Here is a 282,467-nt window from a genome sequence, read left to right as displayed (position 1 = left end):
ACACTGGGTGTACTTCCTGAAGTCACCCCCCACAAGAAACTCCCTGCACACAAAATATCCGTCTCCCAGGGAACCTGTCCTGCAAGGACTTGTTAGGTACTGTTCTAAGCATTACATGAATTATGTCATGGGATCCTCCTAACAGCTCCAGGAGGCAGATATTTTTGTTATCCTCTGTGTATGGATGAGAAACAGAGGAACAGAAAGGCTCAGTAACTTGCCCAAGGTCACAGAGCTAGCAAGCTGCAGAGCCAGGATTCCTATGCAAGCAGTCAGACTCGGAAGTATGACCCAACACTGTCTTCCAGAACATTCCTGTGGTCTAGCTGCAGGGAAATTAAACAAAGAGAACAGCTGAAGACACATTCTGATTTGAGAGGGAAAAAAAAAATCTCTGATGCCCCCAATCCTTTTCCACCAGCTTCTTGCTGGTGCCTGAACATGCACAGCCTTGGTTCTTAATTTTAGCTCAGTTGTTCTCATCCAGGGGCCATTGTGCTCTCCAGGGGACATTTGGCAATGTCAGAACACTTTTGGTTGTCAGACCTGGGGGGACTCTATGGACATTCAGTAGATGGGAATCAGGGATGCTACTCATGTCTTAAAAACACACAGGGAAACACACACACACACACACACACACACAGGGAAGCCCCTCCCTCACTGCCCCACCCCCCGACAATCCAGCCCCAAAACATCAGCTTGAGAAAACCTGCCATCTAGGTTGAAGCCTGGTCTCCCTGAAGTCCCACTGTGATGGCCAGTTGAGAGTAGGCTCTGGGGAAGGTGGCCAGAGGTCCCTGAGCCTGCAGTTTAGAGAGGGATTGAAGGGCAAACTTCCTACTTCACAACCCTTGAAGAACAAACATTATCCCCAGTTGACAGGTGAGGAAACTGGAGAATCACAAGGGTATGTGAGTAATGAGAAGAGAGGAACCTGAGGGCCCTGGAGACTCGCCCTTTCCCTCCTTCCTCTTGCCGCTTTGCCCCTTATCTCTCCATGTTGGCCACACTGTACTCAACGTGCTAAGGCCACTCCTGCCCCAGGGCCTTTGCACTTGCTGGTCCTTCATCACTGAATAGTCTCTACTAGTTATCTGGTCTTAATCCGGATGTTACCCTCTTGGAGAGGCCAGGCCTCCCCTAACTACTCCATAAAAGGGCAATGCCCTTCCTCCTCCCTATTCTCATGACCTTGCTTTATTTCTTCCTCAGTGCAGATATAAACCATCTGATGTACAATATATATATATTTGCTTATCCCTGGCCCTCTTCTCCCTCATCTCCACCCTGATTTACTTAATGTCCTTTTCCCACTGGTCCTGATTTTTTAATTTTAGTGTTTTCATCCTTTATTGTTTCTGTTACAAACTCTCTCTAATCCATTGTGGAATAAAAAGAAATACAAAAAGGAACTATCTCATGATGACACGGTTAATGGAAGAACCATTCATTAGACTAATTCTAATATTTTTCCACCAAGATTTCCAAACAGCAAAGTGGAACAAATGAACCTGCCATCCCATCTCCTCAAGCTTTGGGGAGAACCTTGAAGTTGTCACTAAAAAAAGAAAAGAAAAGAAAGAAAAAAAAGCGACGTTTCCTTGAGGCTTTGCTTTTTCTGGACATTTTTCACTTCATTTCCTAATATATTTATCCTTACTCAACTAAGAAACAATTTTCTGGAAGTTTTTCAGTACAAATCACTCCACCACCAAGAAACACAATGTGGAAAGCAAAACCCAATGTGGAAAGCAAGGGCTGAATGTGTCACTGATCTGGGGGCCCAGGGCCTCCCGTGCCACCTGCCTTGCCCTAGTCCCTGAGGAGACTCAATGTGGACATTACCAGACAGCTCTGTGTGTAGTTGGCCTCAGTTTCCTGAAGGGCTAGGGTTTGTTAACTCTTAGTTCCTGCCAAGCTTGGAATATGCTTGGAAGGAAGAAGCCAGGATGTTGAGGAGATTAGATGGTGGTGAGGGGGGTGCTGCAGGGCTGGGCAGCTGGACAGATGCTCCAACAGGCTGTGGGCTCCTGAGGTCCTGTCAGGTTCATGGCAGTTGAGGGAGGAAGGCCTCAAGGAAACTGATGGTTCCTACGGTACCCAGAGCTGAGGCCTGCTCACGCTTGACTGTCTCCAGTACAGCAGAAATCTCTGTAGGGAAGGGACCCAGGCTGCCTCTGGAGCTGCACTGTCTGGGGGTGGGGGGTGGGGGGCATGTCCATTTTCCAAAGGGGCAGAGCTATAAGCTCACCAGTGCTGACATCTGAGACAAAGGCCACCAACCCAGCCCTCCTACTTCCCTCTTCTCACTCCCTCCCTGCTCAGGCATCCCGGAAATACAGTGATGGGTCAGGCCCCGATCCTGTTCCTGTGTGTCACCTTCCCTTGGGATGCGCTCTTGGTCCATCACCCAGGCCCTGGCCGCCATCACTACAGGGGGTGGGGGGCGCCAGGGGAGGAGCAGGAAACTGGGGATAATGTCAGTACCAGTAGGAGTGTCACATGTATCATCTCTAACACCACACTTCTCTCTCCCATTTTCTCTCCTGCTCAGTAACACCTTTGAGGTATTAGCCCACTTTGCAGATGAGGAAAAGTGAGACTCGGGCGATTCAGTCATGTGCAGCTAGTCGCACAGAGGGACGTGGCACTGACCACAGGCCTGCCAGTCACCATTCTGCCCCATCACAGCGCTCTGCATTCCGAGGTGGGACGGGGTTGGGTGGGGGGACCCTCAGAGCCGTGGAAAGCAAAAACCTGGAAAAATTAACCAAAAAAGCCAGATACAAAAGGTGGCATTTTATATGCCACCACCTGTGTGACAGCGACAAAGGAACAGATACCCATGTGCTTATGTCTCCGTAGAGGAGCTCTAAAGGGACACACAGGAGACCTGTACTGGTGGTGGTTTCTGGGGTGGGGGATGGGGTGACAGTAGAAACAGCAGGAGGAGGAAGACTTAGTTTTTACTGTGTATCTTTTTCTACCTTTTGAATTTTTTACTGTGCCCATTTATCATTTAATATAAATACTTAAAATAGTACCTGACACACGAAGTATTATAGGAGTGTATTCTGGAGCACCTGGGTGAGGCAGTCGGTTAAGCATCAGACTCTTGGTTTTGGCTCAGATTATGATCTCCGGGTTGTGAGATCAAGTCCAGTGTGGAGCCCTGCATCGGGCTCCATGCTCACTATGGAGTCTGCTTAAGACTCTCTCTCCCTCAGGGTGCCTGGGTGGCTCAGTGGGTTAAAGCCTCGGCCTTCAGCTCGGGTCATGATCCCAGGGTCCTGGGATCAAGCCCCGCATTGGGCTCTCTGCTCAGCAGGGAGCCTGTTTCCCCATCTCAATCTCTGCCTGCCTCTCTGCCTACTTGTGATCTCTGTCAAATAAATAAAATATTAAATAAAAATAATAGGAAATTATTTCGATGGAGAGAGAACTTTGGAAAGAAGGGATAGCAGAGCTGGGGCCAATGGGGTGGAAGTGGGTCTGCCCCAGTCTAGGTGGATGAGTTGGAGATGGCCCCAAAGGAGAGCTACTGGGGACAGTGTTCCTGGGTGCTTCTGAGGGCTCAGGAAGGATGCAGGTCTCTCTCACACAAGCTGGGGACATACTCCCTGACAGGATCTCAGAGTTTCCAGAACATTCCAGAAGAATGAACAAGCCAGGAGAAGACTTCAGAGGAGACCATGAGACCTGGTATATTCGGGCCTCTGAGAAAAGAAACTAAGTACTTTAGAGGACACAGCAGGACTAGCCTTGGGCTCCTCGAGGACAGGGTCCATGTCTGAATGACCTTCTAGAGGGCTACAGGTGGCCCTGTCCCCTCGGTAATCAAGAAAGGGCCCAGGCCCAGGTACCACTGTCTCTGACAAGTTTGTAGGGACAGTGTCCCACACTAGCAAGGTTTGGAAGGAGTACAAAACCTGGGCTGGCTTACATGTGTGTCTTCTTTGACCTTTTTGTTCTCCTGGAGACTAGCCAACTTGGGAGCACTTGGGAGTTTAGGACAGTGTCTAATCATTCTCCAGAATGTACCCGGCCCAAGAAACATGGGGAAAGGGAGAAGGAGTATATATAGCCAAGCAGGAGACACTGCTTGGCTAATCCTATTTTCAGGGGAGGATGGCCAAGGAAGGGGGCAGCTTCTGGCATTGGAGAAGGATAAGGCAGCCAGGGACAGCTCCTAGGGTGATTTACATGGAGTATCTCACACACACACACACACACACACACACACACTCAGAATGCCGAGGTTCAGAAGGAATTCTCACTCTGCTCCCGTGCACGCCCACCAGGACAACTTGTGAAATGAAAGGACTGGCGGGTGCCCCGACCAGCTCAGGGACAGTGGAGAAGGCTGGGTTCCCAAGAACATCTTGGGTCCCTCCTCGACAGGGATGTGGCGCTGGGAACACTGCATTTTAATATCCACCATGGAAAAGTTTACCTCAGCCATAACAGAAATGCCAACTAAAGCTATTCTAAAATACCATTTTTTGCTGAGATTGGCAAAAGATTAACACCTCGATCACTCGTCTTGACAAGGGTATAGGGAAACAGGTTCTTTTTCCCCCGGATGGAAGCTAAAATGGTACCACCCCCCATGGGAGGTATTTGGCAATAGCTCCCAAAATATGACATACATATTGTGGGCAAGGAATTCCACTCCCAGGGAGTTGGCCTACAGAGAGCCCAGTAAAATGACATCATGTCATCGCAGCATTGTTTGTTGGAAATACCCTCAATTTCTCTAAATCAATGGTAATAAATTAGAGTAAGACACACAACGAATGTTCTGCAGATGTAGGAACAAATAAGGATGCTCTTTATGAACTAATATGGAACAGAAGACCGAAGAGCTATTACTGGGGAAGAAAATAAATGCAGAAGAGTGGACGAGGCTGCTAACACCTGTGTAAAAAAGGGGGAAATGTGTGTCTGTGTTTGCTTGCTGTGCACAGAGCTTGCTGGAAGACACGTCAGCCACTGGTACCACAGGAGATATGCTGAGAGGGGGCCTGGTGTCCTGCAGCTGCCTCTGCTCCCAGTGAGGGCTCTTGTCCCCTTCGTACCCCTTAAAGTGGGGCCCAACCAGTGGCTCCCAGAGGTGGCAGTCAGTGGTCAGGAGGAAGCAGGGCTTGAAAGCCATTTAGCCATTCCACAGTCTGGAGACCTCACCCATGTCCTCTGACCTCTAAGCCTCTGTGTCCCCTTGTGTTACGCAGCAAGAAGCAGCGAAAATGGCAGTGCTGTTATGAGACGAGATGAGACACGCGTAAGTGGGGATGGTAGTCGCACCCCGGCTCGGGCTGCTGGGAGGACGGGCCACCTAGCGTGGTCCCCGGCGTGCACGCGGCAGTTACTCTGTCAATGGATCTGGGCGCAAATGCATCTTGGTTTTTCACGAGCACCCGGACCCTTACAGGATCAAAACAGAAACTCTCCCGCAAGGCCCTGAGGGTCCGCCTTTAACCTTCATTTCCACACTGAGCCTTGTGTCCCTCTCACCTGCTGTGGTCTCTGTCCCCTCTGTCCTTTGCTTGACTTGCTCAGCTTTAAGGGCCAACTCCGGGGTCACCATCCCTGGGACGCTCTTTCTCAAGCCTCAGCCCAGAAGGAGCCTGTGACGGCGGGGCTCCTGGGTGGGGGTGGGGGGGTCCCTCTGAGGTATATCATCACACCACGTGGTGTTCAAGTCCCCAGTTCTGGCCGATTACTGCCCCCCACCACGCACCTGCTTGCTATGATAAAATCATCTCCACACCAACGGAACCACGGCCAGGACCCATTTTCTACCTCTCAGGCTGGCGAGCTCCGACAGGTTTGGAGAACAGGAGGTGGAAGTCAGTAAGAGGCAGGTGCCGAGGTGAGAGTGTAAGTTGCGGTGGCTTGTGAGCCATCTGGGGACACCTGTCCACGTGCAGTGGGCGTGCCCAGCGAAATGACATGTGCCTGAATCTGCTCGCAGCTTCCGTGCACAAAAGAAGCCTGGAGACTCCCTACGCGTCCAGCCCCCAGCACTGGCTGGTAAGTTCATGGTAGAGCCACACTGTGGAACATCATTGCAGCCAAGGAACTGAACGAAGCAACTTTTTATTACTGACATGGAACCACTCCCCAACGGTACACTGCAAAGTGGGGCAGAAAGCAAGGATAGTTTACATAATATCTGCCATTGTGTAAAAAGAGGAGAGAGTATATACAAGCATTCACATTCAAAACACAGCCTATTTCTGGAAGAATACATAAGATAATATTGATACTAACATAACGGCAGCCTCCAGGGACAAGACCTGGAGGTCTGGGAAACAGGGCAAGAAGGGGATCCCTTCTATCTTTGTCTTCGAAATTTTCTACTGTGTACATATATTATCTAGTCAAAATTAAATAAAATAACTTTTTAGTAAAGAAGGAAAAGCTGGTAATAAAATGGAGATGAGGGTAAGCTGCTCGCTCCCAGAGGAGGAGAAATACCTCGAATGTGTTTCCAGAAGCGAGAATGTCCATGGGAACTCTTTACCCTCGGGCCGGCTGCCCCCCACTTGCACCTGGGCACTCTGGGCTGACTGACGTGCAGAGAATTAAAAACTTGTTTCAGTATGAGCCTGAGTAAAACAGAAGAATGATAGACCTGTCAGCAGCGATTGAAGAAAATTCATAAATGAAAGCTTAACAAAGTCCTAAAGAAATCAAATTAGAATTTGGGGCCCCCGAGGCTCTTTCATGATGGCAAGGAAGTGGCAAGGCTCCGGCCATTCCTCATACACCCAGGGCACTACTCCTAAGGGCCTCTGAGCCTCCTGACCCTTCTATTTAAAAACCTCGAAGATCATCAGGAACTCACCTGGGTAAATGAGCTGGAGCAGGGCCTCTTCAAACCCCAGACCCCATCAGTTCAAATGGCCCCTTTCGGGATGCCTGGGTTGGCTCAGTCCCTTAAGCCTCTGCCTTCAGCTCAGGTCACGGTCTCAGGGTCCTGGGATCAAGACTGGTGTCCAGCTCTGCTCTCAGAGGGGAACCTGCTTCTCCCTCCCCCTCTGCTCGTGATCTCTCTTTCTCTCTCAAATAAATAAGTAAAATATTAATTAAAAAAAAAAAATGGCCCCTTTCCTGGGGCCATACTGGCGTGGAGCTGGAGGAGATGTTCCAAAACCCAGCCTGCCTGGCTGGGGTACAAGGTGCAGACCAATGCCAAAGAAGGGGTCTCCGCCAGCTTTACAGGGGAGAAGGCTGGTTCCAGCTGACCCCAGACTCGCCGCTATGCAGAAGGGGCATGGGAGCCTCAGGAACAGGACAGGGAAAGCAGGGCCTTGAGGGTGGAGGGTAACTAAGCCCCTGAATTCTCTCCCACTGGGTCCCTTGTCCTCCCACCTTCCCTCAGGCCATTTCGGCTCTCCCATCCTGTCCCATACCTCTTTCAGAAGCTTCACTTGCCAAGCCCACCCCATTCATGCCGGTCTTCAGCCCTCAAGTCCAACCCTCCGGACACTTGCTCCTCGTCTAGGTCTGTGGTGTTAATCAGGTTCTTGCGTTTATTTGTCTCCTGGACTACAAGTGAGCGCCGTGGGGGAAGGGAGTTACTGTGTGTCTGTTTCTTCCCTCTCCCTGGGGTATAGGGCTCAGACTGCAGGGTGAGGCCCATTGGCCTGGTTGGCTCTCCTGGGGCCTCCAGTTTTGGGGTTGCTGGCTGTCCCCGTAGCTGAATCATTTGAATTTGCTAAATGCCAAACTTCGTGAAACTAACTGAAGACAAGTAGTCTCATCATGCCCTCGGCCGGAACACCACCCAGAGGCTGCAATGATCCTGATACTCCCTTGCCACCCATCTGGGACTAACACTCCAAGTCCCCACTCAGGCCCAGGAGGCTTTGCATGGTGTGGCCCCTGCTCCTCCCTGATCCCCTCCCACCTTCTCTGGGCACACAGCGCTTGCTTTTCGCTCTCCCTGGAATGCTTTTCCACTAGCCTGGCCTCGTCTATGCACTCAGAGCCTTGCTCAAAGACAGCTTTCCTTCCCTACCCTTCTAAAACAGCAACCCCTTCGGGGCCCCTGGGTGGCTCAGTGAGTTAAGCACCTGACTTCAGCTCAGGTCATTATCTTGGAGTCCTGGGATCCAGCCCTGTGCTGAGCTCTGCAGTCAAGGGTATTCTGGGTTTCTCCCTCCCACTGCCCCTCCCCTGTCCCTTCCCCACCTCTCCCCCTCCCCCTGCTCATGCTCTCTCAAAAATAAATAAAATCTTAAAAAAATAATACAACAAAGTAAAATAGCAACCCACATAGCTCCTCTCATCTGCTCCTCCAGATCCGTTCACTCCTACTGTCCCCCCTGCGCTGCGCCCTGGGAGGCTGGCCCTCTGGCTTCTGGCTTCCATTAGGCAGAGAACAGGCAAGATATCAGAAGTTTGGGGGGCGGAGACTGAGGTCCTGGTATTAATTCCCCAGTGGGCTCCCTCCCTAAAGGGCTGCTGTGTGTGACTGGAGGCCACCATGAGCCAAGCCCTCCGCTCTTGGCAGAAGGCGCCCACACAGGCCTCTCTCCAGGTTCTGGTAACCGACCCCTCCCTCCCTGTTACTCACCCAGGAAGTACACCACCCTTGTCTTCCCTACACCACCAGTTGGAGATAATCCCTTTATTAAATCTTCCTTAAACCTGGGTGGCTCAGTTGGATAAGCCTCCAACTCTTGGTTTTGGCTCAGGTCATGATCTCATGAGCCACGAGATTGAGCCCCATGCTGGGCTCAGCATGGAGTCTGCTTGAGATTCTGTCTCCCTCTCTCTCTGCCCCTAACCCCACCCACACACACGTGTGGAGGCATGCATGCGCACGCTCTCTCTCTAAAACGAATAAATCTTTAAATTATGCAAAGCACACTATGGCTTTCCTTTCAGAACCCCACTTCACCACCCGACATCACATATCTGCTGTCGGTGAGCTGTCTGTCCCACAGCTGGACCACAAGGTCAGAGAAGGTAATGACCTTACTACACTCTGTGCTGTATCCCAGCATCTGGCTCAGCGCTCGCACTAAGTAGCTCAGTTAATGTTTGTGGAATGAATGAATGCGGAAAGAATGGATCAATATAATCTGGAGGGGATATGGAGGCTTGAAGGAAAGGTCAGATTTTAGGAGGTGCTGGCCAGGAAGAGCACAAAATGAGGCATGGGATGTAGGAGTGATGAGAATGGCCTTCTTCACTCAAGGCATAACCACTCTCCCCTTGACGTCCTTCTTCCAATTTCTCCACAATCTCTAATGCTTTGGTTTTGTTTTCTTCCCAACGGAATTGACTTCCTACTGGGGGTAGGGACCATGTCTGTCTTGTTCACTGTGGTATCCTTACAGCCTAGAATAGTGCCTGGCCTACACAGAAGGTGCTAGACCCACATTTGTTGAATAAATTAAAGAGATAGGAGTTATCAAAAAAAAACTATGGACTGGCAGAAGACTGGGAAGCCAGGTTGGGCAAGTTAGACTTGGGATAAGGAGCCACAGGGAAGAACTTCGAGTCGTCCTCCGGGGAGGGACGAGACGTGGAGGAAGGTGGGCTTGCAGGCGACACAGGTGGGGAACAGCAGGGAGGGGTGGCATCAGACTGGGACAAGGGGAGGAGGTGGCAGAATTTGGTGACTGACCCAGTGTAGAGGAAGAAGGAAGATTCCAGAGTGTTTAGCCCTGGGGAGGGGTGGGGGGGAAGAGGGAGATGAGACAATGCTGTAAAGCCTGCCACCAAGGTGGACTGTGTCACATCGAGAGTACAGCCTGACAGCTCAGTGGCCAGAGAGCTACAGACAGATGCTGAGGACTCCCAGGGAGGTACCAGACAGAGGTGGAACGATGAGCCAACTCCTTGCATAAGCAGAAGAATGTCTGTGACCATCCACAGCTGGGTAGGTCAGGGGAAGAACCAGCAAACCAAGGGGAAGCCAAGAGGGAGAATAACAACGGCAGGGAGAGCAATGTCCTAGAAGCCAAGAACAGCTCTGAAGGAAGGGGCAATGAAACAAGGTCACACATCAGAGGCAGTGAGGGTTGGCCCTCACTGAGGCCCCCAGCCCAGAGGAGCACCTGACTGCTAGCCTCTGGGCCTGGCTGGCAGAACCACGGGTGCCAAGTCAGGTGGCTCCCGTGTTCATGAGGGGTTTGCTGCCCATCCCCCAAGGCACTCCTGGGCACACACCCTCAACCTCGTTTGTGGCAGACTGCCGGCTATCTTCCAGATCCATTCTTTTGTTCTTCCCACGGTGACGGAGCTCCCAAGTTTTACCTAGACCTCAGCTAAAACCCACATTTCCTCACTTCCCTCCAGTTTGGTGGGGCCACTGACTAGGAGAGGGCAGCTTCCAGGGCTTGAGCTCTCCTGCACAGATGCCTCCCCTCGGGCTGGACTGGGGACCCAGTGGAGAGGGTGGCAGCCGCCTTCCATCGCATGGATGGGAACAGCACCTGAGATGATGGAAAAGCCATGAAACAGAAGGACGCTTGACACCATGGGGCCACCAAACCAGCCTGGACCGCCTACTCAAAGTTTCATAGGAGGCATACATTCCTGTCCTAAACCACTAGATTTTGGGGACTTTTGGAGACTCTCATACTGGAAGCCCAACTTTTGGAGCCCAACTCATACTGGAACACACCATTTAATCCAGTAGAGAGATACCACCTTAGGTCAGAACAAAAGTTGTCCCAGATGGTCTCTGCCAGGACCCACACAGGGCAGGGAAAGAGGCCACAGGCATTTCCCCTGACAAGACCCTCACTCTCCTTGTACCGGTGGTAGTACCTGTAGTCTCCTTTATAATCTGCTACAGATCCATTATTCATAAACAGATCAAAGTCCTTCACAAGTCTTTTTTGTGTCTTCATCTACTTCATCGAGGAATGGACAAGAGCTGTGATTGGCAGCCTCATCCTGCCTCCCCATTCCCCGCTGTGTCACTGGTTCCATTCCTAGCTCCTTCCTCTCCCACCCGCAGACCAACGACAGTGTGGGTGTGTGCTGGGAATCAGTTTGTAGACAGTAGCACCCAATGCATTTGAGGGACAATCATGTATGATCGTGAAGAAACAGCCAAAGGTTAAAATGCCTGAGCTCAGGAGCAGGATGCTGGGTATGGACTACAGCTCTGGGACTCAGCAGCCGAGGAGACTGCAGGAAGCTACTGCCCTCCCTGCGCCTCCCGTCCTGAGTTGGAAATGGAAGCCATAAGAAAATCTGCTATGAGATCACTGTGAGTAAATGAGTCAATACATGTAAAATAGGGATGGACAAGAGTTAAGTTCTCAGTTAGTATTAGTTTTTTATATGTCATTTTTAAAAAAAAATATTTTATTTATTTATTTGACAGAGAGAGATCACAAGTAGGCAGAGAGGCAGGCAGAGTGAGAGGGGAGAAGCAGGCTTGCCGCTGGGCAGAGAGCCCGATGTGGGGGCTCGATCCCAGGACCTGGGATCATGACCTGAGCTGAAGGCAGAGGCTTTAATCCACTGAGCCACCCAGGTGCCCCTTTATATGTCATTTTTAAAGCAATAGGGGAAAGTCTGGCAATGAAATAATATTGTCATTTATAAGCCTTGGTTACAGACATTTCTCATTAAATCCTCCTCCCGAGATATCATAATTATCCCATGTTATAGAAACTGGTTTGGTAGTTTAGTGATTTGCCCGAGATTTCACAGCTGGTCAATTGTGGGACCATGAATACACATGTCCGCAAGCTTTGTTCTACTGAACCACGTGGCCTCTTACAGCAACTTCAGGATTCTAGAAAAACAAAGCACAGGAACCTCAGTTCCTTTTACGCTTGTTTCCCTAGAGAGCCGGGCCATTTTGTTACTGGTTTCTCAGTTTTCACTGGTCACTGTTTAACTGCCCCTTGGTCAGAAACAAAGGAAAGGAGCCTGTGAGTGTCCTCGCCAGAGGCCAGACTGGGGGCTGCTGGCTCAGGAGGGGGCACCCAGGAAGGGGCGTGCTTGTCGGTAAAGAGCAGAGGGACTGTTGTATACTTAGGAGACGTGAAAACCAATATGGTGTGTGGATCTTTTTTTGATCTTGATCCAAGCAAGGTAACTATTAAAAACAAACAAACAGAAACATTCTTGAGACGGCTGGAAAAACCTGAGTATGAGCTAGATACTAAAGGCTATAATGAAATCTGTTTATTTGCTAAGTATAATATTGAGATAGTGATTATGTTAAAAAAAAAAAAAAGTCTATCAACCCACACAAATCTGGCCCGCAGCACAAAAAATGCTGTCTTTTCAAAGGTACAAATGTAATTCAGTGAAGGAAGAGTAGCTTTTCAACAAAAGGTGCCAGATCAACTGGACAGATACAAAGTAAGGAAGCCTACCTAAATCTCCCATCTTCTATAAAAATGTACTCAAAACAGATCAAGGACTAAAATGTAAAACATAAATTTATAAAAATGTTATAAAAAAAAAAAAGAGAAAAAGATTTTCGGGAACTAGGGCTTGGTGAAGAGTTTTTAGACCCAACACTAAAAATACCCGTAGGGGTGCCTGGGTGGCTCAGTGGTTAGCTGACTATCAAATGACTGCCTTCAGCTCAGGTCATGGTCTCGGGGTCCTGGGATCGAGCCCTGCGTCCGGCTCTCTGCTGGGCAGGGAGCCTGCTTCCTCCTCTCTCCCTCTCTGCCTGCCTTTCTGCCTACTTGTGATCTCTCTGTCAAATAGATAAATAGAATCTTTTTTTTTTTTTAAGATTTTTATTTATTTATTTGACAGAGAGAGATCACAGTAGACAGAGAGGCAGGCAGAGAGAGAGGGAAGCAGGCTCCCTGCTGAGCAGAGAGCCCGATGCGGGACTCGATCCCAGGACCCCGAGATCATGACCTGAGCTGAAGGCAGCGGCTTAACCCACTGAGCCACCCAGGTGCCCAGATAAATAGAATTAAAAAAAAAAAAAATCCGTAAAAGAAAACACTGATAAACTGGTCTTCAAAATTAAAAACTTTTTGGTCTGCATTAGAACCTGTGGGGAGGACACAAGGACAAGCTGTGGAGCGGGAAAACGTCTTCAAACCGCACACCTGACAAATTCTTTTATCTAGAATAAAGAAATTTACAAACAAACAAACAACCCAATGAGAAAATGGGCAAAAGTCTAAACTAGATCCCACCAGGGAGCAAATAAACCCCTCTAGCCATAAGGAAAATACAAACTAAGGTCACAATGAGTTATTATTACACACCTGTCAGAATGGCTAAAGCTATATAAAATAATAACACCAAATATCGGCGAGGATGCGGAGAAACCGGATCCCTCATACACTGCAAACAGGACTGCAGAATGGTACAGCTACTCTAGGAGAGTTTCGGTTCCTTTTAACATTCAATGAGCAGTTACCACAGGACCCAGCAAACACATTCTTGGATATTAATTGCAGAGAAGTGAAACTTATGTTTACATAGACCCTCTCCACAAATGTACATAGCCGCTTTATTCATACCAGGCCGAAACTGGAAACAGTCAAGGTGTTCCTCAAAGTGCGAATGGTCACACGCACTGTGGTACAGCTGTACCGTGAAACAGGACTCAGCAAAAAAGAAAAAACAACAAAGGAACTACTGATACACACAACCTGGAGGGCTCTTCCTCATGCCGAGTGAAAAAAACCAACCTTGAAAGGTTATAACTTTATGATTCCATTTATATTAACAATTTTTTAAAAAGTAAATTCTATACCTAACATGGGGCTAGAAGTCACAAATCCTTAATCAAGAGATGCATGCTCTACCAACTGAGCCAGCCAGGCACCCCCATGTCTATTTTTAAATATTTTTTTTTTTTGAGAGAGAGAGAAAACTTGGGTGGGGTGGGAAGAGCAGAGGGAGAGGGAGAATTGGGGATTCTGACACGGGGCTCAATCCCAGGACCCTGGGATCATGACCTGAGCTGAAGGCAGACCCTTAACCCACTGAGCCACCCAGGTGCCCCAACAACCTATAAATACAATTATAAAGATGGAGAACAGAAGAGTGGCTGCCAGGGGTTAGGGACGGGGAGGGGTGGATGTGGTTATAGAGACTGCACAGGGGAGCTGGTGGTGATGAACGTTCTGTATTTTGATCTTGATCATGGTGGTTGTTACATGAATCCATATGTAACCAAACTGCACAGAACCACTCACACACAGAGGTGAAAGTGAAAACCAAGTAGGGGCTATGGGTTGTACTGGGGCCAGTCTCCTGGGTCTGATACTGCACCTGTTACACAAGATGCTACCACTGGGGCAAACTGGGCCAAGGGTACATGGAACATTTTTTTTCTTTCATACATCCTATGAATCTGTAATTTCAAAATTATAAAGAAAAAAGGTTTATCAAAGAGAGATGTATGGTGACCTATTTACAGGTTAAATGACACAGGTCTTGCGTTTACTTTAAAAGCCCAGGAAAAGGGGCACGTGGGTGGCTCAGTTGGTTAAGTGTCCTCTGACTCCCTGTTTCAGATCAGGTTGCAATCTCAGGGTAATGATCTCAGTGAGACTGAGCCCCTGCATCCTGGCTCCTCGCTCAGCGGGGAGTTTGCTGGTCCCTTTGTCTTCTCCTCTGCTCCTCCCCTCTGCTTTTGCTCTCTTTCAAATAAATAAACAAAATCTTAAAAAAAACAAAAACAAAAAAACAACCCTCCAGGAAGGAAAAATAAAGGAAAAAAAGGTGGGAGACATTAACGAAACAGAATTGGAAAAGATATTGCTTAGTGTTGAAGCTGGGCGAAGGATATAGAGGGAAAGCACATATACTTTCCTCATTCTGTGTTTGAAAGTTCCCAAAGTAGAGTTTTAGATACCTCCCAGGGGTACTAAGTCCAACAGAAGGACTAAACCTTATCTGCCTACAGTCTTAGTCCTTGCTGTGACTTTTCAATACAAATTAAATTCAAAGTATATCATTCTGTTTCATTTGCAGTTTTTATTATGACCTTTGATTAAAAGCTCATAAATCACATCCTTAATCTGGCTCTGTTTACTACTTTTTCCCTCCAAGAAGTCTCCCAAAGTTATAAAAAAATAGACATTTATAAATATACACTGAGAATTATGCACAGTTTTTACACAACGATGGTCGGGTCAATGTTTCAAGCTGTCTTCACCTCCCAGAGCCTCTCACCCAGAACACAATTTGGGTCTCTGATCTTAAAAGCAGAAGGGGCAACATTTTCCCAAACCTGCCTCTTTCCTTGGCAACATGGCATGGAGCAGGTGCTGGTTTTGGACAGTAATGGTGAAAGAGGAAGTGCAGAAATGCTGACGAGGGTGGCTGCCTCGAGGGCAGAGAACAGCAAGCTGGCAAGGTCTCAGCCCTGCACTGGCCAAGGCTCAAACCCAGGCCTGTAAACTTAACCGGCGAAGAATCGCCACGAGCCAAATCACAAACTCAGCAAGGGCCCACTCTGACTGCCATCCAGTCGACTGTCATCCAGAGTTTCAGGCCACTACAAAGCTGAATGCTTATTTGGTCCAGAGTGGAGGAATCCAAATATCTCCCCGGCATGCCATCTTTGGGGACTGACAAGCAGCTCTTTGCCTCTGGGCAATGGGATGGAGGGCCCTAAAGCAACAGTAAGGCCAGAGGAATATGGAACCTGCCGTCGAGTTTTTTGTTTTCAAATTCACCCAGAGCATGGAAGATCAGGAGAGGACTCTGGAAGCAGAGCATCAGGAAAGTTCGATACGGACCTCAGGATGCTAACCCAGGGAACAACTTGTTTATCCTGTGTTAACTTCCAGGTGTCACTGGCATTTTTCTTCTTTGGACTTTGGTTTTTAAATCTCTTCCTTTGGAGACCAGCCAAAGGGTATCAGCTTGTCCAGAATCTTCCTCAACACTTGGGATTTTTGGTTTGGGTTTTTGTTTGTAGAGTACATCAAGGATGAAGTCTTCTCTCCCCAGGAAGAAAAGAGGTTGATCAGATTCAGACGTGCTTCTGGAAGAAGACCCTGGCTTGGTCTGCAGGCTCCACGGTAAGGGGAACCACGGCCTTCTGTCCCTGCCAGCCTTCCAGCAGACTAGCCAGGCCCATCCCTCAAAATCTCCCCCTTCCCCACCCTCCCCATCAAATCCTTTTCCTGTTGTTTACAATCCGTGATTCCTCTACAAGTCACACCATAATATATTCACTGATTAGCGCTCATCAGAGAAAAGCTCTTTCCCAGGATGGAGCAGGACTTAGTTGGAAGTCCCCAAGCACACATCCCACAGAGGGAGAGTCGGGGATTAATCTCCCAGGAGAGAGTGCGGTCCTCCTTTTGGGAGCAAGTGCCCATGAGAGAGTCGGTGCTGTGCACGCGTCACTCTAACTCCTGTGTGTTTAACAGATCTGTGTGTGCCTGGTCTTCCACAGTTCAAAGGAATCAAGTCCTGTGACAATAACTGAAGTCACTGTCTGTTCTGGCGCCCCACAGTACGGCCAGGGGGATTAGGAAAGTCTGATCATTACCATCACGTCTTCTCCACCCAAAGATCCAGTGAAATTAGGTAGTCTTAATATTGAGCTGGCTATTAAAATCATGCCGGGTCATGCCAGCCACCAGGGCTTAACAGCGAGGAGGCCACCCTCTCTTCTTCCCTCCAGTGGCTTTAACTGCCCCAGGAGAGTGGTGTCCACGTCTCTGTACAAGGCAGGCTTCCTTCTCGGCTCATGAGAGGGACCTAGAAAGAAGAGGAATCCATGGAGCCTGCCTGGTAGGGGCGTCCCCACCTGCTCTCCTTCTAAGGGGGACAGCTCTAGGGCTGTGAGGGCTGGCCCCTGGGCCGTAGGGCACTCAACCTCTTTGCAACAAGAGGTACATGTGGGGGATGAGTGAGGAGAGGAAAAGGGAGAAGATTTCCTTTCCCTAGACTCAGACCCACTGGGGAGCCTCTCCTTTCTGCCAGGGAGCAGAGAAGACCACCTCGGTTGGCCAGAGAAGCCTCTCGGCTCCCCAGCCTCCAACTCACTTCTTCCTGCGAATCTTGGGTTTCTTCACAGGCCGCAGATAGGGGTTATCGATGACGTTCTCCTCCCCGTTCCGGCTGCCCGACAAGGAGGGGTTCTGCTGCAGGACAGAGGTGTTCTCCTTCTCGGCTCCAGAATCATCCTTTGAGTAAAAGCCGAAATAAAGCAAAACACCAATGGCATAAGGAAAGAGATCATGCCCAAAATAAGAACTACTATTAGCATCCCTTTCGTCAAGAAATGAGAAGCCCAGGGACCACCTTCTTTCTAATGTACCTATCTCTGCCCCGGAGAAGTAAGGCCCAGGCATGGACCAGCTAGCAGAGGAAGATGAGAACACAGCTTGGACACAGGGCAGCATGGAAAACAAAACTCTGAGTCTCTTGAGAAGGCAAGGACATGAGTTAGAACAAAGCTCTGGCAGGAGCAAGGAGTCAGAGGCAAACAATTAGACACTCAAGGAGGAAACCCGGCTTGTGTGGAGATAAAGAAATAGAGAAATGACCCATGATGCTTTGCAGGACAGAGGGCCAGAACAGATCTTGTGCACAGGGCCTCTCCTGGGCCAAACTGAATGCCAGTCATAACCAATTTCCCTCAGATTCTCAAATATCTGCTACCTGCAACAGGTACCAACGGTCATATTGCAGCAGAGGCCGAACATTCTTTGAGCCCTGAGGGTTCCCGCCAAGGCAAAGAGAGCACACAGGTGCTAACACGGGAACGTCAACGACCATCTGTGACCCGTGGCTCAGCTCTTTCACTGTTTGCTTTTTGAGGAAGGTGATTTGGGAGAAAAGTTTATAGGTTTACATATATTCCACATGATCTCAAATTAAAACATTTTTTAATCATAGTGTGTAGACATATTAAAAGTAGGTTGAAATGTTAAAAACTGGTTCTGGAAATATGGGTGATTGATTCTCCCTTATTTATACTCTCCTCTATTTTCCAAGTTTTTTAAAATGAGCAGAAGCTGCTGGGGAAGGGGGAGAAAAATCACACCAAGGCCTTGACCTAGAAGCTCAGGCCTGAGGGGCTAGAAGTGACCAGCAGCAGCTGATTGGGCTGCGCCCCCTGGTGACAGGCCACGGCTCCTGTCACTGAGATTCCTGTTTAGTAATTGAGGCAAAAGAGGACCTGACCTCAACCAGGAGATTCTGTTGTCCAAAGACAGCAGGGCAGAAGAGGACACTGTGACTGGATGACAGGAACAGCAGGCTCCCTCACAAGGGACAGCAGGCCGTGCAGGGACTCCTGTCTCAGGCTTAGCGAGCCTGAAGAAACTGGCTCCCTTCTAGGTTCCGCTCCCCAACCCCCCCACCCCAATTCTGTTCTCCCGCCAAACCCAGTTCCATCCAGCGTCCCTGTGTTTTCCCTCTCCCACAAAGTGACCTAGAACCACTGCGGACCTTCTGGAGGCTCTCTTAAAAGGGAATGCCCTCAGGCTAACCTAGCTCATGCCAGATGACCAGACCTCCCTGGGATATTTGGCTCCCAATTTTTCTGAAGTTGTTAATGGGTTGGTTTAGTAACTCACCCCTACTTCCCTACTGTCCCTTCTCTACCGGAAATGTCCTATCTTAAAGTAGTGGCAAGTTCCTTCAACCACAACTTAAGTGTTTCCTGAGATAATAAGGATGGGAGGGACAGTGAGGGGCACAAAAAAGCCAGCCCTGGGAGCTCTGCCAGAGGGCACTAGGCTTCCTTTGTTCGGCTCACTTGTCTCACAAGGCCAGGATGTGGGTCCTGAGTCATGGGACAACAGCTTCTCTTCTCCCAAGTAGAGCTGGAATGGCCACTTTCTTGCCTCCTTCAGGGACAGGCAGCCTTGAGATAGGGAGGGACAGGAGTATATAAAAGTAAAATACCAAATTCATGGAGATTTGCTTGAAAAAGGTGGGAGCAGAAGAGTCTGTCAGAAGCTCCCCAAGCCTGTGAAGGCCAGAGTGTGTGCGCTCTGGTAAGCCCCCCATAACCCCAGGTGACTGCAGTGCCTCACAGTTTCCAATGCCATCTTTCTATCCTGACCACTGCTGCAGGCTCCTCTCTGCCCTCACCTCTCTCCTGACTCCCAGGCTTGCATAGCCACATGCTCGCTCAACATCTCCACCGGGCCTCGAGAGGCACCTCAGACTTCCGTGCCAGAAACGAAACTCCAGCCCTTCCCAAGGCGACTCCGTCCTTCCAGTCGTTCCAGCCACAACTCCACCGTCATGCTTGCTCTTCTCTCCCAGACTCCCACAACCAAATCTGTTAGGATAACTCCTTGGCCTTACCTTCAAAATACGGGTAGAATCTGACCACTTCGGCTCTCTCTACTGCAGCTGCCCTGTTGGACCCTCAAGAGCTCTCATCAAGACTACCGCAACAACTTCCTAACTGACCTCCCCCACAGAGATCTTTGAGGAAGTTCTGGTATGTCCCTCCTCCATTTCACACCCTCCCACGACTCCCACTCACCCAATTAAAAGCCAGTTCTGAGAGCTGACTGCAGGATCTTAACTGACCTGACCTCAGCCTCCCTCCCACTGCCTCCCTCAGCCACAGTCCAACTCACCTCTGGGTTGTTCCTCAGGGCCTCTGCACTGGTTGCTCCCTTTCCAGAATGCTCTTCCCCAGATATCCACATGGCTCACTTGCTTACTTCCTGCAAGTCTCTTGTCAAATGTCTCCTCAGTGATGTCTACCCTGATTACCTTATTTAAAACTGAAACTTCCATCTTTCACCCTGGATCTTCCCCTTCCTTGGTCCCCTTGCCCCAACAACAGCATCTGCATCTTTAATATACTGTAGATGATTCATTTATATATTACATTCATTGTTTCTCCCCTCCCCCCACCCCGGCCAACACACAGGCTTCCAAAAGACAGATGTTTCATTAGTTCTTTTCACTGAGGCATCCCAAGCACCCAGAACGGTATCTAGCACATAAAGGTACTAAATACTTGTTGAGTGAATGAATGGTACATTGTTGATAAAGGAGCATCAAGTTTAGATATGGGTATTATCACAGAAGGCAGCTAGTTCAAATATACAAGGGGAAAAAATTCTCTTACACATAATTTAAAATGAATAGTCCTTTTATGTTCAAGTACATGGAGAAACCGGAACCGGATTAAACAAAGTAAACCACCTAGCAACAGTCCTTGAAAAAAGTGCTGCCATTGGTAGATAAAAGAATAATTTAAAATAGCAGTTATTTAATTCACTGTTAACGATGTCTGTAAAGCACAGATAGAAAACATAAGCATCTACACGGAGCTGGTCAGGTCCCATGGTTACGTCTACACAGTGGAACACAATGAAAGCCTAAGGAGGGCTGAAGAGGCTCCTGACATACAAATATGGAATGATCACCAAGATACACCAAGAAAGGGAACAAGGAAGGGAACACTGTGACTTGCTATTTGTGTTTAAAACAAGGAGGAAACTGTGTCTCTGGGAGGATACACAAAAGACTGGGAACACTGGCTGCTTGGTAGGCAGGGAAGCGGATGACAGGGAACAAGGATGGGGTAAAGGAGGGTGGCCATACATTTCTTTCTACATTGTGAATTTTGAAACATAGGATTGTATTTGCCATTCAACAGAATAACAGGAGTAAGTCCAATCAACTGTGTATCTGTTGTTGCTAGGATCCTTTTCTTGAGGTCTTTTCATTTATTTATTTTTATTAGAAGAGCAGGTGGTGGTACAGCCTAAAACGGTGGGAGGCTGGGGGAGCGAGCCGTCAGCTAGGCACCCAATGTACGCTGCTGAGACAGGTTTTCCTATTCCTGCTTGTACTTGTGAGGAAACAGACTCAGATGTTAGGGAATGCCACCCAGGTCATGTTATCTGGAAAGCAGCGCCATCTGGATCGGAGGCCAGGCCAGCGTGACTCTGAGGGTCAGCTCTTCCTCCTCTCTGCCGTCTGGCTTGGCCTCTCGGCACCCTGGAGTCCTACAGCAGCTCCCGTGTTCCTGTAGCCTCGGCTCATTCATGGCCATGACCTGAACTCTGTCACCACCTGCGGTGTCCAGTCACATATCTGCGGACCCTTTAGCTACTTGGTACTTACAAAGGGATGGTGGTTTTGCTTAGAGGATGCCTCCTGTTCATAACGTGAAACTCATCTGAGTCCACGACCACATCACCATATCGCAGACCAAATTAACTGAGTCCAAAACAGAAGTGGAGAATAACAAGGTCCTCTGCTTTAGGTAAAGCCATGGGCTTCCAGCCCTAATTCAGAAAGGAATAATCCAACATTAAAGAGACATGTGTTCAAGCAAGGAGGCCCACCGGCAAATAACGGAAGACAGCACAGGTTGCGTTCCACCCGCACACTGGGGCTGCTGGCTGCCACCTGCCACATGGAACCCTGGAGAATGTGCAGAATGCTTGGTCCAATGATAACCACCAAGGTATCCTTTGCTTCAAAGCCAGGGCCGGCCTTAAAGGATGGATGAATATGGTAAGCGGACCACAGGGTCCCACAAGCCTTAAAGGCATTTCAGCTTCTAGCAGCTCTGTAGCTGTACTTGGCACTTTCTCAAAAAGATGCAGAAACACGAGTGGGGTTTTATCCTTGCACGTGCTGAGGACAACACCTCAATACCCAGATGAGAACATCCATGAGCTCTGACGAGCACGACTCACCCACTTCGGTCTCTGTGCTCGCACACTTGGTCTCCTCCCCCGAGAATGAAATGCCCCTAACAAGACAAACCCCTCCACCATGCCCTGGCCCCTAGAGCCCTTACCTCTCACCTACCAAAGAACATCAGTCCAAAATGTTTCTTTCTCTCCTGCATCCACTTTTCCTCTCTACCAGATCATCCCATCAGCATACTGACATCCTGTTCTTTTAGCTTAAAGAAACAAACAAAAATAAAAACGGTTCTCTTAACCCCTTAACGTTCCCCCTTTGGCCACCTTGAAAAAATTGTCTATAAAAGTGCTGTCCAGGGGCGCCTGGGTGGCTCAGTGGGTTAAGCGCTGCCTTCAGCTCAGGTCATGATCTCAGGGTCCTGGGATCGAGTCCCGCGTCTGGCTCTCTGCTCAGCAGGGAGCCTGCTTCCCTCTATCTCTCTCTCTGCCTGCCTCTCCATCTGCTTGTGATCTCTCTCTGTCAAATAAATAAATAAAATCTTTAAAAAAATTTTAAAAAAAAAAAAAGTGCTGTCCAGGGGCGCCTGGGTGGCTCAGAGGGTTAAAGCCTCTGCCTTCGGCTCAGGTCATGATCCCAGGGTCCTGGGATTGAGCCCCGCATCGGGCTCTCTGCTCAGCGGGAAGCCTGCTTCCTCCTCTCTCTCTCTCTCTGCCTGCCTCTCTGCCTGCTTGTGATCCCTGTCTGTCAAATAAATAAATAAAATTAAAAAAAAAAAAAAAAAGCGCTGTCCAGTGGAACTTTCTGCAATGACATCAGTGTTTGCATCTGCACGGCCCGGTATGGTAGCCACTAGCCAGAGGTGGCTATCTGAAAAATGGCCGGTGTGACTAAGAAATTATATTTTTAGTTTTATCTCAATTATATGAATTTCATTTTTTTTTTTTTTTTAGATTTTGTTTTTAAATAATCTCTGCACCCAATGTGGGGCTCGAACTCACAACCCCAAGATCAAGAGTCACACACTCCGCCTACTGAGCCCACCAGGCACACCTAATTTCAGTTTAAATAGACACAAGTGGCTACTGTAATGGACGGCACAAGTCTGTACTTACGGAGTCCAGTTCCTGTTCTTTTTATCCTTACCCATTCCCAAGGAGCTCACCCAGTCTCACAGTTTTAAACACAACCTACAAATTTGCATCTCTATCCCTAACAGCTCCTCAAACTCCAACTCCTATATCCATCTCGCCATGTGATATCACCACCAGGTGTCTAATAAGCATCTCAGGGTATCCTGTTTCACTAGAACACCTGCCTCTCTTCCCAGCCACCTGGCCCACCCAGGGCTTCCCTATCTTGGCTGAAGGCAACACTATCTTTCCTGTTGCTCAGGCGAAATGCCTTGCATTCCTCTTTGGCTCTCTCTCTCTCTGAACTCATACTCACTCCATCGTTTGGCTCTGCTCTGAAAATAGTCTAGAATCTGACCAAATACTCTATCTGACCACATCTCATGGTCTTCGCTTCTATTACTCCCACTGCGTTTACTGCAGAGCCTCATAAGTAGAGTATCTGCTTCTGCCCTTACTTTCTGCAGTCCACTCTCAATACAGCAACCTGACCACCTTGTTAATAAACTTCCATCAGACCCTGACCTCCCCTGCTCAGCATTCCCAATGGCTCCCACCTTACTGAGTAAAAGCCCAGTGTTTAATACAGTCTTTAAGATGCAACTGCCCTTGTTGCAAGATCCCCTTGTTCATGCCTCCTTGATGGCCTTGAGGTTCCTCAACACAACGGCTCCCACCTCAGGGCCTTTGCATCTCCTGTGCTCTCTGCAAGGAACGCTCTACTCCCAGCTGTGTACAAGCCTTGTTCCCTTCAGGTCTTCCCTTCAGTTGTCACTTTGTCAGTCCCCCTATCCAGTACCACATATCCCCTCATGCTTATACTACTTCCTATCTCCTAATTTATCATTTTTCTTAGCTACACGAGGGCACAAAATTTTGTCTATTTTGTCTCCTATGAATTCCTCAGTACCTGGAACTGTGCCTGGCTCTGGCAGAAACCCGTTCAGTATCTGCTGAATGAATGAGTGATCCCCACGACATGGACTTGTCTCTTAGGCAAGCACTCATGTCACACTTGGATTATCACAAGCCCAACACACAAGTCCCTACCACAAAGCCAGAGACCTGGGGTGGGTCGTGTCTACTTAGGGTGTCAGGCTGTAGGCAGCACGGGTGTGTTTTGGGGGTATTAAGAAGCAGAGAGGAGGCAGGACCCACCGTGCTGATATGAAGAGGGAGGTTCTCTGTGTCCGTCTGCTCATCCTGCTCCGAGGAATCTGTCTCTTCCATCTGCTGCATCTCCAGCTCCGATGGAAGAAGGGCTGTCAGGTAGGGGATGGTGAAAGGCCTGGCAGCGATCACTGGGGAATGGGAAGAGAGGGACCATTCTAGTCACAGTGTCCCCGCCGTGGGCCAAGGGCCTTCTGACAGTTCCATGAGCGGCAATAAACAGTCATGGCTAACGTGCTCTGAACCTTCACCACAGGCCACTCAACACCCCATGCGCTATCTTTAATTCTGGCCCCCACCCTATTCAGTGCAACTGCCCGCCTCATTTCACAGATGAGGACCCTGAGTCATGGAGTGACCTCGTCAAGCACACAGAGAGTGACAGTGTGGCATCTCAATTTGGGCACTATGACCTCAGAGCCCACTTTCACCACATATAACTAAACTCAGATAAAACTGCGGCTGAATCCTAGCAAAGCGTCAGCTTTATGATCCTAGACCCAAGGTCAGTTAAGCTCTCTCAGCCTCGTTTCTTGAGTGACGGTATTGATCCCTAGAGGCTAAAGGACTCCAGTCTAAATACTGGACCGGAAAACTCTCTACATGTATCCATCCCCTCAGCTAGAGGGCACTTCAAGTATGTGAGCATTCCAGTTCTTCCAAAAGGCACTGATGAAAAGAAAAAATTATGAATTAAAAAAAAAAATTAAAAGCAAGACATCATCTATGTATACTTCGATGGCAGAACATGACATGCAGGAGACACTCTGAGATGGCTTTTGCTGTGCCTCTGATGTAGGGTCCCATGTTTGGAATGAGATAGTGTGCATTCTATCTACCAGCTGTGTGACTTTGGGCAAATGACTTCATCTCTTTTCTCTAAAAGCCTCTAATGGTGGTGGGAACGGTCCCTGACTCACAGGCTCGTGAGAGGATTCAGTGAGAGAACATAAGGGAAAATACTGGTGAACACTCTCATTTCCAGGCCAGGCCCACAGTGAGCCTCCTATAGGGCCTTGCTGACTGGATCAGTCACCCAAACCCATCTGTCTCATTCTCCTCTGGCAAAACCGAGGCCCACAGTGATGAGGTAACGTCAGCACCCAGATGAGAAATTCAGTGACATGGAGCCTGTGAAAGAACATGGTGAAGGCAGAGACAGGGGTGGGGGACGTGGTGGGGAGGGTTGGGGAGGTGTTTGATAAGTGCCCTGCTGCCTGCCTTCCGTGTCCCTCCTACTCCCAGGGCAGCCACTTCTGCTGGGTGAGCCTCTCTGAGGCCTACTGTCAGTCATCCTCGAGGCAGCCTGAACTCAACCTCAGACAGCCGATCCCAAAACGGGCCATAACATTTTACAGTCACCGGTTAGGGACAGGCCCCTAAGACCTCAGAACAGGAACGTGCAGCACAAGCTGCCCCCAAGACAAAGACAAAGCTTGCATTTCTTCCTCTCACGCTGAGAGATAGGAAAGATGGAATGATTATTTCAAATGACAAGACAGGATCCCCAGAGGGGACAGACTCTCACATGGAAAAGTGCTGACGTCATCTTTGAAAAGACTCTGGGTCTCGCCTGTCTTGGCCATAAAGCGGGTGAGTGCCCGCTCCACATCTCGTCTCTGGGATGCAGCCTTTTCCCGCAGGACCTGGTAGTCTGACACAGGCTCACGGTACGTCTGTAAAGAGAAGAGCAAGGACACTAGAGAGATACCAATGGATCATTCTTGCTGTTGCAATCTCCTTTCACCCTTTCGATGAGTGGCCCACTGACGTCAATTGAAGCCAAGACCCCCAAGGGCAGTAGAGGGGCAGAAAGAAAATGATGTAACTATTACCAATATTTGTTTTTGAGCTTAAAAATTAAGAACTGCACATTTACTATGACAAATGCCCCTGGGCCTTCATTGGCTTCTGTGACAGTTGGTCTCAGGCATTAGAGACGCACCCTGAAGGGAGAGTGGGAATCCCCCCGGGAAGCCGTGACAGGGAGCCACGTTCCACCTCCAGTTCCACCAGTGTAAGGGGACATCCCACAGGAAGTGAGTGGCTGCTTATGTATTGGGTTTTTAAAAACCAACCTTTACAAAGTGGCTATGTTGTTCCAAAAGAGCCTTAACAAGAAACCCAAGACTGAGGCTATTAATGGAAGTGTGAGAGAATGAGAAAATGGTGGGCTGACACTCTGGCTCCTAATTATGGGCTCTTTGGCAATCATGTCACCCAGTGAAAGATGACCGAGAGCTCATCAATGATGAGAAGTTAGTGTAAACGTTTTAAACTGCAATGGTAAAACTGACATTTTAACTATGAACAAAAAAGCAACTGCTCTTCATGATATGGAGATTCAATTTTTTAAAGAGGTACTAGACCCACTTGGCAGCATCTACTACAGCTGAACTCTGGTATTCCCTGATGACCCCACTGTCCAGGCCCTGAGTATATATTCAGCAGAACGCAAACATACATGTATCGAAAGATATGTCATGGGTTGAACGCTACGTATAAAAGTCCGAGTATCGGGGCGCCTGGGTGGCTCAGTGGGTTAAACCGCTGCCTTCGGCTCAGGTCATGATCTCAGGGTCCTGGAATCGAGTCCCGCATCGGGCTCTCTGCTCAGCGGGGAGCCTGCTTCCTCCTCTCTCTCTCTCTGCCTGCCTCTCTGCCTGCTTGTGATCTCCGTCTGTCAAATAAATAAATAAAATCTTAAAAAAAAAAAGTCTGAGCATCTGGGGCACCTGGGTGGCTCAGTGGGTTAAAGCCTCTGCCTTCGGCTCGGGTCATGATTTCAGGGTCCTGGGATCGAGCCCCGCATCGGGGTCTCTGCTTAGCGGGGAGCCTGCTTCCTCCTCTCTCTCTTTCTCTCTCTCTCTGCCTGCTTCTCTTCCTACTTGTGATCTCTGTCTGTCAAATAATAAAATCTTAAAAAAAAAAAAATTCTGAGTATCTGACAGTTTATATACAGAAATTGCCAGAATGTTCACAGCAGTGTCATTTGTGGAAGCCAAAACCTAGAGAGGACAAAAGCCAAAAGATTATGCATATGTTAAATAAACTTCAACTACACCCAGCGACAGACGAATCTCAGAGACAGAACATTGACTGGAAGAAGCCACGTAGTTTACATAAAGCACAACAACCGACAAAAGAGTTTATGGTGATTAAAATTAGATTACCTTTGGGGGGCTAGTTGCTGAAGGGGGATGGGAACCTTTAGGAAGGCTGGCTTAGGGTGTTTTGTTCTTTTTTTTTTTAAAGGTTTTATTTTTTATCAATCTCTGCACCTATTGTGGGGGTTGAACTTACCACTACGAGACCAAAAGTCACCTGCTCCACCGACTGAGCCAGCTAGGTGCCCAGTGGGTTTTTTGGGTTTTGGTTTTCTTTTGTTTTTAGCTCAGGTACTAGTTCAACAGGCGTGTGCACTTAGTAAAAATTCATCAAATTATACATTTATTATTTGTGCTTTTCTGTACGTTTGTGATATTTTATTTAAAGTATACTTTTAGGGGCGCCTGGGTGGCTCAGTGGTTTAAGTCTCTGCCTTCAGCTCAGGTCATGATCTCAGGGTCCTGGGATCGAGCCCCACATCGGGCTCTCTGCTCAGCGGGGAGCCTGCTTCCCCCTCTCTTCTCTGCCTGCCTCTCTGCCTACTTGTGATCTCTCTCTGTCTATCAAATAAATAAAAAATCTTAAAAAAAAAAAGTTTAAAAAAAATAATAAAGTATACTTTTAAAAAAAGAGGTATTGGAAACATTCCCACTGTTGTCAATGTTAATTCAAGTGTGTCGCCTATATGTATGCTTCCCCTAGCTCCACTGAAACACAGAAACAGCATTTTCAGATGTGTTTAAAATTTTCCCCAAATAAAAAATTGGAAGGGATTGTGAACGTACTTGTTAAAAACATTAAAATGCAAGATCTTGGGGAGCCTGGGTGGCTCAGTGGGTTAAGCCTCTGCCTTCGGCTCAGGTCACAATCTCAGGGTCTTGGGAGTGAGCCCCGCATCAGGCTCTCTGCTCAGTGGGAAGCCTGCTTCCCCCTCTCTCTCTGCCTGCCTCTCTGCCTACTTGTGATCTCTCTCTCTCTGTCAAATAAATAAATAAAATCCTTAAAAAAAAATGCAAGACCTTACAATTATTTTTAAAGACAACCATTTGACATTCAAGAAACTGGAATTTTAGGGGCACCTGGGTGGCTCAGTGGGTTAAGCCGCTGCCTTTGGCTCAGGTCATGATCTCGTGTCCCGGGATCGAGTCCCGCATTGGGCTTTCTGCTCAGCAGGGAGCCTGCTTCCTCCTCTCTCTCTCTGCCTGCCTCTCTGCCTACTTGTGATCTCTCTCTGTCAAATAAATAAATAAAATCTTTAAAAAAAAAAAAGAAACTGGAATTTTAACAGAAAAATTTTAATAAGATTCTTCAAATAACCGGTTGATGAGAACGAAAACAATTACGTTTATGATTTTTTAAGGGCAACCGATGATACTGCACAGCTTTGCAATATGCCTTTTCAACTATGAGAGCTGTTCAAGAACCAAAGTAAACTGACCTTAGGATCAGACCTCTGACTTACTATCCCCAGTGTCAAACCACAATTCCAAAAAATAAAGAGCAGAGGCGATCCCATGGCTGCCACTGTGGAGGAGCAAACAAGTTTCCTAAACCTTTAATAGGGGTGAGATGATCTGTTAATATATTTAACTTTGGCAGAGTGCTACATTAGGGTCATGTCAATAAGCAAACAGAGGAATATGGGCTTAATACTTTTACTGACAAAGAGACACTGTATAAGAGTGGGAGACTGTTGTAGGTTCAACTGTGTCCCCCCCAAAAAGAGATATACTGTTGAAGTCCTAATGCTGGTACCTCAGAATATAATCTTGTTTGGAAATGGGGTCATTGCAAGATGTAATCAGTTAGCATGAGGCTGAACTGGAGTACGTTGGTACTAGTCCAACAGGACTGTGCCCTTAGAAGAAAATGGCAGCGTGCAGAGAGATACAGAGAGTGCCCTGTGAAGACAGTGGAGGGACGCATCTAGAAGTCAAGGAACACCACAGACTGCCCATAAGCCACTCAAAGCTAGGAAGAGGCAAGGAAGGATTCTACAGGTTTCAGAGGGAACCTGCTGACACCTTGGTTTTGAACTGCTAGCCTCTCGAACTGTAAGACAATTCATTTCTGTTGTGCTAGGCCACCTAGTTTGTGGCACTTTTTACAGCAGGCAGCCGTACGACACCCATACAGAGACTACTGGTCAAGGACGATGGCCGTGTTGCAGTGGTGGGTGACCATCTGTTTCTGAGGTGTAGAGAAATGTCCTGGAGGACTTGCCCCAAAAGCTGCCTAATGGCCATATGTGCACCAGGACATGGGGTGGAAGTGAGGACAAAGGAGGTGTATGAAGACCCCTGGGCACAGCACACCTCCCCAAGGGGAGGTAAACTGTGGATCTGGCAAATGGGAGCACATTCGAACCCTGGAGAATGTAATCCTCCTTTGCCAAACTGTGTGTCAATAAGGAAAGACGTGCTGAGCCCTGAACCGCCCTTCTATCAGCAAACTCTTGGACTCCAGCCTGACAGTCAGTAGGAACTGACTACTTCCGCATTAGTCCCAGACCCCAGTGTGGCCGCTTCACTCACCGGAGTTTTGATGTAGGTGTGGGGGTCAGGGAACTCGGGAAAATGGCTGGGGATGTGCGGCGGGTGGGGTCGGTTCTGCCCTGCAGTGAGGGCCTTGGGGGTCACCGGCTGATTGGTCACTGGAGCTGCAACAGAGTTACAAGGGGTTATTCTACCACCCCAGGCTGTGTGTCTCTACCCTGTCCCCACTTTTCTCAAAGTAAATGCTGGACCTCAGTGCTCTCCCTGTACAACAGGCACTTTGTACTTCTATCAATAAAGGGCCTTTAACGGCTTGAGGACCTGAGAAGTTCGCCCCTGCCACGCCAGGCCCTGCTGGATGACCTGGGGTCACAGTCGCACGTACGACAATCTGATGGCATGCCGCGTAGGCAGGTGAGTGGGTGGCTGTGACAAGTTACATACATAAGGGAGACGTGGAGGAACTAAGGAGACTCAAGTGGGCTAGTGGCTCTTTTTCCATAGAACCCAGATGACAAAGACAAACCCTGAGCCACGCAGGGTAAGTCAGTATGGGCTAACGAAAACAAGAAGGGATTAAAAATGGTCCTTTCTGGAGCGCCTGGGTGGCTCGGTCATTAAGCGTCTGCCATTGGCTCAGGTCAGGATCCCAAGGGGATGGAGCCGCACATCAGGCTCCCTGCTCAGCAGGAGGCCTGCTTCTCTCTCCCCACTCTCCCCTGCTTCTGTTCCCTCTCCCGCTATGTCTCTGTCAAATAAATAAGCAAAATCTTAAAATAAATAAATAAGTAAATAAAAATGGTCCTTTCCACTCTACTCTGAGAGTATTTCTTACGAGACCAGTGCTCTAACCCCTGAGCTATGGAGCCATGACCGTATTTTTTTTTTTTTCCAAAAGCTATTTCTTTGTATTTATTAACATTTTTTTCCAATTTATTTATTTTCAGAAAAACATTATTCATTATTTTTTCACCACACCCAGTGCTCCATGCAAGTCGTGCCCTCTATAATACCCACCACCTGGTACCCCAACCTCCCACCCCCCCGCCACTTCAAACCCCTCAGATTGTTTTTCAGAGTCCATAGTCTCTCATGGTTCACCTCCCCTTCCAATTTACCCAAATTCCCTACTCCTCTCTAACGCCCCTTGTCCTCCATGCTATTGGTTATGCTCCACAAATAAGTGAAACCATATGATAATTGATTCTCTCTGCTTGACTTATTTCACTCAGCATAATCTCTTCCAGTCCCGTCCATGTTGCTACAAAAGCTGGGTATTCATCCTTTCTGATGGAGGCATAATACTCCATAGTGTATATGGACCACATCTTCCTTATCCATTCATCCGTTGAAGGGCATCTTGGTTCTTTCCATAGTTTGGCGACTGTGGCCATTGCTGCTATAAACATTGGGGTACAGATGGCCCTTCTTTTCACGACATCTGTATCTTTGGGGTAAATACCCAGGAGTGCAATTGCAGGGTCATAGGGAAGCTCTATTTTTAATTTCTTGAGGAATCTCCACACTGTTCTCCAAAGAGGCTGCACCAACTTGCATTCCCACCAACAGTGTAAGAGGGTTCCCCTTTCTCCACATCCTCTCCAACACATGTTGTTTCCTGTTTTGTTAATTTTGGCCATTCTAACTGGTGTAAGGTGATATCTCAATGTGGTTTTAATTTGAATCTCCCTGAGGGCTAATGATGATGAACATTTTTTTCATGTCATGACCGTATTTCTTAAAAAGGTGCGAGCATGAAAAGAATGAAGAGAAAAAAATCTAGTATATTCTCCTCAAGGTCCTACAGGCCCAAACTGTTACTCCCAAGTCAGTTTATGGCACTCACTTCATCTAAGGGAGAAGTCATCATTTGTATAAAGGGACAGAGTAAATATTTCAGGTTTTGCCAGCCATATAGTCTGTCATAATGACTTTAACTCTGCCATTATAGCATGAAAGCTCCAGGGATAATAATTAAACATGGCTGTGTTCCAATAAAACTTTACATAAACAGGAAGCAAGATGTATTAGGCCTCCAGGCCATAGCTTACTTGACTGAGGGAAGAGTGAGACCTTTCACATTTTTCAAACAGCCCTCTTCTGGGGTTAAAGCACAGCAACACCTCAGAAATGGATTACCTTTCTGGTGACTGAACTTCGCACCTTAATCCTATTAATCTAAATAAAGATCCTATTTCAGGTAGCCCCAAATAATGGAAGGGAGCCCACAATGGGAAGTAGCTGCAAATCGATCCTTGCCCTCTTCAATGAAGTCATTCCATAACCACTGATTGAGCACTTACTGACGACCTCAGTTCAAAGCCACTTACGGGCAGTGATGACCATCCTCTGAGACCGTTTCGCATAAGCAGGGAGAGTGTCCACATTGAAGCCTAAGAAACAGGAGAACAAAAATAAAAAATCACTAAAGGGGGAGTGATACTGTGGAGAAAGAGTGGAGACCCCCAGCTTGAGTGCTTTGCGGCCACTTGAAAGCAGCTCCAGCTGAATCCCCCAGCAGGAAAGTAGGAAGTCTCTTAAATAGAGTCAGAGGAACCCTCTTTTGAGGGAACCCTCTCTCAAGCTAAAAACAAACCAGGAGACTCCTGAGGAAACTCGACACCTGGCAGACAGGGCTAACTCTTGGGGACTCTTCTTTCTCTCATAACCCCAACTCAGCTGCACTGGACAACTGGAAAACTGGAGGTGTACTCACCCATCTCAACAAGCGTGACCACGATGTCTGACAGTGTGGGCTGCGTTCTGGCTGTGTGCTCACAGTAGGACTTGGCACTCCTCCCGATTTCTGAAATGTCTAGCAAAGGATCAAAGGCACAAAGTCTTATTCTCTGTTCACACAAAGTTAAGTACAGAATTATCGTAAGAGCCAGCAATTCCACTCCTAGGGATACACCCAAGCGAACTGAAAACAGATACTTGTGCACCAATGTTCACTGCAACGTGATTCACAGTAGCCAAAAGGTGGAAACAACCCAGTGTGCATCCACAAATGAATGGATAAACAAAATGTGGTCCACACATACAATGGAGCATTATCTGGCCTTCAAAGGGAATGAAATTCTCATACAACATGGAAAAACCTTGAAAATGTTAGGTAAAGTGAAATAAGTCAGAGACAGAAAATCAAATATTTTAAGATTCCACTTATATGAGGTACCTAGAAAAAAAGAAAATTCATAGAGACAAAAGGTGGATTTGAGGTTACCAGGAGCTTGGCGGGAGTGGGGGGGGGTGGGAAGTTAATGTGATGGATATAGTGTTTCTGTTTATTTATTTATTTTATTTATTCATTTGTCAGAGAGCACAAGCAGGGGGAGCAGCAGGCAGAGGGAGAAGCAGGCTCTCACTGAGCAGGGAGCCTGATGCGGGACTCAATCCCAGGACCCTGGGATCATGACCTGAGCCACCCAGGCATTCCATAGTGTTTCTGTTTAGATGATGGAAAAGTTCTGGAAATGGACAGTGTTGACAGTCATTTGATATTGTGCATATATTTAATGCCACTGAATTGTTCATTTACAAATGGTTATGCTTGTAATGCTATGTTATGTACATCTTGCCACCAAAAAAGGGGGAGGAGGAACAAGTCTTTGTTTTTTCTGCCTGAAATTGAATTTCTATTTAAGAGTTATGCGGGCACCTGGCTGACACAGTCAGCAGACCTGGCAACTCTTGATCTTGGGGCTCTAAGTTTGAGCCCCATGTTGGGAGTAGAGATTACTTAAAAACAAAATTAAAAAAAAAAAAGTTATGCCAAAGTTCTTCAGGGAAAAGGGGAGGTATGAAGCTGGCCTCCATAACTGGGCTTCAGAGGTGGATAGGCAATTCCATGAAAACTCTGAAATTGTGGTGAATTTTACATACAGAAAAATTCTTTTTCTGGGGATAGGTTCAGAGATTTCATCAGATACAAAAGGAGCCCCAAAAGGTAAGGAGCCCCTGCTCTAGAAGCCCTCATGGTTCAGAAGTTAAAAGCAAGTGGTGTTTGAGAGGGAAGAGTGTCGAACTGAAGACCCACGACCAACTCACCACTACCCAGATCCTGGCTTCCACACCCGAAAATGGCAGGAGTAGGGGTGCCGCATCTGTTTACTGTGGGGAAAGTCTAATTAAAATCCTGATAGACTATCTTAGAAACAAGCCAGGTAGCATTTAAAATACCTATACCTGGGGCACGTGGGTGGCTCAGTGGGTTAAAGCCTCTGCCTCCGGCTCAGGTCATAATCGTAGGGTCCTGAAATCGAGCCCCGCATCAGGCTCTCTGCTTGGCAGGGAGCCTGCTTCCTCCTCTCTCTCTGCCTGCCTCTCCGCCTGCTTGTGATCTCTGTCTGTCAAATAAATAAATAAAGTCTTTAAAATAAATAAAATACCTATACCCATTTGGCCTTTCTCTCTCTCCTTTTTTTTAGCAGATCCTAGGATTTCAAAGGATATGTAAAAGAAATGTAGAAAATAATATTCAGAGACTTGGCTCTGAACACAGTCTAAGACAGGAGTCCCTAGAAACTAAGTGACTGTAGACAACAAACACAAAAACTGCCTGACAACTAACGCAAATGCTGAAACTTCGATATCCAGAGCTCCTGACAACATGGAAATGCTCAAGTCTCAGAAGACCCCAGCTTAAGCTATCCATCCTTGGTATTCCTTGGAACAAAGCGACAGACTGTTTTCAAGCCTTTCAGTTTCAATATTCACAGCTTTCCAGCGCCACTATTTCAGCTCCATCCCCCCTCAGTGGCAACTATTTCTTCGGAAAGAAGGCCCTCTTGGTCAGTGATGTCAGAAAGAGCTGCCTCAACCATGAGGACCTTTAAACTCTGAATTCCAACATCCTTCCAAGAACTGAATTCTTCTCTGCTGGGAACTATTTGTCCATTCTTTTAGGACAGAAGTTCTCAAAGTATGGTCTGGGAATCCCCAGGCAGCCCTGAAATCCTTTCCAAAGTCCACAAGCCAAAACCATGTTTATAATGAAATGAAGACATTGATTTTTTTTACTCTCATTTTCTCCTGGAGTCTTCCAGAGGCTACGTGGTCTATGATGATATCATGGCTCTGATGGAACAATGAAATGTGGGCTTGTATATGTTTATGTTTAAAATTTTTCTCAATTTTATTTCCTAATGTGGCAAAAATTACTCTATATAAAGCCCATGTAGACAGAACAACTTCTCAGGACCCTCAATATTTAAGATGCTTTTTTTTTTAAATTTTTTAAATATTTAGGAGTCTAAATAGGTTATAAGACCCAAACATCTGAGAGCACTGCTTTAGAAAAACATTTGGTATTTAAAAGTTCTGAACAGGGGCGCCTGGGTGGCTCAGTGGGTTAAGCCTCTGCCTTTAGCTCAGGTCATGATCTCAGGGTCCTGGGACCGAGTCCCACTTTGGGCTCTCTGCTCAGCAGGGAGCCTGCTTCTCCCCACCCCCGCCCCGCCTGCCTCTCTGCCTACTTATGCTCTCTCTCTCTCTCTCTGTGTCCAATAAATAAAATCTGTAAATAAATAAATAAATGTGCGAACATCAGCTGCAGAGAGTCATCTCACCTCAGACCACGTCCTTCCTGGGGCAGCCCACATCGAGTGCCTGATGGAGAACTGAGTACAAAGGCAGGGCCTTTTCAGCCTGATGAGGCGTACTCTGAAAGGCAACGACTGCTCCAGAGCTCCCCACTGGGTTAGCTAATTCTTTATTTGGCCTGCATTGCAGTTAACTTCTCCCTCTGCCTAAACCTTTTTCTCACTTTCATTTGTAAGTGTTGATCCCTCATGAGACAACTTAAGTAACCCCATCTCTCATCCCATCCTACCTTCCACCACCCACCCCAATAAAACCCAAGCAAGGAAATATAATGCACAAGCAGAAAAGCCTATGTGAGACCATTCCAGGCTCCTATACCTCAACCCATTTCAAGTTGTTTTCCATTCTGTGAACTTTATTTGCCCTCCCTCTTTGTATCGCATATGATACTATTTGATTATCCGATGTATAGCATCTATTCATGGGAATTCATTGTGACTCTGCAACAAAACTCTACTTTGAGTACAGAGAACAAGCAGCAACAACAGCACCTACAAATCCTCAGGAGATTACAATGTTCCTAACATCAAATGCTTTACATACACACCTCACTTAACCTCACAACTCCGTGAAATACAAATTATTATCCTACTTCACAAATAAGGAAATTGAAGTTCAGGAGATTTAGTGACTTTCTCAAGCTGGGAAGTGGCAGAGCGATGACTTACACCCATATCCCACTGATTCCAAAGCCTGTAAGTCACTTAACTACATTCTTCTTTTTCCTAGATCCTCGCTAACACTATCAGATTGCAGAACACCGAACAGATTTTGGTTGACTCCAAGAAGGCAGTCTGTTGTTTCCTGGTACTTACAGCTCTGCAGCATCTCTGTCAATGTTTCCACGGATGCTTTCTCAGCACTCTCGAACCCTGCCTCTGTCAACAAGGAGCTCACAACCACCTGAAGGGTTCGCCTCCGGGCCAGATGGTAGTTGTCAGCAGGGTTAGTGGATTGTTTACTTCCTGATCTCTGCCAATCAGCACCCCATTAAAAAAAAAACAACAACAAAACGATTTTCGCCCGTAAGACAAGGTTGCAATCAAATAATTCCCATATCATCAATGGCAAGCAAAGGTTCTTTCGCTAAATATTTATCAGTGCTTACTAAAATAAAATTTAAAAATGCCCCTGGTGTTTAGACTTACAAACCCTGGCCAGCAGAGTAATAATAATCGAGTACCCAAGGTGCTCTAAATACCAAGGAGCTACCTAAAACTTAAAATTCCAAAAACACAAAATGTCTACTTTTTACTTTCTATTTTAGCAGATTATCAAAATATATAGCTGAAAAAACATGCATGATGGGATTGAATTCATGCCTTCTCCCAGAAAACAATGCTCTCTCTCTTGTTCCTCCCATCTCCACACCACTTCACTAACAGGAAAAATTAAACACCACCACACGACGCTGAGGAGAGAAAGGCAAAGGACAGCCGCTCAGGAAAGTAGGAAAGCTAAATATTTTGAAACCGGAATCCCCCCAACTTCGGCTGGCCAATAAGAAGGCGAAGCCAGCCTCTTCGGACCAATCAGGAGGTGTTCCGGGTTCCCAACCCCCAACAGGGAAGGAGCCAATCACTACACAGGTCCACCAACTCCGGAGGCCGTAGCCAAGTCCCCAGGAGGGGGGCTTGTAAGGCCTGAAAGACGCTCCTCCACTTGGAGCTCATTGTGGGGCTGGATTTCTGGCTATGGGATTGTTGCCCACATTAGGGGGAAATTACAAAATGCCCAGACTCTCTCGCCTCGGCCCCGCGCCTCCCGCCCTTACCGTTCCGGAGCCACCGGCCCCGGCAGTGGCCGCCGTGTCGGCCATCTTGCTCTGGCGTAATGTGTGCGGGCGCAGAGCAGTATGGGACTTGTAGTCGCCGAACGGGGAGGGGCGGGGGCGGGGAGGAGGCGGGGCGGCGTGCACCCCTACAAGCTTTCCTAAGCCCAAGTGGGTGGGTGGTGTGTATGTCTCAGGATCCCGGCTCACGTGACCTTCAGTGCGTGGTAGGTTCTTGGGGCCCTAGTGAGCGTCGGAATTGGCTAGGAAGATGCGCCCGCAGCATCACACCTATTCCTAGATGAAATCGTTTCTCAGAGCACATCCTTGGAACGCTCCAAACTTGGTTGGTGTTAGCAGCACCTGGCTGTGTCCCGCCCGGTGCCAATGACTCACTCAGTGGGGAAGGGGCCTGGAAATTCGTACTGGGAAGCTCTCCAAGTGAGTCTCCTGACATGGAAATTTGGAGAAGTCTTATTTCGTGCTGACAACCCCGCAGCCCGCCAGTGGTCCGCTCGGAACTGGAGCCTACCGACCTGCTAGCCCAGGTCTTCCTCTGCCTTCTTGCCCTCAGGCCGCGGGTATTTGCGGGGCGAGGCTGGAGGTGTGGGCGTCAGGAAGCTGTCCCGTGCCCGCCTCACTCCCAGGGCGCGGCGTAGGCGCGGGGCTTGTGTTTTTAAGCGTCTCCGTCGCTCATCAACCACTCCGGGACGGGATTCTCCGTGCAGGCACCGGGGGCCGCACCGCTCCTCGTTCGGTTCCGTTTGCGGGTGCCTGGGAGGGTGCAGACGCTGGCTTTGAATCATAGCGCTCGCAGGCTGTGGGACTTCGGGTGCATTCCTTAACCACACTGTGCCTCAGTTTACTTGTGCGTGTTGGGGGGTATGAAACTGGGGTGGGACTGATAAAGAAGAAAATAAGCTAATACACACAAAGGGTCTGGCACAGTGCCAGACGCGTAGTAAGCGGTCAAGAAACAGCACCTGAAGTTGTTTATTTCCTGCGCGACGCGTGAATGACTGGCGAACGCGCAGAGGCCTGGCAACCCGCGCCGCACCCGCCCCGCAGGCGCACCTGAGCCTGGGGGCGTTCCCCGCCCCCTCACCGAGGGCACTAGGGTCGGGGGCTGCAGGGCGAGCCGCGGGCGGCCGGGGGAGGAGTCAGGCCCTTTAAACTTCAGTGGAGCCGAGCACCCAGCCCCTTTGTCTCCCCCGCCCCCTCTTCCCCACTTCCTGCCCAGCTTTAAACTCGGGATCCGCGGCGCGGCGCGGACTTTGTAAACACTCGGCGCCTGCGGGGGTGGAGACTCTTTCTGCTGGGTCGCCTGACGCAGCAGTGCACGCCCCTCCCCACGGCTGGAGGTGGCGACCCCCTACCTCCCCAAAGACAGAAGTCAGAGGCGACGGGAGAATGAGGCCACGATCCGTGCTCCGGGGGGCTCACCTACTATGGAGGTAGGCTTGATGGCTGAAGAAGCCTAGATAGATGCGGTGTCAGCCTCTCCCCCCTTCGCTGGGGCCTCCAAGTTCGGGCTGGACGCCTGGGGCGAGTAGAGTTGGGTCGGTTAAGTGGGTCCCCGCGTCGTCATCACCTCCCCGTTGTCCCCCAAAGCTCGGCTCCGTTGCTCTCTCGGTGAGCTGTTCGGCACCTAGTCGAAGAGCAGAGATGTACCCCCCCTCCCCGAAGCCCTGGGCCCTATCCCCACAGCCGCTCTCTAAGCTGACCTAGAAGCCCATTGGCCTCACTGGGCTTTCGTTCTTCATACCTCAGAGATAGGGATGGGAGGCTAGTAGGAAGGCAGAGCCAATGTGGGCAGGGAGCCTTCCAAATCTCCTGCCAGCGAGAGCAGAGGAAGGAAGGAGGTCAGAAGACAGGACTGGAAGGAAGGACCCCTCAGTGTTTGTCACTCTGGTGTCTGATGGGTATACTAGCCTCTTCTGGTTTTTTTAATGTATTGCCAAGAAGAGTAACTGAAGAACTTGGTTGCTGTTACTAAGGGAGCATAATGGTTTCATCTGCAAACATTGAGCACCTACTATCGGTCTGGAATTCGTGGGATGCTGAGGGTGCAATGATGTTATTCATCTATGTTTAGTGTGCATCATGGAACAGAGATAAAGTGCCAACTTGGGCTGGCTAGCAAGACTCCAGAGAGAAGGGGGCTTTGGAGTTGGATTCTGGGTGAGGGGAGAGTCACCAGGCTGAGAAGTGGTAGGAAGTCTTTGGGGGCCACCTGTTCATTCGGCAGAGTTGTACAGAACCCTGACTGGTGTTGGACCTTGGGGTATAATGAGGACCCAGAAGGCATTCCTGCTGTCTTTCACCTGCTGTCTAGGTATGAAGAAGAGGTGGGAATGAACAGGATAAATTCAGGGATAGGCAAGTGTCTGGGCTGGTCCCTAAAAATCCAGGAATCCCTAGCTGCGTGCAGCTGGGGGGAGTCTGCTTGAGAGTTATGTGACCATCCACACAATGTTGGGGTACCCATTCCTCATTCTTGGACCTTAGGACTGTTTCCACTGTTTCCTCTATGCCCCCAACCTCAGTTCTCTTGGGAACCAGACACGTACAGGTGAAGAGAACTAGGTCTCCCATTGTGTCCCTGCAGCTCTGTCGATTCCTAGGCTCCTTGGAGAGATGACTGATACAACATTTGATTAATTCATTCACCACTTGCTAGCTGTGACCATCCTCTGCACAGGCTAGATGTTGGGGACATAACGGTAAACGAATCAGAGCTTCTACTCTGCCTGGAACTTCCAGTCAAAAGCATCTCTGAGAATTCGAGCAGGATCCTAGTCCTTGAGACCATGACTGCCTTGGTCCTTAGTGCCTCTTTTTTGTTTCCTTCCCTCAAAGGTTCAGAACACCAGCTAATGCTTATTAGTGCTGTGGGGCACCCTTCTAAATGTTTGGAGTGTAATGTCCTCTTTTAATTTCCCTAAGTCCTATGAGGTCAGCACTAGAATTATCTCACTGTGTAGATGGGAAAGCCTAGGCACAGAGGAGGTGAGTCATTGTTCTAGAGTACACCAGAAATAAATGGCACAGCTGAGATTGAAAGCCAGGTCACTTGACCTGGGAGACCCTGTTCTTAACCCTAGGCTAGTTTGTCTCCCTGACTGACCACATAGAATGTCCACTTAAGCCAGGGACTTAGGAGTTTCTGAAAGGACCTGTATCTTGGGTGGTAGGCAGGAGAGAAACTTTGTAGCAGAGTGTGGATCCTGGTAACGGTTTACATGGAGCCCCAGTAGATCTGTAGTAGGCTTGTAGGGACAGCACTGAGCTGGTATCCTTTCCTTAAGGCCGTGTGTGTGTGTGTGTGTGTGTGTGTGTGTGTGTGTGTGTGTTTTCTTGAATAAGCCTCAAGAGGAACAAACTGAAGTTTGATGCAGGAAAGGAGGCAACATAGGTGTGATGTGCCAGAATCTGAGGATGTGGGACACCTGGGCCCCTCATTTGGTGGGAATCTTTTAAGAGTATCAGAGACTTTCATATTCTAGATTCCAAGAGGAACAGTCCCAGCCTGGTAGTTGAGTAAAGAAGATAGTCAAACAGTAGAAGATATTCGCTTCTCTAGCCCACAGCTGCTGCATCTCAGAGCTGCCACCGTGTATCTGACCCACTCCCTCCCAGCAGGCTGGGACCTTGCCCTGAATATGAGCCAGGCCACAGGGCCAAGGCTCCAGGGATTCCAAGCCGTACCTTTCTGGAACTCTAGGTGTTTCTCGAGAGTCCTCTGCACAGATCTGGGCAGGCCTGAAGTGGTCCCCCTCTACCTGTAGTCAAACCACCTTGTGCATCTATCGGGGCGCCTGGGTGGCTCAGTGGGTTAAGCCGCTGCCTTCGGCTCAGGTCATGATCTCAGGGTCCTGGGATCGAGTCCCGCATCGGGCTCTCTGCTCAGCAGGGAGCCTGCTTCCTCCTCTCTCTCTCTCTGCCTGCCTCTGCCTGCTTGTGATCTCTCTCTGTCAAATAAATAAATAAAATCTTAAAAAAAAAATTAAAACCACCTTGTGCATCTATCTTTGAGAGAGAGGCCTGTGTTGGGGGTGAGGATGGGTTTTGAGGCTGGCAGTTGAGGGTAAAGGCCAAGATAACAGGTAAGCAGGTTGTGAAATTCAGAACTATATAGACCTCCAGGCCACTTCTGCCATGCATACTTTCCTCCCTTGTCATAGGGTGGGGAGCGGTGGAACCCTAGGCATGCCCCAGCCCCCTGCCCCAGGCGCTTTCTTGGCTGGGGAGAACAGGTTGTACTCTTGAGAAACCACAAGAGGAAGTTTAGGGAGGGCTGGGGGTGGGGAAAGTTCTGGGGCGCCTGCCAAGTTTCCCTTTCTCTGTTCAGCAGGAGGTATGTTTATTTTGGTGTGTTTCTCTTACCCTCAAAGACATTTAAATTTTAAACCCTCTGAGTTTCAAAGAGCTGTCAAGACCTGCGCATTACAGTGGCCCCATTACAGTGGCTGGGCTGGTGGTGGTGGAGGCAGCGGATGTTGGGGGATTAGAGGGCGGTTGGCCAGTGTTGGGGGGTGTTGGGGAGGGGCTGGCAGAGACACCTCTGGAAATGAGACCAAAGTAAGGTACCCTTTTATTGGATTTCACCCAGCATTCACACTGCCTTGGAAAGGCAGCATAACTCCAGAAGGTCTTCTCTCCTTTTCTTCTCTCTCTTCCCCAAAGCACCCCCTCCAGCCCTAAACTCAGAGGAATGCACTTATAATGGTCACTTAGGAGCTGAATGAGGCAGCCAGGAGCTGTCCCAAATGTTTTACTGGCCTTATCTCACTTGATACTCATCACAGTGCCGGGTAGTAAATATCCCTGTCCCCGATTTGCAGACGAGGAAGCTGAAACCCAGAAAGGCTAAGAAACCTCCCCGAGGTCACACAGTTATTAGTAAGTGGCAGAGCCCGGATTTGAACACTTGGTGTATTTGACTTCAGAGCCTGTGCTCTTGACATTTAAATTAATAGCCAAATCAGAGCATTAGTATATATCAGACCTGAACAATACTGTATCATACCAGACCTTGAAGAGTAGGAAGTTGAAATTCAAATGACTTTGCTAGGGGAAGGGTGGCTTACATAGAGAACCGGAAGGTGTTCTTTGGAAGGTAATGTATTTTAAAAGGATCACCAAGTGAAGAAAAGATGCAGTGGGTGAATGACTTAAGTCAGATTCTGAATGGTTGAAACAAATGGGGAGACTTAGGAAGGATATTGTAGCTGTGTTCAAGTATTTGAGAGGTTGTCTTTGGAGGCCCATAGGTAGGGAGCAGTGCGGGGAAGACTTGGAGGACTTTGGAAGACTTTTTCCAAAAGACTTGGAGGACTTTGGAAGACTTTTTCCAAAAGACTTTTTCCAACTTTCTAACAGGTAGTTGCCTGATCCCCGTCTGAAGAAGTGAGTTCCTTGTCTGCGGGGCTCTAGGGCACCTCAGGAGGGGCTTCTGCTAGTGAAAAAACCTCGAAGCCCCTTCCAGCTCTAAACTTCCCATTTGATTATTCACCTGCTTCCCCTTCTGGGTCATCCCTTTGCTCCCTCTGCTCTCCTCCCCATGGCGATCCCCATGTGTCCACCAGGTGGGGCTGTTGCCCAGTGTGTTGTCCATGGACTGCTAGACTGGGCCAAAAGCACCATCTGGTCCTTCAGCTGCGGGCTCGTTTCATGGGGCCTCTGCCCCACCCTTTCCCCAGTTATCTGCACGAGGACCCAGGGAGCCACTTTTGACCCAATGCAACCCCCATAAAATGCTCTCTTAGGTCTGAGACCGTGGGGCTGCTCCTTACCCTAGGGGCCCCTCCCTCCCCACACCTTCTCTCCCCACCCCACACTCCTCATCTTCCTTTGCCCTTGAGATAGAAGGACCTGTGTGTTGGGAGCAGAGGGCAGGGCCAGCAGCCCTTGTGGGCATGGCCCTTCATAGCCTTCAAAGGCATGACACCATGTTGTCTCCTTTAAGGGCCTCAAAAGCTGCCCCTCACTTGCTCTCAGTGGCCACTTCTCCCACTCTGGTTGAAAGTCGCCCCCGAGATGGCCACTCCTAAGGTGAGGCCCAGGAATTGTCTAGGAATGGTGGAGAAGAGATGGGTTGCTTGGTGCCCCCGACGCCCTTGGAAACGCACAGAGCAGCGAGGGCCCCCACATGAGCGGGAACCGAGAGTGCAGTTCCAAGCCCCGTCACCAGAGGGCACTGTAGAGGCCAAGCCCATCACTTAGTCGTGTTCCAAACCTTTCCTTAGGCGCGTCTTCCTTCTCACAATAAGGCAGGAGGCCCATTTTACAGATGAGCAAACCAAAGCACCAAGGGTTAAGCAGCTGGCTTCCATTCGCACAACTGGTCAGTGGCTGAGCTGGAAGTCTGACTTGGCCATTTGGCATAAAGTCTGTGTGTGTAACCCCTAATTCGTGCTTTCTCTTGTGGAGAGGTTACGAGAGCCAGTGTCTTGTACACACACCACTCTGGTTTGAGTCTTGGCTTGGTCCCTTCCTGCTAGTGTAAAACTGAGTTTCCTCATCTGTCAGGTGGGTGTGGCTGTAGTCCCCACCTCACTGGGTCATTGTGGGGATCCCTAACGGCCAATATTCCTTGAATGCTTACTGTATAACAAATATTCTCCTTTTTGTCCTCACGGCATTTTTGCGAGGCCGGCACTAGTGTTATGTGTTTACGGACAAGGAAACTGAGGCACAAATTGTTACACAGAGTAAAAGGCTGAGGCTTCAGAGGCCACCCCCAGCACTGGGCACGGGAGATTAATGCACCTGAAACCCTGCCCAGTGCCAGACAGGTCGTGAGTCCTTATAAGTGATGAGTCTCCCATCTTTCTGTGGTTTTAGTCATCTTCCAGCCAGAGCTGCTTGAGGTGGGCATAGGGGCTATCCCCAAACCAAGAGGCAGCCGGGGTTTCTTTCCTCACCATTCTACCTAGGACTCCCATTTCATCCTTTTTTTCTAAAATAAATACCAGCCCACAAGTTCTGGCCTGTGGTCGGACAGTTGGACGAGAATACTTGAAATTGGGACTGTCCCAGAAGCTCCCAGTTCTGGCCCCAGCTTTGTCTGCTCCAGCTCGCCCTCCCTCCTGTCCTCTATTCTCTTCCCTCCAGGCTGCTCCTCCTGCCCCTCCCCAGGGGCCCTGAGTTCTGGGAAAGGAAGCAGGAGCAGGGCCTCAGATGCAGACCTCAGGCTCCAACTTAGGCTATAGCTGGAGGTGTTGAAGGCTATGGCAGGAGGAGCCAGGCAGCCATGGGGAGAGAGGATGAGGGTATAGAGGGCCCCCCAGGCTGCCTGTCCCCAGGAAGTCATCTATCCTTCATAGACTTTTGCCTAAGCTCACCCCTGGGGGCTGAGCAGTTCTGTCTGGATAAGACCCAAGGGAGGGTTTACTCCTTTCTGGCAAGCGCCTATCACAGGCTAACTTTGGATTATGGAGGGGAGGGAGGCTTGCTGCCTCCCAACACCAGGCCCCTGTGAGTCAAGGGTGCGTTTCCCCTGTTTCCCCTTCCTTCCAGCTCAGTCCCTTTTCTTTAAACAGTATCTATTGTAGAACCACAAACTTGGAGGCTGTTCACATGTGCAATCTATTTTCATCACAGCAAGAGAGGATCTTGGGGTTACAGACTCTCAGATGTAGCGGATAGCCGAGTATAGGCCAGGGAGTAGAACATTCTGGTTTTTCCTGGACCCTCTCCCTTTTTCTTTCCAGTCTGCTGGTACCTGCTGGTCCTACAGGCAGCCTCTATGTCCTCTTGGAATTGATTTGACTCCACCTCTAGGACCAGGTTGAATTTTTCTCTTGGGTCTCTGTGTCTCCAGGGAAACAGTCCTTTTCAGCTTAGGACCAGCCTCTTGGGTTCTAACCGCCCCCCAAAAACTCTCTTTACAAATGCTGGACATGAGCTTGGTGCTTCCTGGGTCATCCTCAGAAAATCCTGCCTTCCCTTGGCTTTCATCTGATATGGCTCTGGGAGTCATTTTTTGCATTCCTTGTGGGAATTTGTTGTGTGGATTTCTCTGAACCCTCATTTCTTCCCAGGCACATGGCAGCAAACACTCTGGAGATAGTGATAGCCTATTTTTTGCATGATACTTCCATAAGCCAGGTGCTGTAGTGGACACTTGCGGACAGTATGTTCTACTTGAGATCAGTTTTTAGTAAATGTGCATGTCTATTAAGTCATTTCTCATTTGTTCTTCCCAAGAATCCCACGAGGTTCCCTTATTTTATAGGTGAAGAAACTGAGGCACAGAGGTTAAGTAACTTGCACAAGGTCATATGGCTAGTCAGTCCCGAGAGCCTGGGGGCTGAAAGAACTCTGACCTGAGTGGGACTTTTCCTGCATGTTGTGTAGTGTATGTGTGTGTGTTCCCACATGCGTGTGTTCACCCTCCAGGGTGGGTGTGAGATGTCCTCAGGTTCTGTGGAGACATTGCCTTGAACACAGCCTCAGGACACATAGACAGGTAGGCCCCAGAGCTGCCTCCATGTGTGATGGTGAATTTGTGTGTGCACGTCTCTGTGGAGCTATGGTGGTGTGGGTCCAAGTTCCCCAGGCAAGCCCAGAGCCTCCTCTGTCCCTCAGCACTCCTGGCCAGAGCTGCAGAGCTGCCCTTTAAGCCAAGCAAGACTGAAGGGAGGGAGTGAGGATGGCCCAGCCCTGCCCCAACAGTCAGGTCAGGTGTCACACAAGACCCAGGAAACAGAAGAGTGGGCGGTGGTGATATGAGCTTTGCTAGGTGGGGCTGGGGCCCTGACCTATCTGGGGAGCCCTGGATGAATCAGCCCGACCACAGCCACCCCATCTGCGGTGATGGTGCGCACAGCTTTTTCCTCTAGCTGTACCCCCAAATGTTCCTTTTCTTTCCTTTCTCTCCCCCAGACTCAGGCTTTGGTAGGGGTGTGGCTTCGGGGCAGTGGCTGAGGACACCCTTCTGGAATTGGGGGTTAAGCTGAGTCCTCGCACTGGACCTGCAAACTTCACCTTCAAGGTACCCCACCCAAAAAGGGGCAGTGGCTCTGGCCAAGGATGTATACCCCATACCCTACCCTGTCCAGAGGTCTAGGATCTAGGATCCCGGGCTCACCCATCTGGTGTGTCCCTCCAGCAACATCTGTGAGGCTCAGAGGTCTTGTCCATTGCTCATGTACAGCAGAGTCACAGTTAAGGCAGTGCTGGGTTCAAGGTCAGTGTAAAAACAAAATCCATCTGAAAATGACCACTAAAGCCTCCTGAAACTGCTCATAGAACATAGGAGATGTAGTTTGGGCCTTCTCCCCCATCTCTGAGAATCTACCAACACGGCCAGTTGCCATTGGAACAGATGGCTGAGTCCTTGGTTGAACATGATGCTGGGTTTGAGTTAAGGGACCACATTGTATAAATAATATCTAAGTGGCTAATGCTAGTGTCTCCTGCAGTGGATGTAATTGAATTTGTGTTCGTTAGAGAGGCACATTGAGAAATTCAATATGCATTCATTCCTGGGCTCTCATGGGCTCCCTGGGCCACAGGAAAGGTTTGAGTAGCAGTGCTGGGGCAATCTGGAGGAAGGAGAAGTTGCTTTTGGATGGATTAACCAGGAATTTCTTCTCAGAGATGTCATTTGAGAAAATAAAAGAGGAGTGGACTTAAGGAGAAATTATTCAGGAGAAATTTTATTTTATTTTTAAATTTATTTAGTTTTGGTGATCTCTAGACCCAATGTTGGACTCGAACTCACAACCCCAAGTTTATGATTTGGATGCTCTTCCATTGAACTGGCCTGGTGCCCCAGGAATAGTTTTCAGTGGTGGTGGTTTTGTAATTTTTTACTTTTCTGAATATCTGAGTTTTTTGCTGAAAACCACACTGTAGAAATAGTCATTTTTCGATTCCTGTTTCTATAACAATTACCACGCTTACTTATTCTGTGTATCAATATTGTTTCTTTCTAAAATAATTAATGGCTATTTCTGTAACACCATTGTTTTTATAACAATAATTATTTTTAGTATGCCCTTTCTTATTTTTTTCATGGTTTGAAAACTCCAGGGGTCCTGGGTGGCTCAGTTGGTTGAGTGTCTGACCTTTGATTTCAGCTCAGGTCATGGTATTAGGGTCATGTGGGCTCACTGGGGCCCAGTGGGGAACCTGCTTGAGATTCTCTCTCTCCCTCTCCCTCTGCCCCTCCTCCCTGCACTCTCTCTGATTCTCTGACTCTAAAATAAATAAAACATTTTTTGAAAACCCCAAAACTCTGGCAAGACACTAGGGCAGATAGGTGAAGACATGAGTGAAGGTAAAGAGGAGAGAGGGCTGGGGCATTGCACCCTTAAAAATTACTGAGGATCCTTGGGGCGCCTGAGTGGCTCAGTGGGTTAAAGCCTCTGCCTTCGGCTCAGGTCATGATCCCAGGGTCCTGGGATCGAGCCCTGCATCGGGCTCTTTGCTCAGTGGGGAGCCTGCTTCCTCCTCTCTCTGCCTGCCTCTCTGCCTACTTGTGATCTCTGTCTGTCAAATAAACAAATAAAATCTTAAAAAAAAAAAATTACTAAGGATCCCAAAGAGTTTTTGTTTTTGAAGATTGTGGCTCTTGACATTTAACTTCTCATTTTATTTATTTATTTATTTATTTTAAGATTTTACTTATTTATTAGAAATCACAAGTAGGCAGAGAGGCAGGCAGAAGGTGCGGGGGCGGGGAGGGGGGGGGAGCAGACCCCCCGCTGAGCAGAGAGCCCGATGCTGCGCTCGATCCCAGGACCCTGCAATCATAACCATAGCGGAAAGCAGAGGCTTAACCCACTGAGCCACCTAGGCGCCCCTTAACTTCTCATTTTATTTTTTAGTTTTATTTATTTTTAAAGATTTTATTTATTTATTTGACAGAGAGAGATCACAAGTAGGCAGAGAGGCAGGCAGAGAGAGAGAGAGGAAGGGAAGCAGGCTCCCTGCTGAGCAGAGAGCCCAATGCGGGGCTCGATCCCAGGACCCTGAGACCATGACCTGAGCCAAAGGCAGAGGCTTAACCCACTGAGCCACCCAGGCGCCCCAACTTCTCATTTTAAATGCAAGATTTTAAAAATACAAATATCTTCTAAAGTCACAGTAAAAATTCATTGTGTGTTAACACAGCATCGTATTTTTTAATAAAGCAATAACTATATTATTAAATTATTCAAAATTAGTGAGCAGTGTGGCTTTGTTTTACTTTTTTTTTTTTTTTTTTTTTTTTTTTTTTTTTTGCAAATCTCTGTAATGCCTGAGTTAGTAGAAGACAGCCCAGTTATCGCCTTGGCTTCTGCTCTCATCTGCTATAGTGTGTTGTTTTGGTTGATGTCCATGAAGAAAATCTGGCCTCAGACAGGTGTTTGGAAAGGGAGAACCTGTGGACTGGTTTAGAACCTGTGGCCTCGTAGAACACAGGGCAGTAGTGAAGAAGCCAAATCAACAGCTTTGGGTAGGGGAGTTTAGACTCTATTTCGTAGACAATGGGGAGCCACAGAAGGCTTCTGAGCATGGAGGTGCAATGATCAGACTGTTTTAAGAGGATTTCTAGGGCAGCGGTAGAACAGAGTTGGTAAGAGAGAGTCTACACAAAATCTAAAAAGGATTGAAAGTAGGGTGAGGCCAGTGGAAATGGAAATAAGGGGGTGATTTGGCTAAATATTTTGAAGGTAAAAGCAACAGCACTTAGTAATTAGTAATTTGTAAATTAGTAATTTGGTAGGAAGGTATGAATAATCATCCGCTCTGTGAAATTGCTCTGCCCTTCCCCTGCTGGGCACCACACATACTTCTAAGATGGAGCATGTTGTCATGTGCTGCTTGTGTGCCTTCTCCAGACTTCCATGGGTGCCTGCGGTAAATGAATGCATGAGAGTAGGCAGGACCTCCCCAGAACGTTTCAGCCTGTGTGGCTGGCAGAATCGTGGTGCCGTTAAGAGAAACTTAAAGACCAGGAGGAAAATATGTCCATTATTGTTAAGTATTACTGAGTAAAGAAGGGTAGGGGGAGATGTCAGGCTATAAAAAGAGAGAGATAGTGGGTGCACCTTGAAATATACCAGGCTGTTGGCAAGGAAGTACACGTTCCTGGGTTCTAAAGATGTGGGGAGAACTATAAAAATATCGAGGAGAGATTGCTCCATTATTTTTCTTCAGTAAGTCAAGTTCAATTAGGGCAGTGTTTTTCCCAAAACTAGAAAGGTTTTCATTTTAACCTGTTTTATATACATGCATGAGCGCATGCGCACACACGTATATCAAACAAGTTTCACAAAGCAATGTTACCCTTACTCCGGATAATGTACTTCTGATATTTTCTTTTATTCTGGAAGATTCCAGGAGCCGAGTGGTCACACCTCTGCCTGGCCAGGCATGGTGGGAATGGAGGGGCTGGCCGTGCCCGTGTCTGTGGTGCATGCAGGCAGGCTGGCTCCCCAATCTGTACTAGGGAAGAGGAGAGTCCCCCAAAAGGAAGTGGCAGTGCTGTAGGAAAGAAGACTGGATGCTTGACAGCCACAAGGGAAGAGTCTACAAAAGGTATCCTGGTTTGCACCTAAAAAGATGTCTGGGTGTCTCCGTCATTAAGCATCTGCCTTCGGCTCGGGTCGTGATCCTGGGGTCCTGGGATTGAGCCCCGCGTTGAGCTCCCCGCTCAGGGGAGATCCTGCTTCTCCATCTCCCTCTGCCTCACACCCCTGCTCATGCGCTCTCTGTCTCTCTCTCTGTCTCTCAAATAAATAAAATCTTAAAAACAAAAAACAAAAAACTATGTCTAATAGTGAGTGGTATCCTTGCACAATAGTGGACCTGACTGGACGTGTTCTTGCCCTGCTGGTGGCCTTGTCACGTGGTAAACTCTCCCTTCAGAAAGCAGTTTGCCTCACAATAGAGCATGAGTAAGCAAAATACAGTATTTCTGGTAAAGAAAATATTAGATATCCATTAAAAATGTCAACTGCAGGGGCACCTGGGCGGTGCAGTTGGTTAAATGCCTGACTCTTGGTTTTTGCTTGGGTCATGATCTCAGGGTCATGAGTTCGAGCCCCACAGTGGCCTCTGCTCAGCACAGATTTGCTTAAGTTTCTCCTTCTCCCTCTGCCCTCCACTCATGCACACTCTTGTCTCTCAAGAATAAATAAATCTTTTTTAAAAAGTCAATTGCAAAGATATGTGATATCACAAAAATTAATTATATATCAAGTGAAGGAAAGCAGGATGCAGAACTGTACACACAACATATGGCAATTATATATTCTACACACACATACACAGACACACATGCACACAGAAGAGACTGGAAGAAAATACACCAGAGTGTTAGCAGTGGTGATTTTGGGGGGACAGTAGAACTATGCATGATTTTTTTCTTATTTTTTTCCCCCCAAATATTCCGGCTCTGTAATGACATGAACAATGTTACAGTCTTGAGTCGTGTTTCCATAAGTATATAGAACGTCTGTCTGATTTCATGGTCTCTCCTCAGAGACAGTAGAGGCCAGGTAAAGAGATGGCATGAGGCATCTGGTATGCGTGCCCCCAGGAGATCCTGATGTGGCTTGGGGAGGGATGGCTGCCTCATGTTCACAACTAAGCCAACACCAGCTGCTGATCCTTCCGGTCCAGTGGACCAACAACACCGAAATACCTAGGCACCTCTGGGATGGCCAGCTCCGGCTGTCATGGCCGTTGGGGGTGGGTCTTAACCTTGGATGACACACTGTCATGCCCCAGTTACCCATGGATGGGCACAGAGTGGATCTGATGGGTGGAGCTGGCATTTCTTTGGTGGTGGTAGGGGGGGCCTGATTTCTCCTTGTCCATTTTAGCAGCTTGGAGCAGTGGGAACCAAGGGTGGTGAGCGCGGGAGCAGGACTGTAGCCCACAATATCTGCCTTTCCCTGCTCAGCAACAGTGAGGGAGGTGGAGTCTGGATTTAGCCCCAAGATAAGGAATATGCAACAGCTGACCGGGAAGATCAAAATAAACAGCTGTGCCCCCAGGAGAATGAACTCCACATTCCATTCTCTGATCCCACCCCCAATTCCGCTTCTTCCCAGCACTGTCCCCCACCCCACCCCCATGCATGCACACTCAGCATCCCATCAGCTAGGAGGGCCTCCCCTCAGTCTTGGCTTGGCTCCCTCAGAACCTTCCCACACTGCCCCCCTCCATTAACCAGAGACTCCGGGGCCCATGTCCAGCTGTCTGGAAGGGAGTGAGTATTCGGGACAGGTGGCCGGAGGCGGATGCTGACGGGGCCTCATCCCAGCTCCACCTGCCAGGCTCGGCCACCCTCAGACTCACACGTGGGCCCAGGAACAGAAGAGGGGAAGGCTGGGGAAGCTGAGGCAGGACTGGGATGGGGGGCGGTGTGGGGTGTGTGGGGAGGGTGGTGTGCAGGGGTCCTAACGACTGCGTACATCTGGTCTGCCCTCCCTGTGGGTGGGCCCTGCCCTTTGGGATCTCACAGTCTAGCAGAAGAGGCAGGCAGTAGGTATAAAAGGTGCCTCCCTAGGTGGTTTATGGCCGCTCTAGGAGGTCATTCCTTACCATAATGCTTAGGGGAATCCTTGCGAACCTCCACGTCTCTTGAGAGTTCAAGTCCCTGCCTCAGACAACTTTCCAAACATGCTAACCTAGGATCTTATTTGTTTTATTTTTTATTTTTATTTTTAAAGATTTTATTTGAGAGAGAATGAGTGGTGGGGAGGGGCAGAAGGAGAGAGAGAGAGAAGCAGACTTCCTGCTGAGCAGAGCGCCCGATGTGGGGCTCCATCCCAGGACCCTGGGATCATGACTTGAGCTGAAGGCAGATGCTTAACCGACTGAGTCACCAAATGCCCAGCTAACCTGGGATTTAAAATGGAGGAGATAGAAGGAGCAGATATTTTCTATTTCCTGGGGCTGGACCGACGCCTTGGGCCACCCAGAGTAGTAATTAACACGTTCCTTTCTGTCAGTCCCTTACCAGTCCCGGCCTGCACAGCAGGACCCAGCGGGACCTGGACACCGCTGGGCATCAGGGCAGCACTGGCTCCCATCACAGCCAAACCTGGAGAGATTCTGGGCATAACTCCCATGCTCCTAGCTTGTATGTGGCCTCTGACCGGGACAGAGAGTATCAAAGCCAGGGGCAGGGGTGAGTGTGTGCCTTGAGGTGTGTTGGGAATCTTCACCCTCGATGGGGGGGATGGCTAAAAGAGGAACGAGGGGGGTGCCTCCCGAGGCTCTCCGTTGGTCTGGCTGTCGGAGGACAGGGTGCTCGCGTCTGCCCCGAGGCCCAGTGAGGGTGTGTATGGGCACCTCACTCTCGGTCCTGCTGCTGGCGACCTGGCAGGGTCCGACCGACATCACTGTACTTAAATGTCCCCCGGAGTCCCCAGGGCCCTCTAGTGACCCACATCTCCAGCAAGCAGACTGCTAGGCCTCTCCTCCCTTCCACAGCCCACCCCCACCCCTGGGAGCCAGCAGACTGTAATACAGGCTATAATATCCAGGACTGACAGAATTAGCAGAGCCCCTTGTTCGAAAATGATTGTGACTTTTAGGACGCCTGACTGGCACAGTTGGTAGAGCAGGCGACTTGAATTTGGGATCGCGAGTTTGAGCCCCATGTTGGGCTAGTGCTTACTTTTTTTTAAGTAAGTATTTAGACTTTCAAGATGGTGACAATAGAGCATTAAACCAAGTCGGGGGGGCCTTCTGAGCATGGGGCTCTGTATGACTACATAGGTTACTTGCCCATGAAGGTGGCCGCGATGTAGCTAACGTGTATCAGCCCTTTGCCGCCTGCCAGGCGCTCGCCATGCGTGGTCTCATGCCTTACTCTGAGCGGCCTGATTATCCCTATTGTGCAGACAAGGAAATTGAGGGATTAGACAAGCCACATAACTTGCTGAGGTCACCAGCTCTTAAGGACCAGAGCCCGGGGGGGGGGGGGGGGGGGGAGGAACCCAGCCTGTCTGTCAGCAAAGCCTGGGCTCTCAACCACACCCCCCTCCCGCCAGTCCAGCCTATAGGGTAGGGAGGTTGCTGGGCAAGACAGCTGCTTCCTGTCCCCTTTTTCTGCCCTATCAGAGGCAGGAAGGAAGATGAGGCAAGAAACAGCAGCTGACAGTGTGGGGACAATGGTAGCAGCGGTGAGGGTGGCCAGCCCAGGCAGAAGTGCCGGGTGGAGATGGGTGAGATGGGCACAGCTGGAGGCCACTGATAGACAGCACAGCTGTGCCCTCCACCCTCTCCCTGCTCTGCCCTGCTCTCACCTTCCACGCAGCCTTTCCCCTCTCGCTCTCCCCCTTCCCTTTCCCGCCACCCCTCACAGGGGCCAGCTGTGCCCTCAGTAGTCCCACACTTCCCGCCATGGTAACAACAGCCACAACTTACTGAGCACCTACTATGTGCTGGGCACGCCACCAGGAGTATAACCTTGAATTCCTTCTACTGACCTGTAAACAATGATTATTATCCCACTGAGGCAAGAGGGGCTAAGAGGTTGTCCAGAGTTACAAGGCTGATAAGCGGGAAGGAGGAGACGTGGGCCCAGATTGAAGCTGGGGCATTTCCTGCTCCCCCTCACCATCTACTCCATGGGACGGGGCTGGCCTGACAAGGTGTGGCGGTTCTCTGAGCAAGGAAGAGCCTGTTCTCACGAAGTCGATAAATAGTTTGGGAAATGGTCAGTTTGAGGGAAGAAGATGGTGTGTATTCTGAGGGAGGGAGACGTTCACCTCCTGCCTCCATTTTGCGTGAATTGGGTAGGGGGTCAGGGGGATTTTATCTCCCCGGAAGGCCCTTTCAGGCCCTTGGGAAAGCAGCTGTCATGGAGTTAGGTGATTGGAGCCGAACGCATGAGGAAGAAGGCCTCTCACACTCCTGGTACCCATCAGCATCCTGGCACCAAAGATGTTCTGGGATAGGCATTGGCGGCAGGGTCGGGGGGGGCGGCTAGACTGCTGTAAACAGAGACCCTCCCCAAAATCAGGGACTGAAACAAAATGGTAATTTCTCACATACACGTCTGGGTGGAGGATCTGAACCTTTGACGGTGTTGAGGACCCAAGCTTCTCCCATGATGTCGCTTCTCTAAGCCTTGGGACATTGAAGACAGTGCCGCGCCATGTCTCCTGGGTCCAGGGTCCAAGACCTTGCCAGTCAGAAGAAAAGGAAAAGGAGAGGCATTGCCCTTCCTTTTCTGGACATGACCTAAACTGGACAGATTGCCTATCCCTGTGGCCAAAAGTTGGTCATCTGCCACGCTGAGCCACAAGCTTGGGAATCATATATACCGGGGGCTGGGGGCTGGTTCCTAGTATGGAAGGTACAGGAATGAGAACTGGATTCTGGGGGGAGGAGCGGCAATTACCGATGTTTGTCAGCGGATGGAGAAGGGCAGGGACCAAGAGAGCTGATGTCACATGGTGAGGCTGGCGATCTATGGGGAAACTCTGAGAGAAATGTTCTCACAGGGACTTCTCTCTGGGTGAGGCGTAAGGCAGAGGGGCCGTCAGCCCTTGACAAATGCACTGTCTCCTGGACTGCCTCATCTCTGGTCCAGGGTAGAGGGTTCGAGTCTCCCTTGCCCTGATCAGAGCCTCTTGGAAGCCCTCAGGGAGCCCTGGTCCCATTAGCCCTATAGGATCGGGGTAACTTCTTTGAGAACACCACATTCAACCCTTTCAGGGGCCCTTCTGTTCTCGGGAGGCATGGAGAAGGGTCATATCCTTACACTTCAGTGAGGTAATAATTATCTTGAGCACCAGGAAATGGAGACATCGAGAGGCTGAGAGATATAGAGAGTTCCAGAGCTCTCAGGTCCAGTCTCAGTCTCTGAGACAGATGGAAAGCGAGCCGAGTCAAGCTTTGTCAAAAATCCTGTGAAACTCCTGGTGGCTTGTTGCCAGCAGGCAGTCTTCTGGGTCCAGCACTCGCTCGTCCACCCATCCACCCCCTCAGTGTCTGTTCATTGAGCGCCTTCCATGGATACACCTGGTGCTGTGCTCACTGTGGGCAAAAGAGAAGAGAACAGGGCAGACACAGTTGCTTACCTCTTGGAGCTGATAAGCCCTCGGTTTCTCTGGTCCCTGCTAGGCTGTCACAGTTCTAAGAGAGCCAGCTTTGTGGCTCAGAGCTCCAGCAGCCCAACGGGAGCTCAGGAGAGCACAGGGCAGGCCCTCGCCTTGGAGCCAGGTGTCTACCATCTTGGGGCAGCAGGGCGCGCTGTGGGCTGGGGGAGGGGATTGGGGTGCCCGTGGGGAGGGGGTGAGCAGCACTGGAGTTGCAGTTTCACTTCTCTGTCGCATACCAGCATGGAATCCGTGTTTTCTCGGTTGGTGAGGTTTGTGACTTCTCATCTTAGCCGAGGGGAGAGATCGTCTCCCACCCCTTTCCTCCAACCCCGGCTGTTTCTCCAGGGCTCCAGTTTGGGTGGGATCCCTTCCAACTGGGGCCCTGTGATCAGCTCTCCAACTGCGTTGCTTTGCTCCAGGAAAGGGGGTAGTATGAGAAGTGGAAATCCTGTGTGGGGACACTTCCTCTGTGGGGCCTTTGGTTGCTAAGGCTCTGGGCCCCTCTTGACCTTGTGGTTCCCCCAACTCTCCCAGGAAGAGAGGCACCATGCCCTCAGCTCCTCAGAGAGCTACCCTGGCTCCCTGTTTCCTCTGTCCCAGACCCTCTGTCTGCCTGCGTGGGTTGCCCTCTCTCACTCTCTTCCCGGAGGCCTGGCCTAGTCCAGACTTCTGAGGGGCGTCCGTATCACTTCTTTTTCTCTTGCAATGGAACAATGCCGGTGGCGTGGCAGAGGAGAGGGACCCCTCTTCATCAGAGGAAGGGCTGAAATCCTCCCAGGATGCAGTCTGTCTGCTTGCCTTTCTTGTCACCCCTCTTTTGTACGTAGCAGGTGTTTGGTCGATGGTGGGTGGTAGACAGAGATGTCAACGGGCATCTTATAGGTACCCAAAAATATGGTTGCTCAATTATTATAGTATTGAAATATAGTGAACCCTCATTATTCCTGGTAGTGGGTTCTATAAAGTTGCCGTGAACACTGATTTAGCGAATACTGGGCCATTGCTCCTAGGAGAATACTGGGTGAGGTTCCTTCAAGCCCTTGGTCACACTGTTTTTATCAGCGGACAGATAGAATACTTTGTTTTATGTGTGTTTCTGTTTAAAGACAACTTACTTAAAATGTATTGTTGATTCATTAACATTGAACTTGTGGCCAGGGGCACCATAACTCGTGCCCAAACAAAATTTATCCAACACACGTGTTTTCTCTGACCCATCACAGCCTTCTTGGGCCTGGAATTTTTAGACAGTACATCAACCCTGCAGTCGGGGGCCATTTTAAACAGCGAAACCAACAAAAGGGCAAAAAATGTGGAAAAGGTGGCACTAACTAGACTTCTTACAGCATGGAAGCTGAGACAAGAAGGCAAAGCGTGCCCTGGGTGACCTCAACAATAAGCAGGAGCATCAGGTGACTGATTTTTTTCACGGTCTGTGCATGTCTGCAAATGGCCGTGAAGGTGGCCTGTGTGTTGATTTGGGAGCTGCAAACAAATTTTAGTGAGTAGGCAAATTTGCAGATGCCAAATCCACAAATAATGAGGATCAACTCTAGCACTGCATGGGTTGGTGGATACCCGCTGCCTGGTGGTCAGCAACTAACTAACTCCCTGCAACCTTCAGACCCTTAAAGGTTGATTGCCTGGCCCAGCAGGTCCCCTGCCCCCCACATCGCTATACCCACACTTGGACCAGCACCTATGCCGTACCACTGTTCACTCTTGTGGGCAGGTGGGTGCCTTTGGCTGCCTGGGCCTGCACTGGAGGAGGAGAGAGGAAGCCTTGCCCTGCCCTCCTCCCCCCAACCCAACCCCTACTTCCCCACTGCACGTGCGTGAGGCCTCACTGGCGAACGAGACCCACACATGCATAAAGGGAGGTAGGGTGACATGAGCGGGTGGCCACCTGTGACTTTTCTCACCCAAGTGCTGCATCGACACCTGGGGAAGACCCCCTGGCAGTTTTGGGGGGCCTGTTTTGACCTAATCTTTATTTACCCCTCACAAAGGAAGTAAATAAATAGCTCTTTACGTGTCTCTGCGCGTGCCAGACTGTGTGCCTGCTGTGTGCTGTTGAAAACCGAGACCCGGCCCCAGAGGAAGTGGTAACAAAATGATTGTTTTATTTTCCACTTACCCTTACATCTCTTCCCCACCTCCACCCTTTTTATATGTGCCGAGAAGCTTTCTCTGCCACCCTGGGATCCCATCATTTGTCCCTTCATTTCTTCTCCCACTCATGCTAGCGTGCACTGAGCCCCCACGGTGCTAGATGCTGGTGAACAGGAAAGATTCCTATAAAAGAAAGTGAGATGGAGAAAGGGTGTTTTGGCCCAGGTATTCACATTGCTGGGAGGACTGCTTTATCAGCAAGATGACCCCCCCCCGGGCGAGTTGATCTGTGGGATCACACAATCTCATTTCATAGGACTGTTTCGAGGATTGGAGTGGGTAGAATACTGATGGCACTCGTGGTCAGCTCTCAGCGCGAGTCAGTTTTTTCCCGGAAGGACACACTGCGCATGTGCAAACGAGGTTTCCAGTTTCTGCGCCTCCTTCCTCCTCCTGTGGCTGCCTCCCTGCCCCAGATCTTCCGGAACACCTGCCTGGATCACTGTGCATTTCCACAGCACCACTGCTCAAAGAGCAGCAGAGCCTTCCCAGGCCTGTGAAATCAAATTCAGCTTACGTGGTGCTCTGGTTCTCCTAGTGTCTTCAGCTCAACCCACCTTTCTCGCCCCTGGGCCCACGATCAACCTTTATAACCCAATTCCTGCCCCTCAAAGAGCCTGACCCATCCTGTTGTGCTCCTGCTTCCATCACTTTGCTCTCCCCGTCTTCCCTTCCTCAGACACCCCTTACATGCTTCTCCCATCTACCCTGTCCAAATGTGGCCGTTCTTCAGGGCTCCGTTTAATTCCACTTGGCTATTGGGGCGCCCGGATAGCTCATTCAGTTAAGCATCTGCCTTCAGCTCAGGTCATTATCCTGCGGTCCTGGGTTCGATTTTTGCATCAGAAGCCTGCTTCTCCCTCTCTTTGCCTGCCCCTCCCCCCACTCATGCACCCGCACGCTTTCTCTCTCCCTCTGACAAATAAATAAATAAATAAAATCTTTAGGAAAAAATGAAATAAATCCACTTCGCTGCTTCTGCCCACGTAGTCCACCTCCTGGGTAGCTCGTCCTAATGGATGTTGTGTGTGGGTGCAGATTCTCGTCCTTTCTAGACGTCAAGCTCTGCTTCTTGGTTGCCTTCCACCCTCCTTTAACTTGGCCTGTATGCAGGATGACGGTTCTGTCCCCTACACCTCTGGGCCCCTGGGCTTATTCTCCAGCAGTGCCCCTCACTGCGTATGATACCCTTTCAATACATACGGGTCTGACAAATGAGTGAGGGGAGATAGAACAGAGGACTGCATGTGTGAAGTCTTCAAGGACAGACTCGATGACATGGGCGTTGTTCTGAAGCAAGGGCGAGTCAGGAAGGCTGGCGGTGGGGGAGGATTCTGGGAGAGCTGAGCAGTGTTTGGAGGTGAATGGGGGTGGCTGGGGACATTGGAAGGCGGAGGCCAGGGTGTAGCAGTGTCCATGACCATCTTGACCAGAGGCCATTTTTGCTCCAGCCCCAGTGCTGCGCAGGTGTTGGGATCTGGGGAGGGCACTGCGGAAGCTTGAACCATCCGCAGCTGTGGACAGGGTCCTACAGAGGCCCTGATCCACAGAGCAAAGTGAGGAAGGACAGAGTGACAGCTAAGAATCTCCTGCATGTTTGGTAAGATGTGGACAGCGCAGAGCTTGGGAAGGTCACGTGTTCATTCATATGTCCATTGGTTCATTCAGCCTTTATTTTTTAAATTTTGCAAAATGATAAAATGAATGTTTGCTCGGTATAGGAAAGTTGGACGATAGAGGAAAAACTGGAAAAGTTAGAGAAGGTGTTTGTGGTTCTTAACCCTCAAGACAACCTTGGTTTACATCCCGTGTGTTTCTTTCTGGTCTTACAGCTTTGTTATATAAATAATTGTCCTGCAGTTATGCAAACAGCTCTTTTTTTTTTTTTAAAGATTTTATTTATTTATTTGACAGAGAGAGAGATCACAAGCAGGCAGAGAGGCAGGCAGAGAGAGAGAGGAGGAAGCAGGCTCCCTGCTGAGCAGAGAGCCTGATGCGGGCCTCGATCCCACGACCCTGAGATCATGACCTGAGCCGAAGGCAGCGGCTTAACCCACTGAGCCACCCAGGTGCCCGCAAACAGCTCTTTTTAAAAAAATTATATTTATTTATTTGGCAGAGAGATGGAGAGAGAGCACAAGTAGGCAGAGAGGCTGGCAGAGGGAGAGGGAGAAGCAGACTCCCCACTGAGCAGAGAGCCTGATGAGGGGCTTGATCCCAGGACTCTGGGATCATGACCTGAGCTGAAGGCAGCCACTTAACCGACTGAGCCACCCATGCGCCCTAAACAGCTCTTCACATAGTTAATTTTTATATTTCATTCCTGTGTGTATTAAATTAATGAAAAATTATAATTATAAAAGTAAAATAAGCTTTATCATTTTAAAAACAGATTATAGACAGGAAGAAGAAGAGATAAAAGTGCAAATTGCACCCTGCTCTCCAAATCCCATCCCCTGGGGGATACCAGTGGTAGGAGTTGATATGTGTCCTTCTGAACCATTTTTTCCTGTACGTACACACTCATAGGTGTGTCCTTTTAAAATCAGGCCAGAGAATATTGTTTATGTGTTATCATTTTTGTGTTTACAAAGTTAGGGCCATTTTGCATGCCCAGTGTTGCATTTCTCTTTTTTTACATAACTTTTTTTAAAATACTATGTAAATATACTTAAATATCTGACATTATACAAAACAAATCCATACCAGTAACACATGGTCTAGTTACACTGCAACTTCGCAACGGCCTGGAAATCTAATCTGTACATTTTAGGACGTGACAGAACTATCTCATTGATTAATCAAAATGATTTTAAAACCTTAACATTTAATATCTAAAGTATTTTTTATATATGATACATATATTATTTGCTTCAGGGGTACAGGTCTGTGAATCATGAGTCTTACACAATTCACAGCACTCACCACAGTACATACCCTCCCCAATGTCCATTACCCAGTCACCCCATCCCTCCCACCCCCTAAAGTATTTTTTTTTTAATGATTTTATTTTTTTTTATTTGAGAGAGAGAGAGAGCATGAGAGGAGAGAGGTCAGCGGGAGAAGCAGACTCCCCGCTGAGAAGAGAGTCCGATATGGGACTCGATCCCAGGACTCCAGGATCACAACCTGAGCCGAAGGCAGTTGCTTAACCAACTGAGCCTCCCAGGTGCCCCCAAAAGTATTTTTTTAAAGAGTTTATTTATTTATGTGAGAGAGCGAGCGCATGGGTGGGGGTTAGGGGTAGGGGCAGAGGGAAAGGGAGAAGTAGTCTCCCTGCTGAGCGGGGAACCCGATACGGGGCTTGATCCCAGGACTCTAAGATCATGACTTGAGCTGAAGTCAGACACCTAACTGACTGAGCCACCCAGGCACCCCTAGTTAAAGCATTTTTTTTTTTAAGTAATCTCTGTGCCCAGTGTGGGGCTTGAACTCACAACCCCAAGATTAAAACTCTCACATTCTACAGACTGAGGTAGCCAGGCGCCCCTCAAGTTAAAATATTTTTAAGGGGACTGGGCTCGTTCAGTCAGTTGAGTGACTGTCTTTGGCTCAGATCGTGATCTTGGGCTCCTGGGATCGAGCCTCTTGTCAGGCTCCCTGCTTAGCAGGGTCTGCTTCTCCTTTTCCCTCTGCTGTTGCCCCGTTTATGCTTTTTCTCTCAAACGAATAAATAAAATTCCCAAAATATACACATATTGTATATATACGGATATGCATATACAATTAGAAGGAGTGGGTGATACTTTTTGTTTGTTTTGCATAAACCTAAAGGAAAAGTGCGTTATCCTTAGATCTCTCAAGTCAAATGAAACTTGCCTCTCAAGTGAACATCTTATGGCTAAAATATAAAATGCTAATTATTTTGGAAAAAGAAAAAAATTCCCAGGCTTTGAGTTCTATCTTTTAACAAAAAGACAAACATTTTAACAAAAAGACTTTTCTGTCAATGCATACATTTTCCAACGCCTGTGTAGTATTCCTCCCATATTTTACTTAATTGTTTGCAGGATTTCCTCCACGTCTCCTAAGCTTTGTGCTAGGCCCATGAGACAAAATGCCTGCCTTCTGGAACTCCCAGGCTGGTTGAGAGCCCAAGGCCTGCACGCTTTCCACTTAATGTAATAAATGGCAGGGACGGGTTCTGTGCTGCGGGCAGTGGAAGTTTGTGAGGGGTGGAGGGGCGAGGGCTTGGTCAAGAAAGGCTTTGTGGGGAGAAGGCGCTGTTGCTCTGGGGGCTGAAGAGAGAGCAGGAAGCCCCAGAGGCAGAGGGCGGAGGACAGACCCCCAGTTGCAATGTGACTTATTATCAACCATCCCCCCAGCTCTGGTGGTTTGTTTCTGCTTTTCCTTTGGAGATGACAGATTCTGAGACCAAGGGCTCCAGCTGTTTATCAGGGCATCCCAGGGGCAGGGGCTCCCACTCCCTGCTGCAGAGGCTGTGGGGCCCTGATTAAGGAAACAGCTGAGGCAAGGGACCCACGGCAGAGGGGGCGGGAGAACCGGAAGGCCGCAGTGGGGAACAGAGGCAGAGAGAGCTGCCAGAGAGGGGCAGGCCTCCGAGCAGGAGAGAGTCAGGGCCTGGGCCAGGAACCAAGCTAGCCGCTTGCCTGGTTTAAGGCATGTCCCCCGCCCTCCACCCGGTGAAAGCCTGCCGATCCAGGCCCCTTCGGATGGCATCTCCCCTGTGATTCCATTCATTCACCAAACATGTCCTGACGGCATCACTTAGCATGAATCTGGCTGCTTTGCCCACTGAGCAGGTCAGCCTGTTGCAACTGAAAGAGTGTGAACTCGGGAATCAAGGATCGTGCTAGCAGTAACTAATATTTTTGAAGCATTTAACATGTGTTAGGCATAGCGATGAGTGTTTTGAATCTGTTGTTCTATTTGAATCTGTTGTTCCTCACTTGGTACTTGGTAATAGTCAGTGAGGTAACAACTATTGTTATCCCTGTGGTTATAGTGGGAAAACTGGAAGGCAAAGGATTTAGGAAGCTTGAAGCATCACAGCAGAGGCCCAAACCCCTATTCGAGACTCATTTTCCTCCTTTGTAGCAGGGAGATGAAAATAACATGTTTGGGGCGCCTGGTGGCTTAGCCGGGTAAGCATCTGCCCTCGGCTTGGGTTGTGATCCCAGGACCTTGGGATCCAGCCCTGCATCCGGCTCCCCACTCAGTGCAGAGCCTGCTTCTCCCTCTCCTTCAGCCTGCTGCTCCCCCTGCTTGTGCACTCTCTCTCAAATGGATAAATGGAATCTTTAAAAAAGAAAGGAAGAAAGAAAGAAAATTACATGCTTTTCCCAGGGTAGTTTCTAGAACTAAATGCAGTGTATCAGGTCCCTGTCCCATTGTAGCCCTCACCCCCACTCATTCTGTGTCACCATTTCCTTGGGAGCTGCTCGTTTGAGTGTGTAGAGGGTGGCGGAGTGGTTACCAGCGTCCGTTCTGGAGTGCGCCTGCATTCAAAATCCAGGCTCAGATAAGTGACCTTGAGCAAATTAGTTTTACCTCTTTGAACCTATTTTTTTTTTTTTAAGATTTTATTTATTTATTTGTCAGAGAGAGAGGGAGAGAGAGCGAGCACAGGCAGACAGAGAGGCAGGCAGAGGCAGAGGGAGAAGCAGGCTCCCTGCCGAGCAAGGAGCCCAATGTGGGACTCGATTTCAGGACGCTGGGATCATGACTTGAGCCGAAGGCAGCTGCTTAACCAACTGAGCCACCCAGGCGTCCCTGAACCTATTTTTTCATCTATAATATGAAGGTGATCATGATGCCTTCCTCATAGAATTGTTTGGGGATTAAATTGAATGTGTATATGTATTTGTTACTGATGTTAATGAGAACGGAAACTTTTTTTTTAAGATTCTATTTATTTATTTGAGAAAGATAGCACCTGCACAAGGTGGGGGAGGGGCGGAGGGACAAGCAGACTCCCCGCTGAGTGTGGAGCCCACTGCAGGGCTTGATCTCAGGACCCCTGGATCACAACCTGAGCCAAACTCAGACACTTAACTAACTGAGCCACCCAGTTGCTCTGGAATGGAAACTTTCTGAGGGCAGGGTCGATTTCAGGAAGGTATCACCTGTGTTCTCACTGCTAGTGAGAGGACAGCAAATAGCCATATATTAGAATTCTTTCTATACAAAAAAATTCTTATTGTAGAAACTTTGGAAAATATGAAGAAGAAAACAAAAATGAAACATAATCCCACTACTCAGAAATAACCACTCTTGGGGCACCTGGGTGGCTAGTCGGTTAAGCCTTTGCCTTCGGCTCAGGTCATGATCCCAGGGTCCTGGGATCGAGTTCCGCATCCTCTTCTCTCTCTGCCTCTCTGCCTACTTGTGATCTCTGTCTGCCAAATAAATAAATAAAATCTTAAAAAAATATATTAATCATTGTTAACATTTTGGCGTATTTCTCTCTGGTCTTGTTTCTATGTAGACAGTTATTTTCCTATAATTGAGATCATGTGCTGTAATACAGTTTTGTATCCCCCACTGACCTGGTTGTATATAAGATGAGCATTTTTTTAATGCCATTAAAATATTTTTTGAAACAGGGTTACTTTTTTTTTTTAAGACTATTTATTTAACTGACAGACAGAGATCACATAGTAGGCAGAGAGGCAGGCAGGGTGGGGGGCGGGAAGCAGGCTCCCTGCTGAGCAGAAAGCCCGATGTGGGGCTTGATCCCAGGACCCTAGGATCATGACCCAAGCCAAAGGCAATGGCTTAACCCACTGAGACACCCAGGTGCCCCGAAATAGGTTTTTTTTTTTTTTAAAGATTTTATTTATTTTTTTTTTAAAGATTTTATTTATTTATTTGACAGAGAGAAATCACAAGTAGGCAGAGAGGCAGGCAGAGAGAGAGGAGGAAGCAGGCTCCCTGCCGAGCAGAGAGCCCGATGCGGGACTCGATCCCAGGACCCTGAGATCATGACCTGAGCCGAAGGCAGCGGCTTAACCCACTGAGCCACCCAGGCGCCCAGATTTTATTTATTTATTTGACAGAGACAGATCACAAGTAGGCAGAGAGGCAGGCAGAGAGAGAGAGGAGGAAGCAGGCTCCCTGCCGAGCAGAGAGCCCGATGCGGGACTCGATCCCAGGACCCTGAGATCATGACCTGAGCCGAAGGCAGCGGCTTAACCCACTGAGCCACCCAGGCGCCCAGGGTTTTTTTTTTTTTAAAGATTTTATTTATTTATTTGACAGACAGAGATCACAATTAGGCAGAGAGGCAGGCAGAGAGAGAGAGAGAGGAGGAAGCAGGCTCCCCGCCAAGCAGAGACCGTGATGCGGGGCTCCATCCCAGGACCCCGGGATCATGACCCGAGCCGAAGGCAGAGGCTTTAACCCACTGAGCCACCCAGGCACTCCTGAAAGAGGGTTATTAATGTTGTTTTATTTTATTTTGTTTTAGTGATTGAAAAACTGTACATGGAGGGAGTTGATTCATAGATTGGTGCCATTCTGCAAGGAGGGAGGTCTGTCCTATCTTGGTGTTGTATAAATTCCTGGGTCCGGAGTAAGTTGCCCGTTCATTCATTCATTCAGCAAATATTTATTGAGTATCTCTTATGTGCCAGGCATTGTTCTATGCACCTGGGATACCAATGAAAAAGAACAGACAAAAAAAAATATTTCCCTTGGGGGCGCCTGGGTGGCTCAGTGGTTAAGCCGCTGCCTTCTGCTCAGGTCATGATCTCAGGGTCCTGGGATCGAGCCCCGCATCGGGCTCTCTGCTGGGCGGGGAGCCTGCTTCCTCCTCTCTCTCTGTCTGCCTCTCTGCCTGCTTGTGATCTCTCTCTGTCAAATAAATAAATAAAATCTTTTAAAAAAAAAATATTTCCCTTGTATAGGACGGGGTAGGAGTAGCAGGACGGACAGCAAGCAATATGCATTAAAAAAAAAAGCAGCCATAACATTCATTAAGAGGTAATAAGAACTACTAACATGACAAAAAATATAGAGCTGGGCAAGGGAATGGCACTGGAGAGGGTGACATCTTACAGTTTTAAGTAGGATGACCAGTGTCGGGCATACTGAGAAGGTAACATTTGAATGGTGATTTGAAGCTGCGGAATTGGCAGTGTTGCTGGGGCCAGGGGGAAGGAGGGAAGAAACAGCCAAAATAAAAATCCTGGGACTAGAACCTTCCTGGACCATTGAGGAATAGCCAGGAGACCAGTCAGAGAGAGTCATTCTTGAATGAATGGCTTGAGACTTGGAGGGACGGCTGACATGTTGGTTGAGAGAGCCAGGGATCTCAACCAGATGTTGAAATCTTCAACAAGGATGTAAATTTAATAAAATATAAATTCCAACAAGAACAAAGTTGGCCCTAAGTTAAAAGTCCTGTGCAAAGTAAGTCACCTCAAGTTCTTCTTGTTGGCAGACTGGGTGTGGATTTTAAATAAATTATGCAAGTACAAGATAAACGATATATGGCTTATATCTTGTAGATACACTGAATTCATTTATTCAGCATATATTTATTGAGTGTCTGTAATGGGGGTGGCACCTGGGTGGGACAGTCGGTTGAGTGTCTGTCTCTTAGTTTCAGCTTGGGTCATGATCTTGGGGTCATGAGATCCAGCCCAGTGTCGGGCTCTACACTTGGCATGGAATCTGCTTGGGATTCTCTCTCCACCCCCTCAGCCCCCCAAAATAAATAAATAAATCTTTTTTTTCTTTTTTTTTTTTTTCTTCTTTTTTTTTTTACTGCCCATTAGAACATTTATTTCTCAGAGAGAAAATAAGTTTCAGACAGTCATATTATAGTAGGTAAAATTAACTTTTGTATTCTTTACAAGCATAGATTTTTCTCTGTTTATTACCTCTCTAAATAAATAAATCTTAAAAAAAAAAAAAAAATGAACGTCTATGATGGGCCTGGACTTGTTCTAGGTGCTGGGGAGTTGGAACAAGAGGAAGTCCTTGCCTTTATGAAACTGACATTCTCGTGGTGGAACCTGACCCCGAGCACACTCAGATACATAATGTGATGCTGGGTGGCGATCATCAATGGCTGTTAGCCGTGGTTCACAAGAGAAAACTGTGGTTGGGGTTGAGTCTAAGTTAATCATGATTAACTGTACAATTCAGTTTTGAAAAAGCCTAATTCCCTTTGAGGCTGTGTGAACAGAATGCGCAGCAAACACCCTCTACTCTCTAGTTGTCAGGCTGGACCTGGAATAAATATTGCATTTACATCCTGGAAGGACAGTGACATACTTGTATGTCATCCTGTGTCAGGAAGGGAGGTTCCAGTTCAGTAGGCTGAGAAATTGTCCAGTGCTCAGAGCTGACCAGTAATGGAATGGGGGACGTGAGAGGGTTAGATTCCCGTCAAAAGAACTTGCATTCATCTGTCTTGGGATATTAATGAGGATATGAGTCTGGTAGAAGCCTGGGTTACATATGTATGGCTCCTTCTAGTCCCAGGTAATACTGTGAATGAGAAAAGGATTTCTGCAAATAATTTGTATTGTAGAGAATTCCACATTAATTAACCCATTGTAATAGTCCATAATCACCAAGGGCATACGTAGAATCCCAACATGTAGAAATCACAAGTTCTCAGAATTCTTTCTCTTATCACATCAGCTCCATGTCCAGATTTGGGCTCCAGAAACTTCACAGGGTTAGAAAAAGTTAAGTAGGAAAGTCAGAGGATCAGTCAACAGACTTCTTTCCCCTCACCTTCTTATTGTAACAGTTTTGACAGGGAAAAGTTGCAAGAATTGTGTGAGAAATACTCATATAGTCTTGACCCAGATTTCCCAGACGTTAACATTCCATCCCATTTGCTTTTATCATTCTACCCAGTATATTTATACATTATTTGAATATAAGTCACAGGCACTATGTCCCTTCACTCCTAGTTTGGTATGTACTCTTAAAATAAGGTCTTTGCTTTCATAACTTCAGTAGAATGATAAAAGCCAGGAAATTAACATCGACACAATGCTAGTATCTACAGACCTCATTCATATGTTCCAGTAGTACCAATTATACATGCTTTATAGCCCAAACAAGGGACACCTGGGTGGCTCAGTTGGTTAGGCAGCTGCCTTTGGCTCAGGTCATGATCCCAGGGTCCTGGGATAGAGTCGCGCATCGGGCTCCTTGCTCGGCAGGGAGCCTGCTTCTCCCTCTGCCTGCCTCTCTCTCTGCCTGTGCTTGCTCGCTCTCTCTCCCTCTGTCTCTGACAAATGAATAAAATCTTAAAAAAAAAAAAAATAGCCCAAACAAAATAAAGCAAAAACCAAGAATAAAGACCCAGATCATGGGTTATATTCAATGGTCATGTCTCTGTAGATTTTCTTTAATCTGACATGGCTTTTTAATTTTTCTTTGTCTTTCATGACAACCAACCTTTTTGACAGTGGGGCAAAGGACTTTTAAGTAAAGGTTTTTTTTTTTTTTAAATCAGCTAAGATTCATTTTAATGAGCAGGTTTTGATGTGAATCTTTATGTTTCTTTGGTTTATTCACCAAGAACGATTTCCTTGCTGAAGATCCCTCAGTGGTTCCGTGCTCCTGCCTGTCACATGGAATCCAAAAGCTCTCTTCATTGCCTAGGGCAGCCATAACAAAGGACCAAAAACTGAGTGACTTAAAACAACACAGATGGGGACGCCTGGGTGGCTCAGTTGGTTAAGCAGCTGCCTTCGGCTCAGGTCATGATCCCAGCGTCCTGGGATCAAGTCCCACATAGGGCTCCTTGCTCAGCCGGGAGCCTGCTTCTCCCTCTGCCTCTGCCTGCCACTCTGTCTGCCTGTGCTCGCTCACTCTCCCTCTCTCTCTGACAAATAAATAAAATCTTTAAAAAACAAAAACAAAAACAAAACAAAACACAGATGTACTCGCACAGTTCCAGAGGCCAGAAGTTCAAAACGAAGGTGTCAGCAGACCATGTCCCTCCGAAGACCACAGGAGAGCATTCTTCCTCTTTCTTTTATCTTCTGGTATCCCAGGGTGTTCCTTAGCTTATAGCTGGGTCACTCTGATCTGCCATCTTCCCTCTGTGTCTCTTCTTATAAGGACACCAGTCATATGGGATGAAGGGCCCACTCTACTCCAATATGATCTCATCTTCATTACATGTAAAACAACCCATTTCCAAATAAAGCCACATTCTGAGGTACTTAGGGGCTAGAACCTCAACGTATCATGTTGGGAGCCATAATTCAGCACCCCTCACCTCATCTTTCCAACCTAATTCTGCATTTCCTTATCCATGGTCCCTCTGTTCCATCCACACTACCATCTTCAGAGGATACTTGCTTTTGAAATCCCAGACTCAAGGCTTTCTTCTGGCCCTCTCCACTCTTCTCTGCCAATCGGGGCCCCTCTTTGTGCTAACAGTGACAACTTTCTTATTATATCCCGGGTGCACTGCTCTATACTCTTTACACATAGTGTTCTTTTAAGCCTACTAGGAGCGACCATCATGAGCTGCATTTTACAGATGAGGAAATGGCGGCACAGAAAGCTTAATTTACTCAAGGCCTCACAAGAAAAATGATTATTGGACATTTTCCTGGCTTGTTTCCTCCTCATTCCAGAGTTTTTGCTGATTTCTCTAGAAGGGATCTCTGTGCCATGAGCATTCTAGTCAGTGGCCCTCTCTGACCTTTTTAGAGCCCGTGAGCACCCGTCATCCCCCACTGCCTCAGTTTACATGGATCCATATGCTGTGTCATCAGGATCAGGTGGGGGATGGGGAATGGGATTTGGGTTTTGGGGTTTTTTGTTGGGGGGGAGAAGGGGCAGATTGGGGTTTTTATGTTTACCGCTTCCTTGCTTCCCACCAGAGCCTCTGGCCCTGTACACTACGCAATCCCAGATTTCTCAGCATAGGGTTCAGTGTGCCAAATACATCAACATCTCCTGTGGAGTGTGTCAAAAATATAAAAAATACACAACCAGGGTCTTCCTCAAGGCCTCCTGAATCAGAATCTCTGGTTGGGAGACCCAGAGCCTGCCTCATTAATTAACTTCCTCGTGATTCTTAATAAGTTTGAGGACTGCTCTCAAAAGCCCTCACTGGATGTGTATAGATTAAGTGATTGATTGATTGACGGACTGACTGACCAGTTGACTGCTTCAATGAACCACTGTCTGGGCCACAGACCAAAAGGAGACTTTTAAAATGCTCTGTCAGTTTTCACAGCTCACTTTTTCTGTGAACCTAAAACTGCTCTACAAATAAAGTCAATTTTTTTTTTTTTTTTTTTTTTTTTTAAGAGAAGGTGATGGCCCATGGAGTGGCTGAAGAACAGTGAGCATCGTGGAATGGTGTAGGGCTTAACAACAGGAACCAGCTCTGGTTGGGCGTGGCCCGTTTCTACTGAGACTTCCCTCTCTGCAATGATGTCCCATTCTGCATCCGAGAGATCTGCAGGTCTCAGACTGGGTCCCCAACTGCCCCAACCCTCCACCCCTTGCCCAAAACTCTGAGAGTCTGGGGGTGACAGAAGACAGTTACTCCACGCCCCGGAGCAGCCCAGCTGTTTCCCCTAGCCCCTCATTTCAGCCACCTGAACCCATTCACAGTTTTCCTGTCAGTTAACCCAGGCCCCACGACAGTGTGGGAAGGGGCCCCTCTAGACTGGGTGGGGCTGTGTTTCATTTACTGGTGTCCTTCCTCAGGCCTCAGCTGAACAGGTGCAGGCAGAAGCAGCTGGGCGAAATGAGGACATTCTTCTCTCCCTTTCTCTTCTCCCTCTGACTCCCTCCCCCAACCCAACCACACCGAAGCCACATCCCATTTCCTCCCCAACTTTCAAAGCTGCTCTCCCCTCTGCCTCCTCCACCCTCCATCCATCGAAGGGCAGTACCCCAAAGGAGGGGTTACTTAAAGGGAGGGGATGCCACCGTTAAGGGAAAGTGGAAAGCTTGGGTTGCCCTGCCACCCTCCCTTTCTGTTGTGGTGTTTCTTTCTTTTCTTTTCTTTTTTTCTTTTTTTTAATTTATGAAAGGGAGGTGGTGAGATGGAGGTGGTGTCATAGGGAGGGGAGGACAACTCCAGGGACTTGCCAACAGCCTCTAAACTCACAGAAGACCGGCCTACCCATCCTCTTCTGGGTTGACTTCTCTGCCGCTCCTAGGAGATGGGGTGGGGCGGGTCAGACTCAGAACCACATTCTAGAGCAAAGGTATTAAAGTTGCCTTCCCTACTCTATCTGTGTTCCCCTGGAGGGCTCCTTAAACAGATTGCTGGGACGTAATTCCCAAGATTCGATTCGGATTCAGTAGGACCCACAACCCGAGAATTCGCCTGTCTGGCTTGTTCCCCTCTTGATGCTGTTTTCTGTTGGCTCAGGGATCCCACTTAGAGAACTACTGTTCTGGGGCCCCCGTTAAGATTTCTGGTAAGTGGGCTCAGCCTAGCCGCCACTGGGGAAAGAACAGGTCACTCAAGGAAGTTGGGTCCCCAGCAGCGGCCTTATCACTCAGGGCTCAAATCATAACCCTACCCCCCTGCAGTTCTGTGTGGTTTAGCTAGATTTGGATGGGACTCTGGCTTAAGAGGGCAGAAAGAAGACCCTCTCTGTCTGCTTGCTTCCCGCTCCCAGGACCAGTCCGCCTCCCAGCTTGCCTCCTGCCATCTTGAATCTTTTGTCTCTGTGTCTCCTTCCCCACCAATGGTAGGGAAAGCGATGTCCCTGTGTTCTCTGACGCTTACCTTTCCTCTGTATGCTGTAGGATATTAGGCGGCTATTCAAGCATGAGGTTAATCTCTGGGTGTTAATCTCTGGTGACTTGGGAGTGATCCATCATGATATATTGTAGAGTGAAACTACTCCATGATGGGTAGAAAAGGTTCCTGCTAATGAGGGAGCAGAAGGCTGACTGAAGATAGAGCATAAGCAGACCCCTTACAACCCCTCCCACTCCTGCTTGGGACACGCATGACATTCTTCCAGGAATCACCCAACTATCTGAATGTTAATGCATTGCTGGGATGGGGAGGAAACAACCTTAGCTTGACAATGGCAAGGCCTCTGTTATCTTGTAGGTCCTCTTTAGCATATGAAAGTTCTTTTGAAACCTTCCTTTTTCCTTACTTCCCCAACTCCTGAGTATATAGTCAGCCACTCCTTAAGACCCCGGGGACAGTCCCTCTTTCTGCCTCCGGTTACAGTGTCTGTGTTTCAATAAACCACCATTTTGCACCAAAAACATCTCAAGAATTCTTTCTTGGTCGTGGCCTCCATATTCCACCCCACCAAACCTCACCTATCTTCCAAACCACCTTACTGCTTTGGAAAAAAACACCAACCTTGAAGCCCTATGTGAAAAAAAAAATATATATATATATATATATATTTATATTTATATTTATATTTATATTTATATTTATATAGGTGTTTACACACACACAGACCAAAGAGTCTGGAAGGACACTTGCCAGCAGAAGTCTGCTCTGGAGGACGGGACATCTCCCTCTTCTATTCCTCTAATGCTATACTTGAGAAAGCCTATCTCCTGTAATTAAACCAGTGAGCTGCATATAATAGAAGGTACAGCTCAGGAGAGCTGCACTCAGCTATTAACAGTGGGGAGCAGGGAGGGTGCTGAGGGCTCTTTCTCCCCGCCCCCACACACATGTGCATTTGTGCACGCACTTCTAGACTGTTCGAATTTGTTAAAAGGAAGATTATAAGTTTTTTTTTAAAAAGGTTTTATTTATTTGACAGAGAGAAACATAGCGAGAGAGGGAACACAAGCAGAGGGAATGCCCAGCAGGCAGCCCTATGCGGAGCTCAAACACAGGACCCTGGGATCATGACCTGAGCCCAAGGCAGGTGCTTAACAACTGAGCGACCCAGGCACCCCCAGATTATAAATTTTTTAATTAGAAAAAGAAACAGGCAGTCCAAGAAACAGAGGGCCTTGCCCTCCTCTCTCCACCACCGGCTGCGGCTGAAGCCCTTCTCACAGGCCTCCAGCTGCTCTGCCATATCAGCCCTTCCCGGCACCCGCACTTGCTGGGTCCTTCTCTTCACCAGCCATTCTTTGGGTTTTAAAGACACATGACGTGTTTTTGTTTGTTGGTGGCCAGCATTCCCAAAACAAAAACAAAAACAAACAAAAACACCCCTCTCCTGAAAACAGCATCCACACAGAGGACTTGATCTGGTCCAATCCCGTGGGCTCCTCACTGCACACGCATGTCCTTTCATGATTGTAATCGGCACAAATGCTATCTTGTGCCCTGAAATTTTTTACGTCACCTAATTTTGTGAGCCCGTCTGTGTGTGGACACAACATCATTTCTTCTATGAATGGTGCTATGGTTGTTTAACCAGGCCCTGATTGTTGGGCCTTTGGGTGGTTTCCAGTTTGGGGCTATTTATTCATTCATGTTTTAACCCTCTGCTCTTGGGCCCCGCCTCCTGCTGGCCTATAAAAACTGCCCTCTTAAAGGTCACGGCTATCAGTCTTCCCCGCCCCCCCCTACCAAATCTGCCGGCTTCTTCTCTGTCCTTGACGGAGCTCTTGTCCTGACGTTAATTGGACTTGGCCTTATTCACTACCCTCAAAGCCACACACCAGCCCATCCGTCAGACCCATCCGGCCTCTGTTCATTGGCTTTTGTTTTTTTCTTTCTTTAATCATTGTTTTTCTTCCAACTGCAGCCATTTTTGACGTTTGCGTTGTAAAAGAATACAACAACTAATAAACGTGTAATATAGAAAATAGACATTATGTTTAAACGTTTACATTGAATAACGAATGGTATGATCCAGAAGAATATAAATGCGTATATAAGTATATATATAAATTATAAATTATGAAGCAGTGTAATAAAACTGAACCTGTGATACCCCCCCCTGCAATTTAATACAACATCAGCAAGTCCATGGACATTGCCTGTGTGTGCCTTTTGGTGCCATGGCTCTAGTGAACACCACGGACATACTCAGTTTTATTGATCATCCTCCTAATCAGTTTTAGTAACTTATGAATTTGAAGGGCTTCTCTCCAAACAGTCACATCATCTATTACTAATGGCATCATTGATTCTTTCTAATTGTGTACCTCGAATGTATTTTCCTTTCCTTTCTGCTGTTGCTCCAGTGTAATGATGTCAACTAGAAGCAGGAACAGCTGGCCTCCTTGACTTGTTCCTGAGTTTGAAGGAAATGCTGTGTATGTGTGTGTGTGTGTGTGTATACACACACATACGTATATATGTATATATATATGTTTTTTGTTTTTGGTTTTTAGTAATCTCTACACCCAATGTGGGGCTCAAGCTCAGGACCCCGAGGTCAAGAGTCACATGCTCTTTTTTTTTTTTTTAAGATTTTATTTATTTATTTGACAGAGATTACAAGTAGGCAGAGAGGCAGGCAGAGAGAGAGGAGGAAGCAGGCTCCCCGCTGAGCAGAGAGACCGATGCGGGGCTTGATCCCAGCACCCTGGGATCATGATCCGAGCCGAAGGCAGAGGCTTTAACCCACTGAGCCACCCAGGCGCCCCTCTTCTTCTTTTTTTTTTTTTTTTTTAAGATTTTTATATTTTTATTTGACAGAGAGAGAGATTGCAAGTAGGCGGAGAGGCAGGCACAGAGAGAGGAGGAAGCAGGGTCCCCGCTGAGCAGAGAGCCCGATGTGGAGCTCGATCCGAGGGCCCTGAGATCTTGACCTGAGCCCAAGGCAGAGGCTTAACCCACTGAGCCACCCAGGCGCCCCTTGAGTCACATACTCTTCTGACTGAAACAGCCAGTCCCCTCCCCACTTTTCTCAGTTGAAGGATAGTTGACACAATGTTACATTAATTTCAAGTATACAACATAGTGATTTAAGAGGTTTATAGGTCGTCCTGTGCTCACCACGGGGACAGCCACCACCCGACTCCATACGACACTATTACACTGCCATTGACTATGTTCCCTTTGTGTACCTTTTATTTGTGTGGCTTGTTCATTCCATCATTGGAATCCTCTATCTCCCAGTCCCCTCATTTTGCCCAACCCTCCATCCCCCGGAAGGAAGTGCTTCTTAGGGTACTAGTAATAATGATTGCTGTAGGTTTTTCTGTAAATGCTTTTTAACAGGGGTTGAATTTTATCAAATTGCTTTTTCTGCATCTGTTGAAATGATATATTGTGTTTTCTTTTTTCATTGTGAATGCTCTAAATTACCAGAATATTTTTTTTTTAAGATTTTCTTTATTCATTTGACAGAGAGAGAGAGATCACAAGTACACAGAGAGGCAGGCAGAGAGGCAGGCAGAGAGAGGGGAGAAGCAGGCTCGCTGATGAGCAGAGAGCCCAATGCGGGGCTCGATCCCAGGAGCCTGAGATCATGACCTGAGCCGAAGGCAGACGCTTTAACCCACTGAGCCACCCAGGCGCCCCTATCAGAATATTTTTATGTTGAACTTTCTTTGCATTTCTGGGATAAATTGATTTGTTGTATGATATATTATCTTTCTGTTTTTTATTTTTTATATTAAAGGTTTTATTTATTTATTTATTTATTTGAGAGAGAGTGAGAGACTGAGAGAGAGCACATGCACAAAGGGGGAGAGGGAGAAGCAGGCTCCCCACTGAGCAGGGAGCCCAACATGGGGATTATTACCTGAGCTGAAGTCAGATGCTTAACTGACTGAGCCACCCAGGTGCTCTTATATTATCTTTTTAATATACTGCTAGGTTTGGTTTGGTCTGGTTATATTTTGAACAAACTTGATCAGCATCTATGCTCCTAAATTTTTTTTTTTTTTTTGCTCCTAAATTATTTAACCTGTTGATTTTCTTTCTCATACTATGTTTGGCTGATTGGAATTGGCATTTTACTAATATCATTGAGTAAGTTGAGAGGATTTCTTTATTTTTTAATCTCCAAGAAAAAGTGGGATAATGGGGTGCCTGGGTGGCTCAGTCCTTCAACTTCTGCCTTCTGCTCAGGTCGTGATCCCTGCGTTCTGGGATCAGAGCCCCCCAGGTAAGGGCTTCCTGCTCAGCGGGAAGCCTGCTTCTCCCTCTCTGGCTTCCCCTGCTTGTGTTCCCTCTCTCGCTGTGACTCTCTCTGTCAAATAAAAAAAAAAAAAAAAAAGGAAAAGTGGCATAAAATTGGAATCGATGCACTTGTGAGTATTTGGTTAAGTATTCCTAGAAAACCTTCTAGACCTGGTATCATCTTTGTTGAAAGATTTTTTATTTTGTTTATGGCTGTAAGTAAAGTGACTACATATCCTGGTTTGTCTGGGCTAAACCCAGGTTTTGCCTGTTCCCTGGCATATTTGTAATAGTGGCTGCTTTCACTTTTAAAGATGTCCTGCTTCGGCTAATAAAATACGTGATTATTCTGCATATAGGACTATATAGGTTTTTCTCTTTATTATTGGATTAGTTTTGGTAAATTATATTTTTCTATAGTATTGTCCAGTTTGCCTCAAATTTATTGGCATAGCTTGTTCATATATTTCTCATTTTTTAAAAAAATATTTTATTTATTTGACAGAGAGTTAGAGAGAGAGCACAAGTAAGCAGAGCGTCAGGGAGAGGGGGAGAGAGAGAAGCAGGCTCTCTGCTGAGCAGGGAGCCTGTTGTGGGGCTCGATCCTAGGACCCTGGAATCATGACCCAAGCTGAAGGCAGCTGCTTAATCAACTGAGCCACCTGGGTGCCCCCATATATTTCTCATTTTTAAAACTCAGCAGTAAGGGTGCCTGAGTCACTGCATCAGTTAAGACTTTGCCTTCAGCTCAGGTCATGATCTCAGGGTCCTGGATCGAGCCCTGGATCAGACTCCCTGCTCAGTGGAGAGTGGGCTTCTCCCTCTGCCTGCCACCGCCCCTGCTTGTATTCTCTCTCTGTCAAATAAGTAAATAAATAACAAATTTTTTAAAAACTCACCTGTATGGAAGGGGAGGTGAACCATGAGAGACTATGGACTCTGAAAAACAATCTGAGGGGTTTGAAGTGGTGGGGGTGGGGGGGTGGGAGGTTGGTGTACCAGGTGGTGGGTATTATAGAGGGCACAGCTTGCATGGAGCACTGGGTGTGGTGAAAAAATAATGAATATTGTTTTTCTGAAAATAAATAAATGGAAAAAAAATTAAAACAAAAAACAAAAAACAAAAAACTCACCTATAGCCTTAAGTATATCACTTTTAAAATCTGAAACATTGGGGCGCCTGGGTGGCTCAGTGGGTTAAAGCCGCTGCCTTCGGCTCAGGTCATGATCCCAGGGGCCTGGGATCGAGCCCCGCGTCGGGCTCTCTGCTCCGCGGGAAGCTTGCTTCTTTCCCTCTCTCTCTCTGCCTGCCTCTCTGCCTACTTGTGATTCCTCTCTCTCCGTCAAATAAATAAAATTTAAAAATAAATTAATAAAATAAAATCTGAAACATTGTTTATATCTTTTTTCTTGATTAATACTACCTAAGTGTTGTCTATTTTATTAGTCCTTTGAGCATATGACTTTTGACTTTCTTGATTTTCCCTACTATTTATTTTCTTTTTTTTTTTTAAAGATTTTATTTATTTATTTGACAGAGAGAAATCACAAGTAGATGGAGAAGCAGGCAGAGAGAGAGAGAGGGAAGCAGGCTCCCTGCTGAACAGAGAGCCCGATGCGGGACTCAATCTCAGGACCCTGAGATCATGACCTGAGCCGAAGGCAGCGGCTTAACCCACTGAGCCACCCAGGCGCCCCCCTACTATTTATTTTCCATTTCATTAATTTTTGCTTTTATTTTACTGCTTTCTCTTTTTTGCTCTCTTAGGACTTATTCTGCTCCTCTTTTTTTTTTAACTTCCTTACTTCTGAGCTTGGTTGATCAATTTAGAATCTGTTTCTTTTCTAATATGTGTGCTTAAAAAACACCTATAAGGGGGCGCGTTATAGGCTCAGTGGGTTAGGCCTCTGCCTTTGGCTCAGGTCATGATCTCAGGATCCTGGGATCGAACCCCACATTGGGCTCTCTGCTCAGCAGGGAGCCTGCTTTCCCCTCTCTCTGCCTGCCTCTCTGCCTAGTTGTGATCTCTGTCTGTCAAAACAAACAAACACACACATCTATAGGGTGTTTTTTCCTTACTGAAACACCTATATGTTTTTTTCCTGACTGTATATGCATATCATACAATGCACAGATCTTAAAATCTTCAGTTTTTTTAGTTTTGGCAAATGTAAATGCCCATGTTGCCATCATCCAGATTGAGATATAGGACATTTCCATCATTCTAGAAAGTTCCATGGCCGTGAGGTTCATTATGGATCAGTCCACCCTTCACCACCAGAGTTAATGAGTTTAGAAATACACTTGGCTACAAGTTCATCTAAATGGAATCATACAGTATATACTCTTTCAGGTTTGGCTTCTGTTACTCAGTACATGTTGTATATATTAATTAGTTCCATTTTATTACTGAGTTTATTCCAATATATAGATGGATATACACTATTTATTTATTCATTCTTTATTGATGCACATTTGGATTATTTCCAGTTTTTCACTATTACAAATAAAGCAATTGTGAACATCCTTGTACAAGTCTTTTGTGGACATAAACTTTCATTTCTCTTGGGTGGGTTCCTGGAATTGGAAAAGCTGGGTCTGAATGTAGGCATCTCGTAAGTTTTAACATATAGCATTTTGATTTTCATTTAGTTCTAGTTCTTAAAAATTTTCCATGAAGATTCTTTGATCTCTAAGTTATTTTGGAAGTATGTTTTAAAATTTCCACATGGGTGGAACTTTTTGTTGCTGCTGATAATTTCTAAGTTAATTCCACTTGGGTCAGTTAATTCAGTCTTTATAACACATTTTTTAAAATTTTTTTTTAATTTATTTGTTTGACAGAGAGAGAGATCACAAGTAGGCAGAGAGGCAAGCAGAGAGAGAGAGAGGAGGAAGCAGGCTCCCTGCTGAGCAGAGAGCCCAATGTGGGACTCGATCCCAGGACCCTGAGATCATGACCTGAGCGGAAGGCAGCGGCTTAACCCACTGAGCCACCCAGGCGCCCTATAACACATTTTTTGAATGTTTTGAGCCTTGCCTATGATCTAAAATGTAGTGAATTTGTATGCTCACAAAGAATGTGTGTTCTCGGGGGTGCCTGGGGGGCTCAGATGGTTGAGCCTCTGCCTTCGGTTCAGGTCATGATCTCGAGGTCCTGGGATCCAGTCCTGCATCGGGCTCTCTGCTCGGTCGGGAGCCTGCTTCCCTCTCTCTCTGCCTGCCTCTCTGCCTGCTTGTGATCTCTCTCTCTCTTTCTCTGTCAAATAAATGAATAAAATTTTTTTTTAAATGTGTGTTTTTTAATACACATATGTATTTATTTAATAAGCTTGATATCTATACACATATATACATATTTTTTTCTGCTTAATCTATCAATTATAATTTTTTAGGATTCTATTTATTTGAGAGAGACAGAGCACGAGCAGCAGGGCAAAGGGCAGAGGGAGAGGGAGAAGCAGACTCCCTGCTGAGCAGGAAGCCTGACACAGGGCTCGATTCCAGGACCCCAAGATCATGACCTGAGCCAAAGGCAGACGCTAAACTGACTGAGCCACCCAGGTGCCCTTTGATTTATCAATTACTAAAAAAGATGTATTAAAACTCTCCTGCCCCAACGTGGATTTATTAATTTCTCCTTATAGTTTTGTCGGGTTTAGCTTTACGTATTTCGAAGCTTTTCTTATTTGGGATATACAGATTTGGAATTATTGTATTACTGTAGCAAACAAATTTTTATTCTATCACGTTTTCAAATCATCATATGGTGGATGTCTTTTATAATGCTTTTTGCCTCAGCGTCTTTTTTTTTTTTTTAAGATTTTATTTATTTGACAGAGATCACAAGCAGGCAGAGAGGCAGGTAGAGAGAGAGAGGAGGAAGCAGGCTCCCCGCTGAGCGGAGAGCCCGATGCGGGGCTTGATCACAGGACCCCGGGATCATGACCTGAGCCGAAGGCAGAGGCTTTAACCCACTGAGCCGCCCAGGCGCCCCCCTCAGCGTCTGTTTTATCCCATGCTTAGATTTGGCACCGACTGGGGTGCCTGGGTGGCTCAGTCAGTTAAGCATCTGCCTTCGGCTCAGGTCATGATCCAGGGGTCCTGTGATCAAGTCCCGCATCAGGCTCTCTGCTCAGCAGGGAGCCTGCTTCCCCCTCTCTCTCTGCCTGCCTCTCTGCTTACTTGTGATCTCTGTCTGTCAAATAAATAAATAAAATCTTTAAAGAAAAAAAAAAGTACTGGGCACCTGGGTGTCTCAGTGGGTTAAGCCTCTGCCTTCGGCTCAGGTCATGATCCCAGAATCCTGGGGTTGAGCCTGTATCAGGCTCTCTACTCAGTGAGGAGCCTGCTTCCTCCTCTCTTTCTCTGCCTGCCTTTCTGCCTGCTTGTAATCTCTCTCTGTCTGTCAAATAAATAAATAAAATCTTTTTTTAAAAAAGTACCAAATTATCTGGGGCATCCTAAGTATTTAATAAATACTAACTCAGTGTCTATGTGTTTATGATTATGTTCATTGTGTCGCTCTTGCTTTTATCTGAGTTCTGGCTCCTCAGCTTACCAGTAGGTGACCAAATATGTAACTAGAGTCTCTGCTTCCTTGTCTTGATGTTGCAATAATAATGACTACTTCCTGGGGTTGCTCTGAGAATGGAGTAAAATAATAGTGATGGGCACCTGGGTGGCTCAATCAGTTGAACATCTGACTCTTGGTTCTTGCTCAGGTAATGATCTTGGGGTAGTGAGATCGAGCCCTGCATGGGGCTCTGAGCTCAGCGGGCAGTCTGCTTGGGATTCTCTCTCTTCCTCTTCCTCTGCTCCTAAAAAAAAGAAAGAGAGAAAATTTAAAAAAATAGCGATGAAAAGAGCTCAGCACAGTGCCTGGCCACCATGGTCTTGATCTGCAGGATTTCTTCTGCTGTTAGAGTTTTCAATATTGGCACTTTTCGGACGGCCTAAATCACCTGTAATGTCTTACCTGAGCTTGAAGCCCTTATCTAAAATGCTAGTGGAGTAGGACCCCTTGGGTATCTCACCATCCATTTAGATGTTCTGTCCAAAGCTACATTGTGCCTCCTCTCTCCCCATGGAATCATCTGATTTTCTTGAGCACCTGAGAGATAGGCTGACATGAAGCCCTACCCTTCAGGAGCTCACCACCCAATAGAAGCCTGACCCCAGAACATCCAGTAGAAGTGCCATTATAGAAATTCAAACAAGGTGCTTTGAGACCCTGCAGAAGAGATGGACCCTCTGGGGACGAGGCTGACCAATTGCGGGAAAGCTTCTGAGACTGGGGGAAGCCCATTTCCCCAGCTCCACCAAACATACCGGCACTGTCACCTGTCATTCTCCCAACACCACGGATTGTATTGTAAGAGGGTTACAACAAATCAGACAGCTTTTCCTCACTTCACAACCTCCAAGTGGTGACACAGGGATCTAGGCCTCTTACATCTTGTGGTGACACAGTCTCTGGGACCCCAAAACCCCCTATTAAACATCTTTTACTTCAGAGACATCTTTGACATCAGCCACTCCCAACCTGTTCCTATGGCTGCTCTTCTTGGGAAGACCTGGGCCCAGGAGGGGAGGGGAGTCACCTCCATAGTCACATGTGTTCCATCTCTGCTTGAGGAGATCCTCAAATTTTTCTGCCATCTTGTTGACTGTAATAATCCTTTCAGCTGGGGCACCTGGGTGGCTCAGTCAGTTGGGCATCTGCCCTCACCTCAGGTCATGATCCCATGGTCCTGGGATTGATCCCCACATCTGGCTCCCTGCTCAGTGGGGAGCCTGCTACTCTCTCTGCCTGCCACTCCCTCTGCTTGTGTGCGCCCACGCGTGCGTTCTCTCTCTCTCTGACAAGTAAATAAATAAAATCTTTAAAAAGTAATAATAATAATCCTTTCAGCCAAAAAATTATTCTGGCACTTACACCAGTGCTTGGCATACAGTAGGTATTCAATAAGTTAGTGAGTTGGTTAGTTAGTTTATTTATTTATTTGAGAGAGAGTGTGTGCGTACAAGGTGGGGGGAGGGGCAGAGGAAGCGAGAGTGAGGGTGGTGGGGAGAAGACTCCCCACTGAGTGTGGAGCCTGACGCAAGGCTCGATCCCAGGACCCCTGAGCTCACAAGCTGAGCTGAAACCAACAGTCGGATGCTTAACCAACTGAGCCACCCAGAAGTTCCTACAATAAATATTTTTCAAATGCCCGAACTTGTCTCAATTTCAGGAGGTGCTTAGAGGTTATTTGCAAGGCTAAATTAAACTCAGCAATTGGGGGGCAGATAGAGAGATGGAGGGAGCTTTTTTTTCCCCCTGAAGATTTTATTTATTTATTTATTTATTTATTTATTTATTTATTTATCAGAGAGAGAGAGAGGGAGAGCACAAGCAGAAGGAGTCACAGGCAGAGGGTGAAGCAGGGTCCCTGCTGAGTAAGGAGCCTGATGGGACTCAATCCCTGAGCCACAGGCAGCCGGTTAACTGACTGAGCCACCCAGGCATCCCCAGAGGCAGCTTTTGAATACCACACAATTAGGGATGGGAGGATCTCACTCTCTTTTATTTTATTTACTTATTTTTTTAAGAGCTTGTTTCTTGGTCACCTCTAAACTGCCCCTGAAGGCAAGTAAAAATCACCTCAGTGCTACAGGCTTTCTAGCCCTTTTGCTTCCTCCTATAGAATCAGAAAGGAAAAGTGAAAGGGTTGAGCAGAGGCCCTGGTGGGGGAGGGAAGGGATGCCTAATCCTGGAGGGGAGGATCTCACTGTGCCCTCTCAGCATTTGGGGAGAGCACCCAGCTGGACTGAGCACAGGTTCTGATGGATTCCGTACTCTACATTGTCCACGTCGGCTGTGGGAACTTGGGCAACTTACTTCATCTCTCTCCCCTGGTTTTTAGATTGATTCAAGTTCACAATAAAAAGCATAGACCGGGGCACCTGGGTGGCTCAGTGGGTTAAGCCGCTGCCTTCGGCTCAGGTCGTGATCTCAGGGTTCTGGGATGGAGTCCCGCATCGGGCTCTCTGCTCAGCAGGGAGCCTGCTTCCTCCTCTCTCTCTCTCTGCCTGCCTCTCTGCCTACTTGTGATCTCTCTCTGTCAAATAAATAAATAAAATCTTTAAAAAAAAAAAAAAGCATAGACCATGGCACAGTTTAAGTGTTGTATAATTGTGGATATTGCCATCATTGGGGACAGAAAAGAAATGATCACCTGAAATCCTAAAACTATAGACTGAGGCTGTTCTTGATGTCCAGCCAGATTCTCCTGCTGCTCCTGGTTTTCAGCTTACCCTGTGGCTCTAAGGGTTTAGGTAAAATAAGGGAAATGTATTTTCTTTTTTTTTTTTTAGATTTATTTATTTATTTATTTGCTAGCGAGGGAACACAAGCAGGGGGAGTGGGATAGGGAGAAGCAGGCTCCCTACCAACCAAGGAGCCAGATGCAGTACTCGATCCCAGGACCCCAGGATCATGACCAGAGCCCAAGGCAGATGCCCAACAACTGAGCCACCCAGGCGTCCCGGGAAATGTATTTTCATGGCCCCAGCCTTAATCCCTGCCCCCTTACTTGTCTTGCCCCAGTCTGCCTCATCTAACCCAGAGCACCCATCCAGCTCCCCACTGCTCCCCACCAGCCCGATCTTTGCTCTGCCACCTGCTCACCACCCCACCTTAGTTTGCCTCTATCTCTGTCCCAGGGTCAGGTTCTGCATGTCAGTGCCAGCTAGTTAATCTGATAAACGGATTTCTGAAAATACTAATTGGAGCCAGTGCAAAGGTTGCCGCTTCATACAAAGGTGCATTATGACTGGGGCCCTTCTGGAGAAAATGCCACGCCCCTTGCGTCCTGGTCCGTGGGAGGGAGTGATGGAGCAACCTACAAGCTAGGAAGCTGGGAGAGATTCAGGCCATCCAGCTCCCCTAAAGGAAGATGGATCCTCTTTGAGCATCCACCATGTTGGCTGGGGAGAGGGCACACAGATATGCTGGCAGGGACACGCCACGGAACATGGCAGACATTTGATCAGTAAATTCTAGATTCAGAGCTGGGCTGCAGAAAGGGTAAGACTTCTCTCCACCTGCGGGGCGCCTGGGTGGCTCAGTGGGTTAAAGCCTCTGCTTTTGGCTCAGGTCATGAGCCCTGCAGCAGGCTCTCTGCTCTGCAGGGAGCCTGCTTCCCCCTCTCTCTCTGCCTGCCTCTCTGCCTGCTTGTGATCTCTGTCTGTCAAATAAATAAATAAATAAATAAATAAAATCTTAAAAAAAAAAAAAAAAGACTTGTCTCCACCTACAAGGAGAAAAGGAAATGCAAGTACACAATTAATAAGCACACAGAGTAAGTTGTATCCTGAGCTGAAACAGACACAAATCAGCATAGATAGGGATGAGAGCCCCCATTCAATCTGGAGGATTTGAAAAATTCCCTGGAGAGGGTGTTTGTGGCCTTAGAACTGGTGCCTGAAAAGGATTATGTTTATTTACTTATTTAAAATTTTTTGTTGGGGCGCCTGGGTGGCTCAGTGGGTTAAAGCCTCTGCCTTCGGCTCAGGTCATGATCTCAAGGTCCTGGGATCGAGCCCCATATCAGGCTCTCTGCTCAGCTGGGAGTCTGCTTCCTCCTCTCTCTCTCTGCCTGCCTCTCTGCTTACTTGTGATCTCTGTCTGTCAAATAAATAAATAAATAAGTAATCTTAATTAAAAAAATTTTTTTTGTCAATTTTAAGTAAATACCCACTACATGTGGGGCTCAAACTCACAACTCCAAGATCAAGTAGTAAATTTACTACTAGTAGTAGAAAATCTGCAAGTAGTAGAACACAGAAAGAAAAGAAAATCACCCACTCTCTCACAATTGAAGGTGCCCTCTGTTACTGGCAGGTAATGGAGTTATGGATGATTTCTGTTTGCTACCCATTTCTGTATTTTTAAAGTTTTTTTATCATGAGTTTTACAATAAAAAGAATATACATTCAGGGCGCCTGGGTGGCTCAGTGGTTAAGCCGCTGCCTTCGGCTCAGGTCATGGTCTCAGTGTCCTGGGATCGTCCTGCATCGGGCTCTCTGCTCAGCGGGGAGCCTGCTTCCCTTCCTCTCTCTCTGCCTGCCTCTCTGCCTACTTGTGATCTCTGTCTGTCAAATAAACAAATAAAATCTTTAAAAAAAAAAAAGAATATACATTCATAAAAACAAAATTTAAGACCCAAAGACAACTGACTACTAACATTTCAGCATGTCATCTTCCCAGGCTTTTTGTAATACATAGTTTTATCATCCCGTTCGTATAGTTCTAGATACCTGCTTTTTTCAGTGTCTCAGCATTTGCTCTGCTCATTATAAATGCTTCACAGATAGAACAAGTAGCTGTGGGATATAATTCACATAACCATGTCCCTGCCCTCCGACTGTAAGATTGTTTACACATATTTGCTACCATAAATAACCCTTTGTGGTTTTTTTGAAGATTTGTTTGAGAGAGAGAGAGCACGTATAAGCGGGAGGGAGGGGCAGAAGGAGAGAGAGAATCCCAAGCAAACTCTGTATTGAGCTCAGAGCTGGACACGGGGATCCATTCCATGACCCTGAGATCATGACCCGAGCAGAAATCAAGAGTTGGACACCCAACCAGTTGAGCCACCCAGGTGCCCCGTAAATAACCCCTTGGGTAGTCCTACACATAGGCAATATTTTTAAACTAATAAACTTAGTTTTTAAGTTCAGAGAAAAACTAAGCAAAAAGTGTAGAGCATTCTCATTTACCCCCCATCCCCACACATACACAGCCTCCCCCACTGTCAACCCCGCTATGGACATCCTTCACCAAAGGGCACATTCGTTCTAATCATTGTCCCATTATTATCATTATCATCCAAAGGCCATGGGGTTACACATTTTATGGGTTTTGACAAATGTGTAATGACACGTATCCGCCAGTGCCGTATCACACAGAGTCGTTTCACAGCCCCTAAAAATACTCTGGGCTCTATCCCTTCTATTCTACGTCCTTCCCCACTAGCCCCTGGCAACCACTGATCTTTTTCCTCTTTGCATAGTTTTGCATTTTCCAGTCTGTCATGTAGTTTAAATTGTATAATAAGCAGCCTTTTCAGATTGGCTTCTTTCACTTAGGAATATGCATTTCAGTTTCCTCCTTGTCTGCATGAAGCATGGTTTCTTTATCCATTCACCAACTGAAGGACATCTTGGTTTCTTCAAGCTTTTGCAATCATAAATAGAGCTGCTGTGATCATCCCCAGGCAGGGTTTTTTTGTGAATGTGTTTTCAGTTCACTTGGGTAAATGCCCGGGAGCACAATTACTGAAATTATGCGAAGAATGTATTTAGTTTTGTAAGAAACCGCCAGACTGGTCTTCAAAGTGTCTCCCCCGCTCTGCACTCCCCCCAGCGATGACGGAGAGTTCCTGCTGCTCCACACCACGATCAGCATCTGGCGTTGTCAGACTTCTGGATATTGGCCATTTAGATGTGGAGTGGTAGGAAATAACAGAAAAAATATATGTTGGTCTCTGCCCCTGGTTCCTGGCACAGAGTTTCTAAACCCCTGTAATTTCCTGTGATAAGAGCATAAGGAGCATCTTTTGTTCTGATATTTCATCTTTGATCCAGGTTCCTGACATAGGGATCTGAAGCCCCTTGGTATTTCCCTGGGGACAGGAGTGTCTTTTGTTCTAATGAAGTGACTCTGGGTGGGTTCCTGGTTGGCTCCTGGGTAGGTCTGCTCACTAGAAAGACCATGATTAAAAGCTTGGAATTTTCAGCCCTGTCCTCTCATTCTGGAGAGGGGGGAGAGGGGATAGAAATGGAATTAATAATTAATGCCTCCATGAGGAAGCCTCCACAATACCACAATAGTCTGAAGTTTGGGGAGCTTCCAGGTGGGTAAACATCCATGTGCTGAGAGGGTGATACACCCCGATTCCACAGGTACAGAAGTCTGGAACCTTCCCAGATCTTGCCCTATGTATCTCTTCATCTGGCTGATCATCTGGCTTTTATCATATCCTTTAATAAACTGGTCAAGGTCAGTAACTGAGTCCCTGAGATCTGTGAACCAGCAGTTTAGTCAGATCCAAGGAGGAGGTGGTCATGGGAACCTCTGACCTGGAGACAGCTGGACAGAGTTCTAGGTAACCTGGGACTACTACTTGTGACTGGAGTGAGACCTTCACCTGTGAGACCTGACACTCTCTCTCAGTAGGTAGTGTGAGAACGGAGGTAAATTGTAGGCCACCCAGCAGGTGTTGCAGAATTGCTTGGTGTGGGGTGGGGGGAACCTCCACACATCAGGGGTCAGCAGCATTGTGAGTATGGTTGTCACGTGAGAGTAAAGGACAAGCATATAGGAGGACTATGAGGTGTTTCCTATACATGTGATATCTCATCTTTATTTTAATTTTCATTTACCTGATGACATATATTGAGCAACTTTTCATATACTTATGTGCCATCCGTATCTATTCTTTGGTGAGGTGTCTGTTCAGGATTTTTGTCCACTTTCTAATCAGATTATTAATTTTCATGTTGTTGAGCTTTAAGAGTTTATGTATTTTGTTTTTATATTTGTTTTTAAAGATTTTATTTTTTATTTATTTGACACAGAGAGAGAGAGAGCACATACACAGACAGAGGGAGAGGGAGAAGCGTATTCCCTGCTGAGCAAGGAGCCTGATCGATGTGGGGCTCGATCCCAGGACTCCATGATCATGACCCAAGCCAAAAGCAGACACTTAACCAACTGAGCCACCCAGGCACCTCAAGAGTTTATGTATTTTGGACAACAGTCCTTTATAGATGTATCTTTTGTAAATATTTTATCATCATCCATAGCCTGTCTCATTCTCTTGACATTGTCTTTTGCAGTGCAGAAGTTTTTAATGTTAATGAAGTCTAGCTTATTAATTATTTCTTTCATGGATCATGCCTTTGCTCTTCTAGCTACAAAGTTATGACTTGATCCAAGGTCTTTTAGGGCTTTTCCTGTGTTTTCTTCTAGAAGTTCTGTAGTTTGGGGGACACCTGGGTGGCTCGGTCAGTTAGGCATCTGCCTTCAGCTCAGGTAGTGATCTCAGGGTCCTGTGATCTAGCGCTGTGTCCGGCTCCCTGCTCAGTGGGGAGCCTGCTTCTTCCTCTCCTTCTGCTGCTCTCCCTGCTTGTGCTTTCTCTGTCTCTGTCGAATAAATAAATAAAATCTTAAAAAAAAAAATAGAAGTTCTATAGCTTTGAGTTTTATGTTTAGGTCTGTGATCCATTTTGAGTGAGTTTTTGTGAGGAATGTAGGCCTATATCTAGATTCATTTTTTGGTGGATAGATGTCCAGTTGTTTCAGTACTATTTATTGAAAAGAGTATCTTTGCTCCATTGTATTGCCTTTGCTATTTTATTAAAAATCAGTTGAGTGGCACCTGGGTGGCTCAATCCTTAAGCCTCTGCCTTCGGCTCAGGTCATGATCTCAAGGTCCTGGGATCAAGCCCCGCATTGGGCTCTCTGCTCAGCAGGGAACCTGCTTCTTCCCTCTCCCACTCCCCCCCTTCTCCCTCTCAGCAGGGAGCCTGCCTCTCCCTCTCCCTCTGTAGCTCCCCCAGTTTCTGCTCTCTCACACACACTCTTTCTCTCAAGTAAATAAATAAAAATTTTTTTTATTTTATAAATTTGAGCCAGCTGGGTGGCTCAGTGGGTTAAAGCCTCTGCCTTCTGCTCAGGTTCTGATCTCAGGGTCTGGCGATCGAGCCCCGAATCGGGCTCTCTGCTTCCTCCTCTCTCTCTCTCTCTCTGCCTGCCTCTCTGTCTACTTGTGATCTCTGTTTGTCAAATAAATAAATAAAATCTTAAAAAAAAAATAGGAGATAAAATATACTGCAGTAGGGGCTCCTGGTGGGCTCAGTTGATGAAGCGTGAAACTCTTGATCTCAGGATTTTGTGTTCAAGCCCTGTATTGGGTGTAGGGATTACTTAAAAATAAAATCTAAAAAAAAAACAAAAAAAACCTCAAAACCCAAAAACTCTTCAGTAGATTATAGAAGGCCATGAATACCAAACTAAGGAATTGAAATTTTTGTGATAGGAGCAGGAGGAGCTTTGGAAATTTTTGAAATATAATTAATATGATCAGAGCTTAGCTTTATAACATCAGTTGTGTTTAATAACATGAAAAATGCCCATGAGATAATTTTCACTAAAAGTTTAGATGTACTGTGATTGTAGTCAAGTTTTTTTAAAAAAATCTCTTTTATGGATAAAAAGCCTTCATGTATTTTTTTTTTTTTAAGATCCTATCTATTTATTTGACACAGAGAGAGAGAGAGCAAGCACACAAGCAGGGGGAGCAACAAGCTGGGGGAGAGGGAGAAGCAGACTCCCGGCTGAGCACGGAGCCCGATGTGGGACTCGATCCCAGGATTCTGGGATCATGACCTGAGTGGAAGGCAGCTGCTTAACCGACTGAGCCACCCAGGCACCCAAAAGTCTTCATGTATTAAAAAAGAGTGGCTGGGGCACCTGGGTGGCTCAGTGAGTTAAAGCCTCAGCCTTCAGCTCAGGTCATGACCTCAGAGTCCTGGGATCGAGCCCCATATCGGGGCTCTCTGCTCAAGCGGGGAGCCTGCTTCCTCCTCTCTCTCTCTGCCTGCCTCTCTGCCTACTTGTGATCTCTGTCTGTCAAATAAATAAATAAAAATCTTAAAAAAAAAAAAAGAGCGGCTGGAAGGAATATAATCAAAATGTTCATAGAGACGGTTTTGGTGGTTGGTAAGACTGTGAATAAGATTGGATTCTTTTTCCTTTTCTTTCTGGTTGTCTGTATTTCCCATATTTTCTTTAACTGAGTGTAACTACTTTTATGATAATATTAAATGTGTGCAAGAGGGCGCCTGTGTGGCTCCATCAATTAAGTATCGGACTCTTGATCTCGGCTCAGGTCTTGATCCAGGGTCATGAGTTCAAGCCCTGCATTGGGCTCCACACCGGGCATGGGGCCTACACAATAAGTAAATGAATGAATGAATGAATGTGTGCAGGACAGGAGGGAGGAGTACTTTAGATGCAGAGAGTGGAAGCAAGGATATGGGTTGGGTTTACTGCAGCAGTCCAGGGGAAATGGAAGAAGTTGAACTGGAACAGAGGCCATGGGAGGAGGAGGGAAGTGGATGTGTTTCTTGCCTCGAAATGGATGTGTAAGGAAGCCTTACTATTACAAGTGTGGTCGTTAGGAGGAGAGGCTCTGGAACCAGGCTGCTAGAATTGGAATGTGAACTTGGCCAAGTTGGGCAAATTAGTCTTTATGTTTCCTAAGAGTCTGTAAGCAGGAATAATAGTTATACCTGCCCCGTGAGGTAGTTCTAGGAAGTAACTGAGTGAGTACATATTAACCACTCAGAGCAGTGGTGCTCAGCTCATAGACACTCGATGGTTTAGCAATTATTCTTACTACTTACCCGGCCTCCATGGAATTGGTGCTGAATGTGATTGCAGAATGTGCAGTGGAGTGGAGTGAAGGTTTGAAGGTTACTGAAATATTATCCCTTACAGATTAATTTTTTATAAAATATGTTTATAAATTTTTTAAAAACTTAGTAAGAGTTTTTTGAAACTGAGTCAGGCTGTCTCCAAAGGTGAGCTCCTGACACCGAGGCAGATTTTTTGTTTTTTAAGATTTTATTTATTTATTTGACAGACAGAGATCACAAGTAGGCAGAGAGAGGGGGAAGTAGGCTCCCCGCTGAGCAGAAAGCCCGATGTGGGGCTCGATCCCAGACCCTGAGATCATGACCTGAGCCAAAGGCAGAGGCTTAACCCACTGAGCCACCCAGGTGCCCCTGCTGAGTCAGTTTTAACAGGCACTGCACAGATCACTGAGGGGCTGGTACAGGGCTGTGATTCCAAACTAGTTTTCATCAGAGGATGTACTGGGTGTTTGGGGTGATTAAGTTCATTCCGTTAAAAGTATTGTCCATGGGACGCCTGGGTGGCTCAGTTGGTTAAGTGTCTGCCTTCGGCTCCAGTCATGATCCCAAGGTCCTGGGATGGAGCCCCACATTGGGCTCCTTGCTCAGCAGGGAACCTGCTTCCTCTGCCTGTTGCTCCCCCGGTTCATTTTCTCTCTTTCTCTGACAAATGAATAAATGAAATCTTTAAAAAAAAAAAAAAAGAAAGAAAGAAAAAGAAAAGTACTATCCATTGGGGCATCTGGCTGACTCAGTTGGTAGAACTTGCAATTTCTTGATCTCAAGGGTGTAAGTTTGAGCCCCACGTTGGGTGTAGAGTTTACAAAAAGTCATCATCGTAATAATAAAGATTAGACAAAACATTATAGATGCTTAATCATAGGAAATAAAGTAAGGGTTCCAGAGGGGGAGATGGGTGGGGAATGGGGTAATGACGGGGTGATGGCCATTAGGGAGGGCACGTGATGGAATAGTTATAGAACAGTTATGGAAGACTGATGAATCACCGACTCTACCTCTGAAACCAATAATATGTTGTATGTTAATTAATTGAATTTAAACTAAAAAAATAAATAAAAGGAAATAAATGAAAATGAAACATAATAATAAAGATTAGATTTTTAAAATAAGTACCATCCTTTATTCTGAGCCCTCTCTAAGGGCTTGGTGCTCAGGTAGTCTTTGTTTTATGAAATATGGTATATATAGACCAGAGGTTTTTTCCCTAATACCCTTGCTTGACAATAGTCTTGCTTTTTGGTCTCCAAAATTTGGGGGGAAATTTTACTGGTCTTTGAAATGTAAGTTTCTGGGAACTAGGGTTGTGGGGAAAATGAATAATTTGGTTAGGCTCAAGTAGGCGCCTTTGAATCCCCTTCTGAACCTGAGAGTCTTATCATTTCAGGGCCACAGCTTGGACCCCCTGATCCCAGTGAGTCATTCTGCAAATGAGAGCATTTAGGTGGGGTACTGGGGAAAGAGCTGAATGGTTCTGCACCACTCGGCCTCTACAGCTATCATAGAGTTCTTCTAGTGGACGCTCTTGGCAGCCAGCTTGTGGGAGGGACTACTGTCCTATGACCTCCAGCGTCCTCGTCTTCCATCTTGCTGAAGGCTCCTGGTGGGGAGGCTCTGTGCTCTGTGCCACAGTGTTCCTGAACTCCTGTTCCAGTGGGCCAGGAGGTTAGAGTCTGAGGTCAGTCCCCCAGGATCTCTGCTCCAAGGAGCTTAAAGTCTGACATCCTTCATATACAAAGGATGGTTTTGTTACCACAACTCCCATACAAGATGAGGATAATAGTACCATCTAACAGCCATGGAGAGGCATCTCTGCCTACTTCCCTCACCTCCAGCCAGAGCTGCAAAGAAAAATCCGACTCTGAGAGATAGACCGTGAGATCAAAGCAGACTGGAGATGTGCCGAGTTACCTTAAAGAGAATGGCTTCCAAACCATGACACCTTCATTTTCCCCACAACCCTAGTTCCCAGAAACTTAACCTAACATGGCTACAAAGAAAGGTCCATTAGCTCTGGATACATTATGTATGCATGTATGTATGTATGTATATTGTATTTATTCATCTGAGAGAGAGAGACAGAGCATGAGCAGTGGAAGGGGCAGAAGGAGACGGCAAAACCGACTCCCCGCTGAGCTGGGAGCCCAAAGACATGGGGCTCAATCCCAGTACCAGAGATCATGACCAGAACTGAAGACAGACACTTTTTTTTTTAAGATTTTATTTATTTATTTGACAGAGAGAGATACAGCAAGAGAGGAAACACAAGCAGGGGAGTGGGAGAGGGAGGAGCAGGCCTCCCGTTGAGCAGGGAGCCTGACGCGGGGCTCTATCCACTGACCCTGGGATCATGACCTGAGCCAAAGGCAGACGCTTAATGACTGAGCCACCCAGGCATTCCTGAAGACACATTTCAAAAACTGAGCCACCCAGGCATCCCAGCTCAGGCACAAGGTCACTGAGTAGAGAGGGAAGCTGACCCGGCCTAGTGATTTTCCCTTTTGTGGAAAAAGTGACCTCTTCCAGCCCATGCCCCCAACACAGGAACTTTGTTGGCTGCCTCCCTTTGTTCCGCTTCTTTACTCCCTAACTCCCTTCTGCTTTGCCTCTGGTTGCCTTTGGTGAAGGGTCTACATGGAGAGAATGTGCTGGCCAGAAGCCCCAGGCGCCTCTGTCATGTCCGCTCAGTCGCTGTGTCTCCCACTGTTGGTTTACACTTGGCTGTGTGAGGTGCACCTCTGTCTGGGAGCACTGGTTACCTTGAGTTTGCCCCAGGAGTGGAGGCTCCCCTGGACGTGTGTTGGCAGGTCCTGTTTTGGAGCCTGCGAAGCTGAGGAGGCAGGCCTAGCCCTCTCTGAGGTCATACCCTCCTTGTGACCTTGGGGCTTGCCTTCCCAGCCAACACCCCGTACCTCCATTCGCCTTACCATCCACCCCACTGGAGTTCCTCCAGCTCTGCTCTCCGTGTTCTTGTGAAGATGAAGTTCAGTCAGTGGCAAAGAAAGCGCATGCTAACATGTTGAAGCATTCTACACGTGCAGATGATGACCGTCGTGATCAAGTGGGTTCCTGTGTGTATAGATTCTGAAAAGTGTAACTCTGTGGCCGTATGAATTACCCTAGTTCTGTTGGGAGTCAAGAACCGTGGGAAATTGACAGTTGGGCTCAAGAGAAATAGCAGATTGGCCACCCACCCCCCTCTTTGAGGGTTAAATTCATACTAGTGCCAGGGTTTACCCAGAGGAAGAACTAAGATGGGAACTGAGTTAGGCTGTGGTTCAACAGGTGGCTGCCTCTCTGTGACCCCAGCTCAGTCGGGCTGTTGTTGAGTGGAAACGGGGCACTTGGGACCCTCCATCAGGACAGCCAGTGAGTTTCCCCATAAAGCTCAAGGGCAGGGCACATGACCACGTGACTCACCAGACGCTGAGCTCAGGCTGCTGGTTTTCCACTGGACTAAAGTGAGCCCTAGAACCCTCCAGCTGCTCCTGCTCAAGGGAAGGGGGCCGTGCCTGCTTCACCCCTTCTTGCCCGTGACAGACACCCCGCCAAGGGGTCCCACATGGGCTGGATCCTGGTTGATGGGGCCCATCCGGAGTAGCTCAGGGGATCTTTTTCGAGGTGGTGTATTCTAGATAACTTGGACGTGTGTTTATATTTAGGAATCACTTGGTGGTTGAGAGGTGGCATGGAAATGGGGGTGACAGGCTCCTATTAGCTGTGCTGAGTACTATTCTAAGGAATGTGTTACCTCATTTAATTTTCACCCCAAAAGCCCCTGGGTGGTAGATCCTGTTTACAGATGAGGAAACTGAGGAACAGAAGGCTTCATTAACCAGTCCAAAACTGCATAGCTACTGGAAAGGGACAGAACCAGGATTTATTTTTATAAGTTTTTATTTATTTATTTTTTAATTAACATATAATGTATTATTTGCCTCAGGGGTACAGGTCTGTGAATCATGAGTCTTACACAATTCACAGCACTCACTATAGCACATACCCTCCCAAGTCTCCATACCAGGATTTATTTATTTAATTATTTAATTTTAAAAAGATTTTATTTATTTGACAGAGAGAAACACAGTGAGAGAGAGAACACAAACAGAGGGAATGGGAGAAGGAGAAGCAGGCCTCCCGCCGAGCAGGCAGCCCGATGTGGAGCTGGAACCCAGGATCCCGGCCAGGATCATGACCCAAGAAGAAAGGCAGACACTTAATGACTGAGCCACCCAGGCGCCCCACCAGGATTTATTTTTTATAAAGATTTTATTTATTCATTTGAGAGAGAGAGCACAAGCAGGGGGAGAGGAAGAGGGAGAAGCAGACTCCTTTCTGAACTGGAACCCTGATGTGGGACTCAATCCCAGGCATCTGGAGATCATACCCCAGCTGAAGGCAGACGCTTAACCATCTGAGTCACCCAGGTGCCCCCAAAACCAGGGTTTAAACCAGGCGGGAAGTCTGGGGAGTCAGAGGTTTTTTTTTTTTAAAAGATTTTATTTATTCATTCAACAGAGAGAGAGATCACAAGCAGGCAGAGAGGCAGGCAGAGAGAGAGGGGAAAGCAGGCTCCCCGCTGAGCAGAGAGCCTGATGCGAGGCTCGATCCCAGGACCCTGAGATTGAGCTGAAGGCAGAGGCTTTAACCCACTGAGCCACCAGGCACCCCCAGAGCTTGTTTTATTATTATTGTCATTTTTCTGATGCACACCTAAGGCAGAGAGAAGCTTGTCAAGGTCACACAGCTGGTATGTGGTGGACCTGGGAGTCAGCCCCAGGTCCATCCACCTCTGGAGTTCACACCGGTAACCATCACTCAATGCTGTATCCGTGGTTGCCCTTAATATTCAACAGGAACGTGCACTGTAGTATTATATATAACGTCGCACGACATTCTATTATAGTACACTCCCCTATCGTAGTATGATCTGTTACGAGGTTACCGTTTATATGATGAATTCTCTATCGTTAGACATGTAGGTTGCTTCCATTTTGTTCCCATTATAAATAAATGCCAAGTCTTTCTTCCTTCCTTCCTTCCTTTCTCTCTCTCTTTCTTTCTTTCTTTTAAAGAGAGAGAAATGGTAGGAATGTTGTTTGATTTATCAGTTTATTTGTTTCTTTTCAAGGATTTAGAGCAGATGGGCTGAGCTCTCAGATGCTGGAAGAATTGGGAGGCTTTGAGTTGACTGCTTGCATGGGGAATGAAATTCTGATTAGGAATGGTGCCATTGTGGAGTAAAGGAAAGAACAGACCCCATGCTTCAGCCCAGGGATTTGGCATTGCCTGCTGAGATAGAGAGTTGGGGATGCATTTCAGAAATATCTGTAATTCCCACTTTGGATGTGTTAGTGTTCTCTAGCTTTTTCCAGCCCAGTATTTCACTGACATTGCCCAGATACACGTGGGTGGGGCTGGCCAGAGGGTGAGCCATTTTCTTCCCCAGATCAGCCATGTGCGGCCATCTGGAGTCACACCATCTGTCCATCCCATGTCCTTTCCAACTCTGTCTCCTGTTGAAGTTTCCCCTTTGGTTCCTATGTCCCAGGTTAAAAATGGATGAGGAAGCCTGAGTACACAGTGATGACCGTAACGGTCTCATACACTAAGCCCTCAGCATGAGTCCAGTCCTCACCTCTTGTGTCCTCACAACTTTGGGGGATGGGGACCCTTACAAAAACGCCATCTTATGGAGGAGGAAAAGGAAGCTTCAGGAAGTTAAGGGCTTGCCAAGGCCGTGGAGCCAAGGACTGATAGAGCCGGGGTTCAGAGCCAGGGCTGTCTAAATTCTATGGCCACATCATGTGATCTGCCACATCTACTTTGCAGCCTTTGTGATGCACTATAAAAAAGAGGACCCTGTAGTTCTTGGGGGGAATTTGCAAGAAATCTGCAAGAACATGTCCAATTACCTGCATGTGTGTTTACCAGTTGGGCTCACTTCGAGGGTGTTGGGACCACAAAGGATCCTGGAAGTATCTTTCCTGCCTTATTTTTAAAGTGAGTAAGAGGAGGTCTAGAGAGATCAACGGACTTGTCTAAGGGCAAGATGTTGGGCCAGCCAGATTAGAACAAAGGTCTTCTGATGCTGACCCTGTGGCTCTCTAGAGGCAAACAGCTCTTAGCTCGACTCTCTCTGGAGCACTGGGAGTTGAAGCATGTGCTGGTAGAGCAGGTACAGAGAGATAGGAGTAGGTTGGTATTGCTGGGCATTGCTCGGGTTCATGGAGAGAGGGAACCACAAGAATCCTCTGGTTTTCCACTCCTTATTCCCTCACATACCTAAATTCTAGTTCCACTGTATAGAAAAATACAAGTGGGAACAATTGTCAGGAAGGTAGCATGGCATAATGATTAAGAGTCTGGGCTTCAGGGGTGCCTGGGTGGCTCAGTTGGTTAAGTGTCTGCCTTTGGCTCTGGTCATGATCCTGGGGACCTGGGATCAAGCCTCACATCAAACTCCCTGCTCAGTGGGGAGCCTGATTCTCCCTCTCCCTCTGTCCCCCCCCCACCCCACCAGATTAAGCACACTTTCTCTCATGCTCTCAATCTCTCTTAAATAAATACATAAATACATAAATACATAAATAAATAAATAAATAAGAAAAGAGTCTCAGCTGTGACATTAGACAGCCCAAGATTCACATCCAACCCTGAGCCTCAGTTTCTTCATCCACAAAATGGGAGTTATAGCTCCTCATCCCGTGGGGCCATGGTAAGACGGAAATGAGACAATGCTTATAGAGGGACTGGCACAAGTTTGTGGAAAGAAGAGAAGAATCTCGAGGTTGTTTGAGTTAGTAGAAAAGGAGAACACAAAACTGGTAACCAAATATGTGATTTCAACAAAAGGCCAAATATTTCTTCATTTCATCTGAGTCATTATTTCCCACAGGCATCGTCCGTGGGGTGCTCATTGCATATCCCCACATGGAGGTGAGCGGCTCGGTGACCTCTCTTCTGGTGAAGAGTGGGGGTCGGCTCAAGATGGTACAGGATGCTTTTTACTTCCTGTCTTAAAAGAGATGGGCGATGGCAAAAGGAAGATTGTTAATATAAACTCAAAATCCGGATTCTTTCTGAAGGGCATCTCCTCAGCTATGTGACCTCAGATGAACCCCTCGCTGTCTCAATTGTCTCTTGACCACAAGGTCATTGAGATGGCCACATAATAGTCACTTTACATGTGGTATCTTATTTAATCCTCAGACAAGCCTGCCAGATAGATATTACCATCCCATTTTAGATAAAGGAGAAGACTACAGTTCGGGGAAGTTAAGTAACTTCTCAGAGGCCACACAGCGTGCAAGGCCGGGGGAGCAGTGGATCTGTGACGTAAGCCTGGGGCTGACCCCAAACCCCACGTGCTTCCTGGTCTACCGGGGTAGGTTCAGATTTTGTTGGCTCCAAAGCCTATGCAATTTTGGAAGCCCTCTTTAAGGAAAACAATACAAAAATCACAAAGTAATATTGCTACAAGAGTGGATGTTTATTTAGATTTTTTAAAAAGATTTTATTTATTTGTTTGACAGAGACAGAGATCACAAGTAAGCAAAGAGGCAGGCAGAGAGAGAGAAGGAGAAGCAGGCTCCCTGCTGAGCAGAGAGCCCGATGTGGGACTCGATCCCAGGACCCTGAGATCATGACCTGAGCCGAAGGCAGAGGCTTACCCCACTGAACCACTCAGGCGCCCCTGGATGTTTATTGAGATTCTGCAGTGAAATTACCACTTTATATTCGAAAAACATGCCAGAGCCCAAATATTACAAACATCACAAACCCCAGAAAAATAACATTACATTTGTGATAACTGCTTGAGGCTCCTCTGTAACACTTTGGTCCTGTGTCTTCCGGCTACATCCTCTTTGGTTGTGTTCCCCTATGACAATGATTTTGTAACCTCTTCCATGGAGAAAATAAAAAAGATAACTCAATGTTCTCAGTGTTCCTCTAGCATGGTTGATTGGAAGTTGTTGGGGTTTTTTTGTTTTTGTTTTTGTTTTTTTAAGATTTTATCCGTTTGATACAGAAAGAGAGAGAGTACACAAGCAGGGGGAGTGGGAGAGGGAGAAGCAGGCTCCCCCATGAGCATGGTGTCTGATGTGTGGCTCGACCCATCCCAGGACTCTGGGATCATCACCTGATCTGGAGGCAGATACCTAACCAACTGAGCCACCCAGGCGCCTCTGATTGGAAGTTTTTATTTTTTTTATTATTTTAAAAAATATTTTATTTATTTATTTGACAGAGATCACAAGTAGGCAGAGAAAGAGGAGGAAGCAGGCTTCTCATGGAGCAGAGAGCCTGATGCGGGACTCGATCCCAGCACCCTGGGATCATGACCTGAGCTGAAGGCAGAGGCTTTAACCCACTGAGCCACCCAGGCGCCCTGATTAGAAGTTTTTTTTTTTTTTTTTTTAAAGATTTTATTTATTTATTTGTCAGAGAGAGGGAGAGAGAGCGAGCACAGGCAGACAGAGAGGCAGGCAGAGGCAGAGGGAGAAGCAGGCTCCCTGCCGAGCAAGGAGCCGGATGCGGGACTTGATCCTAGGACGCTGGGATCATGACCTGAGCCGAAGGCAGCTGCTCAACCAACTGAGCCACCCAGGCGTCCCCCTGATTAGAAGTTTTTTAAAAAAAATTATTGACAGGGGTGCCTGGGTGGCTCAGTCATTAAGCGTCTGCCTTGGGCTCAGATCATGATCCCAGGGTCCTGGTATTGAGCCCCCGCACGAGGCTCCCTGCTCAGCGGGGAGCCTACTTCTCCCTCTCCCACTCTCCCTGCTTGTGTTCCCTCTCTCCCTCTCTCTCAAATAAATAAGTAAAAATTTAAATAAATACATAAATACATAAAAATTACTGATAGTATAGAAAAGTTTAACTCAGTTTCACAAGTTATTATTGGTAATATATAAATATTAGGATAATTGTCACTTTTGGAAAAGCCTCCATCACAGTTTCTTCCACAAGATTTTAGGGTCTTTCATGTTTTCTGGTGCAGTGATTCATATAAAATAATTCTGGAATTGGGGATGTTTCTTACCTGATTTTGAGTCAGCTAAACATAATCTTTGTTATCAGTATCTTGGGTTAAATTGGCAAAAAATTCTCATCTTTTCTAGTACCAGCCTCCCGTCTCCCAACCCCTTGAGAAGGAATGAGGATAGTTATGTTACTGAAAGACTCATAATTAAAGTCCTTTCTCACAAGTCTATGACCTTTTCAAGGGAATTCATTACAAAATACCGGATGTGAAAACATTTGAAGCATTCGGATGATTTGGCCTGTAAAGAGGAAGGCTAGAGGCAGCGAATAAATAACCACCTTTAAGGATATGAACCTTTGTGGGCATTGGAGGCAGCAGGGTGTATCTGAGCCTGATTCCAAGACCTGGGGAGAGGCTCTGGTAACTGCCTAGTTAACAGGTTCTGCAAGTCCCTTTGAACAGGTTGGCCTAAAATGGATAAGAAGAATAATAGAAAAGTGTGTGAGTGAGAACAGCTCCAACTGCCTCGCTTTGGACCCAAAGGGTGACCCGTGGTCTGGCACCTGCTGTGGGAGCTGGTTTTGCATCATTGGGGTGGGGCGGGCTTCATGGGAGCACCTGACTGGGTCACTTAGTAGAGCATGTGACCCTTGATCTCAGGGTCGTGAGTTCAAGCCCCACTTTGGGCCTGGAGATGAAGGAAGGGAGGGAGGGAAAGAAAGAGAAATGCATAATCTCAGGCCCTACCCACAACTGCTGATCGGGAATCTGCATTTTCACAGAGCTGCAGGTGGTTATCTGAGAAGCCCTGGACCAGAGACTTGAGCTGGAACTTCTGTTGTGCCTGCCCAGGCTTGGCGGCTGTCTTTTTCCTTGCTGTGCCCTTAGCCTTAGGAACTGGCCTCTCTTCTTGCTTCTGGTAGTCGCCCATTGGGTGGATTCATTCCATCTCTGTTCCTCTCCCACCTGACTGCAGACTTCTACAGGACTGAGTTCTCTTCTTTGATTTCTGGCCCTTCACAGTACTGGCACCCAGGAAGTACCATTTATGGAATGCCCACTGCATGCCAAGAGCTTTGTCTCTCTTAACTCATTTGGCCCTCACTTCAGGCCTGTAGGCTGAAACAAATATCCCTATTTCATGTATGCATGTATGTGTGTGTATGTATGTACATACACTATCTCCATGCCCAAGTTGGGGCTCTAACCCACGACCTCAAAATCAAGAGTCGCATGCTCTACCGATTGAGCCAGCCATATGCCCCAGAAAGCCCCCATTTTATAGATAAAGAAACTGAGGCCCCGTCACTTGCTTGCCATAAGTGGCAGAAGCTGGGAACCAACCGAACCCAGGGATGTCTGATTCCAAAGCCTTCAGTAAAGGGGATCAGTAAATGTTGCTTGAATCACTTACTGACTTGATTAATTTATTTAAGCATTCATTAATATTCTTATTTATTCATTGAAAAGACCATGGGAGATGAGCAGTGGAATATTTTTCTTCTTGGTGAACCCTTTCTAGAACTGGAGCTGTCTGGAATCAACCTTCCAGAGGCAGGGGGCTGGGCTGCAGAAGCCCCCAGCCCATTCTGGGAGTGTGGAGGTGACATGCCTATGTCAGCCCCACCCCTTTCATAATGTCCTCCGTGACTCAGCAAAGAAACCATAGGTCTGAAATCAGAGATGAAGCAAAAAAAAAAAAAAAAAGAGAGACCCAAAAAACACAACCCTCAAAAATGTTTTCTTTTCCTGGAGGAATTTCCCTTTCATGTTGCTCATTCCTTTGCCAGGGAATCCAGGAAGCCTTGGGCTTGGGGTCAGCTGTGACCCTCCAGTCTGGTTTCTCTGGGGCTCACCCCCCCTCCTGACTCCTCCCTGGCCCTGGGGGACAGCACCAGGCATTCTTCCTCAGCGGTCTCCGGTTCTGGGCCGCCAGGGGCCCGTCCAGCCCAGCATTCCTTAGCTTATTTTACATTGTTAATCCTGAAGCTGGACCCAGATTGTCTGAGTTCAAATTCTGCCTCTACCTCTTATATTTGTGTGACTTTGACCAGGTCATGTCACCTTTCCTCTTCGGCGAAGTGGGGATGAGAGTATATTTGAGGGTTAAAATAATTAAACTATGTAAAGCACTTAGACCATAATTAAACTATGTAAAGCACTTAGAGTCATCACTTTATAACCGTTCTTGTTGTTCTTACTCATTACGGAGGAGTTGTTAATACCTGGATGAGACCTGGGTGATCTTGTGCTGAACTTCTCCTTCCATTTGCCTAGCCTCACCCCAGAATTTGCATGGATTCCCAGTTATTCATGCTTTAGAGAGTTTAAGGGGGCAACTGCAAATGAGTGAATAAATTAATAAAATTAGAAAGCTATGGGTTTCTCTCTGAAAATGAGATTATTTTAATGGGCGATAAGGCATGAGTCCGTCGAGTTGATTTGGGAATAACCACATTCCATCTGGGAGGAGGGTGGCCCTCTGAAAATTTCCAATCATGGCAGTGACAGTCCTGCTACCAAAGGCAGTTTACTGCTAGGTTGATAAATTCAGTTTGCAGCTCTCCAGACAACAAGGGAGGGAGAGTAATTCTTGGCTGGAAGCTGGCTTGCAGCTCTCAGCCCTGGGTCCATTTCGGAATCACTGGGGAACAAACGTACAGAACCTGGGCCCCACACCTAGAGATTCTGATGTCCAGGCCTGGGAGTGGAACAGAGGCACTAGGATTCTTAAGAAGCTCCCCAGGTAGTGAGGAATGAAGTCCAACAGTAACCAGAGACAACCTAATAGTAACAGAGCACATTAGTATAAACTCGGGGGTTCATTTCTCTCCCCTTCGTAACCATCCCCACAAGGCAGTTTATATTATCCCCGTTTTACAGGTAAGAACGCTGAGGTTTGAATAATTTGGCCAAAGTCATCCAGCAGGGCCATTGTTTAATCTAGGTCTGAGTCTGAAAGCTTGAATGCATTGTGCCACATTCCACACTGCAGAAGGTCAGCCGGGAAGAAACTTCCCAGAAATTGACTTTAAGATAGTTCCCTCTGTTGTAAACTATAAAATCGATACATAATAGGTCAGAGCAAAGATATGCAAACTGATTTAAAGAGACACAAAGGCTCCTAGAGCCAGAGAAGGCTCAACCTTCACCTGTGGCCTCTATTAACATATCTAAATAAAGACTGCCTCAGTGGGGGTGGGAGGGTGCTTGGGCCATTGGTCTGGCCCTTTGTGCGCTGAGGGATGGGTCCTGGGCCTGCCGACCCCTAGCATAATCATGATTTGTGCTCTGGCTTACACTTTTCCCCTGGGCTTCCTTCCTTTCTCTCCGGACCTCTCAAACTGTCATTTCCTTCCATGGGTCCTCTTTCTCCACCTGTCCCTTAAAAGAGGGTGTTTTCTGCATCCCACTCTCCTCATATTCCCCAGACTATGACTGGGTTGCCCAGTGCTGAGGACTTCAGAGGTGTGTACACCAGGTGTCCAGACTCTAGGCATCAAGGTTAAGGTTGGGGAGAGGGTAAGGTGTCATCAGACAGGAGGGGGAGCTCCCATGCGAGATGGCTCGCTTGCTGCTGTGGACCCTAGAAATTACTTTACATTGTTTTTTTAGGATCAGTCAGTTTATCTGAGAAATGGGATATGAATGCCTATCGTACATGATCGTCATAAGGATGAAAACAGACAGTAGGCATTCCGAGCACTCAGTAAGAACGTTTACTTTTTTTTTTTACATTTTATTTATTTATTTGACTGAGAGAGAGACAGTGAGAGGGAACACAAGCAGGGGAAGCGGGAGAGGGAGAAGCAGGCTTCCTGCCCAGCAGGGAGCCTGATGTGGGGCTTGATCCCAGGATGCCAGGATCATGACCCGAGCGGAAAGCATGCTTCATTCTGCTTTGCTTACATGGATGGCTAAGCCCTGGTCTGGGTACTGGGGATATGACAGAGCACGCAGCATGGAGGGTGCTAGAAACGAGGGGAGGGATTTCAATTTTATCTAAGAAGGTCAGGAAAAGCCTCTCTGAAGAGGAGCAGAGACCTGAGGGAGGGGGGAGAGGGGGCTATGTAGGTATCTAGGGGAAGAGTAGTCCAGGCAGAGGGAATAGCCAGGACAGAGGGGATCAATAGTCCCATTTGACAGATGAGCAAGCCGAGTCTAGGTAGGTTAAGCAAAATCACAGAAAAACCCAGGTTCTGTAACTCTTGACTCAACCATCCCTCTATAAAGCCTTTTGCTGGACACTGTGGGTGCCTTGGCTGAGGGGTGACTGGCTCTGTGTTCACCCCGCGGCCCTCTAGTTGGAGCTTGCTTCCCGTGTCAAGAAGAACGTGGGCTGATCCACGGCCTCGCCATTCAGGTTCACTTGGTGGCTGTTTTGCTCTTGTGTGTATCCGTTCCTGTGGCCTTTATTGGAGACAGTTAAACTGTATCTACTCCTCAGGCAGTCTCAGAAAGCACACTTCTGCAAAGCTGAGGACCAGACCCTGAAATGTGGTGGTGACTTGGCCTCGGCAGATTCCCTGTCCCTGGTCAGTAGTCAGAGGGGCCTCTGTGGGCGACTGCCGTACCTCCCTCCATACCTTCCTTCACACTTCAGCAGGAAGATCTGAGGCGAGTGTCTTTGGAGGGGTGGCATCTGAACTGGCCTTGGAGGACACGGAGCATGGCCAAGAGAGGCACGGATGAGAATTTCGGTGGAAGGAAGTGTGTGAGTGGCATAAAAGTGTTGCGTGCTGGATCATCTAGTGCATCGGGAGTGTAGGTGCTCAGAGGATGTGTTTGTTGAGGGAGAGGAGATAAGGCTGGAGGGAGAACGTAGGGTAGATCATGACAGCCTTTTTTTTCAAATGGCCGACTTAGCGTGCCCATTTCAGATAAGCGGTCTGGATTTTATCTCTATAGTCATAGGGATTTTAAGATTTAAAGAAGCAAAGGAAGCATGTGTGCATTCCTGATGTTTTTGAAAGAATGCCTGGGCAGTAGTGGGGAGCGGGGTTGGAGAGGGTGCGTGGGGGGAGAGAGAGGATTTCACCAGTCCAAATGTTAGGTGGGAGCAAGAGGCACTAGAAAACAATGATGTCAGCGTCTTTAGCTTGGATGACTCGGTGGGTCACAGTTAACTGACACATAATACGAAGGAGGAGGGATAGGTTTTAAGCACCTCGAGTTTGAGCCAGCTGTGTGACATCTAGGTGGGGGTGTAGACCAGGAGTTCGAGCTGGAGTTGAGGACTGGAGAAGCATGAAGGCTGAGGCTGAAGGAAGAGAGGGCAGTCTCGGCTGTTTGTGAGAAGAGAACATAAGGGCTTTGGCTTAAGCCCTGGAAGGTGTTTACAGTTCTTTTTTTCTTTCTTTTTTTAAGATTTTATTTATTTATTTGACAGACAAAGATCACAAGTAGGCAGAGCAACAGGCAGAGAGAGAGGAGGAAGCAGGTTCCCTGTTGAGCAGAGAGCCCGATGCGGGGCTTGATTCCAGACCCTGGGATCATGACCTCAGCCAAAGGCAGAGGCTTTAACCCACTGAGCCACCCAGGCGCCCGATGTTTACCGTTCTTGAGGCTGATGGAGGAAGAGGAGCTAAGGAAGGAGCTGTGGAGGAGTGTTTTGGTGAAGGCATCTCTGGAACCGTTGGACATAGCTCAGCAGCTGATGGGAGGTGATAGAGGCCATGTCCCAGGGGGAACCACAGTTGACCTAGTCTGGGTTTTCTGCCCAGAGCCACTCAGAGACCAGGAGTGCTTCTCCTCAACCTGAGTTTGTTTGCGTGGTCTTCCATGGACATATGTCCAGCCTCCCACTGTTGAGAGAAATCTCCTGAAAGTGGAGATCCTGACTTCTCCCCCATTATTCTCCAGGAAGCTCAGCCTAGGGTTTTGTATACTGTGGGGCTCAGAACACTAGCGAGGGGGCTGAATGGCTAAGTGGGATGTGTGGCTGTGGTGAATTTGGTTCATGTCTTCTCCTTGAGTTCCTTTTTAAGAGAGTATCTTGTTTCATGGAATGAGTGTGATCTGCTCTCTGAATCTTGAGTTGCTTCAGGCCTGCTTCGCCCATTGGCCCATCCATCCGCCCATCCATCCATCCATCCGTCTATCCTGTGTAGACTTTTGCTAAAAGTGGAACACTTTGCACATGGGGTTGGGGGGGCTCCCCGTACTTGTCATGCATTATCTTACATTACAACAAGCCTCTGAGGGAGGCATGACTACCCTGTTTTGCAGATGAAAAATCAGATCATTTTCCCCAGGTCACGCAAGGGAGGGATAGAGTCAGGTGGTCTAACTCAAAAGTCCCTGTGCTCTCAATTGCGAATGGTGAGGCCTCCTTAGGTAGGAGGTGATCATAGAATTTATTCTCCAAATTGGAATACATGAAAAAAAATTTTATCAAGGGGCATCTGGCTGGGTTGTGAGTTCGAGCCCCACGTTGGGCATGGAGCCTACTTAAAAAATAAATAAATAAAAAATTTAAAAAAAATAAAGTCTTATTGAGATCTAATTTTTATACCATAGAATTCACCTATATTGAGTTTACAATTCTACAGTTTCTTTGGTGGGTATTTACAGAGCTGTGCAGTCATTGCTGTCATCTCATTTTAGAACATTTTCATCAACCCAAAAAGAAACTCAGTACCCATTAGCGGTCACTCCCCGTTACCATCACCACCCCAGCCCCGGGCGACCACTGATCTATTTTCTGTCTCTATAGATTTGCCTATTCTGAACACTTCGTATAAATGGAAGCTTATGAACTGTGGTCTTTTTGGTTGGCTTCTTTCACTTACCATTAGGCTTCAGGGTTCATTCCTGCTGCCAGAATGTATCCAGTTGGCCTTTCTTTACGTGAATGACCGAAAGATAGTCCATTGTATGGATATACCTCGTTGTCTTCCTTGGGCTTGTTCACATGTTGGCAAACATTTGGATTGCTTCCACTTTGGGGCTCTTGTGGGTAATAATAACGCTCTGACATCTGTACACAGGTTTTATGTGGATGTATTTTTTTTTTTTAATTTTCTTAATTTTTAAATTTTTCTTGCATCTATGCTCAGGAGAGGAATTGCGAAGTTATATGGTAATTCTGTGTTTAATGTTTTGAGGAACTGCTGAACCATTTTCCAAAGTGGCTGCAACATTCTGGGTTCCCAACAGCGGTTAGGAGGGCTCCAACTCTCCCACGTCCTCACCAACACTTGTTATTCCAAACCGGGAGGCTGTTGATGGTAAAAGGGTCCACCATTAATAATTACACCAAGATAACCAGTAGCAATGGGAACATCTGAACTCTACCTACTTAGCAAAAAAAAAAAAAAAAAAGAGAGAGAGAGAGAAGATTCAATTCCTGCTTTCAGGGAACTTTTCTGGCCACATGATGAGTCAAAGCCCAAAAAAACCCCTATACTTGAGTCAATTAAAGAATCAAGTGAAGGTAAATTATTAAGAAGGAAAGCACATTTTATTTCTCCCAGGAGATTGTGTTCTCTTTAATAAGAAAAAAAGAACTGTCTTGTATTTGTATTGTTTAGGGCCCCAGGAATATCTTGGTACATCATAGGGTCTCAGTAAGGATCTGTGGAATAAATGAATGAATGAGAATGAATAATACAAACTTTCCTGGAGGGAATGTAAAAAAAAAGAAAAATAGAAATGAGTCATCTGGCCCAGATTTGTGAGTTTGGAGGAAGTGTGGATCTTTTCTAAAAATGTTTTTTTTTTTGCTCAGTGTGGAACAGCACTAATGACAATTTTATTTGTTTATTTTTACCAATGACAATTTTTTAAAAAGGTTTTATTTATTTATCACACAGAGAGAGACAGCAAGAGAGGGAACACAGACAGGGGGAATGGGAGACGGAGAAGCAGGCTCCCCACTGAGTAGGGAGCCCAATACGGGGCTTGATCCCAGGGTCCTGAGATCATGACCCTTAGCCTAAGGCAGATGCTTAACGACTGAGCCACGCAGGTGCCACTTTGCTAATGATAATTTTTTTTTTTTAAAGATTTTATTTATTTATTTGACAGAGAGAAATCACAAGTAGGACAAGTAGGCAGAGAGGCAGGCAGAGAGAGGAAGGAAAGCAGGCCCCCTGCTGAGCAGAAAGCCCGATGCGGGACTCGATCCCAAGACCCCGAGATCATAACCTGAGCCGAAGGCAGCGGCTTAACCCACTGAGCCACCCAGGCGCCCCAGCTAATGATAATTTTAAAAGGAAAAAGTAAATTACCAACAATTAGAGGATTCTTTAACCGGATTTTGCGAGTGTAGATGGCTGATGGAAAGTGGGAGAAAGACCTTACAAGCCTACAAGCCAGGAGTCTGGAAGCAGAGTACAAAGCTTTATCAGGACACCTCTATAGCAGGCTAACCAAATTTGGGAATGAGAGGATGTAGGACCTACCCCCAAGAGAGGGTCCAGTGTTTTATTCATAGGAAATAATGAAAATAATTTAAAAGGACCCTTAAGGGCGCCTGGGTGGCTCAGTGGATTAAGCCGCTGCCTTCAGCTCAGGTCATGATCTCAGGGTCCTGGGATCGAGTCCCGCATCGGGCTCTCTGCTCAGTGGGGAGCCTGCTTCCCTTCCTCTCTCTCTGCCTGCCTCTCTGCTTACTTGTGATCTCTCTCTGTCAAATGAATAAATAAAAAATCTTTAAAAAAAAAAATAAATAAAAAAAAATAAAAGGACCCTTAACTGGCTGTGTGCCCTCAGGGAGGTCAGCTCCCATCTCTGACCGTCATTGATCCTTCCAGCTCTAAATTTCCCTGATTATTCAGCCCTACAGCCCTGGAAGCTTCTGTGGGATTGGTGGCCCAGAAGGTAGGCCTTGAAGGAAAGAGCTCGATTTGGAGAAAGGGGTAAGATGCCAGTGGCGGGTGATAAGGCCTTGAGGTGGACTGGAGTGCTCTGTCTGAGATAAATTGGAGAGGGTGGTTGGGGCCTCTCGAAGGAGAACTTTAAAAGCCAGGCTGGTTGACTTTTAAATTTGACCTGATAAGCAGGTCCTTGGACTGAAGATGAAAGGAGTGTCTATGAGAGATTAATCTGATGGCTCTGGGCCATCGATCTGGATCTATCTGGAAGCAGTGTAAAGACCAAGAGATTCTCGGGGAGGCCTTTGCAACAGTACTAGAAGCCCAGCCCTTCCAAAGAGGGTTTGAAACTCCTACCAGTCTCACTGTATACATGGCTTCTCTAAAGTTAATTTTCCTTAACCATAAGTAACTTAAATCATTATTTTTATATTACAACAATTATTCTCCACTAGAATCCTAAATGTATATATAAGTTTCTAAGGCAGAATGTTAGACGTCAAATACATTTCAGGTTTGCCGGGGACAATTTTGAATTATACTATCAGATTCGTCAGAGGGAGATGCATTCTCTGTTCTCTGCTGTAAAGGGTTTACTTGGTGGCAGGTTTTGGGAAATTTGCTAAAAGTCCACTGGAAGGATGGGAAGGGTGGGATCTTAGTTTCAGGAGTGGTTTCGCTTTGGCCCAGGTAAAGGATTAGATGTTGGAAACCAAAGAAAGAAATCCAAGATGGTGCCAGAGTTTAAAATCTGAGGACTCAGAAGAAAGATGGTGTGCTATTCATAAAAATGTACCATTTGAGGGGCGCCTGGGTGGCTCAGCCAATGGAGTTTCCAGCTCATGATTTCAGCTCCTGTCCTGATCATAGGATCCTGGGATGGAGCCCGAACCCCACCTGGGGCTTTGTGCTTGTGGGGGAATCTGCTTGAAGAGTCTCTCCCTCTGCCCCTTTCCACTCAGTATCCTGCACGAGCTTTCTCTCTCTCTCTCTTTAAATATTAAAATAAATAAATAATTTTAAAATGTACCAGTTGAGAGAAAGGAGGGAAGATGATGGTTTACCATGAGAACCTAGGGAACAGATGGCCTTGCTAGCCCCAGGAAAGGACTGGCAGATTGGACATACAGGAGGAACTGGCACTTCTGGGTCTTTCTCATCTCAGCCTTTGCCCTTGAAGCTCTCCATTAGCCTGGATGTTTGGCATTTTGCCTGCTTTACTATTAATGTATTACTATGAGACAGGATGTTTACTATAGGGTTTTTGTAGATGTTCTATATCAGACTAAGGAAGTTCTCATCCATTACTGCTTTGCCAAGATTTCTTTCTTTGCTTGCTGTGAGCGGGTGTTGAATTTTATCAAATGCTTTTTTGGGTATTTGTTGATGTGATGATATGGGTTTCTTCACCCTTTAATCTTTTTGTGTGATAAATTGTATAGATTTTATTTTATTTTTTTAAGCTATCTTTTTTTTTTTTTTTAAAGATTTTATTTATTTATTTGTCAGAGAGAGAGGGAGAGAGAGCGAGCACAGGCAGACAGAGAGGCAGGCAGAGGCAGAGGGAGAAGCAGGCTCCCTGCCGAGCAAGGAGCCCGATGTGGGACTTGATCCCAGGACGCTGAGATCATGACCTGAGCCGAAGGCAGCTGCTTAACCAACTGAGCCACCCAGGCGTCCCATAAATTGTATAGATTTTAAAAAATAAACTATCCAAGCATTTTTGACATAAAGTCAACATAATCATAACATAGTATCCTTTTATATATTGCTGGACTCAGTTTGCTAATATCTTTATGAATGTAATTTTCTTTTCTCATGCTGTTTTTGTCTGGTTTTGGAATCCAAGTGACACTAAAAATACGTTGAGAAGGGAACCCTCTTTTTATATTTTCTAAAAGACTTTAGGTAATATTGAAATTGCTTCTTTCTTGAATTTTCGATAGAACTCTTTGCCTGGTTGCTATTGAAGTTTATCCCATCATGTGGGTTATAGTAGAGAAAGGAACTTTTATATGAGGAGTTATATTAAACAATAAGGAACATCTGTTACCTCATACATCACAAAAAGTCCAGAAGTAGGTGTCCCAGAATTGGTTAATTCAGCAGTTCAACAACATTGTCAGGGAGAGGAGTTTATTCTGATTTTGTAGCTGTGTCATTGTCAGGTGTCAGCTTCTTCTCTTATTGCAAGATGGCTGCAGTTGCTCCAGGCATTGCAACAAAGTGGTTAAGAGGATGGGTTTTGTAGCTAACACTGGTTCCAAATCACTATGACACTAGGCAATGCTTAACCTCTTTGGAAAATGGGATAATAATGGTATTTTACCTCAAAGTTTACTGTTGTATAGATTAAATGAATTAGGATATGGTTTTGTTTCTTTTTCTTTTTTTTTTTTTTTTTAAGATTTCATTTATTTACTTGACAGAGAGACACAGGAGAGAGGGAATACAAGCAGGGGGAGTGGGAGTGGGAGAAGCAGGCTTCCTGCTGAGCAGAGAGCCTGATGCGGGGCTTGATCCCAGGACCCTGGGATCATGACCTGAGCCTAAGGCAGTCACTTAACAACTGAGCCATCCAGGTGCCCCTGTTTTTTAACTCTTAAAATAGTGTTTTGCATATGGTAAGCACACAATAAATATTAACATATCTTACTCCATTCTCACACAGGCAGAAATGAATTTTTTCCTCTTGTACCCCATTTATTGAAGCCCCTCAGCAAACTGACTTCACATTTATTGGCTAGAATTTGGCAGGTGCCCATTCCTAAGCCAGCTGTGGGATTATCATGATTTGGTTTGGAGTAATTCAGATTTAACCTCTGAGATGAATGTCTAGCCTCCCCTGAAACACATGACAACCTGACTCTTCATCAAAATCTGGATTGTTGGGGCACCTGGGTGGCTCAGTTGGTTGAGCATCTGCCTTTGGCTCAGGTCATGATCCTGGTGACTTCACATTTATTGGCTAGAATTTGGCAGGTGCCCATTCCTAAGCCAGCTGTGGGATTATCATGATTTGGTTTGGAGTAATTCAGATTTAACCTCTGAGATGAATGTCTAGCCTCCCCTGAAACACATGACAACCTGACTCTTCATCAAAATCTGGATTGTTGGGGCACCTGGGTGGCTCAGTTGGTTGAGCATCTGCCTTTGGCTCAGGTCATGATCCTGGTGTCCAGGGATCGAGTCCCACATCGGGCTCCCTGCTCAGCAGGGAGTCTGCGTCTCCCTCTGACCCTTACCCCTCTCATGCTCTCTCTCTCTCTCTCTCTCTCTCCAATAAATAATTAAATAAATATTCTTTAAAAAATCTGGATTGTTTGCAAGGAAGAGGTTGGAAGGATGATGGTGGGGACGTTTGGGTCATAAGGAGGGGCAGAGTCGGAGTCCCCATTCCTGTGGGCTCTCCACAAGATTCCTTGGAATTACCCTTTCATTTCACCTATAGCACTTCAGTTTACTTAATGCTTTTCTAAGTTTATTTAAGTAATCTCTACCCTTGATGTGGGGCTCGAACCCAGGACCCCGAGATTGAGTCACACATTCTTCTGACTGAGTCAGCCAGGTGCCTTGCGTTACTGCTTTTTTTTTTTTTTTTAAAGACTGTATTTATTTATTTGACAGAAATCACAAGTAGGCAGAGCAGCAGGCAGAGAGAGAGGGGGAAGCAGGCTCCCTGCCAAGCAGAGAGCCCGATGAGGGGCTCGATCCCAGAACCCTGGGATCATGATCCAAGCCAAAAGCAGAGGCTTCAACCCACTGAGCCACCCAGGCGCCCCTGCCTTATTGCTTTTTAACTAGTGCGTGATCTCCGCTGGTCTCAGTATCCCCTTCTAAGCAGTGTGCTTTGTCATTATCCGTCTTTCATAGTCGGGAAACAGGCTTCTGGAGCTGGAGGTGTGCTTGCCTGTGTGTGTGTGTGTGTGTGTGTGTGTCTGTATGTCTCTCTCTCTCGTTGGGACAGAGCCAGGTCCTGGGACTCAAGTGCAGGTCTTGGGATTCAAAAGTTCTCCCCTTTCATTGCTCTTCTGTAAATTCCCAACTGTCTGTCATGGACCTGCTATTAAGATTATTTATTTATTTATTTTTGAGAGAGAGAGAGAGAGAGAGAGAGGAAAGAGAACAGGAACATGAATCAGGGGAGTGGAGGGGCAGAGGAAGAAGCAGACTCCCCCCTGAGCAGGGAGCCCTATGGGGGACTAGATCCCAGGACTCTGGGATCATGAACTAAGCTGAAGGCAGATGCCCAACTGACTGAGCCACCCAGCCTCCCTCCCACTACCTTAAAATGAGCACACAACCTTAAAAATATTTATTCAGGCTTAGAACTCCCGCTCCAGCTCCTGACTGGGCTGGAATCCCAGCTCTGCCAATGTGGTACATGCAGGGTTGGGGGTGGGGTCCATCCTGCTGCTCCCCTCTGCTCTCTCACCACTGCAGGGTGCACCCCTGCTTCCAAGTGCCAGCGCTGTGACTTTGCCTGACAGCTTGTTCTGTCTGTCCAAGTCCACTGTGCCCTCCCACAGGAAGTAAGTGTAGTTAATTAATTGGAGGCCCTTCCCTCCCTCCCCAGCAGCCCTCAACCTCTGCCTGTTGGGAATCTGTGGACACACGCATCCCGGCTCCCTCGCCTTTCCCCTTTGGCTGCAGTGGCTTCCAGGCAAGAGCTTTTCCTTATCTCTAGCATGAATGAGCTCACATTTCTCACATGGCCCACATTGGGTAAGTGGGAGCTTACCCAATCCCACACTCTTTACTGCTTTCCTCCCCTTTCTTGGGTCATTTCCCCACTCCCTTTTGGGTGCTTCCTGGGACCATCTCTCAGGGAAATTACTTCCCTGGAGTCCTTGGCTCAGACTATGCTTCCAGAGAGCCCAGACCAAGGCAGCCATTTGCTGGTTGTGTTGACAATACCTAATTTCTTTGTGTTTCTCTGTTCACATCCATCATATGAGGATACTTAACAGCCCCTGTACCTCATAGAACAAATGTGGTAAAGCTCTCAGTGCCTAAGAGAAAGTGCATAACAATTATTATTATTATTATTACCATTACTGTTATTACTACCTAACTGCAATGTGCTATGGTACATGCTACAGTATGCGGGTACTGCATAGTTGAGACCCACTACTCCTTCCCTCTCCCTTCTTACGCCCCACTTACTCTCTGAACTTCTGCAGTGCCCCCTCTTCAGCACAGGCTGTCTCCTTCCAATCAGGTGTCCAGGACCACCCGTTCCCACCACTCTCAATGCAGTCCATCCTTCCCATCACTTCTGGTGGGTGTTCCAAATACCCAGGTAAAACTCTCCTGTCAGAATGACATCTCAGGATTTCTCCATGATGTAGGAGCATCTTAGGGATCCCCTTTAGACTGGAAACTCTTTAAACTGGAGGCTTCTCATTTCTGACTCATGTCCAGAATATTTTAGGACATCTTGGGGCGCCTGGGTGGTTCAGTTGGTTGTGTCTGCCTTTGGCTCAGGTTAGTATCTCCAGGTCCTGGGATGGAGCCCAGGACTGGGTGGGACTCCCTGCTCAGTGGGGAGCCTGCTTCTTCCTCTGCTTCTTTCCTCTCCCCCGATTTGTGTGCACGGTCTCTCTCTCTCTCAAATAAATAAATAAGTAAAATCTTAAAAACAGAAACCAAAAACAAAAAACGAACAAATATTCTAGGACATCTCAAAGCCTTCCTGAGGCCTGGGGCAGGGAAGACACTCAATAAATTGTTGTTGTGGATGTTGATCACAGCTACTGAGCACTTATTATGGGCCTGGTGCTGTTGGTATTTTTTCCCATGTTAATTTTTGCCACCACCCTACGAGATAAGTGTTAGTCTCTCCAGCCTGGAGATGAGGAGCCTAGCACAGAGAAGTTAAGTAACCTGCCCAAGATCACACAGCTGGCAAATGGCAGAGCCCGGCATCAACCTAACTCTAGAGCTCCCTTAGTCATGATGCTAAAACCGGGGCCTGGGATGAAGCATGCTGGCTTCTTTACTCCCCATCTGAGAGCCCAGGGACAGGTCTCGTTTTGCCAGGTGTTCTGCTGGAGCAGGTCACTCATCTACCCTGGAGGCCCACATGCTCTTCCCACCCCTAGCTGTTGAACAGGAATCTCAGAGACGGTAATAGGACAGGAAAGCTTCATTTACTCAGAATCCAGAGGGCCAGGAGGAGGGAGAAAAAGCAAATATGTACATATATAGCCTGCGTTCTAATTTTATGATAAGGAGAGACTAAACAGGTTCAGGCTAGTACCTGAGGTTTTTTTTCACAAGCAATTTATGTGCTAGAGATTGCAAACGGCTCCCCGCCCCTCTGATCCAATCCCTACAGCTTTGTGTGTGCCTGGAAAACAAAAGGAATGTACAGCAGCGCCCATTACCAACCACAGAGCGAAACCGGGGAGCTAAGCAGTACATCCCTTCTTTGGGTGGGACCCATGCTGTCCCCATGCCCAGCCCCACCCCTCCCCAACAGCTCCCTTACCACCACCAAAATGCCATTTATCCCGTGGCTCAGGCTGGTATTTTCTTACAACTAGTTTGTTTCATTCATTCATTCATTCATTCATTCATTCCGCAAAGTTCTTTTGGACACTTACTATGACCAGGCACCATTCTTGGTGGGGTGGGAAAGGAACAAAGTATAAACAGATACAGGATGTTAGCGACACACGTAGCGTCTGTTCCAGAAATAGCCGAGCGGGTGAGAGAATAGTGGGAAATGGCGTGGGAGCAGATGGCGCAGGTCTAGTGCGCATCACAAGGACGTCGGCGGTCACCGGGAGAGGACTGAAGAGCCGCCTGAGTGCTGCTGTGTTGAGATGAGACCGGAGGAGGTCAGGGTGGACCAGGGATACCCACTGGGAAGCTATCTCAGCTGTGAGCCAGGTGATCCAACTATGCCAAGGTGGTGGCAGGTGAATAGAGGAAAGGGGAGGACTGGAGATGTGTTTGGGGCATAGAATCAACCAGAAATGGGTAACAGGGTGGATGTGGGAGACCGCTAAGGAGAAGGAAGGATTGAATTTGGACCAGGGAAGTAAGTAGCAAAGGCAGAGGAAGGAAAAGGGTGGATTCTGGAGATATTTCAAAAGTAGAGCGTCTCTGCTCTGCTGATGGTTGGATGTGAGATTTGAAAGAGGAGTCAGGAATGACACCAAGGGTGTTGGCTCTGTTTTGGAAGGATGGAGTTGCCTTCTGGTGATGTGAGGAAGCCTGTGGGAGAAGCAGGTTTGGAACAGGAGAAAGATGAGGATCTCAGTTTTGGAGAAGTTGAATTTAAAGGTACCTATTAGGGGAGCCTGGGTGGCTCAGTCGGTTAAGTGTCTGCTTTTGGCTCAGGTCATGATCCCAGTGTCCTGGGGTAGAGCCCCAAGTCTGGCTTCCTGCTCAGTGGCGAGTCTGCTTCTCCCTCTGCCCCCCTCCACATTCTCTCTCTCTCTTTCTCAAATAAATAAATAAAATCTTAAAAAAAAATAAAAAATAAAAGTGTCTATTGAATCTCCATGGAACAGCCAAGAAGGCAGCCTCCTATGTGAAACAGAAACAGAAAACAGGTCAGTTCCCATGCCCGCTCTGATTTCTCCGATTTGGTAGTGCTACCTGCAAGGGCTGTGTTGACGGTGTTGAGATTTTTTTTTTTTTTAAGATTTTATTTATTCATTTGACAGAGAGTAAGTAAGCAGAGAGGCTGGCAGAGAGAGGGGGGAAGCAGGCTCCCTACTGAGAAGAGCCTGATGTGGGGCTCGATCCCAGGACCCTGTGGTCATGACCTGAGCCGAAGGCAGAGGCTTAACCCATTGAGCCACCGAGGCGCCCCGAGATGTTTTTTTTAAGTTTTTTTTTTTTTTTTTTTTAACTAATCTCTATGCCCAACATGGGGCTCGAACTTACAAGCCTGAAATCAAGAGTTGCACGTTTGACTGAGCAAGCTGGGAGCCCCTGTGTTGAGATTTTTAAGGCTCACCAGAGGAAAAGAGTTTTTCTTTTTTTCCTACTATTTTACTTTTTAAAAATTTTTTAAAAATATTTTATTTCTTTATTTGACAGACAGAGATCACAAGCAGGCAGAGAGGCAGGCAGAGAGAGAGGAGGGAAACAGGCTCCCTGCTGAGCAGAGAGGCAGATGCGGGGCTCTATCCCAGAACCCTGGGATCACGACCTGAGCCGAAGGCAGAGGCTTTAGCCCACTGAACCACCCAGGTGCCCCCTTAATATTTTACTTTTAAGCAATCTCTTACACCCAATGCAGGGCTCAAACTCAGAATCCCGAGATCGAGAGTCACATTCTACCCTCTGAGCCAGCCAGGTGCCTTGGGAGTTTCCTGATCCCTAGTGAGACCAGTCTCTGGAGCTGGTTAGGCAAATAATGGTGAACTCTGGGTGTAAGACTTTCTGTTGTGGAGTGGGAAGAAAATGTGAAAAATTCTGTTCTATGTATTTTTGTCTTACTTTTAAAAATTTCTTTTCTTTTCTTTTTTTTTTTTAAAGATTTTATTTATTTATTTGACAGAGATCACAAGTATGCAGAGAGGCAGGCAGAGAGAGAAAGAGGAGGAAGCAGTCTCCCTGTGAAGCAGAGAGCCCAATGCGGGGCTTGATCCCAGGACCCTGGAATCATGACCTGAGCCGAAGGCAGAGGCTTTAACCCACTGAGCCACAAAGATGCCCCTACCCTTTAAAATTTAAAATTTAAATTTAAAATATATTCTCTAGCATGCATGATATCGTAGAGTAGCAGGTACGAAATCGTTTACAAATTAAATATCCTGTACAGGAATGATATGCTGTTTTTACTGAGAAATGGAGAGATACCTCTGAAGATAACTGATTTGAGATATTTTACAACAGGTGCTCGAAAGTATGGCTTGAAATACTGTATGTCCTAAAGTGTCTCCTGAATCCTTGAACAAAAACCAAAGTTATGTTCAGTTTGGCTTAATGCTTGATTTTTCCACTGCACAATATACACTTATTTACTTATTTTTAAGTAGGCACCACACCCAGCTTAGAGTCCATCAGAGAGCTTGAACTCACGACCCTAAGGTTGACTCAGATGCTTAGGGGTGCCTGGGTGGCTGGTTGGTTAAACCTCTGCCTTTGGCTCAGGTCATGATCCCAGGGTCCTGGGATGGAGTTCTGTATCAGGCTCTCTGCTAAGCAGGGAGCCTGCTTCTTCCTCTCCCTATGCCACTCCCCCTGCTTGTGCTCTCTCTCTCTCTCTGACAAACAAATAAAATCTTAAAAAAAAAAAAAAGACTCAGATGCTTAACTGGTTGAGCCATCCTGGTGGCCCTAAAATCTACAACAACACTACTTGTATAGTATCTCTCCAAGAATATTTATTTACTCTTTACATAATCAGGAGGAAACAATCCGACAAATCCATATCAGAGCACATTGTATAAAACAGTTGGCTTTCGTAAATATTATTGTTATCAAAGACAAGGGTGAGGGACGGTTGTAGAATAAAAGAGATTAAAGAAGAGTTAGGGTAACAATGCACGCATGAGCCTTGATGGGATCTTGGGTTGAGAAGGAAAAAAACTACAAAAGGATATTGGTGGAACAACTGGGGATCTTTGTCTACAGATTGTTTATGGTATTGTCTTAGTGTGAATTTTCTAATTGTCATCATTGTTTGGGGTTATGTGGGAGACTGCTGCATTCTTAGGAGACACAGGCCAGAATATGTAGGGATGGGGGGGGTGATGTTTGTCATTAGGTCTCAAACGGTTCAACAAAACACACATGGGTTTAGATAAAGGGTGTTATTATTCTTGCAGCTTTTCTTGAGGTTTGAAATATTTCAACGTAGAAAGTTGGGGGGAAAACAGGATTCACATATAGTTTCCGTCAGTTCTCAGAAAATGAGGAAATCCAAGAGTGGTATATCAGACCATGTTTATTTTATTTTTATTTTTTCCCTCCCTGCCTCTCAGACCACGGTTTGTGTACTTGATTGTTTCATTGGCTGGAATATTGTCTTCTTCACCCTCTCTGAGGCAAAGAATTTGCCATACCTTTGCTACCGCAAGAGTAATCCCTGGTGTATTTATTTTGCAGAAGCCTCCATGTCCTTTATATTACATTTATTATCATAAATAGTCCACATGTATGAAGAAGTTTGTGTCTTTAACTACCACAGTCACACTGACTTTATTTTTTTATGGTTTCCCATATGCCAGGCATGGTTCCGTGTCTTTTACACGAAAGAGCCCATTTCAGTCTCACAACCACTCTATAGGGGAGGTACTTTTATCCTCATTTTCAGAAAAGGAAACTGAGGCACAGACAGGTGGTATAATTAGCCACAGGCACACAGCCAGGGACGGGGAGTGCGGGGCCCTGTGTCGTTCACCACTACCCCCTGACCACGCACTTCACATCATGAGCTTTGCTGGAGCTGCCTGCCCAGGAAGGGGGTTTCTGCTGCTCAGACTTTTGCTTTTCTCTGAGGGGTTCTGGGTGCATGTCCATAGCAAAAAGGGTACTCCTCGAGAGAGGCAATAATAATAATAATAACAAACTGCCCTTTAAAAAAAAAAAGATTTTATTTATTTATTTGACAGAGAGATCACAAGTAGGCGGAGAAGCAGGCAGAGAGAGAGGGGGAAGCAGGCTCCCTGCTTGAGCAGGGAGCCCGGTGTGGGGCTCAATCCCAGGACCCTGGGATCATGATCTGAGCTGAAGGCAGAGGCTTTAACCCACTGGGCCACCCAGGCGCCCCCTCTTTTTTTTTTTCTTTAAAGATTTTGTTCATTTATTAGAGAGAGCATTAGTAGGGAGAGGGGCAGAAGGAAAGGGAGAAGGAGGCTCCCCGCCGAGCAGGGAGCCCAGTGTGATGTGGGACTCGATCCCAGGAGCCTGGGATCATGACCCGAGCCAAAGGCAAACGAATAACCAACTGAGCCACCCAGGCTATCCCACTCAGGTGCCCCCAGAAACTACCACCTTTGAGGGTTTGCCCTGTGCTGTAAGCCAGGGTGAGATGTTTTCTGCCTGTTTAGTCCTCAGGACCTCACCAAGGGCTACGAGCATTGTCCTTATTGGACAAAAGAGGAAACAGCCCGAGAGGTTCCAGTAACTCCCTCAGAGTCATAAGGCCCGGAGCCAGGTTTTAGCCTCCAGGAGCCTGACTCCAGAGCCTTTCCCCACCCCAGGGCTGCCTTGCCTCTACCTGTCCTCTCAATGGGATTTGAAGGTAATTGAGCCGCCGAATGGAGATTGGGAGTCAGGCAGGAAGTGAAGGGGGAGAGGGTGGGGTCGGAGTGAGGGGAAAGCCAGGGAGCAGAACCTCCCTCATCATTTTCTTTACCCCCTCAGTTCCCAGATGGGGACATTTCAATGGCAGAGGAGGAGGAGGAGTGGGAGAATGAAGAAGAGGAGGGAGAAAGCATTGTAATGCTTCCTTCTTGGGGCTTTTCATCTGGCCTGTGGCATTCCATTCCCACCCCTCCTCAAACTTGCCATTTCCTTGAGCAACTTTTTCTAATTGAGTGCACCTGGTTAGAAACTCCTCCCATATTGGCCCGGTCATTCATTGCTTTGTCGTTTTGTTTTTTGTGTTTTGTTTTTTTTTTGTTGTTGTTGTTCTTACAAAAACCGAGGGGAGCCCCTATTCCTTTAAGCCCCTATTCCCTCTCCTTTGAGGGAGAGCTGATTGGTGAAGTCCCCGTAGGCAGATCAGCCAACATCCAGGAGCCGCTCTGCGGACCCCGGGCAGCATTGAGCTCACCTGCCTCCTTTGAGGACAGCCGGCTGGTTGTTGACTGGCTCTTTGGCCCTGGAGGTTCAGATGACTCAGCCCTGGGCACAGCAGTCCCAGCCTGGGGTGAGGCAGAGGTATCCCTCATAACGCTCTGCTCACCAGGAGTTCCCTTTCCCGGGGCACAAGTTCCCACCCTACCTTCCAGGATGGGGCGGTCTCTTGTGTGCCTTTTCCTCAATAAATCAAGAACTAATAAATCAACACCCATTCATGGAACAAGCAGAAGAGGCAGAAGAATGAATTAGTTTAAGAGCAGGAATTTTGCGGCCAGATTGCCTAGGTTGAATCCTGCTACTACCTCCGACTTCCTGTGTGACCTTGGGCAAATTAGTTAGTTACTCTGAGTCTTCATTTCCTTTTGTGTAGAATAGGATGAAATAATAGTATACTTCTCATACAGTTGATGTGAAAATGAGACGATTCAATACCTATCAGGTACATATGGTGCCTGGGACAGAGGGAGCCCCCCATAAAGGATCGATATTTTTGCTGGTGGTCCCAACACAGTGCTGGGTCTTGCAGAGGAGACTCAAGCACACAGGACACATTCCCTTCCTTGAGAAGAGGCAGTCCAGCATTGAAAAGGGTACGGTTTGGGAAGAGCTAAGTAGACCTTCTCTGTATGTTATTTAACTCCGTGGTACCTCAGTTTTCCCATCCAAAAACCATTCTTAAAGGGTGAGACCACGCATCATAAACACCCTGCCCCCATGCCTGGCATATAGTTGGATCTCAATACATATGGATTCTCCTCCCCTTTCTAGGAACTACACTCTGAATAGGGAAAGAGAGCAGGGCCAGAGCCAGCCAGCTAGAGGTAGAGGATGGATAGTTCTATCTGCAGGAGTCTGGAGGTCAGAGGATTGGTTCCTGTAGTTGGATTATCGTAGGGAGGCTTCATGGAGGAGGAGGTTGGATCTGAGTCCAAGGATGAATAAAGAAATGGGGCAGGGGCACCTGGGTGTGGCTCAGTCAGTTAAGCATCTGACTTTAGCTCAGGTCATGGTCTCAGGGTTCTGGGATCGAGCCCTAAATCGGGCACCCTGCTCAGCAAGGAGTCTGTCTGTCAAATAAATAAATATTTAAATCAAATCTTAAAAAAGGAAGGAAGGAAACAGAGCAGAGAGATTAATGGGCTAACCAGTGGAGGAAGAGGGAATGAAGAGATGGGGAGGGCAGTGAGAGGTCTTGCCATGTTTTCAGAGGTCTGTAGAGAAGAAGATTCTGTTTCCTCTGCCTCATACCATTGTCTAACTGGAGTTTTCCCTGCTGACTTAATACCTCTTGTTGAAGGCCACTTTTCTTGGAAGTGACCATGGTTATTTCAGATTGGTTGAGCTTTTGGTGTTTTTCTTAAGTACTTTTGTACTTAATATTAGGCTAAAGACCAGGTGAATTTCTTTCTTTTGCTTCTTCTTTTGTTTTTAAGATTTTATTTACTTGACAGAGAGAGCACAAGCAGGAGGAGTGGCAGGCGGAGGGAGGGGGAGAAGCAGGCTCCCCACAGATCAGGGGGAGCCCAGTGTGGGATTCAGATCCCAAGACCCTGGGATCATGACCTGAGCCCAAAGCAGTCACTTAACCTACTGAGCCACCCAGGCGCCCTCAGGTGAATTTCCATAGACAAAAGTTGCAAGAATTGTGAGGGTCATTTCATCCCAGTGAAAGTGTTTCGTCATGAATGACAAAAATAAGGCAGAGTCTGAAGTGCAAGAACCAGATCAAGGAGTGCTTGTAGCAGAGAAGTGAGTGACAAAGAAAGAACAAATTGTTAAATCAGTGCCATGGGAACTCTGGGTGATAATCTGGGAAAAGTAAGGTTAGAGCCCCACTTAATATGATACAATGAATAAAGGTAGGTAACAATGTATACATTGAAAAACAATAACAACAACACCCAAGTTTATGTACTCCTGAAAATGCAGATTTTGGGAGCCTCATGACAGACTTGAAGAATGAAAAGCCCTGAAGCAGGAGTCAGAAAACTGCATTTTCAACAAGTTTCCTAGATGATAAAAAACATTCATCTATAAATATTTCCCACATTTTCTTGTAGCGCTTTTATAAATTTTAAGGTGGACAAGGCGTGATTCAAAGGCAGAAGTCATTGCAGAAAATATCAGTAGAATAAGGCTATGTAAAATAAAAAACTTTAATTTGTCAATAAGAAGAAATCTCCCATTGGGGTGCCTGGATGGCTCAGTGGGTTAAGGCCTCTGCCTTCAGCTCAGGTCATGATCCCAGGGTCCTGGGATGGTCTCGCATCGGGCTCTCTGCTCAGCGAAGAGCCTCCTTCCCCCCTCTTTGTCCCTGCCTGCCTCTCTGCCTACTTGTGATCTCTGTCTGTCAAATAAATAAATAAAATGTTTAAAAAAAAAAAAAAAGAAGAAATCTCCCATTAATCAAAAGTGAAAGGCAAACAATTAACTAAAAATTAAAATTACAAAATAGGGGCGCCTGGGTGGCTCAGTGGGTTAAGCCGCTGCCTCCGGCTCAGGTCATGATCCCAGGGGCCTGGGATTGAGCCCCACTTCGGGCTCTGTGCTCATCGGGGAACCTGCTTTCTCCTCCCTCTCTGCCTGCTTCCCTGCCTACTTGTGATCCCTGTCTATCAAATAAATAAATAAAATCTTAAAAAAAATAAATTACAAAATATATGACAAAGAAAAATATGAAAAGGGGCTAATATCCTTCAAATGTAACAAGTGCTTATAAATCAATAAGAAAAAAATCAATATAAAAGAATGGGCAAAGAAGGGACACCTGGGTGGCTCAGTTGGTTGAGCAGCTGCCTTCTGCTCAGGTCGTGATCTCGGCATCCTGGGATTGAGTCCTGCATAGAGTTCCTTGCTTGGCAGGGATCCTGCTTCTCCCTTTGCCTCTGCCTGCACTCTGTCTGCCTGTGCTTGCTTTCTCTCTGACAAATAAATAAATAAAATCTTAAAAAAAAAAAAAAAAAAGAATGGGCAAAGGACATAAATAGGTAATTCATTTACATAAGACATGTAAATGTCTAATAACTTGTCAAAATATTATTACTAATATTCCACTTTAAAAAAAATTTTTTTTTTATTTTAAAGATTTTATTTATTTATTTGACAGAGAGAAATCACAAGTAGATGGAGAGGCAGGCAGAGAGAGAGAGGGAAGCAGGCTCCCCGCCGAGCAGAGAGCCCGATGCGGGACTCGATCCCAGGACCCTGAGATCATGACCTGAGCCGGAGGCAGCGGCTTAACCCACTGAGCCACCCAGGCGCCCCTAATATTCCACTTTTCATCTGTAGTTTTCTCTCTATAAAAATGTGGCATGTATATATGTATGTGTTTGTGTATATACATATATATATAAAGATTATTCAGCCACGAAAAAAAGAAAAAAATTTTGCCATTTATGACAACATTGACAGACCCTGAGACCATTATATTAAGTGAAATAAGTCAGACAAGGAAAGACAAGTACTATATGATGTCACTTGTGCGTGGAATCTGAGGAGTAAACTCTGGTACAGAAAACATATTGTTGCTTGTCAGAGGCAGGGGGTGGGGAAGTGTGGCAGGTAGGGGAAATGGTGAAGGTGGTCAAAAGATTTTATTTATTTATTTGACAGACAGAGATCACAAGTAGGCAGAGAGGCAGGCAGAGAGAGAGGAGGAAGCAGGCTCCCCGCTGAGCAGAGAGCCTGATGCGGGGCTCAATTCCAGGATCCTGAAATCATGACCTGAGCTGAAGGCAGAGTCTTCTCTGAGCCACCCAGGCACCCCAAAAGGTACAAATTTTTAGTTATAAGGTAGAAAAGTTCTGGAAATACAATGCACAACATGGTGATTATAGTTAACTACTGTATTGTATATTTGAAGTTCGCTAAGAGAGTAGATCTTAAAAGTTCTCATCAGAAGAGGAGAAACTAGTTGAAGTGATAGTTGTTAACTGATTGGGGTAGTCATTTTGCAACATATACATACATCAAATCATGTTGTCTAACTTAAACTACTACAATTTAGGTGTATGTCATTATAGCTCAAGAAGTCCGGAAAATTTTTAAGATACGAAATAATGATGATTTATTTTTCTCATCAAAGATAACGGTTTTCTTATCTCAGCAGTCCTACTCAATAATTCTGAAAGTAAAGAAACACCTTGCTTCAGGACAGATCTAGTTTTTGGTTCTGTGTTTCAAAAGCTACATTTTTTTTTAGATTTTATTTATTTATTTGACAGAGGGCGAGAGAGAGCGCGTGCGCACGCGCACACAAGCACAGGTAGGGGAAGCAGCAGGCAGTGGGAGAATGAGAAGCAGGCTCCCTGCTGAGCAAAGAGCCCCAAGCGGACCCTGGGATTATGATCTGAGCTTAAGGCAGATGCTTAATGGACTGAGCCCCCCAGAACCCCCCCAAAGCTACATTTTTTTAGTCCTCCTGTACCCTAAAAGCCTCTTACATTTCCACATCTTTGCCTCCCCAGAACTTCATATCCAATCTTTAGAATTTTAAATTTAGTGTTCTTTTTTCATAAAAGAGTGCATTGCAATGATTAGCTAAAGAAATGCACGTTTGTTTGTTTTTTAAGATTTTATTTATTTATTTATTTGACAAAGATCACAAGCAGGCAGAGAGGCAGGCAGGGAGAGAGAAGAAGGGAAGCAGGCTCCCTGCCAAGCAGAGAGCCTGATGCGGGGCTCCATCCCAGGACCCTGGGATCATGACCTGAGCTGAAAGCAGAGGTTTAACCCACTGAGCCACCCAGGCGTCCCACATGTTTGTATTTTTGAAGACAAGGAGAGGAAAGGACTCACAGGATCAGGCAAAGTGCATGGCACACATACATGTTGATACAAGTGCTCTTGAATTAAAAATACATATGATTACTGATACAGTATTTGCTCTTTTCATCTCTCCAATTGGTAGTGTTTTTTTTTCTTTCAAGTTTTCTAATGTTTGTTCATTAGATTAGTTCAGCTTTTTTTTTTTTTTTAAGATTTTATTTATATATTTCACAGAGAACACAAACAGAGGGAGCAGCAGGCCGAGGGAGAGGGAGAAGCAGGCTCCCCCAGGAGCAGAGAGCCCAGAGTGATCCCAGGACCCTGGGGATCATGACCTGAGCCAAAGGCAGACACTTAACCAACTGAGCCACCCAGGCGCTCCTCTGTTCAGATTCTTATCAGGGAAATTTGGTAATAAGAACTGTATCAAAAGCCTTAGAATGTTTCATAACCTTACATTGAGAAATTCCACTTTTAGAAATTAATTCACTTTAGAAATAATCATGAATGTGCACAATGATATGACAAAAATATTTTACAGTATTGTTTCTCATAGTGAAGAACTAGAAACAAATTTCCAGCAATACAGCTTTGGTAAAATATATTTTGATACATTCACCAAAGGCATACTACATAGCCATTAAAATGTGGACTATTTAATGATATGGGAAACGTATTAACAGTATTATTTTTTTAGTGAAAAAGCTTATGAAACAACTTGCAATCTTATTCCTAAAAATGTTTATTCGTAGAACAATTTTAGAAAGATAAACATTGACATTTTAAAGGGTTTTCTCTGGATGGTGAAATTGTAGGTGGTTATTTCCCTTTTTTTGTGGCTTATACATATTGTCTTAAGTTTTCTATAGTGTAAATGAGTATTCCTATGATATGAAAATGACACTAAAAGAACAGGGGCACAAGGCTGGTTCAGTCAGAAGGGCATGCGGCTCTAGATCTTCGGGTCATGAGTTTGAGCCCCATGTTGGGAACAGAGATTACTTAAAAAAACAAAACAACAACAACAAAAAACTTAAAAAAAATTCATTGAGAAAATGCTTAGCGTAAAACTTACCTTCTTCCGAACTCATTTCTCTATCAACTCATTTAGTGGCTCCTTCCTGGGGAGGATTCCAGGGGAGGCAGGGATCTCCTCAGGCCTTCTCCCATTTGGAGCCTTCCAGGAAGCCTATGGTCTGGCCCTTTGTCACATAGAATCCGGCTTTGGGGAAACTGCGAAATAACCCAGACTGTGGGAAGTAGAAGAAATGGAGCTGGGAGATTTTACAGAGCTAGAGCCAGGAGTTCTCTTCACAGAGGATCTACTTTCTCCGCCCATGTTTTCCTCAAACAGCAACTAAGGCTTGTCCAAGGCCACCCAGCCAACTGAATGACAAGGTGAGGCCTTGAATCCATGGCCTTTCCGCCCTGTTCTATCACTGTAATATGCAGATTTAGACCCATCCTTCTCATACTTAGGTGTGCCCAGGGAGCCCAAGAGATCTTGTTGAAATGCAGATTTGGACCCAGCAGGTCGGAGGTGGGCCATATTTCTCAGCTCTCGGGCCCTGCCAATTTTGCCCGGCTGGGGATTGCAGTTCTCGTGGCCGTGGTGCAGAGCATGGATTCTGGAGCCAGACTTCAGCTTCCCAGTCCTAGCTGGGCCACAGACTCTAGGATTGTGACCCTCACTGTGCTGCTGTTTCGTCATCTGCGAAATGAGTCTCATACCTGACTCGTAGAGCGCGAGTGAGTATTTAGTAAGTGTAACGACACGTTAAGTGCTTAGACCGGTGTGCATGAAGAAGTGGCTAGCTTATTATCATTCTCAGAGCCTTTGGTGGGGGGCGGTTGGTGAAGCAGGGTTTGACGAATGAATGAATAATTTTTAGAAAAAAGTTCTTTCCTGGGCGGCTTGAGTTGGAGAAGCCAAAGAGGAGGGCTGGTCGGTGGGGAAGAGGCCCACCTCCAAGGAGCTTCTTTCCACCGGGTGGTCAGAAGGGCCGGGAGCGCCCGGAAGCCGGCCGGCCCGCGCCCCGCCGACCAATGCGGCCGCCCGGGGGGAGGGGGCGGCCAGCCAGCCCTTTCCGTCCTGGGCTCCGGCGGCCCCGCCCCTTGTGCGTTGCGGCGCTCGGCATTCCACGGTTGCTACATCGTCGCGAGGGGCGGGGCGCCTGTCAGGGAAGCGGCGCGCGCGCCGGCGCGGGCGGGCTGGGGCTCGGCCGCGCAGTGCCAGCGCCAGCGCCAGCACCAGACCCGCGCCCAGCGCTCTCCCGACCGCCGCCTGTGTTCTGGCTCCCGAGTCCGAGCTCCCGCCCGCCCGTGCGCCGCCCGAACATGGAGCTGCTGTGCTGCGAGGGCACCCGGCACGCGCCCCGGGCCGGGCCGGACCCGCGACTGCTCGGGGACCAGCGTGTCCTGCAGAGCTTGCTCCGCCTGGAGGAGCGCTACGTGCCCCGCGCCTCCTACTTCCAGTGTGTGCAGAGGGAGATCAAGCCGCACATGCGGAAGATGCTGGCGTACTGGATGCTGGAGGTATGGCCCGGAAGGGTCTCCCCTCCCCCGCCGCCCGGCTCCGGACATCCCCGGGCCGCCTTGTTGGGACATCCTGGTCCCAACAACGATCGGCAAGATGCTTTGGTGGCCCAGATCCCCAGGGCCTGGGCCGACTGCCTCCGTGGTGTCCCTTTCCCTTCCCCAGCCCTAACTCTGACGGCCGGTCGTTTGGCACCCTCACGAACCCTCGCTTCTGGCCGGGAAAGGGGGACCAGGGCAACCCTTTCCCCTTCGGCTTCTCTCGGCTTCTCCTGCTTCCCTCCCCCGCCCGGATTTCTCGGGAGAGCGCGCCTGGAAAACCCTGGGCTTGGCCGCCCCCGCCCCAGAGCCGGTTCCTGTGTCTGTCGCGGGGTTCTGGCGGGGCAGACGGTGGGGGTGGCGCGCGCTGTTCCGGCAGTCAGGGAAATGAAAAGTGCGGGAGGCAGCGGCTGGAGTCTCCTCCCTTCCCTTTGGGTGTGTGCAGTGGGTGGTGGTAATGGGGGGTAAGGTCCCAGTGCTCTTGGCTACCGTGGGTGACTCTTCCGTTTCCCCAACCCCCTTCTCGCCATGGGGGAGGGCAGTCAGAGTTTGGAATCTTTCTTAAGGAAGGGAGCCTCTGGCGTAACCCCCCAGCCCCCAGGGGATGGGGCGAGGAGGCAGGCAACTCAGAGGAAGTGGGGGGCGTCACCTCGGGGAAGGCGCATCCTCCTCGGTATGTTAGTCCTTGTCACCGAAGGTACACTTATCCCCCCCCCCCATTTTTTTGCTTCCCATTCCACTTCCCTTCGACGCCACCCGCCCCCCTCCTTCAGTCCCGCAGCTTTTCCCAGGCCCCCGCCCCAGAAGTGACTGTGCGCCCTCCCCTAGGTCTGTGAGGAGCAGCGCTGTGAGGAGGAAGTCTTCCCCCTGGCCATGAACTACCTGGATCGCTACCTGTCCTGCGTCCCCACCCGAAAGGCGCAGTTGCAGCTCCTGGGTGCGGTCTGCATGCTGCTGGCCTCCAAGCTGCGCGAGACTACGCCCCTGACCATCGAAAAACTGTGCATCTACACCGACCACTCTGTCTCTCCCCGCCAGCTGCGGGTGCGTGCCTACACTACATCTCCCCACCCCCGACACAGTACCGCCTCACTTAGCAGGAAAAGAAAAGCCCGGAGACCTCAGAGGCTTTCTGCCCTTGGTCAGGGCAGCGGGCAGCTTATCTTGGGGGTCAAAAGATGGGGCACTGCGGTGGGACCGTCAGTGTAGCCCCAGCCCAGGCTCGAGCTGCCGGCGCCAGTCGGATCCCCTTCTCCTGACCTCCAGGGGGTGCCATTCCTTCCTGGTCTTTCCCCAGATAGCAACAAGTCAAACTGCATGTCTCCACTCACTAGTACTTTGCCTCTGGGTTTACACAGCAACCGTGAGTTATTTATTGGCAGCAAAAGGACATGCCTGCACCCTCCCCGCCACCACTCGAGTGGGGGGAGTGGAATGTGCTTTATGTGGAGGAGGGGGCTGCCTTGGTTGTCTTTGTCCCACTGTGGACTTTGTGATTGAAAAGCCTCCCAGAGCCGATTATGGTCAGGCCCTGATTGCTTTCAGGAAGGGCTGAGGAGTTGTCATCCCACCTTGCTTCCTTCCTTTTATATCCCAGAAGAGCCAGCTCTTTCCTTGTCCTCATTCTGAGGAGCTTGAGCTGCTGCTTCCGACCCAGTGGAGTCACCTCTCCCTTTCCCCCTCAGCCGGAGGCCGGAGCTGAGCTGCAGCTGCTTCCCATGTGATAATGCTGCCCCCTCCCCGGGCCCACCCTCTCCGCCCTGAAGTCTTTCATAACCCTGTGGGGAGCTGCTGTCACTCCTGTGGTTTGGGAAGTGGCTCCCTCGGCCTCTTGCTGGGAACTTGGGCTGGGCTCTTCCCCAGGCAGGACAGGAGAGTCAAGGCTCTCCTTCCCCCATTGAGCCAGGAGAGGAGGATGGGTGAGCTGGCACCTTCCTCCACCTTGCTCAACGGCCGGCCAAGTCTTCTCCTGACCCTGAGAGGAGTCTCTGGGCCCCATCTCCCGGGGAGGAGGGCAGCCTGGAGGCTGCTGTGATTGGCTGGCTGGGAGGCCAGGGTACTGGGGCCCCGACTGCTGCTTGTCGAGGAATGGGATTCCTCTTCCTGCCAAGTCGCTCTCAGAGATGGGAGTAGGAGGCCGGAGTTGGGAATCTGGGAGGCCTCACAGCTCTTTTGTGATCAATCTGGTAGTTTTTGGCAAGTCTGGAGGTGGAGCTGGTTTCCAGGGCTGGCGAGCCAGATGTTTTTGGAGGGGTTTGGGCAGGAGGGTAGAAGAGGACTTCCTTTTTGTGAAAAGATTGGCAAGGGGTGTGTTCCTTTATGTGAGGGGAGTTTTCCAGAATAGGCCACAAGGACTCGTCTCCACTCTTGCTGCCTGAGCTGGGGGAGGAGTGTACAGATGCCTTCCTAGAAGGTCAGAGTTGGAAGGGACTGCAGAAAGAACTCCAGTCAGTCCAAATCCTTGCGCAGCAGAGAGGCTCATTTGAGGCCCAGACAAGGAGGGGGAAGACTGCATTGAAGCAGATGAGGAAGGTCAGAGTTTTCTGGCTAGCCCAGGGGGCCTCAGAGCTTCCAGATGTGGAAGCTGCCAACCACTGCCACTAATTGCTCCCAGGGCTGTTTTGTCCACCAAGTGAGGGCGGAGATTTTCAGGAATTGCCCCGATCCAGGGTGGGGTGGCTGGCTTCTCTCACATGGGATTCCCTGCCTCCCCACAGGGAGGGCCTCACCCCTTCTAGATGGTTCCTTAGAGGCTAGGTGCTTTCTATCATTTCTGAGTTAGAAGTTGGAGCACTGGGACTAGCATGAGTAGAATGCTGGCTTCTCTGCCCAACTTTGGCTCTGGGCCACGCTTTTTCTACAGGGCCCTGTGAGAGGTTTGGGGTTGATTTGGGAGGATGACACTAAGGTGGGGGCCAGGAACGAGACAGCTGTGACAGGGGACCTGGAAGAGATTGGGTGGGGTTGCCATTTCTGCCTCAGTAAGGAGCCAAACCCATGAGTTCCTTCCTGAGATAAAACAATGAAGAAATCTTCATGTGTGCAACTCAGAAATGGGGCCAGGACTAGGAACCCCAGATGAGTGGATTCGGGTGGGGCTCCCAGCCTCCCCCGCCAGGACCTAGCAGTGGTATGTAGGTGAGGGCTGGCAAGGATAGGGGTTTTGGTCCCACAGGGATCATCTGGACCTATCCTGTTGGGTTTGGCCTCCCCTTCGCTTCTGAGGCTTAAATGGCACTAGCCACTGTGGTTCCAGGGAAAAGGGGGTGCAGTGGGGTGCTGTATCTCAGACCCACCCCCCAGTGTCCCACCAGCGGGATGTGGGTTGGGTTGGGCAACCTCCCCTTTGAGGAACCTCAGGGTTGGTTCAGTGGCTCTGTCACAGGAGGCGTGGCCTCATGTTCATTCTGGTGTCTTCAAGAGGTGTGGACTTGGCTGGGATGCAGAACTGGAGGAGAGGCTAGTGGTGGTCTTCCCTTTCATAAATCCTTGGGATTTTGGACAGTCTGTTTCATTCCAGAGGAGGTTCAAGGTTATGATGCTGCTGGTGGTATTTGCTGGTGCTTCGCTTCTTTCAGCCCTGGCTGGGGAAGTGTCCAGAGCCCTGCATCAGGTCAGGAGAGGACCTGTATTATTGGCCCCCCTGAAAGATAACCAAAAAGGATCAAAAGAGACAATTTATATTGACTATGTAGTTCTGGTACTTGGTAAGCGAGCAGCAGGTGCCCAAAGCCAACTCCTCCAGGACTTGCCATTCTGCAGCACCAGTCTGTAAACCCAGAAGCAGAACTGGGGTCTTCACCTTCAAGTCTGATGGGTTTCCTTCCCTGGCAGACTTCTGCTTTACTCCCTCTCCTTCCCTCCTCAGCCACTGACTCCACCCTCTTTCCAACCTCCAGGACTGGGAGGTGCTGGTCCTGGGGAAACTGAAGTGGGACCTGGCTGCTGTGATTGCCCATGATTTCCTGGCCCTGATTCTGCACCGGCTTTCTCTCCCCCACGACCGACAAGCCTTGGTCAAAAAACATGCCCAGACCTTTTTGGCCCTCTGTGCTACAGGTAAGAGCCCTGTACACATTCTTTTTTTGCCAAATGAGGAAAATCCGAAGATTGGCATGTAACTGGATTGTGGTGTATACTCCTCTCAAAATTTGTGATTATCCTATCCTTTCTGAGGTGGGGGCCCCAGAGAAGGCAGCAGAACATAATCAGCGGTATGGGATTTGAGAGACACCCCTCCCCACCCCCCCGTATGTAGGTGGCTTAGAAGTGACTTGCTCAAGGTCTCACAGTGATGAAGCTGGGAGCAGAATTAAGGTCTTCTTGGCCCTGGTTTTTTTTTTCCACACCAGGAAGAGAAGTCATTCACTCCCCAGTCCCTGGTCAGGCTCACTAACCAACCACCCTGGACCAGAGGGTAGTGTGGGAGTTTGCTGTCCAGCCTGGCGCTCTCAAGGAGAGGCCCATTCCTGCTCCATTCACACTGCCTGGCGCTTTTCTGAGCCATAGGAAGTCCTCACCAAGCCTTTGCCTCATGCTTCCCTCTCCCTCTTTCCAAGATTACACCTTCGCCATGTACCCGCCATCCATGATTGCCACGGGCAGCATTGGGGCTGCGGTGCAAGGCTTGGGTGCGTGTTCCACGTCTGGGGATGAGCTTACGGAGCTGCTGGCAGGGATCACAGGCACCGAGGTGGTGAGTGGGGGGCCGAGGCCTGCAGCCAGGGGGCAGTTCCTGATGCAGGGCTATTCTCTGGGCCTCCAGCAGAGGGAGGTGTGCATCCCTAACCCAGTCCCCCTCCTGGTTTCAGGTGCCCCACCCTTGGGGCTTCTGTGGCCTTTTATCTCCTGCCTCGGTCTGGAGAAGAGCAGGCACCCTTGGGTGGGTTGAAGGGCACTGTCCCTGGGTGCCCTTTTCCTGCCAAATAGTGTGCAGGAGTGGGGGCGGAGGATCTGCTGTCACACGCAGGGCTGCTCTCACACCCCCTTGCCACATCCTCTTGCCAGTTTCTTAGAACTGAAGGCTGATTCCTGTGGCTGGGCTGTGGCCTAACCTCCCCAGACTTCCCTGTGTGCTGGAAGGTGTCCTTACCCCACACCTGCCGCCAAATGGCTGTGGTCAATGGGAAGTGGACCCTTAGTCCCCAAAGAGACAACCTTCTGCCATCGTACCCAGCAGTCACAGCTCACTGTTGCCCTGTTTGCAGGACTGCCTACGGGCCTGTCAGGAGCAGATCGAAGCTGCGCTCAGGGAGAGCCTCCGAGAAGCCGCCCAGACCTCGCCCAGTCCAGCACCCAAAGCCCCCAGGGGCTCCAGTAGCCAGGGGCCCAGCCAGACCAGCACTCCCACAGATGTCACAGCTATCCACCTGTAGCCCTGGAGAGGCCCCCTCCAGTGGCCATGGGCAGCAGAAGAGGGGACACTGCCACCCCCCCTCCCTGCCTGCAGGAACGAACCGCGCTACATCCGAAGCCCGAGGGGGCTACTTCCTATTTGCCCCTTGCAAAGCCTAAGGGGTCAGCCCCTACCTATCTCTGCAGTGTGCACTAAGGGGCCTGGCCAGCCATGTGTGTGAGTGGCTGGCTAGTCTCCTCTTCTCTTCATCTGACCAGCTCTGCCCCTTCCCTGATCCTAGCTGGTGGTGGGCCAGGCTGGTTGGAAATGAAATTGAAGTAGGTAAAATACATGTACCAGCATTTCTTTTTGAGGCGCCCTTATCTCTGGGCCTCTCACATTCTCAAATGCCCACATGCCCCTAGTGCCTTGTAAAGGTGTCGCACCTTCCAGAGTTCTTTCTGGAGAAGTTTCAGATATTCTGGTAGACGTGTGTGAGGGGAAACAGTCTGGACAGCTCCTCTTGACACACTTTGGAGGCCCCTGCATGATCCATGCCCACAGCTGCTCCCAGAGGGCTGGCCCAGGCCTCTGTCAGAGGGGCGGGACCAATCAAGCCCTCCTTGGTTTCCGCTTTGCTTTCCGCTCAGCTTCTCCTGTGTGATTGAGGGGGGTCAGTGCTGAAGGAAGAGGTGGTTTTAATTTATTGTTTTGAGGACGGCTGTAAGAGGGTGTGGTGGGGCCATCTACCCCACAGGTGGCAGTAACCCTGGTGGTTGCTGCAGCCCTCCCTTCTGCTACTGGCTGAAGGATCTTTGTGGCCAAGGAGCTGCTACAGCCTGGGGTGGGGCCATGCCCTCCTCTCCCTCTGACCCTCTGCCCCATCCTCTGGGGATGAGGGATGAAGCAGGAATAAACTGGAGGTGACAGCCCCCGTCTGGAGAGGGAGGCAAGCCCTGTTGACACAGGTCTTTCTTAAGGCCACAAGGTCCAGGCTGGTGGCCCAGGACCATCACGCTACCTTAATAAAGATTCTGGAATAAACCTGGCTTTGGCTTCTTGGGTTGGATGGTGGCATGGGCAAAAGCTGTTTCTAGAGCGCAGGATGTAAAAAGCAAGGCAGAAGTCAAGGGTCATAACGCAGGGGTCATCACAAAGCCAATTTGTGAAGGGCCAGAGTATTTTAGGCTCTGGGCCATTTGGTTTTTGCCCCAGATACAGTCAGTTCTGCATTACAATGGGATGTATGCATTCCTAAAACTCATGGCACCATGCAGAATTACTCAATAAAAACCACAGGGCCCAGGGAAAACAGGCTTGAGGCACAACATTCAGTAACTTAGTGACACATTTTTAGGAAGGAAATGAAGTAGACAGCATAGTTTTTGCTTTAAATGGTTAAGAAACCTATATACTCCAATACAGCCCTTTCTCTTGAAAAAGACCTGAAGTGTCTGTGTGTGGTTCCCCATAGGAGGTAAAGGGAGGCAGCTCTGGTGTCAGGGGCCTGTGCAGTTGGTAGTGTTTCTCAAAGGTGCAAATGCAGATAAATACAAAATTCATGACCAGTTTCTCCTCAAATACATGAGCTGGATTGGAAGAAAGTCACCAAAAGCAAACAAGAAGGGTTCTAGGGGTGCCTGGGTGGCTCAGTGGGTTAAAGCCTCTGCCTTCAGCTCAGGTCATGATCCCAGGGTCCTGGAATCAGAGCCCTGCATTGGGCTCTCTGCTCAGCGGGGAGCCTGTTTCCTCCCCTCTCTCTGCCTGCTTGTGATCTCTGTCAAATAAAATCTTAAAAAAAAAATCTTAAAAAAAAAGTTCTAGAAGGACTGTACAGCTGGCCCTTGAATATGGGATGGAACCAGGCAGGTCCACTTACATATGCAGATTTTTCTAAATAGATGTATACACTTAACACTATTGATAAATAGTACGGGACTGTGAATGTGTTCTCTCATGATTTCCTTCACATCTCCTTTTCTCCGGCTTACTTTATTGTAGGAATGCTGTAGGTATGATACATAACCTACAAAACGTGTGAATTGACTGGTTATTGGTAAGGCTTCCAGTCATAGGAGGCTACTGGTGCTCATGTCTGGGGAGTCAAAAGTTTTATATGCAGATTTCTGGCTATATGAGGGGGTTGGCGCCCCAACCCCATGTACTCTTCAAGGTCCAACCCTACTCAGCTCTGCTGCTGTAGCATCAAAGCACCCATAAAAAACAAATGGATAGGCACGGCTGTGTCCCAACATAACTTTACTTAAGGACACTGAAATCAGAATTTCATATAATTTTCACCTATCACAAAATACTCAAGTTTTTTTTCCCACTTAAAAAATGTAAAAATCACAATTAGCTCACGGGCTGCAGGAAAATCTGCTTACAACTCTACCAACATCTGGTCTGAAGCTTTAAGTAGCCAAGAAAGTTAGGGAACCTGGCTGGCGGTGACTCCAAACTGACACATTCCAGTGCCTGACCTTATTCTCCGTGGCTGCAGTTTTCTCCCGAGACTTTCTCCTGCAGCAGTCCACCCGCAGCTGAGACAGGACCATCTTTTGAAACACCCTCCTTCCTGGTTGCTGGCATTCCCCCAAAGTAGCTTCTGACTCTGTGAAGGCTCTAGCTGGAGACACAGACTCACAGAATGAGACGGCAGGGAAGGGTATCAACTGTTAAGAATCTGCTCTGAACACAAATAGGGAAGAGTTTCCCGCCAGCTGAAGAGGGAAAACAAAGATATCCACTGATCACATCAAAACACAGAAGTTCAATAAATACCTGCCTTTGGTTTTTATCTATATGGCCCAGTGATGAGCCACAAGAGCCCGCGGAAAGAACCTATTCCAAGCCCTGGCCAGGGAGTGGGAATGCTGGCATGGGGCACCTCCACTCAGGCCTCAGAACTGAGTAGGGACGAAGACCTAGAATGGAAGAAGGAGCCAGCCTGACCCTCCAGTCCTCCCTGTCAGCCACTGGGAGTCACAGCTGCCTGTGACCACTCACTGTCCTGACCTGTCTCGAGTTCAGCTGTTAAAAGCTCTGTGTCACCAACAGGGAATCCTGGTGTCCCCTCATGCCTCCTCAGACCAGGGCAAGTCACTTTCCTCACTCCATGGTGACAGGCACGTCTTCCACATCTCGGGGGACCGCGCTCTGAAGCTCACGCCGAATCTCAGGGGACAGCTGTGGATGGGGCTGCAGTCGGAGCAGTTCCAAGAGGGCCTCCTTCTGATCCGTGGCTAGGTCTGCCTTGTAGCGCTGGACCAAAGTCAGGAGGCACTGGTGCCAGAGCACAGGCAGTTCGCGCTTATCAGTCCGGAAGCCCAGGAAGTGGAAGACCAGGGCGTCCAGCACGCGGTAGGGCAGCGCATACTTCTTATCCAGCAACAGTCGCAGGAAGATGCTGTTAGCACCGCTGTATTCCATCTCGGCGATTTTCAGCATGGCTGCACTGGTGAGGAAGGATTAGTGGTGGGGGGGATGCTGGAGGAAGGGCCGCCTTCTACCGTCCCTCCGACCCTTTTCTCCTCCGTTGGCCCCTGCACTGTGCTATTCCCGAAGGGGGCCATCTCAGGCTGCCTTCTCACCTACTCAACCTGACACTCCCTCGGCCCCAGTTACCAGCTCAACACAGATTTCACCCCAGATCCCTACTTCTTGCTCAACCGCTGGTCTCAGTATCTGGCTAGAATAGATTCAAGCATGTGAAGATCTCCACCCTTACACACTTTCTTCCCATGTTTCCTATTCATTCATTCAACTCTTTACTAAGCACCTGCCATATGCCAGGCACTGGGCTCCTGTTTTGGGGGAGCTTACAATCTAGTGGAGTGGCAACACACTCAGGAGCTTCAACAAGCCACAGACCCAGGGCTGTTCCAGCTCCTTCTCCACTGTGTATGTCCCCCACCCCCCCATCCTGGGATTCTCCTATCTGGGTCTCTCCTAACTGTCCTCCACTCCCACCGACACTACCTGGAGTGCAACACAGGGATGGAGCATTTGGTGATGATGCTACCCACAATGATGGCTTCCCGGAGGGTACAGGTGCCGGACTCGCACAGTGGGATCAGGATCCCTGGGGAGAGTCAGACAGGGGTCACCTTGAGTTCAGGCTGAGGCACTACAGCAGCTCCCCACCTACCCAAAATATAGTCAGCTCCCAAGTCAGGCTTGTTGCTTTCACCTGCAGGAGCTCCAGCCCCTCCCTCTCAGCAGCCTCCCGGGTTCCGACCTTTAAACCAGGCTCCGGGCTTAAACAGGGCCTTCTTGAGAGCCATATAGAGGTGGAAATTCAGTCGTTTGTACTCGGCGATGTCGTCTCGTACCCGGGGGAGCAGGACAAGGTTGTAGAAGCGCTGAGCCATGCGTTCCTTGAGGTTAGAGGCGAAAATCCTAGTTTTTTTTTGGGGGGGGTGGGGGTTGGAAAGAGGGATATGGGGGAAGATCCTAGGTCACTGGACAGTGTGGCAATGGCACTTTGAGTATCATCATGGCTGGTGCACACATGAGATGTGAGGTGTGTGTGGGAGTCAGCTGTGTGCACTCGACACCCAAGTCAGACAAGAGAGGGCACAGGACAGGCTACCAGGTGCCCCCAAGCAGAGTGAGTGTTGTCTTCAGGAGAGCCTGTGCTCTCCACTGTTCCCTTTCCTTCCCCAACATGGGTTCTCTCTACGCTTGTTACGAGGGAACTGAGCCTGCCTGGGGAGCCAGACTTCGGAAGCCCCTCTGACACACCAAAGGTTGTCTCCCAGTAGTTATGAGCCCTGCTTCTGGAAACAGAGTCTCAAAGTGGTCCTGGCCCTGAGGCCGGAAAAAGGAAAGCTGGGGAAACAGTGAGCTAAAGAAGCACAGGCTAGAGCTCTGGGGCAGGACTAAAACAACAACAATGGCAGACAAAGCCTGTCCCCCTCACCCCCAGCCTCTACCCAACCCCCTTTACTCTACCTTGTAGCCTGGTACATGGCAGCTGCAGTCCAGGCCTCAGGCTCTGTCACATAGAGTATCTGCTCCCAGTTGGAGAGCGCAGGGATGATCTTGAAGGCCTTGGGCAACTTCCCGCTACGGTACGTGGATAACACCTGGGGATGGGGGTGCAGAATGAGCACTGCCAATGACACAGAAGCCATGTGCCCCATGCCAGGCCCGTCTGTGTGGTTTTAACGGCTTGCTCACTTAGTCCTCACAACAACCCTGTAAGGATGTGCTCCCAGCACCTCATTTCCCAGGTGGGGAAACCAAGACCAGGGTTAAGGAACCTTCCCCAAGGCCACCACGTGCCTGAGTGGCACAGCAGCAATCAGGACCCCCACACACAGGCTCTTAAGTCTGCTCCTGGCCACTGTGCCTCATTTGTGTGGGAAGAGAAAGCCGGAGGTGGTAGCCCACAGCCCCTGGCAGGGTATTCCATTACGGCTCTCCTCTCAGCTCTTACCTCCCGGACTCCCCTGTAGACCTCCAGAACCCGGGGGTCCAGCTGATGCAAGGGAAAGCCTGACACCTCTGACATAACCGTCTCAACTTCCGTCTGCTTCTCAGTCAGCTTCTCCATGATGATGTCAGCCAGGGTACGCCTACGAGTAAGGGAGGTGCGGGAGGGAAGGAGAGAGGGCTGGGGTCAGTCCAGGAAACTCTACACAGCCCGCGTTGGGATATGAGGCCCCAGTCTCCCTGGGCCATACCACCTACCACAGAATCCCTGCAGGGTGCGGAGGACCTGAAAGTCACTTGTTCTGGGACAAAGCTGACAGTGTAGGGAGGTGAAGAACCTGCATTCTCCCTGTATGACCTGCATTCTCCCTGTATGACCCTGGGCACATTCCTTGGCTTCTCTACGCCTCAGTTTTCCTCATCTGTGAGACAGGGATATTAACAGTACCTAACTGCTAAAGTCAGCATGAGGATTACAGGAGTTAATGTTCATACGTTACTATTAGGACATAGCAAGCATGCAGGAAACATTATTTATTTCAAATGCATCTATCCTGTGCTGGTGACATGCGGAGGAGTCCCCTGTTACAAAGTCCTGGTATGACCTCTCCAGCGTGCCAGACACATTGCAGTTACCTTCCAAAATTTCAAGGAGTGAGGGGCCATTAAGGAGGGACTATGACACAAACTTCCCCATAACTTCATTTATTAAAATTTATGGAGGGGCCCCTGGGTGGCTCCGTGGGTTAAAGCCTCTGCCTTTGGCTCGGGTCATGATCCTGGGGTCCTGGGACTGAGATCCTGTATCAGGCTCCCTGCTCAGCAGGAGTCTGCTTCTCCCTCTCCCTCTGCCTGACGCTCTGCCTACTTGTGCTCTCCATCTCTCTGTCAAATAAATAAATATAATCTTTAAAAAAATTAAAATTCATGGAAAGGTTTCTAAGATTAATGGTATTTTTCTCAGGTTCCTTACGTAGAACGTATCACACATCACCTTATTGTGACAATTTGGAATTACTGCCACGTTGGGCTTCAGGATAATAACGGTGTCTTCAGAGACTCTACGGTACATTTAAAACACCTCCTGTTTTCTCAACACCAGGCAGTGAGGCAGGGCTTGGCAGATGTTATCTCATACAGGCTGTGCGACATCTCAAAGAGGTGTCATTACTGCCCTTATTCAGACACAAGAACAGATACCCACAGAGGTCAATAATTCCTCCAAGGTCTTAAAGACTTGCTGGATCTTCAACCCTGGCCTTTCACATTCTAAAGTTCAGGTACTTGACGGTATGCTATCATGTAACCCCAACTGCACCGGCCTCTGACTGCTGAGTTCACGTGCGTTTGGGCTTGGCTTTCAGAAGCTGCCAGCTATCATTTCTCAAGACTGTCAGCAGCCCCTGTTTTCGGTAGCTGTGAGCAGTAAAGTCACCCAGCCAATTCTGCCAGCATGCTGTGTTACAAAGGAGTTCAGAGGTGCTGAGCGAGAACCCAACGGCCTCTCTGGCAGGACAAACATACCAGACCAGGACACACTGTGACATCTACTTCAGCTGCTAGGCATCAGTGTGGGCAATGGGCTCATTTTCTCATTCTGTGCTCTCAAATAAGTGATCACAGAACTCCTTCAGCTTCCTTGTTTTTAAAAAAAAAAAAAAAAAAAAAGATTTTATTTATTTATTTGACAGAGCGAGAGAGAAATCACAAGTCAGCCGAGAGAGAGAGAGGGGGAAGCAGGCTCCCTGCTTAGCAGAGAGCCCAATGCGGGGGCTTGATCCCAGGACCCTGAGATCATGGCCTAAGCCAAAGGCAGAGGCTTAACCTACCGAGCCATCCAGGTGCCCTTTAGTTTCCCTTTCTTATTCTCAATATTACTAGCAAAGATATCTGCCCTAAATTAGCTCTAAAAAGCATAAGAACTAAGAACAGCATCATGTAAGTATCACAGGGTCAGAATGAACTAGTTGAGGGCCTTTATCCAAGACTCCGCCTCCCCGGGTCAGAATCTGTGGGCTTGAGAGTTTGACCATAGGAGCTTCAGTGCCCGCGTGCTTTGGAGCTGCCATTTAGGATACATGGCAAGAAAAGTATGCTTCCAACCGGGGGTGAGTCTGCCCACCAGGGCACATCTAACAGTCTGGACACATTGTTTGGTTATCGTGATTAGGGGAAAGATCACTACTGGCACCCAGCAAGCAGAAATCAGGTATGCTGCTAAACATCCCCCAGTGCACAGGATAGCCTCCATAAAAAAGAATTATCTAGCCCAAAATGCCAGTAGAGCTGAGGCTGAGAAACCCGGGCTGAACTGATGCTGAGAGCGTGAAAGAGACCTGGCCAAGGAAATTAGCACTCAGCAAACCGAGCTGACCAAAAACAAATCCAATGGGATGGACTGCCCTGGAGGCATGGGAGAAGGCCCTATAGCTGTCTCCCTGGGCAGTTCTGTAAGTGGACAGCTGGGCCTGGGTCATTCCCACTGAGGAGGGCCAGTTCCCCAAAACTAGCTATGCTCAGGCCCTTCCCAAAGGCAGGAAACCGAAACTGCCAGGGCATCTGCTTCCCTGTGGAAAGCTGCCACCGAAACCTGACCTCCCACAGCCCCAGACCATGCCAGCTCTACCTGGCAGGAGGGTTCTTGTTCATGAACATCTCAATGGCACGCTCATCCTCAGGGTCCACGACCACCTCTGCATGATGGCCTGACCCTGTCATTGTGGCAGCCTTCTCCAGGGTGGGCCACTCCTCGTCCTCATCATCTGATCCATCCTGTGGGACTCCTGGACCTAGAAGAGGAGAAAAATGGATGAGCAAAGGCAAGTTGTGGGTGGGAGATGTAGAGGTCAATTCAACATTACCCATGATGCACAGTACAAGCCTCAAATGGGCTTGTAACAGAAACGGACAATTGTAGTGAAAGCAGCGATGCCCTACTATCTTCCAGTTCCGGGGTGGGGGGGCGCTGTTCCCGATCTCGCTTGAGAAACAAAATGTACAAATATGAGCCAAGGAGATAGCGATGCCAATGCATAATCATTAACATGCAGGAGCTCTTCTAAACACTGTACCTAATTTTCATAACACCAAGAAGTAGGTACTACTATTCTACCCAGCTTCAGAGGGGGACTCTGAAGCATGGGAAAGTTAAGTAACTTGCCTAGGCAGGTAGTCTGCATTTAGACTGCGCATTCTTCCCCTCTGTTCTATACACGTTGTAGGGCTTCAATATATGCCAAAACGAGTAGTAGAGGTAGTGTATACCACAGGCATGTAAAAGGTGATGGAAGCAAGGGACGATCAGACTCTGGACAGGCAGTACAGAACTGGAGGAGTGTGCTCCAGGTGTGGGTAACAACACTGGCAGAAACGGTTGGTTACCAGAGTATCTAACAGGCTGTAGCACGAAATAAGGCTAGAGCAGTAAAGTAAAGCTCCACTGCAGAGGGTCTTGAGGCCAGGCAACGGAGTTCAGATTTCAATGGAACAAACCCCTTCCCCCGCCTTTAGAACTTATTTATTTGAGAAGGAGTGTGTGCGCATGCATGTGAGCATGAACAAGGGCAGGGGTGGAGGCAGAAGGCAAGGAAGCAGCAGACTCCCAGCTGAATGCAGAGCCAGACACTGCACAGGGCTCAATTCCAGGACACTGAGATTATGACCTGAGCCAAAGTCAGATGCTTAACTGACTGAGCCACCCAGGCACCCTGGCACAACCCATTTTTATAACTGATTATTGGAAGGCTACACCTAGCTGGGCATCTGGAAAGGTATGTAATAATCCAAGCAGAAAGATAAAATGTTACACTCAACAGCTCATTAAGAACTGAGGCAGTGAGGACATCTGGGTAGCTCAGTCAGGCACCTGCCTTCGGCTTGGGTCATGATTGCAGGGTTCCTGGGATGGAGCCCCATGCATGGCTCTCTGCTCAGCAAGAAGTCTGCTTCTCTCTCTCCCTCTGCCTGCCACTCCCCCTGCTTGTGTGCACGCTATATCAAATAAATAAAATCTTAAAAAAAAGAACGGAGGCAATGTGTGATAAAAGCTAAATGGGGGAGGGGGATGCACCAGATGTTTTGTCTCCACATGCTAACAAACCCCAAATCTGTGCTGGTAGGTAGATTTCCCTTTACTCCAGAGACTCACTCCAGCTCTCTCCTGTACAGCAGCTCTTGGATAAGCCACAGGCAATTCAAACTTCACCTGTCATCAACCGAATTCACTCTCCTTTCTAGGTCTCTGCATTCACTGTATTCATGTCTTAAGTAAATGGCACTACTGTCCACCAAATGCTGAGGCAGAACCTGGTAGGCCTGCCTCATCCCCTGCCCTCACCCCAATACAGAATCAGTGAGCAAGTCCTATTCAATTCTACCTCCCAAACTATCTCTCAAATCCTTCACAGTTCTGCCTGAACCTAGATTAGCATCATCTCATCTGCATTAGTTCAACAATCCCCTAACTGGTCTCCATATTTTCAAACAGCTCCCTACTGTCTTTGGGACAACTTTAAAATCCTGAACATAGCCTTGGAATTTTCTGTAGATTTGGTTCCTACCTACCCTACTACCATTAACCCATTCACTCAGCAAACAGTGAGTGCCTACTATATGTGAGGCACCATTCTAAGTGCTGAAATGAGTGTAAAAGACAAACCGACAGAGCCGAGTGTTTTAATAAGGGAAAGAGACAATAATAAGTATTAAAAGAAGACAAGTGCTATGAAAAAGACATAGGGCAGGGGCGCCTGGGTGGCTCAGTGGGTTAAAGCCTCTGCCTTCAGTTCGGGTCATGGCCCCAGGGTGCTGGGATCAAGCCCCCGCATCGGGCTTTCTGCTCAGTGGGGAGCCTGCTTCCGCCTCTCTCTCTGCCTACTTGTAATCTCTGTCAGATAAATGAATGAAATCTTTAAAAAAAAAAAAGACATAGAGCAGAGTAGAGAAGTTTTAAGTGTGGAAGCAGGAATGGGAGCTTGCTCTTTCTTTTTTTTTTGTTTTTGCTCTTTCTTTTTTTAAAAAAGATTTTATTTATTTGAGAGAGACACAGTGAGAGAGGGAACACAAGCACGGGGAGTGGGAGAGGGAGAAGCAGGCTTCCCACCAGGCAGGGAGTCCAACGTGGAGCTAGATCCCAGCACCCTGGGATCATGACCTGAGAAGAAGGCAGGGACTTAATGACTGAGCCACCCAGACACCGCATCTATCTTTCTTTTCCTTTCTTTCTTTTTCTTCTTCTTTTTAATATTTTATTCATTTGGGAGTGAGAGAAAGGGACAAGTAGACTCCCTACTGAGCACGGAGCCCAACATCAGACTAGATCCCAGGACCCTGAGATCATGACTTGAGCAGAAATCAGATGTTTAAGTGACTGAGCCACCCGGGTGCCCCCAGATATTTCCATTTTTAACGGAGTGGCCACGGTAGGCTTCTCTGAGAAGGTGAAGAATCGGGAATAAATCTACAGGGGTATGAATACATAAGAAATAATGAGGGCAAAAGCCCCAGCTTATTATGTTTAAGGAAAAATAAGGCCTGTATGGATGAAGAGGGGAAGGGGAAAGTACTAGAAGAGGTCAAATTGGCAACAGGGGCAGATCACATAGATCTTTGAAGTCTTCCCGCTGTGGGGAATGCACTGTAAGGTGGATGGGAATACTAATTAGGAAGCTACTACAATAATCCAGGTGAAAGATTATGTTGGTTCCAACAGTACTGTGTTTCAAGGTGATGAGAAAAGGTCTTACTCTTAATCTATTTTGAAGACAGTCAACAGGATTTCCTAATAGATCAGATGTGAAGTAAGAAAGAGAGGAATCCAAGGTTTCTGTCTTGACGAAATGGGAAGATATCATCCTATTAACTGAGATGAGGAGGATAGTGGGAGGAGCAGGCTTGGCAAGAACAGGATTTCTGTTTTGGACACACTAATTTGAGATGTAAAAAAAGCAGCTGAAATAGAAGAATCTTATTTTCATGTAAGAGATCTGGGCAAGAATACAAAGTTGGGAGCAGTCACCAAGTAGATGGCACTTAAACCATGAAACTGATGACAGCACCGCAGAAGTGACATGAAGAGAAGAGGTTCAAGAACTGAACCTTGTGGCCCAACAATGATAAGAGGCTGGACCCAAAAAAGGAGGCAGCAAGATACTGAAGCCAGAAGGCCCGTGTTCAACTGTCAAAAACAGTGCTCTCAGGACAAATTAAAGACGAGATCTGAGAAACGGATCAAGCAACTCGGAGGTCAACATATCCACCCTAATACTGACCATCTTTTAATTAGTCTCTCTTCCTCTTGAGCACCTAAACAATATCACTCTTTCTGCTCAGAGCACTTCCCACTCATTTTTCTCAACACAAAAGTCATGCAATCGGGGAAGCCTGACCCCAAAAGTAATGCTATTGTTTTAAGGAAAGCTATTCTTTCTTTACCCTGGAATGTATTGTTCTAATCATCAATTTAATTATCTCTCTCTTGGGCTAGACTGTAAGATCCTGAAGTCAGGCACATGGCTCTCCTGTTTCCTTCTTTACCCAAACCATCTAAACTCCTAGCACAATGCAAAGCGCCAAGAATGTACAGAACAAATGGATAAATGTTAGGAGTGCTCTGTGGCGTGAGCAACTACTTCCTGTTGGTCTAACTTTAGGGGTGCCTAGAAGCCGAGTATCTAAACTTTTTTTTTTTTTAAAGATTTTATTTATTTATTTGAGAGAGAGACAGTGAGAGAGAGCATGAGCGAGAAGAAGGTCAGAGGGAGAAGCAGACTCCCCGTGGAGCTGGGAGCCTGATGCGGGAATCGATCCCAGGACTCTGGGATCATGACCTGAGCCGAAGGCAGTCGTCCAACCAACTGAGCCACCCAGGCGTCCCGAAGCCGAGTATCTAAAACTACAAGTCGTGTAGAGAGGTCTGACCATTCTAAATCTGGTCCAGAGCGGGGTCTCCCAATTCATTATCTTCGTAAGGGTGTACTGCGTACCCCTTATTTACTTTATTTGATTTTCTTGATTTCAAACGATTCCCGTGCCAAATACCTTTTGGTCGTCTACTCCTCCCCTCCCCCAAAAGAACCTCCCTCTTCCTGGTATTCCCCCACCCCCACTCACCGAGCCGCGTGGTACGCTCGCGTGGCGCTGCGGGTTTGCCCCTAGTCCCATGCTCGGTCTCGAGTTCCTCCTGCTGCTGGCGTGCTTGCTGCAAAATCCGTCGGGTCAGCCGGGGCCCCACATACTCTTCCTCCTCGTCTCCGGTCCCACGACCGCGCCGCTTTTCCCGGGCTCCTGCTCGCACCGCGTTCCCACTCAGGATCTGCTCAGCCAGGGGAGCATGTTTTTCCTGACCCGCAGCTCCGCGAGCCGCCTTGAATTTGGGCATTTTCCTCCAAAACTTCACCGGAAAACTTCACACGTGGGAACGGACGGTGGGGGGGTGGGGGAAAGGTCTCCAGCGCACTTGCGCAGTGAACTCTCACTTCCCAAGAGACTCCCACGGAGATTACAGCGCCTTCTAGCGTTCGGAGGCCAGGAGTGCCATCCGCGCCGTCACACCCCCTAAAAGAGCTCACGGATCCTGGAGCTGGACTCCCGAATAAACTCATTGCATTTAACGTTCGATTCTCCAAGTGGTGGCAGTCGAGCGATGATTTTTCTACATTCACGGATCGAGGACCTATGTCCCCAGACGTGAACTTCCCCAGCTGGAAGGCTGGGGCCCGGAGTCGAGCAGTGACGTCACTGGAGGCGTCACCGAGGAGGTGCTAGACCTGTCCCCGCTCCTCGTGGGCGCGTCGACTGGACGCTCTGTTTTTACCTCATTTCCGGAGCACATCCCTCGTTAGAAGCTTGCACTAGGGTGGATTCGCCTAGTGTGGGCGGCCGGAGACCGCTGTGATTCAACTATTTGTTCCTGTCACCCTCCTGGCCCGGTACCATGGGAGTGACTTGGTAGGCCCACAAGGGACTTTGAGGGGCGGTGTTTGGGGTCGGGAAGGGCCCTAAGGAGCCTGGAGTGTACCCGGGAGGAAGCTTGGGACCAGGGTCCGCGGTCCTCCACGAGCTGTGCAAGATGTCTTCGGAATGTGTGGGTGAGGGAGGCACTGTGAGGGCTGCGGATTCTCTGGGCTTGTTTGCTCGAAGTTGCTTCCTTTCGTCCTGGAAGGCGGCAGGTAAAAGGTTTTGTCCTAGGAGCCCACTGGTGGTCAAACTCCTTCCTTTTTCTTCCTTTCCAGGAGGCCATCCGGCTGCCAGGGGTGGAATTTAAGCGTTGGAAATAGGTTGTCCGGACTGGGACCCAATCTGCAGGCGGGGCTAGAGGGGGTGCAGGATAGGCCACGGGGGAACCATCTTTTTTTCCTCAGGTTTTCTCCTGCCCCTCCCTACAGCCACCTAATGCAGTTAGGCCAGCTCGTGTCTGGTTCTGGTGTGGCCGTTTTAAGTTCTTCAGTTTAAGGGGCGGGAGGGAGAAGCTGTTGGGAGTCAGATGAGGGTTCAGGTACATCACCTCTTAGGGATCGGTTTCCTACTGTGTTTAATTATATGATTGGACTAATTTCTATGGACTTTTACTGACATGCTATAAGTAGGGTGGCAGAGAAAGGTATGGGCCTAATGCCTGGGGGCATGGGTTCCAAAATGCTAGATTTCAGGTCTTTTTTGGTTTTGTTTTGAATATTGGTAAGTATTAGCATGTTGCCAGTAAGAGAGGACTGGAGACAGGGGTATCCTGAAGTCAGTGGCCAGAGCCCGTGGGAACTACTTTTTCTGGTAGCTCTAGTTCTTCTTGCTGGCTTGTCGGTTACTGCACCTTTGTTTTTCATAGTGGACATCATGAGCCTTTTCTAAGTCTTCTTGTGTAAGGGGGAATGTGTGAGGGATGGAATGAAAAGTTTGCAGCATAGAGCCTTGGAACTCTGGAAGCCCCTGTTCTTTCAGTGGAAGACAAGAGGGAATGGGACCCTTAAGTTTTTCACACTCCTGAGACTTCTGACCCCTATAACATCAGTTTAGGGATTCTCTTATGTTTCTCAGTAAGGCACATCATCTTGTTGCTCGTGAGTGCCTTTTCCGATGGAGAGTTGTGACAGTTTTTAACAATAGCAGGACTTACATTTTTATACGTTCATGTAGTTGATCATAAAGTTACGTGGTGTCTTCCAAAATTCAGTAACATGCAGTTTTTATATAGCTAGGTACCACATGCAGTAGTTTTTGTTTTCTTTTAAATCTATGTCTTTGCCTTAAAAACTTTTCAATAGGCAGCAACGTCTCCAGGGAAACAATCTAGTATAATGGATAAGAACACAAACAGGGAGCCAGCCTGCTGTCTTCGAATCTTGCTACATCAAACCAAGCTCTGTGACCTTGTGCGAGTTACTCAATCCCTCTGTACTTCAGTTTCTTCGTTTGTAGCAAGGATATAAATAATAGCTCATTTATAGGGCTGTTGTGAGGATTCAAAGAGTTCATTTGTCTAAAGGCCTTTGGACTCTGCCTGGTACATGGTTGATGTGAAATGATTGTTACCTACTACTCTAAAGGGGAAGCCGGTTTCACTTACCATAGAAGAAAATCTTGAAAATAAAATTTTTATTTCATTGTTTTGATTTTATTCTTGTACACACTGTCGCCTCTCGTTCCTAAAGATTATAAACTTGAGGCTTGCTTTCTCTTGGATCCTAGGGCTGTTGAATACAATTTTCTGCATTGACGGAAATGTTCTATGACACCATTGTCTAATACACTAGCCTTTGGTCACATGTGGCTATTGAGCCTTTGAAATGTGGGTAGTGTAGCTGAGGAGTTGACTTTTTAATTTGACTTGTTTTATTAGTGTAAGTATAAATAGCCACATGCGGCTTGTGGGTACTGTTTTGGACAGCGCACATTCAAAGTGTTAGAGAAATGGTGTAAAGACATACTAACCCCAGATTGAGATTTTCCCTATATAGTCAGAACTGAAGGAATCACAAAGGACATCCCTTTCTCATATGACCCAATGTTACGGATTGCTCAATTTCTACCACTTAAAACCTTCTCTCTTTTTTTTTTTAAATGAGACTATTTTTTTAATCATTTTATTTTATTATTTTTTAAGATTTTATTTATTTATTTGACAGAGAGGGCGTACAAGTAGGTAGAGTGGCAGGCAGAGGGGGAGGGAGAAGCAGGCTCTCCACTGAGCAAGGAGCCTGATGTGGCACTCTATCCCAGGACCCTGGGATCATGACCTGAGCCAAAGGCAAATGCTTAATCGACTGAGCCATGCAGGCTCCCTTAAAACCTTCTCTTGAACATTGGCATACATGTCCTGCTTGTGAAACATTGGTGTGATAGGGAGTTCACTGTACTGATGAGAGTGTCCTGAGACCTGTGTTCTAGTTCTCAGTGGAGCTCTCAGGAACTATGAGCCTCTATTTCTTTGTCTTTAAAATGAGAGAGAGGATCAGGTTAACTCCTGGCCCTGAAGAGCTGTGATTCTGTGATTCTGAGTGAATGGCTCAGTGAGTGCACCTAGGTCTCCGGGTACTGATGATTTGGTCCTCTCCCTTCCAGTGTGTCCCAGATGCCTGTGGCTGAGGGCAAGAGTGTCCAGCAGACGGTGGAGCTCCTCACCCGGAAATTGGAGATGCTTGGGGCAGAGAAGCAAGGAACATTTTGTGTGGATTGTGAGACCTACCACACAGCTGCCTCCACTCTTGGCAGCCAAGGTCAGTGAGATGGATCTGCGGGATGGCTGGAATCTCGCTTGGAGTTGATTGACATTCATGTTCATTGAAAAAAATTTTTTTTTTCTCTATTGAAATCTTTATGCTCTTTTGCTAAGGTCGGTATTCTTGAACATGTGGCACATGTTTCTGAATGCATTAAATCTTGGTCCTTCATCTCTTAGACTGGGCCGATGCTTTAATCTTTTTGCACTTTGCACTTTTAAAGCTGTGATTCTCAGGGGATTGGTCACTGGCTAATGGCATTTAAGCATCTGGGTTACTTGGTAAAGGTGCAGAGTCCTGGGGCGCCTGTGTGGCTCAGCCGATGAAGCATCCAACTCTTGATTTTGGCTCAGGAATCAAGTCCTGCATCAGGCTCCACACGGAGTACAGCATCTGCTTAGAATTCTCTCTCTCCTTCTCCCTCTTCCCTCCTTCTCACTCTCTAGCTCTCTCTCAAATAAGTAAATAAAATCTTAAAAAAATAAAGGTGCAGAGTCCCAGCTCTCCTTACCACCTGACTGGTGCTATAGGCCTCATAATTACACTTCAGTCGGCTCCCTTGATGATCTTTACACACTCTTCAGTTTGAGAGAGACTCCTTTTAGGTCCGGAAGTCTATGATCCTTTCCCAGCTTTAGAATGTTTGAACTTCGTGCAGAAAGGCTTTCAGATTCCCACACCTAGTCAGTGGCCTTGGATATCTCACTGGCATGACCTTGACCTTTAAATCAACTTTTGTTTTAAGTATATTGAGATGGACTGTGGATGGTGATGGTAGGGAGGCAAAGAGAATCTTTCTTATTCTTCAAGTTTTTATTTAAATTCTAGTTAACATACAACATATGTTAGAAGTAGTAGGAGTAGAATTTACTGATTTGTTGCTTACTGTAACACCGGGTGTTCATCACCCCATTTAGCTGCCACCCACCTCCCTTCCTCAATCCTGTTTGTTATCTATTGTGGTTTTTTTTTTTTTTTTAAAGATTTTATTTATTTATTTGACAGAGAGATCACAAGCAGACGGAGAGGCAGGCAGAGAGGGAGATAGAGGGAAGCAGGCCTCCCTGCTGAGCAGAGAGCCCAATGTGAGACTCGATCCCAGGACCCCGAGATCATGACCTGAGCCGAAGGCAGCGGCTTAACATGAGCCAACCAGTGGGTTATCTATCTTGTCTATTGTTAAGAGTCTTTTATGGTGGGGGCGCCTGGGTGGCTCAGTGGGTTAAGCCGCTGCCTTCGGCTCAGGTCATGATCTCAGGGTCCTGGGATCGAGTTCCGCGTCGGGCTCTCTGCTCAGCAGGGAGCCTGCTTCCTTCTCTCTCTCTGCCTGCCTCTCCATCTACTTGTGATTTCTCTCTGTCAGGTAAATAAATAAAATCTTTAAAAAAAAAAAAAAAGAGTCTTTTATGGTGGGGTGTCTGGGTGGCTTACTTGTTTAGCGTCTGTCTTCGGCTCAGGTCATGATCCCAGGGTTCTGGGATCGAGCCCCACACTGGGCTCCCTGCTGAGCAGGGAGCCTGCTTCCTCCTTTCTCTCTCTCTCTGCCTTCATCTCTGCCTACTGTGATCTCTGTCTGTCAAATAAATAAATAAAATCTTAAAAAAAAAAAGTCTTCTATGGCTTGCTCCTCCCTATCTCTTTTTTCCCCTCCTGTATGTTAAACTCTTTTGTTTCTTAAATTCTGCCTATGAATGAAATCATATTGTATTTGTCTTTCTCTGACTTCACTTACCATACTCTATTTCTATCTATGTTGTTCCAGATCTCAAGATTTTTCTTTTTGATGGCTGATTAATATTCCATTATGCATCTTTATAATATATGTAGATGTAGTAAATGTATAGATCATATGTATATATAGATAGTAGATATGTATCTATACATCTCCCACATTTTCTTTGTCCGTGCATCAGTTGATGGACATTTGGGCTCTTTCCATAATTTAGCTATTGTTGATAATGCTGCTGTAAACATCAGGATGCTTGTACCTCTTCGAATCTGTACTTTTGTATCCTTTGGATAAATACCTAGTAGTGCAGTTGCTGGGTCATAGGGTAGTTTCTTAAATTCTTAAGAAACTCCATACTGTTTTCCACAGTGGCTATACCAGTTTGCATTCCCACCAACGGTGTAAGAGGGTTCCCCTTTCTCTACATCCTTGTCAACATCTGTTGTTTCCTGTGTTAGAGAACCTTTGCATGTGAATTAGAGAGCCTGGGTTCTCTTAGTCTTGGCTCTGCATTAATTTGACCTGGGACAGTTCCAGAGCACAGTGATTAAGAGGTTAGATCATGGAACCAGAGAACTAAGTCCTGGTCACATACTAAATGCAACTTATGGAAGTTCCACAACCTATGACCGTTTCTGTGCCGGTCATTAGCCTATTTCCCCTGTAGACCCATTCCCCATACTTTCCCTGCCATCAGCATTTGCCAGGCCCCTTTTAGTCACCTTTGGCCAGTGAGGGCAGTGGGGAAGGCTAGAGGACCGAAGAAAGAGCACAGGATCTCCTCTCCTGTTTTGAGCAGTGTCTCCGGATGTGACTGTGTCTATCCCTTGGATTTAGCTCCTGCTGGGGGCCCTTTGTGCCTGGCTCGAATGACAATACATCCTTCCTTTTTCCTTCCAGACTTAGGGAAGCAGTAGCTTCCTACTGCTAATAGAAAGTATTTCTTATTCCTAATAAGCAGTATTATTTCTTTTTATTATTATTATTATTATTATTTTTAAAGATTTTATTTATTTATTTGACAGAGATCACAAGTAGTCAGAGAGGCAGGCAAAGGGAGAGAGGAGGAAGCAGACTCCCCAAGGAGCAGAGAGCCCGATGCGGGGCTTGATCCCAAGACCCTGGGATTATGACCTGAGCCGAAGGCAGAGCCTTAACCCACTGAGCCACCCAGGTGCCCCAGCAGTATTGTAGCTTCCTGTGCTGCTAATATTTGAGTGGCCTCACTGTTTGTTTTGTTTTTTTGGTTTTCCCAACCCTGGTATTTTGTTCCCTGTATTAAATCCCCTCTGATGAGGGGCGCCTGGGTGGCTCAGTGGGTTGAAGCCTCTACCTTCAGCTCCGGTCGTGTTCCCAGGGTCCTGGGATCGAGCCCCACGTAGGCCTCTCTGCTCGGCGGGGAGCCTGCTTCCTCCTCTCTTTGCCTGCCTCTCCGTCTACTTGTGATCTCTAGCTGTCAAATAAATAAATAAAACTTAAAAAAAAAATCCCCTCTGATGAAACTATTTGCTACATGGTCTGTTTCTGTATCTTCCCAGGACTGTTCTATCATAGTACTGATCCCCTAGTGTTGTGGTCATTAAATACGTTGTTGTGGTCATTAAATAATATATGCAAAGTACTTAGAACTGAGGTTGTCATGTAGTGTTTAATAAATAAGAGCTCTGCTGAATTTCATCATCAGTAAAATCACAGTGTTACCATTAGTTTTGCCTTCAGTAGGAAGGATGTAGGAATTGAAAGAGAGAACAGTTACGAAGGCATTTGGAAAACGAAACATTTGTGCACAGATATAAGATGGCATATGTATCTATGAAACTACCTGTCAGAGGCTCTGTTTCCTGATTTGACCTTTACTTTTTAAGGAGCTACAGTCTAGTTGGGGAGAGGACACATTGGTAGCAGACAGTGGGGTGGAATGGAAGGAGCAATAGACTTGAAGTCAGAAGGCCCGGATTGGAGTTCCACTTCTGCTCCTTGCTGACTCTGTGCCTTTAGATCACAAGTTCTCACGTGAGCCAGCATTAACATTACCGAGAGAGCTTGTTAACACAGGTTGTGGGGTACCTCCCAGACTTTTCCACTCAGTATCAACCAGGGCAGAGAATCCGCATTTTCAACAAGTGCCCAGGCGGTGGCGCTGCTGCTGCTGTTGCTGGTCCAGAACCCTATAGGCTTCATTTTCCTTGTCTGTAAAAGGGGGAGAGTAACACTGGTTCTGCTTGCTTCACCAGTTTGTGCTGATACAAAGATACTTTTTAAAAAAAGATTTATTTATTTGAGAGAGAGAGAAAGCACAAGCTGGGGGAGAGAAGGAGGGCAAAGCAGACTATGCAGGGCTTGATCCCAGGATCCTGAGATCATAACCTGAGCCAAAAGCAGACTCTTAGGGGCACCTGGATTAAGTCTCTGCCTTCAGCTCAGGTCATGATCTTAGGGTTCTGGGATTGAGCTCTGGGCTCTCTGCTCAGCAGGGAGCCTGCTCCCCCAACCCCTGCCTGCCTTTCTGCCTGCTTGTGATCTCTGTCTGTCAAATAAATAAATAAAATCTTTCAAAAAAAAAAAAAAGCAGACACTCAGCCAACTAAGCCTCCCAGGCATCCCCAAAGATACTTTATTTTGATTTAAAAAATACTGTTGTTTGTAAACAATTGGCAGTGCCTTCATTAAAAACAAAAACAAAAACAAACAAAAACCTTAGCTGACTTTCAAAATATTTTTAAGACAGTAAGAACTCCTGCAGACTCCTATAGTATGAATTAAATAGTTACAGTGAGTTTGCACAAGAACGGAATGACAGATCATCTTTGGGTTCTTTTGTTTTTTTTGCACTGGGTTTGGCAGGAGGTGAAAGGTACGCATTGGCAGCAAGTGGTCAGGAGGGACGTGGGGGGCGGTTGGCACAGAGCCTGTTGAGTTTTGGAAGTGGCAGCAGAGTGGAGGCCTGTGTAGAGCTGTCTCCACCCCATCTTCTCTTTCCCACTGTTCAACTCTCATTCCTGCCTAGGATGTCTTCCTCCTCCGTGCGGCTGAACTCTATCCTCTCCTCATTTCATAGTTCAGGTCCTGTTTTCTCCATGAAAGTTTTTCCTGCTGATTCTTGCACAATTTGATCTCTTTCTGCTCTGATCTTCCTTCCAAGAAGACTTCTGGTCTGTCCCATGTAAGCATTTTGGTCTTACAGTCTCTTTAAAAGTTTTTCACTTGTCTTTATTTTTTTTTTCTTAAAGATTTTTATTTATTTATTTGAGAGAGAAAGAGTGAAAGAGCAGTTGGGAGGGGCAGAGGGAGAGAAAAAGGGAGAAGCAGACTTCCACCTGAGCAGGAAGCCTGACGTGGGGCTCGATCCCAGGACCCTGGCATCATGACTTGAGCTAGAGACAGATGTTTAACTGACCAAGCCACCCAGGTGTCCCTCACCTGTCTTTAATGAGAGCATCAGCTTCCTGGGCCAGGTGCTAAGCCCTCCACTTGCATTGCCTCTTAAACTCTTGCAAAAAATATTGGGGATAGGGACACCTGGGTGGCTCAGTTGGTTAAGCCGCTGCCTTCAGCTCAGGTCACGAGCCCAGGCTCTCGTGGGATTGAGGGTCCTGGGATTGAGTCCCGCATGGGCTCCTTGATCGGCAGGGAGCCTGTTTCTCTCTCTGCCTCTGCCTGCTTGTATGCGTGCTCTCTCTTTCTCTCTCTCTCTCCTTCTGCCTGACAAATAAATAAATGAAATATTTTTAAAAAACTAAAAAAAATATTAGGGATAGTTAAGTACTTAATAAATATTTTATAGTTAAGTCTTAATAAATACTTGGGGGGGCGCCTGGGTGGCTCAGTGGGTTAAGCCGCTGCCTTCGGCTCAGGTCATGATCTCAGGGTCCTGGGATCGAGTCCCGCATCTGGCTCTCTGCTCAGCAGGGAGCCTGCTTCCCTCTCTCTCTCTCTCTCTGCCTGCCTCTCTGCCTACTTGTGATCTCTCTCTGTCAAGTAAATAAATAAAATTTTTAATAAATAAATAAATAAATACATACATACTTGGGATTGTGGTAGTCTATCCATTGATTCTTGTTGTATATGAGAGGGGGATTTTGTTTTCCATTTTCAGTTAACCAAATATATGTAGCTTTTCTTTCTTCTTGCAGAGAATCTCTAGTAGTAATCAGTGAGAAAACTCATTTCTCAGAGAAATCACCCAAATCACCTAATACTTTAAAGCACTCCAAGGGTTTGGGCACCTGGATGGCTCAGTCGGTTAAGCATCTGTCTTCAGTTCATGATGCCAGGGTCCTGGAATCAAGTTCTGCATCCAGCTCCCTGCTCATCGAGGAGTCTGCTTCTCCCTGTACTGTTCCCCTCTGCTTGTGCACGCGCGTTCTCTCTTTTACTTTCTCTCTCTAATAAATAAAATCTTTTTTTGCTAAAGATTTTATTTGACATCAAGCATCCATCTAGGAGATCATTTCTCAACCTAAGAACTAAACTGTTACTAGCTCTATCAAAATTCCCTTGTGGTCCTCACGTTTTCTGTAGAGCAGGGTTTTACCACATGCTGCCTTGCCTGCCGTTCTTCTCTCTTCCTCTTTGAAAAAGAGTGTTGGTGAGGGGAATTCCGGCCCCCATCCCTGGCCATTGCCCTCCAAGATGGCTGAGGTAATGGCAGATTGCCATCTGGCCCTGTTGCGGCACATTTGACTCTATCCCGGGATTTGAGGATGAAGATTTTGATGCTGATAGGCTCTCTTTCCCTGCAGGTCAGGCTGGGAAGCTGATGTACGTGATGCACAACTCAGAGTATCCTCTGAGCTGCTTCGCCCTCTTTGAGAATGGCCCTTGGCTTATTGCCGACACCAACTTCGACGTGCTCATGGTGAAACTCAAGGGCTTCTTCCAGAGTGCCAAGGCCAGCAAGATTGAGACACGGGGTACCCGTTACCAGTACTGTGACTTCCTAGTAAAGGTGGGCACAGTCACCATGGGACCCAGTGCCCGGGGAATCTCTGTAGAGGTAAGACCTTGGGGAAGCAGGAGCATTGTGTGCTGAAGGGCTGTTCAGCAGAGGGCCCTGTAGATTTTCTCACCCCTCTGAATGTAGACAGGCACTTACGCCTTCCTCATCCCTGTCTCCAGGGCCTGTGTGCTCCTCTCTCCCTGTGTCCTTTACCTTTTCTTTAATCATTCAGGCTCTGGTCCATGATGGGAATGGGACGCTGGGGTCAGAGCAGATGGAAAGCTTAGGAGGGCTGGCTTGCTGGAGAAGAAAAGGGATAGTCAAGGGACCAGTCACCCATCACAAGGACTGGAGCAAACCAGGGCAACTTTTTGTGCAGGAACTTTTGGGAGGTGGGCCCTAAATCATGTGTCTACATACTTTTCCATAGTACAACTTAAGATAGGTCACAAAGGTTGTGTAGCAAGATGAGCTTTTCCTTTTGACATGCTGTCGACTTTCTTTCATGGTAGAAAGAGGTGTGTGTGGGGGGAGACTTCATCTCTGAGGTGTATACTGGAAACCACAAAGAATGTGGCAATAGCTGGCTTTGGGACCAGTGAAATTCCTCAGTCTACCACATGCCCAGCACTGTGTGAGATTCAAAAAAAAAAAAAAAAAGGTGAGCTACAGGGGCCTGCCTTTTGCAAATGTATGATAGTAAATGAGCAAAGCTGAAACAAAGTGTTTTTGAAGTTAGTCTGTAAGACATTCCCCGGGCACAGATTGATTGCTCTGGGAATTCAGGCCAATGAGAACACTGCTGACTTTGAGGATTGGGATGCTTTCTTCAGGAGTGGCATGTAAAGAGAGACTTAAAGTGTAGAGATATGGGGATAGATGAGACTCACAAAGCATTCCAGGTAGAGAAAAGGGCCTTAGCAGTAATTACTGTTCTGAAACTCCAGGGACCCCTGTGACCAAGATTTCCTGACCCCTTTTGGCTTGTGATACATCTTGCATTTGCTGAGACCCACTGGGAACCCACTGTCTGCCTGTCCTTCATATTTCCAGCTTTATAGTACAAATATATCCCAGTTCTTTCTTTATGTGTTTTTCCTCATGGTTACTAATTATTTTCCCTGCCATCTTTCCAGTGAAAAAATAGGAGAAAGGATTGAGAAAGTGTAAGATGTATCTCCTTTGGCCCCTGCCACATTGGTGGGGAAATTACTTCTTAGGGTCAGGTGGGGTCCATTGTGGGGGTAATGTTTGGTCTTAAAGAGACCTAAGAGCATGTGTGTCTGCTTTGCCCCCTGTGGACACACACACAGATACATACACACTTTTACATTCTCTTGTTCTTCATTTTCTGTCAGAATTTTCCTGAGCTCTCCTTGGATCTTCATGCACCATAGCAGGGACTGTACAGTTCTGAGATCATCAGAAGGGGCCTGTATGCTGTCCTGGGTCTTGTGGGTGGGGGCTGTGGGTCGATTAATTCCCAAGATGAGAATGTCAGAGATCCCTAAAGGGAATGTGGAATTCCTGGTGTGTGGCTTGAGTTTTTCCTGTGGAGCAATACTGTTAGAAGGTGTGTGTCTTTGCCTTGGGGTTGGAGAAGATGGGAGCAGGGGCAAGAGGTGCAAGAGAAGCAGAAGACCTCATCCTTGCCCGCACTCACCTTTGTTCTCTGTTCTTTTGGTCCCCAGGTGGAGTATGGCCCCTGTGTGGTAGCTAGTGACTGCTGGAGCCTGCTGCTCGAGTTCCTACAGAGTTTTCTAGGCAGCCACACACCAGGGGCTCCCGCAGTGTTTGGGAACAGACACGATGCCGTCTATGGCCCAGCAGATACCATGATCCAGTACATGGAACTCTTCAATAAGATCCGCAAGCAGCAGCAGGTGCCGGTGGCTGGGATTCGTTAGTGACTGGTGGCTGCCTAGCTGAGCTCTGTCACCAGGGGGTCGGTGCAGGAAGAGCAGGGGCTGCACCCTGAGCCCCTGGACCCCAGAAACCCATGGCAGACATGGAGGCTTCTCTCCCTCCTCTCAGCTGTGACTTTTGTTCTGGGGATCTGGACTCCCCTCCCCTGACCCTCACACACAGCCCCCCGGCAGCTGCTTCACCCTACGCCTTACTGGACTTGGCCTGTTCTCAAGAATGGTAATTACGAAGAATGGAGAAGTGTGGAGCTTTCCTGCTTTAGGGAAAAGGTAGGACAGAGCTGTCCCTGCCCAGTGTTGGTGGGAAAGCAGTCTGTATCTCCAGCTGTTGCAGATTTGGCCTAGGTCCACAGTGGATGGACTGGGCTGGGCTGTGCTGGGCTGTAATAAAGGCCTCTTCCTCTACTCCAGGGATGCAGTTGGGCCTCTCCTGGAGAAGGAGTAGAAGGCATAACTTGGTGTGATGGCTGTCATTTCTTGACCTGTTTGCTGAAGTGAACTGTGAGTTGACTTTTCTAGGATACTGCCGGAGTCCTTTGGAGTCTCCCTCTGGCATCTTTCTGTTCTGTTGTGAATGAGGTTAAGCCGTAAGCCAAACTGCTGTAACAAAGAGAACCTAAAGTACAGTGGCTCCTGGTAGAAGGTTCTTCTCTCTTCTAATAGTACAGATGTAATCAAATGGTCTGGGGCAGATTTAATTATACACGGTCACCAGGACCTTGGATTCCTTCTGTCTTGTTCAGCCAACTTTGGGGTGTTGACCTTGCCCACCAGGTCAAAGCAGACTCATCAGTTCCGTGTCTACAATACACCAGGGAAAGAGAGAGCAAAGCACTTTCTTTTTAAAGGATATGACCTGGAGTCCCTCCAAGTGGCCACACTTTGCTGAAAGGGGCACTGGGACATAGAGCCTCTTACTTCGGTGACCATGTGTCCAGTTAAAACCCCGGGGCTTCCATGACTAAAAGATGAAGGAGAAAATGGATGTGGGGGCCTAGTCAGGGGCCTCTGCTACATGGAGCTCAATGGATGTGCCCAGGAGGGCCCTTGGTGGTTATTTTGGAGAGCACCCCCGGTAACGGAGTTATTTGTCAGTCGCATTGGGTTAGGGCAGGTGCCAGAGCCACTCGTGAGTTTCCCTGGCTTAGTCACACTGGGTAGTCCGTTCCGCCCCCCTGGCCTAAGGGTTCACGGCTTCCTGAGCTCTTTGTCCTTGTTTCATTTGAGGCTCCAAGCTGCTCATTGGACTTACATTGCCTGCTTAACCAACTCAGGCTGCAGAAATGTTCACTTGGGCTAACATTGATATACACAGGCAGGAATGGTCTGAGGAAACACTTTAATGAATTTTACCACAGAGCTGTCCTCAAGGATACTGTCCCTCACTGCAGGTACCTCAGAGAAATTAGTTTTAGATCTGATGCCTCTGCAACAGGAATCGGGAGACCGTCACATTTCCCTTGTAGCTTTGGCTGGCAGGAAGCTCGGTTAACTCCCAACTGCAGGACCTGCTGCCTGTACTTTTTGTTTTCCTTTGCCCCTGGCTTTTTTGTTTGGTTCTTTCTTCTGTTTTTGCTTTTTTAAATTGAGGTGTGTTTTAGATGTCATTTACAGACAATAAAATGCATACATAGATCTTATGTTTTTGGCCCTCTGATTTATATTTGCTCTCGTCCAGCTTTATCTGTGTTTTTCTGTAGACTTCCTCAAAGCTTTTGTGAGATGAGACAGCATTTTGAAAACATACAGAGATAGAGTGTGATAAATGTGATTCAAGACGTATGCATTTTACGGAGGGGTTCTGTGCTCTAAAAGTAAAGAAGAGTATAAACTCCCTAACTGTAGTTTGCCTTTTGATGCAATCTTGGCTCATACATTTCCTCATACTTTTCCCTTATTTCGAGCATACATTTAACCAAAGTCAAGTCCGGAGGACACCAGACCGGGCTTTGTGAACTGCCACATTGGGTACTTCTGTCCACTCTTGTCCTTTGCTTCAATTAAAAAAAGTTTATCCCTGGGGCGCCTGGGTGGCTCAGTGGGTTAAAGCTTCTGCCTTCGGCTCGGGTCATGGTCCCGGGGTCCTGGGATCGAGTTCCGCATTGGGCTCTCTGCTCTGCGGGGAGTCTGCTTCCCCCTCTCTCTCTGCCTGCTTCTCTGCCTACTTGTGATCTCTGTCTGTCAAATAAATAAATAAAATCTTAAAAAAAAAAAAAAGTTTATCCCTATAAAAGGCAGGTAATGCAATATATTTCTTCATTTAACATATATGGCTCCTCTAGTGAGGTTGCCAAAACTGAACTGGTAACTAGTCGGAAGGGTCCAGATGTTGTCTAGCTTTTATGTGCAAGTCGGAATGGGACTTTCAAGAGTTGTTGAGGGGTGGGGCAAAAAAAAAAAAAAAAAGAGTTGTTGAGGATTGTCAGTGTATCATTTTTGAAAGTTCAGGTTGAATGAAAGCTTAGGAGCATTGGTATAAATTTAAGGAAAAAAGGGCATGGTGATCCTCATTTTATAAATGATAACTTAAATGTGGCTAGTTAATGGAGATACCATGTGTTTGGTTTTAAATCTGATGTGGTTCCTTCTTTGCTAGATCTGTCTTCCTGAGTCTCCTGCCTCTGCTTCCAGAGGCTTTTCCCTTCTTCCCATCTGTATCCACCCCAAAAGAGCAGAAACTGGGTTCTAAGACCCTGCTAACATGTCGGCTTGGTGAGTACCTTTGTCAGAGCTCTGCAGCAAAGCTGTAGGACTCCACTAGTCTTCCTTTTTTGGGAGACGGGGAGGTGGGGCTCCCATATAGGTCATGCTGAGAGAGGAGGCTGCAGTTGGGACCAAACTCCAGACTTAGGACCCGTAGCTGCTATCATGTGTCTAAGTGTGGCTCCTGGGCCTGTGTGTGGTGCCAGGTTATTTTAGGTGGAATGTGGAAAACACTTTTCTGTTAGTACTTATGTCTTATTCTAATGTGTATTAGAAAAAAGCAGAACTAACACTTTATTCCTTAGGATGAGGGTAAGTTTTTAAAGAAGAACTATTGAGTTCTTGAACTATTGAGTTCTTGCACAAATGATACCTATAGATGGCAGACCCTGGGATGGCAGAAGGCAAATGCTGGGATTTGGGGAACCCTGTATTCTACCTGTGTGTAGCCCATCACTTGTATCCATTCATGGTTCCTGCACTGGCTGTGCCCTCCTCCTGTGTCCCCTGCTCTTGTGATTCTCTGTACTCCTGTTCCCATAATGCCTCCTGCTTGCTTGCCTCAGATCTTGAGTACCAAGTGGTCAGTCATGTTTCCCCCGCCATCTCTTGGTGTTCTTGCTCCTCTGAAGGAATACCTAGAGACTGACCACTGGTCTCTACCACCAGGTCAGCCCTAGCCCAGTGTGTCCAGTATTCATTCATGGGGCTTCAGTGAGATTTTTCTTTTCCGAATCCTGGATGATAAAGGAAAGCAGTTAGAAATTCCCACCTCCTCATGCCCTCCAGGTGTCAAGAGTGGAGACTCTGTGAACATAGGAAGGGCAATAGGCTGAACATTTTGAAGCTGTGCATATAGTAGATCTGGAGCTAGGTGGGGCTGATGGGTGGTACATACCTGTGATTCCCATTATTGTCTTTCCCTTACAACAGCCTCCCTCTCTGTATCTGCCGCTGTCTGGACGCCTTGCGCTGCAGGCCCCAGTCACAAGTGCCATGGTCCTCTCCTGGGGGTTGGTGTCTTTGGACTTTGAGCACTCTCTTCTTGGGGATGGACTCTCCCCCAAGGTGAGTTTCTGCCATTGTGTAGAGCATTCCAAAATCAGTCTCTTGGATTATAAGGGACCCTTTAGGTCACCTCGTTTGACCATGATTCAGGACTCAGATCTTTACATCATCCCTGCCGGAGGTCGTGCAGCCTTCACTTGGCCTCATCTAGGGAAATCTCTTCCCTGTGTATTCCATTGCTTTTCTCAGTAACTGAGACAAATGCAAAACAAGCCTATCCTTTCCCTCCCGGATCATGGAGACTGTATTGTGCTTAATGAGGGAGTTTTTTCTTAGTTGTGCAAGAGTGTCAGCGGACGATGACTCTCAAGTAGCAGTTCGAACTTAGGGCAGCCTAAGCCCCGAGGGGAGCCCTGAGAGGATGAAGATGCCTCGAACTCTGTGTGTGTATATGTGTGTAGTTTGGGGGGAATAGGATTTGTAGGGTTCATTAGAGGATCTCAAAGATCTGTGATCTATAAGAGTGTCTCTAAAGGAGCAGATCCTGAAGGGAAACAGGAAGGCAGAGGAAAAGCAGATGTGAAATACATCCTGCTGGCTTATATGCATTTATATGTCCTGTATATAAATATATGTATCTTCTGTCCAAAGACAGAATTCAGTATTGGAAATCTGTCATGTAGGAAGGGCAAAGCTAGGGATGTGGAGGTGACAGGTATTCCAAGGCTGCTAGTAAAGGAGAGAGCGCGCTGGTTTAGAAGACAGGTAGCTAGCTGGGTGCTGGCCATAGTACTGTTCTGAACCTGTTTTGTAACTTCAGTCAAGTTGGCCTTTCTGGGTCTCATCTGTAAAGTGGAAATAAATGATGCCCACTACCCATTTTTCATAGGCTTGTTGAGGGGCTCAAAGGAGAGTAGATGTTAAAAGCTTTGTAGGTAAGGAGACACTCTCTCTGCTCTTGCTTCTTTTTAATGGTGCTGAAGGTATACTGGTGTTTGATTAGGATGTTTAAGCTGGGATATTATGTGGACACCTGGCTGGCTCAGTTGGAAGAGCATGCGGCTCTTGATCTTGTGGTCATGAGTTTGAGTCCCATGCTGGGTATAGAGATTACTTAAAAATAAAATCTTTAAAGAAAAAAGTGGGGAAATTATGGGGTCATACTGCTTGGTGGCAAGTTAAAATTCTACCCCAGTGGAAAGAATGCTATTGTAATAGACAACGAGCAGTGAGAGAGGGTCCCAAGAAAGTATACAATAGTACAGGTATATTTTTTAAACAGATCAGTGAGCACAGTGTATGGCCCATCTCTGGAGCACTGAACTCTATTTTTAATACTTACCTACAGTGATAAGATTTTACTTATTCTACAAATTGAAGGGAAAGAGGCTCTGCTTAAAAAATAAATAAATAAAAAAGTTGGGGCGGAATTGACTGTATCTTCTTTGTGGAACATACCCATCCCTGTTTCCCGTCATTTCCCAGGCCTTAGTTGTGCCTGTCTCTGAACTGTGTTTATGTGGTGCCATGTGTATTGTAATCATGCGCATTACCAGTTGTGCCTTTAAAGGAAGCTCAGTGTTTGATTCTGTTTTGCATTTCTTGTTGAACCATTGACGTTCTTAACTCTGAAACTACACTAATACCTTTTTGTTAGCTATGCTGCATAGCCTTCTCATATTTGGATTATCCAAAATAGTCTTCTTATTCTGCTTCCATCTAATACACAATTCTCAAACTCTTTAGTCTCGGGACTCCTTGATGCTTTTAAAAGTTCCAAAGACCTTTTGTTTATGTGGTTATACCTATTGATATTTGCCTTATTAAAACTTATGAGAAAAAGAAGGTATTCATTTAAAGATAAAATAAGTCCAATGCATCTTAACATAAATATTTTAATGAAAAATGACTTTTTTTTTTCAAGCAAAAAACTTACAAAAGTGACATTGTTTTATATCTTTGCAAATCTCTTGACTGTCTGGCGTAATTGAAGACAGTGGATTCTCATACCTGTTCTTCATTTAGTCTATTAAAATTTGTCATTTTGATTGAAGAGTGTGACTCCAACCTCCAAGATGTGTAGTTGGAAAAGGGGAGGGGTATTTTAACAATCTTGACACATAAGTGTGCATATTCTTTGAAACTACATCGCAACTCTGCTGTTAGTTGCAATGCAGAATCTCAAATTCTATCAGTAAACTTTTTGTACTCTGTTACACAATAATATATAATAATATTCATTGGTTTATTTTGTACCTGAAGGGATCTTTTACTGATACCTGATTTTCTAGCATCATGCATTGGTCGTTTGGAAAACATTGCAGATCTTTTAGGTGCTGACACATTTTGTTATACAAGAGAAAAAAATCATATTAACATCACCACTGTTCTCATCAGGAAAGTCTTGTGAGGCTATTAAGTTCACAGTGGCAGTTACAGGTTTACAAAATTCGAAGTTTTTCTTGAGAGCTTGAGTTTCATCATTGCTAACAAGTGCTGTCAGGCTCACTTTATCTTTGAGAAAATCTCTGTCAGACACCCAGAGCTGACAAAATAGAGTTTTTCTGTTAGCTTTCTTTCAAGTAAAAATGGTATTCCATGAAGAAAGTTACTAATTCAGCTCAAAATGCAGAGAAATTGCACAAGTGCTTTTCCTCGAGAAAGATGGTACTTAGGTAAGAAATAGAAGCACTTTATGCATATGTCCATTTAATCATGTAGAATAGTATTGAAAAGATGGGTACTTAAAATAATTTTTAGTATTTCATCAAAGATTTCTAAAGTGAAACAAGTTTTATTTTTTCCTGTGAGTGGGTGACAGTGAAGAGGACATTGATAGCACAGTTCAGTGCTGTTGCCTTGATACGTGCTAAGGCAGCAGTAATTTTATCCATTGTTACTTTTTTTTAAAATTTTATTTATTTATTTGACAGAGAGAGATCACAAGTAGGCAGAGAGGCAGGCAGAGAGAGAGGAGGAAGCAGGCTCCCCGCTGAGCAGAGAGCCCGATGCGGGACTCGATCCCAGGACCCTGAGATCATGACCTGAGCTGAAGGCAGCGGCTTAACCCACTGAGCCACCCAGGCGCCCCTCCACTGTTACTTTTTTTTTCATCAGTGCAAATGTCATCACTTTGACAAAACCAAATAATGTCTTATTATGATGAAAATAGTTGTGAGTTCAGGGACCCTGTGAAAGTGTGTCAGGGCTCCACAGGCCACACTTTGAGAACCGCTGATCCAATATATGCTCAGGGCACTGAGAATCTTTTCCCCTTAGATTGCTATTCTGAGAACACACTCCTTCCTTCAGAATTTTTAAGTGTTCCAAAACCTCTCAATAAAAGCACCTATTATGTGTGGGGCACTTTGCTAAGGAATTAACATTGAAAAAGGTACAATCTTGAATCTCCAAAAATTTGGGGGGGTGTTTGGGGAGCAAGGGGAGAAAACTGCTAATAAAGGAGTTAAAATGTAAGATAAGATTAAGAGAATTAAAGGTGATAGGCAACAAAGGGAATTGCCAAATTTTTAGACCCTACTTTGAGCTCATGAACCACATGGCAAATCCTCATCAAATCAATCACGGAGTCCTTTCCTTCCATCATCAAACCTCTTAAAAATGGCCAGGTTAATTACCTTTAGACCTGTTTTTACACTTATGTAAGCTTGGCTGCAGGCATTGTAGTTTCATGCTTACACATGCACTGGCTGTTTCTCCCTTCTAATTTTGCTGTTCTTGAGCTTTTGTGCTTCTTTATTTCATATTGACAAGTGTGTAGCCTTGAGCCACTGTAGCTGTTAACTCAGATGTTTGTTTTCTTTGTCCTTCTATTTACATGTAAGTCTTTACTTGCTTTAGCCATGTGTTGAGTGATGTAACAGTGTTGGTCTGGTATCTTTAAACTGGGTGGGTGGGGGTGAAACGTCACCTCCCGCAATTTATGTCAGAACAATGCAGCCTCTGGAGGAAATCTTTAAGACTAGTAGAAATAGCCGCTGTTGTTTTCCTGTGGTCTGCATCCCTACGATCTGCTGAACTTCTTAAGTTTTTGGCTGTGAGCCTCTTCCTTGGGGGGATTTCCATAAAACAGCTGGGTCCCGCCTGGGTCATCAGTGGCAAAAGTCAGACACGTGCTCACTGTCTGGTAGCCAATAGTAACTTTTGCAAACGCAGCCTCAGGAAACCCCAGGGTTCGGAGGCTGTTGCTTTCGGAACGACAATGTTAGCAATCACTTAGTCTTTTAACAGAATAAAACAAAAACATAGGATAGTGACAAAGGCTTCCACCCGTGGCAGTGGGGAGAGATGTTAAAGGAGCTCCAAAAAGTGTGCGGGGAACTAGTGTAGATGGAATTCCTTCACTGTTCCGCGGGTTGAAGTGCTGGGGAGAAGGGGGCGGAGGTGGGCTCGGAGAGTCTGGCCCTTTAAGGAGGAGGGACAGCATTAAGACTGTACCTTTAAGAGTCTCTTTGTCTGGAAACCTCCTTATTTACCCTCCTGTGCTTCAACCAAACTTCGACCGGCGATTCACAACGCCCTTCTACGCCGCCGCCCCTTACGCCAGGCTCAAATCGGCCGCACGTTTGTGGCTAACCCTAAACTTTGCGCCCGCAGCGCGAACCTTCGGAGAGGCAGTCTGTGCCGGGGTCGGGGCCGAGCGCTGCGCCGTTGGCGCAATGCGGGGCCCGGGGGGCGGGGCTCAAGCGGGCGGGCCAATGGGCGGGCAGGGGGCGGGGCCGTGTTCGGTTGTCTCGCGCCCTGGTGACAGCTCGCGCGTGCTGATGATGGCGGTAAATAGAGGGGGGGTCGGGGAGGGGGCGGAGGAGGTAGGGAGGCAGCCAAGGGGGTAGCTCCAGGGGGTGGGGGGACGGGGACCGGGGAGGACGCGACGGCCAGGGAGCCTGTTCTAAGACTCGGAGGCGGGGACAGGAGTCTCCGGCACACTGGCCCTCCCCTTTAAAGAAGCCAAATCCTCACACACCGGGTGAGGGGCGACAAAGGCGGCGCGCGCCTCGCGGGCGGGAGGAGCGGCGGCAGGGGGCGGGACCGCGGCGCCGGCGGGCTGGGGGCGCCCGGGGCGGGGGCCGGCGGAGGCGAGAGCCGGCAGTCGGGGCGCGCCAGAGCATTATTTTGGCGGGGTGGGTTACGACTGGATTGGGGGTTAAAAAAAAAAAAAAGCCTTGAGAGGAGAAGCGAAGGAAGGCTTAGGGGCTGTGGGGGGAACGGGTCTAAGAATGAGATGAGGATTAAGGGGAGAAAGGGTTAGAAGGCAGGGAGAGGAGGAGTAAGAAAAAGCCAGCCAAGGAGGTAGAAAGGAGGCAAAACCCAGGGTGGGTGTTAAGGAAGCCAGCAGGGAATGAGGTTAGGAAGACCAGGTCTGGGGTTAGGTTTAAGAGCAGGGGTTTGAGGACGAGAGCTTTGTAGGGAATGGTAGCAGGGTGAGGGTGCTGGGGGGAAGAGTTGGAAGTGGAAGGCTAGGAGGGGCAGAGCTAGGGTGCTAGTTGGGAGTAGAGGAGAGAGGGTGATGAAGAGCCAGACGTGACAAGGGTGTGAACTAGTGCAGAGCGAGAGGAGCTGAAGGACTAGGACCCGCCGTGGGGTGGGAATCGCGAGGTTCTGAGAAAGGTATGGGTTAGTGGGTGGGCGATGGGTGTAAATTCTTGAAAGTGAGGGAGGGTGAAATAGATACCGGACGAGTACCAGGTGCAGTTAGGAATTAGCGTAGAGGAAGGGTGAATGGAAACAGATAAGAGGTGAGGCGTTTATAGGGCAATTCTGGGGCCAGACAAGCTGAAAGGAGAAAAGAGTAAGGGTGTAAAGGAGTGATGGCGGTCTGGGACATGGTAACTGGGGAATTGTGTTAATTGACGAGGTTCAGCCAGATCCAAGGTAAAAACAGTGAGGTGGAGAGACAGGGCTAAAAGGGGATGGTGAGAGAAGCAAGGAAGAGATGGGCCCTGGGATTTAAAGGATGAGATGTGGTGTAAGGGAAGAGAATAGGATGAAGGGAAGCTGGAGAAGTCCTGCTGGATGAAGAACTGGACTAAACTGTGCAGGAGTGGGAATCAAATGTGCAGGTTGTGGGGAGATGTTCCAGAAAGTCTGCATGGGTCAGGGCACAGATGCTATAGTGAAGGATCAAGTGTAGGGAGCCTTTGGTGCAGAAGAGGAGGAACCATGGTGAGTGAACAGAGACCTAGAGATAGGAGTAAACACTGAAAAGTAAGAGTGGAGGTTGGGGAGCGGTGGTGGGTGTTTGCAGGAAAGGAGTTCTTTGTTGAGAAGAGAACTGTGTGTTGAAACTGTGGGTCCTTTTGTCTACAAAAGTAGGAAATTCCAGAAACCTGTCTTTCTCTTCAAGGCATCATGAATCTGCTTTCACCTCTTATTGCTTTTAATTCAACTTTCATGTCTACTTTGAAAAGATGAGACCCATTTTGATTTGATTTTGTTCTTCTGTGAATGATGATCAACTCGATGTTGAAAACCTCTGCATTTTGCTAGTGTTGTGATGATGGGAATACAGGTTTTATTTACTTACAGTATGGCTCTGCCTGTGTGGTGTGATAGTGTTGTGTTGTAACAGGGTGTACCTGACAGCACTGAGCAGAGTGCTTTAGCCACAGCACATTCATTTTCAATGGAGAGCCTACTGTTGTTGAGATAGAGAAGGATGAACATCTTTTTGTTTTGATTAACCAACCAGATTTCTGCCTAATTGTTTTTGGGTGGCTGGAGAATATTGAGAAATTATTTCAGAAGAGAGCAAATAACCAACTAGGGAAGTTTGCTGAGGAAGAGATTTAAATCAGGACTGTGAGGGCTTTGAGTTCCTAAGCTGCCTTTAGCTTTATGTGGGACATTTCACACTGTAGTGGGTGACTTACTCATTAACTAAATGGAATAAAGAAAGGGAAATTTGTAGAACAGTGGAGGATTTTAGAGTGGGACTTCTTTTTTAGGTTAAGTAGTGAATTTTTGAGTATTTTTTTTTTATCATGAAAAAGCCTCCATACGATAATGCAGTGCCTTGGACAGCTCCACTGCCTCTCCTGTTTTGTAGTTGTGACTAAAGAAGGCCATATTAATATTAATTTCCTAGAAGCTTTTGATTTTTAAGACACTTCTGGAAATATAAAGGAAGATGAGAAATTTGAGACAAAATTTAGATTATTCTTACTATTTTGTTTGATGATATTTATTCTGAAGCTTTTACATTTAGTTACGAATGTGAATGATTATTACTTTTTATTTGATAGTTCCAAAGGATAGCTATAATTTACTTAAGGAAAAAATGCAAACCGATCTTGAGAATCTTATTTGTGGTTATTTTATTAGTATACATTCGGATATATAAAGATAACTTTTTTCCAAAGTTGTATAAATTTTGAATTGCCACCGTTTTATGGGTTTTTGTGTAAATGGCAAAGATGATAGCATTTGTAACAGCGAACTTATATTTTGATTAGTGGTTATCAGAATCACTGATGTTCATTTCTGTCAGTTTAGAATCTAAAATCTATCTGGATTCAGCTTCTGTGTTCATGGATTCTGGATTCTCTTAGGCAGATGGTCAAGGTGACTACATTGATTTTGTAATTTAATAGAAGATTTTTAGAAATTACTATTTTTGCTGCTAAATTTTAAGAGGATTAGTCTGAAATGTAAACTTTTGAGCTGAAGAGTAACTGGTGTGGGGTACCTGTTTCTATAGGATGTTTGTGCATATTCCCTTCCTGTCTAGATAGGTTTGGTATTACTAGTAGGTTGTACTCTGTTTATGTTTTTGCCATTTTTGTAATGTAATTGTTTTATATTTGATGTCTTCATGTAAATAATTTTAGACTTATTTGATGTTGGTGAAGAAGGGAAAAAGTCTGTTGGGTTCTGTCTTTTGTCTCTATCTGCCGCAGTAGTGTGCTAAATACACTGATTCTTATTGGGAATGGTTGTTTCTCAGTTGATTTTTCTAAAACTGAAAATGGGTAATCTTTTGGTTCAGATAATACTATTTATCAATAAGGACTCAGTGACAAATGTAAGCTTTGTTTTCATTTGCTCAAGTGAACTCAGTTGAACTTTATTTTGGTTATAATCTTGTTTGCTAAGCAAAAAACTTTTAAATTCTATGTTCAGATTTGGGTGAGTAGGTTTTACATACTTAAATGTTTTTCTGATTAATTGTAGATTCTTTGGATGGGAAGAGACCTTGAAAGGACCTCTAGTTTATCCTGCAACTTCAGTCAATATCCCACTTAAATCATCGAAGGTAGATAAAAATTTATCCTGTTTTCATAAATCTTCAGAGAGAATGTGGCAACCTCTGTAGATAATCTTTTCTGGTATTTAATTATTTTCTTTATTAGGACAGTCTGCCTTCTGTCTAACCAGCATACACCTAATACTGTATTTGTATGTGTTCTCTGTTGCCCTATTCTCCATTTTTGAGTAAAAATATGTGCTTACTATAGTATTAAGAAGACCCTAGTACTTCATAAACTTAATAACAATAGCTGCCCACATATATGCTTTTATGCCACCCATTGTTGTAAGTTCTTTGTAGATTGTAACTCATTCACTCCTAGCAGCAACCCTATGAGGTTGGTGGTGTTACTGTTCCCATTTTACATGTGATGAAATAAAGTCTCCTTGAGATTAAATGACTTGTCCTCAAGGATTCACTCAGACTTTTTTTTCCAGTTGTAGAATTCTACCAAGTGATGGGGATAGGACTTGAACCTTGGCATTTTGCAGGCTATCTCTGCTCTGGTATTACCTCTGCTTGACTGTTGTGAACTGATCAGTCTCCATGTTCTTCTCCAGATTAAACAGTGCGGTTTATTTTATCCCTTAACCTGTCCTGTTTGCCAGTCCTTAGATTATCCCTGTGGTTCTGTTACTGACCTTTCCTCAGTGGCTTGCTAGATGGGGAACCTGGGACAAACACCCTGAGGGCTATGTCTAATGCAGAGATTACATCAGGGTTCTTACATGCCCTTATTTTTTTCTTTACAAAATGGTGTTCATAAAACAAAACAACCTAAAACCAGTAAAAATGCTTAAGTGCATTGCAGATAAATGGTTACCTATCTATCTTTTTCACATAAAAAAAAGACTCATTTTAAACCACATATAGGTTTATAGTTGAGATTGTTGCCCATTGAGGAAAAATGGAACTCCAGTTCCAGTGCAGATGTCTGTAAGCAAAGTATGTTCAGATTCTGCCTGGTTTTTTACTGTCTTCTCTTTATGTGTGTCTGTGCAAACAATATACTGAATATATTTATGTATGCTTTAATTTGGTTAAGTAAATTGATCCACCCTTTCTATTAAGACTTTATTTATTTATTTTTTTAGAGCAGCTTTAGGTTCACAGCAAAATTGAGAGGAAGGTGCAGAAATTTCCTGTATCCCCCTGCTCCCTTACATGTACAGCCAGCCTCTCCCATTATCAACATTCTCTCACCAGAGTGGTTCATTTGTTATAGTTGATCCACTCTCATTTTTTAAAAATAACTAATAATTAGTGTTTACTAAGTGCCCAGCATGAGCTAAGTATGTGAATTGTTTGAAACTCTCAGCAACCGTGTGAGAGAGCTTCTGTTGTTAACGCTCTTTTTGTGTGTGTGACTTGATATTTTTATTATGTTTCAGGCTTATGGGAAAGTTGCAAAGATAGTGTGGGAACTTCTCTCTTCCCTCATTAAGATTCACCAGTTGCTTTAATTTGCCCCTTTTGCTTTATCATTTTCTTTCACTTGAATTTTTTTCACGAAAAGTTGAAAAAAAGTGGATAAGAAGGCCTTATTTTCAGGACCCTGAGATCATGACCCAAGCTGAAGGCAGAGGCCCAACCCACTGAGCCACCCAGGCGCCCCTAGAAGGCCTAATTTTAAAAAGAAAAGGTGGCGGGGCACCTGGGTGGCTCAGTGGGTTAAAGCCTCTGCCTTTGGCTCAGGTCATGGTCCCAGGGTCCTGGGATCGAGCCCAACATCGGGCTCTCTGCTCAGTGGGGAGCCTGCTTCCTCCTCTCTTTCTGCCTGCCTCTCTGCCTACTTGTGATCTCTGTCTGTCAAATAAATAAATAAAATCTTAAAAAAAGAAAAGAAAAGAAAAGATGGGGATACCTGGGTGGCTCAGTCAGTTAAGCATCTGCCTTCAGCTCAGGTCATGATCCCAAGGTACTAGGATTGAGCCCCATGTCGGGCTCCCTGCTTAACTTCTCTCTCCCGTTTTGCCCTTCTCCCTGTTCCTTCTCTCTGTCTCAAATAAATAAAATCTTTTTAAAAAATTAAAAAGGAAAGGGGAGAATGTTTTGAATGTATATTAAGTTCGTATGTTTGATTTTAGTTAATTTCACCTGTGAATGACAAATTTGTACGCCCCTCCCTCATCAGCAAAAACCATGTCAGGGTGTACACCTGTGTTGGGGACCTTCTTAGCATCTGGCATGATGTGTCCACACCCAAGGGAGTCCTCAGGATATGAAAACTGTTAATGACATATGGGTGATTATTATGTTTTTAAGGGTTTTATTTATTTGAGAGAGAGAGCGTGCATGAGTAGGGGGAGGGGCAGAGGGAGAGGGACAAGTAGACTCCCCACTGAGTGAGGAGCCCAATGTGGGGCTCGATCCCAGGAGGACCCCAAAATCATAACCTGAGCTGAAGTCAGACACTTAATGGACTGAGCCTTTCACGCACCCTGGTGATTGTTATGTGAAAACAGGAGTCACAGGCCTGTTCATCACTGTGACTGAGACAATATTTAGGTGAAATACATATATTGAAGATCTTATGTAGCATCAAGGAGCTGGAAGAAATCTAAGTGCAGAATGTACTTCCTTAAGAACCAGGTTGCAGTTAATACAAACAAACAGGTTTGCCTTATGGTAGAGGAATGAATATAAATATCCTAACATGTTATTACCTTCCTCCAAAATAAACCTAAATTTTGAGTCTTTTCAGTTGTCATCATATATGGAGATGTAATTGACTCCATCCCACTATTATCTTCCAGCTCATCCTCAATCTTTATTAAAATGGTAGCCAGTCCATTTCATAAAACCATGACCTGCAGATTGAGGCCTGTTCAGTTTTAGTATAAGGACTATTAACTATAATCTTATGTATGTAAAATACAGCACTTGTGGGCTTCTCCCCACCCCACGTCTTTAAGTGATCATCAAAGCTATGAAATATAGCTCCTTACTGAAGCTGATTGTAATAATTAAAAACACTTAGCTTTCATAAGGATGAGAAAATTATAAATTATTTGGAAAGCATCCTTTCCCGTCATGCATTATTGTTTCTGAGACATGGGCAGTTTTTAAAGACTATAATACTGTTCCTTTGCCATTTACATGTTAATAGAAGTCTGAAAAGTAAGGCGCTCTTCTAAAATTTTCGGGGTTGTTTTTATTATATGTCAAGTTGTAAATAGCATTCTGTGACAGGTATTTTCTCTCTTTGTCTTCTATTGAGCTAATTAGTAATTTACACTCTAGTAGAAACTCTTCCACCCTCACTGTGTGAAAATGCCTGCTACTCTGTGCCTTCCATGCAGCCTGGGCTGGCAAATGATTGTGGGCAGACGTTGGTTACCGCTTCGGAAGGATCAGGGATAAATTTTTTTTGTATTGTGTTTTTATAAACATATAGGCTTTTGTATATGCCCTGTGACTGCCCCGATGCCCACCCCACCCCCATTCAAATAGGCATGTTATGACCTCCTGTAATCCAGAGCTACTGTCCTTGATTCAGTTTTGGATCGTTTTCTATTCTGTCCCCCACCCCCACTCCAGCACTGCAGGATTTGGGAAGGATTAGCAGGGCAGTCTGGCAGAGTTTAGAGCCTGGGAAGCTGGTCTTCATTGCTCCCTCCCATTGCCAGAATACAGAGCTCCTTCTCATTGCTTTTAGAACCCAGCAGCGCTTCTTTCATTGGGCAAGTTATGTGAGGGGTGGGAGTGCAGCTCTGTTGTTAGTGAGTTAGGAAGATGCTTTCATACAATACTTGTATTCCTCCAAAGGAAGGATGGGTCCTACCTTTGTGTCAGCTTTTTCACAATGCAGTCATGAGTGACCAAAAGATAATTTATAGCCTGGCTTTGGCACTTTGTCATGTTGGTGTTCTGCTCTTTCCTGCCCCCTGCTCTATCTCTTTCTGCCAGTCTCTGATATGGGAAAGATGATGTGTAGGATCTGTCATGTGCTCATGTGGACTGGCCATGTGGACATACTAAAGTAGCAAGAGCTTAGCTTTTGGCTTTGAAATAAAGTCTTAAGTATCAGTTTGTTCTATGAAGAATATAAATTTTATTTGAGAATTAAAGGAAGCGTAGAGGAGTTTACTGATCCATCATTTTGAGTCAAAACCTTTCTAGAATACTAGATAATTTGTGGTACTTATTTTTGCAGTTATGGGTACTAACTTATCAGGATAATAAGGTCAGTCCCTGTTAGAGCTCATTAGAATCTCCCTGACAAAAATTGTTACCTGGAGGTGTCTACAAAGAGAATTAGGTAAGAAAATTTGTGAATAGCTCAGTTCCGCCATCATTGCTAATAGCATTGTAATCATAAGCATCTAGCCATTGACAGTGAATCAGCATTTATGAACAGAAGACTCACATTTATGTAAACATTTATAGAGTAGGTGGAGGTTTTGTTCGTGTTTCGTTTTCATAATCTGAAATGCCTAGAGCATCTCTGCGGATGGTCATTGTTAAGATCTACTTCTCTTATTCTCCTTTTTCTGTGTTCTAATAAGCTACCCATATCAGTTGTCTTAACATTATTGGATGTTCATGGCCAGACACTCATTATAGGCTTGAGCTTTAACATCTAAAAGAGGTCAAAGGTCAGATTAATGAGCAACATTATATTTTTTATTATTTTTATTATTTTTTTTTTTAAAGATTTTATTTATTTATTTGACAGAGAGAGATCACAAGTAGGCAGAGAGGCAGGCAGAGAGAGAGAGAGGAGGAAGCAGTCTCCCTGCCGAGCAGAGAGCCCTTTGCAGGACTCGATCCCAGGACCCTGAAATCATGACCTGAGCCGAAGGCAGTGGCTTAACCCACTGAGCCACCCAGGCGCCCTGAGCAACATTTTATATAAAACAAAATATTGAAGTAGACATCACACAGAGGAGTATTATGAGTAAGCAAAGATGACGAAGTGAATACATGACTGTGGAGTTAAATATACTCTTTTTATTTTATTTATTTATTTTTTTAAAGATTTTATTTATTTATTTGACAGACAGAGTTCACAAGTAGGCAGAGAGGCAGGCAGAGAGGAGGAAGCAGGCTCCACGCGGAGCAGAGTGCCGGATGCGGGGCTCGACCCCAGGACACTGGGATCACGACCAGAGCTGAAGGCAGAGGCTTCAACCCACTGAGCCACCCAGGCACCCCAATATACTCTTTTAAAAGAAACATTTGCTAAAATATATGGCATAGCTCGAAGCACTGATAGCAGTGTATTTCAAGTGCATGGTAAGCGTGCTTTAGTGAAGAGATCAAACTCATTTGTGATTGGCATCATTGTGTGCTCCATGCTAGAATCCTATGTTCGTTAAATATTACCAGTCTCCCCAGTTACCCTGTAAATGTGCTTCTTGAACTTTTATTTTCTCCATAGAGAAAAAAAAGCTTAGCCTACATTTAATAATAATTCAAAATCTATTTAAGCTATCAATTCAATAATCCTAATAATTTAAATAAATATAAAATAAAGCATGTGATTGCCACTTTTACCTATTAGATTGGAAGATGATTGTAGCCAGTAGAGGCTAAGGATGTGGGACAGCTGGAACACTCACACACTTTTGGGGGGAATGTAAATTTCCTTGGAGGTAAATTTGGCAGTGCCTATTAGAATTTAAAATGTGTTTTCCCTGTGACCCAGAAGTTCTACTCCTAGAAATCTGTCCTATGGATATATTCATACACTTGCATGAAAAATATGGATACAGTAGCATTGTTGTTATAGGAAGAAAATGACATGTGACATTTCTACACAGTGGAACCTCCATGAAGCTGTTAGGAATGCAGTGGATCTTTGTTTGCTAATGTAGAAAGATGTCCGCTGTTAAATTTTATTTTATTTATTTATTTATTTACTTATTTTATTTTTTATTTTTTAAAAGATTTTATTTATTTATTTGACAGAGCGAGATCACAAGCAGGCAGAGAGGCAGGCAGAGAGAGAGGAGGAAGCAGGCTCCCTGCTGAGCAGAGAGCCGGATGCGGGCCTCTATCCCAGGACCCTGAGATCATGACCTGAGCCAAAGGCAGGGGCTTAACCCACTGAGCCACCCAGGCGCCCATATTTATTTATTTTTAAATACACCTAAAAGCTCTTCTTTATTTGTTTGTTTAAGTGATCTCAGTGCCCAGCGTGGGGCTCAAACTCATGACCCTGAGATTAAGAGTCACATACTCTTCCAACTAGTTGAGCCAGCCACACGCCCCCTGTTAAATTATGTTTTTATTTTTTGAATTACATATTTTTAAAAAGTTATGTTACAGAACAATATATATAGAATATTTCTATTTTCATAAAATGTAAGGACTGTTACCAAGGTGTTCCCTGTTTGGGGGAGGTATTCACTTTTTCCTCTATATACTTCTATGGTGTTTACTTTTAATAAGCCTATGGAGAAGGGGTTCACTGACAACATCGTTACAGAGGGATCTTCTGAGGTAGAAAGGGAGAAGAAGGAGAAGAGAACTGTTTCATTCATGTGATACACATCAATCAAATTTTTGAGTCAGAAGTGAGAACTGGAATGGCAGAAAGGGGGGTATACTGGAATTTGAGGCCATTTGATGGAGGTTTTAAAGGCAATGATAAAGAGTCTGCATCTGATGTGAAAAATGATCTTATAAAATGGAGATGATAAAAGTACCTAGTCCCAGGGCACCTGAGTGGCTCAGTGGGTTAAAGCCTCTGCCTTCGGCTCAGGTTATGGTCCCAGGGTGCTGGGATCCAGCCCTGCATCGGACTCTCCGCTCAGTGGGGAGCCTGCTTCCCTCCCTCTCTCTCTGCTTGCCTCTGCCTACCTGTGATCTCTGTCTGTCAAATAAATAAAATCTTTAAAAAAAAAAAAAACCCCAAAACCAAAAAAAAGTACCTAGTCCATTGGGTTCTTGTGAGGACTAAATTAAATAATGCATATAAAATGTTTGGAACAGTAACTGACATATAGTAAGTGTTCATTATTAGCTATTGTTATTGAATGAAAATACATTGTCATTTGTAAGCCTGAATAAATTAACATATTGTCTTTTATTATGATGATTCTGATGATTCTGCTGACCCCTCTGACAGATCATATAGCTTGTGTGTTTTTCCAGCAGTAGTGATGGTTGGACCAGCCATTTCTATTTTTCACCTTTGATCCTCCCACCTGCTAACTCTTAGTATTAAAATCTGAAATACTGAAGGATTATAATTTTAGAGCTTTAGACATACGATGTCCTACAAGTTGCTGTTGGTTTTCTTGCCAATATTATCTTGTATACTAGTTATCTTTTGGGGTTTGTTAAAAAAAATAAAGAGGGAACAGGTAATTTTTGGGGAAAACATTTTCTGTCCCATGGGATGTGGAATAGATATGTCACTTTGCACTAAATGTGTTCATCAGTTTTTCTTAGCAGTGCAGTGTAATGAGCATATTAGCTACAACACCTACATTGGCAGCCAGCAGTCTGCTTGTGAATTCTTTTAGAAAAACAGAAATCTGGCGAGAAGTGTTCCTGAGCAGTTGAAATATCTTTGGGAAAATTACATAGAACAAATAAAATAGAAAAAATTCCTCCTCCAAAAAGAAATTATTTCACCACTGAAAGTCACGAGAAAAGATGTTTTACTTGTAGATTGAGATGTGACAGTGTAATTTGCTAGGACTTTAGAGTTCGTTCTGTATTTCAACCTTCCATTGAAGTTTGCCATTTAAAGAATTTGAATGTATATTTATATTTGTTAAAAAAAAATTCTAAAACTGTTTTAAGAACTATGAATTTCTCACTTTATAGTGTATGAATACTATCATAAATTATTTTTTCCTTTCCACTTCCAGTTAAGATGTATCTTAAAGCATATCTCTTTTTGAGGTTTTAAAACAAAAACATTAAACAGAAATAACAATGAAAGTATACATTTAAGCACAGTACTTGGCACTTAAGTGTTCTGTAAATTTTATTGAATAAGTTAATGTGTGCATGAATTAAAAGTATTTTTAATTTTAACTTTATACCCTGTGATTTGCACACAGTCTAGCACTGGTGTGTAAAGGCCTTCTCTGCAGCCTCCATTTCCATGCCTTTTTTCCTCTACTACGCCACAAGCACCTTATCTAATGTATTCGATGTATATCCTTGATTCTTGATTCTTTCTAAAATGCTCAGTGATTTTTTTTTTGGTGTACTTATCTTTAATTCCAAAACTGTTCATGCCACTACACTATTGCAGAATTTGGCTATAGAATTCTCCCTGTTAAAAATGCTATAGCTCTGGGGTGCTTGGCTGGTTCAGTTGGTAGAGCTATGGCTCTTGATCTCAGGATTCTGAGTTTGAACCCCATGTTGGGTGTAGAGATTATTTAAAAAGAGAATCTTTAAAAAATAAAGCTGTAGCTCTTACTCTGGTTTTACTTTTTTCACTCAGCACTGTTTTAAGATCTGCGAGTGGTTTTGGGTATACATTAGCTAATGGCTCCTACCTGCAGTGTGCTACCCCATGGTGTGCATCCATTCCCATAGTGATGGGTGCCTGGCTACCATAAACAGTGCTCCCAGTAACAGACTTGTTTGTGTTCATGGACACGTTTGAGAATTTCTTTGGATGCAGACTCAGGAGTGGCATTGCGGCATAAGTACTGTCAGGCTGCTGAGCGTACACACCTCACAGACATTGTATTGCAACCTCCCAACACTTGCTGTTGGCCACAGTTTGAATTTTTGCTGTTTAATGCCTATTTTAATCTGAATTTTCTTTTTTTTTTTTTTTTAAGATTTTATTTATTTATTTGACAGAGAGAGATCACAAGCAGGCAGAGAGGCAGGCAGAGAGAGAGAGGAGGAAGCAGTCTCCCTGCCGAGCAGAGAGCCCAGTGCGGGACTCGATCCCAGGACCCTGAGATCATGACCTCAGCCGAAGGCAGTGGCTTAACCCACTGAGCCACCCAGGCGCCCCTTTAATCTGAATTTTCTAACCACTAGTGAGTTTGAACGTTTCTTCATATTTTAGTTAACTGTTTCTCTTCTGTGAAATAAGCATGAAACAGTAAACATAGTATTAAAAATATTTTTACTGAAGTATAATTTATGTAGAACATGTTAGTTTCAGATGTATATTATGATTTGTTATTTGTATAAATTGTGAAATGATTACTATAGTAAGTCTAGTAACATTTATCACCATACGTTGTTATAAAAATTTTTTTTCTTGCAGTGTAGACTTTATTCTACTATCTTTCTGATTTGCTTAGAGAATAGATCCGGACATAGTACATTTTTATTTTTATTTTTATTTTTAATTTTTTTAATTTTTAATTTAATTTAATTTTTAAAAAGATTTTTATTTATTTATTTGACAGAAAGAGATCACAGGTAGGCAGAAAGAGGGGAAGCACACTCCCCGCTGAGCAGAGAGCCCGATGTGGGACTTTGTCCCAGGACCCTGAGATCATGACCTTAGCCGGAGGCAGAGGCTTAACTCACTGAGCCACCCAGGTGCCCCATTACTTTTTTAGTTTTTAAAGTTGAAGGAGCTTTTGGTTATGCATTTTATTTTGTAAGATATATATTTTTTAAAGATTTTATTTATTTATTTGACAGAGAGAGATACCCCACAAGTAGGCAGAGAGGCAGGCAGAGAGAGAGGGGAAAGCAGGCTCCCCGCCGAGCAGAGAGCCCGATGCAGGGCTCAATCCCAGGACCCTGAGATCATGACCTGAGCTGAAGGCAGAGGCTTATTAACTCACTGAGACACCCAGGTGCCCCTATTTTGTAAGATATTAATGTGTTTTCTCAGACTTCAAACAAGGAAGAATATCATACTTTATGCAACATCTTAAAGTATTATTTTCTTCCTGATTCCAAGAGCCTGAAACAAACATATTCTTCTAAAATTTTATTTACTTTTACATTTTACCTATTTATCTGATTTTTGCACCCCATGTGGAGCTTGAATTCACGACCCCGAGATCAGGAGTTGCACGCTCTTCCAACTGAGCCATCCAGGTACCCCTAAACAAACATATTTTTATGCATTCAACTCAAAAGCTGTAGAGTATGTTACAATTAAATCACCTTGCTAATTAATCTGTTCTCATTGTCTTCATTTATGCTGAAAGGAGAGCAGGCATTTTTACTAGAGTAGATTTGGTTGGAGAGTGCTTCATTTCAGTAGTTTAAAAAGATTTCCTGGAGGGACGCCTGGGTGGCTCAGTTGGTTAAGCAGCTGCCTTCGGCTCAGGTCATGATCCCAGCGTCCTGGGATCGAGTCCCACATCGGGCTCCTTGCTCAGCAGGGAGCCTGCTTCTCCCTCTGCCGCTGCCTGCCATTCTGTCTGCCTGTGCTCGCTCTCTCTCCCTCTCTCTCTGATAAATAAATAAAATTAAAAAAAAAAAAAAAAAGATTTCCTGGGGCGCCTGGGTGGTTCAGTGGGTTAAAACTTCTGCCTTCAGCCTGGGTTGTTTTCTCAGGGTCCTGGGATAGAGCCCCACATCGGGCTCTCTGCTCAGCAGGGAGCCTGCCTTCCCCCTCTCTCTCTGCCTGCCTCTCTGCCTACTTGTGATTTCTGTCTGTCAAATAAATAAATAAAATCTTTAAAAAAAATAAAAAATAAAAAGATTTCCCTTGACCACAGATCGGTAGACTATCAAAAAATATCAGCTCCAGTGATTTCCTATGTTTACAGACTCCCTAGATGTTAGAAAACTTAGTAGGCAACACCTCCTCTACTTGTCTGTTTATTGAAGAGCCCAGTGCTTGATCCTAAGCATGACCTTAACGTTCATTGACTGTAAATAGATATTATTAAATATGATGAACAAATACTATTCATATGCATTTGCTATGAGAGGGCTGTAGATGTAATTTTTAGAGTATTGGGGGGATAGAGAAGAACATATTTTCTGAGATGCTTATTATATGAGAAAACATATTTTCTTAGGGTCTTAGAGAATGCTGAGCAGCAGTTGAAATCTGGTGAATCCCACTACTGTTTGTGTCAGTCTTCAGGAAGGGATAAATATCTCTGATAGAAAACGCTGGCTTGTTTCAACAAATCCCCAGTATTTGTGCTTTCCTGAGGAAACAATGGTCTCTGAGGCATTTTCATTTCTTACCGAAATGTGACTCAGTCGGGTTATTCTTTTGACATTGGTTTAGCATCTGCTTGACTGTTTGAAAAAGGAATTTTAATTTGTGAAGTGATAGAGCCATAAACTGTGAACTTTCCCCAGTAATACCATAATATGCTTAAATTTTTCCTTTTTTTTTTTTGGCTGGCTTTGAGTTTATGATTTTTGAAGAAGTATCAGCAAAATATTATTTCCTGTTCTTAATTGTTTTCAAGCAATGCCACACTCTGTGTGAAAGTGTAGTATGTTTTTTCAAATTACTAGATTTTGCTCTGCCTTGAAAATTACATTTTTTATTATTTTCTTTTCTCCCCAAAACCTTGCTTGGAAAATCATCTTTTTAGGGACGCCTGGGTGGCTCAGTTGGTTAAGCATCTGCCTTTGATTCTCGTCATGATCCCAGTGTCATGGAAGTGAATCCCACATTGGGCTCCCTCCTCATTGGGGAGCCTGCTTCTCTCTCTCCCTCTGCCCTCTGTGTTTGTGCTCTCTTTCTAGCTCTTGCTCTTTCTCTCAAATAAATAAATGAAATATTTAAACAATTATGTTTTTAGATGTGATTTTAAAACATTCTTTTTAAACTTTTCAAGAATCTTTTACAATTGAACATTTATCAGTGCTAAGCTGTATGTAGCATAGAAAGTACCCTACCTGCTTTTCCTTCCCCCAGCATTTGGCCTCTACAGGGACCTCCATTTTCTATTCTTCCAGCTGTTTCTTTTGGTATTTAATGCCACACTTTTAAGCAGTAGGCTTATGTTGCTATTTTTAAAAGTCTGTATAGCTCGTTCTCTAGACCTGTACAACTGTCATTCTTGGGTCTACCTTCCTTCATCTCTTTTTTATGTTGGGACCTCTGTTTCCTGGACCCCACATCTTACCTCTTCAGTGTTTATACTTAAGCAGTTCTTCCAGAAGTTTCCTAAGAAGCTGCATAGGATGTACCTTTGGGAATCTGCATATATGAAAATGTCTTCCTTTTCTCTCATACTTGATTTATAGTTTACCTAGGAATACAGTAGAGAATAATTTTCTGAGTTTAACAGGAATTGCTTTATTGATTTTTAGCTTCCATTGTTGCTAACGGAAAGTCTGTTGATGTTCAGACTTTTTTTTTCTTTTCCCCTCCTTGATTAGAAGTGCAATTAGGAGTTGATCTTTGTCTCTGATATTCTGAAATTTTATGATAATCTACCTCACTGTGAGCCTTGTTCTGTCTGTCGTACAGGGCACAGTGGGGACCTATTCAATTTGGAAATGTAGATTTTTCAGTTCTGGGAGATTTTCTTGAATTCTTAAATTCTAACCAATATCCCCCTTCTCTCTCTTGTCCTCAGTTTTCCCATTCTTTCCCTCCTGAACTCACTCTATTTGTGTTTGGAATGTATGGACTGCTTTACTTTTCCTATTTTTATTATTTCTTATCTTTTTTGTCTCTTTACTTTCTGGAAGATGTCTTGACTTCAGATTCTTCTAATTAGTTTTATGTTACTGCTTTCATATTTTTAATCACTATTTTTTTTCTTTGAATACTGCTATTTTATTTTTTATAAACATATAATGTATTTTTATCCCCAGGGGTACAGGTCTGTGAATCGCCAGGTTTACACACTTCACAGCACTCACCCTAGTGAATACTGCTATTTTTAAAAAAGATTTTAGGGGCACCTCTGTGGCACAGTGAGTTGAGCATCTGACTCTTGATTTCAGCTCAACCCAGGATCCTGAGATCAAGCTCTGCATCAGGCTGTACTCAGCATGGAGTCTGCTTTTCCCTCTTCTTCCCCCTGTGCCCCTCTGTGTGTGCATTCTCTCTCTCAAATAAACAAATAAAAATCTTCAAAAATTTAAAAAAAATTATTTTTATGTAATTTCTTCCCCCAGTATGGGGGTTGAACTCAAAACCCTGAGATCAAAAGTCGCACACTCCACCAACTGAGCCCACCAGGTGCCCTCTGAATGTTGCTTTTACTTTTTTTTTTTTTTTTTAAGATTTTGTTTATTTGAGTGAGAAAAAGAGAATAAGAGAGAGCATGAGAAGGGAGAAGGTCAGAGGGAGACACAGACTCCCCGCAGAACTGGGAGCCTGATGCGGGACTTGATCCCAGGACCCTAGGATCATGACCTGAGCAGAAGGCAGAGGCTTTAACCCACTGAGCCACCCAGGCGCCCCTGAATGTTGCTTTTTTTTTTTTTAAGATTTTATTTATTCATTTGACAGACAGAGATCACAAGTAGGCAGAGAGGCAGGCAGAGAGAGAGAGGAGGAAGCAGGCTCCCCATGGAGCAGAGAGCCCGATGGTGGGGCTCGATCCCAGGACCCTGGGATCATGACCTGAGCAGAAGGCAGAGGCTTTAACCCACTGAGCCACCCAGGTGCCCCTGAATGTTGCTTTTAAATAGTCTATTTTTGTTTCATGGGTGGAATAGCTTTTCTCTGAGTATGTTAATTGTAATTTATTTTTTTCTTCAGTTTCCTGCACCATCTGTTTCCTTAAAATACCTTTACTTGATCATTTCTTTTGGTTTTTCATTTAGAGGATTTCCTTAAATGGATAGTCTTGGATGTCTTACTCATGTTCCGTAACAAGCCACGAAGAACTGAAAGCTGGATTTGCTGGATCGGGGGCTTCTAAAAGTTGGCTGGTGGTGTTACTCATTATAAAGTACTTAAGAGCTCAGTTTTAGCAGTCAGTATTTGTAGGTGTTTTTCTGTTGACCAGGTTCTTCCCTAGAGCGAATGTTCCCATCCTCAGTTTACACCCCTGGCTGCAACATCTGGGTTGCTGAATGGGAAAAGAGCTGGAGGTATCTACCTTTCAGGATAGCAACTCATCCATAATCTGCATCTTTTTAGACTGCTAGGCCTGCCCCTAGTTGTGCTTGAGTCTGGTTTCCAGAGTAGGCTTCCCATCCACCGACCCGTGGCTGCTTGGAGTGAGGCTGAGTATCTTGGGGCAGAACTTTCACCCTGTTCTCCTTTTTCATCCTTGCCTGCTATCCCCACGTTCAGAGGTATTCTGAGCTTCTCTGGTGTATTCCAGCCCAATTCAGTGTGATCTGCAGTTCCGTTTAACATGCTCCTTTGTGCTGCTAAATCAAATAACCCATCCATCTGCTTTCCAGCTTCCACAAAATTTGTTATAGTTGTTGCCTCTCCTATTCTTCATCTTTCAGATCTTGTTCTTACTGTTGTTTTCAGTGGAGTTACTGAGAGCAGAGAGGTAAGTGCAGGTGTTCAGTGCATCATGTTTCACTGAAAATCCAACTTCTCTAATGCCCTGATCCGTACAAGACTTCATAGATAAATGGCTTGTGGCAATTTCAGAACTTTGCTACAGTACAGACAGAAATCTGGATAGCATAAATTCATTTTGTTTTTTGCTGTCCTCATGGATTAATGCCTAATGTGTAGCTTTCTAAAAGAGAATGACACCTGAGTGGCTTTAGGAACTTTACAGAGAGAATAATAGAACTTTTTGACGTGGAAACAGACCCAGAGTGCAGAAGTGACCTATTTATGTTTACTCATCTATCTAGAACTGGAACTGGAACTGGTCTCTTCTCCAGTTGTCTTTTCCTTACCACTATGGTTCTGTCTTTTCCCATTAAGTAACTGGAAATAGAAGCCCTTTATCCATTGCTTGTATCACCCAAATGTCCTGTTAACTTTGTGTATGCTTTGAGTTTACAGTCATGAGTGGGGGGGGTTATTTAAGTGTTTTTCTTTGTTCATTTTTAGGGCTCGTTTTTATTTTGGTGAACTTCAAACTTGATAAAATGTGTATTTCACCATCTAAAGATGTTTCTGTTTTGAAGAATTTATAGTAAGCATTTAAAAGGTTTATTTTCTTTCTTTCTATTATTCTATTCTCACTGGGTTCCAAAAGTTCCTTGAGGGAGAAAGTGAAAACGTTTTCCTGAATATAATTATAGCAGGTGAAATAATTTAGAACAACTCAGGATGCCTGTTAAAATGTGGAAGTAGGGGCGCCTGGGTGACTTAGTGGATTAAGCATCTGCCTTCAACTCAGGTCATGATCTTAGGGTCCTGGGATAAAGCCCCGCATCGGGCTCTCTGCATAACAGGGAGCTTGCTTCCCTCTCTCTCTGCCTACCTCTCTGCCTACTTGTGATCTCTCTCTCTGTTAAATAAATAAAATCTTAAAAATAAAATAAAACATGGAAGTAATGTGGAAAAGGGAAGCAGGTGTTATAAAAATATCAACAGGGTTGAGCACTTTCTGACCAACTTTTTTTTTTTTAAAGATTTTATTTATTTATTTATTTGTCAGAGAGAGAGAGAGAGAGCATGCGCAGAAACAGGCAGAGGCAGAGAGAGAAGCAGGTTCCCTGCCAAGCAAGGAGCCTGATGTGGGACTCGATCCCAGGACCCTGGGATCATGACCTGAGCCGAAGGCAGTGGCTTAACCAACTGAGTCACCCAGGCGTCCCTCTTCACCAACTTTTCAAAACTCATTTCTCACTTCTTCTCTAAGGCCTCTTCCTCTGTTTGTTTGTTTGTTTGTTTTTCTCTTCCTCTGTTTTACCCCATGGAATATAAAGCTTTTTTTTTTTTTTTTTTAAGATTTTATTTTTTTTATTGAGAGAGAGAGCAGAGCAAGAGAAAGAGAGCATGAGCAGGAGTGAGGGGCAGAGGGAGAGGGACAAGCAGACTCCCTGCTGTGTGAGGAACCCACCCGACATGGGGCTCGATCCCAGGAGCCCAAGATCATGACCTGGTCCAAAGGCAGACACTTAACCAATTGAGCCACCCAGGTGCCCCAGGACATAAATCTCTTGTCTTATTTCCCCATTCCCTCCTGTATACTGTATGTGGTACATTTGCCCACAGCACATTGCTGGATTCATTCTATGTTGGTGTTGAATTCTTTGTTGAGTTCTATGTAAAATCTTTGGGGCAAAACTCCTACATTGTACTTTTGACTAAATTTTCTTGCATATTTATGAAACGCCTTCTTTGACTGAGGTACCAGGCTCCTCTGTAGGTGCTAGCATCTTTTGGGGTACATATTAGATCTTAAACAGATTCCTGATGGTTGGTATAAATTCACTTTTTTTTTACTCACTATTTCAAAGGAATTGAAAGAACGGGCTCTGCCCCTTCCTTTGCGTCACATTGGTAGCTGGCAGTAATGGCTGGGATCAGAGTAGGGGAAAGCCTGTTGTTGGGAAGCTCAGGGGTCTAACGTTCCCTTATGTGGAAAGTGAGCATGTTGTAAGAGAAGTCCTTTGAGACTCCTTAAAACCTCCAGGTTTTATGATCATAAAGAGGTGCACGCATTCAATCAGTGACACTCTTTGTAAGAACAAAGGAAAATGTCTCTTAGGATTGAATGGAGTTCAACGGATGTGTTTCCATAACTGAGCTAAACTTTTGCATACATAATCTGAAGTAATCTAGAACACTTAGAATGATAGTGCTTTGGTTTCATTTTTTTATTTTTTATTTTCCTTTTCCCTTCTTCTCCAGTTAGGTGGTTCTTTCTCATTATACCTTGGAAATGTTTTTTAGCTTTTGTTTTTTCTAATTTTTTTGTTGTGAAGTATATTTTAAAACATGTACTTTTTTTTTTTTTTTCAAAGATTTGTTTTTTAGGGGGGTTCCTGGGTGGCTCAGTCGTTAAGCATCTGCCTTTAGCTCAGGTAATGATCCGGGGTCCTGGGATCCAGCCTCGTTGTTGTTGTTGGGTTCCCTGCACAGTGGGAAGCCTGGTTCTCTCTCTTTCACTCCCCCTGCTTGTGTTCCTTCCCTCTCTTGCTGTCTGTCTCTCTCTTTCTGTGTCAAATAAGTAAATCCAAAATCTTTGGGGGGAAAAAAATTTTTTTTTGAAGATTTTATAGTTAAGTAATCTCTACACTCAGTGTGGGGGTCAAACTCACAATCCTGAGATCAGAAGTCTCATGTTCTACCAACTGAGCCAGCCAGGTCCCCCAAAACATTTTAAAGACCAGTGAAACAAAAGCCAGGATTAAGAATCCTATAAGTGCAAAAATTCCCTGCATGATGTTCCCTTATACCCCACCCCAGGATAACTACCATTGGTGGTTAAAATCTTTAAAAAAAAAAAAAATATGCTTGATAATGAGAACTAAGGTTTTAAAATGGTTTGAATGAATGCTGGCTGACTGAACTCTACCAATTAATCGTATTTATTGTATGTGGGGAGTAGAAAAGGAGGAGTCGATTTCAGTACAGTAATGGAATGGCAGTTCTGGTGCATCCTAGACAGAAGGCTATTTTTGTGGCTCCTGCCCTACAAACTAAATGGGCTTTGGTTTGCTTTTGTTTGCATATATTGATCTTGGATGATTGGGGAGAATGCAAGTATATCTGCTCTTGCTTTTTTTTTTTTAAAGATTTTATTTATTTATTTGACAGAGAGATCACAAGCAGGCAGAGAGGCAGGCAGAGAGAGAGAGAGGAGGAAGCAGGCTCCCTGCTGAGCAGAGAGCCCGATTCGGGACTCGATCCCAGGACCCTGAGATCATGACCTGAGCTGAAGGCAGCGGCTTAACCCACTGAGCCACCCAGGCGCCCCTGCTCTTGCTTTTAAATCATTTTATTTTTTGGTGAGAAGAAATTCCCAGGGTGGCTAATATCTCATGCCCTTTAATCCCTATAAGCTGTTAGTTAAGACCAGGATGTTATTTAACTAAAGATGCAGGTATCGGGACGCCTGGGTGGCTCAGTTGGTTAAGCAGCTGCCTTCGGCTCAGGTCATGATCCCAGCGTCCTGGGATCGAGTCCCACATCGGGCTCCTTGCTCGGCGGGGAGCCTGCTTCTCCCTCTGCCTCTGCCTGTCTCTCTGTCTGCCTGTGCTCGCTTTCTCTCCCTCTCTCTCTGACAAATAAATTAAAAAAAAAAAAAAAAAGATGCAGGTACCAAAACCATTTTAGGATTCTTTAGCTCCACAGGAAAGATCAGGTTCTTTTATCCTAGCATGCTCCCCCAAGCCCCTGGAAAGTTCAAATATCAATTTCTCTTCTCAGCAGAATAAGGATCTAAAGTCTTTGCTCTTTTTGGTAGCGGGGAAATAAGGGCTAACCCTTGTGTAGCTCTTGTCAGTTTACAGTGCGCTTACACATACATTTTCGTATTTGATCTGTGCAACATCCTCAGAAGGGAGTAGAAGTGAGAAGGTAGAGATCCCAAGACAATAGTGAGTTTCCCAAGGTTACACTGCTAATAAGGGATAACCTGAGGCTTAAGCCCAAGCTTTATGATTCTAAATCTAAGGCTCTTGCACTCTTCTGTGTTCTTATGCCCCTTATAAATACACAGACCCATCTAATATCTTATTGCTAGATATGGAAGTCAATCAAAGCAGGTGGATTTCTAAAACTTTTTTTCTTTCTTTCTTTCTTTTTTTTTTTTTAAAGATTTTATGTATTTATTTGACAGTGAGAAATCACAAGTAGATGGAGAGGCAGGCAGAGAGAGAGAGAGAGAAGCAGGCTCCCTGCTGAGCAGAGAGCCCGATGCGGGACTCGATCCCAGGACGCTGAGATCATGACCTGAGCCAAAGGCAGCAGCTTAACCCACTGAGCCACCCAGGTGCCCCTCTAAAACTTTTTTTAAAAAGAGTTTATTTATCTCTTTGTGAGTGAGAGAACACAGGTGTGCATGCATGTGAGAGTGAGCATGGGTGGGGGAGGGGCAAAGGGAGAGGGAGAAGCAGGCTTCCTGCTGAGCAGGGAGCTCAATGTGAGACTAGATCCCTGGACCCTGAGATCATGACCCGAGCCGAAGGCAGATGCTTAACTGACTGAGCCACCCAGGCACCCCTGAAACTTTTTTTTAATTGTGTATATATTTATTTATTTGACAGAGAGGGAGAGAGAGAGAGAGCACATTAGTAAGCATGAGTCAAGGGAGGGAGAGAAAGAGGGAAAGAATCCCAAGCAGTTTTCTGTGCTGAGCATGGAGCCCAGGACTTGGGGCTCAATCCCAGAACCCTGAGATCATGACCTGAGCCAAAACTGACAGTCCAACACTTAACTGACTGAGTCACACAGGCATCAGGCATTTAGGGAAAAAAATTTCTAATGTGGGGCTTCACCAGCTTTTAGTCCAAGACTCTGGATCTCTTACATGTCGTTGTGTTGGTTTCAATTTGTCTTTATTTTGGAAGGCTAAAACAATGTGAAGTGTTTTGTTCTAAAACAAATACATACATGTGGAGAAATGAAAAAAATTACAGTTAACAGTGATAAATGCCATGTGAAGTTTTTGGGTTTTGGGGGGGTTTGCTTTTTAAAAAATCTTTATTTTTTAAAAGATTTTCTTTATTTATTTGAGAGAGAGAGAGAGAGAGCACAAGCAGGGGGAGCAGCAGAGGGAGAGGGAGAAGCAGGCTCTCCACTGAGCAGGGAGCCTGATGTGGGGCATGATTCCAGGATGCTGGGATCATGACCTGAACCAAAGGCAGATGCTTAGCCAATTGAGCCACCCAAACACCCCTGTTTTTTTTTTTTTTAAAGGTTATTTATTTGAGAGAGAGTGCATGAGTGGGGGGAGTGGGGGAGGCAGAGGGAAAGGGAGAGAATCTTAAGCAGACTCTGCACTGAGTGTAAAGCCCAGTGCAGGGCTCAGTCTCACAACCCAGAGATCATGACCTGAGCCAAAATCAAGAGTCTGATGCTTAACCAACTGACCCACCCAGGTGCCCCTGCCATGTGAAGTTTTCAATTGAAAATACTTTATAAATATTAGAAAGCATATTGCCCAAGAAGTACACTTTGAGATAAAGGTCAGTTTAAAAGAAGATGTCCTCTATCAATCATTCAATCAACAATATAAAGTCAATAGCTGGGGTGCCTGGGTGGCTCAGTTGGTTAAGCATATGCCTTTGGCTCAGGTCATGATCTCAGGGTCCTGGGATCAAGCCCCACATTGGGCTCCCTGCTCAGTGGGGAGCTTGCTTCTCCTTCTCCCACTCCCCCTGCATGTGTATGTGCTCTCTGTCTCTGTCAAATAAATAAATAAAATCTTAAAAAAAAATCAGTAGGATACTAGAATGAATGAGAAGCACTCTGTTCTCAGGAAGCCCATAGTTAAGTTACACTGTATAATAAAACTTTGTAAACCCATGGGCACATTTCTGTTTTGTGGCAAAAAAGCATTTTAATAAACAGCTTCTAAGAAATCAGTTCATTTGGCCAGTGAACTTAGATTTTACCACCTAAATTATCCTGAGCCACAGTCAGAGTGTGTAAGTGCAGTCCTAGCATGCTTTGTATTTCCCAGAAAATCATAAATCTGTTTTCCAGTTTCTGTACAGAGGTCCTAAATTTGAACTTAAACCATTAGGGCCATTAATTGGTAAAACCCATGGCAACTAATAACGTAGAATCATAGAAAAGCAAAGTCAGCAGACCTTGAACTTTTTTGTTCATGCTATCCATACTGTACTCTGAAATGTAATGTGTTACACATTTCTTTTTACATTATTATTTACTCTGGGTATTATGTGCAAATTGTGGAATTTCAAATTTATTTGGGCCTGGAGATCACAAAACTCTTCAGTGGCAGAACAAGGACTGAAACCCAGGTTTGCTGATATCCAGCCTAGCTTTCTCTTTTCCTGCTGGAATTCCTAGTATAACATCTAAGAAACATTTAATCGTGATCTTAAAATTTTACATGAAGTCTCTTTATTCAATGGTGGATGCATCTAAAATTTTTCCTTATTGTATGAGTTTACTCTGCCTTTGTATCTTCTAAAGCTTATTTTTACTTTGATTAGATATGACTGATCAGGAGCGCCTGTGTGGCTCAGTCAGTTAAGTGTCTGCCTTCAGCTCAGGTCAGGATCCCAGAGTTCTGGGATCAAGCCCCGTCATAGGTGCTCCCTTCTCAGAGAGAGTCTGCTTCTCCTTCTCCCTCTACCCTCCCTCTACTTGTGTTCTCTCTCTCACTTGCTCACTCTCTCAAATAAATATTAAAGAAAGATATAACTGGTTATTAATAATTTAAAAAATTACTTATGACATGGACTTAAAAATATGTCATTTTTTAGACTTTCTACCCAGCTACAGAGAAAGCATTGGTTTCTGAGCTGTTGGTTCTTCAGCAGTGACAATGAAAATATGTTTCCACTTCAAAACAAACACCATTAGATGTAGCTTCCTGGCTTATCACACCTGCCTTTTCTGCTGTCAGGGCTGTCTTGAGGCACCTGAGAGGTAGGTGTAGAAGCACTTTGAAAACCATAAAGTGCCATAACAATATGTTGTATGCATGCATTCATGTGTGAATCTTCTGATTAATTGTATACTTGAGACAGTTTGTTAAATGACATTTTGCTGCAAGAGTTTATAGATTGGAGTAGGCCAAATATGTGACTGGGTCAAGGAAAACATTTAAATCTAGCAAGGCTTGCTGGTGGTAAAATCATAGAGTGGGGGGCGCCTGGGTGGCTCAGTGGGTTAAGCCGCTGCCTTGGGCTCAGGTCATGATCCCAGGGTCCTGGGATCGTGTCCCGCATCGGGCTCTCTGCTCTGCAAGGAACCTGCTTCCCTCTCTCTCTCTCTCTCTGCCTGCCTCTCTGTCTGCTTGTGATCTCTGTCTGTCAAATAAACAAATAAAATCTTTAAAAAAAAAAATCGTAGAGTGGGTGCGTGGTAGGAAATAAGGGTGGAGTGTTGGTACCTTAGAATGTGAATAGAAACAACAGATTTGATCATTTTCTTTGTTTAGTATCTAGCCTATTTGTTCTTTCATCGGTATTTTTTGAGCACCTAGTAAAGACTAGGCATAGTTTTAGACGTCACTGATGTTCACAATAAGTAAGACAAGGTACTGTTATCCCCCAGGAGTTTACAGGAGAAGATAGTTATAGACAAGGTATAACATAGGATAATAGATGTTTCTGTTTTGCAAAGTACCTCATAACTGACCTTGCCAAGAAAGGTATAATCTTGGTTAGATTTTTAAAAAATTTAAATGTATTAATATTCTCATGATCAACTTTTTAAACTTTAAAAAATAATATTGTAAAATATATAATTAAAATATTTTGAGATATGTAACACATAAACTATATTTTTAAATGTATAAATTATCATTTATATATATAGAATCTTAGTTATATTTAATATTCAGTTACATTTATTTTATATATATATATATATATTTATTTATTTTTAAAAAGATTTTATTTATTTATTTGACAGAGAGAAATCACAAGTAGATGGAGAGGCAGGCAGAGAGAGAGAGAGAAGCAGGCTCCACGCTGAGCAGAGAGCCTGATGCGGGACTCGATCCCAGGACCCTGAGATCATGACCTGAGCCGAAGGCAGCGGCTTAACCACTGAGCCACCCAGGCGCCCTATTTTATATATATTTATATTTAGATAATCTTTTTTTTTTTTTTAAGATTTTATTTATTTATTTGACAGAAATCACAAGTAGACAGAGAGGCAGGCAGAGAGAGAGAGAGGGAAGCAGGCTCCCTGCTGAGCAGAGAGCCCGATGCGGGACTCGATCCCAGGACCCTGAGATCATGACTTGAGCCGAAGGCAGCGGCTTAACCCACTGAGCCACCCAGGCGCCCTATATTTAGATAATCTTAATTACCTAAAATGAATCTTTTCTACTTGGTGAGCCATCTGAACATTCCCTATCTGGCTGCATTACTGTTAGAGAGCTCTTCAAGGAAAGGAGGGCACAGCTGTCACTTTGATGTTTGGTGCTAGTATTTTTTCAGAGCAGAAACCTGACTTTGAATCCTAGCTCTGGCAGATAGTAACTGTGGAACTTATTTTGTGCCTCAGTTTCAATGTCTGTGAAATGGAAGTAAAGATAATACCTAACTCATCATTGTGAGAAGTGAATGAGTTAATACATACGAGAGTGCTTAGGGGAGTGCCTGTCATACATTTAGAACTGTATAAATGCCATCAGCAGCTATCATTGTCACTGTTATTGTTATTATTTGGCAGAATAATGTGAGGAATCCTAAGAATGGACTTTCTCAAGCTTGAAAATTGCTCAAAACTAAAGGTAGAAAGACAAAAAGAAGGGAAAGAAGGGAGCTAAACCTTTGTTGATCATCAGCTATGTGCATAGCAGTGACCTCATGTTTACCTACATTTTCATTTAGTCGTTACACCAGTGCCCTGAAGTATATTAGAAAACAAGCTCAAATTAGGAAACTTGCATAAGGTCTTGTCCAAGTAAGTGGACAACACAATGATAACTGGTCTTTGCTATTCTGCATCCTGTACTCTTGCCTTGCATGACACTAGAAAACGTAAGAATTCAGCAAGTTTCACTAGGAGGTAAGCTTGAAATTTGCTTTTTAGGAACTTTATTTTTAATGACCATTTAAAGGATGTCATTAACATTTTTAGTTTCTTCCTACTGTAGCAATTTGTTTTATGTATCTGTAATTCCACCCCTCCCATTCAAAAATACATTGCAGTAGTTTAAATGATGTAAGTGGAACCTAGATAGCACATATTTGGACACACAGAGTCTTAGTAATAGTTTTCAGAATTAAGCTAAATTATAATTTCCCAATTTTCAAGATCACTGTTGTAATTATTGAAGTCATTACTCCTGAAGTTAATAGCTATTCCATAGGGCTTTTATTTATTTATTTTTTCAAAGTTCTTTTTCTTTTTAAGATTTTATTTATTTATTTGACAGAGAGAGAGAGATCACAAGTAGGCATAGAGGCAGGCAGAGAGAGAAGGAGAAGCAGACTCCCCGCTGAGTAGAGAGCCTGATGCGGGGCTCGATCCCAGGACCCTGAGATCATGACCTGAGCCAAAGGCAGCGGCTTAACCCACTGAGCCACCCAGGCGCTCCGCCATAGGGCTTTTAAACCTAAATTCCATGTAGCTACATATCCTAGGTACTAATACCTTTTTTTGAATTTATAAATAAAATTAATGAAATTGCTTTTCTTTGCTGTTTATTAGCCCAACCTTACGAATTGTTTCCCCTGTAGGTAATAGAGAAGAGGAAACCTAATCAATGGCTGTGGAATGATATGGAAGAAGATGGAAAAAACTTGTTTAATGGGTAAGAAATAAAACTATGATAAAAAAAGTAATGAAAATTATTCTTAATAGTGTTATGTATGGTCAGTCTGTAATAAGTGGCCAGCGTTGGTATTCCATTAGGGTGAATGATCAGTCACTATATTTGTCTTATTCCCAGTCTGAACTTTCATCACCTGCTTCCTTCTTACCATTGTGAATTTCTCAGTTCTGTGAGTTAGCTTAAGCTAAGAGGGGACACAGCTGTTTTTGAAGATAAAAGTAGGATCTGGAGTTCAGCAACCATACTAAAATCCAGGTTTAAGGGCGCCTGGGTGACTCAGTGCGTTGAGGCCTCTGCCTTCGGCTCAGGTCATGGTCCCGGGGTTCTGGGATCGAGCCCCGCGTCCGGCTCTGCGCTCCGCAGGGAGCCTGCTTTCTCCCCTCTCTCTCTCTGCCTGCCTCTCTGCCTACTTGTGATTTCTCTCTCTCTGTCAAGTACATAAAATCTTTAAGGGAAAAAAAAAAGTCACTTATAAAAAAAAATAAAATAAAATCCAGGTTTGAGGTAGGTTTTGAAGCTTATTGGTGGTTGGATTCTCATTTTCCAAATCCTGTCAGCTGCTGTGATGTTAGGCTTTACTCTGATGATCCTGTTCATTTAGGCAAGTGCAGGTTGTGCCAATGGAATGCCACAGAACATGTGACTAAATTTATGAGATATGAAATGTTTTAATACTACAAGCCCATAGGTTCTTATTGTCAATAATTTAAACATTACAGATAACCAAAACTCTCTCCCTAAACTTAGCCCCCTCCCAGGGTGTAGAATGTATGATACATTTTCGTGCAACCTTCTTTGCCTAATAATTTAAAAATTGCGTTTGGAAGCCAGACTGTTTTTGACTAGGCATCTATTAACTTAACATTTGGGCAACTAAATTTCTTTCTTTCTTTTTTTTTTTTTTTTAAAGATTTTATTTATTTATTTGACAGACAGAGATCACAAGTAGGCAGAGAGCGAGGAAGGCAGAGAGAGAGGAGGAAGCAGGCTCCCCGAGAAGCGGAGAGCCCGATGCGGGGCTTGATCCCAGGACTCCGGGATCATGACCTGAGCCGAAGGCAGAGGCTTTAACCCACTGAGCCACCCAGGCGCCCCTGGGCAACTAAATTTCTTTATGAACTTAATTTCTTGGTTATAAGTGGGGACAGTAAAATTTCTGTCTCATCGTGATGTTGAGGATTAATTGGATAATACATCTAAAAAGCTTGGAAAAATGCCTGAAACATAGTGTTAAATAAATGTTAGCTGTAATTTTCGTATGTATTCTAGTTAGCATTTTTATGTGCCAGCCCTCCACAGATGAATCTTTTTTTCTCAGGTACTGTAGGAGTTAAACCATCTTGGATAAGGTTAACCCTGGTGGCAAGGATTTTTAAAATTTTCATGCAAGTGTTCTTTTTGGTTTAAGCTTTGATTCTCTCAGAGTATGCTGCTAGGCTGTGTGTGAGAACAGAGTTCTACACCTTCAGCTCTTACTGCATACTTCATGGTGTATAAATGATGCTTACAAATACGCATGAGTAAAGACTGTCTTCTGTCTGTGATAGTTTTATCGTGCCCATGGAAGTATCATGTTAAAGCAGGATGCACAGTTCTCTTGTTTCTAATAGGTATGTCAAATTTTCTGTTAAGATTCCTTCAGTCTCTTTTGAAAGAGCAGTCTTTTTAAATTTTTTCTTGGTTCACAGAATTGTAATAATTATGAAAATGTCTTTGATATCTTTTCCATGGCTTGTCAGCACTTTCTTACCTGTTTTTAGGAAGGGAGGCCACTGAGACAGTCATCTCTTCTTAATATTTTCCTCCTTATTGCCCTGGGGCTTTATTAGATTATTATGGAATATTCTCTCTATTGTGACTATTTTAGAAGCCTAATATATATAAACAGAAGTTAACATTTACCGAATACTTCTTATGTGTCAGGCTCTGCTTTAAGTGCTTTACTTACTCATTATCTCTTTTAATCCCATCACCTACTTAGGAGGCAGATACTGTTATTATCTTCATTTTAAAAGCTGAGGAAGCGGGGCGCCTGGGTGGCTCAGTGGGTTAAAGCCTCTGCCTTCGGCTCAGGTCATGATCCTAGGGTCCTGGGATCGACATCGGGCTCTCTGCTCTGCAGGGAGTCTGCTTCCTTCTCTCTCTCTCTCTGCCTGCCTCTCTGCCTACTTGTGATCTCTGTCTGTCAAATAAATAAATAAAACCTTTAAAAAAATAAAATAAAATAAAAGCTGAGGAAGCTGAGGCACAGATTAAGTAACTTGTCCAAAGTCACATTGCAAGTGGCAGTTCTCAGATTCAAACTTAGATCTCTGTTCCAGAGCCTGTAACTCCTGGCCTAGTTTAGTAAACTCACATAAGGTTTGTTAAGGTGGGTGTAAATTTAAATAGGATGATAAAGCCAAATATTTCCTGAAAAAGCACCATAACTAATCTGATTTTATTGTTTGTGGGAAGGAAAATGTGAAATCATGTATCTTCTTAAGTATGGGAAAAATGATGATGTGAGATGATTAGTCATAAATAATTGTTTGTCTCGGACCATCCTTAAATGAATACAGCTGTCCTGCTTCTTTATGAATCATTTTCAGTAGATAGAAAATCACTTGCACCTAGCTCAGGACCAGCATGTATGTGTTTAAAAGGGACTAGAATGAGTTGATTTGTAGATTGCCATTTAGCTGCTATTTGTAGAAACAGGCTCTCAGAAAGATTGAGCTGTGCAGCAGTTCGGAACTGATTAGTGATTGGAAATTGTTCTTTTGTCCTGTTAAATAATATTTGAATGACAGCAGAAAGTTATACAAGGAAAGAAAGGCAGGAGAAAGGTGGCTTACAGGTCTTATAATTAGAATGCCACTTAGAAGTAATGGTCTAAAAAGTCAATGTGCATTAACAATCAACACTTGTCTAGGAACTGGAAGGAGCTACAGTACATGGTTTTTGTTCTGGGCTATGTCTTGTCAGAGAGAAGCATTGGCTTTTTTCCCTTTCATGTAGCCATTCATTCCCTGTTGAAATATGGTAAAGTACAAAGGGTAGGCAACATTTAAAATAACAACAACACTGATAAAATGTTTTGGCTTTCTTTAAAGTGTGGCCACACGTGGTCAGTGATGTTTTCCTCTCTCCTCTCCATCTTTTTAAATACCCATTTCCTGTCTGAGAATCCCTTCTAAGTGTTGATCAAAATTATGGCTTTCAGCATGCATCTCTTTTACAAGTGTCTTAAAGTGTTGCTCATTGAGACTCTTTAAGGAGTCAAAACTGTGTTCATAACAATACTAAAACATTACTTGCTTACGGGGTATGTAGTGGAGTTTTCCAAAAGCTATATAATTTGTAACCAAGTGAATACAGAAAAGGCTGGGAGAATCTAGCTGTCTTCCTTAATCCAGACATTGAAAAGATCTTCAGAAACGTGAAGTAAGACCACTCTTCTCTAGATTTGCAATGAGAAGCACTAAGGTTTGTTTCTATCTTAGAGTGTAACAGTGGGGGTACCTGGGTGTCTCAGTTGGTTAATCAGCTGCCTTTTGGCTCAGGTCATGATCCCAGGGTCCTGGGATCAAGCCCCATTTTGGGCTTCCTCCTCAGTAGGGAGCCTCTTTCTCCTCCTCCCTCTGCTGCTCCTCTTGCTTGTGCTCTCTTACTCTCTCTGTCAAATAAATAAATAAAATATTAAAAAAAAAATAAAGAATGTATCAGTGACCCCAATCTAGGCCAGAGAGTCATGGTGCTCCTGTCTAGTGATTGAGTGGATTACCACTGGTCATAGGCAGTGCCCACCACACAGCACCTCCGTGTACATTCTAGGGACATCCTGATAGACTGAGGCTATGTCTTCTGGTCTAGAGAGGTGAAACTTTTGCTCCTTTTTCATAATTGTGCCAGACGGTCTATTCCAGATTATAAGGAGCTATGGAAATCTAGAGAAAGGAGAGCTTGACTTTCCTTGACAGTGACCCCACTGATATGTGCCATATTTGGAGTTTTCCTTGTATCGGTTGCTCCCAATCTTGGGAGGACCAAAAGGACCTTTCAGGACAGCCTTTTATTTGACTGTACTAATTGAGCATCTCCTATGTTCCAGCTATGTTCTAGGGGCTGGAAATAAGTCAATTCACAAAAGAAAAACAAAAACACCTCTGTCCTCATTGGGCTTCCATTCTAGCTTTGGAGTCCTTTGCTGTAGTCCCAGCTCCCTCTTCAGGGGACTCTGAGTTGGTGATGGCTGCTGTGGTGCTCACACCTCTGTGTCTTGAGCACTGACTGGTATTGCTAAGTGGCTAGCTGCTGAGGATAGAGTGGAAACTGCTTGACATTTTGTGATTTATTATTATTATTATTATTTTAAAAAGTACCAAATGGTTGGGAATTTTCAAATCATACGTGGAACAATAAAGGTAGCCTATCTAGTCACCCTTATTGTGGCTATTTTAATCTCGTTTTGTTTTCAAGTTAGTGCCACTTTTGTCAAGAAATTTAACTTAAAATAATTAAATACAACTAATGTTAAATTTATTCTTTATTTATTTATTTATTTATTTATTTATTTGAGAGAGACAGTGAGAGAGAGCATGAGTGAGGAGAAGGTCAGAGAGCGAAGCAGACTCCCCATGGAGCTGGGAGCCCGATGTGGGACTCGATCCCGGGACTCCAGGATCACGCCCTGAGCTGAAGGCAGTCGTCCAACCAACTGAGCCACCCAGGCGTCCCTGTTAAATTTATTCTAATTGTTTTTCATTATTTGAAGAAAAATGTTCATACGTGTGTGAGATTTTCCTTGCCTGGTGAGTTGCTCCCAGGACCTTGTAATTTGTTTAATAGACTTTTATACAGAAAGAGATTACTTGGCTCATTAGATTGAGTCATTTAATAATGACTTGAAGGTTAACTAATGCGACCATCAGACTCTTGCTCACCGGCTGGACGTCTATCACATCACCAAATTCAGTCATTTCCAAATACAGACGAGTGGGAATATCATTAGAATATTAATGAAAAAAGAAAGTGACATTCAAAACGTGAATGATCAACAATTGTCTCTAAACATAATTTTAATTTTTAAGATACACTTCTTGGGGTGCCTGGGTGGCTCAATGGGTTAAAGCCTCTGCCTTGGGCTCAGGTCATGATCCCAGGGTCCTGGGATCGAGTCCTGCATCAGGCTCTCTGCTCAGCGGGGAGCCTGCTTCCCTTCCTCTCTCTCTCTCTGCCTGCCTCTCTGCCTACTTGTGATCTCTGTCTGTCAAATAAATAAATAAAATATTTTTTAAAAAATTAAATAAAAAGCTCCTTTAACACCTTCCATAAAGGGAGGGTCACAGTGCCACCCCATTTAAAAAAAAAAAAAGATACACTTCTTAATAGAAGCTCTTTTTTTTTTTTAAATGGGGTGGCATTGTGACCCTCCCTTTATGGAAGGTGTTAAAGGAGCTTTTTATTATTTTATTTTTTAAAAAATATTTTATTTATTTCTTACAGAGATTATAGGTAGGCAGAGAGGCAGGCAGAGAGAGAGGAGGAAGCAGGCTCCCTGCTGAGCAGAGAGCCTGATGTGGGGCTTGATCCCAGGGCCGTGGGATCATGACCCGAGCCAAAGGCAGGCTTTAACCCACTGAGCCACCCAGGTGCCTCTGGTGTGAGTAACATTTGAATTTTAGTATCCCCTTGTCTGTTATTCTTCCCATTCTTCTGTTTGCTTACCAGAGTCCAACATTTTGATACCTCTCATGTACTATTCTATCATCTGCCACTCTTTTTGTCCTCATGAATTTATGCTCTTTATTACCCTTTGCTGTGATTTTATTGGGATTTTGAGAGAAAAGGAGATAAAAGTGTATTCATTCTGCCATATTTTACTGGGAACCCGTGTTCTAACATGTATTATCGAGTGCGTGCAGCATACCAGGAATTGTGTTAGACACTTGTCTTTTCTCTAATTCAAAAATCCCTTCAAATTTTTCTATTGAGGTTAGAATATTCATTCACATTAGTGCTATTTACCTGTTATTTTTTGTTATTTTTCGAGCACCTTCTATACACTAGGCACTATCACAAAAAGCACTTCCTTCAATCATCACATTTACTCCAATGCATATAGGTAGTATACCTCATTTTAATGAATATGGAGACAAATTTAAAGTCACAGGCCCAGTAAAAAGTAAAGTTGGGTTTGGGATAGGCTTTTAAAATAAATATTCTTTCTGTTTATCAACTATCTATTGGATATTAGATAACCATTGTGGGTTTGTTGTTTTTTTTTCCTTAAATGTAAGCTCTGCGCCCTGTGTGAGGCTTGAGCTCATGACCCCAAGATCAGGAGTCGCATGCTCTATTGACTGAGCCAAGCAGATACCCAAACCATTATAGATTTTTAAGCAGGGGAACACAGTGTAGGATGAAAGTGCTGTTTTTGTTTAATATAGTGATAATATTTAAGATACGTAATAGATCTGGGGTGCCTAGGTGGCTCAGTGGGTTGGGCCTCTGCATTCAGCTCAGGTCATGGTCTCAGGGTCCTGGGATCCAGCCCTGCGTCAGGCTCTCTGCTCGGCGGGGAGCCTGCTTCCCGCCTCTCTCTTTGCCTTACTCTCTGCCTGCTTGTGACCTCTCTTTTTGTCAAAATAAATAAATAAAATCTTAAAAACAACAACAACAACATAATAGATCTAAAAAGATAGGAGGCATCAATTAGGAGGCATCAACTAGCAGTTAAAGCAGTAATGAATGGCCTGCAGTGTTAAGGGCCTAGATTTGGAGGGGAGAGAGCAGTAGCAATGAGGAAGGTAATTAGGTTTAAGAAGGGTGTGTGTGTGTGTGTGTGTGTGTGTGATTTGAATCCATTCTCTTCAATGAGCTACTATAACAAAGAACTTAGCCCTGTGTCTGGTACTCTCATTTCTGAATGTAAGTTGGTAGGCTTTGGTAACCAACTTGACTGTGACATTAATAAGGAATCAGAGGGAATGTCAAGTTTTCAAGTCAGGTAAATAGGAGTGCCATATCTCGGATTAAGGTAAGGTGGGAAGAAGTATAAGGGGAAATAAGTAAACTTGAACAACATATGTGAATGTCATGGTTTTTTGGAAATATGAACATCTGACATGTCTTCTGTATTTCTTTCTTTGTTTCATGGCATTTTTCTGAATGTCCTGTAATCATATTGTACACTATTACAGAAAGTTGACTTCATTCAGTCACATGATTTGTTGGTTGGAAATAGTATATACCCGTATTTTTTTTTAAAGATTTTATTATTTATTTGACAAAGAGAGAGAGATCACATGTAGGCAGAGAGGCAGGCGGGGCGGGGGGCGGGAAGCAGGCTCCCCGCCAAGCAGAGAGCCCGATGCGGGACTCGATCCCAGGATCCTGAGATCATGACCTGAGCCGAAGTGAGAGGCTTGACCCACTGAGCCACCCAGGCACCCTATACCCATATTTTTAAGCTAATCTTTAGTATTTTTAAATCTCAATTTGAGGGCCTTTTTTTTTATTTTCCTTTTTGGATGCAAGTACTCTGATTTCATTAGCACACAAAGTGGTTTTTTTTTGTTGTTTTTTTTTAAGATTTTATTTATTTATTTGCCAGAGAGAGAGAGAGTGAGCACAGGCAGGCAGAGTGGAAGCAGAGGCAGAGGGAGAAGCAGGCTCCCTGCCGAGCAAGGAGCCCAATGTGGGACTCGATCCCAGGACTCTGGGATCATGACCTGAGCCAAAGGTAGCTGCTTAACCAACTGAGCCATCCAAGTGTCCCTCACACAAAGTGTTTTTACAAGACAATTCTAAAAGACTAGGAACCCCATGTAAAAGACATGAATCGACAGTTCAGGTAAAGAGGAAAAAAAAATCAATCGTCACCATAATTAAAGACACACACACAAACAAAATATTATTTATTTTAATTTTAATATTTTATTTAAGTAAAAATTATTTAAAGATGTGTCAATCCCTAGTACTGGGGGAACACATATTCTCAAATACTACTGATGGGAGGTGAGGGAGAGAGTATAAATCAATGCATCCTTCTTGGAGGGGAGCTTGATGATATCTATCCAAAATTTAAATCCATATATCCCTTGATAACAACAATTGATCTTCTGCAAATTATCTTATAGACACACTTGCATAAGTGTGTCATGATAGACGCCGGAGAGTACCAAGGGTGCATTTTTGAAAATAGCATTAATTCTTCACTCATAGAAGAGTTAGTTCAATGGATTATGCAGTCCATCTCACAGACTATGGTATATAGTCTTTAAAAAGAGTGAGATAGGGACGCCTGGGTGGCTCAGTTGGTTAGGCAGCTGCCTTCGGCTCAGGTCATGATCCCAGCGTCCTGGGATCGAGTCCCACATCGGGCTCCTTGCTCGGCGGGGAGCCTGCTTCTCCCTCTGCCTCTGCCTGTGCTTGCTCTCTCTCCCTCTCTCTCTGACAAATAAATAAATAAAATCTTTAAAAAAATAAATAAATAAATAAAAAATAAAAAGAGTGAGATAAAGCCATATGTATGGGAAAATGTCTAAGGCATGTTTAGTTTAAAAAAAAAAGATATGAGATAATATATATGATCAAGTTGGAATTATGTTAAAAATTATGTTTCTAAAAGCATAAAAATATTTTTGGAAATATGCTCCAGAAGGATGCTCAGTTAACAGTACTTACCTCTAGAGAGGCAACTAGGGACAAAAAGCAGAGGGAGAGCTTTACTCTTATAGTTTTACCTTCTGTATGCTATTATTTTTATTTTTTTTAAATATTTTATTTATTTATTTGACAGAGAGAGATTACAAGTAGGCAGAGAGGCAGGTAGAGAGAGAAGGAGGAGGAAGCAGGCTCCCCGCTGAGCAGAGAGCTTGATGCAGGACTCGATCCCAGGACCCCGAGATCACGACCTGAGCCGAAGGCAGCGGCTTAACCCACTGAGCCACCCAGGCGCCCCTTATTTTTATTTTTTAAGCATATAAAATTAATATGATAAAACAGAACTCCACTGTCCTTTGCTAAACTTTTTATATTTTTTTTAATAAACTACCCCCAACTTGGGGCTCAAACTCACCACCCCAAGATCAAGAGTCACCTACTCGGCTTATTGAGCCAGCCTGGTGCCCCTCCTTTGCTAAACTTAGAATGAACCCTGGGGCTCCTGGGTGGCTCAGTAGGTTGGGTGTCTGACTTTTGAGCTCAGCTCAGGTCTTGATCTCAGGATCGTGGGTCTGGGCCCCGTGTTGGGCTCTGTGCTGGGCATAGAGCCTACTTAGAAACAAATAAACAACAACAAAACTTAAAATGAACCTTGCTTTCCATAACTAAAAAAAAATCATTATAGAAAATTTCAAACTTTATCTATACCCCTTCCGTCTTCCTTACAGTACTCCTGGATTCTTTTGAAACAAATCCTAGACATTATATTATCTCATCTATAAATAGTTTATTATGTGCCTCTAAAAGATAAGAATTACTTTTTATAAACATAACCACAGTAATTTTCATGTTTGTAAATATTGATAGTAATTCCTTAATATCACCAAATATGTTAGTCAATGTGCAGATCTCCCCAATTATTTCGTTTTTTAAAATAGTTGGCTCATTTGAATCAGGATCCAAATAAAGTTCAAACATTGCAGTTAGCTGATAGTATCTCTCTCTCTTTCCTCCTTCCACTCTTTTTCTTTGAAACTTCCTTGTCCTATTTGAATCATTTGTCCTGTAGGATTTCCTTCAGCCTGAATATTGGTGACTGTATCCTATTGACAGTTAACCATTATTAGATTGTTTACTACATTGACTGTAAATTAGTAGTAAAATCCAGAGACAAATTAGATTCAGGTTCTGTTTCTGAGGAAGAAATTCTTAGTGAGTGTTGGTGTATATTTTCATTATGAGGTAATGTATGGGTATCTTTTTATTTTTTATTTTTTTAAGATTTATTTATTTCAGAGAGAAAGAGTATGAGCTGGAGAGAGGTAGACGGAAAGGGAGAGAATCTTAAGCAAACTCCCTGTTGAGTGTGGAGCCAGTACAGGGGCTCAATGTCATTGCCCTGAAATATGACCTGAGCTGAAACCAAGAGATGGATCCTCAACTGACTGAGCCTCCCAGGCATTCCTGTCTGGTTATCTTTTTTGTGATGTCAGTAGCCACTGATGATCATTGCATAGGACCACTAATTGAAGAGTCTTCTATAAATGGAACTATTTCCATTGGCTTTGGCCAATATATTAAGTATTCTAGGGTATACAACATTTGGATACAGATTATTTTAAATACTTTCTGACTCTTATTGTCTGCAGCTATTTCCATTTGTCTGCTAGTTTATCTTTGAACCCTTTTGTTATGGTATAAAGTCTTCTATTTGATCATATGGATCATCATGTTTTTTAAACCCCAACTAAAAAGTTACTTTGGGGCGCGTGGGTGGCTCAATTGGTTGAGTGTCTGCCTTCAGCTCAGGACATGATCCAAGGGTCCTGGGATTGAGTCCCACTCCAGCTCCCTGCTGAGCAGAGTCTGCTTCATCCTCTCCCTCCGACCCTCTCCCCTGCTGTGCTCTCAAATGAATAAATGAAAAAAATCTTTTTAAAGTTTTTTTTTTTTTTTAAAGATTTTATTTATTTTATTTGACAGAGATTACAAGTAGGCAGAGAGGCAGGCAGAGAGAGAGGAGGAAGCAGGCTCCCTGCTGAGCAGAGAGCCTGCAGAGAGGCAGGCAGAGAGAGAGAGGAGGAAGCAGGCTCCCTGCTGAGCAGAGAGCCTGATGTGGGGCTTGATCCCAGGACCCTGGGATCATGACCTGAGCCGAAGGCAGAGGCTTTAACCCACTGAGCCACCCAGGCGCCCCTAAAGTTTTTTTTTTTTAATTTATTTGACAGACAGCAATCACAAGCAGGCAGAGAGGCAGGCAGAGAGAGAGGAAGGGAAGCAGGCTCCCCGCTGAGCAGAGAGCCCGATGTGGGGCTCAATCCCAGGACCCTGGGATCATGACCCGAGCTGAAGGCAGAGGCTCAACCCACTGAGCCACCCAGGCGCGAATCTTTTTAAAAAAGGCTACTTTTGGGGCGCCTGGGTGGCTCAGTGGGTTAAGCCGCTGCCTTCGGCTCGGGTCATGATCTCAGGGTCCTGGGATCGAGCCCCGTGTTGGGCTCTCTGCTCTGCGGGGAGCCTGCTTCCTCCTCTCTGCCTGCCTCTCTGCCTACTTGTGATCTCTGTCTGTCAAATAAATAAATAAAATCTTTAAAAAAAAAAAAAGGCTACTTTTAATTTTTCAGTTTTTATTGGATCTTTTTCTCCCTTCTGAGTGTATGTAAAATGAATCAGAGACCTGATTACTAATAGTTAGCCAAACAGAATACTAGATTATAAAGTTGTTTGTTTGCTTATTCAGTCTTTCATTCAACAGAGTTTATTCAGTATATCTGCTATGTTCATGGTACCATGTCCAGCTCATGTTGATTATCATTGTGATGCAGTCCTTCAAACAGGCAGTATGGTGCAACATGGTAGATGCTGAGTAAGGGAAGACATGTGTGTGTGCTCCAAAGCATGAAGAAGGTTCCCCTAAATCAGTTTTGAAGGGTAGTGGAAGGTTTCCTGGAGGAAGGGTAAGTAAGTGCCAGACCAAGGAAAGGTAGGTGGCCAGGGAATGATGAAAATATTCTAGGGGAGGGAGCAACTTGTGGAAAGGCCTAGAAGTGAGAGTAAGCTGTTCCATGGGGCACTAAAAATAATTTAGAATAATGGGAGCATAGCTGTGGTGTGAGGAATGTGGGATGGGCTAGAGAGGGGCAGGGCCAGACCATAAGAGACTTGATGAGCCATAGTGAGTTTGGGCTTTATCCCCAAGGCAGCAAGGATGACGTATGTGGGTTTCAGATCGAAGGCAGGAAGGCCTATTAAAAAAGCAGTGACGGTACTGTGGACTCGAACCGACAGTGGTTTGAATTAGGTTAGAGGCATTGGAGATGGAAGTGGTTTTATTTGTTCTTTCAGAGAAACCTGTTTCTTGATAGGTGCTGTTCTAGGCACTTGGGAGTCAGCAGTAACCAAAATAGAACTCCCTGCCCTCCTGGAGCGTACACTGCAGTGGGGAAAAAGACAGTAAATAGATACTGTGCTTATCTAGTGGTAATTGCCTGGGAGAAGGATAAATCACAAAGAGGGATAAGGATAAGGGAGTGTGTGTGGGAAAGGATTTTTTGTGTAGAGTGACCAGTGATGGCTTCACTGAGAAGGTAGCATATGAGCACATATCTGAGTGAAGTGAGGAAGCAAGCCATGCGCATATCTGAGGGAAGAGTATTTGAAACAGCAGAAACAGAATTGCATGGGTCTTGGGATCAGAGGTTGCGTGGTGTGGCAGAGGAACAATGAGGAGGCCAGTGGCTGAAGAGGAACACGTGAGCAGGAGAATAAGAGGAGCTGGGCTAGAGAGATAGCCTTTTTGGCCATTGTGAAATTGTGATGGACAGAAGTAGAATCAAGGTTCAAACGGAAGAATCAGTAAGATTTGGGAATTGACTGGATATGGGTGATGGAAAGGAGGAAGGAGATAGGGAACACAGTGATCTTGTAACGTGAATATTTTGACTTCATTTAAGAGAATAAAGCAGCTGGAGCAAATAAGCTTAGATACCTATTATCATGCAAATCTCTTTTTTATTACAACATTGGGGAAGAGGTAATATTGATTATACCCATTATGAAGGGAAGAAGTCTCTCACCAAAGAATGGATTTTCGTTTGGTTTTGGTAGTTCTCCAGTTAAGGACAGACTTGACTGCTCAGCAGCCAAGAGAATGCCTGAGGAACTGGGAAGCAGAGCTAGGCTAGATATGGATAGAGCCCTTAGGATACTGCAGACTACCCCGCCACATTACCACACCCTATATACACAGAAACACGGCATATCCCATTTGCATTTTGTTCTTCTTTGCAGTCTTTAAGATCACTGCTAAATTCCTAGTTGACATTAACCTAGTTCAGTAGTATTGCAGCTGTTTCTACTAAGAGGGAAGTCATCATGATTTTATGTCTTTCCTAAACATGGTTTCAGAGATGCATCCATCCATTAAATCCTCATTTACTAATGATCTGCATAAGTCTCCATGCGATGCCTGGATGACAAAGAGGACAATGATATGGTCATTGTGCCAGCTCTTAAGGACTTCAAAATTTACTAAGGTGGACAAGGGAAATCAGGGGTCACAGTTAGGCATGCTGTAATACTGGGTGTGAAGAAGGTATGGGGAGTCCAGGGAAGGGTTCCTTATTCTTTTGGCTAAGTGAGGTAAACTTCTAAAAGAGGAGGATAACTTCTGAAGCCATGACATTTTCATGTGCTACCTAATCTGTGTGGAACATGCCCATCTACTTCTGTCCTTCTTTCCAAGTTCTTCAGACCGATCTTCCTGAGAAGACTGTGTTTATAGGTCCCTGTATGACCTTCCTTGTTCTTTCCCAGTATTCTTGACTATAATAGCCAGAAGGAAACAACTATGGGGTCAGTTAACAGAAAGAAAATAGTATAAGTAGGTTCATATGTAGTTTATTTTGTATTAATTCCTAATTAAAATTAGTAATACTGTTATACAAATAGAACTATATAGAAGTAGCTTTAAAAATACCTTGGCTTCTGGGGCGTCTGGGTGGCTCAGTTGGTTCAGCATCTGCCTTCGGCTAAGGTCACTATCCCAGGGCCCTGGCATTGAGCCCCCTTTTCTGGCTCCCCTCTCAGCAGGGAGTTTCCTCCTTCTCCTTCTGCCTCTCCCCCCAACTCGTGCTCACTCTTTCTCTCTCAAATAAAAAAATAAAATCTTTAAAACAAAACAAAACAAAACAGGGCTTCTATCCTACAGAACAGCATTTCTCGAACTTGTGACATTTATATACCACTGTGTCACAGTGGTATTTGAAAATTTGTAGAGTTACTTAGTATTTTTCTGTAGGCCAAATCCCCCCCCCCTTTTTTTTCTAACTTCAAAGGCTACTTGAACCTCATCTTAAAAAATATTTGCAGAGGGATGCCTGGGTGGCTCAGTGGGTTAAAGCCTCTGCTTTTGGCTCAGGTCATGATCCCAGGGTCCTGGGATCAAGCCATGCATCAGGCTCTCTGCTCAGCAGGGAGCCTGCTTCCTCCTCTCTCTCTGCCTGCCTCTCTGCCTACTTGTGATCTCTGTCAGATAAATAAAGAAAAAATCTTTTTTTTTTTAAGATTTTATTTATTTATTTGCCAGAGAGAGAGAGAGGGAGAGAGAGAGCGCGAGCAGGCGAGCACAGGCAGAGAGAGTGACAGCAGAGGCAGAGGGAGAAGCAGGCTCCCTGCCGAGCAAGGAGCCCGATGTGGGACTCGATCTCAGGACTCTGGGATCATGACCTGAGCCGAAGGCAGCCTCTTAACCAACTGAGCCACCCAGGCGTCCCTCAAGAAAAAATCTTTAAAAAAAAAAAAAAAAGAATATGTGGCTCCTATATTAAAAAATATTTGCCCCTGGAGAGTTCCATTTCTGGATGAGACAGGGTAAGCACACGCCACCCAGTCTCTCCCACAGGATGCAGCTAAAAACCTTGGTAGAACACATGGAGTAGCAATTCAGGGACTCTGAGAAGTTGGCAGTAGCAGGTAGATTAGAGAAGAGCAGGATTTGAAATACCACCATCCAGCTGGGAGTTTCCTTTTTTATTTCTAGTGTCCTTTGCCTGGACTCCATGCCCCCCAAACCTGGAAGTGGGCACCAGGCAAGGACAGAGAGCTCTAGGATAAACCCTCTAGTGCTAACTCAAGTGTAAAAGGAGACTTTTAGCACTCAGAGAAGAGTGGTAGAAACTGCCCCCTTTAAAGAAATTTTCATCATTCTGTCATACCCCAATCCCCAGGAAATCTTGTGTTGGTGCTGGCAGTGTCAGCAGTAGTGGGGGCTTGCAGATCCCTGAAGCTCTAAGGGAGCGGAACCTTTCTCTCCAGTTGGAGAAGCTGTCATCCTAAAACAGTGGGAGTGAACTCCCATGACTTTTTTTCCTTTCTCTGTCTTCCTGCTGCCTAGCTCCCAAATTAGGGGGTAGAATGAGATAACAGAAGCCCCAGGTGTCTGGCTGGAAGACAGGAAAGGGGAGCTCCAAAGAACTGAAGCGTACTTAGGAGACAGTGGAGAGGGAGGAGTTTAGGAAAGTGACCCCATAAGGTTGTGGTCTCCTGGGCTTACCCCCCTGAGTTGTCACATGCATGGATCTGTTTCCAAACAGCATACCAACAACTGTGAGCATTGAGATACAAGATGAATCACTGTCTAGGTCCTAGACTGGCCACTGGGTTGCGCTCCTGCCAGACGTATCAGAATAGTTTTGCAAAGGCTTTGAATGTAGAAATGACATTTAAATCATACCGCACAGAAAGTTGGTTGGAACCTGGGACCAGATTCCAGCCAGGTGGGTTGCCTACTAAAGTAAAAACATCAACACTTTCCATAGGATTTAAACAAGATGCAGAGTTTCATAATATTGAAAATGTCCAGGACAGAGTATAAAATTATTTAGCCTACAGAAAAATGGCAAATTCTTAGCCAGTGTGAAAGAGACAACCAATAGATAATACCTCTTCTCTACATGTGGATTATGCCCTTCCACTTAATTTGATTAGCAAGCCTTGGCCACATGCCTGCTGCTGGCCTAGTGACCGTTGCCAGGGAGTACCACGCACAAACGGGCTGACACTTCTCAGGACCCACCTCTGGAGCTAGTGCTGAAGTCATCTCCTTCGGAAGCATATGGCCCTACAGAGGAATAGTGGCTACTCAGAGTGAAAAAACAGAAGTTCTCACTTCCAGACTTAATAAAAACTTATCTAAGTTGGGTTCTGAGATTTTAAGGGACTTTTCTATAGTAAGGTACAGAGAGGCTTGAAAAGAGGGAATCTGTCAGATGACTCAGTACACTTTTTATTAAGCCACTGGTATGTTTTCCCTTTGTGTTTGATTCTTTATTTATTTATTTATTTATTTATTTTTTAAAGATTTTATTTATTTGACAGAGAGAGATCACAGCAGGCAGAGAGGCAGGCAGAGAGAGGGGAAGGGAAGCAGGCCCCTGCTGAGCAGAGAGCCCGATGTGGGACTCGATCCCAGGACCCTGAGATCATGACCTGAGCCGAAGGCAGCGGCTTAACCCACTGAGCCACCCAGGCGCCCCATCTTTTTTTATTTTTTAGGCAGATGGGGAAACATGCTTCAAGGCCAACTGTTGTTTTAGCACTGAAATAAATAACTCATTGAAGAATGCAGGTGTAGGGAGCCATACTTTAGCCTTTGTAGCCGAAGATGACAGCCGCTGACCAGTAGTTGTCATCCCCCTAACAGGTCCCCACCAGCTGCCCATACTGGTCTGGGATTTGTAGCTACAGACTCCAGGTCCCAAGTTTGGCACAGTTTGCACTTACTTTCCTCTGTTCAGGAAGAAGTATTTCAGGTGTTCATCCTTGCTTCCTTGGTTTATCTGTCACTGTGATTCCCTGAGTTCCCAGAGGTACTGTATCATTTGAAGTTTTGCTTTCGTGTGTCTTCAGAGTGTTTCTTTTTCCTCTTCTGCTTGAATTATCTCTATTCAGCTCATCACACACCAGCTATTTGGGAATGCAAAGCAGAGAATTTTAGAAAGCATGCTTGAGAGAGAAGCTATTGAAAGTGGCAGCAGAGCTTATTAATGTTAACAAATTCTTAGAGCCTTAAATGTGTCAAGCTTCAATTTTTGCAGGCAGAAAGGGGTCAGAATGAAGATAGCTTTAAATTGTAAATAAACTTAAAGCTGTAAAATGGCAGGATCAGATTTTAAGGGACTAAGTTGAAGAGGTGACTAAGAGCCCAGAGTAATAATTTGCCCAAAAGTCCTTCTGTATTACCTTTATAATATTAAACCAATGGGAAAGGGGACTTTGTGGGAATCAGGTGGAAAGATCTCAGCAGAGAGCAAGCTAGTCACAGTCCTCACTCTGTTGGCAGTATCATCTTAAGTTCTGAAGCAAGTCACAAGATTTAAATGTTGACACTCGGGGCGCCTGGGTGGCTCAGTGGGTTAAGCTGCTGCCTTCGGCTCGGGTCATGATCCCAGGGTCCTGGGATCGAGTCCCGCATCGGGCTCTCTGCTCGGCAGGGGGCCTGCTTCCCTTCCTCTCTATCTGCCTGCTTCTCTGCCTACTTGTGATCTCTGTCTGTCAAATAAATAAATAAAATCTTAAAAAAAAAATAAATGTTGACACTCATTTCTAGAGCGCTAACTCCGTGCCAGGCATTGCTCTAAGCATTTTATATACTAACTCATCTAATCCTTACAACAACGCTGTGAATTAGAAACTGTTATTGTCCTCATATTATGGATAAGGAAATTGAGGCCCAAAGAGATGATTTGCCTAAGGCTGTATAAAACTAATAAGCACAGAGCTAGAATTCCAACCCAGGTGGCTTGGTTTTGACCTTTTAACCACTATGCTGGATTGCCTCACCGTTTGGTTTTACATGATGCATTAAAAATACCTACCATAACTATCTTTCAGAGTTGTGGGAAGCAGAAAATGAAATAATAGAAGTTCTCTTAATAAAGAATTATTTTTTTCCAAAAGAAAACTGTAGCATAAGAACCCAACACCAATGCTGGCGATTACTATGAGAAAGCCCATTTCTAGAGAACAGTGACATTTAGAATCAGAATCTTAAGTTAGGTTAGAAGTTCCTCCAAGGCTTCATTCTAAGAGGATTTTTATCTAAAACCATAGTTCTCAGATTCTGAAAACTTCACAGATCTGTCAAAAACACACTTGTGCACACACACACACACACACACACCCCAACCCAAACTACCATCTGCTATCATTTACCATTATAGAAAGGGCATATAACACCAAGAACATTGGTGAGATATAACCCCTTATTGGGTATATGATTTGCAAGTATTTTTTCTCATTCCGTAGGTTACTTTTTGAGCTGTTGTGTTCTTTGGTGCACAAAAGTTTTTAAGTTTGACATAGTCCTTTTTTGTCAATTTTGCTTTTGTTGCCTGTGCTTTTGGTGTCATATCTGAGAAATTCTTGCCAAGTCCGATGCCATGAAAATTTCCCCTATGTTCTAGAAGTTGTATAGTTTTAGGTCTTACACTGAGGTCTTTAATCCATGCAGTGTAAGATAAAGGTCCAACTTCATTCCTTTCCATATGGATATCAAGTTTTCCCAACATCATTTGTTGAAGAGACTATCCTTTCCTCAAAGAATGACATTCTTGTCAGGATAATTTCACTAGGAAACAAGGGTTTATTTCTGGGCTCTCTGTCCTGTTCTATTGGTCTGTTTGTCTTTATGACAGTACTGCACTGTTTTGATTACTGCAGCCTTGTAACAGTTTGAAATCAGAAAGTATGAATTCTCCAACCTTGTTCTTTTTGAAAATTGTTTTGGCTTTCTGGAGTCCCTTGAGATTCCATATGAGTTTTAGGGTGATATTTCTGCCAAAAATGCCATTGAAATTTTGATTAAGATTTTATTGAATCTCTATATCACTTTGGGTAGAGTAGGCATCTTAACAATACTGTTTTCCAATGAACATGAGATGTCTTCTCATATATCTGTCTAGTCCAGTGAAGTGATTTGGTCCTGGCCTTTCCTTTTTTGGGAGGTCGTTTGTTTTCATTGAAGTGTAGTTGGCATACACAGTGTTACATTAGTTTCAGGTGTACAACTCAGTGATGCACCAAGTCTGTACATTATGTTGTTCCCACCACAAGAACGGCTACCACCTGTCACCATACAGTGCTCTTACAATACCATCAACTATATCCCATTGGGAGGTTTTTGATTTCAGATTCAATTTCCTCACTAGTTATTGGTCTTTTCAGATTTTCTTTTTCTTAGTGATCCAGTTTTTTGTAGATTGGTAGATTGTGTGTTTTTAAGAGTGTATCCATTTCTTCAAAATTATCCAATTTGTTGGTGTGTAGTCACTCATAGTATTCTGTTACAATCCTCCTTTTTTCTGTGGAATTAGTTGTAATTTTCCCTTTCATTTCTGATTTAAATTATCTAAGTCTTCTCTTTTGTACTAATTAACTAGGTAAGGCTTTGTCAGTTTTGTTGATCTTTTCAAAAAACCTACTCTTAGTTTCATTGACTTTTTTTCCCCTATGCTGTTTGGTTTCTTTTTCTTTTTCTTTTTTTAACCTAATCTTCGTTATTTCCTTCCTCCTGGTAGCTTTGGGCTTAGTTCTTCTTTTTCTAGTTTCTTGAGGTGTAAAGTTAGGTTATTGATTGAGGTGTTTTGTTGTTGTTTTTTTAATGTACACATTTATAGTTACCCTCTTAAAAGCACTGTTTCCACTGGATCCCATAGTTATGGTATTTTTTTTTAAAGATTTTATTTATTTATTTGACAGACAGAGATCACAGGTAGGCAGAGAGGCAGGCAGAGAGAGAGGAAGAAGCAGGCTTCCTATTGAGCAGAGAGTCCGATGCGGGGCTTGACCCCAGGACCCCAGGATCATGACCTGAGCTGAAGGGAGAGGCTTTAACCATCTGAGCCATCCAGGCGCCCCATGGTATTTGTCTTTTCACTTTCATTTATCTCAAGGTATCTTCTGAGTTCCCTTGGGACTTCTTTGATCTCTTGGTTATTTATGAGTGTGCCATTTAATTTCCATATATTTGAAGATTTTCCTATTTTCCCTGGGCTGTTGATTTCTAGTTTCATTTCATTGTGTTGGAAAGGCTACTTTGTATGATTGCAGTCTTCTTGAGTTTGTAAAGGCTAGTTTTGTGGCCTGACATGTCTTTTGTATATTTTTAAATTTCTTTTCAGCGTAACAATTCATTGTTTTTGCACCACACCCAGTGCTCTATGCAATACATGCCCTCCTTAATGCCTACCACCTGGCTCCCCCAACCTCCCACCCCACGCCTCTTCAAAACCCTCAGGTTGTTTTTCAGAGTCCACAGTCTTTCATGGTTCACCTCGCCTTCCAATTTACCTCAACTCCCTTCTCCTCTCCATCTCCCCATGTCCTCCATGTTATTTGTTATGCTCCACAAATAAGTGAAACCATATGATAATTGACTCTCTCTGTTTGACTTATTTCACTCAGCATAATCTCTTCCAGTGACATGTGTTTTATCCTAGGAGAATGTTCCAGGTGCACTTGAGAAGAATGTATATTCTGTTACCGGGTGGAATGTTCTGTATATGTGTGTTAAGTCCATTTGGTTTATAATGTTCAGGTTCTCTGTTTCCTTCCTGATCTTCTGTTTGGTTGTTCCATCCATTATTGAAAGTGGAGTGTTGAAACATCTTACTGTGTTGCTGTCTATATTACATTCAAGTTGGTCAGAATTTGCTTCAGATAGTTAGGAGCTCTGAGGTTTGGTGTATAAATGTTCATAAATATTATATGTTCTAGGTGAATTGACCTTTTTGTCATTAAATAATATCCTTCTTTGTCCCTGTAACAGCTTTTTAAAAAATTTTATTTATTTAAGTAATCTCTATACCCCACATGGAGCTCAAACTCACAACGCTGAGATCAAGAGTCACATGCTCTTCCAGCTGAGCCAGCCAGGCACCTCTCCTGTAACAGTTTTTGATTTAAAAAAGTTTATTCTGTCTGATAGTAGTATAGCAACTCCTCTTCTCTTTTGGTTATCATTTGCATGGAATTTATTTCCTTCCTTTTTACTTTCAGTGTGTATTCTTAGATCTAAAGTGTATCTCTTGTAGACAGCATATAGTTGGATCTTGATTTTTTAAAAAAGATTTTATTTGGGGCACCTAGGTGGCTCAGTTGGTTAAGCGTCTGTCTGTAGTTTGGGTCATGATCCCAGGGTCCTGAGATTGAGCCCCGTATTGGGCTCCCAAGCAGGGAGCCTGCTTCTCCCTCTGCCTTAGCCTGCTTTTCTCCTGCTTGTCCTCTCTCTCTGTCAAATAAATAAATAAAATCTTAAAAAAAAAAAAAAAAGATTTTATTTATTTTTGAGAGAGCGAGAGAGAGATCACAAGTAGGCAGAGAGGCAAGCAGAGGTAGAAGCAGGCTCCCTGCTCAGCGGGACTTCATCCCAGGACCTTAGGATCATGACCTGAGCCAAAGGCAGATGCTTAACCAACCGAGCTACCCAGGGATCCCTGGGTGCCTGAACTTACCACCCCCGAGATCAAGACCTGAGCTGAGATCAAGAGTTGGACACTTAACCACCCTAGCTACCCAGGCACTCCTACACTTCATGTTATTGATGTTAGAAATTACATCTTTATATATTGGATACCTATCAACATAGATTTATAGTTGTTTTTTTTTTTAGATTATTTATTTATTTACAGACAGCGATCAAAAATAGGCAGAGAGGCAGGCAGGGGGGGGGAGGGAAGCAGGCTCCCCGCTGAGCTAGAGCCCGATGCGGGGCTCGATCCCAGGACCCCGAGATCATGTCCTGAGCTGAAGGCAGAGGCTTTAACCCACTGAGCCACTCAGGCCCCCCAGATTTATAGTTTTTAAATGTTTTTATCATTTAAATTTTATATATCAAAAATTACTGTAATACAGGTTACTATATTTGTCTGTGTATTTACTTTTACTGGAGAACCTTATATTTGTATGTTTTTATGTTGCTGTCTATTGTCTTTTTCTTTGTAAAGATTCCATTTAGCATTACTTATAGAGCAGGACTGGTGCTAATGAACTGTCTCAGCTTTTCTTATGTGAGAAAGTCTTAATTTTACCTTCATTTTAAGAAAAGATTTTATTTATTGACACACAGAGAGAGATCACAAGTAGGAAGAGAGGCAGGCAGAGAGGGGGAAGCAGGCTCCCTGCCGAGCAGAGAGCCCAGTGTGGAGCTCAGTCCCAGGACCCTGAGACCATGACCTGAGCCGAAGGCAGAGGCTTAACTTTCTGAGCCACCTAGGTGCCCCAATTTCACCTTCATTTTTGAAAGTTAATTTTGCTGGATACAGTACTCTTGGTTGACAGGGGTTTTATTTCTTTCAACACTTTGAATAGTAGTATCTCACTCCATTCTAGCCTACAGAGTTTCTGCTGAGAAATCACTGATAATCAAATGGAAGCTCACTTGTATATGACAAATAGCTTTTCTCTTGTTGCTTTGAACAATGTGGTGTGTCTTGCTGTGGTTCTTCCACAGCAAGACTATGGAGTCTTTTCAGCTTTTTGACTATGTATGTCCATTTCTTTTCTCAGGTTTGGGATGTTCTCAGCCATTATTTCTTCAAATATGCTCTCTATCCCTTTCTCTTTCTCTTCCTTTTCTGGGACTCCCATAGTATGTACATTGGTTTTCTTTTCTTTTCTTTTTTTTTTTTTTTTAAAGATTTTATTTATTTATTTGACAGAGAGAGATCACAAGTAGGCAGAGAGGCAGGCAGAAAGAGAGGAGGAAGCAGGCTCCCTGCTGAGCAGAGAGCCCGATGCGGGACTCGATCTCAGGACCCTGAGATCATGACCCGAGCCGAAGGCAGCGGCCTAACCCACTGAGCCACCCAGGTGCCCCTGTATGTACATTGGTTTTCTTAATAGTGTTCTATAAGTCCCTAAGGCTCTCTTCACTTTTCTTCATTCTTTTTTCTTTTTTATTCCTCTGACTTAATTTCAAATGACCTGTGCAAGTCATTGCAAGCAAAGGACCTTTGCTGCTTTTTTCTTCTGCTTTCTCATATTTGCTGTTAAACCCCTCTAATGATTTTTTCACTTCAGTTATTGTATTTTTTAGCTCCGTAATTTCTTTTTATTCTTTTTGAGATTTTATTTATTTATTATGAGAGAGAGACAGAGACAGAGAACAAGCGGGGAAAGGAGCAGAGGGAGAGGGAGGGACAAGCAGACTACCCACTGAACAGGGAGCCCAATACGAGTCTTGATCCCAGGACCCTGAGATCATAATCTGAGCCGAAGTTAGTCACTTAACTGACTGGGCCACCCAGGCACCCCTCAGCTCCAGAATTTCTGTTTCTTTTCTTTTCTTTCTTTCTTTCTTTTTTTTTTTTTAAAGGTTTTAAAACAACCAACTATCCCAGTCTTTGTGTACTAGATTTGTGGAGGGAAGACCTTCACCAGTTAGCCCAGCTGGAGGTTCTAGGATCCTTCAAACTTTTTCTAATTTCTTGTCCCCCAGATGTCTGTCTACAGAACTGTACCTCAGACATACAGTTTACCTCTGTTTTTTCAGTGGTTTCCAAACTCTGACACCAGTCTGGTCAGTGCTGAGTCTGGTGAGACAGAAATCTGTCCTTCAGCAAACCCTCAGATGAGCCAGAATGTTGGGTGCTTTGTCTACCATTCTTTCAGTCCAGAGAGAGGAGTCCTGGTTGAGGGGTTTTCCTCCTAGTTGCTCCATGCTCTGCTGTGTAGGGAGAGGGTTATCAGTGGGCACATGAATACACAAATTTCTTTTCCCTTTTTTTTCTGAAATCTCCTGGTTTTATAATGACTTCAGTGCTATAGCTTTTTAGATGATCTCTGGAGTTCTAACAGAGGTATTCTGATCCATATGTTATGAACTCACTTTCTCTGTTGAAGAATGAATGAGGGCCTGTAACTTCCTAGTCTGCTATCTTACTGATATAATTCCCTCTAATGCTTTTTGTTTTTAAAGAATTTTGCTTTGCATTGGCAATAGGAAGAAGTGGAAGCTGCCTTAAAGTAATTGATATATATTCTGACCAAGAGTACAAGATTTATAAATTAAAAGTATCAGTATTTGGTAGACTATAACAAGTGCTCAGCCTATAAATGCAATAGGAGCTGAGAGTAAAACTTCATAAATCTTAAACCTGGAATTGGGCAAATAATAAGCTTCTATAGATGGTAAGCTCCCTGAAGACAAGGGCTGTGTGTTTTTTTTTTTTTTAAATGTTATTTATTTGTCAGAGAGAGAGAGAGAGAGAGACATAGAGCACAAGCAGGGGGAGTGGCAGGGAGAGGGAAAAGTGGGCTCCCTGCTAGGGAGCCCAATGTGGGACTCAATCCTAGGATCCTGGGATCATGACCTGAGCTGAAGGCAGACACTTAACTGACTGAGCCACCCAGGTGTCCCAAGGATTGTGCCTTTTTACTATAATATTTCCAGGGCCAACAAAATACTTAATAGATATTCAAATAATTTACTTAACAAATAAATGAGCAGAAAGGAGTAAAGACTCTTCCTAGAGGGGGGCAGTATAAGCAAAGGTGAGAAGACAAGTGTATATTTAGTTTTTGTTTGTTTGGTTTTTTTTCAAGGAAATGGATAGTTTAGTTTGTCTACTTTTGGAGGAAGCCTACAGAAATACTCAGAAATAGAAGGGTCAGGTGGTAAAGTCTTAAATGTTAAGCAGAAAATAGTAAGGTGCTGTGGACATTTTTAGAGCATTTACTTTTAGAAAGGGCTTTTTGGGTAGATTGGGTAGAAATTATTTTCCATTATGAAGGGAGAATTTTTAAATATGGATGTTTGGCTTGATGTGAGTACATAGAAGGTAAAGAGAAAGGAAGTAATCCTTGATGAGACAGAACTTTTCATTCTTGGATAAATGGGAAAGTGATAGTGCCACTAATGGAAAAGGGGGATCAGAGAATGGAAGTGGTTTTTGTTTGTTTTTAACAGGGAAAACTTCATATTTGCTGGTCAAGGTGTCTTATTTCAGGTGTTTTGGGTACTGGTTTGTGAAGAAAGACTTACTGTTCTCTGTGAGCCAAAAAACCTTCTTTCTCAGCTGCCTGCCACTTCCTGTGTCTACTGTTGTTAACTTCCTTCCTATCTATTCAATTTATCATTTCATAAACTTTTCCTACCTTTTGTTAACTTGCGTTCTCTGGTTCTTAATAGTTGTGTGTACATCCTAATGCCTTCTACTTTCCACACATGAGTAACCTTCTTCCATCTGTTCATCAAGCCATCCATAAAGTATTGTTATGCCTTTGCCACTCTGGGAGATACCAAGTAAGTGTAAGAAATGGCAACCCTGTAGTAAGCTGTGTCCTCCAACCTCAGGATTGCACCCTTGATGGTGGGTAAAGACTCAGATCGAAGACGTTAGTGGTGGTTCGGTTTCAGGATGGTGCATCTCCCCAAGAATCACCACGTCTCCTTTCCCTTGCCACCCTCTCCCCAGTATTATTGTTGCATTATTTCTTTCCCTTTCTGTATCTTGGATAGTTAAGTGTGTCCACACTTGAAGATAGGTAGCACTACTTTTTTTTTTTCCCCCAATATTTTATTTATTTATTTGACAGACAGAGATCACAGGTAGGCAGAGAGGCAGGCAGAGAGAGGAGGAAGCAGGCTTCTTGCTGAGTAGAGAGCCCGATGAGGGGCTTGATCCCAGGACCCTGGGATCATGACTTTAGCCGAAGGCAGAGGCTTTAACCCACTGAGCCACCCACGTGCCCCAGGTAGCACTACTTTTGAATCCTGGTTGAATTCTTTTCTGACTATGTGTTCTTTTTTTTTTTTTTTAAAGATTTTATTTATTTATTCGACAGACAGAGATCACAAGAAGGCAGAGAGGCAGGCAGAGATAGAGGAGGAAGCAGGCTCCCTGCAGAGCAGAGAGCCCGATGCGGGGCTCGATTCCAGGACTCTGGGATCATGACCTGAGCCGAAGGCAGAGGCTTTAACCCACTGAGCCACCCAGGCGCCCCTGACTTTGTGTTCTTAAGGAAGTTATTTAACATCTAAGAAAGCCTCAGGATCCTCATTTATCAAATGGGAATCATGGCATCTTGCTGTTTCAGGCCTAGAGAAGTTGTGAAGAATACTTGAGACCTGGGGCACCTTGATAGTTACTGTTGTTATCGTTGTATAATTGTTCACATTATAAGCCTTCTTAATAGCGTTTGATGTTATGTTAGAGTGAGGTAAAATAGCAGAGTCAGGAGTGAAGTGGGAGGTTATAAATTCGAGAATCACAAGGTCAAATGTGTCACAGACATGGAAAACCTAAGAATTCCCCTGTACTACAGAGAAACTCATGAAAACATTAAGATAGGACACATTTCTTAGTTGCCCACATTGATTTTCTGCCTAGTGATGGGCATCTCTGTTTCACTATTTTCAGCTATTCAAATATGTGAGCATTTGACTTTTTAAAACTTATTTATTTATTTATGAGAGAACACACAAGCACAAGCAGAGGGAGGTCCAGAGGGAGAAGCAGACTCCCTGCTGAGTTGCGGGGTCTGATGTAGGACTCGATCCCAAGACCCTGGCATCCTGACCTGATCTGAAGGCAGATGCTTAACCAACTGAGCCACCCAGATGCCCTAACAAACTTTTAGGGCTTTAAAGTCAAATGCTGGGCACCTGGGTGTCTTAGTCTGTTAAGCGGCTGCCTTCAGTTCAGGTCAGGATCCCAGGGTCCTGGGATGGAGCCCGGTGTTAGGCTCTCTGCTCAGAGAGGAGTCTGCTTCTCCCTCTCCCTCTGCCCCTCCTGCTCTAGCTCTCTCTCTCTCCATCCCTTTCTTAAATAAATAAATAAAATCTTTGGGGAAAAAAAATAAACACTTTATTGATATGTTAGTAGACCTGCTAATATATTCAACACATTTTTTGAGTTCTATCTCATTTTAGCATCATCGACAGTGCTTTTTGAAGAGGGCAGAATTCTACAATAGCTTTTTAGGAGACATTGCCAAGACAGTTTTGAAATCAGATAGTGAATTGTCTGGGCCAGGTTAATAAATGTTTTCCAGATGTACTGTTACCCTGCTCTTGATCACTTGGCTCCTTACAGTGTACAGAAGTCTTGCTACTGTTTCTTATTTTCCTTGAACCCATACTATGATAATCTTGTCCACATCTTCCTTATTTGAGCCCAGATTCTCACCTGTGATGTATGACAGATATAAGGGAATTCTCAATCATACCAATGAGACCTAGTGAGAGAGAAGCCTTGCTATGTTTTTTTAAAGATTTTTATTTATTTATTTGACAGAGATCACAAGTTGGCAGAGCAGCAGGCAGGGGTAGGGGGGAAGCAGGCTCCCTGTTGAGCAGAGAGCCTGATTTGGGGCTCGATCCCAGGACCCTGAGATCATGACCTAAGCTGAAGGCAGAGGCTTCTGAGCCACCCAGGTGCCCGTAGCATGCTATGTTCTTCATGTGGAATTTTTGTACTTCTTTTCACATTTCAAACTGGAGTGGCTTTCCAAAACCTTGCATTGTTAGAGTATGGCAAAACATTTAGAGCAATGTTGCACATTGGTGCTTAAACATTTTATCACCTATTATAATTCTTTAGTTATTAATCATTTATTTCAACTATGAGGATTAACAAGGAAACATTTTATATTCAATTAACAATAAAAATTTACTTCCCTAGACATAGATCTGAATTTTTCATTAACTAGAATTCAAGTCAAAAGCAACCTCCACCCCTTTCCCTACAAAAAAGGTTGGGGCAAAAAAGGTAACTGAAAGTATCACATGATCTTTAATCACAAAAGAATAAAAGAAATGTTGAATTATGTTTATTCTAGTGTTTTGAAATACCAGAATAGTCAATTATTTGAGTTAATTGATATTTTATAATGTTCCAATCCTATTTTGATTGGTTTCTGTGCCTAAAACATACTTCTTGGTACATCATAGGTGGACTCTCAATAGTACTTTTTGATGTAATTAACTTATAGTGATAAAATGTTTGCTGCCAGAAATGCCCTTTCAAGTAAACTGGTATCTGTGAACAACATAGTCCTCATAATAACAGTGAGTTTCTAGTTGAACAAAACGAACTTCTTTCAAATAATGTCACTTTGTTGAGAGCTATCAGAAATGACATTCTTACTGTGCTTACAAGAAACACACCATGTATGTGAACTATCTGGAAAGCCAAGTTTTTTTTTAAATATTTGACTGTTTTGCCAGCAAATACCTAATTTCACTAGGACCTAGGCATTTACCAGGACATACATATGTTGCTACAAAAGTGTGACAGTCCTGTAAAATGTCTAGCAAAGGAACTGGAACCGGGAAGGAATCAGTGACATGGGCAGTCATCACAGAACTTCAAAAGACAATTGTGTCTTTGTAACACAGAACAAACAGTTCAACTTATACTATCAAAGTGATGGAACTCTACATAGGATTAAAAAGACCAGCAACTAACATGAATAGAAGATGCCCAGGAAAGATTTGGGGTCACATTCTTAGTTTTTGTCTGTATGAAGAGCCATGGGTAAGGAGTGATAAAAAGTGGTGCAGCCTTTGCCTTAAGGAGCTTGGAGTATGGTGAGGAGACTAGATAAACAACTGAGGGCTGTAGGCAATGAGAGGCGTTCTTGGAGGGAGAGATTCATTGTGCAGTGAAGTGGTTAGGAGAAGCTTGAGCATAGAGCAGACAAAACGGTATTCCAAGGAAGTGTGTGTTATCAGGATTTTGAGTAAATGGTGAGCACATCAGTCTGGTTTGCATGCAAAGAAAGGGTTCAAGATAATATTAGAGGCTACTTTGGCATCCAGTTGTTTGGAATACTTACAAAGGTCTGGCTAAGGGACTTAGGCGTTATCATACAAATAATAGCAAGCTGTTAGAGATGGTAGTTGTGGGTTTTTGTTGTTATTTAATTTGGAGCAATGGTTAATGTTAAGTCTGGATTTGGAAGCTCAGAGGGTTAGTGGTGAAGGGAAATAATCAGTTTACTTCAAAAATACTAGCATCACTTTTTGTAGCCAAAATGTAGGTTATCTTGTTTGGAGTTTCCTGTTATACTCTGAAGTTCAGTCAGGCCGGAAAAGTAGCACCAGTGTATCAGGATCTCCTGTTGGCTGGCACTGGTGCTGCATACTGCTTTCAAAAGTATTAACTGCTTGCAAATCTGTTCTGTTTACTCCACTATTGTCTTTCTTCCTACCATGAACTTACTATTTACTTGAATACTTTCAAAAGTACAAAACAACAAGGAATTTCTGTATGGGTTAAAGTAGGCACTGGATTACCAAAACAAACTTCCCCAAAGTTTGAAGACTTGTGATCATTGGGAGGAAATATGGGTCTTGCTTTGAACTTAGCTACATCCACCACGAAAACAGCCCTAAAGAGTGCCTAGAAGAGAAAGCTGTACAGGTAAGTTTTATTAGACCTTCATGGAAACAGATAAACTGTGGAGGAATTAATCTGTTTTAGGGAAGAGATAAAGAGGTAAAGCTACCCATTTCATTTTTTTTGAGGTTAGTGTAATTTTGTTACAAAAACAGAAGGATGATAGAAGAAAATGAAAGGCTAATCACATTTCTGAATATGGATGTAAAAATTCTAAATGAAGTATTAGCAAATTAAATGTATCATTATATTAAAAGGCAAAACTAAAACATTATGACCAGATGGTTTTTTTTAATAATTGTATGCAAGGATGGTTCAATATCAGGAAATCCACCACTGACATAATCCAGCATATTAGTTTTTAAGGTGGTATGGTCATATAATTTTCTTAATAAGTTTGAAAGAAAATATTAGATGGAATTTAATATTTAGTCTGATTAAAATTTTCTTTTTACCAAACTAGAGATAAAAGGGAACTTCCTTAATTCAAAGTTAACCCAACCCCCCTGTGATAGCTATCATACTTAATACTAAAACTGTGGACCCATTCCCTCTAATGTTAGGAAAATAAAAGATATAGATAGAAAAGAGAGGACACAGCTGTCTATATTTGAAGAACATGTGGTTATTCATGGAAAATTTAAGAGAATTGACAAAGTATTAGAGCTAATAATGGAGTTCAGTGATTTTGTGGTTGAACCATATGAAATTAACATTTCTTTGTAGGTAAAAATGGTCAAATATCAGTTATTTTCATATGATTCAATCTAATATAAAAGTTAGACATATCAATAGCTATTTATTAAGTGTATATTTTAAAAAAGATCCCAGAAAAAGATCCCATGAAAAACTGTCAGGTATCCGGGAAATATCTAAATAAGAAATATGTTAGTCCTTATGGAGGAAACATATTGCAAGACTTGAATAAATAAGAGATACCATGTTCATGGATGGAAAGACTTAACTATCATAAAGAGGTTACTTTTCCCCCGAATAAGGTTTTATTTTATTTTTAAAATTTCTAAGTTTTACTTAAGTAGTTTCTGCACTGAACATGGGGCTTGAACTCATGACCCCAAGATCAAGAGTCACACATGCTGTTCTGACTGAGCCAGCAAGGTGCACCTCCTCAAATAAGTTTTTGATTTAAAGCAATACCAATCAAAAACTCAAAGGATTTTAAAAAATAATTTTGCAAGCTTATCCTAAATTTCATATGGTAAAGTGGGAAAAAAGGCTAAGGCTGCATTGAAGCAGTGGTACAGAATGGCAAGATTTGCAGAACTTGTCTCTGTAGTAATCAGAACAGTATGGCTTTGCTAAGGGACTAGTCAGATAAGCCGGCTGAAGAGAATAGGAAAATAAATCCAGATGTATTTTAATAACCTAAGTGTAAAACTTTAAATCTTTCAGAAGATATTATAAAGAGAATATCTTTATTACCTTGAATTAAGAAAGGATTTCATAAAATATAAAATCCTAAATTGCATCATATGATTGCATTAACTGAATCGTATTCAGGACAAAAAATACCTTAAACAAAAGACAAGCAGCAGACTAAAAGAGAGTATCCAGAATATAAAGAACTCATTACGTAAAGAAGACAACGGGATCCAAAAGTAGGCAAAGGTTAGTTGATCTCTTGAAATATGTAATGCCTGTTACTTTATTTCTGCCAATATTAAATATATATCTGTTGATAGCACCTTCAAATCAGTTTAGGTTTCGTTTTTTGTTTTTGTTTTTGTTTTTTTGGTGAGTAAAGTGATAGAAAATTTATTAAGTGAAGATACAAAAAAAGCTCTCAAAAGTGAGAGGGGTCCTGATGGGGTTGCCAACAAGTACCTTTAGGGTTGGTTTTTTTTTTGGGGGGGGGGGTGCGGCCAGGGTTGGTCTTTTATAGACAGCTAACCAGAGAACTTAAATCCTTTTAACATCTCAACTGATAGCTCCATTGAGCAAGGACTAGTGATAACACCTTCAGTGGCCCACCTTCCCCCCAGGATCTCATTATTCTTTGTTGTTCTCTTTGTTGGTCTCAGGTGATTATCATAAAAGACACCCCACTCCCCATGCCTAGGGCAGAGTGGTCCTAGGGCAGGGTGGTCTGGTTTGTCCCCATATCTCTGGTTTCCCCACACCTCCACATTTTTGGGATTTCTATGAGCCTGATCACATAGCGGCCTCTCTATCTCTTCCTCCCTAGCCCCACCTGTCCCTTACTCATTCCTCCCCCTGGAATAGTAACCCTAACTACCGTTAGGGAATGGGACGATGACAGCTCTGGCTGCTTCCTGCTGAAATGGGGTGGCGGGCTGTATGGCAGTTAGAATCTATCCAGGGGTTGGTCCAGGAGCTTGTGGTATGGCTCCAGGGGGGGGGTCATGATGGGCAGCAAATGGTACATGCACCAGCACAAGCAAAGGGATAAACATAAAACAAGTATGAGGCCCCAAATTATGATCCCATTACTTTGATAAATTCCCTAATTAGCAATTTTGTCACATAGATCAGTGGATATCTTGATCTTAATAGATCACAAATGTCCCCTGCTAATTGGGACCCCTTGCAGGAGCTAACTGTAATGTTAGAACACATGTGAGGAAATTTTTCACATCCCAAATGGTGTAGCAGTCAATAGTGGCACGGTTCTTGAGAAGTCCTCCTCTGACTTCATTCTTTTGTTGGCTTGAATGCATCCAGTGCCTGGATACTATCATTTAGAGTCCTGTAGATGTGGGTAGATTCCTCTGCATAAGGTCCCCAAAGTAACCTGGGGTTCCTGCACTCTTTGGTAGAAGTGATCCCAGATTTCAGCACCAAAATGGCGCGAGAGAGCTAGGTTCTTGTCTCACAGACGAAGAGTGTATCTCGCGGACAAAGGTAAGTGAGTAAAGCGATTGAAGTTTATTAAGTGAAGATACAGAAAAAGCTCTCAAGAGTGAGAGGGGTTCCTAAGGGGTTCCCCAAAGCAGTTTTATTCTTACTGGTAAGTTCTTATGTGAGTGTATGTTTTCTTCAGTTCACAAAAGAGAACAAAAATGGTCAATAGTTATTTGAAAAGACGTTCAACATTAGGCTAGTAATTAAGCAAATGAAAACTGAAACAATGAGATATTTCACATTAGATTATAAAAATCTAAAGTTCTGACGGCAGTCAGTCACATTTGGTGAAGAGCCAGCTTTGGAATCTGTCTTACAGCTCAGCCATGTACCAACAATGTGACCTTGGAGAGGTTTCTTCTCCTCTCCGAGCCTTTTTATTTTTATTCTTTTAAAAATGAATTTAAAATCACTTACCTCATCAAGTTGTCAGGAAGAATCGATGTGCATTAAGTTTTAGAACAGTGCCTGGATATATTAATGTCCAAGAAATGATAGTTCAGTTATTTCTAATGCAAGTTAATTATAAAAATACTAGGAAGTATCTAGAAAATTTATCCATGTTTTACTTAGAGAGATCTTAGATAGAGAACTATCCCTCAAATTGCCAGCTAGCTTTTTGCTAGCCCTCGCAGATGGCCTTACCGTGGTGAAGTCATAACTAGTATTTAAGACCCTAACTCTAAAGGTTCAGAACTTCAATTTTGTGAGAACATGATATGGTGTCTAGTTTCTTGGGAACTGACTTAATGTGGCCAAAACAATTAGAATATTCATTTATAGTGAGAAATATAACTGTTAAGCATACTAGTATTTGAACTTGGTTATTACATTCTCTCCTTGAAGGCAAGCCACATGGAAAATCAATTTTAGTTTTCTGTGCAAGCAATTAATGCAAAGGAAGTCTGCCGAATGTTTTTCATGATTAATGGTATCTGGCCCTCATCTGGTATCACTAGGTGCAAGTAGTTGTATTTACAAACTGGGGGCTTGTTCCCTTATGCCATGTAGAAAGAGCACTGTTTCATGATTCCTCTGAGGATGCTCCCTCTTACCTGTGGTCTCTAGTCTGTGGTCAGGCATAGGCTAATATGTCCAGGATAGTCATATTCTCTTCTCCCTAGCTCTCTGAGGCTATACCTGGGTCACTTTGATTGGGTGTGGGGGCCTCGGAACTCTGTAGTCACTCAGACCTCAACGTTTGGGTATTTTTAACAGATGGATTATTGTGTTTACTACTTTTTCCCCCCCTTTTCTGACGTTAATCTCAGAAGATAAATCTTTGCTCTTTTGGAGACATTTTATATCACTATCATGTGATAACGGAAAGTTCCTTATCCTTCTTTTTAAAAGATTGATTTATTTGAGAGTGAGAAAGTGCATGTGGGTAGGGTAGGGGAAGTGGGAGAGGGAGAGAGAGTCAAGCAGACTCATATTGAGCACAGAGCCCAACACAGGGCTTGATTTTATGACCCTGAGTTGAAACTAAGAGTTGGACACTTAACCGACTGTGTCATCCAGGTGCCCCAAAAGTTCCTTATTTCTTTTTATTTTTCCTTTTTTTTTTTCTTCTTGTTTCTTGAACCTACTTAATGACATCAACACCTTAATGGACCTGCCCTCCTTCCTATTAAGGTCCAGGGCATATCTGGACCTTTGTGAGGTATTTTCTTTACCAGCCCTGAGGAGCCGGACTCTAATTGGAATTAGTAAAGCATTAAATAATTTTTTAGAGGTGTGTTGGTTGGTCTCTTGGAATATTATTTATTTTGCTTCTGCCAATATTAGATATTTTTTATTGATAGTTCCTTCTAAGCAGTTTAGTTCTTATTAGTTTGGGTAGGTTCCCATGTGAGTGGTAGGTATAGTGATGGTATGTACATTTTGATAAATTTGCTGTAACTGAGTTAGGTGGTTTGATGGGCACTTTATTTACCCTTGGCTATAGCCTATTAGTTAACCATGAACTTAAAAATAACAAACTGAAAGGGCACCTGGGTGACTCAGTTAAGTGTTCAACTCTTGATTTCATCTCAGGGTCTCAAGATTGAGCCCCATGTCAGGCTCTGTGCTGGGTGTGAAGCCTGCTTAAGATTCTCTCTTCCTCTCCCTTTGCCCTTCCCCCCTAAAAAATAATAAAAATGAAGAAATAAGAAACAAACTGAAGTTTACTAAGAAGTCAGGCTCAGACAACACATCTTCAGAAATGAAAGGTTTAACTTTAGAATAATTGCTTTTCTAGTTATTCATATGTATTAAAAGCTAATGAATTGCATACGTCCATTGTTTCATTATACTTCACTGATCTAATTTGGTGGTTATGTACAATGTTCAGTACAGTTACCACAGGCAACATGGGAGGGTTGCTGGAAAAAATTATGAAGTTGTGAGGCTTATTTTTTGTGTTCTTATATATTTTGTTTCAGAGCCCTCCCTCCTTGGTGTCCATTACCCCTTATGGCTCAAGTCTGCCTTCTATTGGGTCTCAAGCAGTGGTTCAGATTTTCTCTCCCTCTTTAGTTTCTTCCTCACTTTATTTGAATCTACACAGCACCATGTCCCTCAGAGCTCTGCTTTCCACTTCCTGCTATGGTAAATTAATCTGCACTTAGGTGTTAGCCACTGATTGGCTTTGTGCATTTCTCTTATAAGAGTCTATATTTGCCTTTATTGAGGATATCATTGTCTTAATCCAAAAGGTAGGACTCACAGCAGAATAGGAGGGCTGGCATCTTTAAAATAAGAGCAGAGGTGGCTGAAATTTGTGGGATTTAAACTACATGAAGTTCATTGCCTGGGTGTGCACTGCCCCTCTTTTCTCTTGTGTCTGCTTACTATAGTTGAGTTCCCAGAAGCACTTCTGCTTTATTCTTATACGAGAGATGAGGGTTCATGCACAGTTCATGTCTTTGAAAAGCCTTCTATGCCTTATTTGAAAGAAGGCCTCTTTTATATTTTTGCCATGCAGCACATTCTGTGGAACCTGTAAATATTCAATGGGCATACCCCCACTGGAGAGGGAGCAGAGACTGATTCTGCTTCTTTCATCCAACTACATTTTATAGTGCTATGGGTTTGTTTCTAACATCTTAATTGGACTTTTACTTTCCTTGCATTGTGTTGCTTAAAGGTCTTAAAGACCCAAGAAAAATAGATATTAGAAAAAAACCCTTTAATTTGCTTGGGGAAAATAGTGATTTTTCTCATTTTTAATATAAAAGAATCATCTAATTTCTTGTTTAAGAATATTTTTTTCCAAATGCCTTATTAAACGAAACTGTCTGGATAAAATCAAGATCAGACAACCAATTACTGTCAGCTGCTCAGTTAGCCAGCCCAGCTTTAGGCCCTGTGGAGGCAAAAATAACTGTTCTCAGGGACAGGTGATAAGCTGGCCAAGTTAGCCAGGACTTTGCTTAGAAGCATGCACTTTCAGAGTGCAGTTACATGGCCATTTTATTTGAGCCCCCCTCAAGAACAACTCCCTGAAGGAGATACTATTGTGTACCGATTTTGATTTTACAGACTGAAAAACGGGCTATTGTGTGTGGCTTTTGTACTTGGAGCAGGATGTAGGAGGGTCCTCCTCCATTTACCCGATTGCCTTCACCGCCCCCTAGCGCACGCTCACGCTCACACTCCTTCAGAGAGGTTGGTCCTGTGTGGAGGGATGTAGTTTGCTGACCAGTAAACTGGAATACTGTGAGGAGCTATTCCATGAAGGAAGGAAAGATCTCTTGAGAGTTGGGAAAGACAAGAGACTGCCCACGGAAATCACTTCTATGGACAAATTTTGGCAGTGGCCCCTGGGGAAGTAAAGTGGAAATGACCTTGGTACTTTGGCTGATAGGAAATTTCACATGATTGACACTTGACCCATGAAGGCTCTATGTTGCTGCTCTGCAGTAACCAAAAGAGGTCTGCACTTGGCTGGTCCTAAGCTTCTGGAGAGGGATTGTGGGGGTGGGGGTGGGGGTCCCTGTGCAATGATTAGTGCTACTAGAATATAATTCCTTAGGTTCTCCGTATACCATAAATATCACTCGACTACCTGTCTCCACATCTTCTTTTCTAATGAAAACATGATAAACCGTGGATGCTCTTTGCTTATCTTCAGTCATCCTGCTGATGCCTGAATTTTTAAGACTGTTGAAAACAGTCTCCTCAGTGCCATATCTTTTTAAAAATAGATAACACATGATTTCTTTTTCCCAAAAGGTGCAAAGGTTGGTGACTGAGTCTGCTCTCCATCTACATCCGCAGCTTGCCACCACGGGTTGTGTGGTGTTACCAGTTTCTAGTTTAACCTCTTTTTTTTTTTTTTTCCCTCCCCACCCCTCTAGTTTAACCTCTTAATGCACATGGGGTGGGGGAGGTTGTATGAGTATAGTTATTTTTTAAAACAGTCATGATGGTATATTATATACACCATTCTGCCCCCCCCTTTTTTTCACATACTGTATTTGGAATTGTTGTGCAAATAGGTCTGCCTCTTTATAAAACAAAGCAAAATGAAAAACAACTGATGGTTTCCATTGTATGGCCCATTTATAATTTATTTAATTGGTTCTCCATTAAAGCGCCAGAGTGTTCTCTTTGCAGCTTCCAGTTTTCTCCTTTTGTGTGTATGTAACAAATACCCCTTTGTATTTGGCCCTTCTTTCTAGACATTTGTCTTCTTTGCTCTTGAAATAAAGTGCTTAAAAATTGTGTCTCCACTCATGCAAAATATGATGGGCCTTTGTCCTGAAAGATGTGCTTTGGTGTATTGACGGGGAAGGCCCGGAACTAAATATACTGCTATCATTTTAAGAAACAGGACATTAGGAAGAGGAAGTTCCCATTTCTCGGAACAGCCACTGAAATAACCAACACTGGCATCTAATCCTGACAATCCATTTGCAAATTCTAGTCAGATTTATTTTCCATTCACAGAAATTGTTCTTTTTTTTCCTCTACAGGCAGTTCCTCCCGTATATATGTGTCTTCCATACAAATGGCCATGTGTGGAAAGCCCTCTTCAGCCACGTGGGGGAGTGGGTGGAGGGAGATTTCCCAATTTCACTGCCTGGGCTGCAGCTGGGAGAGCAATTCTTGGCATTTCAAGTTGAAACTTTGAATTAATTTTCTCAAAATAATACATGTGGTCGTTAGCTTCCCTCCTGGTAGCTCTAGTATTCTAGTACTACACTGGAGATACAGGATGGGCTTTCACTGGCCCATGTGCTATTTATAACATTGTTTCTCTGAGAAGACGATTCCAAAGTCTCAACTGGGAGACAACCTGTTGGTTGATGTTTGTGAATATTGGATTGGATCCATGTGACCGAATGTTGCTTTGCCAAACATCCTGTGGCCTGGGAGTAACCTGTGTCTGCCTGGGGTCAGAGAATTGTGCTACTCTTTGCTAAGACCACAGTGAGCCTTAGGAAGGTACAAGAGCCGAAACCAAGAGTCAGATGCTTAACTGACACCTGGATAATCAGAGTTAGTGAGGAAGAAGCAGAACTGTGAAAAAATGAGGGTTTTTCTTTTCCAATAAAGGAAGAAGTTTCAGGGAGAAAACATTAGACCAAACAAGAGCATTTCTACAGACTGACTAAAGTGGCTTTGTGACCCCAAAAGACAGAGATACTCAGAACGTTCTTATGGGCAAAAAATCTGGTAAGAGTTATTGAAAGCAACTTTGGGGGGCCTGCAGAGAGATCCTAAAGGGTATATTTGAAGCCCAGACCAAAGGATATTTTGCCAGCCATCTTCTGTGACTAAATGCTGCTGAGAAAAACTACTGTTTTGATTTGGTGCATTCATGTGGGGAGGGTGCATTTCAAGCTAGATACGATGGTAAAATGATGATAGAGATAAAAAGTGCCCCAGAACTTCTCTAATTTGTGATAGGTTTGTATCAAGGTTTTCTTTTGCTATGAGAGTATATTCTTTATTATCTTAAAATAAATTTAAAAATATTTATTTATTTTGAGAGACAGAGCACACGCATGAGAGAGCACTTTCACAGGGGAGGGGTGGAGGGAGAGGGAGAAACAGACTCCCCACTGAGCAGAGAGCTCGGTGCAGGACTCTTATCCCAGGAACCCGGAGTCATGACCTCGACTGAGCCCCCAGGTGTCCCTGTCTTAAAACAATTTTTTGGAACTTTGTAAGCATACCCTAACAAAGATTCAACAATTATGAATGGTTTGACATCAACCAGCTTCAACAATTATGAATGGTTTGACAGTGTTTCATCTGTCTTCATGCCACTTTCCCCCTCCCAGAATAATTAAAAGCAGATTCCGTACATCATAATAATTCACCTATAGATACTTGAGATATCTCTAACATATAAAGACTAAAAAAATATATATATATAACCACCATACTGGTGTCACATTAAACTAATGTTTTCTAATACTTAGTCTGTGTTTAAATTTCTCCAGTTGTGGTGGAGAGGGAGGGATTACAAAGAGGCATGAAGAAATTTGAGGGGTGATGGATGTGTTCATGCTTTTGATGGTGGTGATTTTATAAGCATAATACCACATTTCAAAAACTTACCAAATTATATACTTTAAATGTATGCAGTTTATTGTATGGCACTTAAACCTCACTGAAACTGTTAAAAAACATAGTGATATAGGTAGAGGCAGACAATATTTTTAAAAATATTTTATTTATTTCTTTGACAGAGATCACAAGTAGGCAAAGAGGCAGTCAGAGAGAGGAGGAAACAGGCTCCCCGCCGAGCAGAGAGCCCGATGCGGGGCTCGATCACAGGACCCTGAGATCATGACCCGAGCCGAAGGCAGAGGCCCAACCGACTGAGCCATCCAGGGGCCCCGAGGCAGACAATATTTTAAAACATTTTTTCCCAGTTGTCTGAAAAACATCTTTTTATAGTTGGTTCGTTGAAATCAGGATTTAAATATGAACCACACACTGAGTGTGGTTGATATGTCTGTGGGTTTCATATAGTCTATAGTAGTTCTGTCCCCTCACCCCCTTTTTTGCTTTATGCTATGTATTTGCTAAAGACTTTAGATAATTGATGCTGTAGCATTTGCCACACTGGGATTTGGTAATCTGGCTAATTGGAGCCTTGTGTAGCATGTTCTGTCTCCCACATTTCTCATACCCTGGTAGTTAGATCCAGATGCTTCAGGGGACTCAGGTTCAGTTCATTCAGCCAAAGTACATATAGGTGATGCTGCTGTGAACCCTTTACTGCATCCTATCGGCATGTAGCGTGTAGTGTATGATTGTCCTGCTTTTAGTGTGAAACTGATCAATGAGTCAGCCTTACCCACCCCAATAAAAATTTCCTGTTAGCTTTCACATAGTATAAGGAGCTGCTGCTTCACTCCATTATTTCAGTAGGGGCAAATTGCTCGCTGGGTGTGTGTTTGTGTAATTTTTAATAGCTCTACTAAGGTGTAAACAATAAACTGCACATATTTAAAGGGCATAATCTGAGAAGTTCTGGCATACATATACACTTTGATGTATGTATACATTTTTGATGATTGACTGCCTTGCTGCTGTGGAGAACCTAGTGTTTTCGAGGCACACTGCAGGGACAAACCAGGATTCCTGTGGTCAGATTTTCAAAGGTTAACTCTGATTCTCTCAGTGGTCGCAACAGAAATTTTCCATATGGCAGAAGAGTAGAAGAGGGAGCCTTTAGTTTGGACCTTGCTTTCACACAGGCCCATCAAGTAGACCATGCCAAAACAACACCAGGTTGTAGCAAATAAGGCCCTTTGATCAGGAGGTAGCATAAATTACTAAGCTCTGAATTAGACCCGTTTAATGAGTACACAGCTGACCTGGTTATCCTCTACTCTTGGCTGCCACTTCTTCTTCTTTTTTTTTTTTTATATTTATTTGGCAGAGATCACAAGTAGAGAGGTAGGCAGAGAGGGGGAGGGGAAGCAGGCTCCCTGCTGAACAGAGAGCCCAATGTGGGGCTCAATTCTAGGACCCTGAGATCATGACCTGAACTGAAGGCAGAGGCTTAACCCACTGAGCCACCCAGGCGCCCTCCCCCCGCCCTTTTTTTTTTAAAAGATTTTATTTATTTGAGAGGAGAGAGAGCGCAAGCAAGGGGAGAGGCAGAGGGAGAAGCAGACTCTCTGCTGAGCAGGGAGGCGACGTGGGGCTTGATCCCAGGACACTGGGATCATGACCTGAGCTGAGGCAGATGCTTAGCGACTGAGCCACCCAGGCGCCCCTTGGCTGCCACTTCTCTGTGGAGTCACACGTAACATTTTTAAGAGCGCATCTGTGCTTATGTGTGTTTTCCCTGTGGATTCAGAATTTCTTGTGAGCCCACTTTTTTGGCCACCTTGTGGCCAGTCTACTATAGTCCTGGACAAGGGGTTGAGCTTTAGGCACAGACCTCTTTGGCAATAGTATTAAGCTAATCAGTCAAAAAGTCTGATCTGTCATAGGCCAGCTAGCTTAGCTTTGTTCCACAGATGGCATCTCTCTAACCCCCATCAGTCATCTTTTCTATCTTGAGTACCTGGAGACCTGGGTGAAATTGTATATATCTCAGTCATGATCGTTACAGCTACCAAAGGAACAAACAAAAAGCTCAAAACCACCTGGGTGGTTCAGTGGGTTAAGCCTCTGCCTTTGGCTCAGGTCATGATCTCGGGGTCCCGGAATTGAGCCCCGAATCAGGCTCTCTGCTCAGCAGGGAGCCTGCATCCCCCTCCTTCTCTGCCTGCCTCTCTGCTTCTTTGTGATCTCTCTCTCTGTCAAATAAATAAAAAAAAATTTTTAAAAAAGCTCAAAACACATTCAATAGCTTCATCTTGCAAATACTATTAATACTAGTTTACATAATATAGGTATCAGAATGTGAAAATTCAACCTGAGATGGAGACTGCAATGAAATCGAAAGATTTTATGTTCAAAGTGCTTTTGTGGGACTCTGAATATACCAAAAATTGTTGAGTAGTATGGGTTTTTAAAAAATATTTTATTTAATTTGAAAGAGGGGGAGAGAGGGAGAGTATGTGTGTGTGTGCATGTGAGAAGGGTGGAGAGAGAGGGAGAAAGAAAATCCCAAGCAGATTCCTGGCTGAGTGTGGAGCTCCACATGGGGCACGATCTCACGACCCGAGACCATGACTGAGCCGAAACCAAGAGTCAGATGCTTAACTGACTAAGCCATCCAGACGCCCCGAGTTCTAGATTTTAATGGTATGTAAGCTATATCAATAAAGTACTTAATAGAAAGTATTTGTGAAAATTAAAATACATGAGAGAAATGATACTCAACATTCTAGGAATAGGTGAAATCACTGAGAGGAGAGCTGAGGGCAAAATCTTAAGGAAAGCACACATTTTAAGGAAGACAGAAACACGAAGACAGGGAAGGGGTGATTTCAGACGTAGGAAGAAAACCAGAGAACAATAGCCGAAAATTTAGGCTAATGAACTTAACTATAAGGAAATTGCCAATAACCTTTGCAAAAATAGTTTCCATGAAATGAATGTGTTAAGGAGTGAGCTGTGAGGAAGGTGATGCAGCTGCACATTATGTTGCCAGAAGTAGAGTGGGCAGAAGGAGGAAGAGCCTAACAACAGTGTCAGTGATCATCTAGAGGCAGGGTGAACTTTTGTCTGTATGTCTCTCTTTCTCTGTCTAGACAGGAGAGACTTGAGCATGTGTGTACTTGGAGAGAAAGGTGAACGCACAGAGCATTTGTTCCTTCATGGTTGTGCTGTCTTTGTCATTTCCCTGCTGGGCCAGAGTCACAGCCCCTCCCCTGGGCAAAGCAGGGCTGTGGGCCCAGCCCAGAGCTCCCTAGATGAGCGCTACTCCTTTCTAATCCAAGAAGGCAGGTTCTCATGCCAGTGAGACAGGCATAACCTGCAATCTGCTCTCACCTACAATTACACAATCACTTCTGAACACCAGGACTTGATGGCCGAGGCCAGGTGAGCAGTGACATAGCTCACAAGGCTCGGGCATGCCCAGTACAGCAGCATACCATTACCTGTGGCCAAGAGCCGCTGCTGCTTCACCCGCCATCCATCCCAGCTCTCGGGGCAGAGAGCTAAAGAACCCATTTAGTCAGAGCCTCTGAAACCCTCTCAGAGAGTTCTGCCTCCCTGGTCTGCCTCCCTGGGAATCTCTGAGCCATGCTCTGACCTATAAATTACCCTCCTGCCCCCCACTCCCTGCCACCCCCACATTCCTGGAGAATGGGAGAGGTGGGTAGGGGAGCGGCAGTGTGAGGGGACACTCCACCTGCTTAGCCACATCCCCACACATACACTGTTTTAGCAAAGGGCTTCTGAACACTATCTTTGACTAACCTCATCCCTCTCATGCTCTGCTGTGACTTTTTTTTTTCTTATTTTGTATTTATTGTTTTTGTCTTGTTTTTATTTTAGCTACCTAAAAATTCAAAAGGCTGGATATATTGTATTTATAATACAGCCTTTTAGAGCCCTGCATAATTCTCTAGGATGTAGCATTCTTCCCTTTGGGTTATTAACTGTGTTTTTCATCTTTTCCTTCATTTAATATTGGTATTAAATTATATTTTTCAATATCTTTTGGAAATAAAATGTTAGCTGAAAATAAAATTCATTTTTAATACTTAATTTATAAAAATGTATTCACTATGCCTTTTCAAGCAATCTTTGTAAGTTTTGTGGTACATGCAGTTCAGGGTACATTTAGTAAGTTGAAGGGTTAAAATACCCTGTGCTGTCGCATATGGCAGTGAGCAGAATCGCAGATGTTGATGATACCACGTAATTAGTATTCTTTTATGTAAATGAAGGCTGTCAGCATGTTACCATAGTGTCTACTCTCTCTGAAGCTGGAATTTATGCCACTTGGTCTCACCAAGACCAGGCAGGATTATTCCACTGTCCTTAGTTAAGAACTGAAAAGAAATCAATATTATGAGAGAAAAAAAATGGAAATCTCCCCAAAGGAGATTATATTTTTTCCTGTTTCGTTTTTGTTGATTTCTCCCCCAGAAGTTTTATTCTGATGCTGCAGTTACACATTTAGGATCAGCTAAGAAATTTGCTACAGGAGAACAATTGGGCTAGTCCAATTAAAAGACAATCATATTTTTAAACTATAGATTCTTGAAAGATGATTGTAATATTCAGTCATCTCATAGAGACTTTTTTAAAAATGGGATACATCTAGAAGTTTCTTAGAACAAAGGCATGAATTTAAGATTTTATTACCTTTTAATTTAATATTTAGTGATACTAACTATAGTAGAATACTTTTAAATAGTGATTATGTCTTTTAGCTCCATTTGAGTCGTATTTTTAAAATGAAATTATGGTAATTAAAGAAGCTAAAGCTAATATTTTGTCAAGTTTACCCCATATGCAGATCAACCCAGGGTGTACAAGACAGTCATTGAAAGTTGCTGATCTGCTTAATGATGGAGAACATTAAGGCACTTCTTGTTCTTTGCCAGTCACGCTGCAAGTCCATCTCTTGGATATTGGGTATTTGTCACCCTGGATGATGTCTGTTTTAAGTGGAAATGTTAGGACTCTTATGAGCTTTGAGAATTATGAAGGAAAAAATGTGTACATGTCAGAAAAATGTAAAATGGAATTCTTTATGCCTGTGGGTGTTAGACCTTGTTTTTAAATAAAGTGGTCAGAGTGTATATGAGAGGTAAGTTAAACATTGTCTTTCTTGAACTAAGTATACTTGAATTTTTTTTTCTTTATTCTTTATTTTGTATGTTGGTTAAAGGGGCTTTTTTGTGTGTCACTTTGGGGTGGTTTCCATATTGTGATCCAGATATGTTTTTTCTTTAGAGAAACTAGTCTGCCTAGCTTAAATCACTGTGGTGAGGTGCAAAGTAGCCCCATGTTTTCCTGAATGGATTTACTCTGCCATATGGCAGGTTAGTGAGTCACCACGACAGATTTGTAATGGGAAAAGGGCTGTGCAGGAAGGGATGTGCGTGATCAGCAGACTTATAGATCAGAAAATGAAATCGGAAGAAAGAATTTCCAGAGTGCCCTTTCCATTTGATAGCTCTCCACGGAGAGGGTGTGGAATGGTTTTTTAGTGTTTTTCTATTTTGGCTTTTGGTCGTTGCAGCATATTTTTTCTAGCACAGGAGTTGATCTTGCAAGGCATCAGTGTTATGGGTGTTGTGTCGCTGTGTTCCTGTTCACAGAGATAGTCTCTTTATAGGATTTGAAGCTGTGCTGTGTTTCATGTGATAAGATCTCAGTAACAATTAAATTCCTGAAGACACATCAAGGCTTGGCTAAGATGGGGATTTGCCAGGTTCTGAGTCGTAAGAAGAAGCTATTCAGATACGATTCAGCAAGTGCCGAATCTTTTGAGGGAAAGAAAATAAAAAGAAAAGCCAAGTGAGCTAAAGATCATATGTCCTGGGGTATTTAAATCTGTGCTATCCAGTATTGCAGCCAATACGCACATGCAGCCACTATTTAAATTTAAATTAAGTAGAATTACATAAATTTAAAAGTTCAGTCCCTCAGTCTCACTAGCCACATTTCAAGTACTCAGGCACACAAGGCTAGTTAATATGGTATTAAGCAACACAGATAAATTATATTTTCCTCATTGCAGAAAGTTCTATTGGACAATGTTAGCCAAAGTGGAAGATTTTTTTAAAAAAGATTTTATTTATTTATTTGATAGAGAGACAGATCACAAGTAGGCAGAGAGGAAGGTGGGCGGGGGGGGGCGGGATGGGGGGGAAGCAGGCTCCCCACTGAGCAGAGAGCCTGATGCAGGGCTTGATCCCCCTGGACCCTGAGATCATGACCTGAGCCGATGTCAGAGGTTCAACCCATTGAGCCACCCAGGCACCTAAAGTAGAAGATTTTGAGAAAGAAAATTCTTTCTTTGGTTTCCATGAGGACACCTTCATTCCTAAATAATTTATTGGATTAGCGCAGTGGTTCTAAGGTTTTTAATGTATAGGTGGATCATCTGTAGGGCTTATTTAAAATGGAGATTTGAGACCCCTCCCCAGAGTCTCATTCATCAGGTTTGGAGTTGTGACCAGAAATCTGTACAGAAGTATCCTAGGGAATTCTGATGCTGGTAAGTGGCTCAGGAACTACATTTTTTAAAATAGTAAGTGAGAAACTTGGGAATTGCCAGTCTCTTGATTCTTTCCCCCTTCATTCTTCCATTACTGACTTTCATTTGTGTCCCCAATAATTGTTTGTAAGCATCATATGTAGCCAACTTGAGCTCTTGATTGGTAGTAAGTAGCAAAAAGAAAATTCAGTTATTTACCATCTCATCTTTTAATGTATATGTGTTTTAATTTGGCTGTGCCCTATAAAAAGTAAACAAATGGTTATTTCAGTACCATTCTGGACTGTGTGGGAAGGTAATTCTGATAGAACGCCTTTGACCACTAAGAGTTGCGCACCCACAAAATTATAAAGGAGTAGAAAAAAGAAATATAACACATGGTATTCTCTCTGAAGATGATATCTAGTTTGGAAATGGATAAATACATCCAGAGAGCTGACTTAAAAGGGCACTTAGTAACAAATCAATAATTTGAAAAATAATGTAGGAAAAACTAAATCCTGAAAGAACTCAATGGAAAAGCATGATCTAATCTGATTGAAAATCATCTAGGTTGCTTCCTTTGTATGATTTTAAAGGTTTCTTATCTAGCGACTTGGCCTTTGCCAATCTGGAATGGGCAATAAAAAATGGGAAGGATCTCTAATTTGGTCCCGTGGTATAGTTGTGAGGGTTTTGGCAATAGTACCGGACCAAAAAGGGCATCTGAAAACCAACTAAAGGGACTACTCACAGTGTAGTGGATTTAAAACTTCTCTGGGTGACTCCATAATCATGGAACTTCATTTGCTCATAGAAATGAAAGTGGGGAAGAAATGGGGATGAAGGAAGTTCACTTTATACGAGGAACTATCTTTAGGGAATTTCAAATACTGGTCCTGGGGGGGAAAAAACTGTCAAGGTTCCAAAGAATAAAAAGTTTTCTTTTAAAATAATCCTCTAGCCTCTTCTTGGAGAAGCTGCTCCTTAGGCTTATCTGAGGAACAACATTAGAAGCAATGTTAGGAAGACAGGAAAGAAAAGGGGAAAAAGCTCAATATGTTGTTACCTTTTTAAAAAAGCATTTTCACATATATTATCTGAAAGATTTTTTTTTTTAAGATTTTTAAAATTTATTCACCTGACAGAGAGAGAGCACAAGTAGGCAGAGTGGCAGGCAGAGAGGGAGGGAGAAGCAGGCTCTCTGCTGAACAGGGAGCCCAACGCGGGGCTTAGTCTCAGGACCCTGGATCATGACCCAAGCCAAAGGCAGAGGCTCAATCGACTGAACCACCCAGATGCCCCTGCTTTTTTCTTTTTCTTTTTACTTGATAGTTTGGTTAAACCAGTAGCTACTCCACCACTTGTCCTAAAAGTCAGATCTAATTCTGTATTTACCTATGCTTTCAGTAAAGAAAGTAAACCCTTTCCCACCCTTTCTACAAGACGGACATTTTCCTTTCACATTGTCTTAGTCCCTTAGGATTGCTGTAACAGAAATACCATAGACTGAGTAGCTTATAAACAGCAAACATTTCTCACAGTTTGGGATGTCCAAGATCATGGCTCCAGATTCCATGTCTGGTAAGGACTTCCTGGTTTGTGACCATAACGTTGGCTTTTTGTTGTGTCTTTACATGGGTGAAGGATGAGGGAACTGTTTTCTAAAACAGTTTAAATCCCATTAGTGAAGGCTCATCCCATGAGGGTCAACCCATTCTTGACCTAATCATCTCCCAAAGGCTTCATTTCCTAGTGCCATTGCCGGGTGTGTGTGTGAGAGAGAGATTTTAGCATATGAAAGGGGGTACACAAACATTCAACCATAGTAGACCTATAAAATGGTATTTAGATTGGAGCACTTGGTAGGTTCAGTTAGTAGAACATGTGACTCTTGATCTAGGGCTTGTGAGTTTGAACTCCACATTGGGCATAGAGCCTACTTTAAAAAATTGTTTAGATTGAGGCTCACACACTACCTCCTTAGGGTATTTGGATTCAAGAAAAAAAATGATACTTTGTACTGTAGAGGACTTTCTCTTTCTTACCTTTATCTTATCCTGTTACCTTTGCTTTGAAGTACATTGAAACGGACCTAAGATTGACTTTTTGAGGGTCTTCATCTCTCACTGGTGTACAAAACATGTCTCTCCTGCCCTCTGTCCCTTTGTGCATACAACTAGGATCTTTTTTTTTTTTAAGATTTTATTTATTTATTTGACAGAGACAGATCACAAGCAGGCAGAGAGAGAGAGGGGGAAGCAGGCTCCCCGCTGAGCAGAGAGCCCGATGCTGGACTCGATCCCAGGACCCCGAGATCATGACCTGAGCCGAAGGCAGCGGCTTAACCCACCGAGAACCCAGGCGCCCCACAACTAGGATCTTGATCAGTTCAAGATATAGAGGCTTTCACTTCCAGGACATCATCAGTTCAGAGATGGTTCAGGATACAAGTTTCTTTCCCCTGGTGGCCAGTTGGGTGCAATATGAACTAAGGGTAATGCCATTTCCTCAGGAATACCAGTTAGCCTTGCATAAAAATTAGCTGATATTCAAGAATTAGTACAGGCTTAGAAAATGTAAAGATTCTTCCTTAAAAAAAAAAAAAAAAGAAAGAAAATGTAAAGATTCAACTTGGTGCTAAGCCCTCCCCCCAGTATTTCTTTTTTACTTTCTGTCTTTTTTAACCTTCCAACGGAACCAATTTTGAATTAAAATGTAATGAGCATTAAATTGAAAATGGCAGTTGCAAGCCTTTTCCTGGGAAAATATTTTGCTGAAAGCTCTCTCTCTCTCTTTCTGGGGACTCTGTCGTGCCAGGTTGAAAGAGCGGAGCCTTCTCTGAGACATGGATAGATGCAAACATGTCGGGCGGTTGCGGCTCGCCCAGGACCACTCCATCCTGAACCCACAGAAGTGGTGCTGCCGGGAGTGCGCCACCACCGAGTCCGTGTGGGCTTGTCTCAAGTGCTCCCACGTGGCCTGCGGCCGCTACATCGAAGATCACGCCCTGAAACACTTTGAGGAGACCGGGCACCCGCTAGCCATGGAGGTCCGGGATCTGTACGTGTTCTGTTACCTGTGCAAGGACTACGTGCTCAACGACAACCCGGAGGGGGACCTGAAGCTGCTCAGAAGCTCCCTGCTGGCGGTCAGGGGCCAGAAGCAGGACCCGCCGCTGAGGCGCGGCCGGACGCTGCGGTCCATGGCCGCCGGCGAGGATGCCGTACCGCCGCAGCGCGCTCCTCAGGGACAGCCGCAGATGCTCACGGCTCTGTGGTACCGGCGCCAGCGCCTGCTGGCCAAGACGCTGCGGCACTGGTTCGAGAAGAGCTCCCGCGGCCAGGCGAAGCTGGAGCAGCGGCGGCAGGAGGAGGCGCTGGAGCGCAAGAAGGAGGAGGCGCGGCAGCGGCGGCGCGAGGTGAAGAGGCGGCTGCTGGAGGAGCTGGCCAGCGCCCCCCCGCGCAAGAGCGCGCGCCTGCTGCTGCACGCCCCGCGCGCCGCCGACGCCCCGCGCCCCGCCTCACCGCGCGCGCCCACCGGGGCCCGCCCGCCGCCGCGCCGCGCGCCCGCCATGGCGCCGGGCGTCACGGGCCTGCGCAACCTGGGCAACACCTGCTACATGAACTCCATCCTGCAGGTGCTCAGCCACCTCCAGAAGTTCCGCGAATGTTTTCTGAACCTCGACCCTTCCCAGACCCAGCAGCTGTTTCCCAAGGCCCCCAACGGGAAAGCTCCGCTCTCCGGCAGGCCGGCCGGCGGCTCCGCCACGGAGCTGTCGGCCAGGAGCGAGGGGGCTGACGCTTGCGAGCGGGAGGCCCTCTGCTTCAATGGCGGGGCCTCCATCAGCAGGAGCCTAGAACTCATCCAGAACAAGGAGCCGAGCTCGAAGCACATTTCCCTCTGTCACGAACTGCACACCCTTTTCCGAGTCATGTGGTCCGGAAAGTGGGCCCTGGTGTCGCCCTTCGCCATGCTTCACTCAGTGTGGAGCCTGATCCCCGCCTTCCGCGGCTACGACCAGCAGGACGCGCAGGAGTTCTTGTGCGAGCTGCTGCACAAAGTGCAGCAGGAGCTCGAGTCCGAGGGCACCACGCGCCGGATCCTCATCCCCTTCTCCCAGAGGAAGCTCACCAAACAGGTCTTAAAGGTGGTGAACACCATATTCCACGGGCAGCTACTCAGTCAGGTAGGTTGCCCTGCCCATCACATGGCAGGGAGTCTTACTGGTTAGTTGGGGCTTCCCTGAGTGCCTCTGCTAGGTTATTGGACGGACGAAGAGAGCCAGCATTTGCCATCATGATGCGTATCAGAGGGTGGCCATTGTACCTTCGGTTGTGCTGTGTGTTGTTATGGCCTTGTTGTTGAACTTGCCTCCTCTGTCTGGGCAGATCTTAAGTTGAATTTGCCATACCGCGTCATTTTCAGTGAATGTCTTTAACCTTTAATGACAGTATTGGTGATATATATATAATCTCATTGTCATAATTAAGAATCTGTTGGCATGCCATCTTTGATCAATATTAGGAAATTGAACAGTTTGCCTATAGCCTTGGTTTCACAGTAGTTTGAAAGAGCCTTCTTCCTTCCAGAACATTCTGTACATACAGGGAAGGGAGATGGCTAGGAGGTTGCCAAAGGCCTAAGCAAGCCTCCCTTCTATTCCCCATTACCTCTCATTTGCTGTATCATAGGCTATGTAGGGACATAAGAAAAGACTCTTGGGTAAGACTTTGTGGAAATGTGCAGAAAGAATTTTTAGAGTTAAAAAGGTGGGCAATGTAATGGATTCAAGTAAAACCTCTACATTATGTTACAGAGGTTTGTGTCTCATATAAGGATACTGCCAGAAACAAGGGCAAAAGAGAGGCGGTTGGAGTGGGTAGAAGCAGCAAGGTTTGGATGAGGAAGGAATGATGACAAGAGAAACAGATAAGAATCCGTTAATTCTCTATCTCAGACTGATCTGAGAATGGTCCCATGATAACCCAGTCTGTACTGCCACAGCACTGAATGGTAGAGCATGCTTTAGGAGAGAAGAAAGAAAGGGGTAGGTAATAATCTCTGTGCTGTGTGGTTTTCCAGTTCCAGCTAGCATCATAATTAGAAATGTATACTGACAGTAATATGTTCTAATGCTCTTAAGGTTACATTTATTATTTTAATATTATAATTAAAGTTTTTTTGAAAACTATACACTTAGTTTTGGTAAGTTATGTTTTGTATAAATCAAGCAAAAATGTATGTGGGAAGCATGGAGGTTATATAACCTGTAAATCAATTTTTTCATTCTAGGTCACATGTGTATCATGCAATTACAAATCCAATACCATTGAGCCCTTTTGGGATCTGTCCCTGGAATTCCCTGAACGGTATCACTGCATAGAAAAGGGGTTTGTCCCTTTGAATCAGACAGAGTGCCTGCTCACTGAGATGCTGGCCAAGTTCACAGAGACAGAGGCCCTGGAAGGGAGAATCTACGCTTGTGACCAGTGCAACAGTGAGTGCTGGGGGGGTAGAAGTGGAGAGGGAGAGGGGAAACATGCATCTGGACTGTCAGTGTAAGGTGCTGTTTTTGCCCTCTTAGTCCAAAGTAACACTGATAATATTGAGTGGTTCTAAAGCATCTTTTAAAGATTTTTTTCTCCCATTTTCCTGAAAACAAGCGTGTGGACATCATTTGTTATAAAACAAAACAAAACCTAAGAGTTGGGCTTCCTTTGACTCCTGCTGTGATTGACATTAGTTCTTATCTTGGGAGGCATTTGCAAGTGTGGGTTCTGAAATGAGCCTCTAAGAATGTGAGTGCTTAGCTTTGTAGTGCTACAAGGTCCTGATTAAATCCATGAATATTGATCTGACAGTTTTGATTTCATCTAAAGTCAGGTAGCATTGCTTGTTTGAGGGTTACAGTATCAGAAACATGTGCCTTGTACTGTATTTGCAGATTTCAAGCCTGTCAGAATTGATGCTATAGATTGGTATGAGACCAGGAAGGCAAGCCAGAAGGTGCATACGCTTCATGGTTACTTTCTGCATTTGTTTCTTCACATGCCTTCACATGCCATGCATCTGGGGAAGGTCGTAAGACAGTATTTCTCTGTCATGGCTCTCATTTTAAAGTGGAACTCTTTCCACCTGGTTATGTAGGTACCTTATGCAGAGCTCCTTGTGTCTTGCCACACTACCACTTAGTGCGTTTGCTAACCCAACACGTACAGAGAAAATGCAGAGCAAATACCTGGAAGTTCGAATTTGGGTTTGGAAACTAAAATTAATGGATTGTATAGATGTCTTGAGATCAATTTGCACCCATAAAGTAGTTGTGACTACAAGTTTTGAGAACCACAATTTTATGATAACCCTTATTGGAATATTTGCATATATGGTCTTTTAAAATAGTGAACTCTGGGAAACCTATTGTCCTTGAAGAGGCAGGACAAAAACAAAAAATCATGCTTGATATTATTCTCCCATTTTTAAAGAAAATTTGATATGGTGTATTTGGTTAACTACAGAGTCACCTGCCCGGTTCCTTATCGAGATATAAAGGTTGTGACTTAAATTACCTTATTAGAACAGTATTTGTTTGTTTTTTTTAAGGTAGTGATTATCCTAAAGCTTTTTACTTGTGAGGAACAGAAGGAGGCTAACAGCTTTAACTCCCATCGTTCTCGGACAAGGCGGATTAAGGAGAAAATACTTTTATTTATTTTTGCAAGAAAGGATTATTTTTCTGGTTGCCAGATGTGCCAATGTATCAGGATTTCTCTAGGCAAGCTCAAATAGTAGGGAAGGAGAGCTATGGCGAAAGGTACGAGATGCATTGTTGTAATGTGCTTGTGAAGTTTAAAAACTATCAGGCTTCTACCTCTCTTCATGGCCAGTTTAATCAAATGGAGACAGAACTGATCAATCTCAGTTGAATCAGTAATTTCTTTTTCTTTGTGAATTTCATTTTAGGGAAACAAAGCCGATTCTGTATTGTCTTCATCTTAGCTCACATACTCCCTCTACTGAGAGTGGCAGTCACTGCCAGGGTTCCCAGGCAGCACTGCAATAGTTTCTGAAAATCTTTTGGGGAATTAGAATGTAAAAGAAGGCCAGGCCCCCCTTTGAATTTTCTTTTTGTTCATGCCCCACATATCATGACCACCAGCCCTACTGAAAAGTTCTCTGGCACACTCATCTGCTACAGACTGTTATGAGAACCAGCAGCCCCACGTCCTATTGTCCCAGGGAGCCCTGTGAAGCATCATTTGGCTGCGATTTGCTGCCTTTCATGAGTGGTATAGACAGGACTTAGATGTCAAGCCGTTCAGACACTGAGACCATGATATCTCAAAGGTAATTAGCAGGCAGCACAGAGGACCACTAGTTTATATTCCCATCCATTCACTAGTCTAATTAATATAAAAACCGAGCAATTGTCAGTAAATGGGTATAGAGAAGGCTTCCCATGGAAATTAAGAGAACTTTATTTCCATTGTTTATCTGATGTAATTTAGAAATGCATTCCCCCTCACAATTCAGTAGCTTTAGAAACAAAATGAGAGTCTAACCACTGGTTCTGCTTTGGACTGGATGAATTTGGCCAGTCTGTCCACCTTTTCCTTCCATGTCCAGCCGTGTGCTTTTATCCAAGAAACATGTTTCAAAAACTAGATACAGCATAAAACTATAAAACTAGCAGTTTCTTTTGAAAATATTTGTATACGTCACAAATCATGCTGAAGAAAGAATCTGTTTAAATATTCTGTCCTTTAGCAATCCTGTGCCCTCTTACTTTTTTTCCAAGCCTGAAATACATGCATTATTTCCATTTTACAGGAGAGGAAACTAAAGATGAGAGTTTTGAACAGCATACAACTAGCTGTGATCAGGAAATAGAATTAGGCCTACTTGATGAAAACAAAAAGTTTTAAAATTACATTCTGGTGCATCACAATTTAAGTGATAAGCCCATATATATATAGGCATAGAACCCTGACATGTGCTTCTACTCTGCGTGTGTGCTGTTGCAGCGACCTTCCAGTATATTTCATTAATAAATCCATAATATTGGGAATATATCACCCAAAACCCATACCAGTTTTGGAGGCTGCTGATGCAAAAATTTGGAAGTGGAGGGGTGCCTTGGTGGCTCAGTGAGTTAAGCCTCTGCTTTCGGCTCAGGTCATGATCTTAGGGTCCTGGGATGGAGCCCTGCATCTAGCTCTCTGCTCAGCAGGGAGCCTATTTCCCCATCTCTCTCTGCCTGCCTCTCTGCCTACTTGTGATCTCTGTCAAATAAATAAATAAAATCTCTTTAAAAAAATTGGAAGTGGATATATAAGGATTAGGTTTGGTTGTTTTCAGTTAACTCAAATAATGACTTTATTTTTATTTTTTTTTTTTTTTTTAAAGATTTTATTTATTTATTTGACAGACAGAGATCACACATAGGCAAAGAGGCAGGCAGAGAGAGAGAGAGGAGGAAGCAGGCTCCCTATGGAGCAGAGAGCCCGACGTGGGGCTCGATCCCAGGACCCTGGGATCATGACCTGAGCCGAAGGCAGCGGCTTTAACCCACTGAGCCACCCAGGGGCCCCTCAAATAATGACTTTAAAATGAAGTATAATTTTTTTTTCTGTTCTATAAAAGAAGTCTGAAGGACATTCAGGGACTAGCATAGTAGCTGCATGGTCACTGGGGACCCAAGCTCTTTCCACCTTTCAATGTGACTAGTTCAAGGCTTCCTTCCCCAAGGTTACCTCGTGGTCCAAGAGGAGCAGTTGCAGTCACCCTAAGAGTGCCATCACATGGTCATCCCTTCCGTGTCTGGGAGAACTGCTGTGGCCATACCAGGCGGGCATGTGGGGCTGGGAAATGCAGACTGACAAGGGGTCACAGCACTGCCCCAGATAAAACGAGGTCCTAGTACTGAGAAATAAGGCATATCGGGTGGCAAGTCATAGTCTCTGCCATAGCCAAGAAGGAACGAGACTCCTCACTCTCCTATGTCTTATACCTTCCCAAACCATATAGGCAAACGACGAAAATCCAATCCCAAACCCCTTGTTCTGAGTGAAGCTAGAAAGCAGTTAATGATCTACAGACTACCTCAGGTCCTCCGGCTGCACCTTAAAAGATTCAGGTGAGCTTGCTTTGGGGCCTTCCAGGTGGCTGTGAGCTGTGGGGACAGCTGCCTCAAAGGCTTTGGTGAGGGTGGATGTCTTCTTTGGTGTTGGGATGAGAAGCCTGTTCCCTAGAGACCTTGCACTTTCTATAGTGATTAAATGCTTCCTGCCCAGTGAGGCATGTTCAAGGGGGGCGGGGCAGCGGGCAGGAGAGGGCTTCAGCTTACACGGCTCTGTCCCATCAGCCAGCCTGCACTGGGTGTCTGTGCTTGGAGATTCTCTAGCCTCACCTGGGTTATCAGGAATCACCTTCAGGACCAAATATGGCATAATCTGTGAAAAGAAGGGCAGGCAGTAAACTACAAAAACATTATTGCCTGAATTGCTTGTTTTAGGGATTTCTAGTTTCAGAGTTCATTATGGAACACTCACAGGAAATATATGTGGACATCGATCACTGTTTTATTGATGCAAAAGCCACATCTGGAAGGTTATGTATTCTCAGTTCCCTGTTTTACCTTCCTCTTGCTAGGATAACATATGGCATTTTTTTACTAGTAAGAACTTTCTATCCTTGTTTTAGGTGGTCTGGCCGTAATCATCGAGAGAAGATTGGGGTCCATGTCGTCTTTGACCAGGTATTAACCATGGAACCTTACTGCTGCAGGGACATGCTCTCCTCTCTTGACAAAGAGACCTTTGCCTATGATCTCTCCGCAGTGGTCATGCATCACGGGAAAGGGTTTGGCTCAGGACACTACACAGCCTATTGCTACAACACAGAGGGAGGTGCGTGCGCTCGACTCTGTGGGGTGGGGGAACACGGAAAAGGGTTGGTGTGTCCACATTCCATCGCTTTCCTTTTACTTCATCTATAGGGGGATATTACATACATGAAAATCTAGTGGAAAGAACTGTGAAAGTGGAGTTCAGATTTTGGATATATCACCAAGTGACAACAGAAGATTGTACTAAGAATGGACAGGAACCGACACATGTAAAAGTACTTAGCATGGTTCCTAGAACATAATGTTCAATTAATTTTAGAGGTTTTTCATTGTTATTAATACTTCTGCAGACCTCTGTTTCCTTCGTGGTTATGCAGAAATGCTATTCGTAACCTCATGGAGATACTGTATTAATTTCACCAGCCCTGGCTGATAATAAAGCTGAATACATTTCCTGAGCACTTCTGTGTCCTTACCATAGGAGGTATGGGGGTACAAGGTCCCGCCTAAGGAGCTTTCAGTCCTTGTCCCCCCAGAGCACAGCCTCCCAGCTACTGTGCACTGAGGTGGATGGGCTGTGCTGCAGCCCTTAAGCCGGCCAGGGTGAAATAACTTTTTATTCCTTCTAAATTTCCTTTTACCACTCCTCCATGTCCATTTCACCTCTGCCTCTCCTCTTCCCATCTCTTAGCTCCCAGTCCTCAGGCTGCCTTTGTAGAAGGCCCTAGTGGGCAATGAAAAAGCCTGAATAAAATGAGGACAAAAATTAGTCAGTTGATTGTAAGTAGTATTGCGGTGAGCTTGGGTGGAGTTGAAGCCAGTGGTGGCAGGGAAGTCTGTTGGTTTCCTTTACCAATCTTCCCGGCTCCCCCGCTTCCCCGCCCCCACTACCAGTCAGGGGCTGGTTCTGTTCTGAACTCCTCTGTCCCTTTCTTCATCTCCTGGTTTTGCCTGCTGATTGGAAATACAAGTTGGGTAGTCACTTTCTCTCTTTCTTTCCTTTGGTTTCCTAGGTTTTTGGGTCCACTGCAATGACTCAAAGCTGAATGTATGCAGTGTCGAGGAAGTGTGCAAAACTCAAGCCTACATCCTTTTTTACACGCAAAGAACAGTTCAGGGCAATGCAAGAATTTCAGAAAACCAACTCCAAGCTCAGGTGCAGTCCAGCAACAACGATGAGGGCAGACCACGGCTCGTCCCCTGAATGGGAGGCACGTTTCAAGGACTGGCCTGCTTTTAAACTATTGGTGTTCGTATATCTTTCCTCTTACAGGAAATAAGGTTTAGTGCAGGAACAGAGTACTAGATTTGCCTCACTGGGACTACAGCAGAAGGTGCTAGGTGACTCATGTTCTATCATAAAATCTGTAGTCACTTTCTCTTAAATGGATTTGGGAATTCCGTCCTTTGATAAAACAGAAGGAGTAACTTCTATGAAGATTCTTTCATCAGTTGCTTCTGAATAGAGAGGATCTGGGTGGAGGAAAGGGGGTAAATTGATCATATGCAGCCAGGAGAGCAGCCATGTTTTCTTTTCATTACATGATTCCCCCATTAACCGGGACCTCCTTGTGACCCCAGAAGAACCCTCCTGATGTGAACAGCCCTGGACAGAGCATGTGAGGTGGGGCCCTGGGCTGGCAGCTTGCTGGATGGGATTGGTTCCAAGGCAGGAAGTGAATAATAAGGATTTGTCCCCACAAAGGAAGTAACCCTCAAGGGCTGACAACTTGCAGACTTCCTTTTTTGGGGAATAGCAGTGAGAGAGTGGAATGAGATGCGTAGAGCAAGTTTCCCCATGCAAAACGGGAGATTTTTCAAGTGTTCTACCTTCCCTGGCTGCTGCTGTCATTGAATCATTCCACGTCTTCTGAACATCCCTTCATTCTAAAGGAGCAGTTCATATGGGGAAGCAATCAGCTGGTCCATGACATGTTATTAGTTGCATGCCAAGCTGAAGGGCGCCCCTGGCTACCCAGTTCTGTAGCATATCTCTGGTTCAGGTAGAGGACAAGCACATGGTTTGGTATAAATTGGTCTTTAGGTCAGTTGTCTGAGGCTGGCTCAGAATTCAGTTGAGGGTAGGCAGGGATAGCTGGTGGAGCAGGCCTTATCTGAATGCCCATCACCTGTTTTCACCTTAGTGCAGCACATAGCTTTTCTTAGCCTGCAGCTTTTAGCTTGCACCTGGAGGGCTTGGAACATTCTTGTTCAGCACAAGGTTTGGGAACTTACGCTTTTCTAGGGCTTGGGAATCTGCCCCCATGTGTCTGAACAGTTCCTTGCTGCTGGCCCCAGCCTGTTCCCTCCCAAATTTGATAATCCTTACTGTTTCTTTACCCTCCTACACTCAGTCCATCTGAAGGGGGAAAAAAAAGAAAAAAAGAGTGCCCTGTCTTTTACTTAAGTGCTAGTAAAATACATATTTCTTTTTATACCGGGTCAGTTTCTAAGTGGAATGAAATTGCCCAGATGGAAGCCCTCCTTCTCATAAGGCACCACTGAATTTCCCTTCTCAGTCCTGCAGTAAAAGTGAATGCAGCCCGGAACTCTCACTGTGGGGCTGCTGCAGCCTGCCTCAGCCTGTCACTATGAATGCTCATCTTCTGACTGAGTGTATCAACCTAATGTTTCAATTCAGGTAGAAGTACAGTTGTCACTTGAAGGAAGCAGATGTGGAGGGAGTTGGGGAAGGGTGGGAAGTTGGGAAAAGAGGGGGTAAGAATGAGGGTCGTAGCTTAGGGGTGTTAATGAGCCCCATATCCAGAGCAGATCTGTAGCATTTGCTGTTGACCTCTTTTGAGATGGACTCTCCCACAGGACCTGTCAGACAGCACTGAGACATGGAGGAAATTCAGATAGAAAATGGCTCACCCTGATAAAGAAAGGGGAGTGACTATATTTTAAATTAAACTTGCTTTTTCCAACACTGTGAGGTTTCTGTAATATTTAGCTTTTATTTGGAAGCGATAGCGTATGGCATTTTTTATGCTATTTGGTTTATATTGTCTACTGCAGGCTTCTTTGTACAAGCTTGGCCCGGGCTCACCCTCTCCTGGACACTGTTTTAAAGTGTCACAGCTGCCCATGCTGCCAGAGGCTCTGATGCAAAGCTATACTCTCTAGATCCACATTTTTAAGTTGGCAGTCTTGGTGATGACTTTTCTTGGCAATGAAAAAGCCCATTAACTCAAAACAAAAACAAAACAAAACAAAACAAAAAAACAAGCAAAAAACTGCAAGGAGAGTGAATAGGAAAATATAAATTGTGCCTCATCTTTCTTTGAATGCTGTATTTGTTATTCTAGAAAAAGAGAACTTACAAATGGAAAAGAACTAATAGAGCATCTACTTCATCCCTCAGGCTGTTTCCGGGGAAACTTAAGAAAAATGGAACTTTAATGGAAAATTAAAAGATCTTCAAATTTAATTTTTAAAAATAGTTTTATACCAAATATTTATAAGAATTATTAAGCAGACTTAAGAACTCTGTGAAAGAAATGCTTGACTTAGCTGAGCACCCGTTAATAAGTTCATAAAATTGTTTAAAATGAGTTGGAATAGAAACCACTACCAGAGTCCTCACTGAGCTGCATACTCTCAAAGGTGCCCCTGCAGTCACAGACACCTCAGGTACCCAGAGGCAGCAGCACTAGACGCTGTTGAGAAGTTAGTATTTATGGAAACTTTTATTAAAGAGTTCCCTGCTGCATAAGCCAATGGCTGTTGTGAGGGAAATGTCCCTTTGCCTTTAATTTATTTACATATTGGAAGTAGATGTATTTCTTAGTTGCATCTCACTTTAAACTGAAACATTCTAAAGAGAAGAAGATAAGAACCAGGTAGACGTTGACTAGATGCTGCCAAATCAAACCCAAGATCTCCTAACTGAACCTACGGGGCCTGCTTCTCCCAGACAAGTAGTTGGAGTCCCGTTCCAGGAACCCTTTGTAGTTGGCTGGTGTGTTTACTTTCTGCTGTAGCCAGCCAAGATGAATGCACCCTGGCCCTCAAAAAGGATTTTTTACCTCAATCTAGTTTGACCCTCATACTTGTGGTTGCCTCTGAGGTGAGCATCCATGCTAGTGTTTAAAAAAAAAAAAAAAAAATTAGGAATGCCCTCAACAGCCAGGAACTGAAGCTCTTAATAAATGGTGGGCAGAGCTCTTGCCAGTTTTGATCCAGTCCCCTCTCAGGCTGAGGGGAGCAGTGCCACACTGAAAAGAATTTCCAGATGTCTCTTAAAATGTCATGAATAAAATTAGAAAACTGTAGGAGGGTTAATGTGTCCTATGGACTCAATAGAAGAGTTTATTTTTGTTTTTAATGGCAAGGCTTCTAGAGTCAATGATTGTATGAGTTCCCTACTCTGGCTATGCTTATAGCTTCATCCAAGTACAAGAACTAATAAAATGGATTGGCTGGCAGTGGGGCACGGATGGCCCTAGTCAGGCCCCTGCATAAGCCTGAGAGAGGTCGACGGTAGTACAGAATGAAAACTTGGTTGGGTGTGGGGGGGTGGGATGTGGGTGGGCAGGCAGGGAGGGGGAGATGGAGTTTGTTTTACTTATTGATAAAGCTTTGTGAACTAATTTTATACAATTCATAACATTTGGTGCCTTGTACCGTTATGGTTTGCATGGGATTGAAAAGATTAAGGGAAGGATGTCGCCTTGTCATTTCGGGTGGCAAATGGGTCTGTACAGTGTAAAGGACATTTGGTATCAGACTTTTTAAAAGCATTTCATCTCATGTGTGTGAAAGATAATTCTTCTTACCAGCAAGTTCTGAAATTTTACTGTAATGTCCAAAATCTTTGGATTTGTGACTATTCATCAAATGGCTGCTTTTCAAGGCAGACTATGTACCCTGTTCTTTCTCACCACCTCTTTTATGTTCCAAACATTAATTCAGTCCTTTTCGGGTAGGCTGGGAGTGCTAACTCTTCTCAAACATATACTATACCCTTATCGGGTTATATCTTATGAGTGGAAGGGTTGCTTTTCCAGCTGGTTGGGAGAGCACAAAATGTTCAGAAAGGGCCTTTTTTTCCTAATGCTGGGCAACTTATAGTAGAAGTTGAACAAAAATGGTTCCTCCTGAAGTATTGCCTTCATTAATTAGTTCCGAGGTTCTTTTGCACAAAATTTCAGGAAGCAGTGTAGGACACAATCCCCTATATGTAAACCTTTAGATTGTATAGCAAGCCAGTGCACTGTGTAATATGCAAAAGAGAAGGCTCAAAGAACCTGTCCTGGCCCCCCAGCCCTTTTCCCTGGCAGGCGCGACTGGGATGGTGCTGAGTGGCTGTGGAAGGGGAGAAGACCCAGCCCACTCACCTGCAAGGCTGTTTACAGCCTATTCTTTCACTCTGACCTTAAGGTTTCCACTGAGCTCACGAGACTTCACCAAAGGGTGTTTAAAAAGCTCACTGCTCAAAGCACATTTTATAATTGGTTCCTTCAGCCTAATTACTGGCCTAATTAGGTGAGGAGGTTGTACTTTTGGAGCAGAATCTCCCATGGCAACTTAGTTTTTTTTACTGGGTAAGTATACATCTCCCTGGTGGTTCAGATTCTTTTTGAAATCAGCACTAAAGCTGAAAGCATCTTCTAAATACGACTGTGAGTTTAGTTTAGATCTTTCACGTTTAACCATTCTCTTGGTCTAGGGCTCTGACTTTAACCAGTGTTTAATCTTCAACCCACACATTGTTCTAAATACACCATAGCTATTCTAGCACTGGGGCAAATGGTCATTTTTGTGGACTCTTTCCATTCTTCTACTGGCATGTTTCCACTTAAAATCTAACCAGGTAGTGTAAGAGATTTCTGTAGTACTGTGTTAACCAGCCAGGGCTAAAAACCATGTGACAGATGCGAAATTGACTTCGCTCGGGGAGGATGTTGTGTTGGAATGGTGAAAGCCAGCATTTTAATCTACAGAATTAATGACTATTCATTGAAATTTGGGGAGATTGTAGATTTGATAGCTTTACTTGCTAAATTCTTAACACTTTGAGGAATTAAGCCAGTTTAAATGAAACTTTACCTTGCCAGTATTATGGCTTTATAAACCAACTAACAATAAATACTATTACTTGAAGTTAAAACAAAATTTTGGGTGAAATATGACATGGAAGCTGCCATGTCTTAATTTTTGCTGCATTTTATTTTCAACTTTGAAAAACTTTATAAAGTAGAACTGCTGACAGTTATGAGAAGATCAGGTTGCAGACTTTAAGGATCTGTTTCTATGAAGAACAGGAGGTGCCAGTATTTCTTGTTTTAGCAGTGGTCTGATGCAGATCTGAAGGGGCTTAGAATCTATGCTATGGCTTTAAAGTTTCCTTCCTGGTCACCATTTGGGAGGTGATGGCTTCAATCTAAGCCTTGATCTCATGTATGTGACCCTCATCTTAACACCCAGTCAGATGGCTATTACACCTGTCAAACTATCTGTGGTCCCAGTGCAGACAGATTCTTAGAGGGTCTTGGCTTTATGGTAAGCCGTCTCAGGCCTGAATTCACACACACTCACACTCCTCCCTAACAGATAGGACCTGCCTGATTACCGCAAGGGAATGGTGCTTTGTAAAATACACATACACAATATCATTCTCAAACAGATTTCTTAATGAGATTTACACAGGTAGGGTCAAAAAGGACTGTTTTGTCCTATTTACCTTTTGTGAACAGATCGGTAAGACATCTGTCAGTTCTAATAATTAGGCCACTGTGGTGTATTCATACTGATCCCCCTCTTTTCCAATTCATGTCCTTTAATCCCATACCAGTTCCATAGGAGACCTGGCATGGAAAAGCAGGATTTTAAAAAATGACTAGTAGATGGGGTACCTGGCTGACTCAGTCAGAAGAGCATGCGACTCTTGATACCCAGGTCATGAGTTTGAGCCCCATGTTAGGTGTAGAGAGGTTAAATAAATTTTAAAACAAAAATTTTTAAATGCTTAGAATAAATTAACTGGGAATAAAATTGCCTACCATCTCCACATCTACCTGAGCCTACATGAGTCTTTTCCATATGTTCCATTTCCAAAGAACTCCCAACTCTTGGACATTGACACTATCGTGAATTTAGGGTAAGAAAACCTCTATTTCCTTGTGAAGAAAGCAGCTTCCTCAGGCAGTGACACTTCCGTGCCCACTGCCCAGGCTTGCTTACACTTTGCCTCCATTGCACATCACTGCCCTCTTTCCATCAACAAATCCCACTTGATGACAGCAACAATGCCCTCTGGTGCCTGGAAAACCCACCTGGTGCACTAAAATGCTATGCAACACCAAATGGCTTCTTCCCATAGTTCTGCTCAAAAAAGTGGAAATTCCTCCAAAATAAGTTTCACCTTATGTTGACATCAATGTACAGTGGCTACAGTTTTCTTTTCTTTTTTTTTTCCCCCCCTTTTAAAGCAAACCACCTCTGTTACAATCTGTTTGGGGCTTGTTCCTGTCTCTTGAGTGTGAACTATAAATCATGTTTTTATGATTTTTGTAAATCTTGACTTTTTACACCTTGTTTTTGTAAGCTGAAGTTTCTTATTAAAAGAATAAAATGATTCTTTGTGTGCAGTCTTTATTCCAAATATCTGTTAAAATACCATTAGGTTATTCCTCAGGACAAGCACAAAGATCACCCCCTGCAGAAACTTGGGAACTATGTACAGAACTTTACAGAACAGAGGACAACACTTTGGCTGAAACCTGACTGCTGACCAGAGAACGGAGTTCTGAGCGGGCTCAACGGAGAAAAGGAAATCAGTCGGGCAGGAAAGGTGCCCCTCTGTATGAAACTTCAACTTCCATCAGGGCAAGTCTTGTGACAGTCAAAGATTGGAGGCTCTGTTTTTGGAAGGTTCAAATACAGCACGGGGGCTTCCATGTGTCTGCAATCAGACCACAGGACAACACGTGGCATTAGAAATACAAAAAAGTACTGGAAGAAAATTATTAAGAGACTCAAAATTTCTTGCAACATCTGTAACACATTTAACTAGGGCTAGTCAAAGGACTTTTGTCAAGTCTCTTTTCTGTATTTTGTGCATACATGGTAAAAATTATTGGTTCAGCCTCTAAAGCTCCGAGACACGCAGAGCAGTAGTTAAGTGCTTACCTATTTGGCTACACTCCAGGCTGAGGTGCCATTAGGTCAATGTCACTCAAATTCCTGGCCAGCCAAACGCCCGCAGCAAAAAGTCCCAAATTGAGGATCAAGTTCCTGGGGAAAGGACACTTCATTAACCCTGTGGTCACTGAACCACTTGTCTTTAATTAACGAAAGATACTGGGGGAAAAGACCATCACCTGGAAAAAACTATCAAAGGAAAAACACTATTCTAGAATCGCAGGACCGCAGGGCTTTACAACAGTGAGGTTGCCCAAGACCTACACGGTTACCTAAGAGCTCGTTTCTGTCTCTAATAAGAGCAGAATCAAATGCAAAGGCCAATTAAGCACTCGCCCAGGGCTTTAAAGTCTGTTTGTGTTGGCGCCTCTTTTTCCCCGAGTCCCCCAGGACAGGGTGAGATTCTCCAGACATAGTCCAGAAACTCAAAAAATCGGTTCTGCTGCATAGGAACTCTACCAGTCAAGGGCCTCTCCAAAGCGCAGCCAGAGCCACTAAGAGGCCAAGACGCTGGCAACGCAGAGGGGCCAGCCTGGGCGAAGACAGCAAGTAGAGGAGGTAAGCAGGGGGCTCGGAGGACCAGAAAGAGACAAGTTCCCGGGGTCTCGGTTACCTCCGGAAGTCGTTCCTGTCGGTGGCGAAGCGGTAGACGCCCCGGAGCCAATCTCCCACGTTGTCCGGGATTTCGGGTGCTTCATTTGTCGCGCCAGCAGCGCTCACGCCAACCCCACTGGAAGCCATAGCGGCACGCTGGAGCTCCGCAAGGCCTCTCCCGACGCACCGTGTGGGCGCCGGGGGCGCACGCAACTTCCGGCCTTGCACTTCCGCCGACGACTGGCGGCAGGGGGCGCCACTGCTCCAGCTGGGTTTGGCTCCTGGGGGAGAGGGACAGCCCCTAGGGGAGAGGGACAACTCCCGGGCTGCGCCTCCACGACCTCAGCGAGAAGGGGAGCGCGATCCCGCACTACTGTCGCCGGATGGCGTCCCACCTCCGGCTCCCTCTAGGCCTTGGGCTGGACAACCTGGGCACCGCCACACGTGGTCTCTGAGTGATCACTTCATTGGCTCAGAAAGATGCTGAGGATGGGACTGTGCCGGGGAGGGGGGGGCGGAGGGGTGGGCATAGGGGTTAGTTCCGCAGGGGATGTGAAGCTTTGGGAGGTGGGGTTCCCCAAGAACGTCTCCGTCAGAAGTCATAGATTGCGCAGGCTTAAGAGCGAGCACTCCAAGTTTGTGATCCGGCCGCCTCTCCCAGGCGTGCCCCAGATTTCGTTCAGTCTAGGATTTCTATAGGAGAAAAATCTCGCTCTCCCACCTAACATCATATCCCCTCCCCCTTCTCCGGGCTGCGCCACTAGCAGATGATGCAGTGCTTCCTGGAGTTGTCGCTGTCCCCAGCCTGGAGGCTTCCGGGGGTCTTCCAGGGACCGGGAAGGCGCTGGCCTAAGAAAAAGCCTTCTGGTTCCGAGTCAGAAGAAGAGGAGCAGGTGGGACAGGGGGCGTCCTGCTTGGCATCGAGGGGCGTCTCCAGGCGGCCCCGCTCCCGCCCTTTGGGTGCCTCCGCCTCGTCCCCAGCTCGACCCTCCTGTTCCGGACTGGATCGAAGCAGCCCCCTCTGGGTTGCCGGACTGGAGCGGGAGGCAGCGGCGGGGAGGGCTGCCCGGGAGATGGTAGCGGCGTCCAGCGGGGCGCAGTCTCCCTCTTCAACTCTACCGAGTCTCGCCTCCCCTGTTCCGGGCCGGGTCCGTAATGCCCATCTCAGAGCCGGGAGTCTCCCTATCCCGGATCCGAGCGGGGCGGGCCCCAGAAGCCCGTTCCAGCTGGGGTCCGGCCTCCCGCCCCGCCCCCGAGCCGTTGCGCGCCGCCGCCGCGGCTGCGACACCTCTCCCGGGCTCCTCCGCCCCTCCCCGCCGCCGCCCACCAGAGGGCGGCCGCGTCCCCAGTCCGGGAGCTAGTCCCGCGCCGCATCCCCAACGGTGGCGAGGGATGGGTTCGGGAGGCCCTTGGAGCGCTCCGACCAGGGACGCGCGGTGAGAGCTGCGGGCCCCAAGGCTCGGGTCTGGGGGGTGCGGTGGGGGGACGGGACGGCGTGGGACCGGGGCGAGGGTCCCAGCCCGGGAGAATCCCCTCCTCAGCCCAGCCCAAGCCGCTGCCCCATTCCCCTTTGATCTGCACCTTCTCCCTTACCTAGCAAGGCCCTCCCTTCCCGTGCAAGGGCCTGGCTCCAGCCGGCATCCGAATAGCGATTCTCAAAGCAGCTGGGGCAGCAAGGGCCGCCCCCCGGCAAAGCATAACGTCCCCCGCCCAAGGGCCCAGCGCAGTCCTGGCAGCAGAAGTGGTTTTCGTGCCAGCGCCGTCCCTCTGCCTCAGTGCAGCGCTGGGAGAAGATCAGCTGGGAGAGGCAGGGAGAACAGCTCATTCATTCATTCATTCACTCATTCATTCACCCAATAACCACGCCTTACACCCAGTTAACGCTAAAGCACGTCTACAGACATCCCATTTGATCTACTCAACCACTCTCGGCTGCAGGGAGGGCTGATTGGCCTAGCTAGGATCCCGCTAGCAGGTGGCATAGCCTGAAAAAGTGCGACCCCAGTTGCCTGGACTCCCAACCCAGGGTTCCACCGGCCTCTTATGCTGACATTATGGCAGGTCCTCTCCTGATAGGGCACAGCACTGGGCACCCGGCAAACTGAGACCAACCAATATCTGCCCAACAGTCCCTGCTCCAGAGAAATTCTCTCAGTCCAAGAAAAGCTGGGGGACTCTGCTTGCAGTGGGGGAGGGCACAAGGCAACAGGTCCCCATCCCCAGAGCAACAGGGAACAAAAGGTCCCAGGCTGGTTATGAGTTCTTCACTCCACGGTACTGGCAGAGTTGTCCCCTTATATCCTGCCACGTTGGACCCTGGGCAGCCCCCTCCAAGCAACCCTTTTACGGCTGTACCTGGTCACAAGCCGGGCAGCGCGGTCGCAGCAGCTCTGCGTGATGACGGCCACAGTAGAGATGCCCGTCATGGTAGAAGTAGATGAGGTTTATCAGGGCCTGGCCACAGGCCTGGCAGGCAAAGCAAGCCAGGTGCCAGCTGCGCCGCTCTCCTGCCGGGGCTGCGAACACTCCATACTCCCCGGGCCTCAGCCGCTCCCTGCACTGCCAGTCGGGGTGTGCTGGGCTGGGCAGAGGCCCCAGCATGCTCCTGGCTTCCCTCCGGGCTCTTCCATCCCAACCCCAATCCAACTGTTCTCCCTAGACCCCTGGCAGCCCACCTCCACTGCAGGCCCACCAAGAACCCCTAAACTTGGCTTCTCTTTTTCAAGTGTGCCAAACTGTCAGTCCCCAACCCCTTTACCCCACCTGAGTCCCTGGAGCTCACCCCTTCTGCTGAAGTGTGAAGGCAAAGGGGAATGGAGCAGGGGGAACACCACATACCTTCTCACAGGTGTGTTCTGCCAGCTTGGGAGATACCCTGCAGGCCACCCCCTGTCCCAGGGCCTCCCGCCTCCGCTGGTTACAGAAGAGCCTCAGCTCGGCCAGCTCATCCTCCCCAAGGGCCAGGCAGTAGCGCTCCTGCAGAAACAGGCCACCACTGAGACTGGGAAAGCCCCAGCAGGCGAGACTGGAGTTTGATTGGGGAGAGGAGGCTTAGCTGCTAGGTCAAAGGAAGGTTTTAGAAGTTCCAGGAGATAACACAGAAGGGCACTGACAAGGAGAGGGAAAGAGGGAAGAGATATGGAGGAAGTCTACCCCAGTCTCACCTCCCCCAAGGAATGGCCACCACTCGGGTCCTGACAGCCCACAGCACTGAGCCCTGTCACCACAGATTTAGAGCTTTACCTGCCATGAGCTGGCACTCACTATCACTTTCCATTGTTTTTCTAATTTATTCCATGTTCTCCTGTCTTGCCCCCTGCCCCCCAGCTCCCCAAACTGAAGTGTAAGGCTTTAGTCTGGGCACACATAGAGTCTCAATAAATACTTAACCATACTCTCTACATTTGTACATTCCATTATCGGTTTCAAAAGTGGTTCATGTCCATTTTCTCATTTGCTCTTCAGCTAAGCATTGTGGGCAGAGCAGATGCTATTGCCCCCATTGTGTAGACTTGAAAACTCAGGCTGGTGATGGGGGATGACTTCCCCAATTAGTGGCATAGCCAGCCCAGGCCCTAGATCCATGTCCTCTGGCTTCTGGACCCACAGTAAATAGAGAGAGGGAGGCGACAGATTGGAACCTGGAGAGAGGGGGACCCACATCACTGTCCTGCGGAGGCAGCTGCTGCAGGAGGATCCGAAGCTCAGGCCAGTTGGGGGCCCTGTGGGTGTCCAAGCCAGGGAGCCCCAAGCTCAGAACTTCAGGACTCTGAGGAGATGCAGGAAAGGGGTGGTTAGGTTTGCCTTGCTCTTCTTTCCTCCCACCTCACTGCCACCTCTTCTCCAATCTGGAATGACTTCCAAGCACCCCCTCTTTCCAGATTGAGACAAGGACAGCTGACCCACGCCTGCATCTGTGGTCTGATTGAGGCAGGTTGGGGAGGTCCCATTCCCCAAAATGGTATCCTTTCTTTTGCTTTAAATGAGCTCCCTTTACTCCACTGGGGCCAAAGCCTAGAGTGTGCTTTGACAACACAGACGCCCCCCCTGCCCCATGCCAGGAGAGGTAATGTGTCTTCACGTGAATAAGTTTAAAGTTAAACCCCCACATCCCATCTGGAGGGGGCTGTAGAGACAGGGATTCCTGCAAAGAGAAAAGGGCCATGGGAGGCTGGGCACAAAAGCTACCTACCTTCCAGACAGTGGAAGTGGGAGGAGGCTGTAGGATAGAGGGCATGTTGGTCTCAGAGGGAAGGAAAGGGCTCCCAGTACCTGAGCAGAAGTCCCCTCAGGGTACTTCTCCAGCAAGTGGCTTGGGCCACTGTCTGAGTTGGCTGGTGGACCTGGCTCCTGAGGGCTGAGGCTCTCCCCTTGGTGGGGCCAGTCAGAGTTCAGAACTGACATCGGTGACAAAGTCTGCCCAGAAGACAAGAACATCTTCCATTTATTGGCCCCTTACAATGTGCCAGGCAGTGCCAAGTGCTCTGCAGGAATTATCTCCTCCCATCCTCCCAGCAACCAGATGACATGGGTGGTATTCTGTTTCCATTTTACAAATAGCTACACTGGAATCAGGGAGCATAAATGCCTGAGGTCACATAGGTACCAAGTGACTGAGCCAGGTCTTGAGGCCACACCTTTCAGCTCTAGAGTTTCTGAAGCTCAAATTCTGGGGTTTCCGAAGATTGGGAAGGAGGAAAGAGGTGGCCCACAATGGAAAGAGAGGGCATTCCACTTTTCTAGTAAGCCTCTGGGCAGACTGGACCCTTCCCCGTGTCCCCAACCTTAACTCCACCTTTCCTCACTGTGCGCTGAACACCCCAGTGAGCCAGTGTCCTCCACACTACCAACACAGACCCCACTTTTCCAGCTGTAGACTCAGGCCAGGTAAAAGGACCACGTCACCAGGAAGCCCTTTTCAGCCCCTCCAGCCATACCAGCTCTCCCTTTTCTGAGCTTCAGAAGGAAATACAGTCTGCACCCTGAGATTTAGTACTAATGTTTCTCTTTGGGCCCTGTGCCTGTCTCAGTTCCTCACCTAGTCGCTAAGTTTGAGGACAAAGGAAACTCTTGTGCATCTGGCTTCTACCTATAGCAGCAATTTCCAATTCCACTGGATAATTCCAAATACCTCTCTTCAGCCCTTCTTGGGGCCGACCCTAGCAAGAACACAGTATCTTGGGGGTGAGGGGGACTACTGAAGTACAAAAGGGATGGGCCCTGTCCTCAAGGAGTCCAGTGGGTAAGACAGACACCCAGCAGAATGAGGCTGGGGCTCAGGGCAGGTGTATACAGCACCTCAGGAAGAAAAAGAATCAGAGCAAACCTTTCTGTCAAGTTTTACTCTGTGCAAGGGACTATACTAGCATTTTGCACAATATAATGCATCCTCAAAATAATCCTATCAGATAGTTTCTGTTATCCCATTTGATGGTTGAAACAAACAGAGGTTAACTTGCCTAAGGTCACACTAGGAAGCTGAGGGATGTCCTAGGGAGAGGTTGTCTTTGAGACCCCAGATGGATTCTGACAGCAGCTGGGCACAGGAGGGCCTGACCAAATCCCAGGCCTCTAGAAGACAGAGCTGTGGAGTTGGGAACAAGGTTTGGACTATAACAGTTGCATTGATTCCCAGCCCTGAGCACCCCCCCTTCAGACATTCTGTGCCACCCATCCCTGCTTCCACACCCATTTGCTTCCTTCCTGGTCTGTCCCTCTGGTCAGTTTCCTGTGGAGAGCAGCCAGGATGAGCTGTTCACATTCAGAGCCAAAAGTAGCCACTTCCCCTAACAGCACTGCCCCTGCTCCAGGCAGCAAGAGGTACTTGGGAGAGTGTCGGGCACACGACAGGGGCCATCTGGGACCTCAGAGTGAGTGGATTTGCGCCCTCTCTTCCAGGTTAAAATTTGAATGAAACTGCCCCCCACAAAAATGACGTTCAGAAATTAGCTCTCACCCTTCACCCTTCCATCCCCCCACCTCCACCCAGCACTGGACCAGGTCTTACTAACATACTGGATTCCTTCAAAAATTCCTCTCCCCTCAGGATTGAAACCCTTCTCTCTGCCCCCCACCCCCACCCCGCGCAGGTGCAACGGGGCTCAAGAGCTCTACCTTCCCAATCCACCCCTGCCCTCGAGGGCCGAGCCTGCACGGCCCTAGGGACTAGGGAGGTAAAAGGATGGGAAGGTTTTCCGCGGACAGTGAGACGGAGAAGAGGTGTCCGGTCCCGCGGAGTGCCTTCTCGACAGATCCCCAAAGTTTTTTCTTGGACTTCCCCGGGAGTCAGTTGAGGTTCCCAGTCTGGTTGCTGGCAGTTTACGGGAGGGAATGGGATTTTGCTGGGGTCTCACCCTCGCTGCTCTCCCGCGTCCGGACCGTTCAGTACAGACCCAGCCCCCCACCCAGTCCCCACCCCGAGGCCTCAGCGCCCGCCTCTGCCCGCCCCGGGAGCGCGGCCCTTCCTCTCCCACGCCCCCCCCCCCGCGGCCCCTGCCCGCCCCGCCCGTACTGGTAGAACGGGCGGCTCGGGCGGGGCCTGGAGTTGCAGCCTGAAGGAAAGAATTTGGGGGATCCCAGGGTGGAAAATGTGCAGGCTCCACTGTCCTCCTCCCCACTCCCAAGTCTGTAGCGCCAGCACCGCGCCCCAGCCCGCACAGGGCCCACACCAGGGAACCGCGGCGGTGCAGGGTCTTCCATCGCTCACAGAACAGAACGCCTTTCCCAGCCAGCAGGTACCCGCCCCCCACCACCAATCCTCCCTCAGATCTCCTAGCCCCGCCCCTCTCTGGGTGTCCTCACCCACGCCCAGCCGGTCCCCAGCCCTTCTTAGGGATCCGTCGTCTTGCCCTTCTCCCTTCTGTCTCTTCAGGCCCTTTCTCCACCTTTTTCGTTTCTCCCCGACTCGAGTCCCTTTTCTGATCCCGGGAGTGGAAACCACTGGTCCCATCTCTTGTTCCCGCCTCAGCCCCGCCCCACGCCTCGAGCCCCGCCCACCAGCCCCGCCCCTCCCCGCCCCCTCGGGGGCTAGCTCCTTGGCTGGCCGGGAGCGCCCTCTGGCGTCTGCGCATGCTCCCTGCTCCCGCCTGCAAAGTCCTCCAAAGGGACCTTCTAGGCTGCGCGCCGGTCGCCCCCGATCAGGTCCGCCCGCCCGCAGCGTCTCGTTGGTGCTGCCGGTGACCTCCGACCTCGCGGCTGCGGGGCGGGGCGGGGCGGGGAGGCCTTGGCTCCGGGCGGGCGGCGGCTGCTGCAGCGGGACCCGGGAGCGGGGCCCGGCGCCGCCCGGGCCGCGGGGCGATGTGAGTCGGGGCGCGGCGGGGCGGGGACGAGGCGGTTCCACAGAGGCCGCACCGCGCCGCGCCACAGTCTCCGCTCCCTCCCGAGGAAGCCCTTGGGCGAGCGGGCGGTGGAGTCCCGGGACTGGGGGCGGGGATCTAGGGACGGCGCGCGGCCCCGACCTCCCCCCATTGCTTCCCGGTGTCTATAGAAATTCCCCTGACAACCCCGCAACCTGAATCTGTCGCTCCTCCCCAGAACCACCCCACCCCCACCCCCGGACACACCTTCGCTTGTCCTGGAGCCCTTGGAACCCCCTCACTCCTGCGAATTCTGGTAACGCCCGCAGAGCCACCATTCCCCGGGATGCCCCCAAATGCTTACTGAGCTATGCGATTCCTCTGATCATGCATACGCCCCATTCTCCCTGCACCATACTCAAATGCAAAAAACTTGCCCACGTTTTCCCAAGCCCTCATATATTTGGGGTCCCTATAACCTACCCTGACATCTAATCTCCAATCCACACCTATCCCAGACAAGAGCCCCTTCCTGTCCCAGCCATTGTACCGCCCCCACCCCCCCAAGTGTCATGATATGTTCTGATATCTTAAAGACAAATGAAGGGGACAGAAGAAGGTTTAACACCCTCCCCCATCTTGCACCCTATAATTCTTGTTTTCACCCTGATTCCCTGTTGGTGACTCAAGCCTCAGTATTTTCCTAACTGCCTTCCTTTAGGGTGTGCACACCTCCCTCAGCCTGCTTCGGTCTAGAGAATAAGCCAGGCCAGGAGGGTGGGGGTCTTTTTACCTGGGAAGTTTTATGTGGAAGTAGAGCACAAGGGGCCCTGGGAAAGGATAGTTGCTTTCGAGAAGCAGGAGGGTGGGATTTCAAGGATCTTGGAGGTCCTTGCTCATCAACTTGTCCACCTCAGATCTCTAAAATTTTTATTAATATTAGCATATATGTTAAAATTGTAAGCCTTTCAGCACTTGGGGGACAGAAAATCTGTCAAGCTTCCAAATGTGAGATTGAGGGAGCTTATTAGCTTGTCCTGAAAGAGGCAAATGTCCATTTTTGTGACCTTTTCCCTATGTACTTACTTCTAGAGGTTATTTAAGCAAGAAGCCTTGCTGTTTACAGATGTTTCCCTTGAAAACTAAGGCCTTGAGGTGGGAGGTGGGGATTGCCTTGCCAGAGTTTCCCAGATACTTTGTGGCCACAAAACAGACTAGAATATTGGTTGCCTGAATCTTAAGCCAGTGTTCTTTCCAATACATCACAGGGTCCTTTTGAGAAAGCTCTCTGTAGACTTAAAGTTTTCTGCAAAGGTAAGGTTGTGGCTTTGGTGTTGGTTATAATGGGATACAGATGGGTTCTAGAGGCAAGTAAAAGGCTGCCTCAGACTTGAAACTCCTTGCTAGTAGGGGAGTTGCTCCCTCTCAGGGCCTGTGGGGCTTGGAATCGGTGGCCCCTTTGCCCTTGATCTCACTTTCTTTGTTGTGTTTCTGTCCCATTAGGACCCGGGACAAATATCCAAGTGGGCTGGACTGACAGCAAGTGAGTTTCATTAACAACTGGGGTGAGGTTGGAAAGTTTCCACTAACCTGTGGTCTCTGTCTTCTGTGCTAGGTGAGCCCCAGGTGTGTCCCAGAGGGATCCAGGTGACTTCTCTGCAGACTACTTGCCATGATGCCCCACCAAGAACAGGGGGAATAAAGTGGGGGTCCTTCCCCATGCCCCTCCCATGGTCAGCTCCCCAATGGCCTGGGTGAGGTGAGAACTGTGTATGGGAGGCACTTTCCTGGAGTTTTTCAGGTTGGGTGGAATGGGAGATAGGATTGTTCAAGGCTTTACACATAGAGTGGGAGTTTTGGAAGGATATCTGATCTTACAGATTTATTTTTTTAAAAGATGTATTTATTTTAGAGAGAGAAAGGAAGCACAAGCAGGAGGGGCAAAGGGAGAGGGAGAAAGAGAATCTTAAGCAGGTTCCATGCCCAGCGTGGATCCTGATGCAGGGCTAGATCTCATAACCTGGGATCACAACCTGAACTGGAATCAAGAGTCAGAGGCTTGGGGCGCCTGGGTGACTCAGTGGGTTAAGCCTCTGCCTTTGGCTCGGGTCATGATCTCAGGGTCCCGGGATCAAGCCCCACATCGGGTTCTCCACTCAGCGGGGAGCCTGCTTTCCCCTGCCTCTTTGCCTGCCTCTCTGCCCGCTTATGATCTCTCTCTCTGTGTCAAATAAATAAATAAAATCTTAAAAAAAAAAAAAAAAGGAGTCAGAGGCTTAACCCACTGAGCCACCCACGTACCCCATACAGATTCATTTCTCACTTCAAGTTGCAGCCCCTTCTGGTTGGGATTGTTCTATGCGTTTGTTTGCTCCCTTGGGTCACTCCAGCTTGGTGGTCTCCTCTCCATTCTAGACAGAGGCCCAACTGTTTCGACATATAATCCAAGTGCGGTAATCCTGGAGGGAAAAGCCAGATAGTAGGGCCTCTGATCTCCCCTTTAGACAAAGAGAAGTAACCTGAGCATTTATTTTTTTAAGGAAGAAAGACTTAATCAAGGTTATAAAAAAACGTGCTCTGTTACAAGTTCTGTCTTCTTACTATATCTTTTGAGCATGATGTGATGCCTCATGGAAGAGAACATCAAAAAGATAAATTTGAAGTAGATGTTGGGATGGTAGTGAGGTAAGAAAGAATTTGGGTGATGTGGGAAGGGTTAGGTGGAAAAGATGAAAAAAAAAAAAAAGAGGAAGGTCCAGGCCAAAGTGTCAGGGACTCACAAGTTACTACCAGTTTCTGAATCTGGATGAAGGCCCTGGACCCAGCTCCATTTGAAGCAAATCACTTCTTCTGGTCCCCTGCCCCCCCCCTTTTTTTTTTAAATTTTACTTATTTATTTATTTGAGGGAGAGGGAGAGATAGCATGAGTTAGGGGAGGAGCAGAGGGAGAGGGAGAAGCAAAATCATGCTGAGCATGGAGCCAGATGCAGGGCTCGATCCCACAACCCCAAGATCATGACCTGAGCTGAAAGCAAGAGTCGGATGCCTAACCAACTGAACCACCCAGGCGCCCTCCCTGCTTTATCTGGGCTTTTCCTGCTGCCCAGGCTTCCCTTCCCTTTCAGTACATTAGTCAAAATTGTCCTCACTTCTCAAAGTCCAGATCAGATGTTACCTCTGAGAAGTCTGTTCATCCCTCTGTTAGCATTAATCTTTAACACATCCTAACTTGCTTTAATGTTTATCCAATGCATGTCTGGCCCTGGATTGAGAGAGTAAATTTCTTAGAGGAGGGACAGGGTCCTACTGTGTCCAACAGTGGGTGATCACAATTATGTGGTTCTGCCAGCATCCCCAAAGCAGGGCTTTTTGGAGCTGACCTTGATGACCTTCTCCCTTACGTTTTCCCCTAGGGCGGACTGGCTGCTCTGACACCATGGGGAGCTGCTGCAGCTGCCTGAACAGAGACAGTGTCCCAGACAACCACCCCACCAAGTTCAAGGTACCCACAACTCCCTCCTCTCCAGAGCTCCCAGCATGGCTTCCTGGCCTTGGGCCAACCTGTCCAGCAGCCTTTCCCTCTCTAGAGAAGGTGAAGTCAAAGGCTGAGGTGGTGGCTTGTTAAGATTCCTCAGGGGCCTAGGCCACTGCTCATTGTGTGGCTCTCCTACAGTGAATGGCCTCTAAAGAATGAAGAGATACTGGGGGGATGCAAAAATCGTGCTTTTGGAACATTCACTCCTGCCAGTATACCTTTGTCGCTTTACACATGATATTTTTTGGAGAAAACAACAAAAGTCTATGTTTCTAAGTTAATACACATAAAGCATGTAAAACACACAGTAAGCCCTATATTAGCGTTGGCTGTTGGCTTTGGGAAGCTAAGGCCAGACCCAGTGGACCTGGGCACCGCCCCCCACCTTCGCCACCTCTCACCTCTCCCCTCTCCCAGGGGAGTCCCCTCCTCACACCCAACTTGTTGAGGCCCAGCTTCTCCTACTAACCAGAAGAGGGAGCCCTCGGCAAGGTCCTAGAGCTGGGGAGGTGGTGGAGGAGGTCTGATATGAGTTCTGTCCCCCTGGGGCCTTCAGATTTTGAGCTTGTAACTCAACCCCATCCTCTGTCAGCGTCCAGTTCTTGGGCACAAGGCATGGACCATTGAGGTCCTCTAGCCTTTGTCGTCAAATCATCTGACCTTGGAGGTCAGCTGGCCACTCCCCCTCACTGCCTAAGGGCCAAAGCTGAGACCTAGGGAAGGACACTTCTTCATCCGCTGGGACTCCCGGTGGTCATGTGGCTTTCTCAAGACCCTGGTGGGGCGTGGGGGAGCCCTGTGGCTGCCCAGCCCCTACCCCACATTGGCCTGCCTCCCAGTGGCTCAGGGACCCCTGCCCGTACTTGTGGATGCACCCACTGACCCTTTGGTTCCCTGCCCACCAGGTGACAAATGTGGATGACGAGGGGGTGGAACTGGGCTCCGGGGTCATGGAGCTGACGCAGAGCGAGCTGGTGCTGCACCTGCAGCGGCGCGAGGCTGTCCGCTGGCCCTACCTCTGCCTGCGGCGCTACGGCTACGACTCCAACCTCTTCTCCTTTGAGAGCGGCCGCCGCTGTCAGACGGGCCAGGGTGAGTACTTCTCCTGCTGCGTGCTGGCACGGCAGCGGGAGGTCAGGGCCTTGGGGACCGTGGGGACGCCTTTTGGCAGGGCAGGTGTTACAGGGGTGGTGACCAGGAGCGCAGAGCATGGCAGTATGGAACTAAGTGGACTCCCAGGTCAGTGCTCTCTGTCCTCGGGCACGGTGGCTCTGGCCTGGGTCCTTTCATGGGGGTGTTTGTTGCAAGGCCCGAGGGAAAGAGCCAGTGCTCTCAGGCCAGAGCCCTCCTGGGAAGGCAAGCAGTTCCTCCGTCCTCTGTTACTCCAGTTTCGAGGGGACCTCTTGTCTCCTCTGTAGGAACAAACTTTATGCTGAGTCCCTGGGTCAGGTTCTCTGGAGCCCATGAAGAGTGAAGGGTTAAGTTGGGAGCTCTGGTCACCTTGGGGCTGGGTGGCTTGGGAACGATTGGCTTGGGGAGGCCGGACTCTTGGATCTCTGACGTACAGAGGAGGCTCCAAGAGGTTCATCTTTGTCTCCTGTCACCTAGAGTGTGATGTATTCTCCCTTCCTCCCCTTCCTCCCGACAGCTGGGGGTCAGAGAGTAGTGATCATTGCAGGAAGTCAAGGCCAAGGGCCCGCCACGGCTTCTTGAAGGAAGAGCATGGTCTGGGCTTCTTTCTTAGGATCCAGACCCGAGTTCTGCAGAAGGATCCCGGCCTGGGCTTGTGTGAGGTGCTGCCAGGGCTGTGCCTGCTGGCGTGGTGCGAACAGGCTTCTCTGACGAGGCCACCATTCCAGCAGTGAGTCTCTGATGCACTCTTGGCTGGGAGCCTTCCCCCAACACACATTGTCCCCTTTGGGCTTCTGTGGCAGAGGTGCTTACACTGGCTGAGCAGAAGGAGGACAGGAAGGGGCTTCTCGTGGTGTTTCGTCCACACCTGAGATTCCAGAGAGGCAGCCCTGGGCCCCCACACTGGTTTCTCCTGAAACTCCAGGCTTATCCTCTCCTCACTCTTAACATCCCTTGCCAGAAGAGTCCTCTTCCTTCTCCTCCCCTCTATCCTTGCTGTCTCATTCCTGTGAACCTCAGCTGTCCTGTAGCCCAGGCTGCTTTTGTTGATCTTTGTTGTGGGTCTGTGCACGCGCGCGCCCCATGTAGCCTCTCCTGAGTGCTGGGCCCTGCTGTTGCCGGCATGGGGTATGCAGAATCCCAGGCTGGCCCAACACCCCGGGGGCACAGTCGGACCCCTGAATTGCAGATGCTCAGCCCAGGCCTGCTGTGCCTGGGACTGTGAGCTGCCACCTCAAAACTAGAGGGGCTGTCAGAGCAGCCGCACTGGAGAGCTGCATGAGGGCCTGGCCGTGAGGGTCCCAGGCAAGCATGCCCATCCTTCTTCCTTTCTGTACCAGAGTTTAAGTGCCGGGAGATCACTGTCCTCTCCAGGGTAGACATTCTTTCTCTGGCCGGGCCCTGGACTAAGTGCGCAGTGAACAAGCAATGAACAGGACAGACTCTCCGGCCTTCAAAGAGCTTGGACATGCTTGGGCGTTGAGCTGAGGGTGCAGCTCAAATTTCTCCAGGGAGCAAAGGGTGGTAGGCTGAGGGAGATGGAGCCAATGTGGGGAGAGGAATGGTCACTCATCCGACCCAGTAGTGCCCCCACCGTATCTGCAGGGAAGACCCCCAGTGGGTGCCTGAAACCACAGATGGCACCAAACCTATATATTCTGCATATATTTCTATACACAGTGAGATGAACAGCGATAGCAACAAGGCCAGACAATCACAGCAGTGGCCTGTGATGAAAGTTACGTGAGTGTGGTCTGTCTCTCAAAATATAGTACTCTGCTCCCTCTTGTGATGGTGTGGGAAGGTGACAAGTCCACGTAATGAGGGAAGTGAGGGGAAGGACGCGGGCAGCGTGAGCTCGTGGGCCCCTCCTGCTGACATTCAGATGGTCCATCAGAAGGAGGCTTGTCTGCTTCCGGACCCCAGTTGACTGGTGGTCACTGAACCTTCAGAAAGCAAAACTGTGGCTAAGGGGCCCCTACTGTCCTTTTCTGCTTTGCTGGTGACTTCTCCCCTCACCTGTGTACCCCTCATCTGCGAACACGGTCAGGCCGTGGAGGAGTTCAGGTGAGGTAGAGATCTCTAGCCTACGGTCATGTTAATGGGGGAAACAAGAGGGCCTTGGGCCCAGCTTCTCCTGGAGCCCTTGGGCCTTAAGGGGGTGCTGGGGATGAGGAGAGGCCCTCCTGCCCCCTGCAGGCCTTGTCCTTGAGATCAGGGACAGTCCCTGAGTGTCGTTCCTCTGCTCAACCTCTTTGGGGAGAGGAGCCTCATTTCTCCCTTTCCTCCTTCAGGGATATTTGCCTTCAAGTGCTCCCGGGCTGAGGAGATCTTCAACTTGCTTCAGGATCTGATGCAGTGCAACAGCATCAACGTGATGGAGGAGCCGGTCATCATCACCCGCAACAGCCACCCAGCTGAGCTCGGCCTTCCTCGGGCCCCCCAGCCTCCCAATGGTGAGGAGACCCCTCCTCGGCCTCCACGCTTGTACACACAGGCACAGGCCTAGGAAGTGCCAGGCAGGCAGGTGGGATGGCCAGGCCAACCAGCCCTCCAGGCAAGCCACCTGCCATCTGATGACTCTGGGGGATGAATAAGGCCAGGTCGGGGCCAGTCGGGTGACTCGGGCTGAGACTGGGGAGTCCTGGGCCTTGTCGTGACTGATGGTCCAGGAGCAGACAGGAAGACATTGAGTTTCCATGGAAACAGCAGTCTGGAGCTATTTTGCTTCCTTCCTTCTGTCTACTGGGGTATACCCGTTCTACCTTTCCTGACTCGGTACAGGTACTTTGGCTCATAACTCTCCTGAGGAGGTTCCCATACCTTCCACTTGTTTATTCCCTGAGTCCCCCCGAGCCCCTGCTCCATGTTCTCTTCGAGGGCTGGCCCGTGGCGGGCAGAAGCTAGAGAAACACCATCCCTGATGTCTGGGCACTTCCCTGGCGCTCACTGGCAGAGCTATAATGAGGCGAAGGGACAGTTCAGGATGGCAAGGTGGCCTAAAGTGTTTCAGCTAAGGCTGAACTGGGGGAAGTGGGGCTCCTGCTGAGCTTTGAGGGAAGGGGCAGGGTTTGAGGAACAGAGAGGTGAAAGAGATTGGGGACTGCTGGATTAGCTAGGCTAACCACCTGGGGGGCCCGGGGAGTGTCTCCCCTCCTCTGAGGACTCCTGTGATGCCACATGTGCAGTCGCAGGTGGTTTAAGGACCTCCCCTCCCCGCCCCCATGTGGGCTTTTCTCCTGTGTGCCCAGCTCTAGGCTATACTGTCTCCAGCTTCTCCAATGGTTTCCTTGGCTGCCCAGGAGAGGGCCCGAGATTCTCAGCACCCCGGCGCCCCTCGACGAGCAGCCTGCGACACCCCTCGCTTGGGGAAGAGTCTACTCATGCCCTCATTGCCCCTGATGAGCAGGTGAGCAAGCTGCTCCTCCCCGCTGGTCTGGGTGGGGAGGAGGGGTCGGAAACATGGCCGCTTCTAAGGATCTTAGGAAGGGAAGAGAATCCATAGGGCCCCCCAGGGATATAGCTTCCCTGGGAAGTTTGGAGCACCAGGAAGAGGGGGACCCTCTGCCTCTTCTCCCCTGTGCTGCTCTTATGCTGTCCCTTTTGCCCTCCCCTTCTTCCCTGCCCTTGTGCCCTCCTGCTTCACTTGGACTCCTTCCTCCAGTCCCACACCTACGTCAACACGCCAGCCGGTGAGGATGACCACCGCCGCAGCCGGCATTGCCTGCAGCCCCTGCCCGAGGGCCAGGCGCCCAGCCCCCCCCAGCCCGGGGGCCCTGACCCCCGGGACCCCCAGGTGTTCCTGCAGCCAGGCCAGGTGAAGTTCATGCTGGGCCCCACCCCCGCCCGGCGGCACATGATGAAGTGCCAGGGCCTCTGGCCCAGCCTGCATGATGCCCCTCCCCACAACAACAACAACGAGGGCGCTTCTGAATGCCCGGCTCAGCCCAAGTGCACCTATGAGAATGTCAGCGCGGGCCTGCGGCCGGGGGCCGGCTGGAGACTGAGCACGGAGGAGCCAGGCTGGAATGGCCTTGCCCACCGCCGGGCCGCCCTGCTGCACTATGAGAACCTTCCCTCCCTGCCCCCCGTGTGGGAGAGCCATGGCCAACAGCTGGGGGAGGAGGCTGGGGATGACGGAGACTCGAGGGATGGTCTCACTCCCTCCTCCAATGGCTTCCCTGATGGTGAGGAGGACGAGACCCCACTTCAGAAGCCCACCAGCACCCGGGCTGCCCTCCGTAGCCATGGCAGCTTTCCTGTGCCACTGACCTGCCGCCGAGGCTCCCCGAGGGTCTTCAACTTTGATTTCCGCCGGCCGGGCCCCGAGCCCCCCAGGCAGCTCAACTACATCCAGGTGGAGCTGAAGGGCTGGGGTGGAGACCGCCCCAAGGGGCCCCAGAACCCCTCGTTCCCGCGAGCCCCCGTGCCCACCACCCACCCTGCCCGCAGCTCAGACTCCTATGCCGTGATTGACCTCAAAAAGACCGTGGCCATGTCCAACCTGCAGAGGGCGCTGCCCCGAGACGATGGCACTGCCAGGAAAACCCGGCACAACAGCACCGACTTGCCTCTGTAGGGACTTCCTCAACGCTCCGCCTCACGCTCCTGTTCCCCGAACCCACACCCCGGGTTCAAGGTTGCTTTGTAGAAGGGCACTGAGGTGGAAACCCAGGCTTCCCTGCGCTGGCTGGTGTCCCCGAAGATAGCAGCCACTGAGTCTCCTGGTCTCCCAAGCTGGGCAGAAAAGGGTGACCAGGCGAGGAGGGAGCCAGGACATAAACTGTGAAGGGTTCCTCTGATGCATTTAAGCACCCTCCCGTTTATGTCCATTTGTCTTGTCTCTCGTCTGTCTGTGTGTTCTCTTTGGTTGAAATTTTGAAACATTTTGTACCTGTTGATTTTATTTATCAGTTTATTTTTCTATTTATTGTTTTAAATGTAATTTAACATATTTATTATTAATATAATTATTTTTAAATTCTGGCTTGGTGGATGATATCAAATTCTTAGAGAGTCTCTTCTGGCATGGTTCTGGGTGGGAGTGGGGGTGGGGTGCGACTAGAGGGAGGGGCTTCATTCCGGAAATTTGGGGGTGGTTGTGGTTATTGTGACAAGTCTCTGACCATTTCTTCTTCTCTTCTGAGAATCCCTGGTGTAGAACTTAGTTTCCAGGGATGGATGTGCTGTCAAAGAAAAGCAACAGGAGTCCTGGATGCAGAAAGGGGATCTGGAAGGAAAACCACCCTACTGGGAACATCCTGATCCTCCTGAGTTGGGGGGCAGGTGGGAGGAGGGCAGGGTTGGGGGAGGGGAGCTGTACCAGATTTACCTTCTCCAGGACCCCCTGCTGATTTACCTTCTGCCACCAGGCAGGTCCCTGGGGTTACTGATCTCCTATGACATCTTGGCCCAGAAGTGGGCCCTGGCTCCTCCTTCGGCACCCCTAGCACGGCTGGATCAAGGCTAGAACCTTTACACAGGACTTTGCTAAAAGCCCAGGAACAGCAAAAGGAGAACACAAGAGTGTAACATATAACCAACTCCTCGGGCTTGCCTCATTGTTTTCCCAGAGAACTGCTCTCCAGGAATGGGCTCTTCGTGGCACCTGTACTCTACCATAGAGGTGGGCCCTAGCAGAGTCCCCACATCTGAATACCTGCCTGGAATCCTGGAGCCTGCACAGGCCCCCACAAGCCCCCCCCCGCCTGGTGCCCTGTTGCAGGAGCTCCCTTTCCTTGTCTTGAAACCGCCTCTCCCTCCTCTCGCTGGCCTTCCTGCCTCTAAGACTCCATTTCTATCTCAGCCCCCTGAATAATTCATCTAAAGGAAATCCAGCATCTGCTATCAGGACCCAGGGGAGCAGTGGGAGTAAGGTTTGCCCAAGACTTAGGGACAAACTTTGCCTTTGGTCCCTGTTTGTGCCCCAGCTCTCCGCCCCGCGGAGCAAGCCAACCCATCCTCCTTCCTAAGGAAACCAGCCAGGGTGGGGCCTACCCAGTTCCCTCCCCACCTGCTGTCCAGGATGACACTGCCTGGGCTTCATTTCCAGGACTGCCCTTTACCCTGGTGAGGACTGAACTGACCAGCTTCCAGACTTCCCCATGCTTGGCTGTTACTTTTTTTAGTGAAAGGGGTGAAGAGAGAAGTGGCCCCAGTGGGTTGTGGGAGAGACGCTTCCCCTGGGGCTTAGCAAGGTCCTGGGGTACAGCTGCCGTGACTCTCCCCTTCCTTCTACCTCCTCCTGATCTCTGGACTGGAGAGAGGATGACTCTGGGCTGGGTCCTTCACACGGTGTCCGCCCTGCACTAGGTAGCACTGTTCTGCTCTCTGTGTGTCCTCCCCACCCTAGTTCTGCTTCTCCTTTGGGGGTCCCTTGTCAGGAAAGCTGGTCTCTCCAAACAGGAGGGCCAAGATGGGGGGAGGAATAACTGTACCAGCGACTTGCGGGTCTGCTCTGGCTCCTCGTGACGGACGCTGCTATTGGGGGGGGCATGCTTGCAGCACGAGGCCGGGCTGGGGTTCTGATTGGGCTATGTTCTCTGCTCTCTGGAGGGCCAGAGAGTGGGCCTTGGCACCTGGAAAACATGGTGCTAGTTGTGAGAAGACGCCAGTGAGATGATGAACACGATACCACGCTGGGAAGGAGACAGCAGGCCAGCTGTGTGAAGCCAGCTGTTCCACAGGGGAAAACCATGGGAAGTCACTGCTCCTCAGTCCCTGAGTCCCCAGGCCTCCTGCTGCGCCCCTGCTGACTGGTGCCAGGGGCAGCTAGCCTCCTCCTCTGGGGTAGACCCAGACCAAGTCACAGTGGCTTCTGTGCATGTGTTTGTGGAGCCTGGGGGTCCAGAGGACTTAGCCCAGGACTTGGCTCCCAGCCCAGCGTGGCAGCCAGCTTTCCTGCTCCCCTCCCCAGATCATCGCCTCCGCCCCATGAGGTCGAGGGCAGGAATTTTCCTCTGGCAGGACGGGTGGAGTGTGAGAGGACAGCTTTCCAAGTGGAAAGTAGAGGCTGGGAGTGATGCCCAGGAGGGCGACCACCACTCCTGAGGGGTGGGGGAGCCTGCTCCGCTGATGTCCGGGTGTGGCGTCCTGATGCAATCATTTCAAAGATCATCATCAACATCAGTGAATGTTTGCTGAGTGCTCAGTTCCCTTCTTTAGAAACAGGCCCTCCCCACCCCCTGGGCTGCCCTCAGGAAAGGACTGGAGCCAGCATCCTGTCCAGGAGTGACATTTCAGGTCAGACCAGGAGGGGCCCTCCCCAAGCCCACCCCTGGGTAATAACAGCACTCTACAATGGTATAAACATAGCCGGCTCTCCAGAGGGCCTTGTAGACCATTTATCTCTCACAGGCTGGCCAGGCTGGATTGTTATCACCGCTGTGCAGAGAAGGAAACAGGCCAAGAGGTAAAGTGACTTGCTCTGGGCCACAAAGGTAATTAGCGGCTTGAGCTGGGGCTTCGCGCCAGGCGTGTGTCTTTCCATGCCCCCACCTGGTCTGCTGGGGCTTTGTTCCCTCAGGTGGGCCGCAGAAAGAGTGTGTTGGGTGCTGTGGCCTGGAAGGCAGGGGCTGTAGGAGGGCCGGCAGAGGCCGCATGTCCATTGCTTCTCCTCGGGAATCCCAGCCAGGGCCTTGCCTGGTAAACAGGAGAACGTACTCCCCCTGGAGCCTGCCAGGCGCCTGGGCGCCCCCTCACCCTGACCCGCCCCCTTCACTTAGTTGTTTACTTTTTTTTTTTTTTTTTAATTTGAGTATAGTTGACGCACGTGTTACCTTCATTTTCAGTGTACAGCCCGGTGAGGTGACAAGTGTATACATGGTGCTCTCTGCTCATGAGGGTCGCTTCCACCTGTCCCGTCAGTTGCTCTTATAAGATCATCGACTGTATCCCGATGCTACACCCTGTACTCCTGTGACTCACTCATCCCATAGCTGGAAATCTCTACCTCCCACTCCCCTTCTCCCCTTTTGTCCGACCCCCCACCGCTCCCCTCTTGCAACCATCCATGTGTTCTCTGTATTTATAAGTGTCATTCTGCTTTTTGTTGGTTTATTCACTTTTTCATTTTTACTTTTTTTTTTTTTTTAAGATTTTATTTATTTCTTTGACAGAGAGAGCAAGAACACAAGCAGGGGGGAATGGCAGGCAGAGAGAGAGGGAGAAGCAGGCTCCCCGCCGAGCAGGGAGCCCGACATAATGGGACTCAATCCCAGGACCCTGGGATCATGACCTGAGCCGAAGGCAGATGCTTAACCGACTGAGCCACCCAGGGCCCCTCCATTCGTCCATTGATGAACATTCAGGTCTGCCCCCCTTTCCTCCCCTAGGCCTGGGAATGGCTCCCATTCTGTGGATGGCTATGCAGGAATCAGCTGGACCCTGCCCAGCCCTGCCACCCACCCCTGACGTGTGTTTGGGTCCTCACAGGAGGCTGGCTTAGGTTAGGTCAGGGCTCTGGGGAACTCTCTGAGCAATTCCTTAAAGGGGAGTCATACTCGCTGGAGAAGGGAGTTTTATAGTGAGGGATCCCCAGACTCCGGAAGGGAGGCAGAAGGGAAGGGAGAGCTGTAGCAGGGGTGGAGGGCCTATGTGGAGGCCCTGGGGCTCTCTATCTGCAGAATCAGAGCCCAGGATGGAATTTCGTGGCTCAGCTGAGCTAAGAGCCATCCAGGGATCCTTTTGACAGGATTCTTGGAGATGTCTATCAGGTTTTTGCTCACATGCTTCCCGGGAAGGGGAGATGGCTATCTCAGAAGTCCTCCCTCCCGTCAGTGTTATAATGTCCCTAAATTCCCCTCATTAGGGCCTAATTCTGTTCGCAGACCCACACATGGCCATCTGGTCCCTCTGCCAACGGTGCTGAACTTTGAAACTTGGCATTTCCACTTACTCACACCGGACTCTTTTGTGCTTCTGTTCCCTCACTAGTGATAGAGGAACAATAACGGTCCCTCTCTTGTGACATCGCTGTGAGGATCAAAATAAGGGAATGTCTGCCCAGCATGAACCATGGTGGCCGGCCCATAGTAAGTGCTCAGTACATGGCAAATATTTTCACCAGAACATGGTTCTTTCTGGCATAACCAGAAAGGTATCCATCCCTCTGGCCACCCCTCTGGGATCTAGTTTGGTCCAGAACAGAGTGCATTACCAAGGCTTGACCCTCCCCTTCCTTCAGCCCAACTCTTACCTCATTCTAGACCTTATGCTTCTGCTAATGCAGCCCAAGTTAGCACTCCCTTCACTGACTCTTTGGCTCTTGGGACCTTAGAGCTGGCCCAAAACACCAGGTCTTTCCATAGGAACACCTGCAGCTCTCGAGACTCCCGACCGACCCCCATCTGATATTAGAGTCCTTGGCTTGGGACTTCAAGGTCTGTTCATCCAGGTGACATTTCTTCCTGGTTGTTTGGTCTGTCCTGGAATTTAGAGGTGTCAGCTCCTGCCATGAACATGGAGGTGACTGGAGAGCATAGATGGGGACAGGGAGCATCGGAAAGAAGGGTTCAGGAGGGGGTTCTCCATGGGTCGTGGAGCAAGAGTTTGGGTGCATCCCTGGGGCCTTCAGCCTAGCTCTTCTAGAAGCTGTACTCTGCCTGCTATGGTTGACAGGAAGTGTCCCTACCACTTGCCTTGCTCACCAGGTGAACCCCTCTCTTAGCCTCTCTGGGCCCAGTTTCTGTTGGGACGGACCTTGCTGACTCACTGCCCTGTGGAGGCCTATGCAGCGTGGCTGCAGAGGTCAGGTGTGTGAGAGTATGGCTCGTGCTGCAGGTGGGGGTTATTATGCTCATTCTTAAGGGCTTACTAATATAATGACTGAGTTAATGAGCAGTGTGTGTTGGGGGGAGGGGCTCCTTAACCCACTGGGGGCCTGCTGAGTGACAGGAGTGTTTCCTTAGCCATCCCTCTAGCTGGGATGGCATGGTCCCTTGGGGTGTCATTCTGTCATTCTATTGCCTCCCTCCACCTACCCGTCTTTACCTGGCTCCATTCCTGTTTGGGTGAGAAGGCCCTAGAAGAAGTGCAGCTAGGCCAGGATGTGGAGGCAAGGAGAAGGGAACCTGGAGACTTTGACTACCTGGGGAAAGGAATGAAATGCAGTGCAACTCTAATTTTGTCTGGGTGCTTCCGGGGCTGGGCAGAGTCGAGCACCCAAGTCTGGGGAGGGCTTGGAGGGAAACGGGAGCCTGGATAGGAAGAGTGGAGGGCCTTGGGCATGGGGCTGGGCGGGGGTTGGGAGGTTTCCAGGTGTTTTTTGAGGCTCTTTGCCTCTCTGACCCAATGGGCCATGTTCTGGCCTCTTTCCTATTGAGTTCATTTCCCCTTGGGACTAAGGGCCCTGAGGAATAGATCAACATATTGATATTTCAGGCTTGGGATATGGGCACGACACACAATCGTACAGGTCTAGTGGTCTCTGTTTCCCAAGAAGACACTGGACACAGCAGTTCCGGGATTCAGAATCCAGATCGTGTGGACTGAGTCCTGACAAAGGCTCAACTCTCCAACACTTGCATTTGAGGAAGGGAGGTTCACAGAGACAGGAGCATGCGATGCGTGAGTCTGGCCTTTGAAAGATGTGTGACCTCGAGTAGATTACTGTTTCTGAACCTGTTTCCTCATCTATTTAGGGAAACTAACAACATTTACCTCATAATGCTGTGTGTTAAATGAGAAAATGCACATCAAGGGCTCAGTGGGTGCTTGGCACAGAGCCCAAGTTTAGCTCTGTTGTGGTGGTCACAGTAATAGCAGGTATTGGGGGAAAGCTCGTTAAAGAAGGTGGATGGTGAAGGGTGCGAAGGACTTAGGAGAAGTTCATCCAGACTCCTTCCTCAGAATCTGGAAAAGGGAGTATTCAGCCAAGAAATCAATAGGGATAGCTTTGGGGAGTGTCAGCCCCAATCTGAGGGGAGAAGTCACAGCCCTGCTATCACAGAGCCCCAGTCTGAGGGGAGACACAGCCCTGCCCTCAGGAACCCCAGTCTGAGGGGGGAGACACAGCCCAGCCCTCAGGGAGACCCAGTGTCATAGGAAAGGCCTCAATCCCTACTTTTGAAAGCCTTGCTAGGAAGAAATAGGAGACTCACACAGGAAAGGCCAGCACACCTACAAAGCCACGTCCAGACAGAAGGTATTCAAAGCAATCTCCTTGGCATTTACTCTTCAAATCCTGGTAACAGCCCCAAGACCAGGTCCTACCTTCACTCCCACAAATGATCCCTCAGCTTTTTCTTTCTCTCTCTCTCTTTTTTTTTAAGATTTTATTTATTTATTTGACAGACAGAGATCACAAGTAGGCAGAAAGACAGGCAGAGAGAGAGGAAGGGAAGCAGGCTCCCTGCTGAGCAGACAGCCCGACTCAGGGCTCGATCCCAGGACCCTGGGATCATGAACTGAGCCGAAGGCAGAGGCTTTAACCCACTGAGCCACCCAGGTACCCCCCTCAGCTTTTTCTAAAGCTGAGACTTGGTACTTACTACCTGTGAGTGGTCTTCATTCTAATTGCCCAGGGAATGGGTTGAAGCCAGAGCAAGAAGCATGGTGGGCAGTGGGTTCTCTTCAGGTTCCTCCAAACGTGGTGGGCTATGCCCCTCTTCTCCTGCAGCCTTCCACCCTGCTCCTCAAGAACAAATACACAGCGAGTATCCTCTCTACTTCCTCCACCAGGGACATGGAGGACGGAAGAGACACCACCCTGCTCTCCAAAAACCTGGGATTAATCGCTTAAGTGTGGAATGGCAGCTGGGCATACAAGACTGTGTGTGTGCTTGTGAGCGTGTCATGTATGTACATGGGCTCAATGCCATGTACATCACTGTTTCTCAAATTGCAGCTCCCGGCCCTTTAGAAATCAGTTTTGTTGATTGGAACCAGCACTTTAGAAAGAAAGGAAATAGAAAAACTAAGGTGCACACATGTACCATGGACTGAAGTTTTGTATGGGAGGTTTTGTTTCCGGTATGTTTTATATGCATGTGTATAAGGTTATGGTGTAAAATACATTTCTAACTGTGGTACAAAAAAAAAAAAAAAAAAGAAAATCCTGAAGGCCTCAGCTCTGGTTGTTGAGCCTCTGCTTCCCTCAGTAGGCCCCTCTCTCTGTCATGGCTCTATCATGTCATCTGTCTACCTCAGGCCCTTTGCAGGTGCTATGTTGCCTTCCAGAGCCACTCTTCCCTACTCTTTTCAACATTCAGGGTGCAGAATTCAACAGTGAGTCACATTATCTCCTCCCCTCTGCCTTCAAGGGATGCAGATACGGAAGCTCAGAGAGGTCAAGTGATTTGCCCGATATCACAGAGCTAGCCAGAGGTGGGTTGGGATTTGAACCCAGGCTTCTCTGATTTCTGAGCTCAGGTTCTTGCCTTAACCCAGCCAGACTTGCCTGGTGAGCGCCTCAGTCCTCTTCCTCCAGGTCCGTGCAGGACCTTCCTCCTAGGGTTCTAGCCCAGGATACCTCCCTGGGAGAGCAGTTGGCCCCTGTGGTTCCCAGATGATGACTTCCTGAGGGTCTATACTCCATGTTTGGCATGGGCAACTACAAGGGGACCTGGCCACAGCTGTGTAGACTGTCTCTGCCTATCTCTCTGGTTGGAGGCATGACCTTGGTTCTTTGGGTCTCATAGAAGCTGGAGAGCCCCTACTTATCACTAACTCCAGCCAAATCCAGCTTCTCAGGGCTGAGAACTAGGACACCCCAAATAAAGTGGTTCTGTGGGCTCTGGCTTTGGGGAACAGGCAGGTGGCTGGGGTTTGAGAAAAAGGGGGTCCGGTCAGTTTGGGAGGAAGTTGAGCCATGGATGGGGAGCCCCCACTGGGTGGGATGGCTGATGGTGTGCTCCAGTGGACATAACCACCCCTGGACAGGGCCTCAGCAATGTGGGGAGAGGCTGGGGTTCCCGGCTGGACTTCATCTCTAGCAGACTATCCCTTGCCGGGGAGTTAAGGTCAGGGGAAGGAGGAGGACAAATCTAACCCCTAGAGACCCCAGCCTCGGCCCTCGGGGAACTAACTACAGGCTCTGCCCCTCCCTGAGGTGCCCAGCCCAGGGGATAGGTGCCCAAGAGGCAAGGGTTTCAGACTGCATTTGTGCTGTTTCCTGACCCTCCTCTCTTAGGAGCCCTTCCTTCCTACTCTTCGGTGTCCGTGAAATCATGGGTGTGATGTGTTTGTGATACATCTATACTAAATATACTGTAGTCAAGCTGGTCAGTGTGGAGCAGACCCCCAGGTGTCCCGCAAGCCTGGAGCCCAAGGGCTCAGTCTCAGGGTGGGAAGGGTGCCATGCCTTGTTCCCAACCAGAGACCCAAGTTCAAGAACTGAAGCTCGAGTTATCAGGAAGCTGAGTTGCGAATGTGAGAATAAGTACATGAGCTTCGGGAACAGGCCGCATGAGGAGCTCCAGGCATGCTTCCAGAACACCTGCCCCGACAGCCACTGGGAAATCACTTTAGTGGCCCCAGGAGCCAGTCTGTCTCTGCAGGGTTTTCTAGCCAGCTGGCAGGGAGAACACGACACACCTAGCCGGGAGGATGTGGCAAGGTATGTGGGAAGGCTCCCACGATTCTGAACGGAGTCTTGTTATCTGGAAAGACTGCACTGACCTCCAGAGACTGGATGGTAGGGGCTGCCTGGGGTCTGACGAGGAGCGAGCCCCGCCGGCGGATGTGTTAGCACAACGGGCTTTGGAAGAGGTTTGCAGAAGGAGGTGTGGATTAGAAGACCAAGCAGGTCCCATCGGGAGGAACTGGATGTAAGGAAACCATAAGATCCTAGTCCTGGCTCCAATTTAGGTGACGGTGATGACCTTCACCTTCGTTAAGTAGCAGCACAGCAGGTGTGCCCACCCAGCTTTGCATATACCTTGTTTCTAGTTGGCAGAAAGAGTCACCGAAAGACCAGAAACTGTGGTCACTGGAGGTACTATGGTCTAGTCCTCAGCCTTAGTAACAAGGCATCACCCACTGCCATGGTTTTGCAGTATGAATATAATACCTGTGTTTCTAAATTTGTATGCGTGCAGCCAATAATTTGAAATTTTTTTCTCTGCAGGCGTATCTTGTTGGCATGATTTTAGTGAGCTGAGACTATCTGCTTGGAAAGCTCATTTCATCCTCCATTTTAATTTAAAAGTTTATGTCATTTAAAAGCAAGTCAATAAATAAAAATTTTTATCAGAG

At 46.1% G+C, this 282,467-nt stretch overlaps 8 protein-coding genes, 1 long non-coding RNA gene and 1 pseudogene across 26 annotated transcripts; 5 read left to right on the top strand and 5 right to left on the bottom strand.

Moving 5' to 3' along the window:
- Positions 1–14,929: 14,929 nt before the first annotated feature.
- TAF8 (TATA-box binding protein associated factor 8) lies at positions 14,930–36,906 on the bottom strand. Of its 4 annotated transcripts, none has more exons than XM_044250737.1 (9): positions 36,855–36,906; positions 35,896–36,052; positions 32,193–32,291; positions 31,807–31,869; positions 29,516–29,640; positions 25,402–25,549; positions 23,862–24,004; positions 16,978–17,117; positions 14,930–16,689 (listed from the first exon to the last, which is right to left on the bottom strand). In XM_044250737.1, the coding sequence occupies exons 1-9, from the start codon at positions 36,897–36,899 to the stop codon at positions 16,677–16,679; spliced, it is 933 nt and encodes a 310-aa protein (XP_044106672.1). In that variant the 5' UTR covers positions 36,900–36,906; the 3' UTR covers positions 14,930–16,676. The 4 variants fall into 4 exon arrangements, 3 of the variants coding, with proteins under 3 accessions (XP_044106672.1, XP_044106682.1, XP_044106696.1); XR_006384939.1 differs by lacking the exon at positions 14,930–16,689 and adding an exon at positions 18,698–21,203 and having other exon boundaries at positions 17,030–17,117; XM_044250747.1 differs by lacking the exon at positions 14,930–16,689 and having other exon boundaries at positions 16,974–17,117.
- A 153-nt stretch (positions 36,907–37,059) lies between these two features.
- CCND3 (cyclin D3) lies at positions 37,060–132,863 on the top strand. Of its 6 annotated transcripts, none has more exons than XM_044250730.1 (5): positions 37,060–37,078; positions 127,309–127,524; positions 130,380–130,539; positions 131,040–131,176; positions 131,688–132,863. In XM_044250730.1, exons 2-5 carry the CDS (start codon positions 127,354–127,356, stop codon positions 131,853–131,855), a joined length of 636 nt encoding a protein of 211 aa, XP_044106665.1. In that variant the 5' UTR covers positions 37,060–37,078; positions 127,309–127,353; the 3' UTR covers positions 131,856–132,863. The 6 variants fall into 6 exon arrangements, with proteins under 6 accessions (XP_044106665.1, XP_044106666.1, XP_044106662.1 ...); XM_044250727.1 differs by lacking the exon at positions 37,060–37,078 and adding an exon at positions 38,069–38,305; XM_044250728.1 differs by lacking the exon at positions 37,060–37,078 and adding an exon at positions 125,403–125,655.
- LOC122908198 lies at positions 104,513–125,346 on the bottom strand. The gene is made up of 2 exons (XR_006384938.1): positions 124,982–125,346; positions 104,513–105,768 (listed from the first exon to the last, which is right to left on the bottom strand). It is a non-coding gene; the product is annotated as an uncharacterized LOC122908198 (long non-coding RNA).
- Positions 132,864–133,788: 925 nt separating the features above from the next.
- Positions 133,789–144,784, bottom strand: BYSL (bystin like). Its single transcript, XM_044250724.1, has 7 exons — positions 144,365–144,784; positions 139,881–140,043; positions 137,259–137,397; positions 136,772–136,905; positions 136,056–136,216; positions 135,797–135,899; positions 133,789–135,272 (listed from the first exon to the last, which is right to left on the bottom strand). Exons 1-7 carry the CDS (start codon positions 144,630–144,632, stop codon positions 134,927–134,929), a joined length of 1,314 nt encoding a protein of 437 aa, XP_044106659.1. The 5' UTR covers positions 144,633–144,784; the 3' UTR covers positions 133,789–134,926.
- Positions 144,785–145,046: 262 nt separating this feature from the next.
- MED20 (mediator complex subunit 20) lies at positions 145,047–157,018 on the top strand. Its single transcript, XM_044250732.1, has 4 exons — positions 145,047–145,201; positions 147,809–147,963; positions 154,438–154,691; positions 156,326–157,018. Exons 1-4 carry the CDS (start codon positions 145,188–145,190, stop codon positions 156,539–156,541), a joined length of 639 nt encoding a protein of 212 aa, XP_044106667.1. The 5' UTR covers positions 145,047–145,187; the 3' UTR covers positions 156,542–157,018.
- Positions 157,019–160,273: 3,255 nt separating this feature from the next.
- USP49 (ubiquitin specific peptidase 49) lies at positions 160,274–254,466 on the top strand. 3 transcript variants are annotated; one of them, XM_044250723.1, is made up of 7 exons: positions 160,274–160,330; positions 168,461–168,542; positions 240,548–241,916; positions 243,023–243,227; positions 246,755–246,863; positions 247,430–247,635; positions 248,588–254,466. In XM_044250723.1, exons 3-7 carry the CDS (start codon positions 240,576–240,578, stop codon positions 248,776–248,778), a joined length of 2,052 nt encoding a protein of 683 aa, XP_044106658.1. In that variant the 5' UTR covers positions 160,274–160,330; positions 168,461–168,542; positions 240,548–240,575; the 3' UTR covers positions 248,779–254,466. The 3 variants fall into 3 exon arrangements, with proteins under 3 accessions (XP_044106658.1, XP_044106657.1, XP_044106656.1); XM_044250722.1 differs by lacking the exon at positions 160,274–160,330 and adding an exon at positions 165,035–165,063; XM_044250721.1 differs by lacking the exon at positions 160,274–160,330 and adding an exon at positions 165,424–166,453.
- A 687-nt stretch (positions 254,467–255,153) lies between these two features.
- Positions 255,154–256,540, bottom strand: TOMM6 (translocase of outer mitochondrial membrane 6). Its single transcript, XM_044250720.1, has 3 exons — positions 256,333–256,540; positions 255,708–255,812; positions 255,154–255,480 (listed from the first exon to the last, which is right to left on the bottom strand). Exons 1-2 carry the CDS (start codon positions 256,458–256,460, stop codon positions 255,716–255,718), a joined length of 225 nt encoding a protein of 74 aa, XP_044106655.1. The 5' UTR covers positions 256,461–256,540; the 3' UTR covers positions 255,154–255,480; positions 255,708–255,715.
- Positions 256,541–257,029: 489 nt separating this feature from the next.
- Positions 257,030–263,271, bottom strand: PRICKLE4 (prickle planar cell polarity protein 4). Of its 5 annotated transcripts, none has more exons than XM_044250718.1 (8): positions 263,198–263,271; positions 261,773–261,897; positions 260,586–260,729; positions 259,975–260,082; positions 259,152–259,289; positions 258,669–258,872; positions 257,907–258,111; positions 257,030–257,447 (listed from the first exon to the last, which is right to left on the bottom strand). In XM_044250718.1, exons 3-8 carry the CDS (start codon positions 260,715–260,717, stop codon positions 257,074–257,076), a joined length of 1,161 nt encoding a protein of 386 aa, XP_044106653.1. In that variant the 5' UTR covers positions 260,718–260,729; positions 261,773–261,897; positions 263,198–263,271; the 3' UTR covers positions 257,030–257,073. The 5 variants fall into 5 exon arrangements, with proteins under 5 accessions (XP_044106653.1, XP_044106650.1, XP_044106652.1 ...); XM_044250715.1 differs by having other exon boundaries at positions 263,115–263,269; XM_044250717.1 differs by lacking the exon at positions 263,198–263,271 and adding an exon at positions 262,667–262,704.
- Positions 257,717–273,195, top strand: FRS3 (fibroblast growth factor receptor substrate 3). 4 transcript variants are annotated; one of them, XM_044250714.1, is made up of 7 exons: positions 257,717–257,749; positions 265,224–265,367; positions 267,022–267,110; positions 268,049–268,235; positions 270,569–270,730; positions 271,526–271,683; positions 271,939–273,195. In XM_044250714.1, the coding sequence occupies exons 3-7, from the start codon at positions 267,045–267,047 to the stop codon at positions 272,851–272,853; spliced, it is 1,488 nt and encodes a 495-aa protein (XP_044106649.1). In that variant the 5' UTR covers positions 257,717–257,749; positions 265,224–265,367; positions 267,022–267,044; the 3' UTR covers positions 272,854–273,195. The 4 variants fall into 4 exon arrangements, with proteins under 4 accessions (XP_044106649.1, XP_044106648.1, XP_044106647.1 ...); XM_044250713.1 differs by lacking the exon at positions 257,717–257,749 and adding an exon at positions 263,379–263,453; XM_044250712.1 differs by lacking the exon at positions 257,717–257,749 and adding an exon at positions 263,555–263,611.
- A 4,538-nt stretch (positions 273,196–277,733) lies between these two features.
- Positions 277,734–282,109, top strand: LOC122900999 (annotated as a pseudogene).
- Positions 282,110–282,467: the final 358 nt, after the last annotated feature.

Source organism: Neovison vison, chromosome 1 (genome assembly GCF_020171115.1).
Source record: "Neovison vison isolate M4711 chromosome 1, ASM_NN_V1, whole genome shotgun sequence".
Classification (NCBI taxonomy): Eukaryota; Metazoa; Chordata; class Mammalia; order Carnivora; family Mustelidae; genus Neogale; species Neogale vison.
Note: the sequence above shows the minus strand (reverse complement) of the source record. Positions and strands in the feature narration are given on the sequence as shown.

Excerpts from the sequence above, each read along its gene's own strand:
- PRICKLE4 (XM_044250718.1), bottom strand. The coding sequence starts at position 260,717 with ATGTCAGTTCTGAACTCTGACTGGCCCCACCAAGGGGAGAGCCTCAGC. Across the intron at positions 259,290-259,974 it reads TGCCTCCGCAGGACAGTGAT|GAGCGCTACTGCCTGGCCCT; the intron begins GTGGGTCCCCCT and ends CTGTTTCTGCAG. Across the intron at positions 258,112-258,668 it reads GCTGCCCGGCTTGTGACCAG|CTGATCTTCTCCCAGCGCTG; the intron begins GTACAGCCGTAA and ends TGCCTCTCCCAG.
- USP49 (XM_044250723.1), top strand. The coding sequence starts at position 240,576 with ATGGATAGATGCAAACATGTCGGGCGGTTGCGGCTCGCCCAGGACCAC. Across the intron at positions 241,917-243,022 it reads ACGGGCAGCTACTCAGTCAG|GTCACATGTGTATCATGCAA; the intron begins GTAGGTTGCCCT and ends TTTTCATTCTAG. Across the intron at positions 243,228-246,754 it reads CGCTTGTGACCAGTGCAACA|GCAAACGACGAAAATCCAAT; the intron begins GTGAGTGCTGGG and ends CAAACCATATAG.
- TAF8 (XM_044250737.1), bottom strand. The coding sequence starts at position 36,899 with ATGGCCGACACGGCGGCCACTGCCGGGGCCGGTGGCTCCGGAACG. Across the intron at positions 31,870-32,192 it reads GGTCACGCTTGTTGAGATGG|GCTTCAATGTGGACACTCTC; the intron begins GTGAGTACACCT and ends CCTGTTTCTTAG. Across the intron at positions 25,550-29,515 it reads ACACCTACATCAAAACTCCG|ACGTACCGTGAGCCTGTGTC; the intron begins GTGAGTGAAGCG and ends TTCTCTTTACAG.
- MED20 (XM_044250732.1), top strand. Across the intron at positions 147,964-154,437 it reads CTCCACTCTTGGCAGCCAAG|GTCAGGCTGGGAAGCTGATG; the intron begins GTCAGTGAGATG and ends CTTTCCCTGCAG. Across the intron at positions 154,692-156,325 it reads CCCGGGGAATCTCTGTAGAG|GTGGAGTATGGCCCCTGTGT; the intron begins GTAAGACCTTGG and ends TTTGGTCCCCAG.
- TOMM6 (XM_044250720.1), bottom strand. The coding sequence starts at position 256,460 with ATGGCTTCCAGTGGGGTTGGCGTGAGCGCTGCTGGCGCGACAAATGAA. Across the intron at positions 255,813-256,332 it reads GACAGGAACGACTTCCGGAG|GAACTTGATCCTCAATTTGG; the intron begins GTAACCGAGACC and ends TCCTTTCCCCAG.
- FRS3 (XM_044250714.1), top strand. The coding sequence starts at position 267,045 with ATGGGGAGCTGCTGCAGCTGCCTGAACAGAGACAGTGTCCCAGACAAC. Across the intron at positions 268,236-270,568 it reads CCGCTGTCAGACGGGCCAGG|GGATATTTGCCTTCAAGTGC; the intron begins GTGAGTACTTCT and ends TTCCTCCTTCAG. Across the intron at positions 271,684-271,938 it reads TCATTGCCCCTGATGAGCAG|TCCCACACCTACGTCAACAC; the intron begins GTGAGCAAGCTG and ends TCCTTCCTCCAG.
- BYSL (XM_044250724.1), bottom strand. The coding sequence starts at position 144,632 with ATGCCCAAATTCAAGGCGGCTCGCGGAGCTGCGGGTCAGGAAAAACAT. Across the intron at positions 136,906-137,258 it reads TCTACAGGGGAGTCCGGGAG|GTGTTATCCACGTACCGTAG; the intron begins GTAAGAGCTGAG and ends CCCCATCCCCAG. Across the intron at positions 136,217-136,771 it reads GCCATGTACCAGGCTACAAG|GATTTTCGCCTCTAACCTCA; the intron begins GTAGAGTAAAGG and ends AAAAAAAACTAG.
- CCND3 (XM_044250726.1), top strand. The coding sequence starts at position 126,244 with ATGGAGCTGCTGTGCTGCGAGGGCACCCGGCACGCGCCCCGGGCCGGG. Across the intron at positions 130,540-131,039 it reads TTTGGCCCTCTGTGCTACAG|ATTACACCTTCGCCATGTAC; the intron begins GTAAGAGCCCTG and ends CCTCTTTCCAAG. Across the intron at positions 131,177-131,687 it reads GGATCACAGGCACCGAGGTG|GACTGCCTACGGGCCTGTCA; the intron begins GTGAGTGGGGGG and ends CCCTGTTTGCAG.